Source organism: Ochlerotatus camptorhynchus, unplaced genomic scaffold, assembly GCF_037179485.1.
Source record: "Ochlerotatus camptorhynchus isolate MF236.1 unplaced genomic scaffold, CSIRO-AGI_Acam_v1.1 ptg000358l, whole genome shotgun sequence".
Taxonomy (NCBI): Eukaryota; Metazoa; Arthropoda; class Insecta; order Diptera; family Culicidae; genus Ochlerotatus; species Ochlerotatus camptorhynchus.
In genome coordinates, this window is record NW_027040846.1 from 718,112 (window position 1) to 1,006,469 (window position 288,358).

Sequence of the window (288,358 nt, forward strand, 5' to 3'; positions counted from 1 at the left end):
GTCACTTGTAGGCTGGTGCTGGTGCTGTAGATGGAAGTAGTGGTTGAATTGCTTGAAGACTTTTGCAATAATTTTAGTGAACCTTAGATCAGTAGTTATACATTTTGGTTAAACTTATCATTATAGATCACTGAAATTGAAGAAGTTGTTTGAACGGGCATTCAAAGTATAGGCTCATCAGTTTAATTTAAAAAACACACTTTTTGGTCAAAGATCTTCAATGTACTGTTCTCTAGAGCATCGTTTCTTATTCAATGTGTCGCGACCCACCGGTGGTTTGCGGGCTGAACTTATTTGGATTGTAGAAATTCAGGAAACTTGGTCAGAGTTTGAGTTTGATTATGAGTAAATTAATTTATTCAAAACGTTTTCAAAGTCTCAGACAGGGTTGCTTCCATTCAATTGCTATAAAAAAATGTTTTTCGGAATTATAAAATCATTAGATGTTATTATGATATTTTTAACTTGTAAGTTGAAAGAAGAGATTGTAAAGTATATGTTTTCATGAAACCAGTCAATTTTGCATTCAGAGTGTCACAATCAGCGATTTTATGATTCTTGAGCGTTTACTCAGAGTGAGCGCTCGCGAGTCGTAAAATCGTTGATTGTGACTATTTGAAAGCAAATTTTACTGGTTTTATGTATAAAACACTTGCCTTTCAACCTCTTCTTGTATCTAACAAGTACAAAATATCATTATAACATCTAATGATTCCGAAATTCCGAAAATCATTATATATAGCAAGTGGTTGAAGCAACCCTGTCCCAGAATTTTATAAGGAAAAAAGTTATTGATTAATGTCATGGCTGAATGGGTTATCCAAACGTGTAAAGAATAAGAGATGAATTAAATTCGTGATCTTAGATTTGAAGAAAATATAATTAAAACAAGAGATTAAAAAACTAAGATCACAAATATGAAAAACAAAATATCATATGTATGGGCCCTTGAGCCATGATGGTCAAGGCTGTGAGACTTGGAACAATTTGAAGGGTTATAATAAATTACAGATCATTTTATTGAATTCTGAGGACAAAAGCTTGTTAAATTTAAAAGGAATAAAACTGTTGATTTCAAAGAAATACTGAGGACGATTCCTTCAATATTTTGCAAGGAGAAGTTCTGAGCAGAATTCCCAAAACATTCCGAGCCGAAATCCTAAGAAATTGTTGGATAAATTGGGAGGAATTTCTGTGGAGAAGTTTAAATTTTTTCTTATGTATTTTTTTTTTTTTTTAATGTCAAAAGAAATTTTTTTTTTTTTTGTTTATTAATTTATTTGATAAGGGTCAACCGAATTAACTTTACAGAGCCGAGGATTCTTGGTCACTATACAATACATCTTAAAACTATAGTCAAAAGGTACAACACAATAAACACTTTATCTTCCGCTATCCAAAAAGCCTCCTCCATCAGAACTGGAGCCGCTTCCAGTAGTTTCATTGTATGGCAAATTGTTGTACGCCAACGAGGGTCAGAGCGCGTCCATTGCAGCAATTGACGCAAAACGTGGTCAGCACTCACACACTCATCACGAAACGGTTGCTTTCCAAAGTCGACGACGCATCGACCGAAAGAACTGCTGATGAAGAACAATGAGGAGGACCACACAATGGTTGCTGCCGAGAAAACAGACGATCGCGTAGCACACATCGAGAGTGGCCTGCTTTTGTCGACAGCCGAGTGAACACTGTCAAAAGAAATTGTGCAGAAAACTTCAAACGATTTTTTTACGTAATTTTAAGGAGAATTGTATAGGGATCGTGGGGAAAATGACACATAAATTTCAAGGAGAATTTTAAGAAAATTATGATAAGAATTCAACAAGAAAAATATTTTAATAGTGTTCTCCGGATAATTTCGAAGAAATAGTGTGAATGATTCATAATAAATTAATTCAAAAGAAATTACTGTAAATTCGATAAAAAAAAGAGAACAATTTCAAAGGAAATCTTTAGCCCAGTTTCAGTTTGTATAAATACATTTTCTTTTAAGGCCCATGCACTTTACATCTGAAATTGGAATAGGACGACAAATCAATTTCAATGATTGCTGAGCAATTAAAAATTATACGGGAAACTGATGGCAATTATGCAGCAAATAGTTTTATTGGTTTATTCTGAAATTCTGGCGTAAACATTTGTTCTTATGGTAAGGTTTAATGACTTTTTCCGGTTCTCTCATTGAAATCCCGGTTTTTTTTTCCAGGTTTTCCCGGTTCCTTTTCAAATTCCCGGATATTCTCCGGTTTCCTCGGTTCGCTGGCCATTTTTTTCTGTCAGTGAGAGACGTGAATAGTTTGTCATTGATATAACAAGCACTTATTTTATAGAATGTATACACCAAAAACACTTATTATCCTAACAGTTTTCATTTTAGCTATTTTTTTTTTCGTTCCTGATCTACCTGCAGCTAAATATTATCGTTATGATTCATACAAACTTTTAGGAAAAATGTTTCTGGATTATTGGATGTCATTGTTCTCATATATGTTTCCATCAAATCACCATGGTACTGAAAATAAACAGGCTTATGGTGGTTTACTCAATCTTTTGAATATATTTAATTAATTTTTCATACATCAGTATTTTGATCAAATTGAATCTTATGAATAAAATTGAAATTTAGTTGCGCCAGAACAAGCAAATTTGCGCCAGAATAAATCTGATTAGCAAATCCCCTTAAAATCCGAACAAATAGCGAAAATCATGAAAAATCCGAAATCCACGCTGGCGTAACAACGCTGAACTTATCAAAGTTTACGCCCTAAGATTTGCTAGAATTAGGTTATTTTTACATTTGTCACAATTTTCGAAATGGTGCATTTCATAGACATAATTTGAGCAATGTAACTGAAATATGTACTCTGAAATCATTTCTGTCTATTTTAGTTGACTCATTCTTTGTATGATTAAGTAGTACTTTGACAGCTAAAAGTCATTGCAAAATCCAATGCCCAAAAGTCATTTCTCACTCAACTATAGAAAAGAACCAATTGATCGCTTCTCTTCATTGACTATCAACTGACAGCGAATCACGACGATTTACCAACGGAGGCGGCCATGACGGACTTAGTACCCCGCGACACATGTTAGATAGCACTTTGGAGGCCTCTTATCAGCTCAACACAGTCCCGTCTCTTGCTGCTAGCGATCATCTTAGTCGTCGCGGTCCTGCTGTACAGTCTGTAGTTGAGGTCCTCCAGCCTGCTTTCCCTGGCAAGTATGTTCATTATCATAAGCTTCCACTTCTTGATCGTCCATCCGTTTCCAGCGTGTGTCCGGCAACTAAGATCACTGCCATCCAACGTGGGACGCCCGACACAAAGCAGTACGGAAGCCCCTGACCCGCATAGCTCATTCGAGCCTTTACCCGAGCAGGAACGAATATCTCGATACCTTAAATTGGTATAGATGAGCCTGACATAAGAGGTAAAATACCAAACAATAATACCAAAAAAATGTTCCCAAAATACAATTTCAATACCAAATTATGATAATGCAATACCAAAACAATAGGGCACTGGTTTTCTTTTGGTATCCAAATATCAATTTTTGTTATTTATAGAGTATTTTGCATGTAATTTTTTGGTATTATTCCTTGGTATTTTACCTCTTATGTCATGCTGGTGAATACCAAATTTTGGTATCAGGTGTTATTCATTAGTTATTTCCTCCTGCTCGGGTAGCCATCATCGAAAATCTGTCGCAGCTCTCTAGTTCCTACCATTCAAGTCGTCCCGGTCCCTAAGGCTAGTGCTGGCGATGGGGTATTCCAAGCGGCCTATCATGACAAGTATTCTTAGAACTTCCTGATGTATTACCAAAACGTTGGTGGGATCAACAGCATGGCACTTTCCTAAACCTGGCTTAAAATTGAATTACCTCAACGAATCAGTTGTTTGACGGCTCATATGCCGTTTATCGACAAGACCGATTGCCTTTGAATAGCAACAAAAGCATTGGAGGTGGGGATTTGCTGGCTGTTCGCTCGAGTTTTAAATCCCGTACGCTTAACCTGGTAGATCGGCGGTTGAGCAAATATGGATCGCCATTACCACTGTTGATGCAACACTGTACCTGTGTGGGTGCAAAGAGCGCCCAATGCTCCTCTGTGCAGTGTGCTGAACATTCAGCACTATCGCAGGGACTCGTAGTAAGCCATGATAAGCGTTGTGAGGACAACGAACTGGACACTGCATTTTCCTCTCTCAATCATCAACCACCGTGGAGGTAAGACGTTCGGCGATATCGGGCAGATTCCTTTCCGGCTGATGGTCAGTTATCCACAGTACGTACTTATGCGTAGTGTATATTCCCCCCTGATCGAGTAAACGATGAATCGTTGATCGAAAACCATATCGATTCGCTTAACTGGGTGGTTTCGCAGTTGGGACCAATAGACAACATCATCATCCTAGGCGATTTCAACTTGAACTTGATCTCTTGGTCATCATAGTTTCCTCTACCTGATTACATCACAATCCTCGATTAGCCTGGCATCACGAAAGCGGCTTAATGCGTAAGTAGCACCGCTGCACTCAGACAGATGAGTGGAATTGAAGCACAGCACTGTTATGCAAGCTCCATCACCGCTCGTTAAAATCTGCAGGCATCAGTGCACAGTGGTAGAATGGTCGAAAGAGGTAGTCTACCTCGGCTTAACATAAGACGTTTATAAAACGAAAACCAAGTGTAATATCCTGATAAGATCCCTGTATCCACTCATCAACAGGAGGTCTACCCTGTTCCTGAAAAATAAGCTTGATGTCTACAAACAAATCATCCTTCCCGTAATCGAGTACGGTATGCCAATCTGGGAGAGTTGCGTCAAATGCCATCACCTCTAACTTCAAAGGATCCAGAACAACATCCTTAGGATGATCCTAAACAGTCCCCCGCGAACTAGTACTTCTGAGATCCACCTCCGGGCTGGAATTCAGACATTAGAAGAACGGAGAGTTTTATCCTGGAAAGGTTCAGAGACACCTGTCTGAGATCAACTCAAGATCATACGTGATCTAGCACGTTAGGCTAAGTTATACTAGGGGTATTCTGTGGACTAGTAGAAAAACGTGAATCCGTAAATTAGAATAACAAATGAAACAAAGATGAAGAGGATCTTTAAAATTATGATGTCAGCCTCGCAGCGTCGACCATATCTGGTATCCTTTGCCATCGACCTGTTTGTTCCCGTGAAGTCCAGAAGCGAGTCGGCTAAGCCAGCCTAGTCAAATGCTGACCTCAAGGATCTTAAGACTGTGAAGCGGGCAGCTTTCAGACGACATAGCAAGTATCGCATGGACTCCACGAGAACATGTGGACGTTTTTGGGAGCTTTTGGCGTCTATTTGTTAAAAACAACAACAACAACAATAACAGTGTATTTTTTTTAATTCATAAAAAGCTCTTGTTTTGGAGACAGTCACCATGCAAAAGGAGCGTGTCCAAGCTGGCGAAAGAGTTGAATTTTCCTAGAAACACCGTATGGCGCGTGCTCAAAATGTACAGGGAAACCTTGACGACGAATCGGAAGCCTCAAAGTAAACGCTGGAGTGGAACTGCCAACTGTCAGCTCCATGGAAAGGTCGTGCGGTCCATCAGACGCAACCCAGGTATGTCCGATCACGATTTGAGTAAAAAGTATGATCCCGCCCGTAGTACAGTGCAGCGAATTCGCTACCACGAAGGCTTAGGCATATCGCGTCAGTAGGCAACGAAATCGATCACTCAAGCAGAATACCGTAGCTAGAACCCATGCTCGAAAGCTGTATGACAACCTGCTGACCAAGTCCGGTGGGTGTATACTTATGGATGATGAAACCTATGGAAAGGCCGACTTTGGACATATGTACGAATGTCTCCAGAAGCGAATTCTGCCCTTCATCCTGTCACATGATGATCCGGTGACATTTTGGCTGGATCTTGCGAGTTTTTACTACAGCCAGGAAGTACAACAATGGTACAATGACAACGGAGTCCAGTTTGTTCCGAAAACCCTCAATCCGCCCAATTGTCCCCAGTTCAGGCCCATTGCAAACTAATGGACAATTATGAAGAGTAAACTGAAGGTAGTCATCAAAACGGCAGCGCCGCTTGATGGGTCGTATTTACGGAAAAGGTCGAGAATTCCTTCGAAACCACGACTAATAATTTGTTTTTTTTTCTTAAAATATAAGGAATAGTGAAAACCGTTTTCAAATCCGAAATAGACTCAAATGATGTTATTCCATTACTAAATGGGCCATGGTGGCGAGTATTGAATACAACCAACTTAATAATTGTTTGTAAAACGCTTATCAGGACCATCTGCAAAACTGCCTCAAGACAAATCCCAAAAGTTTTTGACACAACGGTACTGACCAACGGAAGGAATCCGGATTACCCTCTACGATAACCAATGGATTGTTCGAAGCTGATTACACCACTGACATCGCCGACCTGTTCCGTTCTCTATTCAGCAGCGCTTTCACCAATGAACACTTCGACCCGCAGGATGTAACCGTCGCCATCAGGAATGTTCCTCGACATTCTACCTTTGGGCTGCAGTTCGTTATCACGAAAGATGTGGTTATATCAGCAGGAAATGAATTAAAATCCTCCACGGGATGTGGTCCGGATGGCATTCCATCGCTTGTCCTTAAATACTGCGCGGATACACTTACAACTCTACTAGCATGAATATCCGTATGTTTTTCCAGTTTTCAAGAATAGCTGCAAGCTGATTGTTTCGAACTATCGGGGCATAGCTGCGTTGAGCGCCACTTCTAAGCTGTTTGAGGTGATCATTCTTCATAAGCTGGTTCAGAGCATGCACGCTACGCTGGATCAGCACGGATTTATGCCTAACCGTTCGACGACAACTAATTTGACTTGCTTCACTTCGTTCGTGATGCGCCAAATAGTAGATGCTATTTACACAGTCTTATCCGCAGCGTTTGATCATCAAATCGACGAACTGGGAATAAACAATAACTTGCTTTCCTGGCTTCGATCCTTCCTAACCGGTCAAAGTATGTCCGTCAAAATTGGAGAACACGTTTCGCCCTTCTTTCTGGTTTGGTCTGGAGTTCCCCAATGAAGTCACTTGGGGCCGTTTCTATTCTTGCTGTTTATGAACGATGTAAATTTCATCTTGAAATGCCTAAAACTCTCGTATGCCGATGACCTGAAGCTTTACTAAAGTCTGTTCTAGTTAGTATTTGGCCGCTTCTTTTAAATTACTGTAGCGCCTCTAGTTGTCGTAGCAAGAAACTATTGACAGCGTTTTGATCCGGAAGAATTGTTATTTAGCAGTGAAAATTTCATCCGGATTCATATACTTTTTCAAAAGTTATCGAAGATAGAACGTGACAGTCGTGAACAAATTCTGCACACTCACATTTTGATGGACGATGAAACTTACGTAAAAATGGACTTTGGACAAATCCCGGGCCAACAATTTTAGTTTGCTAAACGGAAGGGGGATGCTCCGGATAAATTCAAATTTGTCTTTGCCGATAAATTCGCTCGCATGTTGATGATTTAACAAGTTGATGATGATAAAATGGTATAAGCAGAATAATGTCGATTTTATTGAGAAAAGTATCAATCCACCAAATTGTCCAGATTTTCGTCCTATTGAAAAATTTTGGGCAATTATTAAGCGCAAATTGAAGAAATGTGGTAAAACAATCAAAACACCATCTGATTTGGAGAAGTGGTGGAAAAGGATGGTAGATGAGGTTGACAGTACTACTGTGCAAGACATGATAAGAGGTATTCCGCGAAAGGTTCGAAAATTCGTCCGAAAAGCTGACGAATATTTTTTGTTGTATTTTTCCCTTAAAGCTAAATAAAAGTCCTACGAAATGATAGCTTTAACGTTTTCTTTACTTGGAAAAATGACCTATTTTGTGAGGCCAAATTCTAAATGGAACAGACTTTACACGATTAAGCAAGATGCGGTTTTGCTGCAACAATAACTGGAAGTCTTCACTGAATGGTGTTATATTAATCGAATGTCACTGAACGTGTCTAAATTTTCGGTTATCTCATTAGGCCGCAAGCACTCACTTTGCCTCACAAATAACAATTTAGCAGCCTTTTGGCTTTCACACTGATTTATTGTTGTTTTATAATGGCAATAAGAAATCTTTTTAGTTTAAATACAGCATTTAATAGTGCAACAAATTTTGGTCAGTAGTTCAGCATTTCGCTGTTTTCAGAACCTTTTAAAGTCTGACGATAAAGTCAAAACGAATCTGGTTTTAAAAATGAATTTAATGCAGCACTCTATCCCTGTTTAAAACTGTTCAGTCAGTCAAAATATTCCATAAAAGTGTTTTATCATTATAAAACCGTTCGGTTTCAAACGGGAGCAAAAAGCATATTGCTGCTTTTTGGTGCAAGCGCACATTAACTTTCTCGCATCATCTGGGAGAAGGGAAACTTATTGGGAACGATTGAGCTTCCATCTGTTCCAAGTTATGCAGATACACTTCCTGATTAACTGCTTCCAATGGATGACAGTCGCCTTTATCGAAGATGCCACGCAACTTGTTGATCCAACGCAGGAGTAGAAGCTCGGTGCAATGAGCGCGCAACAAAAGTATCGAAATGTAAACAAATTTTGACGTTTAACTTTTTCCAGGCACCATTAATGCCGTCATAAAACTAAACGGAATAGGATCAAGCAAAATGGCCTTATATAAATAAAATTCAGTCTGAAAATTATCTTCATTAAAGTCAAATTAAAACGTTTTGTATTTGTAAGCGATTTCATGAAAGCAAAATAGCTTTTTCACAATTAGCCTATGGAAAATCAATTTTATGCCACCGCCATATTGCTATTATTACATTTGTTTTTTACTATCTTCGTTTTTCAAGATGTTTTTCCATGAAAATAACTTCAGTCTCATAAATTCATCAATGAGCAGTAATAGAGATTCCGTAAGTCATTAAATTATCTCGGCTCGACGCAATGATTAATATAAAACATAACTATACGTTGTTTTCTAAATTAAAAATAATGAGTAAAATCAACTCCCTAAGCTCAGTCGGTAAAGGCGCAGCTACAAAGCAAGACCATGCTGTAGGTGGCTAGGTTCAATTCCCGGTCCGGTCTAGGAATTTTTCGAAGCAAATTTCACATTAGATTTAATCTGTCACATAAAAATAGACCACAAAATGAGAACTGCTTTGATAATTTTGGTAATTCTTTCACATTAGATGAGGAAATTTAAGAAGATTTTTGAAAGATTCTTTTTTTAACAATGAATTTGGTTAGATCTGATGATATTTATGTATCCCTTTTTATCTTGATTCATGCTTTATTTTCAGTGCGGTTAGCAAGCGTCAAAGGCAAATGGCACAAGTATTGATGCCAAATGGCTTTTATTGTAGTTTTAATAAGGATGGTTTCAATTCTTTCGCCGTATAACCTTTTTGCAGGAAATCAATCTTGAAGTGCCTCGAAAATATGCCCTTCAAAACCTTCTTCGGGGTGGGCCAACTAGACAGATTCTAGTCTTAATGAGGTTTTGGAGTTCTGGTGGATGTAATAAAGGCAAAGCTGTCTTGACCAGGGTTTTATGAATGTTGTTTTATAGTAGCCTTGTAGTATTTCATAAAACGGGCCTGGGTTCTAAAGGGCCTGGGTTCAATACCAGTCCGCGCCGCCGGGCTTTTCTGAGGCATAAAATCCCAACCGTTGGTCTCCGATCCATGAGTTGATGGGTCGATAGCTAGGGTTCAGGTGTGGGAGTCCTACGTTTCTTAGTTTCTTGGTCATCAACACACTTCGTCACAATCTTCGGCTGCATATGTTTATCACCATCCCTCCGGCAAGAACTGACTATGGCTTTCAAAAAATTTTACAAAGCATGTCCCTTGTATGACCGGTGTTACTATGTGTAAGATTTAAACGTGTCTCGAGAAATAAATGAGCGTAATTTTAAACGAGTTTTATGTTAATTTATTTGATATATTGAATATTTCACCTGATGACTTATAAACAATAAATAAATGACCACAATGTACTTCGAATGTATGGCTAGAGATCGCAAATAACTCTTGACTATCCACTTAAAGATGTGTTCAAACTTTTGTTTGCCTGTGGACATTTTCTGTTTATGCTACTATTTATGACACTTAACTTTACAGCACTATTTAAATAAAACAACAGGAGTTCAAGAAACATATTCTAGTCATTATTTTATGTAAATCCAAAATAATTACATCAATAAACATTTTTCAATTTTGGTTCCATGTCACCCTCTAGGTCCAATGTCACCACGGCTTACGGTGCTTATTTTTATAAATATTTGATTAAATATTAAATATTGATTTGTTATCAGAAGAGCTAGATTTTTTATCATTTTGGTAATCTTCATAAACCATTTAGATCTTATTTTTGTTATGATTACTGTTAACTCAAGCACACGGTTATCAAAGTATGTTATTATGAACGATTATACACTTTTTTTTCATTATCTGCTCGGATATCCAACTAAACCCAGTTTTTTTTCCTTTATTTGTTTTCCGTCGATCATGTTTTGCGGGCTGAACACCAATGCTACCGACGCCAGGGAGGCAGCTCCAACACCTGGACCCTACCTATCGACCCATCAACTCATGAACCGGGGACCAACGGCTTTACTTCCCATCCGAAGGAAGGCGTGATCAGCGATGTTATGCCTCAGAACATCCCGGCGGCGCTGACTGGGATTGAACCCAGACCTGCTGGGGTGAGAGGTAATCACGCTTACCACTACACCACCGGCGCCGCTACCTAAACCCAGTTGCAACAAAAAACTTTCCTTCGTTTGCCTTCCTCATACAGGTGATAAGAAATATGATTATAAATTATGACATTTAATAGCTTCTCTGAGGGTGGCAACACAATAACAAATGTGGCATAATGCTCACCAGAAGCGAACCAAATTGTCAATGGACGGAAATTTAAATTTCTTCCACGGAAACCACATCGGAGCCACTGTGGAATCTTTCCCATTTTCTCTGTTAAAGCCACCAAGGTTCCATTGGTACCGATCTGTAAAAAGTAAGCCACTGCTCATTGTTGAAGATTCCATTCTACACGCTCAAAACTGAAAGCAGCGCCAGCACTTTCATTCCTGCATAGATAATTTTTCACCACCGTTCCTTTCAAGGTGGTCCTCTCGGGAGGCGCCTCAAGGAATGCAGCAGCACCAGCAGTCGGTCATGTTCCGGGGTTTTCATCTGTTTGGACTTACGGGGTGGGCTGGGTCGCAGTTAAATCGTGAATTTATGATCAGGGTGTGCACACAGAGTGCGAATCTATTGTGCAATCAAAGCGATAAAGGAATGCAAATTATTCAGTTCAGCACGGTAACACGGGAATACGCTATGGGTGTTAAGCACCCGGTGTCATCTCATAAAATACCCTGCATTGTCAATTGAGGAGTTATTGTTAAGCTACATCTTAAAAAGTCCAAGCTCCAGTTTGTTGTGTTGATTGGAATGGCTAGAATCAATTTGATCTATTGATTTTTGTTGTGAGATATGACATTTCCAGTTGTAGCTAGGGAAAATAGCTCAAACAAGAAGCAATTTAATAAATTTAAAGTCTCATATGTAACGGAAACGAGCTCAGGGACAAAGCAAACATGTACCATTTCAAATGAAAACCCGTGATTCGTGTTCACGAACTGTTCGTGTGCAATCTGAATGGAGAGATAGAGAGACTCATAGCGCAACATAGAACCCGAACATAACTATTAGTCATGAAATAAAACTTTATTGTTCGTTAAATAAATCATTGTAAGGCTTACTTACAAATGAGGTAACCATAAACCGCCGGTCCGGTATAGACCACACAAGTTGTTCTTTTTTTATTCTATTTGGATGAATCGGTACTGGGCTAGTGCCGCCACTACTCCGCCTAGAGCGCATCGTTTGAAGTTTGGAGGGAAATTGCCCAGAGAACGGGAACGAGGGGATCTATTGAACAGAATCGCACATGTACGGTTCTGTATCGAACGATGGATTCCTGGCAAAGCAGATGCATCTGCATGGCAATCAACCTGCTGCACATGATTCGCCATCGCTTTAAAAGCCGATTAAGGAAAATGAGCATGCCATTTTCTTCCAGAAATCTTCACATTAGATCAAAATACAACTAACATAAATCTTTCTCGTAGGTTATCAAATACCCATTTAACATTCCCGTACCATAGTCAACTCCGTTTTAATCCAACAAGATTAATGCCCACCGGCTGGGTTGATTTAAATGCATTAATAATTGAAATAGATAAACAGGTCCAACATGACCCAAAAAGCAGCTTTCCGATCAGCGTGGCACACGGCAGCACTTGGCTGCAACGAAAATTGATTAATGCAATCAAAACTGTCGCACCCCAATCGAACTGCAATCCATGAACATTAGCATACACACACACCGACCGACGCCGCACTCCACTCGCTCGCCGCCAGTGCCAGACAGATAGAGTCATGTAACCCGAGATTTAAATTAGCTACCTGCCGTTTCGGCAAATTATCGAATCGATAACTCAATTCCACACATGTGCTTTATAACACCGGCAACAAGGAACGAATGATCAGCGGACAGGTACACCTGAGAACCTTGCGAGACTCGGAAACCCCGATCGATTCACTGTTGGCGACAGGTCTTATGAAAACATTGCTCCCCTTTTTTCTTGCTTTAGCTCCATCAATGATCGGATTGAAGCGGCAACCGGGCGGGGGAACAAAAATTCACTTCACAATTTTTCATGCCAGCGCTCATAATGGTTTCCAATAATGATAGCGATCAGAAGCGGATTAAAACGGCACAGGGAAAATGGGTATTAAATGGTCGGGTTGGGTGGGAGGTGTACGAGAAAACTGAACGTGTAGCAAACTGAATCGAGAACTGCTCAGATACGGAAATATGATACACTGTGATTGGAAGATTGTTCAAACGGCAGCGGTGATTAATCAGTTTGCTCGCGTAGTTCGTTTAAATGGCGATCCAAATTGTATAATCAAACGATCTAAAATCAGTCACCATGAATTAATTTCTTGAAGCGTTCGAAAAGAACATTGCATATGATTATTAAGTTCGGTTGTTAGGATTGAGAGACTTGATAATTTAGTTCAGGGTTGTTTGGAGCCAGCGTTCCACTATTGCAGAACATTTAGATCAGATCGGGTGAGGACGTATTCATGGTTCTGAATTTCGAGAACGGATTTGAAGAAATAGTGAACTTCTAAGTCTAGATGATGTGCATCAACCTGATCCAGTGCAGATCGGGAAAGGGAGATCATCAGGATTTGCAAAGGGCTTCCCAGTAAGGACGTATTTGAACACCAGGTTTTCAGGACAAGATGTCCCCTTAACTTTCGAGATGCGTCCTGAGGGGCTACCTCGTTATACCTCATTTAAATTGCCCTTTGATGTGTCTGGACAAGTACATGATAATATCTGGATGATAAGCAGGTTCAAATTGTCGATTGTCAAGTTGTCAAATTCAGAATCAATGCTAAACGGAATTCTAAGCATCCTCTCCGAGAACTCACTGGCTCTCTGAATTATTGTGAGGAAACTGATCATTATGTTTACCAATTTTGTATACTGTTCGGGACTAAGGTAGAGGAAGATCCTAACGATTATGGCAAACCGTCCAAACCCACCTCACTTTTCATCACCACATCACGAGAGTACAGCTCTTCTCTCGGGACTATCAACGCAGCATCTCAACGAACGATTGGGCCGCGTGGAAAGAGTCCAGGAGGACCGGCGCATTTTATCTGTTTCATTTTAATTTATTAATCATCTCTTTATACATGAACATATTTGTATTAATTGCAGTGTTGTGAACCTAATTATAAATATCTATTATGAAATCCAAGGACTATGGACTTTAGGACAACCAAAAATACACCAATTTCCCTTTGACCTTCTGTGCATCAAACCAGCCCGTTTGGCTAATTATGTTGGGGCTTTGAACACCGCCCACTACCGAAGAAATGATCATGATCAAGCCAAGGCTCCGAAAAAAATACTAACTGTACAACACGACTTTCTGAGGCAGAAATTAGTAACCATATTTGACTATTCTTCTGGTTCTCGAAGTTAAAGTCTAGAATATACTTTTATCCTGTGTGCATGAGATCAGCGAGCTTGCAACACGGAGATGTTCCGTATTTTGAAAGACACTGACCAAGTATTGGAAATATCATCAAAGCGAGCAGTGAAACATCGAGGGAGCGTTTTCAAATATGTAGACGAAGCTACACCAAGAATAGAAAAGGGCCTATGAGCTTATGTAAACAAAATTTGTAATGCCTTTTTCGTACGAACCAAAACTCGTCTATGCAAACCAACAACACTATCGGGAAGTGGATAAATTTTTTGGTTTGCATAGACAATCTTCGGTTTGCGCGATAAGGGCAAGTTCTGTTTACAAAAGCTGATTAGCCCTTTTGCTATTGTTGGTGTAGAAATGTTCCTAGCGATCAAATGCATTGTTTACAAAAGCTGATACGTCCCTTCGAAAAAGTAATCGTAAAATGACCCTTATACAGTAGTAACATAGAGGTAACTCTAAGACTAGAAGGTCCCGAAATAACGTGCTCAACTTTTTGGCTCAGCTCTGGTACTCTCTTCGGTCCCAAGCTAATCGATTCACTCCTCGAAACATAGGAAAAACCAATAACCCCTCATTTTATCTGTCAAACTTTCATATCGAATCAAAACAAACATTGCGTAGTACTAGAATTTCGACTAGAATGGGGTACGTTAATCGTTTGCTTGGGACCAATAGGCTAGTCAAGTAGTGAGCCAATTTAAAATCGTTAGTTTCGTATTGATTGTTGGTAGTAATGCCAAATGCTTAAGAATAACATGCACTACCGATCATAAGTTTAAGGACACCCCCAAAAAACCATGCAAATATGTTTTGTTCAATTTTCGATCTCCAAAGGTTATTTGAATGGTATGAATGGTATAGCATAAGTGTTCTACTACTACTTTTATTTCAAAATTTGGCCAACCCGATTCTGAGAAAATCAGTCACGATTCTTCAGAGTAAATTTTGAAAAATGTTGTAACTTTGGGTGAACTTTTAGCACACAAAATTTGAATATTATATTGAACAATTTGCCTACGAGGAAAGTTCCATTCAATACCTTTCAAATGATCGAAAGATAACGAAAATTGGACGTAACATGACAGAGATATGAACATAACAAATTTGTCATGTTTTTTGGGGGTGTCCTTAAACTTATGATCGGGAGTGTACGAGTTCATGGAGAGGGCGGTAACTAAAAAACGTAACATATTAGCATATAAGTTTATTCTAGCCTTTTACTCAGGGACCATAATATAGTCATGTCATATAACATGGTCATAGCAACAATCAATACGAAACTAACGATTTTAAATTGGTTCACCACTTTAGTAGCCTATTGGTCCCAAGCAAACGATTAACGTACCCTATTCTAGTTGAAATTCTATTACTACACTATGTTTGTTTTGATTCGCTATGAAAGTTTGACAGATAACATCAGGGGTGTGTGGATTCATGCAGAACATGCAGGGGTGAGTGAAATAGCTTGGGACTGCTTGGGACCGTTGTTCTGGTACTGAGTGAGCCAAAAATAATAATGATTTTCTTCGGGACCTTCTGGTCTTAGAGTTACCTCTATGGTCATAGTGTTCAGCCATAGAATAAAAAACTCTAGTCGGTCGCAGAATGAAATTAGTCTTCAGCAAAGTTGATAAAATTCCTATTCCTATGTATTGAGAGCTTTTAGACCCTCCGCGGAATTTTTAAGAAAAAAATATATAGACAGGTCACAATGAATCTTAGGCCATTTTCAACAGAGATGGCGCTGTTCCGCTGGTAGGAAGCAATAAAAATCCCCATATAAAAAATTGATGCATATTCAGGACAAAAAAAAGTGAACGGCCATCTAAAGAAATCAGGCAGGGACTGACAGACTATTTTTTATTTATTTTGTCATTAGGGTGGCCCAAAACATCATTTTTTTCAAAGCTGACATTTTTCAAAAGATTATAACTTTTTGACCACTGGACTGATTTCGAAGATCAAAATATCAAATGGAAGGTTAATTTTTTTTTTCAAATATAATAATATTCAAACATTTGGATTTTGTAATGGAAAACAATGGTTGATTTTGTTTTTTTTATGTTTATGGTTGTAGACAAAAGGTGCATTATGAATTTATATTTGTCCTTGAACATTTAGGCTTTTTACACAATGTATAAAAAAAATCAATGATGTGTTTTTTTTTTCGTTTTCGAGCTATTTTTGAAGTTATCAAGTTTTGGGTTTTCGCTCAATACTCCTATGTGACTATATAGTCAGTATATAGCTAATATTGTCAAATTATCTATACCTATTATCTGCTTCTGTTAGGCTTATTTATTCAAAATGAAGTAATATCATTAGATTTACGGTTTAGCGACTTGCAGTCTATGACCACACTGCCCTCTGTTAGCAATTAACGGAATTAAGTGTATGCGTAATTTCCGATAAATGTCACCATTAAGAACAGCGTATTGGAAAATTGACGCAGAAGTATGGTAACATGATTAACTTCCAATTCCTTCTCTCTTTCAAACTGATTCCGTGATATATTGACAGCCTCATATGAGTATAAACAATAAAGTTTACTCGTAGATCAACATGCCGAAAAGCTAGTGCAGTAGAGCAGTTCCAGGTAAAAAAGCGAAAAAATAAACAAATTTTAAATGTTACCTCTCAAAATTCAATAAAACTTCGCAAAATTGTTCGCTAGAGGCAATGAAGCAAGTTTGTGCTGGTGTTCAGCCATTTTGTCCCTCAACTATTTTTTTTTTAAATTGCCGCGATTTTCCTAGTATTCATGACGTTTCAATTATTTCCTTGAATTCTTAGAAATTTTTGGAAGTTCACAGGACTTCTGTGAAGATCCCTTATTTTTTCTTCAGTATTCTTTACTTCTTTTGAGTTCTTTGAACTTCTTTGAAATTATCGGGACTTCTTTAAGGTCAATCTCTAAGGTTAATTTTCCGGATAATCTAAATTCAAATAATGTTCACAGATCCAACATTGTCACTGAAGTTCTTGAAATTTTATTCTTGAAACTGCTCTGAATTTATATCAACTCATGTAATTCATGATCTTTAAACTATCCAGAAAAAATAGATTTTCCAATAAAAATCAAGTTATTGTAACTGCAGTAAAGATCTGGACTATCCTATCTTCTAACTTTAAAATCTCTAAACTTCCCTGAAATTCTCTTGACCTCCTTGAAGTTTATGGAACTTTCCTAATGTCCCGGCAATCATCCTGAAATGTATGGAAGTTTCCTGAAGGTTATGAAGTTATCAGTCAGTTATCGAAATATCTCTGAAATTATTCTGCTTTAAAGTTATCTGATCTTTCCCAAAGAGCCTTAAACTTCTCTAAAGTTAGTAAACCTGCCTTTAAATCCACTAAGCATCTCATGAGTTATCTGAACTGTCCTGAAAGTTTTGAACCTTCTGAAAAGTGTTTGCAGTTGTCTAAAACTATTGGAACTACCTTGAAATTCTCTGATCTTTGCTGAAGTCTTGTATTGTTTCTTAAGTTCTCAAAAACTGCTCTAAAGATTACAGTACATTTCTTAAACTGTTTACCTTTCCTTCTGGGTTTCGCAACATAAGCTATCAAAATACAGTATCAAACTAAAATGTCATATGCCATGGCTCTCATACGACCGTGCCGCCGAAGAATGTGACACTTTCGTGTTGGTTTTTTTTTATTATGAAAGCTGCTTATGCCGTGCTTATGACAATTATCAATATAATATGCAATGGTAAGCGAGAGGAAACAAATTCCTGATCAGAAATAGTTGAAATAGAAGAATTAGCGAAGCGAATGTAGTGAAAATCAATCACCGGTTACACCTCTGGTTCCGCTAATTTCCAGATCGAGCTTTGCTGAACTTTTCGAAAATATGCTGAGTTTCTCGAAACTACTTTAAAGTTCCTGCAATTTACAGGAAGTGCAACTGCCCTGAGATTTTTAGATGTTACCTGAGGCTCTTGAAGCTTTCCTGGTGTTCTCGCAATTATCCTAACCAGGTATTAATGAAGCTGTCTTAAAACTTCCCTTTAGTTCCCTGGTCTACTGTTAAATTTCTAATATATTCCTGAAGTTTTCTATAATTCTCAACACTTCACCCCTCAGACCTTTAAACCACCTTAAAAGTCTGGACTTTTCTTGAGATCTCAACTCTTCCCTGAAACTATTGGAACTACCCTAAAGATCTGCAATCAGAAATTCTCAAAACTTCTTGAAAGTTGAAGATTTATTCTCGATAAAGGCAGAATACTTTCGATGCTGTTCAAAAATTCCCTTAGTCTGGAGTAGAGGTGCGCATGTAGATCGAAATGTCTGCGCCCAAAAATCATTTTGTGGAGCTGGTTACTCATAGACATGCCTAGATTCACTTTGAGTTGTTATTAAAGGCTTGTTAGTCTTCTTCTTCTTCTTCTTTTTGCATTCCTTTATTTAACGTCGGTCTCTGTTCCGCAAAACTAGTGCCAATCACCGACGGACATCGATTGCCATCCATTGACGGCAATCGAATGTGCAGGAAGACAGCTTCCACACCTGCATAGGATATCGGACCCATTCAACCAACTCCCCGGCAAGGTGACAGATAATCTTAGTTTCACGTACCCACTTGCAAATAGTAGATGTCGCCACACAACGTAAACAAAGGGACTACCCTTCACCGCCGCAATGGTATTTCTCTATGGGAAGGCAGCTTTTTGTTTCACCATGTGTGGATGTCAAGCAACAAGCAAGAATGCCATGTGAAAAGAGCGATTTATGATTTTCGTGGTGAAATGAAATAAATCCAAACAAATTGGAACAGATTGATGGAAGTTTTTCTTATATAATCAAATAGAAATAAAAACACATTTGTTAATTCTATTATATTTTGCTCTTGAATATTATCAGTCTTGAGAATAATGTTTAATACTTGTGCGGTGAAGACTTGCAATAAAAAGCCGTATTATTAAAAACAGTTTACTTCCCCATCTTTCTATTGAGGGGTGAAAAAAAAATACAAAATTGATTCTTATTCGCGGTGAGTAGCAGGTTTGCTGTGTGAACACTAACATTTCGTATATTCATTCAAACATGAAGAAATAAATAAAATAAATTAAAATAAGCGTCTCTCAACAAAAGATATTCATAATGAGCTTCTAAAACGAATAAATTTCAGTGATTGTCTTTTGTTACACCCGTCCGTTTAATTAACATTGTTCCCCACCAACTTGAAGTTTCAAGAAACAGATGAGGCTATCTGTTTTTATGTTCAGTATTTTATTTACTTTATTTACATATCTGCATTCGCCCTATTCAGATAACACTTCTGAAATTTGTGAGTTTGACAGAACCACCAGCACCAAATTTTCGGAGTACACTGGAAATGTACTGGACTTGTCAAGTTGCCCCCGGGTTGCATTCAACACACATGGGCCGGGACCAACGGCTTTACTTCCCTTCCGAAGGAAGACGTGACCAGGGATTTTTATGCCTCAGAAAAATCCCACCTACCTCGGCTGGGATTGATACCAGACCCATTGGGATGTTAGAAAGCAGTCACGCTTACCACTACACCACCGGCGTCGGCCCTTGTTAGTCTTACCAAATAAGACTAACAAGCCTTTAATAACAACTCATATGAACTATAAAATATAGATTCTTGTTTCGATTCTAGTGTCAATAATGCGCATTGCTCTCATTATAAGTTCGATTATTTCTCGGTTCATAAGGAATAATGGAGTGTTTGCTAGTGCTAGTGTACTAGCCAACTAGCACGAATTTCAGTTGCTCCTGAAATCTTGTGCTGGTAGACGCTGATGCCCTGTTTACATCATATTGGTGAGCATTTTTGCTAGCAGCTAGTGAAATAGCATAAGTGTAAACAGCCCATAAGAGCTATCGGTGCTGCAAAAACATACTGTTCGTATCATTTCGAACTGTCCTTCAGTCCCTCACGGCAAATGAATCTAACCCATATATGAGGGTTCTCGAATTTGCAAAAACGTAGTTAATGGCCCAAATGCAATGTTGGCGGAAACGGTCACAAATGACATCAAGATGCCCAACCGAAGTCGATTTAGTTCTCAATAGTTTCCAATCCGACCAGTAGTCTTACTTAGATCGATCTATTCCGCTGCCGTTGCCGTTCCGCTTCCGCTGTCATTGAAAGTGTGTCTTCACTCATAGAATCAGTAAATATTTACTCAAATATGAGAAAACATGACGTTGCGTGACATTTTCTCATAATTAAGTCAACATTTATTCATGCCATGAGTGGCCTACTTTTTTTTCGCAAATTTGGGGGAACGGTACCCACACAGTTAGATTATTTTGCTGTGCGTTAATGAGTAAAATTTCCCTCGATTTTCCTCATGTTTTCCTCAGATTTCTGCCCGAATATGAGTGACATTTACTTATATTCGCGGAAAAAATTTACTTAGCATATGAGTAACCGTGGATTCAGAATATTTGAGTAAACGTAACTCAATTGTTTGAGGGTTTCATGGGCCGTGAAGAAACCGAATCTTCGATAACGGTTTATGTCTAAGATATAAGAACGTTTTAATCATCTGTATCAGACGTATGGAGTAAGCTTTCAAAGCTTAAAGCTTGCCTAGTGTAAATTGATGGCTTACGGCCGATGAGATGAACTCAAAACTTAGTCGGATTTAACTCAAAATTGCACAGATATTCGAATATATTTCTGGAAAGACTTTTTTCCAGCAGACATTTTGAAGATATTTCATATTTTGTGGAGATGTTTGAAGACATGCTGATACTGAGAAGAAATCCGAAGGAATTTTGAATTTCAAGCGGGCGTTTGAAAATTTCTGCTCCCTACGCACTTAGATTTTCGGCATTTCATTTTGCTGGAACTCAGTGAAAAACTTGCCGAGATTCAGCTAACAAACGGGATTTTTTCCGAGATCTTGCTCTAACTGATCTGAAATCTTTAATTAACTGGAGATTCTTTGGATACTTCCTGATCAACGTGCCATCTGACTAACAATATTTGAATTTTTGAACGGTTAAAGATCTTCAAAATGAACTACGTCAAGCTGAAGTTTTGAAAAATATACAGAGGACATTATTGAAATCTTCGAACAGCTGAATTTTTTTTTAATTCTTTCTGGCCAACCTACCATCTGAGTTACAGTTATTCATCTTGATCAAAGCAGAGTAATGAAAATTTAAACAGAATACTTTATTGAATTTTATGATCAACAACAAATATAAGTTCAAATAATTCACATGATAATTTTTGATCAACCTTGGGAGAGTATTTGTAGGCGTCATTTAAGTTGTATTGGAAAGTAGAATATCTTAAAAATAAAAATTGATACGAGCCTAAAAGCTGGGATAAAATCTAAAGGACTTTTTTTATGTCTCATTGGATATACGTGAATATCAAAAAAGTTCTTTCTTTTTTGTAGAAGCATTATTAAGGAGATGTACAGCCAATGAAAAAGTTCTCTAAAATTCAACGAAACTTCCTGAACTTTCGAACGAAGTTTTCTGTACTTTCACAAAGTTTCTTGAACATGAACTCAGTTTCATGAACTCAAACGAAGTTCCCTAAACGTTTTTCTAATTCATGGAGGAAATTCGAAGATCTCTGAGCCTTTTCGAAGATTTCTGAATTTTTAATGTTTTTCCATAAATTATACACTCAACCTACAACTTATGAAATTCCACCAAGTTTGCTGATCATTTACAAAGTAACCTTAACGAATTAAAAAAAAAAAAGTTTAAATGCTACGTACTTTGCTGAACTTTTTCCAAGTTCCAATATTATTATTTTAATTTCCAAACTTGAAATAAGACGACCAGAACACCCATGAGCTTCTCCAAGCTTGCGGGAAGATCCTTAACCATTTCTACGATTTTTTCTGATCATCTGGGTGAAACCGAAGACATCATATCAAGAAGACTGGCAACTTTGCCAGAATCCAAGCGACAGATACAATAGCGCTGCGCTTGAGTGAAGGTGGAAGCAACGCATAGAAAAATGAGCAAATAAACAAATCTTTATTCTGAGGATGTAATCTTTGCTATCAAATTCGTTCGAAGCATTTACCTTTGAGCGGCAGATGACGCGATTGTCATAGCGTTCGTATGAGAAAATGGAAGAGCTGCCAGTCTTCTTGATTTGTTGTCTTCGGTGAAACGAAGTTTCCAAAACTTTTAAGAATTTAATTGAGTTTTTTTGAAATAAGTTCTTTGACAAACTGTCTACGAAATTCGATGTACTATTCTTAATCCATTTCAACTGGAACGAAGAGCTCTGAACGAAAGCTCCTAAAGTTTTGAGAAATTAATCAAAGTCTCGTTAGCTTCAACGATGTGCCTCAAGCAAAGTCTACGAAGTTTTCCCGAATTGTTACATATCTACGAAGTTCCCTGAATTTCAATTCACTTTCGAACATATGTTCCCTGAACATCTACAAAGCCTTACACAGTTCAATGAAGTTAAGTTTTACACAGTTCAATGAAGTTAAAGAAAAATCCCAAAAATTGAACAATATACCCAAGATTCTCTAAAGTTCGGTAAATTGCTTCAAAAGTTCGCTGAAGTTCTACACAATTATCTTTTATCTATTATTATTACAAAGATCGCTGTATTTCATACATTTATCCATAGTTTGTTTATACAGCAACTGAATTTCAACAAACTTTTAAGAGAATTTTCTATTACTCATACAATGTTCCTTGAACATCTTCCAAGCTCCAGAATGTTGGTTTTCCATGCTCTTTTAATTCAACCAAAATCTCAGAACATCGTGCACTTCCACGAAGATCAATGAAGTTCACTAAACGTCTACAAGTTTGCTGATCGTTTAGAAAGATAGCTGAACTCCTATTTATTGCTCTTCTAGAAAGTTTTCAATAATTCTTCGCAATTTTCTGAACTTCTACGAAGTATTCTAAAGATCCAAGAAATATTCTGAAGATCTATGAAGTTTTTTAAAGTTATACAAAGTTTTCTGAACATTTAGTTTCATGTTTAAAACCTCTATAATTAACAAACAAACACACAAATTCGAAATTCTTCTAACTCTCTGAAATCAAATAATGTTTTCTATGACTTCTAAGATTGAAGATTTTTTCTAAATGCATCTAGCAATCCTGAATATGCCTGACATTTACACATATTCAAAAAAAAAAACTCATTCAATGGCTGACCATGTTTTTTGCAAATTTGAGTGAACGGAACTCAAATTTGAGTTGGATTCAATGGCCGTGTGGAAGTTTATTGGATGACTAAATTCTATCCATGACTTCTTGAAAATTGACAGTAAACAGTTCGGTGATTTTTCACAGTATTCCTGTAATTTTTCACAGATATTCTGTGAAAAATTACAGGAAAACTATGAACAGTCAGCGAAAGTTCAGTTGTTGAGGTTTCGATAAAATTTCACAGAAATCAGTAAAATAATCTCAATATGTAAATACCATGTTTTTAGTTCCGATAAATATGAAGCAAACGATGCAAAATATAATTTAAGCAAACTCACTTGTCTAACTTAAGCCATTAGGGCATTTGAGCAACCTCTTTTGAGTTTTCGGATTATTAATTGTGATACCAAAGCATCAGTGAGACATCAACATACTTATAAAAATTGTTTATTTATCAACATTTAAATAACATGCTACAATTGGTGACCTATCATTTAACACAGCTCATTCTAGTAGTAAAACATTCATTCTTAACTCCACTCCAAAGAACATCCAAATTTGATTAAAAACAGAAACACTATAGCTTATCATCCGTAACTGTATATAGCAGGAAACAAAATATGGAAAACTTTACAGGTCATTTTTTTCTGAATACTGACTAGTCTTTTTGTAATCTAAAACTTGGCTTATTACGTGGCTTTCTGTTTCATGTGCTGTAAAAATTGGTTGAAGATCGTGTATCACAAACACTATCCTGATAGCTCTTATGTACACACCATGGGTTTGCTAGAGAACATTTAATTCCAATCGGAATAAGAACCAAACCCTCTTATTTACAGCCAGCTAGGTATGTACGATGGGACTTCTATTTATACTATTTACAAGACGGACATGCTGCCATTGTTGCTGGCTTGCTGCAGCAGAATCTCCTGCAGGGGGCTGGATAAGTCATTCGGGACGAACGAATCATTTCCCATCGGTATGAAGTACGTATGCTGCTCGCCGTCTTCGACCAGAAGTCCGTGCTAGTCTCGCAGGTCACAACACTCGCTAAAGAATCGGCCCAGAGTGTGATAAAGATGTGGTCGTACTCCGGCAAGGCTGTGATCCTCGTCTGGGTAGCTCTGTTGGAATCAAACAATAAGTGATGGTCTGTTACGGTAAACTTAAGGGGCTTCAAAACTTACCACTTGTTTGAACATAATATCATGGGTTTCCAAGGCTCTTGTTAGCTGCATAGCTTGCTGGAAGTGAACATTGTCGTCGAAGGTTCCGTGGATCAACATGTATTTTCGATTCCGGAACTTCTCATACAATGCCGTCAACCGTGACTGTTCGTAGCCTGGCTTGTTGTCCGTGGACGTCGGCAGTCCCATGTATCGCTCGGTGTAGATGGAATCTGAAATAGCGCAAGCCATTTGAAGGATTACTGTTCTACATAACAAGCAAAAGTAAAATTACCGTAGAAAGTCCAATCGGTAACGGGTGCCACGGAAACGGCGCATTTGAACACGTTTTGAGTATCCTTTGCCAGGGCCATCGCCGACGCGTAACCTCCGTAGCTCCAACCCCAGATTGCAGCCCGGGCGGGATCAATAAACGGCAACTTTTCCGACAGCTTCTTCGCCGTCGTGATCTGATCTTCAATTTCAACCGTTCCCAAGTTACGATAGATCTGGAACAGTAGTTTATCACCTCGCAGACCCGATCCTCGACCATCGATCTTAGCGTAGATCACCGAACGGTTCGAACTCATGTGATGACCCCAACCAATCGACCAGGAACTGATTACCGAGTATGAATTTGGTCCTCCGTAAACGTCCACCAATAGCGGATATTTAACCTTACCACTTCGATCGGCACCAGGTGGAATTAGCAGCATCACCTTGGAAGTGAATCCATTATCCAAGTCGATTTCATGGTACTCAACGGTTGGAAGTGATTTGTCTTCCAAGCGAGCACGGAGATCACTGTTTGTTTCCAATGTTTTAACTGGTTTCAAAGTGACAGCTGAAACATGACACAACGTTAGTCACAGTACGGATTTCCATCAGTCATGTGAAAACTTACCATCTTTCGCAAAACTCCACTCAAACATCTCCGCCCAAGGTACACCCGGACCCTTCGCTTCCAGGACAATGTAGTTACCCTTTTTGCTCATCTGTGCATTGAAGTATGACTGCTTCGGACTCGATCCTACCGTACACGTCAAACACATCGGTTTAGCATCAGCATGTCCCTGCACTGCAAATATATGCATCACATGCGAGTCTTCCTCCGTATTAGCAGCGAAGAATATCAGGTTGGTCTCCGGCTCCCACATCAGAATTTCCTGAACGACGTACTTGCCACTGGTGAATGCCATGGTACTTCTAGTCTGAGTTGAGATCATGGTAATATGGTGATAGCCTCCGGCATCAGTCTGATTTTGTGAACTTATTATCACAAACTGAGATCCATCCTTGTTGAACACTGGGGCGCTGAACAGTTCCAACCATCCTCCGTCAGCACGGATTTCATGAACTTCTCCGCAGTTGTGGTTTTCATCGCACGACTTAATGATCGCGTGATTTTGGACGCGATTCTTCCAGATCGAGACCAATCGACCGTTATTGGCCCAACCGACGGACGTAATGATGTGATCCATATCCGGTGTCACCAATGCAGCTGGAGGCATAATTTCAACCTTGACCGTTGGATTGGCTATATTCACCTGATAAAGATTTACAGTGGGGTTGGGCGTTCCAGCTTTTGGATAGTGCAAAGCCAGCTCGTGTGGATATTGGAACTCCGGATGCCCAGGTGGTCCGTAGATGGGTATCTTCATCAGTCTCGTATTGGTATCGTTAAACCTAATAAATGCAATCTTTTGACCATCTGGAGAAAACCATGTGGCAAGGTTCGTGGAGAAAACTTCCTCTTCGTAGACCCAATCCGGGATACCATTGTAGGTGCTAGCTTCACCATCGGTTGTTATCTGAACCTCTTTGGCGTCGGGTGATGCCTTGTAGTAGAGATTGTTCAGGAATACGAAGACGAACGAGTTGCCCACTGGACTCCATTCCACCACGTTGAGTGCTCTCTGAAATTGAAAAAAAAAACTGTTAGTATCAAATATTGCTCCACAACATCAAACAAACTCACTCTCTCGCCATTGATATTGAGCGGAATGACTTTATTCTGCTGCAGATCCACAATGTCATACACCGCCAGGAAGCTATGCCGGAAGATCTTGCTGTACCCTCGAGCCACCAATAGGTACCGCTCATCAGCCGACAGATCAAACTTGAATCCCTGCAGTAGTATTTCATGCGACTCATCCAATAGTGTCTTGGTCTCGTTGGTTACCGGATCGTATGCCAGCACCCGTCCTATATCATCACGCGATATCACCTTCCCGCTTGGAGACCACGAACCGGTGAAACTACGTGCCGACAGTTTACCGGTCAGGAAATCCTCCAACGTAATCGGATTTCCACTGGACACTATCGGACTGTTATCGCCATTCTTGCTTGCATCATCGTCTCCGGTTAGCACTACTACGAGTGTAATCACCACGGCCAGCACTATTGCCGCTCCACCAGCTAGCAGTAGATATTTCTTGGTGTTTCGTTTCTTTGAACCTACCAGCTCCTATGAATGCGAGAGGAGAGAAAAGAGGTGGAATAATGAGTGATAAGGAATAAAAAAAAACCTTGATTATCTTAGAATCTATCAGAGTTGGGGGCGTGAAATACATAACAATAGCGGCTTTAGAGGTGCTATAAAGTTTAATCTTTTAGAAGCTTCAATTCAGTTAATTACCTGAATCGCTCAAGATAAGATTTTTCAGCATGTGGAAAACAATTGCTGTACCACGTCGTCAAGTGTATTTCGATCGTTTTGCTTTGGCAATTCGCCATCAATCAAACTTTTCGAAATGATTGGCTTATCAATGCTGTCACGAGGTGTCGACCCGTGGCAAATCAACTGTTTTCGCAGAGTTACTTTAAATTGCGCTCAGGGGGTCTAGACTATAGTCGCTATATTTATAGTCTAGCGGATAGAATTTAGATCTACCAAAAAGCGGAACCAATTCAACAATTGAAAAGGTACTATCAAACGTTGATTATTCTTTCCTCGACTATCGAATGCGAATTACCATGCATCATCGGATAGGGGAAACTTTCCCCAACCCAAAGATGGTGTTAGTTTGCATAGGCGAGCCTTGAGTCAAGCCTGTTGTTGATCGTGATTTGCTCGATTGGTTCCGCTTGTTGACAGCTCAATTGGTTCCCGAGATTCTATCCGCCAGATCCTAATGTAGAACTATTGAGAGGGTTAAGTAATTTCCTTATTATTTTGACAGATACGCATATTTTATAGACCTCTTCAAAGCCAAGAACTCAAGCTTCAAGAATGTCTTGAGTATTTAAATCAGGAGAAGTATACAAGTAGTGAATTCAATACGCGTAGGTATCTGTCAAAAGGCAAGCAATTCTTTATAACAGGAAATTACTCAACCCACTCAAAAGCTCTTCTTATCGTCTGATGTATTGTTGGTCAAGTTGGACATCGGAAAACCCCACTCGCGACATTCGATTTTACTCTCTTTCTGTACGTTAAACATAACGTCGGACATAGAGCGCTGTGTAGCGCATTATTGTGTGAAATTCCGACGTACAAAACGAGAGTAAAATCGACTGTCGTGTGTGGGGTTTTTCAATTTTCAGCTGGAACTTCACCTAAAAGTTCTTTAATTCAAGCTAATAGTTTTAATGTTACCCTTAGAAACGCTAGAATTTCACAAGATGTTTTTAAAACTTTTTCCTAAAGACCGTGCCACTATTGCGGATCTAAAAAAATCCATCCATCGGCTATCGCGAGGGGGGCGACACATCTAAATCTCAATTTTAGATGCTCAATAAAGCGAATAAATCTTCGAAAAATCTTCTTTCATTTCTGGCATCTACTTGCATCGCGCATCATCTTTTTGCAGGAAATCTTCAAAATCGTGATAAATCTTCTTTCTATCTACTCAGCGTACGCGCAGCTAGCCACAGCAAAACACAATATTTCCTGCATCGTAGATAGAGTCGTCCCCCTCGGGCTATCGTAGAGTTCAACCTCAGCTGTCAAAGCTCTACCTCAAGAATAAAAATGAGCTTTAGTGTCAAATGGGATAAGATGCATACCTCTTTTTCGATGATCTTTTAAGGGACATTGCTAGGTCAATATCTGAACTAGTAATGCTGCATGATAAATCCACGATAATAAATTGAAAACTGCAAAAAGTAATCTTGTCCCGGGCCCTTACATCATCTTACTCTATAATGTAGCTTAATTTTTTATCTGGCAATTCTTTGAAGTCGTGTTTGTTTAACAGCTGCTGTTAAACGGCTATAGAAATAATCCACAGAATCTATGAAAGAGTAATGTCTCTGAAATCCCCATAAAAAACGTGCTGTAGGAAACCATTATTTACAGCCATCTTTAAACATGTAGGCAATGGAGACGATTCCCTGGAAGCCCTTTAAAATTCCCCTCGGGAGATCTACAAACGTTAAACTGTTGTTCGCTTAACATCAGATCTCACATGTAAGGCCATCGATTGAGATTCACTGAACTTCTTCCAAACTCATCTAGACGAATCCTTTCGGAATTTATTTGAAAAATTTAATCATAATGGGCTATACGCCTTTTTAAAATAAACTAAGCGATCGATTCAACCTCTGGTGGTTGAATAGGAGAACGTCAAAAAGAGTGTTGTGGGCAGAATTTGTGCCGTGAAACATAGGAAGCGGAACACTTTTTCATCCCGGGCCCTTACATCTTCCTGAAAAATTGATTCATCTGAGAGCTTGAGCTTGAGCTTGAGCTTGATTGACCGCCCACGGTTGCTACTCTGTTACTGCCAGATCAGCTGTAATTACACAGAGAACCAATAGACGATGCTTGGGACTAGCAATCATCCTCAATGTGTAAAAACTGGTGATCTTAAATTAGGCAATACCAGCGCCGGCCGCGCCCGAACACAGGTCAAGAAAGGAATGGGAAGGATTGTGTTGACATGACACTCGCTTTGATGGAAGCCGAGAACACCTCTGCACTTCCACGAGGAATCACTGGGATGTTGGATAAGAGGGTTGGGTTTGCAGCAGGGTTCGTTTTGGTAAACGATAAGCTGAATTGATGTCCTAACGATCATATAACGCGAAGGAGCTTGGGACTAAACCCACGGTCTTCTGCTCAGTAAGCAAAAACGTTTGCCACTAGGCAGACGAGCACCTTTTTAATCACCGAGTTGCTGTTATTACCATGTAGTCATATTAACAAATAAAACGATTGACAAATCTTGAATGTGGATGGGCCTGAGATTAGACTCATGATGTTCTGCTCAGTAAGCAAAAACGGTTGCTCTAAGGCCACCGAGCCCTTCATATCACATAATACCGTTGCTCAAATTTTTGTATCCATTCAAACCCGGAACCAACGACAACAACGAGTTTCGCAAAATACGCGATACACAAGCGATTTTACCATAAATCTCTTTGATATGTAAGGGCCTGGGACCGCGTTTTTCTGCTCAGTAAGCAGGTCACTGTAACCGACGACCTTTCAAATCCGAAAACTAAAAACTACGAAAAAGTACTTAGGCCTTCATTAAGTTCCACTTTCACGCGACGTTCAATGACAGGGTCCTATCCAGGATTACATCTGAAAAATCCAAATTTGGCCAACGCCCACCCTAAACCTAAACCTGTTCTAATTCACCTGAAATGACTAACGAATGGAAGACTTTGACTACCCAGCCATGCAATAGTCTCATTCCGTGCCTTATGGCAACTTGATGATTCTATTGCGCTCATCTTTTGGCACCACCCAGGGGAGACTTGGTCCTGTACCCAATGCTTAACTTATCTCCATTCCACTCAGCTACTCGCAATTTCTTGTGATATAGTGGGCGGAATATTATTATATGAGACAATTCAATGCAGACGTCTTTCCAAATTTGGCAGATCGACAGGTAATCGGTGAGTTATCACGATAGTTGCTATTCAACAACTCGACAACGTCCCATCGTCAACGCCTGCTATGAGAATTTCCCATTGCAGACGCCAACGAAATGACGTCATCGAGCTATCGATCAACTACCCTGGTTATCGCCTGGTACCTTATAGCACGATGCTAGGAGGCGAACCGGAAGAATCGATGAGCTACCTCCCCCTGAAAAATTGATTCATCTGAGATGCTCCAAAACTTGATCTACAGTTGAAAAAAATAATTCTAAATCGTTTTTGCAAGGATCCTCCTGGTGTTCAGGAATATTTGTGTTGAGACAAATGTAACAAAATGTCGAATTATTCAAAGGAATGTTTGACAAAAGGTCAAATGACAAAATGTAGAATGACATATGATCAAAAGGACAAAAGGCCGAAGATATAAAAGGTCGAATGGTCAAAAGGTCGGATGGACAAAAGTGCGACTGTAAAAAAAGCCCAATGTACACAAAAGGTCGGATGGATAAAAGGTCAAATGATGATAAGGGGGACAAAAAGTCGAATGGACAAACTGTCGAATGATGAAGAAAAGGTCGAATTATTTAAAGAGGAACAAAAGGTTGACCGGTTCAAAGAGGGACAAAATCGAAAGGTCGAATGAACAAAGCGTCGAATGAACAAAGCGTTGAATGACAAAAGGTCGAATGACAAAAGGTTGAATGACAAAAGGTCGAATGACAAAAGGTCGAATGATAAAAGGTCGAATGACAAAAGGTCGAATGACAAAAGGTCGAATAATTCAAAGGGGGACAAACGGTTTAATGAAGAAAAAACGTTAAGTCCAAAGCACGACCGCATTGTTGACGTTTTTTCTACTGAGCTCGGCTGTGCAAATCTCGGCAAAAAAAGTTTTACTGAAATCTCAGCAAACATTTCGTTTGTTTGCTGAGATTCAGCTAAGCATTATCCGAGACTCAGCAATCAAATGTCACTTTTGCTGAGATCTCAGTGAAACTTTTTTTTTGCCGAGATTTGCACAGCCGAGCTCGGTAGAAAAAAAACTAAGTTTGTAGGACTACGAGATTACTTTTGCTGATCCATCCAATAATATATTAATAACAAAATGGCTCAAAAATTTACTCCAAAATGAACAATACATTATTCATTTTTTTAAAATTGGGCAGTTGTTGAATAAATCCTTAAATAAATATTCTAATTTTGATATTAGAAGATTGGTTCCTTTATTATTCATAGTTAGGTTCAAAACTTGTTTCCAATATGGTGAATTATTAGATAGACATGAACAAAAATTTTGGTTTTACCATAGTAATTCCCATACAAACTTCAAATGGTTTGTGCCATCTCAGTTTCTCACCAAATGGGTTAAAATTTTGAGAGATTAGTCAGGATCCGATTTGGAATCGTTTAAGTATTGTGGAGCGAAAATTTCAAATTTTGCATCACTCTAATGTTCACCCATCTTTCGGAAACTTACTAATGTTAGTAATGGCAAAACAACTTAAGAAATCATAGTACACCTGACATCACAAATCTTTGAGCTGTAGAACTATCACCGACAAACCGACATGAAACTTAAACTTAACTTTTGATCGAGAATTCATAACGGCCGATTCAAATATGCTGCGATCCCATCTGTCAAAACCATAGAAATGTTTTATCTAGATAAACATAATTTGTCCGACATAGATTAGACACGAACCAACTCATACATTTTGTACGCGTGTGCTGGGATAAATATTTTCCACGAACACGGCGACAGATGTCAGTTTTGTGTTTTGATCAGAAAGTTCTTTGTAATTTGTATGATCTCATCAATTAAAAATCTATAAAATAGCAAATTTTGTTATTAAGTAAATGGAATGTCAATTTGATTGATACATTAAAGCATATTAAACACCCAAAAGAATGGATTAAACCCTATGTATACAACATATAGTTCAAGTTATAGCTATAGTTTTCATATCATTCACTATTTTTTATTGTCTTTTCTTTAGAGAAAGATTGCGCATATTGTGAGATATTCACCCATATTCTTGATTTTATTCGAATAAAACTAAATGTTTCGAATGGTTTGAACGAACATAAAAATATGGGTTATTGGCAAAAAAAAATGTGCTTTATGTAGTCATTATTTCCCAAGTAACGGCAAATAAAATTTCAGTTGGAACGACACAATAAAATTAGGAATTTGTTGAATTCATCTGAAATGTTTTCCAAAGACAGCTAACTTCTAAGTAGAAGAGCAGTCAAGTTATAGCAAGCAATCAAAAGTCAAATGGTACATAAGCGCCGATATATATGAGGATACAGATCTGAGCTGTCCACATCTAAATCTCAATTCTAGATGCTCAAAAAATCTCACACTAGCGAATCAATCTTCGAAAAATCATCTTTCATTTCTCACATCTACTTGCATCGTGGAAATCTTCAAAATCGACATAAATCTTCCTTCTATCTAATCAGCGTGCGTGCAGCTAGCCACAGCAAAACACAATCTTTTCTGCATCGTAGATAGAGTCGCCCCCCTCGTATACAATAGGTCTTATCCATCTGAACAATTTTACTAAAGACAGCGACATCCTATCTGATCGAAACACTGAAAAAGAAACTTACTCAGAAAGTGAGTCACTTTTGCTGATTCGTATGAAGAATAAGCGTAGGTCCTCAGCACGTGAGTATGGTTTTAGAATTGCCTCCATACTAATGAGTAAAAGTGACTCAATCTCTAAATAAGATTGGTTTTCAGTGAATGTAGCCTGCTTAAGCAAGCTTTTTGAATCAAATGACAAATCTTCTTTCCTTTTTTAACATCGGTCTCTGTTCCGCAATCTAGTTTCAATCACCGACGGACATCGATTGCCATCCATTGACGGCAATCGAATGTGCAGGAATGCAGCTTCCACACCTGCGTAGTATATCGCACCCATTCAAACCAGATGGGCCGGGACCAACGGCTTTACTTCCCTTCCGAAGGAAGACGTGACCAGAGATTTTTTATGCCAATCAAATGACAAAGGCCTTATGCATTCTGAATCACTTTTTTGGAATACTCCGTGTCTTTAGTTTAGTGCATGTCGTATTAATCCATCACCGTTGAGAAATGATGAATTATTCGGTTTTGATACAGTTGTCATTCTTGCCATTATCGCAAGGATCCGACTCTAATTGTAAGGTCCCGCTCTTTATACCCTTTGAGGTGTTGGAACATTCTCTAAAGGCACACTCGATTGCTAGAATGATCATGCATCAGAATCCTAGTCTTAACCATTTCAAACTAGAGAATAACGAATAAAACATTAGAAATCACGGAGATGAAAAACAAAACTACCTAGCTCATTTTTTCCTTGTTTTCCAGTTTCCTAGTTTGAAGTAGTTCGGACTAGGCTTCGGTGCTAGATCTTAATGCCAGTGAAATAAACGTTACTGGGCAAGAAAATTATACTGCAGTCATCGTTTGAATGCCGAGTGCTGTAAAGGAGGATTTGTTGCGTTGTACACTGAACACGACCTTCGACCTGTTATCCCTATAACTCAATCGTACCTTTGCTCTCTTCTGGGTGGAAAGTCTCCTTAATGAAGATATAAAAAATATATATTTGGGCCATTCGACCTTAGGTCCAATCGACCTTTAGCCCGTTCGACCTTTTATCCATTCGATCTTTTATCCTTATTTGCACCATATTCAACCTTTTGTCCCTCTCCTCATCATTCGAGCTTTTGTCTTTCGACCATTTGTCCCACGACTGTTATGTTGGCTTCTGGCAGGCTTGAAATATAGGGTAAGATGTGGTAAGATGCACCCCGGGGCAAGATTATTTTTTTTCAAATTTTCAATATTTTTTTGTGGATTTATCATGCAGCATTACTAGTTCACACATGTTCCTTAACAAATCCTCGAGAGCCAAAATATGTATTTTAAACCCCAAAATGTCCTTTTGACCCGGAAGTACATCTTACCCCATCCTTATAGTAATGGCTTTTACTTATTGTAGCTTCTAGAATAGTGAGCGTTCTCAATGATCCATATTTTAATCAATGACTACTTCTCTCTCAATGTCGATTATCCATCTCGATTATCCCTTTAACTATGAATGGATTCAGTCAGGCAAAACCGCTTTTAAACCGAATTTAAAAATATGAAAATTTTATTCTTAATTGAATTCTATCGTTTTCCGGTAAATTTCATCAATCGTTAGAGTTCAACTAATTCTGAATTATATTTATTTCTGCTGCTATTCTGTAGACAAAAGACTCAGCGATAGTGAGGATCCAGTTTAAATTTCAGGGTGACGTATTGGAAAATAAGATCACGTTTGAAAATCTAGATCCGTAATTCGCCCAACTTTCTTTGTTTTTTTTAACTTTATTTTAGAGATTTTTAGCTGTAGGATAGTTCATCTCTACATTTTATGCTGAATACATTTTTTGCTGAAAAATCATGCAAAAATGCTGGTTTTCATCAAAATAAACATGAGAACACTTAAAGTGTACTGAAATAAATGAACATAGGTTAACATAGTGTTTCCATCCCAGGACCTCCCAGGAAATTTACCAAAAAATCATGATTCCCGGGAATCTTTCTCAATTTCCCGGGAATTAAGGTGATACTCTAAGGAACCCTTAGCGTGAAACTTCAAAAGCACAAATGTCAGCTTACACAAAACATACAATAATGTTATTGCTACTCTTTGTTTGTTGTAACGCTGCAACTAAGGAGTAGCAATTTCATATTCGTACGTTTTGTGGAAGTTGACATTTGTGTTCTTAAAGTTTCACGCTAAGGCTTCCTTGGAGTATCACCTTAAATTGAGAAGGATTTTTGGGTTGAAGCTACAAAAAATATGCCAGAGGAGCCAATTGAAACTTCCGAAGAGAAATTTTGGATTAACTTCCAGACGAATGTGATGATCTTAAGGTTAATTGGAAGAACGTTCCAGAAGAAGTCAGAAGAATTATCCAAGGGATACCAGAAAAAAAATCCGGTGGGAAAATCAGAAGATATTTCTATGCGAACCCAAAATGACTAATCAAGGAAGTCGGTAGAATCTTCCGGGGATGTCGAATTCTGGGGAAGTTTAAAACGATTGAATGGAAAGTACCAATGCAAGTTTTAAGAAGTTTGCTGAAGAAGTTGGATGAACCTTCCAGTGGAAATCAAAAGAAGCTATCGTGGAAGTCACAAGTACTTGTGGAAGAAGCTTCCAATAAAATCAGTTGAAAAGTTCTAAGAAACCTAGTAGTCAGTGTTCACTCGGCTGTCGGCAAAAGCAGACCACTCTCAATGTGTGTCATGCGATCGTCTGTTTACTCGGCAGCAACCATTGTGTGGTCTTCCTCATTGTTCTTCATCAGCAGTTCTTTCAGTCGATGCGTCGTCGACTTTGGAAAGCAACCGTTTCGTGATGAATGTGTGAGTGCTGACCACGTGTTGCGTCCATTGCTGCAATGGAAGCGCTCTGACTCCCGTTGGCGAATATGCCATGCAATTAAACCACTGGAGGCGGCTCCTGTTCTGGTGGAGGAGGCATATTGGATAGCGGAAGATAAAATGTTTATTGTGTTGTACCTTACTATAGTCCTCGGCTCTGTAAAGTTAATTCGGTTGAGCCTTATCAAATAAATTAATAACCTAGAAGAGATTTCTGGGAGAATTCGGATGTATCTCTGAGTGAAAAAACTCCCGAAAAAATCTAAGGCAACTCGAATAAAGCGGTTAAACTAATTAAGTGGCTAAACTATTCCATACTTTATAAATCGTTCTGAAGAAGCATAAAAAAAATCTGTTGAGTAACTGCCATGAATTAAAGTTTATACTTTTCTGGTCTCTGAACTAGTTTTTTTTTTCGAGAAGAGTCATCAGCTGTTTCCCGTTTCCCGGGAAATTAAAACACTAGGCCATGAGAAATGAAAACACATGTGGCCTAAGCTTCGTAATAACATTTCCTCTAAACAAACTTCAACTGTTGAACAGTGCTCTACACTTATAAAATAAATCACATAACCAGTGAAAAATATCCATGTGAATTTCACACAACTTTCATGTGATCCCATAATTGATAATTGCACCACTAAATCTGAAATGATTACTCAAATAGAATTTTTGATGTTATGTGATATTCAGATAAAAATCATTATTTTTGGAAAAATATTATGTGCTTTCCTAATAGAAACTAAGTGAAAAATTTTATCAGTGTAGTCATTTTTCAAAAGTCGATCCCTCAGCTCAAGGCCAAATTTGGGAAATAGGTGTATTGAAAGTAATGACCGGGAATTGAAGTCAACCACTTCCAGCATGATCTTGCTTTATAGCTGCACCTTTGCTTAATTGAGCCACAAAACATTCCTAAAAATACCAATAAACCTGAAATAATCTTAAAATTACCAAAATTATTATGAAACTGTGACAATGGCCTAAAACGTTAACATAGGCTGAAAACGGTAGAATTACCTTAAAATAATGTTTGGGTCTTAAAAAAAAATACCCACAAATAACTAGGCCTCTAATCCTTGAAATATGCCATTGAAAGCGAAATAATTTTGATTAAGAAGCTGTTGCGATTTTAGAAAACTCGAAATCAGTTTGATCAAGAAGCTATTGCGCCTTTAAAAGCTCAAAATAATTTTGATTAAGAAGTTGTTGCACTTTTAGAAGCTCAAAATCATTTTCGATTAAGAAGCTGTTGTGCCTTTAGAAGCTCAAAATTATTTTGATTTTAGAAGGTGTTGCACCTATAGAAGCTTGAACATAGTTTTGATTAATAAGCTGTTGCGCCTTTAGAAACTCAAACTCATTTTGATTAAAAACAGTTGCGCCTTTATAAGCTCAACATAAGTTTGATTAAGATGTTGGAGAACGCTTTAGAAGTACAAAATCATTTTGATTAAGAAGCTGTTGCGCCTTTAGAAACTCAAAATAATTTTAGAAGCTTTTGAGCCTTTAGAAGCTCAAAACAATTTAGATTAAGCAGTTGTTATACTATTAGTATTAGGAGCTCAAAATCATTTTGATTAAGAAGTTGGTAAACATTTAAAAGCTCATGCTAATTTCGATTAAGCAGTTGTTATACTACTAGGAGCTCAAAATCATTTTGATTATTGCGCCTTTAGAAGCTCAACATCATTTTGATTAAGAAGCTGTTGCGCTTTCAGAAGCTCAACATAACTTTGATTAAGAAATTGAAAATAATTTCGATTAAGCAGTTGTTATACTATTAGGAGCTCAAAATCATTTTTAATAAGAAGTTAGAGAACCCTTCAGAAGGTCAAAATCATTTTGATTAAGAAGCTGTTGCGCCTTTAGAAAATCAAAATAATTTTGATTAAGAAGCTTTTGTGCCTTTAGAAGCTCAACATCATTTTGATTTAGAAGCTGTTGCACCTTTAGAAGCTCAAAATCATTTTGATTGAGCAGCAGTGGCACCTTTAGAAGTTCAAAGTCATTTTGATTAAGAAGTTGTTGCGCTTTTAGGAGCTCAATATCATTTTGACTAAGCAGCCGTTTCGCATTTAGAAGCTCAAAATCATTTTGATTAAGAAGCTGTTACGCTTTCAGAAGCTCAACATAATATGGATTAAGAAATTAGTGAACCATTAGAAGCTCAAAATAATTTCGATTGAGCAGTTGTTATACGATTAGGAGCTCAAAATCATTTTCAATAAGAACCTGTTGCATCTGTGGAAGCTCCAAATCATTTTGATTAAGCAGCAGTGACACCTTTAGAAGTTCAAAGTCATTCTGATTAAGAAGGTGTTGTGCCTTTAGAAGCTCAAAATGATTTTGATTAAGAAGTTGTTATACTATAAGGCGCTCAAAATAATTTGTATTAAGAAGTTGGTGAACCTTTAGAAGCTCAAAATAATTCCGATTAAGCAGTTGTTATACTATTAGGAACTCAAAATCATTTTGATTAAGAACCTGTTGCATCTGTGGAAGCTCCAAATCTTAGTTAGGTTCAAGCTCTCGCCGCGACCAGACGTTCTGTAATCGAGCTCCGTGTTAAATAGTTTTCGGTTTCACTCTATCCACACTTCGGTGTGAGAAAAAGCTTAGCGTCAATTACTGACGACAATCTCGCTGTCTGCATATCGTATGCACTACCCGCGACAATGACATCTGTGAGAACTCGTGAAAATACCTTCAAGGTACTCCACCTTCCCAAAGCGTCCATCGTTCGAAGAACTACACTTGTTTGTGTATCAAACTCTCGGGTTGCGACTCGACCAAGTACTGCGTCTTCAGATGAACCACGCACAAAACTGCGTGCATGTCAAGTGCATTGACCTAAAAACAGCACAGGACACGGTGATTCAACATGACGAACGACATGAGCTGGAGGTGAACAAAAAGAAGTACAAGGTGCGACTTCAGATGGATGATGGGGGTGTGGAAATTAAAGTCCATGACCTGTCTGAAAACGTGACGAAGGACGAAATGATTGCTGCCTTGAAGCAGTTCGGCGATGTATTGAGCACCAAAGAGCAAAGCTGGTGCGAAAACTTTGTCGGCAAAGGGACTGCTTCAGGAGTTTGGGTCGTCAAGATGAACTTGCGGCGACACATCAGATCATTCATCACCATCCAAGGTGAACAAACTTTGGTGACTTACCGAAACCAGCCTCAAACGTGTCGACATTGCATGAATCAGTCTCATCCAGGCAGTACATGCGTAGAAAATAAAAAACTGCTGGGAAAAAGGGTTGACCTCGAAAGCCGCTTGAAACGAGCGCAAGCATCAAATGGTCCAGGTTCAAGCACACAAGGAGCAAACACTGGCTCAGCACCGGCCACTTTTGCAGCTGTGTTGAACAATGAAGCTCCACTGGCTCCAACACCTCCGTTCCCGCGGTTCTTCTCCACCAACGCGACGTATACAATAGGCAAAACACTCGAACGACCAAGCCAACAAATTGTTTCCTCCGTTTCATCAGATGCTCTCATCGCCCCCTCGACCAGCACCACAATCATTCCAACAACCACAACTTCAAGTGCCGTGGAAACAACCGAGCACGATCACGAAATGGATCAAAACGGAATGGGGAAAACAATCACCAACGAAACAACCGTAGACCAACAACAGGAGACGATAACTGGAGAGCGATCCACCCAACAGCTGCCAAAAGCTGAGGGGACCAGTGATGTTCAACAAAATGTCGAAAAAACTACTAGCTCTGGTGATGTAAGTACCTTCAAAACTCCAGCGATTCCGTCGCAATCCCAAACCCCATTGAATCAACGACAGGCTGCTTCACCTTCCCTCCTACCCCTTTCCATGGAGATTTCCGAAAGCGAAAGTAACGACTCTGCCAGCGAAAACAATCCGTATCGAACAGTGAAGCGAGGAAGAGGCCGTTCGAAAAAAAAACGGACCAATTCTCCTCTTTCACAGACAACCCCAACCACTAATTAGAAGATCTGATTCTCCCCGTAACCTAAATGTGCCCTACACGAACAAGCTACAATATAGGTAGTATTAACACCAACGCTATATCCAATACAAACAAAATCCAATCGTTGTATTCGTTTATTCGCCTGACTGACCTAGATATTGTTCTCCTCCAAGAAGTAGAAAACTCTCATTTGTGCATCCCAGGCTTCAATGTCATTACTAATGTGGACATTGCCAGAAGAGGGACTGCCATTGCATTGAAAGCACACATTCCTTACTCAAACGTGCAGCGCAGCCTCGATAGTCGAATTTTGACAGTAAAATTAGGCAGTTCTGTAACAATATGTAATATATATGCCCCTTCGGGTGTACAAAACTACTCTACACGTGAATCTTTGTTCCAAAACTCTCTTCCCTTTTACCTACAGAACTCAACTGAACACCTGATCATAGGTGGCGACTTTAATTGCGTCGTGAACAATAAAGATGCAACTGGCGCAAACAGCAATAGTTTGTCTCTCAAAAGTTTTGTTAATGGCATGTCTCTCATTGATTCATGGGATGTTCTGCATGCTAATCAAAATGAGTTTAGTTTTATTCGTCCTAATTCCGCTTCTCGACTTGATAGAGTGTACGTCTCGTCAGCCCTTGTTCCGCATCTCCGTTCGTCAGAATATCTGGTTACGTCCTTCTCTGATCACAAAGCTTTCAAAACAAGGTGTTGCTTGCCTGATTTGGGAAAACCGTTTGGAAACAGTTATTGGTCTATTCGTGCACATGTACTCACAGACGAGGTCTTCGAGGAGTTTTCAGGCAAATGGAATCGATGGTTGCGCGAAAGAAGGAACTATGACAGCTGGATGACGTGGTGGATTGACTTTGCAAAGCCGAAAATTTCGTGAGTTTCATGCAACAAATGAGCAACTATATTGTCAATTGAAAGTTGCTTATGACAATTGTTTTCAAAATCCAAACGGAAGAATCGAGGTAAACCAGGTGAAAGCAAAAATGTTGCAGCTGCAAAGTCAATTTTCAAAGGCGTTTGAGCGGTTAAATGACATTTTTATTGCTGGCGAAAAAGTGTCAACTTTTCAACTTAGTGACAGAATTCAAAAAAAGAAGAAAAGCACCATTAGGTCTATTCGACATCAAGACCAATTGCTGACTAATTCATCTGATGTGGAGAATCATGTTATTGAATATTTCAAGAACCTATACTCTGCAGTGATCGTACTGCCTTCTACGGATTTTCCATGCAATCGGACAATTCCTGCTGACTCGGAATCGAACAACCATTTGATGGATGAAATTACAACATCCGACATATTCTTTGCCATCAAGTCAAGCGCATCGAAGAAATCACCCGGAAGTGACGGCCTGCCAAAGGAGTTTTACCTCAAGGCCTTCGAGATCATACACCCTCAATTGAACTTGATTTTGAATGAAGCATTACAAGAGAACGTGCACGAAAAATTCGTGCAAGGAGTCGTGGTTCTTTGTAAGAAAAAAACCACCGAGGAGTCAATCAAAGCGTATCGCCCAATCTCTCTATTAAACTTCGATTACAAAATACTTGCAAGGATCTTGAAACATAGACTAAGTAAAGTAATGGAGGATAACAGGTTGTTAACTCCAAACCAAAAGTGCTCAAATTCGAAAAGGAATATATTCGAAGCGGTACATTCCATCAAAGACCGAATAGTTGAACTCAACTGCAAAAAGAAATCAGGCAAGCTAATATCCTTTGATCTTGACCATGCTTTTGATCGTGTTGATCACGGTTTTCTCTTGGTTGTGATGCGGAGCATGCTTTTAAATCCCTCATTTATTTCACTTCTCGGGAAGATTATGTCCACCTCGTGTTCACGGTTACTTATTAACAGAAATCTCTCTCCTGAATTCCCTATCCTTCGGTCCGTACGCCAAGGTGATCCCCTTAGTATGCACCTTTTTGTACTAAAGGGTGATACGGTCAAAATTTGGTCAATATCAACTTGACGTATTTCTTTCAATTTTGCATTTAAAAAACCTGAACACCCCTCATTTTGAAGGTGTGTGTGTGTAGAATGTTGCTCCTATTTTGATTTTGGAATTCACTCTTCAGTTGTCAAAATGCCGTCCAAGCAAGAAGAGCAGCGTATCAAAATTTTGCTCGCACATCGCGAAAATCCGAGCTACTCGCACGCAAAGTTGGCAAAATCGCTAAAAGTTGCCAAATCAACCGTTACAAATGTAATTAAAGTGTTTGGGGAACGTTTGTCGACAGCCAGGAAGTCTAAATCGGGGGGAAATCGAAAACCGGAAGCCGCTGAGACGACAAAGAGAGTTGCCGGTAGTTTCAAGCGAAACCCTAACCTCTCTCTCCGAGATGCCGCAAATAAGCTGGGTGTATCGTCTACAACCGTGCATCGAGCCAAGAAACGAGCCGGACTATCGACTTACAAGAAGGTAGTGACTCCAAATCGCGATGATAAACAAAATACGACGGCCAAAGCGCGATCCCGGAGGCTGTACACGACGATGCTGACGAAGTTTGACTGCGTGGTAATGGACGACGAAACCTACGTCAAAGCCGACTACAAGCAGCTTCCGGGACAGGAGTTTTATACGGCAAAAGGAAGGGGAAAGGTAGCAGATGTTTTCAAGCACATGAAACTGTCAAAGTTCGCAAAGAAATATCTGGTTTGGCAAGCCATCTGTACCTGTGGCTTGAAAAGCAGCATTTTCATAGCTTCCGGGACTGTCAACCAAGAAATTTACGTGAAAGAGTGTTTGAATAAACGTCTGCTGCCTTTCCTGAAGAAACACGGTTGTTCCGTACTGTTTTGGCCGGATTTGGCATCTTGCCATTACGGTAAAAAGGCCATGGAGTGGTACGCCGCCAACAACGTGCAGGTGGTTCCCAAGGACAAGAACCCTCCCAACACGCCAGAGCTCCGCCCAATTGAGAAATACTGGGCTATTGTCAAGCGGAACCTAAAGAAGACCAAAAAAACTGCTAAGGGCGAGCAGCAGTTCAAGGTAAACTGGCTTTCTGCGGCGAAGAAGGTGGACAAGGTGGCTGTACAAAATCTGATGGCAGGGGTCAAGCGTAAGGCCCGGCAATTCGGATTTGGAAAAGCGGAAGCCTAACTGAATATTTTTCCTGAATTTTATACTAATTGAACTTGAAAAAGAAATTTAATTCGATTTTTTAAATAAACGATTTCACCGATTTACACGCGTTTTCCCTTGACCAAATTTTGACCGTATCACCCTTTATACCTACATCCCCTCCTGGAAAAACTAACTTCTATCTGCAACGACCCTATGGAGCTAGTAGTCGCCTATGCGGACGACATTTCGATTATTATCGTCGATGATAATAAATTGGATCGTGTCAAACAAGCTTTTTTGGCTTTCGGAAGCTGCTCAGGAGCAGTTTTGAACGCCAGCAAGACGGTAGCAGTAAATATTGGAAGACAACGAGGAGAACATCAACCAGCGTGGCCGGTTAGCAAGGAATCAGTTAAGGTTCTTGGTGTTACCTACTTTAACTCGTTAAAGAAAACTATTGATTTCAACTGGGGAGAAGCCATTCGAAAAACATCGCATCTTATGTGGTTGTTCAAATCAAGAAACCTGACTCTGCACCAGAAGGTAATTGTTCTAAACACGTACATTACGTCACGTTTGTGGTATTTGGCTTCAGTTCTTAGTATGCCTAACTCTGCAACTGCAAGAATAACATCGCAAATAGGATACTTCATATGGGGGCGTTTCCCTACAAGAGTTCCTATGGAGCAACTTACATTGCCTCTCAATTGTGGTGGCTTAAATCTTCATCTGCCCATGCACAAAAGCAAATCACTTCTGGTGAACAGATTCTGCTGTAGTCTTGAGCACAAACCGTTCGCACGAGATCTTTCAGTACACATAGCAAATCCACCAAACATTGCGGCCATACCAGCGCTCTATCCCTGTTTAAAATATATAGGGAAAATAGTGCCCTATATACCAGAGCAGATCATAAGAAACCCATCATCTGATGGACTACACAATTTCTTTCGCGACAAGATGAAGCGCCCTAAAATTGTTGAAGAAAACCCAAGAATCGCATGGAGCAAAGTATGGAATAATATCAACAGCAAACATCTTACATCGGCTGAGAGATCCACATTCTTCCTGTTGGTCAACCGGAAAATACCTCATGCAGACTTACTGCACCGCACTAACCGACAAGACAGTCCTATGTGCCAGTTCTGTCCAAACGTTCCTGAGGATTTAGAACATAAATTTTCCAGTTGTGTTCATGTTCGAGATTTATGGATCTTTCTTCGTCTGAAATTGGAGACAATCTTAGATAAAAGAGTAGGATTTAGGGATTTCTTGATTCCTGAATTAATTAATATTCGAAGAAGTAGTAGGAGAAAGGCTCTAAAATTGTTTATATGTTACGTAAACTTTGTGTTAGATGCCGAAAATGTTTTTTCTGTTCAAGCTCTAGACTTTGTTTTAAATTGTGAAAATGTAAACGTGTAAACTGTGTTTCAAACAAGTGTAATAAATGTGTTAAAAAAAAAAAAATCATTAAGCAGCAGTGGCACCTTTAGAAGTTCAAAGTCATTTTGATTAAGAAGCTGTTGCGCCTTTAGAAGCTCACAATCATTTTGATTAAGAAGCTGCTGCGCTTTCAGAAGCTCAACATAATTTTGATTAAGAACCTGTTGCATCTGTGGAAGCTCCAAATAATTTTGACTAAGCAGTAGCTATACTATTATGAGCTCCAAATTATTTTGATTAAGAAGTTGTTGCGCATTTAGAAGCTCAAAATCATTTTGACTAAGCATCCATTGCACCTTTAGAAGCTCAATATCATTTTGATTAAGAAGCTGTTGCGCTTTCAGAAGCTCAACATAATTTTGATTAAGAAGTTGGTGAACCTTTAGCAGCTCAAAATAATTTCGATTAAGCAGTTGTTATACTATTAGGAGCTCAAAATCATTTTGGTTAAGAAGTTGGTGAACCATTATAAGTTCAAAATAATTTCGATTAAGCAGTTGTTATACTATAAAGAGCTCAAAATAATGTTGATTTAGAAGTTGGTGTGCTTTAGAAGCTCAAAATCATTTTGATTAAGAACCTGTTGCATATGTAGATGCTCAAAATCATTTTGAATAAGCAGCCGTTGCACCTTTAGAAGCTCAAAATCATTTTGATTAAGAAGCTGTTGCGCTTTCAGAAGCTCAACATAATTTTGATTAAGAAGTTGGTGCACATTTAGAAGCTCAAAATAATTTCGATTATGCAGTTGTTATACTATTAGGAGCTCAAAATCATTTTGTTTAAGAAGTTGGTGAACCATTACAAGTTCAAAATAATTTCGATTAAGCAGTTGTTATACTATAAGGAGCTCAAAATAATTTTGATTTAGAAGTTGGTGTGCTTTAGAAGCTCAAAATAATTTTGATTAAGAACCTGTTGCATATGTAGATGCTCAAAATCATCTTGAATAAGCAGCCGTTGCACCTTTAGAAGCTCAAAATCATTTTGATTAAGAAGCTTTTGCGCTTTCAGAAGCTCAACATAATTTTGATTAAGAAGTTGGTGAACCTTTAGAAGCTTAAAATAAATTTGATTAAGCAGTTGTTATACTATTAGCAGCTCAAAACCATTTTGATTAAGAAGTTGGTGAACCATTACAAGTTCAAAATAATTTCTACTAAGCAGTTGTTATACTATTAGGAGCTCAAAATCATTTTGACGAAGCAGCCGTTGCGCTCAAGATCATTTTAATTATGAAGCTGTTGCGCCTTTAGAAGCAGAAAATTTGTTTTAATTAAGAAGTTTCTCTTTTGGAAGCTCAAAATAATTTTAATTAACCAGCAGTTACGCCTTTAGAACTTCAAAATAATTTTGATTAAGACGTTGTTGCACTTTTAGGAGCCTAATATTCTGTCATTTCTTGTGACGGAGAAGATAGGCGTTACCGGAATTGGATATTGCGATGGTTTTTTGCTCCAAACTGTTTGAAATGCTGTTTTCAGTTCCAATTTACAGAATGGCATTCCGATAAGCAATCAAGACCGATAAAAAAAGATACATGACAGCTACCAGTAGCCTGCGAATTACTCCGCTAAAAACGCAACATTAACAATGTGACATAGATAATGTTGATGTAATTGCTGGTGAAAGAACCTACATAACTAAATAGGTTTATTAACATTGTATGGACCTGTTAATGCATTTGCTTTCGCACCGCCAGATTGATTCTAAATTGTCTAATTTGACTTGTCAATGTCAATCAAATAAAACAATTTTACCACGACTTCAAGCACGCACCTTAATGGCAAAAGTAACCTAAGCCTACATTCCGAAAGCACAAATGCATCCAATTTGTATGCCACACTGAACAGTCCGTTCCATAGGCTAACTACATACAAGCAATTCCAGGCCAAAAAGCGAAAAAAAAATTTATTCAACCTTCTCCGATTTGAAAGAAATTTTGCATAATTTTTTGCTAATCATTTAAATTTGAGCGGAAATTCGACTATTTTGAGTCCTGCGAAAAAGTCAAAATAGCGGATTAAATTATGTTCAAAAAATTATAGATCGCGGACGTAACAGTGGACATTAGGGTGGGTCTAATTTGTATGGTGGATCACAACCCTCTGTGTCCCACTGCTCTTCCGATGTGTATTGTGGTCCCCAACAACGGTGGCAAATTTGAACGAATTTGTTTATGATCTGGATTTGCGAGAGAATTTTAAATTTTGTATGGGATAATTTATGGGAAACGAAACGAACCTATTCTTTTGCTTGCCAAAAATTCAAATATTTCACAAATTTAATCACATCTCGAAAATAAATTTGGAAAACTATACAGAACAACTTTGTCGAAGACTACGGATCGATCAGACTTTGAAAAAAAAAAGAAGTTATTATTGTATTAATTTAGACCTATTGCTCCGAGTATACCTACAGGCGTCTATATGACCTTGTAGGTACCGTAAGTGGGGGTGGCAATGGGCCAAAAAATCAAAACTTGTCGTTCCCTACCCTGTTATAACATTCACATTTTAGCAAGAAAAACAAATTTTAAGCGTGTGAATATATTCATCAACGATATATTAACGACTAACATGGGAATGGTTGATTTTACTAAAATTTCATAAAAACTAGACCAATGTAAAACCTTATGGGGGTGACATTGGGCCAAAACATTAATTTGGTTAAAATATCCTAAAATATGCAAATGTAACGTAGCGATTAGGAGTACACTTGCCTATGATCACAATGTACTTCGTATGTATGGCTAAAGATCCCGTGTAACCCTTATCTATCCATATAAAAATGTATTCAAACTTTTGTTTGCCTGTGGAAATTTTTAAAAACGTATTTTTGCTACTATTTATGGTATTTTACTTTACAGCACTATTTAAATAAAACAACTGGTTAATGTTATCTACACTCTACTACAGAAGTTCAAGGAACATTTTCTAGTAATCAGTTCTGTATATTCAAGATATCGGCATCAATAAACATTTCTCAATGGTGGCACAATGTCACCCTGACTTACGGTACGTTTGGAACTCTTGACCTAAAGTGAAAGATTAGTAACTTTTTTACAAAGATCAAATCAATTCGCAGTCTTCGACAAAGATGTTGTCTATAGTATATTCTCAATCTAAGCCCGAGATTTGACGAAATTTCAGCAATATTTGGATTTAAGGTAAGCAATTGAATAAGATCGTATCACAAACAATATTCCACACAAAATTTTAAAATTCTCCAGCGAATCGAGATTATAACGAAATTTGTTCAAATTTTGCACAGCTGTTGGGGACCTCAATACGCGAGAGAAGACCTTGCTTACAAAAGTTGCTGATACGCCCTTATTCCAGCTCTATCTATAATGATGCAAAGTTTCACGTAAATCGGATAAGGTCTTGCCGGATCGATTCGTCATTTGGCGTGGAATTACTCATACGTATCAGGACACCCCACGCATACTGATCACTTCCAAAGAAAGATTCCATCAATTGAATGTAAAATGTTGTAACCGAACGTGACAAACCGGTTTGCTGGACCATCCATGGACTAACCACTGCTGCGATTTTTTAGCGCGCGCAATAGCACAAACAACCCAGTAAAAATGCACGCCATGTTACGTCGTAACAACAACAACCTCCTACTCCTATTCGATCTCGCCGATCCACGAATCACAAGTCACTAGCCATATGTAGATCCATCACTTTCACTCTTATTTTTCGGCAATGCGCGGTTTGTTTACACACTGCCTGGCCGATGCGACGGTCACGTCCGCAGGTGGAGTGCGCGTGATGCAAATCAGAAGTTATTGTAAAATTTTCGAAAATATTTTGGCCTATGGGTCGTGTTCCCACAAATATTATAACGGACGGTTGTAAACAAAGCAAGTACCTGTTTTCTACATAATTCAAAAACTCCCAGCGGAACCTTACGTAAGCCGAGCAAGAAGTACCTCCGAACCGATTTCGATTGAATTCACGTTGAGCAGGAAATTAACAAAAATGTAGTTCAAGCATACTTTGGGGGGGCAGAAACCGGCAGTGGCAATGGTTCGCCGATAAACGAACTTGATTTTCCTGCGTCTCTTCTGAACTACGGCATCGATTTGCAGTACCCAATATAGAGGTTGGTAGTGACGTACGAACGTAATCTACGACGAACCCGCAAGCCATGTGGGAAAATTTGAAATGGAAAATCGTTACGCGAAGTACCTGCTATAGGCTGGAAACTGGTCCGCCACAAACTGGCCATCATTGATGCGAAACGGAAAAGAAGCAAAAATGCAATATAATAAGTCATACGTGCTTCCCTTCAATTTATGGCGATAATTCGCGCAAATATAATGGCGTGTTAAGAGCGTGGTGCAAGCTTGACGCGCGAGGGTACTTTTGGTGGATTACATTTGACTGATTTATTTCTTATTATAAGCCTAGGATGGTCAAATTAAGACAATAGATTCAAGAGGCAAAAGAGAATAAGATTGGATTTGATTGCTAGCTCACATATGATCTTAATAGACAATTGAGTTACCTGTTCTGACTGGCCAATCTCAATGGAATTTCCTGTAGAGGCAGCCATCCTGATGCAGGATTTCTTCCTTGGACACACTTTCTATAGATCTTTCAAACAAAACCGGTTATCTTGCACTCACTATCGTTCTCGGTTTCGGTGCAATTGTCTTCCCAAATGCAATTTTTCACATCTCACCCGGAGCACCACTTCAACACAACATCCTTACACTCGTTTATCACTCCTGGTTGTTGTTGTTGTTGTTGTTGCTGCCAACTGCTACAAAATGCAATGCAAAAAGTGGTAGTATGTAAAACAATCCAACGACATCGCTTTCTTGTTCACAAGTGTTCTTTCTAATAACGAACAAATAACAAACTGCTGCCCCAAGGCTCTGTCATCAGCGTTGAGCACGTGGAATTTCAGCACTCTGTACCTGCTGCTGCCTACCGCTGACTGCTGCTACTAAACGACTGAAACCTTAGTGCCGTAATACCTATCGCTCAGAGAGATTTACCAGCTGAGTAAACTGCAACGCGTCATAAAGTGTGAGCACGAGTTTTTGTCGGAGGGAAGGGCAGTGGTTCGTGTGACATTCCCTCGCAATGAGACAAATTTTTCCGCCACAGCATCTTGATGTATTGACGATGGAGGAAGAACGATACGACGGACGATAACAACGACGGCGACGATTAAACACTTCCGGCGCACATCAGCTTCCGGTTTCGGCGGATTCGGTAAAAGACCATTATGGCTTCAGTTGGTTGAATTTTAATCAATTTTAATTACTCGTTCAAGCAATTTATAGTTTAAAATTTTCGGGCATACATTTGAGCACAAAACACTTCCACAGTTGTTAGCGGAGATATAGAGAGCTTTCAAACTTCACTCTATTTACGCTATATAAAAACAGTCACCGAAAAATGTCAAAGTTCTGTGTGCTGCAAACTAAATACTGACCAGAGACTTGGGTCGCCAAAAGCTCTTTGTGTCCACCGAGTCTTAAAGTTCAGGTCACTTAAGCCGGGCGAGGCTTTGTAATGTGCTCCCGAGATCGATGACAAATGGTCGAAAGCCGAAAGGTTGAAGAACAAAAGCTGTCCTTCGATCTTCGAACGACCGAATGGACAAAAAATTGAATGTACAAAGGGTCGAAATCGACAAAAGTTCGAATGGACAAAAAGTCGAAATGGACAAAAGGTTGAATGTAAAGGGGTCGAAATGGAGAAAAGGTTGAACAGACAATAGATCGAATAGAATTTAAAGAACCAAAGAGTCGAATGAACAAAAGGTCAAAATAAACAAAAGGACGAATGGACAACAATTCGAAAGAAGTCTAACGCATTTCAAGCTGGAGTGTTCAGTAGCATTTATCTGGAAAAGAACTACTCATGTTACAAAGAAGGAGTTCCAACTAACAATTTTGGCTGCAGATAATTTTGATAAATATGCCTCATGCAGCTAATTTTTGCTTGTATAAGCTGGTCGGCAGCTAAAATTGTTAAATTGTATAACAATATAAGCTAAAATAAAATTGTAAAATTGGGCAACTCTAAGTGAGAGGAATAACTTTTGAGCATTTGAAAGATTACAGATATTTAACACTCCAACTCAGTGTTCACTCAGCTGTCGACAAAAGCAGGCCACTCTCGATGTGTGCCACGCAATCGTCAGTTTTCTCGGCAGCCACCATTGTGTGGTCCTCCTCATTGTTCTTCATCAGCAGTTCTTTCGGTCGATGCGTCGTCGACTTTGGAAAGCAACCGTTTAGTGATGAGTGCTGACCACGTTTTGCGTCAATTTCTACAATGGAAGCGCTCTGACCACCGTTGGCATAACTGCCATACAATGAAACCACTGGAAGCGGCTCCAGTTTATTGTGTTGTACCTTTTGACTATAGTTTTAACACAGACAAACAGACATAACACTCACAATCACATTCATCGCAATAATGTTTTAGTTGGGAATGTGCTTGCATTTGTCATGATGGCGCCACTGAAGCATTGAGCAAGCCACCACATTTCGAACTTATCAGTGATGCCAGTTCTTTTTCACGTCTAGTTAGTAGGTGTCAGCTCTTGAACATGATAAGTGGTCAACGCATCCCACTGGAGACACATACCACATCTGACAAATACAGAAAAAAAACAGAATACAGAAAGAATTCGAGAACAAATCATGTTGATGACTAACATTCTATCAACATTTACCCCTTTTACAAGTTATTGATGTTCAATACTTCACCATGAATTTCATTGATAGATACTTATTATATTTTTTGCTGTACACACATTAAAGTGATGAGCAGTGGTAGAAAGGGCATAAATTAGTGATGCATTACCTCTTTTAAACACTTGTTTCCAGCAAAAGAAAAAGCACACTAAACAAACAAAACAAATCCCTAAAAAAAGTCTTAGCTTCTGTTATTTTTTCCTAAGGATCCTTTTTTCTGCAGAATTCAATCAATTCTATAGATCTACGGAAAATTTAGTAGAACCGACATCACTGACTTCCATCTGTTTTGTTTTAATTCAACACAGCTGACGCGTTGACAGAACGAGGGAAAAGCAACTGGTGAAAAAATGGCTTGAATGAGGGATGCTCTGGTTGCACATCAATGCTTGGGAATGTGGATGATAGATGGTGCTAGCAACAATCAATACGAAACCAACGATTTTAAATTGGCTCACCACTTTAGTAGCCTATTGGTCCCAAGCAAACGATTAACGTACCCTATTCTAGTTGAAATTCTATTACTACACTATGTTTGTTTTGATTCGCTATGAAAGTTTGACAGATAACATCAGGGGTGTGTGGATTCATGCAGAACATGCAGGGGTGAGTGAAATAGCTTGGGACTGCTTGGAACCGTTGTTCTGGTACTGAGTGAACCAAAAATAATAATGATTTTCTTCGGGACCCAGTGGTCTTAGAGTTACCTCTATGGTGCTAGTGTGCATGCAAAATACGCTTGACGATATTTTTTGAAGAATTTTCTTCTAAGAGTTATGTCTGTTAGTCTGTGGTTTTAGGATGTATTGTATAGTGACCAAGAATCCTCGGCTCTATAAAGTTAATTCGTTTGAGCTTTATCAAATAAATTAATAAACAACACTCCAACTAAAAGGAGTGTTAAATATCTTTAACCTGTCAAAGAACTGCTCATGTCATAAAGATGGAGTCAACGCCACGATTGAGAAATTACTTCCGATCATTTCAATTGAATTTTTGAATAGCTTCTATCTGCTAAACAACTGTTCATGTTTTAAAGAAGGAGTTACCTTCAGGAGAGATAAATGACTTCTAATCATTTCAGTTAGGTTACTCAAAGTATAAGTTTGATATACTTGCAATACTTAGCTTATTGCCTTTTCAACATATGTAAAGTCAACTCTCCATAACTCTATATTGAAAGGACCATCGAGTTATAGAACTATCGACTTATAGAATTACCAAACAAAAAATTGTTTACCGTCTATAATTTCAAGAATAATACCGAAATACTCCATTTACTGAAACATTTAGCTTCATTCACTCATTTAAATTCAAAAAATGTTTCAAGGATCCATTTATGGAAATTGTGATTTATTTATAATATTAAGCTAAAATACACAAAACACGCAATAGGACTGCCAGTTATTGCAATTTAATTTGTCAAGATATGAAAGGTTCTCGTCATTTCTGGATGTCGTACTATCACCATGAGGGTGTCCGGCCATTAGGCCGAATGGTCATTAACCCAGACTTAAATCATTTTTGATGAGCTTCCTTACACAGTAGTTATGTTTTGAAGATTTTAAATACTTCGATATTTGTTCTGAATGTTTGTGCCTTCCAGAATCTTGGAAATTTCTCCATGTTCGGAATGTTTTAAAATAAACTACTTGAACCTCGAGGATTTTGATTAATCTAAGTTCATAGCATTTTCTAAAAATAAAATCTCAAAATTTATTCATTTGTTATTTTTTTTCCAAATCCTGGATCGTCATTTTTCTTTTTTGCTCAGGACTCCCATAAATTCTTTGAAATGCTCCTCACAATTTCTTCAGAACTCTCATTTGCATTCTCATTATCTAAAAACTAAGGGAACATAATTACAATTTCCTTTAAATGTTCCTTGAAATCTTTTTGGAATCATCCGCGGAATTCAATTCTCAGTACAAAATCTTTTGGAATTATTCTCGGAATTTCCAATGAATTCATTTCAGAAAGCCCTTTGAATTTAACTCCTGCCCTTGGAAGTCACCTCACTTTAAAAGTTTTCTAAGAATTCTCTTGCAGTACAGTAACAAATTCCATAGATTTCGTATTAAAAATTATTTGGCATTCAAGTCAGCACGCCCGTAACGTGGGTAGATCACCTTTTCGTGGTACGTTTTTTCAGTAATCAGGATTTTTCAGTAATCAAAGGAACACATCTTAGTCCTTGTTACTTGTTATGCCTTTTTGATGGTGATAAGTCCTCGGGTTGCCTGGACCAATGATGATCTTGAAACAATGAAAAATTAGTTAGTTAAGCTTCACCTATGTGATTCCTAATCTTCTAGTCGTTGTTCCCTAGTTTGAAGTGGTTAAGACTAGGGTTCTGATGCATAGTCATTATCGATGTCATTACTTAATTTTATTGCTAAGGAATCAGATTTTGGCGGGAGCTTTCGAATACTTCATCATTTCTCAATAGTGATGGAGTAATACGACATGCACTAAACTAAGGACACGGGATATACTACAATAGATCAAATAACTGGTCGCAGTGGTTTTAGGTCCCGAACAGAGGAAAAAAATCAGCACTCTCCTGGAATTCTTTACCGAGTTCATTTGAAGTTTTTCTGAAATTACTTTCAGATCTAATTGTCATCCTCCTCCCGAAGTATTCCCACAAAAAAAAATGCTCCGGAATCTTTTTCTTCCTGAAACTTCTTTAAATTATGTTCAGAATTCCTGTAGAATTCTTCTTCGAATTTCCTTGGAGTCTTCTTCAGAATACCTTACGAATTAACCTCAGAAATTCGTAAGCATTTTTATTAAAAAAAAATTCAAATCCTACTCAGGATTTACTTGGAATACTACTCAGAACTACCTTGGTATTCCGGTTTTACGTAGAATCTGGAGTTCATCAGGACTACATTGAAAGTAGATTGCACTTGATATTTTCCTCACAGTTCATCCCAGAACTCCCTTGGAAACTATCATCCTCAATCTTAATATTTTAGACATGTGTGATCTTGTAAAGTATCTAACATATAGAGCTTTGAAAATTGCTCGAACTATAATTATTATTAGGTCAAGAATTTCTAAAAAAATCTTATTTAAGATTTCTGAAAAATATCCATATTCCAAATCCTGAAATAAAAAAAAAAGCTCCGAACTTGTTTAAATTTATTTTGTTACTGAAGATAAATCTGTTCAGAATCTATTAAGTTCAATGAGTGAAAAAAATATCGAGGAAAATTAAATGTTTGCAAAATAAATGCATGTTTAAAAAAATTCTTAGCAAGAGAATTTGAAAATTCTATGAGTAATTCTGGAATTCCCGGCTTTATAGGTTTTTCCGGTAGTAGACATCCTGAATTTCTATATGAATTTTTGTCTTTCTCTTCCTGTCATAAGACGGAACCCTTGTTGGCGATTTGAGTCCAAAACAGAATTAAACAGCCTTATTTATCCTTCTATTATTTGCTGGTTATTCTCTTTTTCAAACCAGCGAATTTTCTATTGCTACAGACGTCAGACGTCAGAGACGTCCCACACCTGGACCCTACATATCGACCCATCAGCTCATGAACGTGATCAGAGATGTTATGTCTCAGAACATATAGGCGGCGCCGATAAGGATTTAATCCAGGCCTGCTGGGGTGAGAGGCAAACACGCTTACCACTACACCACCATCTACGCAAGTGTTAAAGAATGATTTTCTGGAATTTGGCCTAATAACAATTCGGCCTAGTAACCGTTCAGTTAAATGATCGTTCGGCTTAGTGACCGTTCGGTCTAATGACCATTCGGCCTAGTAACCATTCTGCCTACTGATCTTCGACCTGGCCTAATAACCCAGCATCCGCACTGAGCATTCAATATAACCTGTTTGATATGTCTCATGATAAGTCCTGATTAAATTAAAGGTACGGAACATATCCTCGAAACACCAGGAACATGTTCTGATGTCGTCGATGGATACCCGAGCAAAGTTAGAGATCAAATTGAAATCAGAATTTTCTGTTATGATGTAAGTTATTTTGAATACTCTATTTGATCTCATTTTGGTTGACTTAACGGTTAACACATCAAAAATGAGAGCAAAATTTTACACTGTTGAATCAAACGGAAAACTAATCCTGCTTTCAATGAAATCAATTTGATTACTGATTTTGCATTCATAATGTTTGACTGAATACGGGCCTGGCGTAAATGGTTAGCATCCAAGCTTCTCACGCTGAAAGACTTGAGCTTAAATCTCACCCCCGACAAGTCTCAAATGACCTAAAATGTGTTAACAATGTGTAACAAATAAACAATAATCATTAGTTAGTCATTAGTCATTAGTCGCGACATAAGTCTGAAATCGTATTGTGCTTTCATAATGCAGTCAAGACTTTTTAAATGAAAGCAACTTAACTTGAAGTTCTACTGTTAACGTTTTGCTCAAAATTTAATTTAAGTTCATGTGTCGTTGAACTAATGATTATTGTTTATTTGTTTTCTTTAACACATTTCAGGTCATTTGTGACTTGTCGGGGGTGAGATTTAAGCTCAAGTCTTTCAGCGTGAGAATCATAGATGCTAACGATTTACGCCAGGCCCGTATTTAGTTAAACATTATGAATGCAAAATCAGAAATCAAATTGATTTCTTTCAAAGCAACACTATCTTTTTCTTTTGATTCAACAGTGCAAAAGTTTGCTCTCATTTTTGCTGCGTTAACCGTTAGGTCAACCAAAATTAGATCAACTGGAGTATTGAAAATAAGTTACATCATAACAGCAAATTTTGATTTCAATTTGATCTCCAGCTTTGCTCGGGCAGTTATCATGTTTTAAAGTTCCTTTGAATTTAACATGAACATCACATAATTCAGAAGCTCTACCTTTGACATATCGATTTTTAGAATCAAAAATTTAAAATCTAAGACTTGTAGAAATATCAACTTATGCAAAGTGCGATACATGGAGAAATTAAGGGACCACTGATTCCCTAGAGTTATAATAAATATCGAGTTGTGAAGAGTTGACTGTATTAACATATCCAGCTTTCCATGCTCGGTAATGGTGGCCTGTTTGTATGAACAAATGTATCCTTCACTGTGCTTTTTGACACTATCTGGAGGTTCGAATTATGATTCATCCCTTTCCCTCTTCAAGGAACAAAAGAAAATAGAACAACATACGCCCTCCAGTTAGTGTCAAAAAGCACAGTGAAGGATACATTTATTCTTAAGAAACAGGTCGCCATTACCGAGCTTGGAAAGCTGGATTGATTTTTTGACTAAACTAAACGTGATTGGACCCATTGACCATTGGTCCATTTCAGCCTTTTGAGCATTCGACCTTTTGTCCCTTTTAATTTCATTTAAAATTTTGTCCATTGGACTTTTTGTGCATTTCGACCATTTGTTCACTCGTGCTTTTGTCCAATAACTTTCCGGCAGTTCGATCTTTTTTCATTAAAACTTTGGTTCATTTCGACCTTTTGTCCTCCGACCTTATGTCTTTTGACGTTTTATCGTTCGACCTTTGCCCTACAACCAAAAGAATATTCTTACGACCGTTTTCATTGCACGGAGAAAAAACACTACCCAAAATTTGAGTTCTTTTTACTTAATATTGAGTTCAGCCTCTCACTTGCACTCTTTATTATTGTCAAAAAAAGGAACGAGATATTTGACCCAACGATATAGTTCAACTCAATAAGTTACTCTGAGTAAATTACATATTCTCAAATTTACGAGAATTAAACCTAATTTTGTGTAGAATATACTTAAGAGTAGGTAATTTTTTGCTGAAAAAAACCGATTTGTACCTTCCTTAAAAGTTGTCCTAGCTCGCTATTCTAATATCTATATGCAATCTTCACACTGCCGTACTCTAACGGAACTATCCACTCTATGCTTTCATCTACTCCATCTATCGTATAAAAATTACCACTACAGTCTGTTATTTGAAATTAGCATCTTCAACTAATTTTTTGCTGGTTTTAAATGGAAATTACTAGGTATATGCGATTTACTCAAATTAAGGTTATTGGGCTGAACCCCGGAATTGAGGGAAAAGTACTTAATTTTGGGTAGTTTTCGAGGGGAAGACTCTATCTACGATGCAGGAAATATTGTGTTTTGCTGTGGTTAGCTGCGCATACGCTGAGTAGATAGAAAGAAGATTTATCACGATATTGAAGATTTCCTGCAAAAAGATGATGCGCGATGCAAGTAGATGCGAGAAATGAAAGAAGATTTTTCGAAGATTTATTCGCTTCTGTGAGATTTTTTGAGCATCTAGAATTGAGATTTAGATGTGTCGCCCCCCTCGGTAGTTTTCCATCTCCGTGTGGACTGCAAGAGGCCACGGTTCACATCAGGAGGAACAGTCCACAGTCAAGGGCGTAGCATAGTTTCGAATTAGAGGCGGCAAAATGTCGTTTGAACCTAAGAGGAAGAGAAGTCAACTGGCTTCTTTTTGTCTGTGACGTGTTCTTCTTCTCTCGCGGAATCGACCATGCAAGAACTAGTTCATTATGGGCGACGCAGTCGACTGTCAAAATACAATAAAGTAGATTCCCTGCTGTTTCGCGTTTCTATACGTTCACCCGACCAATCAGTCGCTGGTTCGCGTTTGACAGAAAATTGGTTCAAAAAAGGCCCCCTATTGTCTCCTCTTCCTCATATGTTTGAACTGGTCAGAGGAGGAACTTTCAGAGGAGGTGAAAACTGCTTTGAAAATATGTTATGCTTGTTCCAAAATCTTTTGAAAACTTCAAAGAGCTTAAATATATAAATATGTTTTATCATACAGCAATTCCATACAAAAAGTTAGAGTGTTTCTTAGAATTTCGTTACAATTGATAATTATGTTCCGTATCGAAAAATATTAGATTCGTATTTTTTCCCTTTGGGTTAGGATGGTCCAAAAAATCAGAATTTTTCCTAATTTTTATGTTTTTTAAACATCATAAATTTTGAACCATTAGATCGATTTTTTGGTTCAAATTGTCAAATAAATCTAGTTTTTAGGAAAAAATGTTAATGTGTAATTTAATAGTCGTTTAGTATTGGTAAAAATCGATGTTCATAATTTTCATGGCGCTGAACGACCTATGAAGGATCATAGAAGTTTATAATCACTGATTTTTTGGAAATAAAAGTCCAAATTTTCAAGATAAAATATAACCTGCAATAGCGCCTTTGGTCCCGAGCACATCTTCTTCTTCTTATTCGTATTTCAAGCTTATTGCTTAGTGCATATTAGCTTATTGCGTGCTCTCTACTTAGTGTTCTAAATGCACTTCCACAGTTATTAATTGAGAGCTTTAGATGCCAATACCAATGCATGAATTTGTATATTGTGCTAAGATACTCTATGCCCAGGGACGTCGAGAAAATTTCCAACCCGAAAGATTCCCTCGACCGAACCGGGAATCGAACCCGCCGCCTCCGGCTTGGTAATACCAACAATCAATACGAAACTAACGATTTTAAATTGGCTCACTACTTGACTAGCCTATTGGTCCCAAGCAAATCGATTAACGAACCCCATTCTAGTCAAAATTCTAGTACTACACTATGTTTGTTTTGATTCGCTATGAAAGCTTGACAGATAAAATGAGGGGTTAGGGGATTTTACTATGTTTTGAGGGGTGAATCGATTAGCTTGGGACCGAAGATAGTACCAGAGCTGAGCCAAAAAGTTGAGCATGTTTCTTAGAGTTACCTCTATGGTAATACCGTGCCTTTACTAACTAGGCTATGAGGTCCCGAGCACATGCAAATCATGAAAATTGATTATAATCAATGTAAACCGAAGATTAAAGTCCATATTCATATTTTTTTTCTTAAATGCTAGTTTTAATAATCTTTCCTTTAATTTTTTGAACCAAAAATCGATCCAGTGGTTCAAAAGTTATGATATTAAAAAAATTAAAAATAGAGGAAAATTTGATTTTTCGAACACCCCTATCACGTAAGCGGCAAATGAAAAAAAATACGAGTCTAATATTTTTCTATAAGGAACAAATTACCAGTTTTTACGAAATTCTAAGATCCACTCTAACTTTTTCCTATGGAATTGCTGATAGTAACTTTTAACACTCTTGGGTCATTCGTCAGTCAGTGTTTTTTTCCTTGATTTGTTTTCCGTCGATCTTGTTTTCCGTGCTGAGCACCAATGCTACCGACGCCAGGGAGGCAGCTCCCACACCTGGACCCTACCTATCGACCCATCAACTCATGGACCGAGGAACAACGGCTTTACTTTCCAACGGCTTTATTTCGGCGTGATCAGAGATGTTATGCCTCAGAAAATCCCGGTGGCGGCGACTGGGATTGAACCCAGGCCTGCTGAGGTGAGAGGCAATAACGCTTACCACTACACCACCGGCGCCACTAAGTCAGCCAGTGATGTCAGCCGTGCAATGTTAAGCATTTGTTAAAGCATCTTGAAAACTTCTGCAAGTCTGAATTACAAAAAATAATGTTTGTATTTCTCCTAAGTTCGGCATCTTGATTATCTGAATCTTGGAAACGTTTCCTGTTCCAAACTCATGAAAATTTCTCCAAGGACATCGATCTGAGATTTCACAATTTTTAAAGTCCAGAATTTTGAGTTACATTTCAAGACATGAATCTTGATTTCCTCTGTGTGCCCAGGAATGAAAATAGGTCTATGTCTGAATCATCTTGGTAGCTTCCTTGTAATTTTAACTCTTCGAAGAATTTATTAGGAAGTTTCCAAAAAATTTCTAAGGATGATCAATTTGTTCTGTCCAGTACCGTTCATGGCCTTTGAAAAATGTAATTCATAAAAATTGAAAATATTCTAGATTTTCCAAATAGTATTTCAATTCCAGAACTTTGATTATTAATTTCAATTTTTCAAATTAATTGCTCTTCAAAATTCTGATAATTTATGCTGTTACTGGATAAGGGAAGGGCATTTCTCCGTTCCTATCCAACTCTGACTACGCCTATGGCCAGATTAGTAATCACAGTAGACAGGAAAGGGTCGTGATTTTGAGATTATAGATGCAGTTAGATCCGTCGTGGTCTTGCAACGAAATGTGACAATGGTGAAACAAGGATTTTACCTAATTTCTATCATCCAGAATCCAGTACTTTTGGCGAAGAGTTGCCAATTGTTGGTATTGTGAAATTATTCAACAGAGGATGTTTGGCAGAGAACACGATCAAATACATAGTGAGAAAGTGCAGGTGCTAGGTATGATCTTTTACGTGTCTTTCAATGCCCTTCCGCTCCGTAGCTGGCCACCGTCACGAAGGATGAATGGTCTCAGCAACTTCAGCTATAAAACCACAAATATTAGCGAAATCAGAATAGCAAGCGAACAAACTAGGTTTCTAAATAGAGGAAAAGTCGCCGATCTAAAGTGAATCGTTTCTCATTTAATTTGATGAGTTTGAAAAGATTACGCATATGATCGTTTCATCGTGGTTTCGTGAAAGGTCTCTGATTCATTTGGATTTTATACGTATTCATCCGACTGACTCATAGGGTTAAAAGACACTACCTGCATTCCAATAAGCCATAGTTGACTCACTCAGAAGCCCCTAGTCTATCAAGGAAACCCGTTTAGGAACATTCTTCTTCAGTAATCGACAAAGTGTGGCCCATTTTATTATTCAAAACGGCTACGTAAATACTGCTGGCTAAAAAATCAATACATTTTACAAAATTCCAATATGACTTCTAGAAGTAATGAAACGTAAACAATCCAATGAATTTCTCATTTCTATCAACCGATTCTTATGTCATAAAGGTCATTTGCATGTGTCGGTGTCACATTACCTTTTCGTAGTGTGTTTTAAATACGCTTAATGCCTAGCAACCAAACATCGCTTACATCGCATCGAACATTGCAATTGGTCAAACCTCGATGTCAATTATACACGGTCTGGTCCAACCGGCTTATTGGTATTAGTGAAATGTGGAAATGTTTAGTGGTGTTCGTATTTCATCGCAATGTTTATCTTTTTACACGAAACAGCTGTTTTCTGTGGCGACACGTCTGTCATTCGTAGTATGGAACGTTGTGATGTCGTGACATCGTCATTCGTTTGCTCAGCAATGTATTCAAAAATTTTGCTCCTAACACCAGCACAGCTAACACCTGTTGTTCCAGACCTTGTATGATTGGTCTGGTCAACAGGCAGCTTACTGGACATCGGTCACACTGAATTTTGATTAAAGAAGTCGGTAAAATTGACAATATTCTTCATGGGGTTAACTGAACAACGTCTGTACAAGTCTGATTTTTAAACTTTTTTTTTGAATAGCTCCGTTGTTGATAAATTACCGAACAGCGGAGGCCTGGATTAATGTGCATTCAGACTGATCAATCAGAGCCCCGGGAAATTACCACCCATGATCCGGGGAATCCCTCATGCTTCCATGAATAAACATATCAATTATTGCGCATGGCCCTAATCACCTTCTACCATCTTTGGTGGGAATCTTTCACTCGGAATCGATGGCGACGGCTCACCATGAAACTCTTATTGACGCATAATTAGTTATGCATCGAATAATTAATCACCAAACTTCACCGAACGCAGATGCTATCTAGCATAACTAAGCATCGAGTTTGCACAGTCCAGTGATCTCGTGTCGCTATCAATATGGTGGTGGTGGTATTAGTTGGTTATTTTACCGGAGAGTATAAAAACACCACGACCACGACCGTTGGATTCGGCAGACTAGTTTTTACTTTTGCAAACCATTAAATGGCCACACATTTTTCGGACATCACTATATAGCGTGACTCAAAAATGAAAAACCGGTTTCCAGGTGTATTCTAAATTATTCGGAAATACTTCGAAGCGAGGGGATAATTTAGAATAAATGAGCAGCTTTTGTCTGAGTTCGTGAATCAACTACTTTTCGACCATTTGCCGATGATAGTGATTGAAAAACTACGCGAGTTTCTTGGTCATCATTTTGTTTGTCGCTTTTTAGGAAGACCTTTGAATTGTGCATAGTGTCGAATATTGTGAGCAATTCAGGACTCAATATTCTTTTAGATGAAACCAACTTATGACCATACCTGCCACATTGTTTGACTTTGCACCAGTAATTGCAATTCGGAGGACTCTGCTAGTTACGACTTATTTATGATCTAAATCGCAACTTGCTTAATGACCGGTACTTTGATCTCCTCCATCGCTTGCAATCATTCATAATTACGAGTCATCGTAATCCATAAATGTAGCATGATTTCCTGCAGCGATAGGGCACTCACTTGGCGTTTACTAGAAAACCACCAGCCAGCAAAATGCACTACTGGTGATTCATGTACTATCATATGATTCAGTGAGTTTGCATGTCTTCGCCATTTTAATAATACGATTAACACTTTAGCACGCCTTAGTTGGCTGCTTAAATAAGTACATGTTGCTTAAATGGTTTACACCATCATCAGTCAGCACAGTGAGTGGAGCAGCCATCGAACAATGAGCGTTCCGCTGTAAGACAAGCAGAGATGGTTTAACAAAGCGGTTGCTTATCTGACCATCTTTCTAACGTGCTTCGCGCTCACGTCTGATGAAAAGCTTGACTTCGTCACATTCAGCATCTCTTCCATTGATAGGCTATGTCTATGTGATGCTCATTCTTAAGGGGTCAACCACAACCTACGAGTTTTGCACAAGTTTCTCACTGAGTAGTTCGTTCTCAGTTCCATGCCCTTTTGATGTTGATTGACTGACATGGCTAAATCTTGCTCAGACAGGCTGAAAAAAACGCTCATGATAAGAGTCACACGCTGCTTCAGTCAAAACATTCATCAGTATCTGCGGTTGATTACTTTCTCGGCACATCATTTTCCCTCTTTAAGTATTTCTGCCTGAGCTCACGCGAATCTGCTCTTTTGTTTTCGTTGCGAGGCCTCCCATCTTCCGTGGTGCTCCGAGGCGAGAATAAGGAAATGCATCTAACGAGTGGATGTTTTCCTGACCTATAAAGCAGACCGTGCACCGTAGGCATTATTGGACACAAGTGAGACACTACGTAGTAGATAATGCAATATGGTATCAGTGTACTAAGGTAAGGTGAATGTACCTACTAATTACGGGTTAATACTAGCTTTCGACTACTTTTACACAATGAAATGTTAAACTTTGATTCCTGTATCCTTACCGTTTTTGGCAACATCTATTGAATGCTCACTCGCCCTCCAGTAAAGCTAATTTGTGATGTTACCAGATAATTTTTTGGATGGCTTTCAACGCTTGAAAAATTTTCTCTGACGCTAACCGCATTGAATACATGAAATCAAATATTTTTTTGCAAATAAGTGTAAAATTAGTGTATGTAGTCTAGCTAACTGAGACTCGCGTCTAAAGCTGGGTTTAGACTAGGTAAGTCAAATGATCAACTCAGTTGAATTCAATTGGCTTGAAAAGTTGAGCCTGGTTCAACTTTTTTCAATTCAAGTGAGTTGATCAAGTCAGTTGAATGGCACGGTTTACACGTTCAATTCGCGTTCAAGTCAGTTGAATTCAACTAACTTGATCAATTGACTTGCCCTACCTAAACCCAGCTTAACGGTTTGTTTGTTTTTCTATAGCGATCGTTTAGTTGCAACTATTGCCAAAAAATTATGGGGAAACCGAGCATCAATATGTCGGTTTGTAAATATGCAATTCAATGATCTACTATAAGAGATTTGTTTTTAATATTAATAATAACAACTAAAAGTTTATAAATATTTAAGGTTAATTGATAAGAAAAACAGGTATATATGGGATATTCCATCTCAAGTGACCGAGCAAATGCATTGACCCTCTCCGATTTGGACCAAAATTGGTGGGTCTACCTATTTTAAACCAAAACTAAAAAAATTGTGCCAATCGGTCTCTGGGGAGTGCCCCCTTTTTAATAAACACAAAATTTTCATTTTTAAGTATCTCGTAAACCAGTAAAGATACAAATTACATTGTGTACCCTTTTTGAAGCATTTCAAACGTACAATCAAATTTCTGGATCGCATTATTTCTTGCAAATGCTAGAGGTAATGTTCACACTTCGACAGATGTTCCGAATCCTTCGGAAAACCAGTTCGTGGTCACCCAATGTTCTGATCAGTTTCACAATCCTAAGCACACATATTTACCTCGATTCCTATTGATTTCGAGTAAATCACAGCGATTCAAGTTCAACTTCTTGATGCGACTTCTTCAACCACTAGAAGCCACTTTCACGGTGGTTCTGGATCTTTAAGGAGGCCAGCTCGTGACCATCCAAGATCCAGTTCTCATTAAAAATCCACATACTTTCTAAGAGCACTTTTTTTCTAAGAAAACTACAGCTCTACCTCTTGAAACGGTCACGAATGATCCGTATCAGGGCGCTACATTTTCGAGGCTCTAAAATGGACTAGAGTTTTATTTTTTCCATACAATGCCTAGCTTAGCTAGACTATCATCACGAAACGAAAATGAAAAGAAGCTCCCTTAGAGCGACAGCCTGGCTTTAGATTTTCTCTTCGTTGCGTTGCACACCCGTTTCAATGCAGGTAACGTCGATTTTCGAGTTGAAACGAAGTCTCATTATGGCTTTCAATCCCTTTCATCGACACTGTCACCTGCTCTGTCAATTTGTTCAATATTTGCTATATCCCATTTTCGTTACTTTTTTTTTTTTTTTTTTTTTGATAAATATAAACATATTACGTGTAATCTTCAAGGGTTTTCACGTGAGAATTGCTTTAAACATATATTTTCATTTTCCGTCAAATACGCCATGAAACCTCGGTTGATGTATTTCATGAAAGACGAAACTATCAAAGTCGATCTTGAAAGAAAGAATGAAGCGATGGTATGTAGAGAGACAAACCATTGAAAAATTTGTTTGTAGACGCCGACTGAGCAGCTAGAATGCTGCGAAGTTGCTCGACTTCAACAGAAAAGAAAGCTAGCAGTCTCTTCATCGCATTGATTCGAATGAAACTCATATTGTGATGCCTAAATTCGTATAATTCAGAATGTCAAATAAAAGTTTTTCAAATTTGTTGTCGTGATGCGTCAATTCTTGAATCTCTTCAGCTCATGGTCATTAAGGGGCCGGCTCGTGCTTTCAATTTTAATTTAACGATTTTTTTTCTTGATTTATATTGATTTTGATAATTGTAATAATCGAATCATGTTGTGCTTCGATTTTCAACACATTTCAGAAATAAAAATACGCGTTAAATCGGTATAGCATAAAATCGGTACAGCTCAAAAATTGATAATCCTTCAATTAATCACAGATATGCAGCCATGTTACAGCCGCTATAAATCGACGCATGGTAGTCTAGTCACATACTATTTAGTATTGAGTGAAAACCATAAGCTTGATAACTTTTAAAAAAAAACCAAACACGAAAAAAAACATCGCTGATTTTGAATTTTAAGGGACCAATATAAAATATATTGCAGCCTCTATCTACAAACCATGAAAACCATGAAAAAAAGTTTTTCAATACAGAATATATATTTTTCCTAAAAAATATTTTTAATTACCGTAATACTTAGTAATTCCCAAGATGTCAGTCCCATCACGGCGGATAGGAGACCTTAGGCCGACCACCTACTGTCTCCGAAACCTTCAAATTGTTACAGAAACCTATAGTGAAAGATTACGAACTGATTGTATGGCAACGACTTTTAGCGCTAAACAACGGACAAGAATTGGAACATGGAATGTACTGACGCTAGCCCAACAGGGTAAACTGGCACAACTCGCCAGTGAGGCCCGCCGTATGAAGCTAGAAATCCTGGGACTTAGTGAAGTCCGCTGGCCGAACATTGGAGAACACAAGCTGCCTTCGTGACAGGTACTTTTGTATTCTGGTATGCGAGGTGAAAAAGGCTCCGCGACATCGTGGAGTTGGCTTTCTGCTTAACGCTCAAGCACAGGCTGCACTCATCAAGTGGGAACCTATCAATGAGAGAAAAATCGTTGCCAGATTCAGAACACGGGTCCGAAATCTTACCATAATCCAATGTTATGCGCCAACCGATGCTGCCGAATTGCAGGACAAAGAGAACTTTTACAATCAACTGAATGCTGTCGTGGATAAGACTTCAAGAGATGATATCAAGATCTACACAGGCGACTTCAATGCGAAGATCGGCTCCGACAACTCGGACTATGGGACGCCATGGTCTCGGAGATATGAGCGAGAACAAGAACGAGTTTTGTGGCAACAACGACATGGTGATCGGGGGTTCGCTCTTCCCCCATCGCCCAGTGAATAAAGTCACATGGGTCTCCCGTGATGGATATACAGAGAACCAAATCGACCACATCTGCATCAGCTGAAAATGGAGACGGAGCCTTCTTGATGTTCGGAACAAACGCAGCGCTGACATCGCGTCTGACCATCATCTCCTGGTCGGTGAGATCCGCCTACGCATTGCGCGGGTTCAACGACGGAACGAGAGACTCGGGCGGCGATTCAACACACGCCGACTGGAAGACCCAGCAGTGAAGAGACCGTTCGTCGAAGAACTCGAGGCTCGCGCAGCTAATATTCCGGAAGGTGGCAGCGTAGAAGAACAGTGGACGAGCATCAAGAATGCCTTTATTGAAACAAGCGAGAACAATCTGGGTGAGCTGCGCACTCAGAGGAAGCAGTGGATCACCGATGATACCTGCAGGAAGATCGAGGAGCGGAGAGAAGCAAAAGCCGCGATAGAGCGAGCAAGGACCCGAGAAGCCAAGAACGAAGCCCGCCAGCGGTATTCGGCTCTAGAGAGGGAAGTACGGGACAAGCGAGCGTGGGTGGACTCCCTGGCTGATGAAAGGGAGAAAACCACAGCAACTGGCGATATCCGTCTACTCTATGATGTTTCAGAACGCCTGAGCAGGGCAAAGATGAACCAAAGGATGCCTATGAAAGACGCGACTAGACAGTTGCTCACCGACCCCACTGACCAGTTGAAACGTTGGTTTGAGCACTTTGAACAACTTCTCGAAGTTTCAACGGTCAACCAACCATCAACATCTCGGCATGATCCGCCAAGGGTGAGGCGCGTTACTCGCGTCAACACTGAAGCTACATCATTGCATTGGTGTATTCTGAATCGTATGGAGGTTAACCCGTCCAAATGCTCGGTTATCTCTTTTTCGCGCAAGAAAGAGACTATTATGTTCAAGTATGTTTTGTTAGGCACTGAAATTTAGCGCGTCAGCCAAATTAAGGATCTAGGCGTGATTCTGGATACAAAACACTCTTTCAAGCAGCATATCTCGCACGCCGTCGACAAAGCTTCCAGAATTCTAGGGTTTATCTTCAGGATTGCCAAAGACTTCACGGATATCGTTGTACTGCTCCTTGTCTCACTCCATATTAGAATACTGCTCGGTTGTCTGGACTCCTCACTACAACAACGGTGTCGAAAGAGTTGAGTCTGTTCAGCGACGGTTCGTGAGATATGCGCTACGTATCCATCTGGAGCGCCTGTCGGTCCGAAGAGATGCAGCAAGGGGATTGCTAATTGCGGATATTTTGCAAGGACGCACCGATTGCCCTGTCCTCCTTGAGCAAATTGACATCAATGTTCAACCCCGAGCCCTACGGAATAATTAAATGCTGCGCCTGCCCATACAGCGAACTAATTATAGCATGTTTGGTGCAATCGGTGGTTTACAAAGACTCTTCAATAGGGTCTCCGCACTGTTTGATTTTGACCTGACTCGCCAGCTGCTTCGCCGGAGGTTTAGTTCGTTTTTGTATATCAGTTTAGTTTGTTTAGTTAAAGGATCATGATCGGATTTACCGGGAAATACCGATTGGAGCTTATGGCCATTAAGGACAGGTAAGTAGTTGGTCCATCAAGGTAAGATAAATTAATAAACATATAAAGTATCCGTTCGATTTTGGCAACACGTTCTCAGTATATTTAAACTGCTTGAGCTCTGCAGTTATATTATTAAATTCTATTTAATAATTTTCTTAGATTTTCAGTAAAATTGTGGAGCTTTAAACGTCACCTGCAGGCCTGTTCTGCGAGTAGTATGGCTCTCTGTCGCTAGTAGGGTGACGGTGGTCGCCTCGTGTGAGGTGACTCTTCATTTGATTGCACGGAGAGTCACCTCACTAGTTCGTGACTTTGTTGACTCATTGGTGGTGGAGATTCGCACGACTCGCGGAATAGGTCAGATGATAAGTTTTGCATTTATTAAAGATTTTGAAAAGCTAAGAAGGCAAAATTGTGTTGACAAAATCTAACGGGTAATGCCGATATAAATATATATATATATACACACATTAAATGCAAAGGGGAGGGATGGGACCACCAGGGCACCGGATTGAAGCGATTTGGATGGGGAGAGTGGAATTGCCAACTCCCTGTCATTAACATTTCGTGAATTGACGGCGGGCTCTTCTCCCCACTCATTGGGACGTTCCCTCGTATGATGGCTTGTTCTACATCGGGTTGTAGGATTTTATCATTGGAAGGCGATTCTCCTGATCCCGCGGATTGCGCGTAAGTGTATCTGCTTACGGGTCCACCCCTCCGTTTTTGGCCCTTCTTACAATGGTAAATTGAATACAACCAGGTATCGTACTTGATCAAGTCATACTTGGAGGATGATCCACTGTCTAATGGCTGTGCCTTGCAACAATGAGTGGTATCCTTTACATACATACATACATACATCAGTTTAGTTTGTTTAGTAATGTTCCTTTTTTTTTACTAGATGACTATCTATGTACTTATTGATGTTTTGTTTTAGTACTTTTCATGTTTAGTTTAAGTTATATCATTGGGGCAAATAACGCCTGTTGATGTTCAGTCATATAAATAAATAAATAAATAAAGAAATAAATAAATAAATTGCAGGAGATAGAATCAGCCATCCGAAGTATGAAGTCCAACAAAGCCCCGGGGTTCGATCGCATATCAGCAGAGATGCTCAAATCAATATCTGGGACACCGCGACTTCTCCGGCCGACTGGATGCAGGGCGTCCTTACTAAAAGTCAACCAACGATCAATACGAAACTATCGATTTTAAATTGGCTCACTACTTGACTAGCCTATTGGTCCCCAGCAAACGATTAACGTACTCCATTCTAGTCGAAATTCTAGTACTACACAATGTTTGTTTTGATTCGCTATAAAAGTTTGACAGATAAAATGAGGGGTTAGTGGATTTTCCTATATTTCGAGGGGTGAATCGATTAGCTTGGGACCGAAGATAGTACCAGAGCTGAGCCAAAAAGTTGAGCACGTTTCTTCGGGACCTTCTAGTCTTAGAGTTACCTCTATGATCCAACTGTATGCGACAACTGGCGAGACATCATGTTACTGTGTATTGTTCTCAAAGTTCTGTGTTAAGTTATCCTCAATAGGATACAGGGGAAGGTTAACGCGACTCTCCGAAGACAGCGCACAGGATTTCGTGCTGGAAGATCCTGTGTGGACCACTTGGTATTCATTGACTACGAAAAAGCATTCGACCGACTAAACCACGAAAACTTGTGGGGCGCTCTGAGACGCAAGGGAGTCCCTGATAAGATCGTCAACCTCATCGAAGCGCAGTACGAGGCTTTCTCATGCAGCGTGTTGCACAACGGAGCTTTGTCTGACCCGATTCGAGTAATCGCGGGTGTGAGACAAGTATGTATATTATCACCGTTCCTCTGTTCCTCTTCGTAATCGACGAGATCATGGTTTGAGCCGTTGACCGTGTACCAAACCGTGGGTTGCTGTGGCAGCCTATTACCATGGAGCATCTCAACGACTTCGATTTGGCTGATGATGTTGCGTTATTAGCACAATGGCGCTCTGACATGCAGAGTAAGTTCGACGACCTTGTGGAACGCTCCTCTGAAGCAGGTCTAACCATTAACGTCAACGAGACCAAATCGTTGCATGTCAACACGGAAAACCGTTCCAATTTCACGGTAGCTGGAGTGGAGAAAGTCGAAAGCTTCCAATATCTTGGCAGCCAGATAGCGTCGGACGGCAGCACCAAGAGCGACATAGATGCACGCATTAAGAAGGCGATGGCTGCTTTTGCCAGTTTGCGAAATGTATGGAGAGCGAATCAGATCAGTCGACGCATCAAAATCCGAAATTTTAACTCGAACGTGAAGTCTGTGCTGTTATACGCCAGTGAAGCATGGTGTGTATCAGCGGAGAACACTCAGAAGCTGCAGGTGTTTATCAACCGATGCCTGCGGTACATAATTCGTGCCTGGTGGCCCCACAATTGGATCTCAAATTCCGAGCTTCATCGTTTGTGCCATCAGAAGCCGATAGAGACAGAAATTCGTGTACGGAAGTGGAGATGGGTCGGCCACACACTACGACGGGGCGGAAACGAAATCTGCAAGCAAGCACTGGACTGGAATCCAGCAGGACATCGCAGCAGAGGCAGACCCAGAGGCTCGTGGCGGCATTTGAATTTGACTTGGGCACAGGTGAAGGCCAAAGCTAGTAATCGCCCAGGATGGAAATCTTTCACAAAGGCCCTTTGCACCCCAGGAGGTGCGCATGATCGTTAAGTAAGTAATACCTAGTAAACATAAAGATAGTTTTTTGAGGTATATTCTCAATATTTCTTACAACAATGAATATTTTTCAAATTCTTTCTTTTTTAAACAAGTACTGGAGATCCTTCAAAGTTGTAGCTAATAACAAAACCTACAAAAGCTCTATAAATCATTTTGCGGAATGCTGTTGATTAAAAAAAAAATAGAGGCCAATGAATGTAAATGAATGTAAATGATTTTCCATGCCTGATTCTAACTAAAAAGTCTGGAAAGCTACTGTAGTGACAGGAGCACCTATCTAGTGAATTACACAAGTAAATTACTAGAGAAAATCACCCGATTCCCGGTCCTCTCTAGGAATTTTTCGGGTTGAAAAGTTTCTCGACTTCCCTGGGCATAGAGATTGTACTTGTAACACAAGTATACTAATGCAAAAATGGTACAGGCTTAGAAAGCTCTAAATTGAGTTGACGGCTGGCGTAAAGTCCCAGCAAGGAGGTAATAGAGCCAAAGAAGAAAATCCTTACATCATTAATGAGCACAGTAGTTATAAGCCGCTGTGCTTTTTCGGTGTGCTCCCTGAACCATTGAAAAACGCTCAGCCAATCAAACCCAGTATCTACTAGTGTTTCTTTTTTTTCTTGATTTGTTTACCGTCGATCTTGTTTTCCGTGCTAAGCACCAATGCTACCGACGCCAGGGCGGCAGCTCCCACACCTGGACCCTACCTATCGACCCATCAACTCATGAACCGGGGACCAACGGCTTTACTTCCCATCCGAAGGAAGGCGTGATCAGAGATGTTATGCCTCAGAACATCCCGGCGGCGCTGACTGGGATTGAACCCAGGCCTGCTGGAATGAGAGTTAATCACGCTTACCACTACACCACCGGCGCCGCTAACTCGTGTTTCTGTTCTATATTTAGAGAAGCGTAGCGACGGGCAAGCGAAAAAAAAAGTTAAATACGCTCTATTCTGTGTTACGCTATTTTTTCCGCCGCTATTTTCTATCGTGTGATCTAAAATTGCAACCAAATTTAATGCAAAGAATGCAGGAGAGCAAAAACAATTAAATGAAAATCGCGTACAAACAGAATTGAGCGTACCCGTAAGCTTCTTTTAAAAGCTTCTTAGGGAAGCTATTAAAAGGAGCTTACGAGCATTAACCATTTTTGGCTTGCCCTCGATACGCTCCTCCAACAAAAAAAAAAACCTGTATAGCTTATCATCCGAATCCGAAAAGCACCTAGTTTAACGATTCTCCAAGGTTTTGAGAGCATATCCCGAAAAATAAATGCTTTTACCATTTCGCGACGATGTTATTCTACAATCCCTCCAATCATCAAGGCTTTCCTGACTGAACTAGGTTGAAGATTGAACAACATTAAACAAATTTAACATGGGTATTCACACATAAAAAAAATTGGAGTTCTATCGGAAAAACCAATTAAAATTCTCATTTCCAGGTCCAGCCTGCAACAAAGCATTCCCAAACCTGCTCTCTGGCTTTATGGCACCGAAAAACTTTAAGATGCATTACATTTTTCCTCGGCACTGAAAATTAGCCATGCATTATTAATCGTTTGTTTACTACAACTACCCCATCTATCCCGGCTAGTAGCACTAGAGAAAGAGTAACACAAAGTGTGCACTTGTTGCCATTACGGTCCCGCATATGTTTACCGTCCTCTGAGATTCCCTCCGAAAGCAATCACCCATTTTAATTTAAGAGGGAGGTTATGGAGCTGATAAAAGTCTCTCCCTCGTCAACCAAGGATGATGCTGCATACAATGTTTCTTCGTGCTTGCGTCGTCTTGCAACAACCTGCCATCGTTGGTGACAACGGCTGTGACTATTATGTAAAAATTATTGAAAATATAAAGCTCCATTCCCTGGCGGGAGTTGCAGCGAAACCGGTTTTTTTTTTTCAAATGCTGATGCGCTGATGGGTGCTGCATTGCTGGTGGAGGATGAGATGGAAAGGTAGTGGATTTACGGCAGATTTTTTTTTTCAGAAGAGAAGACTCCCTCTAGGGCATGACTGTTGACAAACGTTTGAAAAGACTGTCTAATGACGGATGGAGTGGGGTTGATTGAAGAAGAGATTTTTCATTATCGTTGCTTTCATTGGAATAAGGATGTCAGGGGGATATCCACTTTGATTTGAATGATTTGTGTTCAGATTGATGGGACTAAGGAAACCAAGGAAACAATCTTTTAGAACGTTAAATTAACCGAAATTCCAACCACGGTATGATCTGAAAACTTGAGCTTAAATAGAACGTCCGAAACCATCAATCCACCTTCATCTGCACTACAGTCATTTCGGTAATAATTCTCATTCGGAACGCAAAGCTGCCTACACAATCAGTTATTTTGCAACAATTTTTTCATCTGTGCTGAATGGACATATGACCATCAGTCAGACCACAACAACGACGGCTGCAGAATAGGTAATTATGCCGATTATCACACGCGCATGCAAATATGCAAACAGGTATCTCTATTGATGCCGACACATGTAGCCACAAGTGGAGAGGACGAGGGGTGACCTCTTCAGCAGCACCCAAACAATACCAGTGCTACAGCGCACGATCACAGACAGATCTATTCTTCTGAACACACCACCGTACTGACTCAACCCTGGCTTTGAATTCTAAACGCAACCTCTCCCATACAACCATTCTACCTTAGTTAAACCACCAAGCCTAGGCACGTTTTACGATCAGCACCGTAAATTATTGCTCGGGAATCACGATCCCAGCATTCCAACGGATTTTCACTCGAAACTATTCAATTCCATCACATCAGCATTACATTTCAGCGGAACAATCATTGTAGCAACAACAGTCGGTAGCAGTAGTAAGTGAGTGATCGGATAAAGCTCCACATTTTTAATGTGCTTTCTGACCAAACTTTCAACCTATTATTACATAAAAATCTGGCGAGATATCGAATTTAAAGCACCTTTCGACGTTTTGTGCAGCAAAATAAAAACCACCAGTGGCGCAAACACATACACCGGACACGATCACACTGCCAGGTATACAAAAGCAACGCACACGAGCGCCCAAACAATATTTATGACCGTTCGCGACGACAGGCAGACCGATACTGGAGTATGCTGCTGGACTGAGCGTGTGGTATTGCTGCCTGTTGGTTGTTGATTGAACTTCTCCCGATTACAATCGAGGCCTTCGAAATTCGAGCAGTATATAGAAGGAATTCGTTACAGGGAAAAATATGCAAAACATAATAAGATAATTCCGAATTTAGATTGTTTTTGATACTACATAGATCTCATAGTTTTAAGACAACCTTGGACTTAAGATATACTTGATAAATCGATCGTAGCCTGCTGAGGATTCCACCAATACATGGCAGTCCCGGTCCAATCGGAAAGGGAAGCTTGACATCCGTAATGAAGATCAAGATTCCTTCTGAAAGTCTTGGAACTTGGAAATTCTCATCATCGGTGAGCGGATCAAATTGACAAATCAATCATGTATTCTGATTTTTGTACACGAAACAAGTTGGTGATACCGTAAGGTACCATAACAAGTTTGTTACCTCAAAAAATAGTTTCAAAAATTAACTCACTGACTATGAGTAGAAGAAAATACGATTTCTTCTTTCTCCAACGTATTGGTGCCATGGCAATAGAAACCCGGTTAAGATTTCGGGTAGCATTAAGTAGTATAAATACTCATTTTAGAAAAAAAAGAAACATCCACACTCCTCGATGTGGACAAGTAATATCCTCTATTCGATACCAACCAACCGCCTAGTTGGAATCTTGACTGTACTGAGATTCAGCTCTCCCCAAAGCTACCTCGACGTGAGCATCAGCAGTGATGCCACGTATACAGATTTATCTGTAATCGTACACATTTTTTACAATATTTTGATACAGATATCTGTATATACAGTTTTTGAAAAATGTACAGGTTTGACAGATTTGTCAAATTAGTAGAATGCACTTTTAATTGATTATTATATTTATTCATTCCGATAAATAATCGTGTCTTGCATTTGAGCAGGTGCGAGCACCAAAAATCGCATTTTTCACTAAATAAAATATTTATGCAATTCGACTAAACATCCAAATAAAAGTTTTACTTTGTGGCAAAATACAACAATATCTGTAGAATGATTGCACAAAGAGAAATGCAGATGGAACTATCCCAAAGTGTTTTACATATATTTACTGACAAAAAATACTGAGTACACTTAGGTATATCGGTTCGGAGAACAAAAAGCAAATTCAAAATCCTTTCAATCTGACTAATAATTAGATAAAGTTGAAATATGGCTTGATTAGAAGAATTGGATAAAATGAAAAAACGAACAATACAATTTAATGAAGTATTACCAAAAATCAATACGAAACTACCGATTTCAAATTGGATCATTACCTGACTAGCCCATTAATCCCAAGCGTACGCCATTATCGTACTAGAATATGTATTTGTTTTGATTGGCCTTATACATTTGACCTGAGAACTGGGAACTCACTCAATATGCTTGTCACTTGGGAGCCAGAGTGAACTGTCAAATGGGAGCCAAACATTCAGAAGCAACAAATGCAGTTACTGTCTAGGGGAGTCTCACTGTTAGAATGTCCATTGAATATGCATTTAATTTAAATCAAATGTATTTAATTTCCATTGTTTGCATCAACCATTCAGTGGGATGTGAACATCAAAACAAAGCATGTGCAATTCCGGTGACACCTATACATACGAAAATTTAAACCTATAATTCACGAAAATCTTCCTGCAACCTTCTCCGGCAGCAAAGAAAGTCTCCAACGAAATCGTGCAGAAGCTCCCTCCGGAATTTCCACTGCTAATATCAAAATCACGTAAAAGCTGCTCTGCCGAGCATGCGAGACAACTCCGTCGAAATCCCATAGAACCTCCGTTGGCAGCATCGGAAATCTCCACCGGAATCACACGGAAGCTCCTTCACCTAAAAAAAAAACCGAGAAAATACCGTACAGATTTCCTGAAACTTCCGTTGGCAGCACCGAAAATCACCACCGTGAATGCAAGAAATCTGGACGAATCTGGAACATCCGCTGGCAGAATCAGAGAACGCGTGAAAACTCTGTTAAAATTTCCTTAAACCTCCGCTGGATATCGAAATTTCACATCTTATAATGGCCATACTTTATGTAATTGTAATTTATTTATTTGTCAACTTCAACAGACTCAATGTAGCCCCAATGTAATGTATGTAGTCAAACGTAATCCTATTGGAACCATTTATCAGGACAAGACAAAGTCCCTAGAACCTTCGTTAGCAGTCTTCGAAATCATGCAGAACTTCCTCCACCTAGAAGGCAAGAAAAATCCGTTTGAACTTTCAGAAACTCCCGCTGGCAGCTTCCAAAATCACCGAAATCACGCAGATCCTCGTCCAACTTTCGTCTGCAGCATCCAATCTCTTCACTGGTATAGTGCAGAACCTCTTTCACCGATAATGCGTGGAAACTTCGTCGAAAATCGTTGGCAGCATCTGAATTTTCGAGGGGAGTTTCGATTGAGCTTTCATATGCTCACGGCGAAGAGGGTTCCGAGAGATTTCGGTGCTGCCAAAGGGGGTTCCAGTGAGCTTCAACGGAGTTTTCTCGCATTTTCAGTGGAGGAGGCTCTGCACGATTCCGGTGGAGATTTCTAATGCTGCCACCGGAAAATTCGATGGTTTTTTTTTCGGATTCTGGGTCGAGGAGCTTCTGGAATAATTTTCTCAAGCCAGGAGTGTGGATTTGAGCGAAACCGAAGCGAACAACAAAACAGGACAAAATGCTTCATGTATACATGCATGTTTTGGTGGGAGATGTCACTTATAACAACACACAGCAAAAAATGCAGTGAGAAAATGCATTTAATTTTTTTTTTGTTATAATAAATGCACCTCAACTGATCTGCCCCTGTGATCTGGTTACTGTTCCTATCCATCGTCAATCATTGTAATCTCATGAAAATTCTCCATACTTTTTCATGACTCATTCTTAAATCTAAGCTTAAAGACAAAAACCAGCAGGCTTAGTGATGAAAGTATAAAAACCAGCATAGTTTTTATGACTCAGCTGAGTTTTCAATTGCAGTAAAACATACTTTGACGAAATATGTATGTAAGCAAACTTTGACAGAGTCGTGGGGCTGTTTACAGCTGTCCTTCTGGCTCAGAGCTTTTGGTGGGAATCAACTGAGAACGAGCAAAACAGTTCTAAACTTAAGAAAATTTTCAAGCAGTTTTCCATTGGCTAGCAAAATAAAATCGAACGACTCCACAGTACCCAGCATTTGACAGAATTTAATGAGGGGATCGTGGATTTTCCTGCGTTTCGAGGGGTGATTCAATTAGCTTGGGACCGAAGGTTTGGTACTTCCTGAGCCAAAAAAATTGGGCATGTTTCTTCGGAACCTTCTTGTGTTAGTGTTAATCCATGGTATTACCACAGACAAACAGACATAATACTCACAAGTTTTTCATCGAACAAGCATTTAACGGTAAATTTAAAAGTATCGTAGTTGGTAGTACCGCCACCTGTGGCGCGCATTTTCAATTCCCTTGTGGTTGACGTTTACACGCTACCACGATCTGTTCAGCGTACTACCCACCACCCTGTACTCAACAGATGGCGATAATGTTTTAGCGACGATGTTTTGCAGTGAGAAATATCCAATGTCTTATGTCTGTATGTCTGTGGTATTACGGAGTTGAAAAAAAACCAAATAACCAGATAAAATTTTTCGTAACCTAGGATATAAGACATTGAAATTCTAGGGACATGTGATTCTTGATTGTTCATCCCGGAGATTTTTTGTATTTTGACTTATGGAAAAGAGACAAATCACAAAAAGAAAACATCAAGATTCTAAGATTCAAAATCTTTTAAATATATTAAATTTTTCGAAAGCAAACTTAACTCCTTTTTCAAACATTGAACATTGAACATACTCTTTCTGAACTTTGAATGAACTCAAATGAGCTTTACGAATACCCACACTAAGATCGTAATAAAGAAATTTTACAGATTTGTGTCAGCCAGATACAGATTAAAAAGATTTTTTATGATGAAAATGCAGATTGCCATTGGAAAAAAATGTGGCAACACTGAGCATCAGCCCTCTCACGAAGTCTTCTCACTGACGGTGCCTGTGGTGTAAAACTGAAACTGTTCGCCGCAGAGAAAGAGCGAGCGTCGTCCTCTCCGATTAATGCTAACGAATATTTGGAAAACGTGGTAGCATTAAATACCTAAACACAGAGCATACAACATCAACACCAACTTGTTGCTCCTTCACGCCGCACCACGTTTGACGGCTGACCGGGACCGACCGGTCGGTTTCTGATTTCTCGTAGGATGAGATGGTATAATAGCGTAACGTTTGATAATCTGAGAAGCGTTCGATGGTTTCAGGTGTCAAAATGTGCAGCGAAGAAAGAACAATTGGAATCGAATGATATTTTTAGGAATAAGCTTACGGGACCTGGGAAAAACAAATTTGGAATGATTTTCGATAGGATAGATATCTTCCCGAAGCTGCAAGATATACGAAGAAGTATTTCGAGTGTCATTATTTGATTTAGAATTGTACCGAGTAAAGTTTTGCTAATTTCATGTGAGTCCTAATAATAGTACACTAAAAGAGTTGGGGATAGGAATAAGGTTATAAGCATAATAAGGAATCCGGACTAGTTTCAAAGTCCAGTATTACCGGTAAATTCACCAAATTTTAAACCTACACAATCAGTAAAAAACAAGGTTGATGTGATGCAACTCAAGTCTACTGCTTTATCATATTTTTCATGAAATTGGCCAGTACAAACTTTTTGTTTTTCTTGAATTGTAATTCTACCAGTAGCAAAGCAGTTTAAAATTGAATGGGCTGTTAGTTCTTCCTATGTTCAAACAGATTAAACTGATTTAATTTGCGTTACGGAAGACCAGAAGACCTTTAGTTATCTAGCAACAACAAAATTACGACGGAAATAGACATCATGCAACAGATAATGTGTAGTGACCATTATTATCCTACACAAAATAAGTATTTAAAAAAATGTTTTCCTAAATTTTATGAGCTATGCTGAGAATAAAATTAAACTAATAATTATTCAATATTCGCATTTAATCTTATATAAATATGCGTGGCACAATTTCATATACGCAATGGCTCCAGTTTTTGGCCCCTACCCATTTAAATCACATACACACTTAAAATCCAAATCTGTCCTTAGTGAAATATATTACCGTAACAGTTCATTGCATTTGCTGATGTTTCGTTAAACCGAAATTCGGCTCTGGTTTTAGCAAAATTTGGCAATAATTTAACAAATTTCGTCAATAGTAATTACTGATCTAATTGTAAAAATCTCAAACTGCCAAAATCAGTTAAATAATTCAACAAATTTACGGAATTCACATTTTACTTTGCCGAAAATACCTAACATATCTGTCAAAACGAAGACGGACACATTCCATACGTAAAATATCTGACATAATGAAAACGACCATTCTGTTAGCCGCTCATGGAAAGTGAAATTGGTAGCCAACCACAAACTTGAAAAACAAACAAATAATGTTGAAAAATTGTATCCTAATTCTTTAAATTCTCGTCAAAATATCGATCATAATAAAAAATCCGAGAAGGAATCCGTGATGTAGGATTCCGGACTGTAACATGCAATCAAATGGCCATCTGGAGCTCACTAAAATTTATTTATTTATTGTCATCAATCAGATGTAGACCATTTTCTACAAGTTACAACCCAAGTAACATTTAACGTTTTATGAAGTACTACAAGGCTTCTATAAAACAACATTAATAAAACCCTGGTCAAGATAGCTTTGCCTTTATTACATCCACCAAAACCTCATTAAGACTAGAATCTGTCAAATTCTTATTAAAAGAACAATAAAATCTATTTAGCACCAATACTTGTGCCATTTGCCTTTGACGCTTGCCAAGCGCACTAAAAATAAACCATCAATCAAGATAAAAAGGGATAGGGTAAATTATGGCTTCGGCACCCATTGACTGTTTTCGGCAACCGAAATTGAAACGTTTATTTCACTGTATTTTCCCATCAAAACTCTTCGCTGAATGTATTAAGCCGATTCCTTACCTTTTCAGCTTCAATCTGATTACATTTTAACGGCTGTGAATTCCTGTTATACCATATTTTTCTTTAAATGAAATATACATACTACAAAATACGGCTGATTTCGAGTTGCCGATAATAGAACAGCTGGTTAACACGCAGTTTAAATGGAAAGGTTGCCGAAGTAAAAGAGGCTGCCGACAATAGTCACACTCACCTGAGAAGTTTGAAGCGCCATAAAAACGTTTTCAAACCGTTTTGGACAGTTTTGTTGATTGGAATGGATAGAATAGCTAGCAGCAGATGAATGTAAACTAACAGACACGTCATATGTGTGAGTGACACTGAGAAAATGCTAATAGAAGAGTGGAAGCTGCTTAGATTGACGAGAATACATATATTCCCCTACATAAATATCGTCCGATCTTGCCAAATTCATTGTTCAAAAATGAATCGGTCAAAAATCCTCATAAATTTCCTCATCATTAAAGTGAAAGAATTACTAAAATTATTGAAACTCATACTGTGGTCTATTTTTAGGTGACAGATTAAATATAATGTGAAATGTGGTTCGGAAAATCGAAAAAAAAGTCCGCCTTCGGAAAACGTTGATTTGACTAATTATTTTTAATTTAGGAAACAAAATATAGTTATATGTTATGTTAACCATTGCTTCCAGCCGTGACAATTTGATGATTTTCGTATTTTCTATTACTGCCCATTGATGAATTGATGAGCATAAAGTTATTTTAAAGGAAAAACTTCTTGAAAAACGAAGATTGTAAAAAAGCAAATGAAATATAAACAATATGGCGATTGCATAAACATTAATTTTCCAAAAGCCATTTGTGAAAAGGCTGTTTTGCTTTCATGAAATCGCTAACAAATGCAAAACATTTTAATGCTGCTTTTATGAAGATAATTTGCAAACTGAATTGTTTGTATCTAAAGCCATTTTGCTTGATCTTATTCCGTTTAGTTTTATGACGGCATTAATGACGACAAAGCTGCCTGGACATCCTTGATAAGGGTAATTCACCTATTGGAAGCAGTTACTCAGGAAGTGAGTTTACGTAACGTGGAACAGGTGGAAGCTCAATCGTTCCCGAAATGTTTTCCTTCTTCCGGATGAGTTTCCTGTCAAAAGTTTTCCGCAGTCCCAGTTTGGCACTGATGCTATTCGAATCATCATCGCAACGTTATTTGTGGAGAAGGCTGCCATTGCCAATATGCCCAGCAATGTTAAGCGTCTAATTTGACGGCTTCAAGTGCTGCCCTCCCAGAAAGTTTTGGAATTGGATTCCTTTTCTCTTGCGTCGACAGAATTGTTAGAATTATTACTCGATTATCCTTTGGCATTTTCTTTTGACTCTACGTTTGAATGCTCCATTGGATTAGGTTTTTCTCTGTCTAGGCGGATCCATCTTTTTAGTTTTATTTGTAAACAGTGGGAGGTTTTGTGATACACTTCATTGACACCAAAGCGCATCAATATATGCTTTTATAATGATAAAACACATTTATGGAGAATTTTGTCGTGGCATCAATAAAACAAATACCAATTGATTTACTGAACAGTTTTTAAAAGGGATAGAGTGCTGCATTAAATTCATTTTTAAAACCAGATACTTTCTGATTTTCTCGTCAGACTTTAAAAGGTTTTTAAAACGGCGTAAAGCTGAACAACTAATCAAGAATGCTTTGCACTGTTAAATGCTGTATTTAAACTAAAAATATTGCTTATTGCCGTTATAACACCACAATAATTCACAGTGAAAGCCAAACGGCTGTTAAATTGTTACTTAGGAAGTCATGTGTTAAAATTATGAACAGAATTAAAGTACTACTTTAATCTGGTTTTTGTCATTATAAAATCAATAGTTTCACTATGTTTATTGTAAGCAGTCATAATTTAATTTAGTGGACCAAATTTGGCATAATTTGTGCGATAGTAGTAAATATATTTCGAGTTCGCAGTTGCCGAGAAGGTATGTAAAAATTAAGCTTTGATAACAGTTCTACTGATTCAATCCGATGCGATACTATAACGTTCACAAACGAAACCATTGCAAATTCACGACGCGCTTTCAATGTTTGAATCAAGGTGACTACATATAGGTGTTCTAATGTGTCAAATTCATGATTCAGCCATGGTGGATTTTTGTATGGAACAGCGACCGAGTTTGTTTATAATTTGCTCTAAAACCGCACTTTTCCCCCCCGCGACCTCCTCGCCTATATAGTGACAAAGCTGTATCACCACCACCATGGTTTGAATGTTGGTGAGCATGCAGCGTGCTTCATAAGATGGAAGAGGAAATCTTATTCAACCTAATTTACGAAGAGCAAATAATAAGAATTGCTTTTGCACTGATTCTAATCGTTCCTCATGCGTGAATGGAAAAGGTGACCAAACTATGCTGCAATATGGATGGATAGTGCAGTATGGATATGTATATGAAGTAAGGATGTTACATACGTTTGATAAAGCCAAGCATGTTATTTGCTTTGTTGATAATTGTATTATAATGATCAGTTAATGCTAGTTTTGAATCAACTATAACTCCTAAATCCCTAACTCGTTCACACTTTTCTACTGCCTGGTTTCCTAATACAATTGTATTTCCTAGTTTGTTTCTTATTCTACTAATAGCTATTGATTTACATTTTTGAACATTTAGTTGCAGGAGACTTTTGTTACATCAAACATAGAATAACCTTATTTCATTCTGGTATGTCTGTATATCTTCTTTGTTTCTTGTTTCTAGAAAGAGCTTCATGTCATCCGCATAGATTAAAACTTTTATGTTTTTAAGAATAAAGGAGATATCGTTTACAAATAAAATAAACAAAAGAGGGCCTAGATGCGAACCTTGGGAGACTCCACAAGTAACAGTAATAGGGTTTGATTTTTCACCTTTGAATCTAACTATTTGTTGGCGATTAGTTAAATATGACTCAAGCCATTTGAGAAGTCTAGGTTCAATTCTTTTTTTTTTTTGTAATTTGAAAAGAAGCATGAGTGTTCGACTGATGAAAAATTTGAAATTTTCGCTCCACAGTGCTCAAACGGTTTCAAATCGGGTCCTGATTAGCCTCCGAAAGTTTAAACTCATTTGATAAGAAGCTGACTTGGCACAAACCATTTGAAGTTTATATGGAAATTACAGGGCTGTTACAAGATTTTCTTAATTTGATCCGCGAAATCCGCGATTTCTCAAAAGAAATCCGCGACTTCAAATACTAATCCGCGACAAAAAAAACTGTTTTCATTGCCTAAAAATACCATTTATATACTACTACATGGCATTTCAAGCTTATTGCTTATAGCATATTAGATTTTTGTCTGCTCTCAACTTAGTGTTCTTTGAAGTACTTTCACATTTTAATTGAGAGCTTTCTATGCCTGTACCATCCTATGCCCAAGGAAGTAGAGAAATTTACCAAGCAGAAAAATTAATAGTCCGGACGGGAAACGAACTCAGTCGCCTCCAGCTTTGTAGCTGCGCCTTTACCGACTGAGCTAAAGGAGTATCGTTTGTAACGGTTCTATAACATTCCCCAGAAAACCATTCCCTAGAAAACCATTCCCCAGAATGCACCATTCCCCAGAAAAACATTCCCCAGAATGTAACATTCCCTAGAAAAACATTCCCAAGAATGTACCATTCCCCAGAAAAGATGATGAAATTATTAATTTTCACTTTTCTTTTTTTTTTACTATTGATAATACACTAAGTTTACTTTTATGGAACTATGTATTAATCAATTCCAAACCATTTTTAGCTCTTTATAAAATGACAACCTTCAAGTTTTCGAGCACTTCGTTCATCATTTAATAAGTCAAAGGGTCTATTATGCAATCCAATTCCATCAGTCGGAAACTGTTAAACCTTATCGAAGAATTGTTCGATCTGAGTTGAAGAATTTCTCGTGATGGATTAAAAAATCGGTGCATGGAACGTTGAACTACCGATTACAAATTTATAACATTATTCCACTCGTTATTATTCCAAATGGTCATTACCCCGAATCCCTTGCGAAAAGCTATTGATTATATATTTTCCTTATATATTAAAAGACGGGAATATTTCCTTCTTTATCATACATCCAAAGAATTAATTATTTTCTCTTTTATATATTCAAAGAAGGGAATATTCCCTTCTTTATCGTTTATCCAAAGAATTAATTATTTTCTTTTCATATATTTTCAAAGAAAGGAATATTCCCTCCTTTATCATATATTTAGTGAATTAATGATGTTTTCTTTTATATATTTAAAGAAGGGAATTTTCCCTTCTTTATCGTACATCCAAAGAATTAATTATTTCCTTTTGTTATATTTTCAAAGAAAGTAATATTCCCTTCTTTATCGTTTATCCAAAGAATTAATTATTTCCTTTTCTTATATTTTCAAAGAAGGGAAAACCCATTGATCCATTAAGGTCTCCTAAAACCCCTTGACCCATTAAGAAGTTTTTCTTCTATACACGAAAGAAGATTCCAGGAGTGACTATAATAAACAAAAATAGTAAATCTAATACATGTCATATTTTTCTGGGGAATGGTTCATTCTGGGGAATGGTTCATTCTGGGGAATGCTTTTCTGGGGAATGGTGCATTCTGGGGAATGAGATTCTGGGGAATGTTATAGAACCGTTTGTAACATTTGAAAAAAAATAACAATGTATAGTATAAATTCTGAGTAATTAGTGAACATAATAAAATATTATGAGATTCTATTGAATAATACCGGCCTAGATTTGATGAAACATTATTTAATACGTTTCTGACGTATTATGCTGTTCTAAATGTTGTAGTTAATTTGGCTGTAGTTTTCTCAAATTTTAATGGATTCAAACCAAACACCCTGCACATAATTGAGAAATTACCAGCGATTCATAAGACACCCTAAATGTTCACGTCGTGTTCTGTATTTACACGAATATTCCTTGGTGTCTGTCCAATGGTGAGACATTTTCATTATTTTTTTATATCTACTATGAACCTATTCGTAGTCAAATCATAACCGAATCGTTTATGTGACTTTGTAAATTGTCGAGGACATCAGTTGATTTGTTCTACTAGATCAAACAAGGCTGCAATAATGTCTGTAGTATCGAAATATGTTCAATCAGATTCAAAGTGTCTATGTGGATCATGCATGATCTATTTCCGAGTAATCCAGATGTTGTAGGTTCTTCAAATCGTCCTGGAGTTCAAATAATTTGATCTACTAGATCAACCGAGATTGAGACAATATCTTTAGTATCGAAATATTTCGCGGCAGATGCACAGTGTCTATGTGGATCATGAATGAACTATTGCTATGTATAGCAGATGTTTTAGGATCTCTAAATCATTCTGGAGTTCAGATGATTTATTCTACTAGATCAACCACGACTGGAATAAAGTCTGTAGTATCGAAATATGTCTAAACAGATTCATAGTGTATATATGGATAATGATTTATTTCCACGTATACCAGATGATTTAGGTTCTCCAAATCGTCCTGCAGTTCAGATGATTTGTTTTACTAGAACAAAAAAGACTGCGATAATATCGAAATATCGATATGGAAATCCTAGAACATTTGACATGCACGAAAATAGGTCGGGCACGATCCACATAGACACTTTGAATCTGTTTGGACATAATTCGATACTACAGACATTATTGCAGTCTTGGTTGATATAGTAGAACAAATCAACTGAACTCCAAGACGATTTAGAGAACCTAGAATATCCGATAAACATGTCAATTACTCGCATATATACGATTCGTGTATGATTTGATAACGAAAAATGTTATGTTCATATTGAAAATAAAAAAAACCATGAAAATGTGGAATTGAGATCATTTCTCGATTATTTGCAGGGTGTTTGGTTTGAACCGGTAAAAAATTGAGAGCCAAATGAACAACAAAATTGATGGCAGCAAAATAATCCGGGACGGAAAGGTTACAATGAATTCCACAATTTTTGTGACAGCACATCAGTCCCTTCGCGATTTTCGCGACATCTTGTAATGTTTCCGCGATTTTCGCGACTGAAAGTACAAATCCGCGACAAATCCGCGACAAATCCGCGACAAATCCGCGAAAATCGCGAAATCCGCGAAATTCGTGAAATCCGCGCCTGTTGTAACAGCCCTGAAATTACTATGGGAAAACAAAACTTTTTGTTCATTGTCTTCTAGCCTTTTTACATATTGTACTTTTTACAAATTCTATAACTATTCATATGGGAATTTTTATCAGCTACAACATTTTTCAGCCAAACGTCAAATTAAAAAGTTATTAATTGTTTAAGAGATTGATAATCTTATTGCAAGATTAAAAAACTGTATTGTGGGCAACACTGTATTCTGCAATGATTTTTGTCCTCTATTCTACGCGCCATAAACACCAATGTTTGCCTGCTGAACAGTTGATTGTGCATAATCATAAGACATCAGTGACTTGAATCATTAATAATTTGTGTTCCTTGCATTTGATCGAAAAGTGGTCTAGAACAGCGTTGTAGCTGAGAAAATTTTCAACAAGCTCAGCTATCTTTTTTTAAAGTTAAGTGAGCTGGTGAATTTTTAGTTTGATATGAACCGAAATTATGGTTTCTCCATAGTAATTCCCATATAAACTTCAAATGGTTTGTGCCAAGTCAGTTTCTCACTAAATAAGTTCAAATTTTGGGAGACAAATCAGGGCCCAATTTGGAACCGTTTGAGCACTGTGGAACGAACATTTCAAATTTTGCATCAGTCTAATGGGTATATCAATACGATCAAATGCTTTGCTAAAATCGGTATAGAGTGCTTCTACATGGTTTCCATTGTCCATTGCAATCAAAGAATAGTTGACGAATTCAAGTAAATTTGTATTAGATGATCGTCCATTGGAGAAGCAATGTAGCATGTTAGTGATTCTGTTTTTGATCTGATTGAATAGTTTTTCTTTAACGATCGCTTTGAAAAGCTTTGGGATACAGGAAATAATAGCAATTTCTCGGTAATTATGTATGCCACTTTTGAATATAGGCGCTAGAAAAGAGCTTTTCCATGTTTTTGGGAAGATTCTGGAATCTAGTGTATTGAAAAACCAGAATAATGGAGCTGTAAGTTTCAGTGCTAGGCTCTTCATAAATACTGGTGGAATACCGTCTGGTCCAGAGCCCTTGGAAGTATCCAAATTGTTCAAAGTTGCCATAATATCTTGCACATTAACTTGATTAACTTGAATAGTATATTACTAATACATTCTGGGATGAATTCAAAATAATCACGATCACGATCATTTTCTGAAAAATAGGTGTTAATTTCTTGGAAGGAAGTAGCAAATAGATTGCATATATCTGCTGCGTTATCACTAACCGTTTAAAAAAAATCATTTTTATGGAAAATTGTCTGATTTTAATTTTAATTGAATTGAAGAATTTTTTGACAAGATTTTATTTAGAGTTCGGTTTTTGAATTATACTCCTCAAATGAAATATCAATTGTCATATTAAATTCATCGCAAATACGCAAATAATTTGCCAAATTATCATTGGTGCCTTGCTTTTTATAAGCCTTATGTGCCTTTTGCTGTCTAAAAAAGCGGTTCATAATTTGTCTGATATACCAAACAGGATGTTTTGAGCCACTCTGACTTTTTCTTCTTTTTAATGGAACATCTTCAAATATTATTTCAACGGCGCCGGTGGTGTAGTGGTAAACGTGATTACCTCTCACCCCAGCAGGCCTGGGTTCAATCCCAGTAGGCGCCGCCGGGATGTTCTGAGGCATAACATCTCTGATCACGCCTTCCTTCGGATGGGAAGTAAAGCCGTTGGTCCCCGGTTCATGAGTTGATGGGTCGATAGGTAGGGTCCAGGTGTGGGAGCTGCCTTCCTGGCAGGTCGGTAGCATTGGTGCTCAGCACGGAAAACAAGATCGACGGAAAAAACAAACCAAAGGAAAAAAAAACTATTATTTCAAATAAAATTTTGTAGAAGACGTCAACAGCAGTTGCAACATTAGCTTCATTCCTAAAAATCGTTTGCCAATTTATGTTACTTAATCTAAATTTAATATTTTCGTAATTTGCAAAATGATAATTAAAAACCTCTTCATACTCACAATCGTAGGGTCTTGTATATTCATGCACAAATAAAGAAAATTCGATTGCTGTGTGAAACGCTTCGTTTTTCCATAATGGATTAAGTGAATCGGTTACACAGAAATCTTCCTGAATATTCGTCTATAACAGATTTAAATAGAAATTTTGCTGATTTTTTATATGATTTATCTGGTTAAGACGTAATCAAGCAGTTTTATCAAAAAACTACAAGGGACAGCCCTATGGGGTTGTACGCAATGGTGACGTAGGACTACGTGGTCTTATATAATAAATCGTATTTGTTAACTGCAGCAGGAGCTTATGTTTTGTGTACACGCAGGCAAAAGAACATAAGAATTCCATAAGAAACACTAATGAATTTCAGCCACAAGAAATCAGTACGAATTTCGTTGATTTGCCTTATGAAAAATAATGGTGGGAAAAAATAAATCGGAGCAGACTGGAACCGAACCATGGACGTTGAGATTACGGGCCCCGTGTGTTGACCACTCGTCTTTCAAAGCTTGGGAAAATGCAATTGTTAAAGGCGTATAAGAGCTACCTCATGTTACCCGAAAATCATTCATAAGTCACGCTTAGGATATTCATATGTGTTGTTCATAAGTCGAGCCTTATGAAATTCATAAGTCTATTTGCCTCAGTGTAGGAATAGGAATTTGAGCGGGGTTCTCTCTGTCCATACTCTTTAGTATGACGCGCTTGGCATACATAGCCCACAGCGACTCACGAAGAGCTACTGATTCCGATCAATAGCGGTGCGGCTTCTTCCTCTTTTTATGGATGCTCATGTGGGCTGCAGCTCTCTGCTTGCAGGCAGCGTTTCGTTGTGTGCTGGAGAACAATGGTTAACGTCACGCGCCGAAAGCACTGCTGCTGATGCCGGCGACCGGACACCACCACACACGGTGATTGGAACTGAATCCGATCAGTGGTTGAGGCTAGCTGCTTGTGGGGAACCTTTATTTGTGTACTGGAGAAAACCACCACTCACCACGCGGTGATTGAATAAACACCGTTTGGTCAGACCGGATGGTATTCAACTTTGAAATCTGTGTTAGGGAAATCCCGTTTCGCAGGCGAATGGTGATAATTTTAATTATCATAGCAACAGTTACACATTGGTGCAATTTTCAATAGTGACATTTTGAAACATGATTAAGTCTTAAATTTAACAGATGCGTAGAAATTTTTTTGATCGATTGGTGATAAAATCATTGAAATTGGTCCAGGGGCAGCTGAATTATTAACGATCAAATTCTTTCATAATTTTGTTATTTATTCCATTTTCGGTTTTCACAAAGTGTACCTCCTTATAGAAATCACAGACGTAGCCCTACGTCAAAAATTAACTGATGTGTTTCATTTTCCCCAATGATTGCAAGTAAAATAGTATCATTTTCAGAGTCTGGAATGAAGTCAATAGTACGTTGGTTGAAGTCTCCATAAATATGAATTTTTACTTCAGACGGAAGACTAGCTGTAATTTCTTCAGCAACATAAAAAAAAATCACATGTTTCTTTACGGGCATTGTTGGGGGAGGGAGGGAAATACACAGCGCCAAATATGTGTGTTTCACCAGCCATATGCGCTTTCCCCCATACATGTTCAAATTCTCTAAATTTTGTAGCTGCGATGGTTTCAGCATTCAATTTTTTCGAAATAGCTATAAGAACTCCACCTCCTGACTTCTTTTTCGACGAATGCACATCACGGTCTCCCTGAAAACATTGTAATTGTTTCAAAATACTACTTCACTTCTAATACATTTGTCCCAACTAGTTTCAGTACCCAAAATTATTGCAAAAGGAGCAACCTACAATTTTCTTTATGGATTTCATGCGATTGAAGTTTTGGCGATATACTATAATTTCACTTGATGACTCCAGGTGAGAGGAGGTTGTAAGAACTGTTCCAGTTGTAAAATTTGGTTGACTTTGAACTAACGTATTAGTTTAAAAACTATTTACCATTCCTTCAAGCTGTCCGGAATTCGGCAAATTGGTTAAAAAGTATTGTACCTCGTGCTATCGTTGATTGCTTCCTCTACGAAGTGCGTCAATGGCGCCGAAACCACGAGTGTTCTCGGGTGCCATTTGATTGATTGTTACAGTCAGGAATCCTACATCACGGATTCCTTCTTGTCGGATTGATCAAGCCCGCTGCACCAAATATTAAGGATAATAAAATCTTTTGGTATTTTCACTACCTAGACTAAAAGTTTTAGAACATTCGGAACCTTCATGATGTCTTTTTCATGTGAACTGTTGAGCAATAGAATCCGGTAGTGCCGAGAATTACTGTCCAATGTCCAATAAAAGATTATCTCATTTGCTTTAATTTCTTGGACAAACTTATTATGGCGGGTTGTACCAACAAGTCTGTGCAATTCGACTAAAGTTTAACAACCATATTCATTGTTGGATTACCGGATTCTGTTGCTCAACAGTTTGCATGAAAAAGACATCATGAAGCATCCGAATGTTCCAAAAGTTTTAAGTCATTAAGTAATCATCCAATCACCGAACTGTACTGTTTGATGGCACTAGTGACCGTTGAATATTGAGAATCTATTATGTAAACCTGAAAGTTTGGCCGTAACGCGTATATTATTCGTTTTCTGCTTTTCGGAAGGTAAAGTAATGAACATGAATGGGAAATGATTGAGTAAAAAACGAATGAACGCAACGAATGTGAAAGAAAATAATTCTCAATGTTATATAGGGTAAATGTTGGCTTCGGCACCCATTGACTGTTTTCGGCAACCTAAATTTAAACGTTAATTTCACTATGTTTTCCCATCAACGCACTTCCCTGAATGTGTCCAAACGATTGTTTAGCCTTTCAGCTTCAATCTGATTATATTTGAACGATCGAGCAATCCAGTAATGCTACATTTTTCTTCAAATAAAGCATACGCACTAAAAACTGGGGTTGATTTCGAGTTGCCGATAATAGAACAGCTGGTTAACACGCAGTTCTAATGGGAAGGTTGCCGAAGAAAAAGAGGCTGCCGACAATAGTCACACTCACCTGAGAAGTTTGGAGCGTTGTAAAAACGCTTTCAAAACGTTTTGAAAAATTCTGTCGATTGGAATGGATAGAGAAGCAAGCAGCAGATGAATGTAAACAAACAGACACATCATATATGTGCGTGACGCTGAGAAAATGCTAGTAGAAGTGCAGACGCTGCTTAGATTGACGAGAATACGTAAATTCCCCTACTTCTGTCCGGTGCTGTTTTACGTTGTTAAATATATTCAAAGCTTGATTATTTTATCCATCACATTTATCTTATAATTCTGAATTATGTCTGAATATACTTTGTATATTTCTGTACTATCATAAACATTGTCAAGAAACCTGTATTGATCACGGGGCCTTACTTATCTCAGGTAGTAAGGACGTGGTTGCAAATCAAACCAATGCAAGGACTCGATTCAGGAAAATTTAGATTGAAATGGTTCTTTACTGCTCTGTCATTGTGCTTTTTACTTCTCTGTCACACAATAAATATCAATGCAAAAATGTTACAGGTTAAGAAAGCTCTTAATAAGCATAGTTCAATGAGCACCATAAAAAATCTAAATCATTTCAATCGTCTCTGTTGTACTCAGAGATTTATGGGATATGCCGTAATGAAGCAGTACCTTCTGCTGCTTTAATAAACTGTACTACCTGTTAAAAATACGTTCCACTTTTCCACTTGCCATTACGATTTTCTCACGATCTAGCACATAAAACTACCCAGCATTCACCATCGCCACCTGCAGTAACTTTACACAGACACTCCCCACGGAGAAACACATTGTTTCAAGTTTTGAACAAAAAATATATCGAAATTGCTCTCTAATCAAATGGTAACATGGGGTTAATTAAACCGTTTATGTTGAGTACACCAGCGCTGGCAAACCAACACTCTCACTGAGTGCAGTAAAACGTGCCAATTCTTCGATGGACGCATTATAAGTACACCATCATTTATCCAACCGCGCGTCGTCGTCGTCGTCGTCGTTGCGCTAAGAACAACAACAATAGACAGTTAACATCAATTCAACTTCGTGTGCCGACAGTAGTTTGTAGTTTATAGTCTGCGCTTTAAGTACACTTTAATAAACGGCCATAGGCGCGTTCTGCAGTTGCAAATTGATGCAAATGAATTGATTAGGCGTCCCACCCGCTCTTCTCGAACTAACTTTATAAAGCACATGTTTACCCCTCAAGGTCGTCGCTACCAACCGTGCTACCAAGCTATAATTAACACACATACTCTATCTCAACACTTGCAATTGTCTATGCAATTGCAGTCAGTGCAAGTGCATAAATTCTCACTCCCTCCTTCACCCTTTCAGTTCAACAATGGAAAATTAACGTCAAACAACCAACCCATCAAACATCGGATTCATAGTAGACCACCTACCTCATACATTTCGATCTTCATCCTTCCGATGGGCCCGATTCTGGTCCGGGCATCCGCTTCCAAATCGATTTCCTGCGACACCAAGCGCCCTTTGAATCGCCGTCCAATGGCAGTCCACTCTTCCGTTTCACTATCCGTGGAAGCACCTTCGGGAGCACTATTTTCGCCGTCGTCGTCCTCCCGTTGCGGAAGTCTTTGATACTGAACGGCAACCGTACCGGTGCTGTTGCTCATTTTACACTTGGCGCTTCACTCTTCTCGGCAAACAATGACGACCGGTGGCTCATGTTTCGACCTGGGAGATTTATGTTTGATTTGAGTTTGCATTCGGCACACAGAAGAAAGAATGCATGGAAACAGAGAGGTCAGCACAGAATTATGATTTTGATTGATTTCGAGGAACGGTAACGTGGTGTCAGCTACGGCTGTTCGCACTGCACTAACGACAAGTGTACACAGAGAGGCTAATACGCGCGATAGTGATGACCATCAGAAATGCGTTGTATCATCTCACTTCCATGATTGTACTTGATACGTATACTGTATGTAATGTAATTATAACATCACACGATGAAATAGGTCGGATTGGGGTTGTGCGTCCGGTAACAATGATTGATAGTTTTGGGAAAAGGCCTGACATGGATAGGATCCTATATATATACAGTTTTATTTATCTCTGTGAAAGGCCAGATTATTCATCTTGCAGAAATTCTATATTATTTTTCTCCGAAGCATGGGTTGCAGATATTACAGGTATCAAGGAAAGGAAACTGATTTAGGTTTAAATTAGAAGTTTCATAACGATACAGCAAAATGTGGATTTCCTCTATTCTCTTTTCACTTTGTTCTAGTGCCAAAACCAATGTTATGAACTTCGGGAACCAGTTTTAAAATTAATCATTCAATTTCCGAACGCAAACAAGTATTTTACGTTGGGCAGTAAATTCCCACTTGTTACATCAGCACTAGCCGCTTAGGTTTGGTGTAAGTTATGGAAAAGTGCGTACCTTGAAAAACACATGATTTAATATATTATGTAAAGTTACTAAAATCCACACCAATATGCCACGCCAAATGACGAATTGGGATTACTCGACCTTCGCATAATAGTGTGTCATGGGTAATCATTCACATTTTTAAAAAATCGGTCATTTTGGATGTTGCTATTTTTTTAAAAATGGCATTTGTGTCGTTTTTTAACAAATTGTAGCACGAAAACGTCACTTCTGATCAAAATGACGCCTGAGATAAAGTCTTTCGGAAAAAATATACATGTAATTTTGTTTTTTTAATTTTGAGTAAAAATTCCAGTGAAAGGCTTTCAAATTTTAAATATCTCGTAGAATATATCTTCAATTTTTATATTATTTTTTAAGCTAAAAAAATGCAAACTTTTGGAATATTTAAAAAATGGTCTCCGAAAATTGACAAAATTTGTTGAACAAGAACTATCAGGGTTGGTTGGAAATGCTAACATGAAACTTTAGTGTGCTAATTTATTAGCTAGATAATGATCTTTAGAAGAGGGTAGATGGATAGTTCCGTTAAAGTACGGCAGTATGAAAATGGAATAGATGTTGAAAATGAGCGAAGGGCCATAAATGCGACAGAATAAAGTCAAACGCACAACTTTTTCCTAACCCGTACGATGTACGTGGAGACTTGAAGTATGTCTTCAAGTCTACAGGCAAAAGATGTGCGTCCTCCTTTTGCTCATTACTGACTGCGGCTGTGGAAGAGTTCTAGCGCCGTTTCATCACTACCTAAAGCCCCACGTTGCGAGAGCATTTCCAGTCGATGGTCGCTAATAAATTATCACACTAAAGCTTCATGCTAGCATTTCCAACCAACTCTGAAAATCGCTAAGTTCGCGTACGAAGTAACATAAAAACACTTTGAAAGAACTATTGGTCAAATTTTTGAACATCAGAACATCAAATATATCTATGATTTCAGCGCTAACGATTAAATTAAACATACGATTGTAGCGATACTTTAGTTCAAAAGATTCAACACAAACCATTTATGGAAATACTCTATGAGAGCCTTAGCGTGAAACTTCAAAAACACAAATGTCAGCTTACACAATACATACAAATATGAAATTGCTACTCCTTGTTTACTGCGCGAACTGCAAACAAAGAGTACCAATTTCATAATTGTATATTTTGTAGAAGCTGACCATTATGCTTTTGAAGTTTCAAGCTAAGGCTTCCTTACCTTCAATATTTGCATTTATCCGTATGACGAAGTAAATCCAATGACGTTCCTATGTGTTTGTACGAAATTCGATCCCGTAGGCCGAATTTGGAAGCAGTTTCTCGCTCAGTGTAGACGGTAAATACTTATTATAGTGCCTTTTACACTCTTCGGTCATTCGCGACTTGTCCGATATGGATGAGATTCAAACTCGTAATTGTGAGGTGTGAGGTATGGATGTTAACCATTACACCGCGGTTGGCCCGGCTCAATCTTATACACGGACGTAAAAGGTAGGTCACAGGATGCACACTATAAAATAATGAAAATTACATGCAAAGTAATATATTTTTATTTTCTTTGATTTGTTTTCCGTACTGAGTACCAATGCACAGTGGTCCAGAATGTAAATTTAGATATGTTTGAGTCTGAAATTGAAACTTTAAACTAAAAGTCTCTTCTACAAAGTTGTTTCTTATAGTTAGGCCCTCATTTTTATGACAATGAATTCTACGGTGGTTCTTATTATCAATAACCAAAAAATCTAACTTTTTTGTTTCAAGAAATTAAGGTATACATTCCTGAGCAAAGTTATAACTGAGCTAATTTCAAACAACTTTGTAAAAAGAACTTTTTTGTATCTCTTAAACTGACCGATTTAGAGCCATTTCTTGATCACATTTGTTTGATCGGCAAAAGATTTCGACAAACTCTGTGCAGCAAAAATTTGCGCCTTCTAAAGATCTGAAACTTATTTGAAGGCCCCTGTGCTGAGAAATTTGAAATAAGAAAACAAGAGCAAAACAACTGTATTTTAGAGACACCCTAACTCAATTCAAAAAAATAGCTCTAAATCAGTCAATTTAAGAGATACAAAAAAGTACTTCCATACAAAGTTGCTTGAAATAAGCTAAGCTATAACTTTGCCGAAAAATGTATACCTTAATTTCTTCAAACAAAAAATTAGATTTTTCTTTTAATGATAATATTCATTGTCATAAAAATGAGGGCCTAACTATAAGGAACAACTTTGTAGAAGAGACTTTAAGTCTAAAGTTTCAATTTCAGGCACAAAACATATTCTTCCACCTAAATCTACATTCTGGACCACTGTGCAATGCTACCGACGCCAGGGAGGCAGCTTCCACACCTGGGGACCAACGGCTTTACTTCCCTTCCGAAGTAAGGCGTGATCAGAGATGTTATGCCTCAGAAAATCCCGGCGGCGCCGACTGGTATTGAACCCAGACCTTTTGGGTGAGAGGCAATCACGCTTACCACTACACCACCGGTGCCGTAATATGTAAATGTAATATGCTACAAACTATAAAAATTGAGCTTGTAATGAAATTGTACAAGTAACCTTAACAGCTTTTGGTGTGTAACTGCCTCAAACATGTAAATTCAAAAGCTTACCATGTAAGTTTACATGCAAATCATATAAACTTACATGATGATATTGCGCACCATGTAAACTTCCATGTTAAATCATGTAGAATTACACGTGTTTCTTGTTAATTTACATGCACATTTGGAAATAACTACTATTACGCGAGACGTAATCCATATTGGGCGTACGGAACGTAAACAAACATTTCATGTAAAATTAAGCTTTCTCAAACCGAAACATAAGCAACTCGACGAAGAGAACGTTTGATTGTATTGATTTTCTCGTTTCTTTCAACTGATTATTATGTCATCAGTTCAAGAGGGGCATGAAGTATAAGACCCTCCCATATTAACCAATATTCTTTAAATTTCACCAGATTGCATATTTTAGTAGATCAGCAAACATACTTTTGCATATAGAATACGAATTCGCAAATCGGTTTATTTTTGTATTTTTTGATTAGGTTGAAATTTTGCAGAAACGTTCCCTTTGACCGACAATGCCATTTTGCAGCTTCATATCACCATTTTGAATCCAGCCTTATTTTTGAAAAGGGCATATAGAAAAATAGCAAGCTTATCTTCAGAAAAATTTTACTCGAAAAATGTTTACCCGATCGGTTTGGTGTCTTGGGCAATATTGCAGACAATGAATGAGACTATTTGAAAAAAATATGCATTCTAAAAAAAATTACCCATCTTTTTTTATAATTTCAAATAAAATCTTCAAAACAATTTTTTTCAAAAAAAGATTTTATGTATTTTTTTTTTGTTGACATGTTTTAGAAGACCAAAAATGCCATCTATTGCTCTATAGGTCAAGATGGAAAAATGATGGACAAAAAAGTTATTATGTTTTAAAAAACTCAACTTTTTGGGAAAATATCAAAAACTTGGTCCAATTACTGTTACTGTTATAATGAAAGTACACCAAATTTCAATAAAAAGGCACCCAGGTACAATTTTGCTAAGTTTTTTTTTTTTTTTTTTCTTTATTTTTGTGGTTTTTAGCCGTAGGCTAGTTCATCACATAATTTTGCTAAGTCGCACCGTTTTCGAGATGTAGCGGTTTGAAAGTAGATATGTTTAAAATGTAAATTTGCATTTTTATTGTAAAATTTTCTGATCTTTCCGTAAAAAATATTGTCGGAACTGGAGAACCGCGAAATTCATTTAAAATGGCCAACAACTACCAACATTTAAAAAAATATCTACTTTCAAACCGCTACATCTCTAAACGGTGCGACTAGCAAAACTTTACCCATGTGCTTTTTTATTGTAAATTTGGTGTGCTTTCATTATATAAAGTTGAAAAAGTAATTGGACCAAGTTTTGGATATTTTTCCAAAAACTTGAGTTTTTTAAAACAACTTTTAACTTTTTTGTCCATCTTTTCTCCATCTTGGCCTATAGTGCAATATATGGCACTTTTTTGTCTTTTAAAACATATCAACAAATAAAAAAAAATACATAAAATCTTTTTTTTAGAAAAATTAGCTTATTTTGGAAGCATATTTTGGAAGCTTACTTTCGAAGTTTATTATGGCAGCTTATTTTAGAAGATTGTTTTTGGAAGCAAATTTTTAAAAGCACATTTTGGAAGCTTATTTTGGCAGCTTATTTGGAAACTTCATCTGGAAACTCATTTTGGATGCATATTTTGGTAGCTTATTTTTTAAACTTCTTTTGTAAACTTCTTTTGGAAACCTATTTTGGAAGTTTATTTATTCTTTTGGAAATATATTCTGTAAGCTTATTTTAAATGTTAATTTTGAAAGCTTATTTTGAAAGCGTATTATGGAAGCTTATTTCGGAATTTTATTTTGGAAGCATATTTTAGAAGCCTATTTTGGAAACTTATTTTGGAAGCTTATTTTGCAAGCCTATATTGAAAACATCATTTGAGAGCTTATTTGCTAAGCTTATTTTGAAAGCTTATTTTCGAAGCTTATTTTAAAAGCTTATTTTCGAAGCTTATTTTGAAAGCTTTTTTTAATAAGCTTATTCTGGAAACATAATTTGGAAGTTTATTTAGGGAACCTTGTTTTGGGTGCTGATTTTGGAAGCATATTTTGAAATCTTATTTTGAAAAGTTCTTTTGGAAACATATTTGGGAAACACATTTCGGAAGCTTATTTTGAAAGTTTATTTTTGAAGCTTATTATTTTGGAAGCATATTTTGGAAGCTAACTTTGGAAGTTTATTATGGAAGCTTATTTTGGAAGCAAATTTTTTAAAGCATATTTGCAAACTTATTTTGGCAGCTTATTTTGGCACCTTATTTAGAAACTACATCTGGAAACTCATTTTGGATGCATATTTTTGAAGCTTTTTTTTTTTTAACTAGTTCGTTTATTTACTAGGCTCAGTCGTGTGTGAAACTTTGCGGAGCCAAAATCAGTAATGTATTGGGTACCAATTACTCGTGGCGGGCTCGAGGTTAATAGGTAACAATTTCAATTGGAAGGATCTAGGTACGAAACTGGTTTCTGAAGCCTCCTTCAGATACTACTCTGGGACGGTTGACCAAATCCTGGCTGGGCAGGGGCAAGTAGCACAGGAACAGGAGGATAATAAGGCTGGGACACAATGGCGGGAAATTGTTTGGAAAGGAGGGGATAGTCACATCAAACTCTAACATCAGACAAACAAAGGAATTCGTAGATCGCTTGCATGTAGGGAAGATCACGTGTTCCCAATACATCTCTTACTTCACGGAAGGGTTGTCTACCTCGGGCCACTAGGGTATCCAATAGTTGTGCTCTGGAGGCGTCATTACCCGGGCATTACCAAACTGCGTGATCGATGTCATCATAACCGGTTCTGCACCTACATATATTGCTGTCAACGAGGTTTATTCTATAGAGATGTGCGTCTAGCGAGTAGTGGTTGGACATAAGTCTTGACATCACTCGAATGAATCTCCGACTTACATCCAGACCTTTGAACCACGCTCTCGAAGAAACATTTGGAATAATGGAATGTAACCACCGCCCAAGAGAATTATTTGTCCAATCGTTTTGCCAACTTAAAAGAGAACTCTGACGTACTAATGGGAAAAATTCATCATGTGAAATTCTTCTATCATAAATCTCGCCTTGTTGTGCGCCCACCTTTCCGAGAGAGTCTGCCTTCTCATTGCCTGGGATTGAGCAATGTGAGGTTACCCATACAAAGGTAATCATATATGATCTTTCGACCAGCAAACTCATCTGCTCCCTTACCTTTGAAAGGAAATAAGATGAGTGCCTACCTTGTTTCATTGACCGAATAGCCTCAATCGAACTGAGACTATCCGAGAAGATGAAGTAATGGTCTATGGGCATATCGGAAATCATCCCCAATGCGAAGTTGATTGCTGCTAGCTCAGCAACATAAACGGAACAAGGTTCCTGAAGTTTCCGAAAGGCGGTTGAGTATTCATTGAAGACGCCGAAGCCAGTGGATCCATCAATGCGTGATCCATCAGTGAAAAATCTTCTATTGCAATTGACTTGTTGGTACTTTTCAGCAAAAATGCGGGGAATTGAGATAGGTCGAAGTTGATCTGGAACTCCTTGAATAGCCTGTTTCATGGAGAGATCATAGTCAATGGGGGAACTGTAGTTAGTAAAGCATACACGAGAGGGGTTATAGCAAGGAAGGCTAATATCCGATGACATATAATTAAGATAGATTCGCACGAATCTAGACTGGATGCTCAATTCGAGCATTTCTTCGAAGTTTTCAATCACAAGGTTGTTACTGACACTACATTTAATCAATATTCTTAATGAGAGCTCCCAGAAACGGTTCTGCAGGGGTTTTACGCCCGCTAGAACCTCTAGGCTCATATTGTGTGTTGAATGCATACAGCCAAGGGCAATACGTAAACAACGATATTGAATGCGTTCCATTTTAATTAGGTGGGTTTTTCTTGCCGAGAGGAAGCAAAAAGAACCATACTCAAGAACTGAAAGAATAGTTGTTTTATATAGTTTAATGAGGTCTTCCGGGTGAGCACCCCACCATGTCCCGGAAATTGATCGTAGAAAGTTGATCCTTTGTTGACACTTTTGTTTCAAATACGTAATGTGGGTACCCCAAGTGCAATTTGAATCAAACCAGACTCCAAGGTATTTGAAGGTTAAAGATTGGGTAATGTCTCTGCCCAAAAGATTTAGACGCAGTTGGGCTGGAAACCGCTTCCTTGTAAACACTACCAATTCAGTTTTTTGCGGTGAAAACTCGATACCTAAATTTCTTGCCCAGAGAGACAGATTATTTAGGGAATTTTGCAATGGTCTTTGCAAGATTTCTGCACGTGGACCTCTCATGGAAACCACGGCATCATCTGCAAGCTGTCTAAGCGTGCATTGATTATCTAAGCAGTTATCAATATCTTTGACATAGAAATTATAAAGTAAGGGACTTAAACATGAACCTTGGGGTAAGCCCATGTAGCTAATTCTAGAAGTTGTCAGTTGACCTAGATTGAAGGTCATTTGTTTTTCTGACAGCAAATTATACAAAAAATTATTCAAAATACCAGGTAATCCCCTAATGTGCAAATTGTCTGACAGTATGTCTATGGAAACCGAATCAAATGCGCCCTTAATATCCAAAAAGACTGAAACCAATTGCTCCTTGTGCGCAAAGGCCAGTTGAATATCAGATGAAAGCATCGCTAGACAATCGTTTGTTCCTTTACTCTTCCGGAAACCAAATTGCGTATTTGAAAGTAGATTGTTTGATTCAACCCAATGGTCAAGTCTTAATAGGATCATTTTTTCATTTTTAACATAGAGATCGGACGGTAAGAATTGTGATCAGACGCTGGTTTCCCAGGCTTTTGAATGGCTATTACTTTAACCTGTCTCCATGCTGGTGGAACTATATTGAATTCCATAAATGAATTATATAGGTTAAGTAATCGTCTTTTAGCGATATCGGGGAGGTTTTTTAGAAGGTCGAATTTGATCATATCGCTTCCCGGAGCGGAGTTATTCGATGAAAGAAGTGCCATTGAAAATTCAAGTATTGTGAATGGTTCATCCAGAGAACCGTTACTTCGGGCTGTATCCCGTAAAGTTGGTTGTGCTGGAACAGAATCTGGACAAACCTTTTTAGCGAAGTCGAATATCCATTGGGAGGAGTATTCTTCACTCTCATTGGAAGATGAGCGGTTTCGCATATAGCGAGCCTTTTTCCAAAGCGTTGTCATCGAGGTTTCTCTAGAAAGTCCCTCGATAAAAGTACGCCAGTAATTTCGTTTCTTTGCTTTTAGTAAGTTTTTAAACTTTTTTTCCAGCTTTAGATACTTTTCAAAAAGCTCAGATCTTTCATGTCTACGATAATCTTTAAAGGCATCGGATTTCTCAAGATACAACTTTGTGCATTCGTCATCCCATCCAGGGGTGGCGGGTCTTCTTTTGAGGGATGCATTTGGAACACGTCGTTTCTGAGCTTCTAATGCGCTTTTGTAGATTAGTTCGATAAAGAAACGATACTCTTCCAGTGGTGGTAGAGGATCGGTAGAATCAATACCAAGAGTTACCGCCGATACAAATTTTTGCCAATCAATGTTCCTCGTGAGGTCAAAAGGAACTTGAATTGACTGATCTGTTTTTAGACGACCACTTTTGATTGAAATAATAATTGGCAAGTGATCACTACCATGGGGATCATTGATAACCTTCCACAGACAATCTAATGATAGTGAGTTAGAGCACAAAGAAATGTCAAGACGGCTCTCTCGAGCAGGAGGGTTTGCTATACGTGTTGCTTCACCAGTGTTCAAGATAGTCAAGTTGAAATCGTCGCACAAATCATAGAAAATACCCGCTCTATTGTCATCGTATGATTCGCCCCAACCAGTACCGTGTGAGTTCATATCACCCAGTATTAGAACTGGAGATGGAAGGATATTAACTGAACTCCAAAGCTGACGGCGGTTTATGGAAGTCCTTGGAGGGACATATACAGAAGCTATGCAAAGATCTTTGTTCTTCACATTTATTTGGCAAGCGACAATTTCAATGCCTGAAATTATTGGGATTGAGATTTTAAAGAAGGAGTAGCACTTTTTGATCCCCAAAAGTACGCCACCATATGAATCATCTCGGTCCAAGCGGATAATGTTAAAATCGTGGAAGTTTAGTTCATCTTCAGAAGAAAGCCAAGTTTCACAGAGTGCAAATATATCACAATCAGAATTGTGAATCAAATACTTGAACGAGTCTAATTTAGGTATTAGACTACGACAGTTCCATTGTAATAAAGTGATCATATCTTGATCCTCACTCGACGAATTATCCATTGAAAGATATGAAGTCACCAATGAGGGGCCATGATGCAGTCAATTGCTTGAAGTAGTTTCCGACTATAGGAACAAGCAGGTCAATAAGCCCTCGAAGTTTTTGGAAGCTTATGTTTTAATTTTCTTTTTCCTTTTCGCGTTTTTCTCAGTTGCAATTTTTAGATCATGGGACAGATATACGTAGAACGGCAGTGAACATGTTTGAGTTTATAATAAATCATCAGCTACAAATAATTCTCTGACGAACAAGTAAACATCGATATCGATGATAGGAAAACAAATTATTCGAAGAAAAACGAACATAGGTATCAACAATTTTGCTAACATTGCTCTGATGGTAATAATTGGAAGTGAAACACACAAATACAACACACGGTAATTAATCGTTGGTGCAATGTGTTGGCAAGCACGAACAATCAAGCTGCACATTTTTTTCCTGTTATGGGTATGTTCAAGATTCCGTAAACATTGGCTTGGATTTGATCAACACAACCAGCAAGGCGTCTTAATTGAAATGCACAGAAGAATAGAATCACTATATTCAATTAACGATCTTTCAATCTATTAAAAAGCATCACAAACCCACAAATCAATGGCCATCCCTAATAAGAGCTCACGCTTCAGTAGTTCCCAATCCATAGTAGGTATACACCGCATAGAACGCGGTTTAGTTTCGCACATAATCGCGCGCAAGCGTGCACACAAAACATTTCAACCAACTCAGTCGCACCGGATCAATTTCACCGAGTCGTTGTTCGTCGTACGCCGTATGCGGTTAAGACGTTTAGTAGTTTAGTGGCATCTAGCTATAGGACCAATTTCGTTCTTCACTCTCACACTCAGCTGGGAGCAACCACCCAACCGCATGGTTGCTGTAGGTTAGTAGTGTGCCGGAGAAACCGACAAGGTATCTACAGCGGAATGTTTACATTTCGTTCCGTGGGGCTGATCATAGAGTACGTAGACCGTTTTTGAGAAGTATTAGACCCCCCCCCCCGCACGTAGACAATCGTCTATAACATTTTTTGAAATTTGTATGTACCGTAGACACTCGTCAAACCCCCCCTACCCCCCTAAAGTACCTACGTGGTTTATGAACTGCCCCTACGTCCGAAACAACTGTGTACATTCATAGCTGGCTTCGCTCGGCAGACTCTCCCCATCAATAACAAGAACAACAACAACAATGGGAAACACATCGATGTACTTGTATGTAGTATCGAGCGATAAGAAAAGAACATCACGCTGGTTGTGTGAAGAGAAGGAGCGCTACGCGTCCAGCAGAATTTGCATCGACATCAAAGGAGATCAAAATATGCACAGCACTTGTTTATCACGGGCACGTTGTTTTGTTGAGTAGGATGCATTGTATACTGAGCGGCGGAAAAAACTAATTAGTCAGGACTTGCGTCTCGAAGTGGATCTTCTTCTTGGTCGTAGTGCTTTGAGAACAGACTGGTTCCCAATGGCGAAGATGTATGATTTATATCAGAATATCAGAATAGTATATTCAAGAATTTTTAATATTATCTCTGATTTAATCATCAGAAACATACACTACAAGAACGTTTTCGATAAATTTTAATTTTAAGTTCTTAACATTTAGCATATTATTAACTCCGATATGGTTACGTGTCTGGCGTCCCCAACTATCGATTTGAGCAGATAAAAAGCTGATTTTTGGCTGAATAACCTGTTATTCAGCTTTTAATATTTGTTAACTCAATAATTAAATAACTGTTCCATCTAAAACATAGTTGTTTTCCAATGCTGATAGTATGTAAGTTTACTATACAATTTAAAAAATAAATTATATAAATTATTATTATAAAGCTGTCGATTTACAAACATAATTTACATGCATAAATTATAGGATACCGAGATGGTTTTATCACAGATGGGCAGAAGCTCACGGTCTCCCAGCGTTGGTGAGTTCTATATAGTGTTCGGAAAATCATTCTCAAATCTCATTCATTGAGCCTCCCTGCGAGAATAAACTCGCGTGCGAATGCGGCAAACAAAATTCACACTTGAGATTCTAATGCATATTCACGCACTCACACTCACAACGCCGAAAAATCATTCCAGCTTTAAACTCATAAAAACCACTCAAACGTCAATTGATATCATGCCTATGCATGATGTGTTAGTTTTCAAACCTCTGCTGCACAAACAATAGTAATAACAATGAATAACGCCAAAATATAAAGCAATGCATTTTTTAACCTGAAAACTCATCGATGATTTTTGCGACGTTGAATTTTGCAAGGCAAAACTCATAGGCGCATAAACTCATGCATGAGATTTGAGTTTTTGAGTTTTTCCGAACACTGGTTCTATGTTCACGAAAAGTTCACTAATTTGCCATACAGGAATTCAAAACAAAAAATTTAATGGGCGAATTTGGACAGTTTATGACCTGTTTCATACGACCGGAAGGTGTATGCTGGTCACAAATGCCGTTCCAAACTGATTTCCTACGCAATTAATCAACCTTTGAAGTGAATTTCGCAGCATTTCTAATAGCAAAACTTGCCGTAACAAAATGGGCATAGTTCATTTTAGTAAACAAACTAACACTTCTTCATGGTGTGTCACCTTTGATGCAGCTCCTAGATAGGATTCAATTGCCATCACAGTCTGCAGCAGTGAACCAGTCTATTCCTGATATTTCCTATGCCCCATGGAGCAAAGGCAAAGATGAATAACCGGCCACATAAAAAAAAAAATCTCCGATGAGAAATTAGTGATAAAACGCACTTGCCATCGTTCACTGTCGTCACTGCCTTTGTCGTTGAGCTTGAGTAATTAATGCAGAAGGACTTTGGCTGTTCCTCTGCTTTCCTTTCTGTTTCCGCCTTTCTTACATGACAGATGACAAATAATCTCGTATCATTAACCAAACAAATAGTCTAGTCTAGTGCTAGTCACTACCTTTCAAAAGCACTTATATCAAACATCGAAACCATTCCAAGGATGACACTGTATTTCATTCATTCATTGCACAAAATGTATACTGAAATTAACGGAATGAAGTAAAAACACTCCCGCAAGCGGCCCGATCATTTCACTAACAAACTCGAACCGTGGATCCCCTCGCACAGAAGATTGGGTAGGTAGTGGATGAAAGAGATGATCATCTGGCATTTGCCATTAGTCGCGAAACGCGAAACTTTGCGAGATGCTGTTACCACTACATCGACAGACTCAGTCGAGATTGTGGGTACTTTATTATGCTTAGTGTTTTTTTCACGTTTTCGGCACCTTAATTTCACCTCACTTCACACAGCTGCAGACGGGCCTTGATCTTTCCCTCGGTGCGCCCGAGCTTAGCGCGATCACGTAACTCAATTTCCCAGCATCAGCATCTGAATTGCGTCACGATCGAGAAAACTGTAACGCCAAGTCAGTCTTTAGGCTTCAACTATTGCGAATAAATTTTCACCTATTTCTGGTTAAACGGAACCTACTTTGAAGGACAATTTCTTCGAGCGACGTGTCTGGAGCCGATCTGACGAGAAACTGTTATAGGTTCGAGAGGAAGCTTGAAGCGAGCACGCTTGATTCACACCGGCTAGAGCGCGGTCGGTGAGACGTTCACGTTGTTCTGTCGGTCGGTGCTGTTGTTGCAGTTGTTGTTGTTTCGTTTGCAGTAAGTTCACAATTTTCCGAACGGAAACAGGTTTAAGAAGGGTGGGCTGGCTGGTGTAAGCACGCAAGATGTTTTTGTTGGGATGGGTCAGCAGTAACAAGTGGTGTTTTTGCCTATTTGAGAGGAATCCGAAACTCAAGAGCAGTGGCCTCCAACGCACAGCCCTCGTAGATGGATTTGTGCGACCCGAGAAAGAAGCATTCTATATTTTTAGCAATTACTAGGGGGCGAAGCGTACCGGTTATCGCACTAGTGGTCCTCTAATTGCCCCAGGTTCTTTGGGGTGAGAGGCAGTCACGCTTAGCACTACACCACCGGCGCCGCTAAGAAGAATCGTTAATGCTAGTCTAAATGCTGTTCGGCATGCTGAAAAATTTGGAAAATAACTTAATTTTAATATGGCCATATGGCCAATTAGGGGAGCACTAGTGGCATAACTGGCACACTTCTCCTAAGTATATTGCATAAAGATAAGTTGTGTAACAATAACGTTGGCTAGAAATATGTCGTCAAACTTCATCCGATCTCAGGACCTGAATTACAGAGAATGTTTAGTCTCTACCGTATGGCACCGAATGTCGGACGGTTCATTTATCCGGACATTTAATGTTTTATTCAATATTACATTCACTTTGCAACACAATAAATCTAAATAGAGTTGGAATTAGGGCGTACCAGCTTTAGTAAACAGTGACTTCTCTTCATAATTTCTAGAAAGTCAAAGCTAGCTCTATCTAGAAATATGTGTGGTGAACGAGGACGAAGCTGATACTGAGCAAAAAATGTGAAAGAGAATTTTCGACATGAGACAATTATTTCAAGAGTTTTTGAATCAGAAGGGTGAGACAGTTCATCAATTTAAAGATGCTGTCGAACTTTGGATTTCTGGATGACTTCTCTACGCATTTGAATGAACTAAGCCTGATACTCAAACGAAGGGGGGGGCAACACATCTAAATCTCAATTCTAGATGCTCAACAAATCTGACACTAGCGAATCTATCTTCGAAAAATCTTCTTTCATTTCTCGCATCTACTTGCATCGTGCATCATCTTTTTGCAGGAATCTTCAGAATCGTCATCAATCTTCTACTCAGCGTGCGCGCAGTTAACCAAAGCAAAACACATTTTTTCCTGCAACGTAGATAGAGTCGCCCCTCTCGTAGTAAAATGTAGAAACAATGGATCACTGTATGCTATCAGTTTTGATCCCCTCACTACTGACAACATGGTGCCATGGGCAAAAAGCACAGAGAACAGACGTTGAGGCTCGAACAAAATTTCTGTAAAAACTGGTATAAAGGTTCATATTTGAATTAAGCACCACCAACGCCGACATCCCCACTTAAAAACCCTCTTTGAAAAATTGATGGCACTGGCGTTGCACAACTTAATAAGTGCCGGTAGCATCGAGTGGCTATTTTCAGCAGAAAAAATACCGGCGCCGGTGATGTAGTGGTAGCGTGATTACCTCTCATCCCAGCAGGCCTGGGTTCAATCCCAGTCGGCACCGCCAGGATGTTCTGAGGCATAACATCTCTGATCAATCCTTCCTTCCGTTGGTTCATGAGTTGATGTGTCGATAGGTAGGGACCAGGTGTGGGAATGTTTCCACTCATCTTTACACAAGTTTCTGACTTGAAGTTAGACGTCTGTTGATGACAGCAGTTAGAGGCAAATGAATGTAAATGAATGCACGAAATGATTGTAAATGATTTGCCATACCTGGGTCCGAAGAAGTCGCCTCCACTCTACTCGATCCATGGCCACACTTCGCCAGCTTCGTAGTCTACGAAGGGTCCGCAGGTCGCCTTCTCCTTCTAGTTCCTGTTAGGTAGCTTTTGAAAACCGAGGCCATCGTTTGGCATTCTTACGGCGTACCCAACCCACCATAGTTGCCCAATTTTTGCAGTGTGGATGATGGATGGTTCTCCCAGCAGCTGGTGCATTTCGTAGTTCATTCACCGTTCCGTCATCCATCTGCACTCCACCGTAGATGGTCCGCAACACCTTCCGTTCAAAAACACCGCCGGTCTCGTGGCTGTAGAGGACCACCGGTCTAATCAGCGTCTTGTAGATAGTCAACTTTGTGCGGCGACGAATGGTGTTCGACCGGAGCGTCCTCCGGAGTCCAAAGTAGGCACGATTCCCTGCCACAACGCGTCTTTGAATTTCTCTGCTGGTTTCATTTTCGGCGGTCACTGGTGAGCCCAACATGTCTACCTTCAGCATTCAGTCTGATGTATGTTTCCGCCATCGTCTCTAAGTTCCGTGCTATGATGTCGATGTCATCGGAGAAGCCAAAAAACTGGATGGACTTCCTTAAGATCGTCCTACTCGTGTTTATCCCAGCTCTTCTTATCAGCAGTCACGAAAGCCCATCACCTTGCCGTAACCCCCTTCGAGATTCAAGGGGATTCAAGAGTGTCTCCGATACTCGAACAACGCACATCACTCGATCCATCGTCGCCTTGACCAATCGCGTCAGTTAATCCGGAAATCCGTACTCGTGCATAACCTGCTGATCTCGATCGATTGTGTCGTAATAGGAGATGTTCTAAAATGTAGAAACTTAAAATTTAAAAAAATCCTGGAAGAATAACTGTTCATGATTTCACAACTACTGCCAGCATGGTGCCACCTTCAACATTTGTATGAAGATTTCTACATTTAATATTTACTTTCGGTTTTACACAGTTCGAAAAAAAAACATCTAAATTTACGCTAAATATAGCGCACATAAATTTAACGTGCAATAAGCATAATTTTATGTTTTCAGAAAATTGCATGCTACTTACTTTTTTGAGTCATGTAAAATTACAAACCATCATCGCGGTATTTTCAACGATCGTGTAATTTTACACCTATTAGTTTAAATTGTGAATATTGGTTGCATTTTTTTTTTCTTATTTGGGTACTCATTAGACTGATGCAAAATTTGAAATTTTCGCTCCACAGTGCTCAAACGGCTTCAAATCAGGTCCTGATTAGCATCCCAAAATTTAAACTCATTTGGCAAGAAACTGACTTGGCACAAATCATTCGAAGTTTATATGGAAATTACTATGGGAAAACCAAACTTTTTGTTCATTGTCTTCTACCCATTTTCCATATTGCTTTTTCGAAAAGTTCCTTAACTATTCTTACGGGAATTTTTCTAAGCTACAACTTTGCGGAATACCGTTTTTCAGCCAAATGTCAAATTAAATAGTTATTAATTGTTTAAGAGATTGATAATCTTATGGCATGATCAAGCAACTGTTCTGTTAGCAACACTGTATTCTGCAGTGTGACATAGTAGCCATGATATTTTTGCTCTATTCTTCTCACCAGATACACCAATGTTGCCGACTGAACAGTTGAATGAGCATAATCATAAGACATCACTTGAATCATTAATAACTTTTGTTTCGTGCATTTGATTGAAACGTGTTTTTCAATAAAGTTGTAGCTGAAAAAATTTGCTACAATCACTGCTATCATTTTTGAAAGCACAGTGATGTGGTGAATTGTTAGATAGATATAAACAAAAACATAAGTTTTCTCATGGTAATTCCCATATAAACTTGAAATGGTTTGTGCCAAGTCAGATTCTTACTAAAGTAGTTCAAATTTTTGGAGGCTAAGCAGGACCCAATTTAGAATCGTTTGAGCACTGTGGAGCGAAAATTTCAAATTTTGCATCAGTCTAGTACTCATGATGGTCTGCTTATTTAGGATTAAATTTTATTACCAGACCTCGCTGACTTTGGAATTAATCCAAGTCAATATTACTCAAAATTAGTAGATCTTATATTTAGAACTATTAATAAAGTTTAATCATATAAAAAGCACAAACGAAGTGACGGCCTGAAAACATTGGTGACTAACCTGCTATTGCAATTTTTCAGTGTACCACATGGCCGAGGGGGACGACTCTATCTACGATGCAGAAAATATTGTGTTTTGCTGTGGCTAGCTGCGCGTACGCTGAGTAGATAGCTAGAAGATTTATCACGATTTTGAAGATTTCCTGCAAAAAAATGATGCGCGATGCAAGTAGATGCGAGAAATGAAAGAAGATTTTTCGAAGATTTATTCGCTAGTGTGAGATTTTTTGAGCATCTATAATCGAGATTTAGATGTGTCGCCCCCCTCGCACATGGCAACACCACTACTACTGGATTGTACCACATGGTAACACTACTACTCGACTGAACTAGCATTTTCACCAAATGTACTAGAATGTTTTGGTTCTATCTCTTTCACTCTTCTCAAAACTGAAATGCATAAAAAAAATGACAAAATGATACACTCTTTGCACACTGTCAAAGAATCATTGTACACAAAATCAACTTTGTGCAAAACCAAAACAAAAATACTATCCCATCTGGTGGCACAAGCTTCTAAGAAAATTCGATTACAGCGAACCACATTATTTTAATTGATTTCTTCGCCAGTTAGTCGTCTGTCACTTCGTTTGTGATAAAAAGCATTCCACAAGCGTCAAGTCAAGTCAAGCGTCATTTCTCGTCACTGCTACAGGGGCCTATATCCAAGCGTCTTCTATCGGTCCGGGCGGTCTGAACTATCACGTATTGCCAACCAAACATTACTATAACCAGCCATTTTCCAGACTTTAGAATTGAAATAACGTAGATTGATTGATAATGAAACTAGAAATCAGCCAAAACGCACAAGCAAAATGGCATACTAATTTTTCTGCTTTCTTACAGGTACTCTGAACACGTCCAGAAAGCTTACGCGAAAGTCGTGTAAATTTATAGGAGATGCCGCAGAGAATTACTTGCGCAGCTATCAGTAGTAGCATTTCACGTGATGTCGTCTAATTTCAGGCCAGTGACAAGGCCCATACCAACAGCAGCGTTTGACAGTAGACAGCATGTCCCGGGCTCAAATCGTTTATTTTGCTGTGCTGGGCCCACTGTCACGATATAACATGTTGCCTACGCGCCTGCCACTGGGCTGTCTAATTTGCAATGATTAGTGAGATACACTTCATGTGCGTGATATATTGCATAAAATTACACTAGAACCGACGACAACAAATCAAGAAGACTGGCAACTTTGCCAGAATCCAAGCGACAGATACAGTGGCGCTGCACTTGAGTGAAGGTGGAAGCAACGGATAGAAAAATGAGCAAATACACAAACCCTTCTTCTGAGGATGTAATCTTTGCTATCAAACTCGTTCGAAGCATTTACCTTTGAGCGGCAGATGACGCGATTGTACCTGTCTCACATCGTTTGTATGAGAAAATGGAAGAGTTGCCAGTCTTCTTGATTTGTTGTCTTCGCTAGAACTTAAATTACACGAGCCTTTTTTCTGCTAGTTTTCAAATTGCGCTTACGTTAAAATTCATTATTTTTTGCTGTGTACTGGTAAGCAATAAGTTTTTATATGAATTCAGTGCTAACATTTGAAAACGGCGCAAAAGCCATTTGTAAACAAATGGTTTGTGGGCCCTTTACTCGCTACCCGAAGAACGCCCACGCAAACCAACAGCATCGTCAGGAAGGGGAAAATTTCCCCTACCCGATGTTGCTGTTGTGTCGCGTGGGTGTACTTCAAGTAGTGAGTAAAGGGCCCACAAACCATTTGTTTACAAATGGCTTTTGTGCCGTTTTCAAATGTTAGCACTGAATTAGCAAATAATATTTATAGAATATGATTCTAAAAGTCGTATCAAATCAAGATGGTTTTAGTAAGCAACTTCGTTTTCCTGATATTTTGAAAAAAAAATCGACAAAATTTGATTTTTACATTTATGTACAAGTTTTTCAAAATGTACATACAATTTCTTATAACTTACCTTTTGACACTAGATTGAAAGTACTGTATTTAATGTTTATGTTTGTTTTGATTCGCCTTAATAATTTGACAGAGTGAATGAGGGGTTCGTGAATCTTTATTTCTCGAGGAGTGCTTCAATTAGCTTGGGACCGAAGGTCTGGTACTTCTTGAGCCAAAAGATTGCATATTTCTTCGGGACCCCCTGGTTTTAGTGTTATTCAATGCTTTAACCGTGTTGTGGAGAACGCTTCAAGTCATCATCGCCTTGAACAATCGCGTCAGTTTATCCGGAAATACGTATTCTGTCATAATCTGCCATTGCTGATCATTCATCAATTTTATGCAAAGTAATGTGTCTCCATGGTATTGAAATTTAGTAGTGAAGGATAACTATTAAGAGCGACGCTCAATTGTGTTGGGAAAAAAAAATCAAAAAATCAAATCTCACCAAGGAACAAGATCACGCTTGATTTTCGTAGACAAAAATCAACAAGCAAACAACTACGGCTGATATCGCAAGCTGTGTGATCGTAGCTCGAAATATCAAGCGAACAAAACTCACCAGCTGCAAATCTGCACCAAACTGTGATGAGATTGAGATTCATGATTTTTTACAACCGAACGCAACCGAAACTTCAATAACACCTGGCAGCAGTCGCTTCGTGTTTGCAATCAGTGAAGAGATAAAAGAGATAGTATTATCACAGACAAACAGACGTAACACTTCATTGTGTATCTTCGTTCACGCATTTAACGGTTGATTTAAATATTATCAGTTCCGCGAACTACTCGCCGCAGCGCTGTCATCGGATCACTTTGACGTTCCTATACATTCTATAGAACTTTGATGCAATATTGTTTGCGAGTTAGCGAGCAAGCTTGTTTTCCGCGATAAGCCAGAGAGATATCGTTACTGAGGCCCTATGTTTTGAGATACTATGTTTTCAAGAAAAACGTTTTCAAAGAGTTACGTCTGTTTGTCTGTGGTATTATTATACCTTCTCTTTCTAAGAAAACGAGGTGCAACCATAGAGGTAACTCTAAGACCAGAAGGTCCCGAAGAAACATGCTCAACTTTTTGGTTCAGCTCTGGTACTATCTTCGGTCCCAAGCTAATCGATGCACCCCTCGAAACATAGGAAAATCCACGAACCCCTCATTTTATCTGTCAAACTTTCATAGCGAATCAAAAATAACATAGTGTAGTACTAGAATTTAGACTAGAATGGGGTGCGTTAATCAATTTGCTTGGGACCAATAGGCTAGTCAAGAGAGGGGGGGGGGGGGCAGGGATGGGTGTTAGTTATTCTTTAGCAGTGATTGTTTTCTCTATTTCTGACGTGTCACGTTCCACATAGATATTCAAAAGAACTACATACATAGACATGTCGTTGCATGGGATTCGGGGTAAGGTCGGGGATTTCGAGCGGTACACCAACCTCAAGAAAACTTTTAAGGACTTGATTAAAGCAAAAAAAAACGCGGTTACTGGCGTCGGTTCGTCGATGGTTTTTCGCGAGAGACTTCCATGAGAACACTCTGCAATGTCGGCAGGAGAATGCGAAACGCGTCATCACCGGTTAACGAAGACAAGGAGTACTCAGACAGTTGGATATTCAGCTTCGCGCGGAAAGTTTGGCCCGGATTCGGTGCCGGTTTAAACCAACGTTCGTGATCTTCCGTCGGGTAGTAACGAAATAGATTCCCCGTTTTTGATGGTGGAATTCTCACTTGCTCTCCTCTCATGTAACAATTTAGCTCCAGGAATGGATAGAATCAAGTTAAATTTAAAAAAAAATCGCTTGTTGAACTTATTCAATCAATTTCTGGAGCACAACATTGTTTCGCATGACTGGAGGCAAGTAAGAGTTATCGCCATTCGAAAACCCGGTAAACCCGCGTCGGATTATAACTCGTACCGTCCCATCGCGATGATGTCCTGTACACGGAAATTATTGGAGAAAATGATTCTGTTTTGTCTAGACAAAAGGGGCGAGATGAATAGTTTACTTTCAGATACGCAATTTGGAGAGGCAAAGGAACGAATTTCAACTGGCCCATGCGCAAAAAAAGCAAATGGGTTCAGTTTTCTTGAACTTTAAGGGGGCTTTTGATTCTGTTTGTATCGATGTCCTTTCGGATAAACTCTACGATAGTGGGCTTTCACCGATTATGAACAGCTATTTGAGCAACTTGTTGTCTGAGAAATATATGAGCTTTTCTCATGGAAACTCGACAACTTCACGAATTAGTAACATGGGTCTCCCCCAGGGCTCATGTTTAAGCCCTCTTCTTTATAATTTTTATGTAAAAGACGTTGATGATTGTCTTGATGAAAATTGCTCGCTTGCAGACGATGGCGTTGTGTCTGTTATAGGGCCAAGTGCACCGGACCTGCAAGGACTATTACAAGATACTTTAGACAATTTGTCTACTTGGGCTATGAAGCTAGGTATCGAATTCTCTCCGGAGAAAACTGAGTTGGTTGTTTTTTTCTGGGAAGCATCATCCTGCACAGTTACAGCTTCAACTAAAGGGTAGAACAATCACTCAAAGTATATCTTTCAAGTATTTGTCGATTGATCGACAAATCGCCTTTGCAGATTTTTTCTCATTTCCCCGTCAGCAAGTCCTCACCAACTGGCAACAAAATGGAATGAGAGTGATCTGGGAAGATGGTTACATTCTATTCTCCCAAGGGTTGGACGTGAGCCGTGACTTAATACGTGTCATGTCAAGGCTCATGTCCAATCACTGCTCGTTAGATTCGCATTTCTTTCGAATCGCTTCCAATGGCAATTTGTGCGCCTGTGGTAGTGGTTATCACGAGATCGACCACGTGCTTTGGTCATGCACCCTCCATAGTGTTTCTTGATCCGAGTTATCCGCATCCCTCAGGGCCCGAGGAAAACAACCTATGCGGTCCGTTAGAGACATCTTGGTGAGCCGAGATCTCGACTATTGCCATTTAATTTATTTTAAAACGGATAGATCTGAGGATTTAGTAGTTAGTGTCATCTTGTGTTCCCCCAAGTTGTTAGCTGCCCATCGGTGTACCCCCATGTTTATCTTTTTCATCAGTTTGTCGCCTAGTTCGAGATCAAGAGCACATTGCTCTCCAAACCTTGTGCTCTCAATCCCTACTCTGCCATCCATTTGTTACAATTTGTAACCCCTAACCTCGAGATAGCCGCGAGTAATCGGCCCCCGCTTTACTAACGTTAGTTTTAAGTAATTTTGTAATTTGACCAATGAATATCGGCTCCGCAAAGCTACGGCAAATGAGCCTGGAAAAATAAACGCATTATAAAAAAAAGGATCACTCTATCTACAGGCACTCCAGTTTTAACAGATTTCAACATTCTGATTGATGTGTTAGCAGTCACAAAAACAAACCCCTCAGCTTCAAAATTTAAGATTTAGTCAGTAAGGGGGAATACCGTAATGCTCCGAATGCCGTACGTGCTATTTTGAACCCTACCATTGATAATCAACTTTAAAAACAGTCATGATTTCTCAAATTTTCCACTATAGATAATATTGCAACACAATTTTCAACATATTATAGCAGTTTATTATTGCCTGACGGTGTTGTAAACTTAGTTATAAATATCCAAAACATCAGTTCTTTCCTGCACGACCAAAAATCACCTTCCCGATCTATGCTTCCATACCTAGCTAATATATATATATTATACTGCGCCATAATCATAGTAATCATTATAATAGGGTGTATAATCACTTCTAGATAATAAATAATAAATGTATGCATATATATTATACCAATGGCTTTCTATATGTAGCGAATGCACAGTCAAATATAACTCGCACCGGATTTCGGCACAACGTGTGTAACAATTTGCAATGATTAAGCCATATAGTTATAGCGTCAAAGCGCATTAACGCAGCGCTTTGCAAAAGGATGTAAACTCAAGTCCAGATTATAAAATGTTTCAAATAATAGATACCTATAACATCGAATTACTTCAATTTCCACAAGGGATCCAAATCCTTAAATGGGTCGTTGATTGCTTCCTCCTTTTCGGCGATGGCAGTCGCCTGCACCGTTTTCATCTGATACGATGTCATTATTCCTCCTGTGTGTGTGTGTTTGGAAAATTTGAACATGAATTTCCTGGACTTGGTTCTACGAAACATAATGGAATACTCACGCTTATTGAGAATACTGTAGCCATTATTCAGTACCATTTGGTAGGACAGTTGAATATGATTGGGATCGCGGAGAGCACCCTTCCTCTGGCAGCATATTCGATACCATATGTCGACGATATCTAAAAATGAAGTGCAATAATCAGTTTCGAAGCTAAATTAAGAAGAAGAAAAACCACGTCTAATTCTTACTGATCAAGATCGGCTTCTTATTTTGGGTAGCCAAAATCGCAGCAATCGCCACCGCCAGCAGGCTCGATCGATCCGAACCGTTCAAACAGTTCACAATCAGCGGCTTGAGTTGCTTCAGTTCCTGATTCTGCTGCCGGTAGGCGCCGATCACATTTTGCGCTATTCCCAGGATGTATTCGACCGACTGCTTGGGCCAGAGTTTGTTCTGCAACAGCGAAACGTTCAGGATGACATCCGACCCGAGCATCGTGACCCGGAGCGACCGTTCGATGCAGTGGGTCAGATCGAACTGTTTGACCAGACTGACGGAAAAGTCACCGTAACTAAGCTCCTGGTTGATCTCCGTGGGCCAGAATGTGTCCAGGATCTGTAATTCGGTGGAAATTTGTTTACGGACGTTTGCGGAGGCGACGGAAAGGGACAAACCTCTGCAGGGGTGTGCAAGCACACTACGACATTGGCCTTCTGCGACCAGATCATGTTCCAATGGTCGTTGACGGTGTTCTGGAGTGGTGTTTGCGCCAGAATCAGCTGAGGGCAACCGAAACCGAGATGCTGGAAATTTGAAGAACAGGTCATTTGATTGTATTAGTAAAGTTTGGTGAGGGCTATCGGCCAGCACAATTAGGGTTACATATGGTAGCTATTAGGAGCAGTACGAGCATAATCTGGCCTACAGCGGATCCAACTTACCGACGACTTTTCCTTGTTAAACTGTGATAATTGTGATTTGAAAATGAAAAAGTTGGAAAACGAAAACCAGTGAGATCAAAGGCCGGATTATAAAAATGATAATAGATTTTTGTTTTAGTTGATCGCCATGTTTTGACGCAAAATCGATCATTATTATGAAATTTAGTTGGTGCAGTGCATTAATCAGGACTATTGATTTTCTCTTAATTGTTGACTGCTGGCATTTGTATTAAATTTGGGTGAACTCCATTCACAAAAAACAGTCTCTGACGACAAATGCCAGTTCAGAATATGTATTGCTCCTCTATGATTCGTTCTGTATTTGCTATTGCATCGCTGAATGCTACCGACCTTTCTTCTTGGAGCTGGAATTAATTTGATGTGTTTCTATCATTTAAATTTGAAATACTATTTTTTTGCCATTCAATGATTTCCGTCCTCTGTGCCAACAGCCACGTGCAGGTGACCAACCCTCTTGAAGAGCTTTGAAAATAGAAATCCGAAAATGAATGGATTTCTCGAAATATTGTACAAGGTAGTCTAAGAAGGCAAATGTTCGTAATGCTACACACTTAGTTTTTTCCACCGAGCTCGGCTGCGCAAATCTCGGCAATACAAGTTTTACTGTGATCTCAGCAAACATTTCATTTGTTTGCGGAAATTCAGCTAAGCATTATCCGAGACTCAGCAATCAAATGTCACTTTTGCTGAGACCTCAGTGAAACTTATTTTTGCCCCACAAAGTCACTTTCAATCGAAAGGCATCTAGTGACGATGAAGCTGTAAACCATCACTTTCAATTGAAATTCATTCTGTCTTCTCTTCGAGCACATCCCCGTCAACATCAACAGAACCACTTTAGATCAGTTTTCTGACTCGTATTCATTTCTTCTTTCATTGTCAAATGAACTTACTTTTGCATAGACGAGTGCACGGATGGATTTGAGTTCACTCACTCGACAAAAAGTGACACAACAGCGGGGCCCTGTTTACTAAAAATGAACACATGAATAATACTCGCGTAACATTTGAAAGGGGCCTATCAACTTTTGTACACAAAATATATTAAGCCTTTTTCGCGCGAACCGAATACGCCCACGCAAACTAATAACACCAGCGGGCAGAGGAAATTCTCCCCATCCCGACAGTGGTCTGCGTTTTCATGGGCGTACTTCGGTTCTCGTGAATAGAACCTAGCAAATTATGTACAAAAGTTGATAGGCTATTTTAAAATGTTACGCGAGCATTATTCATGTGTTCATTTTTAGTAAACAGGGCCCCGCTGTTGCGTCAAAAAAATTTCTGTAGATGAACTAAAGTTCACCCGTGCACAGGTCTATTGAAGCAAAGCTGTTCGATCTAAATTCGCGCAGTTTTTATAACTTTTGTTGATTGTTCACTCTGTTCATTTAAGCGTATGCGCATAGAACTGTGCACGTGGATGTCAAATTTATCACTGTCGGGTGGTTTGTTTACCCATCAATATAGACCTGTGCACGGGTGAACTTTAGTTCATCTACTGAATTTTTTTTGACACAACAGCGGGGCCCTGTTTACTAAAAATGAACACACGAATATTGCTCGCGTAACATTTGAAAATAGCCTATCAACTTTTGTAAATAATTTGCTAGGTCCTTTTCACGAGAACCGAGGTACGCCCACGAAAACCCAGAGCACTGTCGGGAAGGGGAGAATTTACCCTACCCGCTGGTGTTGTTAGTTTGCGTGGGCGTATTCGGTTCGGGCGAAAAAGGCTTAATAAGTTTTGTGTACAAAAGTTGATAGGCCCGTTTCAAATGTTACGCGAGTATTATTCATGTGTTCAATTTTAGTAAACAGGGCCCCGCTGTTGTGTCACTTTTTATCGACTGCGTGAACTCAAATTCATCCGTGCACTCGTCTATGGATATTTTTTTTTTAATCGGGGTAACGTCTTGAGATCAAAAATTGATATGCGACACCATTTTGAAACCCAAGATGGCGGCTAACAGTTTAATAAAAAGTGGGAAATACTGTCAAATACCTACCGATAAAGGTTTTTTTTAAATCGGGATGATGTCTAGAGGATGAAAATCGATATCCGACGCCATTTTGAAATCGAAGACTTCCGACTTAATAAAAGTGGAAATACAGTCAAATACACATCAATATTGATATTTTTGTAATCAGTATGAAGTATACAGATCAAATGTTTATATGTTACGCCATTTAGAAATCCAAGATGGCGGCTTCCAATTTCAGAACAAATGGGAAATATTGTCAAATACCGAGGGGGACGACTCTATCTACGATGCAAAAAAGATTGTGTTTTGCTGTGGCTAACTGCGCGCACGCTGAGTTCTGAAGATTTCCTGCAAAAAGATGATGAGCGATGCAAGTAGATGCGACAAATGAAAGAATATTTTTCGAAGATTGATTCGCTAGTGTGAGATTTGTTGAGCATCTAAACTTGAGATTTAGATGTGTCGCCCCCCTCGTCAAATACCCATCAATATAGGTATTTGTGGAATCGGGATGGCGTATAGACAACAATCAATACGAAACTAACGATTTAAAATTGGCTCACTACTTGACTAGCCTATTGGTCCCAAGCAAACGATTAACGTATCCCATTCTAGTCGAAATTCTAGTACTACGCAATGTTTGTTTTGATTCGCTATGAAAGTTTGACAGATAAAATGAGGGGTTATTGGTTTTTCGAGGGGTGAATCGATTAGCTTGGGACCGAAGAGAGTACCAGCAACAATCAATACGAAACTAACGATTTTAAATTGGCTCACCACTTTAGTAGCCTATTGGTCCCAAGCAAACGATTAACGTACCCTATTCTAGTTGAAATTCTATTACTACACTATGTTTGTTTTGATTCGTTATGGAAGTTTGACAGATAACATCAGGGGTGAGTGAAATAGCTTGGGACTGCTTGGGACCGTTGTTCTGGTACTGAGTGAGCCAAAAATAATAATGATTTTCTTCGGGACCCAGTGGTCTTAGAGTTACCTCTATGGTACCAGAGCTGAGCCAAAAAGTTGAGCTCGTTTCTTCGGGACCTTCTGGTCTTATAGTTACCTCTATGGTATAGAGGCCGGAAATCGATATCCGATGCCATTTTGAAATCCAAGACGGCGTCTTCTGATTTGCGGAAAAGTGGCAAATCCGGAGTGATTTGAGATTTGGGCGTAATTGCATTTGTAAACAAACACGTCAATCACTGATTTCTCGCGAATAAAAGCTCAATATCGAAAACTAATAACGCTATGAGGTAGAAGAATGATTTCTCTATTATTTGGTATAGTTTGTTTATGAGATTGAGCTTTAATTCAACAGAAATCGGCAATTGACGCCTTTGTTTACAAAAGCAATTACGCCCAAATCACAAATCACTCCGGAAATACCCTAAAATAAGGTTATTTTCAGAATGGGGATGAGACGTAGATGCCGAAATGCGATGTCACGCCGTCTTTAAATCCAAGATGGCGGCTTTGGATTAAAGAAACTCAAGACCACCAATTGAAATGACCCTAACACCATTTTGTAAACAAACCTTGTAAGGCCATTTTCTCGCCAACCGAAGTCCGCAAAGGCAAACCAACATAATGAACAGGTAGAGGAAATTATCCTCTACCCGATTGTGGTTAAGGTTTGCGAATGAAGGTTTCGGTTCGCGAGAAAAAGGCCTTACAAGGTTTGTTTACAAAATGGAGTTAAGGCCATTTCAATTGTTGGTCTTGAACTGTGAAATACCATCAAATATCGATCAATGGGGGGTTTTCTTTTAATCGGGGTGACATCTAGAAGCCAGAAACCGATCTCCGACGCCATCTTGAAAGTCAAGATGGTGGCTTCCAATTTCAGATGGCCTGCAAATGGCATAAAATACCGATTTGCACCATCTACGCGTCGTCCCCGTTCCGAAAAATACCCTGATATTAGGGTATTTGACACTTTTTATGAAACCTGATGGCCGCCAAATTAGATTTCAAAATGGCATCGGATATCGATGCCGAAAATACCCATATTGTAGGGTATTTGACGCTTTCTGAACCCTGATGGCCACCGTATTGGATTCCAAAATGGTATCTGATCAGGGCGTAAGTCACTCTGTCACCTTGTGCTAAAACCCACAAAAACACACTTCGACACACTTGAAACACCCTTCCGCCACATGGAAAACTAATTTTTTCATCAATTCTGGCACCACTGCCAATAATGTTTACGTTTGTTTATCAATTTAGTTGTTGTTTTTTTTCTTTTGCAAAGAAGAGAGAACCACGGCAGTCTGTTTGTTGGATTGCACCGGACCTCGATGAAGAAAATCACTCGGGAGACGGAAGTGACACGTACACCGTATTCCGCGACCTGGAATATCAATGACTGGATACGATCGGGTCTAAGAGTGAGCATTGATGATGGCAAGGATCAAAGTTGAAGACGATAGCTAGGTACTGGCATAGAGGTAACTCTAAGACCAGAAGGTCCCGAAGAAACGAGCTCAACTTTTTGGCTCAGCTCTGGTACTCTCTTCGGTCCCAAGCTAATCGATTCACCCCTCGAAACTTAGGAAAATCCACTAACCCCTCATTTTATCTGTCAAACTTTCATAGCGAATCAAAACAAACACAGTGTAGTACTGGAATTTATACAAGAATGGGGTACGTTAATCGATTTGCTTGGGACCAATAGGCTAGTCCAGTAGTGAGCCAATTTGAAATCGTTAGTTTCGTATTGATTGTTGGTACTGGTGTGTGTTGGTATGTAGGCAGTTGGTAATGCAGCGTTTCGGTATTCATTGAAATCCGATGGGCACTTTCAAGCGCGTGAATACGAGTTCTTTTCTGATGCGCAATGTAATCACTAATCAATCTCAACTGTGTAGGAGGAGTGGCAGTGTGCTGTCTGTTGCTTGTCCGTAGTGAAAATGTGAACGTCTCCACCAGGATTACGTTTGACTAAATAAACTACAATTTCAAAAAGTAGAAAAGTTTGTCTAGATCCGTCAGAATGCTCTGATGAATTCATTTTGGTAGGTTGGGAGTATCACAGAACAGTAAGGTGCTTAGAATTCTAGATCACTACCGGGTTCATCGCCTCTGTGCTCCTACTCCTTGTAGTAGTTAATGGTAGTGTTTCGTTTATGCTATGTTGCTTTTAGAGCTGAATTTTGAACATCTTGATGAATTGAAGTAGCTGTTGTAGTTCGCCTTCCACATTGTCCTCGAATATCTTCGGTGAATCAGATGTACTTTGTTGCTTTAAGCAAACTACAGCGAAGGAGTCGCTGGTGGATCTGTCATTTTCAGCGTTTTGTTATGGTCGAGGATATGGTTGCCAGTAAGCATATTTTTTCGGTTGAAGTTTTGACAGCTCGGTCGACACGAAGAAACACCTTCCGACACCCAAAAGCACACATGAAACACAATAAGCACAGACACAATGTGGCAGAGTGACTTACCCCCTATATCTGATACCTATTTTCGGCATCTACGCGTTGTTCCCGTTCCGAGAATAACCATATTGTAGAGTATTTGACACTTTTTCTGAAACCCGATGGCCGTCATATTGGATTCCAACATAGCGTCGGATATCGATTTTTGACATCTACGCGTTGTTCCCGTTCCTAAAATACCCATATCTTAGGGTATTTGACACTTCCGAAAATCAATGGTCACTATTTTGAATTCCAAAATGGCGTCGGATATCGATTTTCGGCACCTTCGTGTCGTCCCCGTTCCGAAAATACCCATATTGTTGGGTATTTGAGACTTTTCCTGACCCCTATGGCCGCCATCTTGGACTCCAGAATGGCCTCGTTAATTTAGGGTTCGTTTAATATAAAATAATATATTCCTATAGGCAACCGATATTGTGCGGATACTATATTTTGATGCTTGACGACGCGATGCGTGACAAGTCGAATGAGCCCGAATTGAAGTGAAAGTGGAAAAACGAAGGAAGCAATTTTCGAGTCACTCATTGCGTCAATTGAAACAAGTCTTTGCTTCAAATGAAATGAACTGAAGCACTTGACGAACGAAACCAGCGAATGTCAAGTCATGTTTGAAAGGAGGAATGTTCATCGTGACTCGATAACAAGAAACACAATGACTTACACGAAAATGATATTGCTCGAAATGAAGCGATTCTGGCAGAGAGAAATCTATACACTGAAACGAAGGCTTGACCGAAGAAATATATTCTATGATGTCCATAAAAAGCAAATGCTTTTCATGACAACCTGACAGCCTTGGTAGAACAGTGATTATAGTCTCCTGCCAAGAAGAATTGCCAAAATGTATACGACTTTGTAATTGTATTGAACTCTTTCCGATCCAGACGACAAACTTTGAGAACGAACTTTTGGGATAACCTGAAAACCTCAAATTTTCTATCTCTAACTCACCTTCACAAAGACTGCGTTGATGTAGTTATCCGTGTCCGTCGGTAGCGTCACCCGGGCATGGTCATACGGCACACAATCGATCGAACGGTTCTTCTCCGGGAACAGCCGCGCCACGCCCACTTGTCGTTTGGATTCTTCTTTCACCTGTGGGAAAACAAAAAATACAGCTCTCAGACCCCAGTCCCGTAATGCTCCCAAATGCTACCACCAACCAGCATATCCTGCAGTTCTTTCCACTTGCCGTCCAGCGGCGTAGTCCCGTTCAGCGTTTTCACGTTCAAACTGTCGATAAACTTCTCCAACCGTTCGACCTCCTTATGAAACCATTTCAGCGTGGCCTGATCCTCGAAAGGATCCCGTACCGGCTGCACCACAATGCTGTCCACCACACTTCCCATTCGGCTGTGGCTACCGACGGTATTTGCAACGATGCCCACGGGGTGATCCAATACGTTCGACACCGATGTTGGATCCGGCAGTGAACCGGCTCTGACGGCCCGCAGAGAGGCACTATCCCAATCAAAATTCTGATCGATCGAGCTGAGATCCGAGCAGATGGACAGGTTATCCATGCTAGGTTTACGATCGATGGTGGTGGGTGGATCGAGCTGTACTGCAGATTGTGACGACGGTGTCGGGATGATCGATGGCGAAGATTGCGGTTTGGTTGGGGTTAGGATTTCGCTTTTGATGTCGTCATCGCGGGATGTGACCGAAGTCTGTGGTAGTAGAACGGGTGCTTCTACCGGGGCCGGGGTAAAATCGATACCGGATAGAAGATCCAGGTTGGTTGATTGCTTGGTTATGGGGGCAACTGGGGGAAGAGGTTGTTGGGGTTGGGGTGGTACTGTGACGGTAGCAGTGGGTTGTTCAACGGTAGGTTGAACGGGGATTGGTTGTTGATAGGTTTGATATTGTGTTGGATCGGTGGTTGCGGTTGTTCCATAGGCTCCGTAGCCGTAGGCTGCCGTGGCTGGATCTGGGATGGGTTGAGTAGGAGCGGTGTAATTGGAATACTGATTTGTGTTGGTGATATCTGCCGTGTTTGGCTGCTGGTATTGTGTCCCAGTTGATGAAGCGGGTTGGTATCCGTAACCTACAATGAAAGAGGGAAACATGTTCAAACCATAGATTCTTAACATTTGTAGATGAATATTTAGATTCAATATTTTAAAAATGTTAAGAATGCGGAATTCGATTTTCTTGCGATCAATTTTCTCGCGATCGATTGTTCGATTTTCAGTAGAACTTGGCCAGCTGAAGCTAGAATTCAGGAACCGTACCATAAACCAGAAACACTAAAGTAGTTCACTGAAACAATAGAACAGTAATCCAGTAGTTGTAGTTGTAGTACCGAAACGGATATATTGCTGAAATTAGATGACTTGTGTGTTATACGTTTGCTACTAATTATCTACGGTGAGACTTTGTTATGCAAATCTTCGAAATATACTTGAACGTTGTTCATAATTTTTCTTCCACGAATACAAAAACATTAATTTAATCCAAACATCTATTCATATAACTTCACAATTTACGAGTCGCAATATTCTAGAACAAAGACTTACCAGCATTACCGTAGTACGAGTTCTGGGGTTGTCCTTGCTGGTAGTACTGCTGCTGTTGCTGATTGGAGCCATCCTGAACGGGCTGTGGCTGCTGAATTTGACTGTAATCATAGCTGGTGGCAACAGTCTGAGAAGGGGCTCCGTACGGATACACTCCAACGCTGGAGACTGTCGTTTCCGCGGCCGTAGCCGTAATCGGTTGATTTGAAACAGAGTTGTTTACGTAGGATGGGGCTTGAAGTTGCTGAACTTGACTGTTGCAGTCGTAGGCCGACGGTTGGGTTGGATAATAGTTGGTTGTTGATGATGTCGTAGTGGTAGTAGTAGCGGTTCCAGCCGACGAACTGTACTGGTTCACGTAGGACGACGTTTGAGCATTGCCAGTGTACTCGTAGGTTCCTGTTTGGGGATTGTAGGTATAATCTGGGTAAGAAGGATAGGTATTAACTGGGTCGGGATTGGTGTTCTTCTGTGGCTCCTGAGGTGTCGGTTGGGTAGGCTGAGTGTACGTTTGAGGTACTTGTGTCGGTTGTTGTTGCTGGTAGTACTGAGCGGGGGTGATTTGATTGGTAGCCGTCGGTTGGCTGTAAGCATTGTATGGTTGACTTACGACGCTGCTATCGGTTTGGTAGGTCTGAACTTGAGGATACGCTGTAGCCATGTTGGAGTCTGCTTGATAGGACGTCGTCGGTTGTTGGAGATTCATCGCACCAAACTGTTGAGTCATTTGATTCCACTGCTGAGTCGATCCAACATCGCTGGATCCAGTTGAAGGCGCTGGCGAAGGCTGTGAAGGTGGGTACTGACTGTAATCGGTAGCTGGTCGATTGCTGTAATAACCGGACATAGGATTCTGATAGATCGGATTAACATAACCCGTAGATTGAGGTTGTGACAAAGTTGAACTCGCCGTGGCAGCGTTGGTACTCGATTGGAATGTCGATGAAGGCATTGTATGACCACCATAGGGCTGCTGCTGCTGCTGCTGCTGCTGTTGGTAGTACTGCGTATAATCGGTAGTCGACGCAGTTGGGACATTGCCCGCTGGTGAGTAGTAATTGTAGTTTGCATACGAATCCTGATAATACCCAGCGGCTCCCGTAGAAGCACTCGAATTCGGAGTGGTGCTCTCTGAACCTACCGGATTCGGTCTCACGGGAGGAATGTAGCCCGAAGGATTCGAGTCCAATCCAGAAGCCTTGATCGAACCCAAACTGATGTTTCCTGACTTGAGGTAGTCCTTCAACTTGGGCCCACTGCTCGGTTTGGGGCTCTCCCTTGCCGGTTCTGGCTTCTTCGCCATGTTACTCGATTTAAGTTTCTGATTCCGTTCTTCATCCTGCACGTCGCAAGCAGCCTTGACCCGCGAGTATAGCTTCTGAACGTTTGCTTGTAATTTCTTATAGAACTCCAACCCTTTGGCGCTCTTTGAAAGCAAATCTTCGTACACATCGTAGGATCCCTGAAGCGATGAGAAAAACTGATCTCGCCTAACCTTCGCTTCACTGATCGATTTTATTATCGGCGCACAGCGGGCGTAGATATCGGTCAGTGCCTTCAGGATGTTTGCTTGAGCTTTCAGATTAGCGTCCAACAGAGCGACGAGCTGATCGTGCTTAGCGAGTTCCTTATTGAACAGGTCTTGCATGCGCTTCTTATTATCGGAACCACCCTCCAAAGCGATCAACTGAGATGTGATGTCGTCGTTGGTGACATTGTTGCGCAGATCCTGATACAGCTTAGCTCGCTGCTTCTTCATTTCATTCACCTAGGGTCGAAAATTGCAATTGAATGATTTAAAAAAAAACACTAAACTCAAATTACTGACCTTGTTCAAAATCCCCTGCATCTCTTTCAGCGTCGCTTCATCGAACTGCTCCCCACTGATCGGAATCTGCTCCTTGATATCCTTCAACGGTTGGGCCAAAATCTTCAAATTCGACACATGCAGGCCCATCGCCTTGCGCAGCGTATCGTTGCTCTCACCTGCTTTATTATGAGCTTCCTGATACTTTGCAAATTCCCTATTCAGTTCGGTAATGTGGCCTCCTCCATTGGATCGCTGGCCAATCTTTTGTTGGTAGTTGTCCTCCTGGATCTCATCTTGCTTCAGCATGTGTTTGATATCCTTCAGCATTAGTTCCACTTCGGCACAAGTCTCCGCCAAATTGGACATCGACTGCACCAAATCCGGAATGGCCTTCGGCTTGGCATTCAAATCGGCACACCGATCAACCAATCCTTGTGGCAAACGGGTATCGGTGACACTGTTCGGATTTTGCACGTTGATTGCATCCAAGTTCAGCGAGCTCATAAACGACGCCAACTCGTTATCCCTGTCTTCAACCTTCGTCCCAACAGTTCTCAAAAGATTCGCCTTCTCTTCACTATAAACCGAACTACTCTCGTGAGCCTTCATCGGGACCAATCGGTGGAAAATGTCGTCCCCCATAGCATCCACATCCGTCACATTGAAAGCAATTCCATGAACCAGATTCGCCCCCTGAACGGCAGAAATCGAACTCAATTCCGGCACCTCTTCGTGATAGATGAATTCGTTTTCATTCTTTGCAGACTTTCGCTTCGCTTCCACCACGTCCATCGTAAACTGCAGCGCGTCGTTTACTTGATCAATATGCGCAAGCCCCTTTGATTCCTTTCTTGCTTCTTCCAGCTTATCAAACGAAGCCTGATACAGCACAACCCTCTCACCCATCTTCTGCTGCTCCTCCGACTGTTGCCCCTGATACAACAGTAAAATGCACGACAAATAGGAAATCTTGAACTTCACGTACTTCCTCCACTCTTTAAATTGCTTACTCCCCACAATGTCCTGTATGCGCCCGTCTTCTCCGTTCTGAGTCAGCAGCGCCGCCAAGGCCGAATTGTAATACATCACAATTTGAGCCGTCACTTTCGCAATGATTCCCGACTTTCTGTTATCACAAAGACTCTTCTCCATGATGCACTCCTGCGCTTGGGCGAAACAAAGAGCCTGCATAAAGATCAACAACTCTGTCGACAGATCACCCTGCAGCAACAAGGCGTAATTGTCCTTAATGTACCCGAAGGCCCACGCCGCGCACTGGAAGTGCGTGCAAGCCTTCTTCATACTCTCCGGATCTGCTCGCCCTTCGGCCGCTCCCAGCTGCGTATGCAACGACCCGTAATTATGCAATATCACTGCCATTTCCAACTTGACATTGTTCTTCTGGAGCGTTGACCCGGTGTACAAATCTCGCCAACTGAAACTTAACATTTGCTGACTCTCGGGCATCTGATTCAAGAGGAATCGATTCTGAATGGAGTGCAGCTGACAATAATACCGCTTCATCACTGCCGTTCCGTCGACATCCTGAGATGGCCGCACGGCAGTTCCTCGCAGCTGCTCTAATTGGTAGCATTCCTTCGAATACGAGTCCGGATCCTCATGATAATACTCGGCAATGTACTGTGGGAAAAAAAAAACAAAGCATTCATTTATCATCAGGTGACGTCATATCGAAAAAAAAAATAATCTCCTGATTATCAGTTTCAAAGCAACATAACACAACTCTGAGTGAATTAACTAAAACCAATTTAAATTTTAACCGCAGGCCCACTTATCGCAACAACAAAAACCACTTCCTAATTAAATTTACAGCCCACAAAACAGGACAGGGCATCATTATCCTTCAAACCATCAAACTGACCTGCTTCAGAGGTCCAAAACTGGTTGGTTCCGGGCTGGTTTTCAGCTCGAAACTGACCATCGGCATCCGGGGGACAGCTTCCATGGCTAGTGGCACCGATTTCGAGACGGATTACACCATACAATTTAGGAGAAACCGAAGAAAACACCTTCTAACTTTTCCTTTACGATTTTGCGAGTAATCTGATGATGATTTTTTTCACTCACTCACAAAGCCGATGACGTTCCAAAGAAAAATAATGACAAAAACACAGCCGATGACAGCTTCGGTGGGTGCAACTTGAGAGACAGGAAAAGGTCAGGAGAAGCTACACTTTTTAAGTAGAAAAATTAGAGCCTTTCTGTTCCCCGGGATCCGGGAATATGAGTACGAAATTTTCCGGGATTTTGCTGTTCATCTATTTCCAAGGGTTTTTTTACAGGGTGCGTTAAGAGGGTATTCTGTAGTGCAATCCTGAGTACTGCGGAGTAAATAGATTTCATTTTGCAAGCCAATGGAAAACTGCTAGAAAATTTGTTCAAGTTTAAAATTGTTTTGTTCTTTCTCAGTTGATTCCCGCCAAAAGCTCTGAGCCAGGAGTGCTCGAGCCCCCATGACTCTATCAAAGTTTGTTTACATACATGTTTTGCCAAAGTATGTTTTACTGATATTGAAAACGCAGCTGACTCATAAAAACTATGCTGGTTTTTATACTTTCATCATTGAGCCTGTTGGTTTTTGTCTTTGAGCTTATTGAATTAAGAATGTGTTATGAAAAAGTTTGAATCATTTTTATGAGATTGCAATGCTTGACGAACTGAGTTTATTGCTTCTGAATGTTTGGCTCCTGTTTGACAGTTCTGACTGGCTCCCAAGTGACAAGCACATTGAGTGAGTCCGCAGTACACAGGTGCAAACCAGAGTTGATATTAGAAGAGTTACGCAGAGTGAAGCTTGCAACACTGATGTCAATCAATGGGCATCTTTTTTGGCAACCTTTGTTTTTGTTTTCACCTCGGATGACTTCACATGGGTTGTGAAAGTTTCGTCTAGTATCGATAACAATACCTCCCATGCACCCCCACCTTTACTATGCTCGATAGGTAGATGGTTTGACAGTTCGATCGAATCGATAGGTAGATTTTGCTTTCAGTCTGCGTAACTCTTCTATTATCAACACAGGTACAAACTATAGTCGCTATATTAATAGTCTGGCGGATAGAATTTCGATTTATCAAAAAGCGGAACCAATTCAACATATTGTAGACCAACAATTGAAAAGGTACTACCGTGGACCCCCGGTAATATGACCGGTTTTAATCTGAACACTTTTTAATTTGAACCCCGCTTATCTGCACGGCGTGCAAACTAAAAATGGCCTAAACGTCATTTTGCACATGGAACGGAGTAAAGCGAAATGGAACATTGCAAAACGGAACGCAGAATCAAAACAAAACAGCAAATAAGGCAACCAGAAACACGCTGATAGGGTTACTAGAAGTTCAAATTGAAAATGAACCCCGTTAATATGAATGAGGTGTCGTTCAGATTAGCGGGGGTACACGGTATCAACTTTTATAAACAAAACGTTGATTATTCTTTCCTCGACAATCGAACGCAAATTACCAGCATCATCGGATAGGGAAAACTTTCCAAAGATGGTGTTAGTTTGCACAGGCAAGCCTTGAGTCACGAGAAAAGGGTTTCCGAAATTTTGATCGCAATAACTGAAATGCTCTTTTCTGTTGTTAGTCGTGATTTGCTCGATTGGATCTGCTATTTGACAGCTCAATTGTTTCCCGAGATTCTATCCGCCAGACTATGAATATAGCGACTTTAGTACAAACTATGTAGTGTGGATTCACTCGAAAAAGTTGTCAGATCAACGATCACCAGGGGTAGATCACCTTTTCGTGGTACGTTACGGGATGTAAGATCTACCACCGATTCCTAGTCCTAGGTCCTACTTCAAACTACGGGAACAGGATTTTTCAGTAACCAAAGGGACGCATCTTAGTCCTTGTTACTTTTGATGCCTTGTTGATAATGACAAGACTCGGCTTTGTCCACCTATAATGATCTTGAAACAAGGAAAAAATGAAGACTAAAACGCTGTCCAGACTGGAGAGTTATAACAACAATCAATACGAAACTAACGATTTTAAATTGGCTCACTACATGACTAGCCTATTGGTCCCAAGCAAATCGATTAACGTATTCCATTCTAGTATAAATTCCAGTACTACACTATGTTTCCCAACAAACATTGAAAGTTGAATAAGAGCTTATTCAGGCAAAATTATGCTTCTTCAGCTAAAAAATAGCTTATTCAGCTTTTCTTCTTCATTCCTTTATTTAACGTCGGTCTCTGTTCCGCAATCTAGTGCCAATCACCGACGGACATCGATTGCCATCCATTGACGGCAATCGAATGTGCAGGAAGGCAGCTTCCACACCTGCGTAGGATATCGCACCCATTCAACACACATGGGCCGGGACCAACGGCTTTACTTCCCTTCCGAAGGAAGACGTGACCAGAGATTTTTATGCCTCAGAAAAATCCCACCGACCTCGGCTGGGATTGAACCCAGACCCATTGGGGTGTTAGAAAGCAGTCACGCTTACCACTACACCACCGGCGCCGGCTAATATTCAGCTTTTAATCAGCTCAAATTGTTTGTTGGGTTGTTTTGATTCGCTATGAAAGTTTGGCAGATAATATGAGGGGTTAATGGATTTTCCTATGTTTCAAGGGGTGAATCGATTAGCTTGGGATCGAAGATAGTTCCAGAGCTGAGCCAAAAAGTTGAGCTAGTTTCTTCGGGACCTTCTGGTCCTAGAGTTACCTCTATGGTTATAACCTGTGTACTGCGAACTCAGCCGATTTTATTTTTCAAGTGAGCTAGAAAACATCTTGAAAATCTTCCGAAGTTTCAAATTTTTTTGCTGAAACAGCTCACGAAATTGTATATACATGCTGTCAAATGAACTCTTGGCTCCTCCTCCTCTGCTCCAGAAATAACGTATACATGGTGATGGGAGTGCACCTGCCCACAAAGCTCACATGACTCATATAAAGTTTGATTACATTCTTGTTTCAGCAACCCAGTTTTGGCATTATTAATATCAAATAAAAACACTTTTTCGTGCATCACGCTCGATGATTATCCGCCTACTAAGGTTGATGTTTCGACAGTTTCATAATTATAATTCTTAATTTGTTTTCAGTAGGTGTCAACACCTTTACTTGTGGTTCAAACAGTAACTACCTACGTGACTTCCGAGCTCTTTTGAATGTTTGGCTCCCGTTTGACAGTTTGACTCGGCTCCCAGATGACAAGCATTTTGAGTTAGTTCGCAGTACTCAGGTTATAACATGTTATAACGGTTGTCAAATAATTGCAACACAGAAACCACCATCAAGATAGCACTATAACATGTTATAACTCTGTAGTCTGAACGTACTATAACTCGTCTATGTGATTCCTAATCTAATTCCTAAACCTAACAAATCTCGTAATAAACCTAACTTCCTTAATTTTGTCAATCGGTGGCCATTTGATAGGGATGTGCAGGTGGGTTAAAAGGCTGCAGGTCCGTAACTACATGTACATAGACTCACCAGAGTTGATCAGGTTTCTACCAGAGCCAAAAAGTTGAGCACGTTTCTTCGGGACCTTCTGGCTCGCCTTCTGGTTTTAGAGTTACCTCTATGGTAGAGAGGAAGGGGGCATTATATTCACCCATTTGGGGGAATTTTATCCACCCTCTCGGGGGACTTTCATCTACTATCTCAGAGATATTTCATCCATCAGGTCATGGCAATTCTAACTATTTAAAAATGTCCTCAGTCCATCCATCAAGTCATGGCAATTCTAACTATTTCTAAGTTTCTTTAGTCCATCCATCAGGTCATGATAATTCTTTCTACCATCCATCAGGTCATGGTAATAATATCTACCATCCATCAGGTCATGGTAATTCTATCTACCATCCATCAGGTCATGGTAATTCTATCTACCATCCATCAGGTCATGGTAATTCTATCTACCATCCATCAGGTCATGGTAATTCTTTCTACCATCCATCAGGTCATGGTAATTCTATCTACCATCCATCAGGTCATGGTCATTCTATCTACCATCCATCAGGTCATGGCAATTTTTTCAAAATAATTCTTCAGTTCTTTAGTCATTCCACTATACTTACACTATCGTACCGACTGCGCCATTGTCGTGACCGGACCGAGGTTTCCAGCCTCGGCCACGGCAACACGAATTAGCGATGCAGCTGCTACTATTGCTGCTGCTGCTGCTGTTTCTGCTGCTGCTGTTTCTGCTGCTGCTGTTTCTGTTGCTGCTGTTTCTGCTGCTGCTGGTGGTCTGTCACTTCCAAAATTCGTTACAAGAATGCCTTCAACGAGCTCAGGTACTTCATATTTATACCTGCTAACCTATCAAAATTCTCTAACCAATGAGATTCTGTTTACATGCGAACTATCACGCTTCACGCTCACTTGATTCTACTCATTATTTATTCAACACCAACTCTATCTACTACAACTTCCACCTCACAACGCTTTCAAATTCAGGTTAAAAAATATAAATGTGGACGTGTCCCTATACGCACTTCTGGCATGCGCTTATCTATCGTGCAGTTCATATCCTGCAACTCTATTCTAAGCTTATACCTGAGCGCGGCAGACATAGACCTAAGTAAACAACTAGTCTTGTAATATTTCGTTCCACTTTCTTTGCAAAACGTTATCCTTATACCTGTTTTTACTTTACGAGGAAACATGGTTTGTCTGAAATACAATTATTTCTATACTCTGATCTTACTTGATAATTAATGATGTTGCTTGATTAGCAAATGTCGCGTTCGCAACACTACTCTTAAAAGTTGAAGCTTTCGAATTGAATTGTACTACTGTCAAATGAAAACCATGACAATGCTTGGGGAATATGCAACTTTGCGTATTCAATTTCACTAGTAGTCCATGATTTCATATATCTGTCTGGTCTGGTCTGGTTTGGTAATGATGCTCTCTGAGAGCATGGATTCCCCTCGGCCTTAGGCAATCACTATAGTAGCATATCCGACCATGAAATCTTTTTTCTTATTTCGAATGTGTATGAGTTCGCGAGTGAGTTAGAAAGTGTCTATAAACTGGAGAAGCCCTGTTAGCACCGACAAACCGACATGAATGACCTTACAAAGTACCATCAAATTTCTGATCAAAGCTTAAACATGACATCTGCCGCCGTGTTCGCGAAAAATGTGTATCCCTAGCCACGAACACGCATACAAAATGTATGAGTTGGTTCGTGTCTAATCTATTTCGGGCAAATTATTATTATCTAGATCACAAATTTCTTTGGTTTTGACAGTTGGAATCACTGCACATTTGAATCCGCCGTTATGGATTCTCGATCAAGAGTAAAGTTGTAGTTTCATGTCGGTTTGTCGGTGGTGTTAGACCATTGAGGTGGATTACCGAGGTGAAGCATTCGGTTAAGATGTGTGAGTGAAATAACTGTAGGATACAACCCGTAAAAAATCCAATAAGAATACAATGATTTTCATTGTCATTGTAACCGAGATTGTAGCCATGATATTTATTGTCAAAACATTGGACATTTTTGTCGATTAACCTAAAATCACAACGAAATTCTTCTTATCTATGGTATAAAAATTACCACTTTAGTCTGTTATTTGAAATAGCATCTTCAACTATGTTATTTCGTTGTTTTATTTATAACTCGGCAATTAGTGACGCCACTAATTACGTTTATGCTGTTTTTGGTTTACTAAAATCCAACAATATTTCACGATCTCGCTTCACCTTTCTTGGTGTAAGACCACCCTCTAGTGGTGTGCACCAAGCTGACCAAAATATTTCGGCTAACGTTTCAGTGGGTACAACTGTTCCCCTCGATGCTACCCTGGATCATACACCTGTCAGTCATTGAAAAAGCAGTCATCTTGAAAGAAAAATCCAGTTTGCTTCCTGGGCGAAGTGGTGTCGCGAAAATTGCAATTTCTACAGTGAAACTTGTTCCTGAGTGGCCAGATCCGTCGGAAATTTGAGCCCGCAAGTGTCCGCTACCGTTCACTGTCGAAATGGTTCCGTTTTCCGGCAGCGAAATGCTGCTCCGGACAGTGTTTTAAAACAGCGAAAAAAAAAAAATCAAATCACCTCCCCTAGGTGCGAGAGGCTGCTGCAGCTCTTCGCTCGTTTCTTCATAATCATCATCATTATTACCGTCATCAATTTAGCATCATCGTTCCCGTAATCAGTGTGTGTAGTAATCGTCAACAGAGGAGGAGAGGGTTGCGATACCGTTGTTTTTGTGGGATTTTAGCAGCAGTCGGATTAGTGGATTAGATCGAGGCCGCCACGGAGGAGCAGGAAAGCCAGGAGTTGGTTTAGCCGCCGCCGAAGAAGAGCGCCGTAGGCCGAAGAAAAAAGGCTTCATCGCTCTTTTCTACGGCCAGGGTTCGCAGGAAAAGTTACAAAGGTGAGCAAATATTATTGTGGGTGGTGGATGGGTTAGTGTGTCCATTAGATTGTGTGTTTGGTCGAAATTTATTTTGTTGTTCGCAAGGAATGATGAGGGAATGCTCGGTCAAGGCTTGATGTTTTTGATGATTTAATTTAGCGAGTGTGTTTCGCCTATGAAGTGAAGATGCGTGTGAGCATGCGGAGGTCTGCGTGAAGGGAGTGGAAGCGGATGAGGGAAGGGGCAATGACATAAAATTAAATAGTAGCGAGGAGGAGGCGGTGTGGTTGTCCTTGGCGATATTGTTGTGCCTAATTTGGGATGTAGTCAATTGTAGTGGGAGAGTAGGTACTGAGTAATGATTATGTATGGCTGATCGAAGTGATTTAAAATAACTATAATTTCTCCAAGTTTGGCATCTCTTCGTTACATCGCCATTTGCCCTCGTTTTTCATGTCTTTTTTGCCTTGTCCATCTCACGCTTCTTGCATTACTACTGCCAGTTGTTCGTTTGTTTTGTATTTCCCTCCTATCTTTGGGGCGCTGCCTTGCTGCCAGACCATCACTTGCGTGTTTTACATTTCATTTCACTTTACTTTTCTCGATGTTTATTATCTTCATTGCAGATAGATACCGTGTGGGGTTGGGCCTCTGCCCCGCTGCGCCTAGCGGCCAACAGAATGGGCGACGTGCTAATTTCCGATCGTCCTCCGTCTCCGGCGAGGTATGTACCCAATGCTGTCTGTAATCATCTCAACACGCTAATTACGTCACCGATTTTAGACTATCGCACACCTCGGAGAAACACCCGCGAGTCACACTGACCGAGCTGAATGTTCTGCGCCGACATCGGGAGCTATGTGATGTGGTCATCAACGTCAGCGGACGGAAAATATTTGCTCACCGTGTCATCCTGTCTGCGTGCAGTCCGTATTTTCGGGCCATGTTTACTGGAGAGTTGGAAGAATCTCGTCAGACTGAAGTGACCATTCGGGACATTGATGAAAACGCAATGGAACTGCTGATTGATTTTTGCTACACTTCACACATCGTCGTCGAGGAATCGAACGTGCAAACCCTGCTTCCGGCGGCATGTCTACTGCAGCTGGCGGAAATACAGGACATTTGTTGCGAATTTCTCAAACGACAACTGGATCCGACTAATTGTTTGGGTATTAGAGCATTCGCCGATACGCACTCGTGTCGCGAGTTGCTTCGAATTGCAGATAAGTTTACGCAGCACAACTTTCAAGAAGTGATGGAAAGTGAGGAGTTTTTGCTGCTTCCGGTCGGTCAGTTAGTGGACATAATCTGCAGTGATGAGCTGAACGTACGCTCGGAAGAACAGGTATTCAACGCCGTGATGGCCTGGTTGAAGTACAACGTTGCTGAACGTCGACAGCATCTGGCTCAGGTGCTGCAGCACGTCCGAATGCCTCTGCTGAGTCCAAAATTCTTAGTGGGAACGGTTGGATCAGATCTACTTGTACGGTCCGACGAAGCCTGTCGTGATCTGGTGGACGAAGCGAAGAACTATCTATTACTTCCACAAGAACGCCCCCTGATGCAGGGCCCCAGGACCCGTCCAAGGAAACCGACACGAAGGGGAGAAGTCCTGTTCGCCGTAGGTGGATGGTGCTCGGGTGATGCGATCGCATCTGTCGAACGATTCGATCCGGAGACGGCCGACTGGAAGATGGTTGCTCCGATGAGTAAGCGCCGCTGTGGCGTCGGAGTGGCAGTGTTGAATGATCTCCTGTATGCCGTCGGAGGACACGACGGGCAGAGCTATCTGAATAGTATCGAGCGATATGATCCGCAGACTAACCAGTGGAGCTGTGACGTCGCTCCAACCACTAGCTGTAGGACCAGTGTGGGAGTAGCCGTGCTAGATGGATTCCTGTATGCCGTTGGTGGACAGGATGGGGTGCAGTGTTTGAACCATGTCGAACGGTACGACCCTAAGGAAAACAAATGGTCCAAGGTGGCTCCGATGACAACCCGTCGGTTGGGTGTGGCCGTGGCTGTGCTAGGAGGATACCTTTATGCCATCGGCGGTTCCGATGGCCAGTGTCCGCTGAACACGGTGGAAAGGTACGATCCTAGGCAGAACAAATGGTGCGCGGTTAGTCCCATGTCGACCCGGCGAAAGCATCTCGGCTGTGCGGTGTTCAACAACTTTATCTATGCCGTCGGTGGACGCGATGATTGTATGGAGCTGTCGTCCGCAGAACGGTACAATCCGCACACGAACTCGTGGAGTCCCATAGTGGCGATGACGTCCAGAAGGAGTGGGGTGAGTACGACGAGCGTTCGTTATGTAGACTTGACACTGCTGAAACAATAGAGTTGGAGTTTTCAAATTTGAGATAAGGTTAACTTTGGATGCCTCGTTAGTCCAGGCTGAGATTGATATTAATTTTCAGCAGTGAATTAAAGTATACTAATTCATAGGAACAAAGTTTAAATCATTCGATATGTAGACTCAATATTATGCCACACGGGGTAGACCTCTTGAATCATACAACTCTAACAATACACTTAATTTGATCGCTTTTCACCCCACTTTTTACAGGTCGGCTTGGCGGTGGTCAACGGTCAGCTGTACGCCGTGGGTGGCTTCGACGGAACGGCCTATCTGAAGACGATTGAAGTGTACGACCCGGAAACGAACCAGTGGCGACTGTGCGGCTGTATGAACTATCGTCGGTTGGGCGGCGGCGTCGGCGTCATGCGGGCACCCCAGACCGAAAATTACATGTGGTAAATACGCTTCTTCTCATTTGCTAACTCTGAACCATTTGTTTTTTGTTGCTTTGTGCTTTTGGTTTCGGCTTATTTACTTATTTTAAGCTTTCCACGTTTTGATTTTGGCTTTCGCGATCGACCATTCCGTGCAAAATTATTTCTATCCAAATTATTTGGTTGCCTTTCATCACACGCTTCGAGTTGATACCTAATCAATATATTAAAAAAAAAAAATAACGAAACGAGAATTCCCACTCGAACGAACTTTCGACAAATTTTCCGCTTCTATTGAACTTTTCATCTCTCGCCGCAGGAAACTCATGCATATATGTATTTTTTTTTCGTACATTTTTAGGATTCGAAAAGATTCTGTTGTTTAACATTCATACACACTCGACTAATTTGCAAATTACCGTAGTACGCAAAATCGATCACACACATAGGCGGGGGCGACTCTTGGGATTTGTTTCTGCTTAGCAAATCGGTCTGCTCTAGAGAATTAGAGACGACGACGGCGCAGCTCGTACGCGGGGCAACGATCGAGAGGTGAATTGAGATTGAGAGAAGGGAGCTGCTCCTCGTCGTAAGAAATCAATCAAACGCGCTGCGATTGTGTGGGCTGTGCGCGAGAAACGAGAATGATTTACACTCATAAACACACACACACACACACACACTCTCCAATGGTATTCGATTATTCTACGCGCATCAAATCATGTGCTACAAATTCCTTCCGATTTATAGGTGAGAAAAACAAATGAGATTCGACAAGAGAAGGAATTTAGATTCGATTTAGAGCGAATTACTTTTGACCCACTTACCCACAATCACCACGAAAAAGTTGCACTTGCACACGCTCACACACCAATACTAGTTGTTAGCGAAGGAAAGTATATGCCACGCCACCACCCTCACCCTCAATCAATTTGATAGTAGGTAATTTGTTCCTAATTCATCAAGTTTATGTGCTGGAATTAACACATTCATTTCGATCAGTGTATCATTATCACTGTTTGTGTAACACAAAACCTTCCATCTTTATTTTCTTATGTTTATATTATACTCTTTGTTTTATTTAGATCTCATCCCGCTTTCTACTGCAAATGTATTTTTTTTTCCTTCTTATTATTTGTTTTAGTAACCTTAGTGTTTTTCCAAGTTTTAACTCCTGTGAATCCCAACTATCGCATAATTCGATTGTATTAGACTAAAGCAAAATATTGAAAGAGAGAAAAACATGAAGGTTACAATCGGAATCCTTTACTGAATTCTCAATGTGATTAATGTTAAGAGCGAAAGAGATAAAGCGAATTAAAAAAATAATAAACTTAAGAAAGAGGATCGTTTTTACTTTTGACGCAAAAAAAAAGCAAACTATTAACTACCTTACAGCAAATTATAAAACATGGAAAACAAAAATGAATGAGCGGCTCGTGTTAATATTCAATCAACGTACTTTCGGTTCGATTTTCGCAGAAAATGCTTGAATTTACTTTTGGTTCTGCTCATTGTGGCATTCGAAAATCGAAACTTTGACTAGGCATAGAAACAAGAGACATCGTAAGAAACGTTATACGTGTATTAACCGATGAAACCAAAATTTTAACGCTTAATGATCCCGGTTACGGGGAGCTGCTCCAAGCTCTCACATTTTGGAGTGCTGCCGCGAAGAGAGAGAAAAAAAAATGGGACAGACAAAATGACACCCAATAAAAAAACGAGAAAATGACGTTTTTCGTTTTTGGAATTTTTAGACAATTTCCTCCCTCGGGCTTAAAGCAGCAGAGTCGACACACTATTATAGAGAAACAGTAATTGAATCAATCAGGGAGGAAATGCTTGAATGCTGATATTAGGTACTGTATTTAGATATTTTTTTTAATTATAATTTTTATATTATTACCTGAAACCTTTACTATTGACTAAATTATTATTAAAATAATAAAACTGTTGAATAAAGAAAAAAAAAAGTGTAGATAATAAGGAAATTACAGTATAACCGGGGAAGTTTCCGTCACTCAAATGGGACGCAAAAGAACATTCCTTCACAGTGTATATTTTTTTTATTTTTTGTTCCATAATTAAAACCATCCAAGAATTGTTTGAAGTTCCTCGCCTTGCTAGAACATCAGCTATGTTTCACAGTGCTTAGACCATTCTCAGGAAGTTTTCCGATTCAAGCTTGTATGCGTTATTGTCATCCATATCTATTCTTGTTGCTTCAACAGTTCAACTAGTTAAAAACAATTAAAATCAAGTCAGCTCTATTAACTTCTGTACTATTGATTATAGTCAACATTGTTTTAAGGATTTCGTTAATTTTTGACATTATGGAAAATGTTTTATTTTACACGGCCGATAAGCCTAACTCAGAGAGAGTGACCTGCGTTTTTAGAAATTTCTCATACAATTGAGTAAAAGTGACTCTTACTCTCTGAGTTAGTCTCATCCCAAGGTTACTTACCTTACCAATCAGGCTAAGGCCTTGTTGTCCTCTGCTGTCCGAAGAAGTCGTCTCCACTCTACTCGATCCATGGCCACGCTTCGCCAGCCTCGTAGTCTGCGAAGGGTCCGCAGGTCGCCTTCTACTTGGTCGAACCACCTGGGCAAGGTGCGCGCCTCTTCTTCTTGTTCCTGTTGGGTCGCTTTCTAGAACCATTTTCACTGCATCGTCGAGCGGCATTCTTACGACGTGCCCAGCCCACCGTAGTCGCCCAATTTTTGCAATGTGGACGATGGATGGTTCTCCCAGCAGCTGGTGCAATTCGTGGTTCATTCGCCTCCTCCACGTTCCGTCATCCATCTGCACTCCACCGTAGATGGTACGCAACACCTTCCGTTCGAAAACACCCAGCGCGTTGGTCCTCAACGAGCATGGCACTATCAGATATCAGGCGGTCAAAAATCAAAAAATCGACTTTCACTAATCCTTATTTCGTTATTTTTGGTCGATAGTAAACATTTCAACTAAGAGAATCTGAAAGTTTCAAGCTTCTAGCAGTTTTAGTTTCTGAGATATCGGATGTCGAAGTCAAAAAAGAGTAAGAAAAGTACAAATTTTGCCGCAAAAATACACTACCACTCAAATAAAATTTCATCCACTATTTATCATATAACTACCACATCATTATACATCGTTGGAAAGGTAATTTAATAAGCTTTCCGAAAATAAAATCCATTTGGAAATTTGATCGAGACAAAAAAATTTAAAAATAAAAATAGAAAAAAAAAATAATTGAAAATTAATGAAAATTTAACTTTATTGATCACAAACTTTCGAGTCTCGCACATTCCCAGGCTAATTCTCAGCTCTGGATGAAGTTTTGAGTGTACTCTAACAAGTACTGAAGAGTTTGCCTGCCCCAACCTGCCCCATTGGAAATATAAGCGATTTGAAAATTTTCGGTTATTAAAGGGTGATACGGTCAAAATTTGGTCAAGGGAAAACGCGTGTAAATCGGTGAAATCGTTTATTCAAAAAATCAAATTAAATTTCTTTTTCAAGTTCAATTAGTATAAAATTCAGGAAAAATATTCAGTTAGGCTTCCGCTTTTCCAAATCCGAATTGCCGGGCCTTACGCTTGACCCCTGCCATCAGATTTTGTACAGCCACCTTGCCGCAGAAAGCCGGTTTGCCTTGAACTGCTGCTCGCCCTTAGCAGTTTTTTTGGTCTTCTTTAGGTTCCGCTTGACAATAGCCCAGTATTTCTCAATTGGGCGGAGCTCTGGCGTGTTGGGAGGGTTCTTGTCCTTGGGAACCACCTGCACGTTGTTGGCGGCGTACCACTCCATGGCTTTTTTACCGTAATGGCAAGATGCCAAATCCGGCCAAAACAGTACGGAATAACCGTGTTTCTTCAGGAAAGGCAGCAGACGTTTATTCAAACACTCTTTCACGTAAATTTCTTGTTTGACAGTCCCGGAAGCTATGAAAATGCTGCTTTTCAAGCCACAGGTACAGATGGCTTGCCAAACCAGATATTTCTTTGCGAACTTTGACAGTTTCATGTGCTTGAAAACATCTGCTACCTTTCCCCTTCCTTTTGCCGTATAAAACTCCTGTCCCGGAGGCTGCTTGAAGTCGGCTTTGACGTAGGTTTCGTCGTCCATTACCACGCAGTCAAACTTCGTCAGCATCGTCGTGTACAGCCTCCGGGATCGCGCTTTGGCCGTCGTATTTTGTTTATCATCGCGATTTGGAGTCACTACCTTCTTGTAAGTCGATAGTCCGGCTCGTTTTTTGGCTCGATGCACGGTTGTAGACGATACACCCAGCTTATTTGCGGCATCTCGGAGAGAGAGGTTAGGGTTTCGCTTGAAACTACCGGCAACTCTCTTTGTCGTCTCAGCGGCTTCCGGTTTTCGATTTCCCCCCGATCCAGACTTCCTGGCTGTCGACAAACGTTCCCCAAACACTTTAATTACATTTGTAACGGTTGATTTGGCAACTTTTAGCGATTTTGCCAACTTTGCGTGCGAGTAGCTCGGATTTTCGCGATGCGCGAGCAAAATTTTGATACGCTGCTCTTCTTGCTTGGACGGCATTTTGACAACTGAAGAGTGAATTCCAAAATCAAAATAGGAGCAACATTCTACACACACACACCTTCAAAATGAGGGGGTTCAGGTTTTTCAAATGCAAAATTGAAAGAAATACGTCAAGTTGATATTGACCAAATTTTGACCGTATCACCCTTTATGGGAGATTTCAAATTGTACAAGAGCCGGCTTGGAAACAAACTTTTTCAACAATTATTTTGCAACTTTTGGAGTTATATTCGGTTGGTATAGTCGAAATATATTGTTAAAGAACATTTTCTAATGATTCATGACCAACTTTTAAAAAGGGCTTAAGCTTTTGTACAAAAAGAAGTCATCATTATCATAAAGTTCACTGTTGGATGAACGTAAAACTACATTCGTTTATGCTTTATTCTAAAGTAAGTACCTGGGTTATGACGATTATAGTAGCATATGCGTAAGTATGTACCTACGCATATGCGCGGATGAGTTTAATTTATACCTAAGTCTGTACTTAACCTACTGTAGTGTCAAATTCAAGGTTGCAAAGACTCATTTCAGCTAAAATAATGTTTTTCGGAATAATAAAACCAAAAGATGGTATGATGGCATGTTTTACTTGTAACTTACAAGAAGAGGTTACAAAGTATGCGTTGGAAACATAAAACCTGTAAATTTTGCTTTCTATGAGTCACAATCAGCGATTTGCTGATCGCTGAGTGAGTGAGTGAGTGAGTGAGTGAGTTTGTGAAAAATCGCTGATTGTTTCTCTCATGAAGTGAAATAAACAGGTTTAATATGTCAAACACATTCTTTGCAACCTCTTCTTGTATCCTACCAATTCAAAATTTGATCATGGCATCTAATTATTTCATAATTTAGAAAAACATTGTTTTAGCTGAAATGAGTCTTTGCAACCTTGGTGTCAATTTGAAGCCATAGTGTATTTTGTGTAGCTTTTATTTAAACTACTACAGTGTAATTCAAATTTACGGTTGCGACCAAGTGTGAGCATGGATAATAGAACCATTATTAATCTATTAGACGCAAAATTAAGCCATAGTGACAATGTTCACAGAGCCATTGAATTCATTTGTGAAAATTATAACATCTCGGTGGAAAAACGTAAACGTCTCGATGAAAAGATCCATAAAATCGTTACTAAATACATCAACAAATGGCATGAAGCTAATCGCACGAAAGAGCGATTTGAGTCGTATTTTCGGAACTGGCTTGATGGAGATTGGCATCGAGGACTTCATCGAACAGGAGCAATGTGTTGCCTCAACCTCGGCCTCGGGAACAAAACGTGGACGACCTTCAAAACCTTTCTTGGATTTGAGTGAAAGAGGAAAACGTCGCGTCATCGATAAAGAAGCAGTTGATCCAAAATTCGATACCATCGAGAAAGCTTTGTTATTTGCAAGACGGACCGCTTATAATCGAAAGGATTTTAATTTAGTTAAAGTTATTGGGCATATTTAAAAAAAAGTAGAAGGGTCTGTGCCTAGGGGCACGAACGGAAGCTTGACGTAGGACCGCTAGTGGACGGAATAAATGTGAAGAGCATTAAGTTCTTTTAATTGATCATATCAGGCATAACATTTAATAACGGCATAAAAGCATTTGTAAACAAACATTCTAAGGCCCTTTACACGCGAACTAAAGTACGCTAACGCAAACCAATACCACTTACGGAAAGGTGATAGTTGCCCCTATGCGATGATGTTGTTGGTTTGCGTGGGCGTACTTTGCCAGGGTAAAGGGCCTTAGAAGGTTTGTTTACAAATGCTTTTGTGCCGTTATCAAATGTTATGCCTGAAATATCTATTATCTCAACTCTTTCCGTTTTTGAATTGTAGGCGATCATAATTTGTAGTAATCTTTTTCAAAAAGAAAGTTGATTACAAGATGTAAGCTTGATGGCCCTGAAAAGGGCCTTTTTATTGAAGAGGACATCCATGGCCACTTACGCTTGGCGTGTTTAGTGTAGGTGACAGCATCACAGATCTCATTTTTCAGGAACACCTTCAGCACACCTCGTAAATCAAACCGGAGATACGTCAGACACCGCTACGGCGAGCCAGACGACGGATGGTGGTTATCTCGAAGAATTTGCGTTTGGTTCTGAACATGGCGATGAGTGTGTAAAATATTACGCAATTCCATCCTCCCTATTCGCACGCGCCCGAGGATCGGAGTCGAATGCCACTTCGACTTGTTTCGTCTACTTACTACTCTCTGACGACTGTGCTGGGGAAGCAGCATATGCATGTAGGTAATTGGTGGATTTGTTAATTAATTCGACGCTTTTGGACAATGCTGAACATTTACCAGTTTTTCAATAGTTTCTTGTTGAAAATCAACATTCAGAAGCATTGTTATCAATGCGTAGCCATATTTCTGATCGATTGGTGATAAAATTATTGAAATTGGACCAGGGGAAGCTGAGTTATTAACGTTCAAAATCTTTCTTAATTTGTTACATGTTCCATTTTCGGTTTTCACAAAGTGTACCCCATATAGAAATCAAAGACGTAGTCCTACGTCAAAAACCAAAAAAGCTCTAAAACCATGCTGGCTCAACTAACTGATCAACGAGGAATGATGTCACCAGAAGAGGCTTTTAGTGTACTTATCGAGGCTGGATTGAGTAGATTTCAATAGTGAATCACCTTCGAGATTTCCACCTTACTATGTGATCGGAGCAGTGCAAAAAATATGCGCCCCTCTTAGTGAATTCATCGAAGAAAGTGCATTGAAAATAAGAGTGAAACTCCAGGCGGTGATGGAAAATACAGTAAAACGAATCGTCCAAATAATTGATGCAGAGCTCAACGAGTATATGGATAGCAACGATCTAGTTTCTACGGAACTGGTTCTTCTATGTAGCTGGGGTATGGAAATATATATGTGGTTTAATCCCATGCCTCAAAGTATTCGATTTTGTAGGCCATTCATCCTTGAATTCATTAAAGAGAGTAAATAAGTTATTATGGCTACAAAACAGGATGTAGAAAAAGAAATGAGTGAACTAACGCCAGTGAAAATTGAACTCTCAAACGACAAGTTTATACTTGTTGATTTTGATTTTGTCCTCAGTATGATAGACGGAAAAGTCTTAACTTATATTACTGGAAATTCGTCGATGCAGAATTGTCCAATATGTGGGGCAACACCAAATGTAAGGAATGATGGAGAGAAATTCGAAGAAGGATTTATATCAAACGAAGAAGCCTTGCATTACGGCATATCTCCACTTCATGCTTGGATAAGATGTTTCGAATGCCTTTTGCATATTGCATACAGAATGGATATCAAAAAATGGAAGGTAACGAAACCGTTCAAAGAACTATATGAACAAAGAAAAAAACATGTGACGACACAGCTTTACGAAAAATTTGGAGTAAGAGTAGATCAACCACGATCGGGTGGAGCAGGTACCAGTACTACAGGAAACGTTTGTCGAAGAGCATTTGGAAATCCCAAGCTTTTAAGCTCCGTGCTGAACATTGATGAAGAGTTAATTTTCAGATTCCGGAATATATTAATTGCTATTAACTGCCAAGAGCCAATAAACCCGGAAAAATTTGATGCATATTGCAAGGAAACATATAGGCTCTATCTTAAATTGTATGATTGGTACAAAATTCCTGCAACCGTGCATAAAGTTCTCGCTCATGCCGGAGAAATAATCATACATTCATCAGCACCACTTAGCGGAAGAGGCAGTAGAAAGTCAACATAAACAATTGAAACAATATTGAACCCATCATGCAAGAAAACGATCAAGAGTAGAAAATTTACTTGATGTCTTTATTCGTGCCATTATTGAATCGGACCCACTGATCAGTTCCATTTGGATGGCAAAAAGAAGACAGAAAAAAGTATCCCTGGATTATCCCGACGTCGTGAAAAGTTTCATGATATTTGAAAATTCTGTAAGTGATTCAGTAGTCGATACTAATAACTTCAATGCCTTGGAGGAACTTATGAAAGCAGTCGATGAAATTGAAGAAGAATTTGTTCATGAAGATATTGTAACAGAGGAATAAAAAGAAATTCGTTGAAACATATTTGATTTTGATTATTGTATCATGGCTTTTTGTATTTTTTGTTACAGAAGATTTGTTGAAAAAAATAAACATATTTCCAAAAAAAAGGTTTATTTTTTATTTTTTACGGTGTTCCCCCCAATAAAACCATGGTAGGTTGTCTTTGTTCAATAGATTTTATTCTCTGAAAACAAGCTTGAAACTGTAACCGTTATAAAATCGTAAAAATTAAATTTTAATTAATCAAAATTAATCAAAGGTCGTGAAAATGTTGAAAAGTGATAACGCACGCCTTATATTGATGAAAAAAAGCAAGAATAATAGCAGAAATTGTGAAAAAATGATAGAAATATTTTTGACCGCCTGGTTGTATGAAAATGCCCCATAGTGCATGGTCCAGGTCTCGTGGTCGTAGAGGACCACCGGTCTAATCAGCGTCTTGTAGACAGTCAATTTCGTGCGGCGGCGAATTTTATTCGACTGGAGCGTCCTCCGGAGTCCAAAGTAGGCACGATTCCCTGCCATAATGCGTCTTTGAATTTCTCTACTGGTATCATTTTCGGCGGTCACCAGCAAGCCCAAATACACGAACTCATCGACCACCTCAATTTCGTCACGGTCAATCTGAACTCGGAGTGGGAGGCTAACATTGTTTTCCCTAGAATCTCTTCCTTTCATGTATTTTGTCTTTGATGCGTTGATGGCAAGTCCAATCCGCATCGTCTCAAAGTTCCGTGCCATGATGTCCAAGAAGTTGGATGGACTTCCTGAAGATCGTGATCACACCTTCTAACGTGATGTTGAATAGCAGACACGAAAGTCCATCACCTTGCCGTAACCCCCTTCGAGATTCAAAGGGACTCGAGAGTGTCCCCGATACTCGAACAACGCACATCACTCGATCCATCGTCGCCTTGACCAATCTCGATCGATTGTGTCGTATGCGGATTTGAAATCGATGAACAAAAGATGTGTGGGCACGTTTTATTCGCGGCATTTCTGCAGAACCTGCCGAATCGCGAAAATTTGGTCCGTGGTAGCGCGGGCACCCATGAATCCCGTCTGGTATTGCCCCACGAACTCTGGGAGAGTACCTTGTAGGCGGCGCTCAGCAGTGTGATCGCGCGGTAGTTGCAGCAATCCAACTTGTCGCCCTTTTTGTAGATTGGGCATACGACACCTTCCATCCACTCCTCCGGTAATATCTTGGCAATTACCCATTGCAGCGCTCTAGCCAGTGCTTCACCACCGTATTCTAAAAGCTCACTTGGTACACACTTAGATTTTTTTGCCGAGTTTGACACCACCGAGCAGGCTCGGCATTTATTTTGACTGAGATCTCAGCAAAATTTATGTTTGAGATCTAAAAGAATTCCCGTTTGTTAACTGAATCTCGGCAGATTTTTCACTGAGATCCAGCAAAATAGATTGCCGAGCTGCTCGGTTGTGCCCATCTCGGCAAAAAAAATCTAAGTGTGTAGTTGATCTACTCCAGTTGCTTTGTTGTTCTTCAGCCGACCGATCTCCTCCTCAACTTCTTGAAGAGCAGGGGCCGGTAGCCTGTCGTCTTCTGCGCGTGCTCCAAGGTCTGTTGACGTGCCACCTTCGTTTTCTGCTGCTTCACCGTTGAGGTGCTCGTCATAGTACTGCTTCCACCTCTCAATCACGTCACACTCGTTCATGAGAAGGTTACCATCCAAGTCCTAGCACATATCGGCTTGCGGCACGAAGCTTTTGCGCGAACTATTTAGCTTCTCGTAGTACTTTCGTGTGTCGTTTACAAGGTACAGATTTTTCATCGCCTCGCGATCTCGGTCTTCCTGCTGACGCTTCTTCCTTCGGTAAACCGAGTTTTGTCTGTTCCGCGCTTGTCTGCATCGCTCCACATTGAATCTCGTGCGGTGTTGCAACATTCTCGCAACATTCTCGCCGGGATCGCTCTACCTAGTGCCGCTGCAGCAGTACTACCTGTGGCAGACCGGATGTCCCTCCAGCCATCTTCAAGAGAAGCTGCGCCAAGCTGCTCTTCCGTGAGTAGTGTAACTTCCAGCTGCTGCGCGTAGTCCCGGACAAATCCGGCGTCCCGTAATTGCTCATTATTGGGTCGCAGTGTTCGACTTCGACGGGTGTTATGCACCGTCGAGAGTTTTGAGCGCATGCATACTGCAACTAGATAGCGGTCCTAATCTGTGTTCGTACTGCGGTACGTGCGGACGTTGATAATGTCGGAGAAGAATTTCCCGTCGATTAGAACGTGATCGATTTGGTTTTCTGTGTGTTGGTCAGGTGATCTACAGGTGGCTTTGTGGATATCCTTGCGGGGGAAAAAGGTACTTCGAACTACCATACCCCGAGAGGCTGCAAAGTTCACGCATCGTTGGCCGTTGTCGTTCGATACGGCATGCAGGTTGTTTTACCCGATTGCCGGTCTATACAGTGCATAGAACGCTTCTTTCTCGTCGTCGGGTCTCCCTTCGTGTGGGCAGTGCACGTTGATATAGTAACGGTAGTGCACATTGAAGAAACGGCCCTTAATCCTCAACTTGCACATCCTCGCGTTGATCGGCTGCCAACCAATCACGCGTTGGCGCATCTTACCCAGCACTACAAAGCCGGTTCCCAGCTCGTTGGTGGTGCCACAGCCAGTGCTGAGATTTGTCATTGTCATTGACAGACTTTTGCGCGATATTGACAAAATTGTTTTTCACATAGTCAATGATAGACTTGATCCTCAAAAAAAAATCTTTGTCAAAATCTCATTCATTTTTTCGTCAATGACTAAGATTTACCTGGTAACAGAAAGGGTAATTTCTTGCATTCTGAGTCACATTATTGTTATCCAAGCTGTTCAGGACGTAGATGCTTGTTCACTTTAATGGCTCCATGTAATTGTTTTCCTCAAGCCATTTAATTTCATTTTAAATTTAGCTAATAAACAAATCAGCACATGTTCGTCACTGACAAAAATGACACTGAAAATTGACATGGTTTGCCTTGACGATGACTGTTAGCTCAAACGAGTGACCAAAGCAGAATTTTGAGTATCACCGTGTATTGTCGAAATTGTGCAGCACTGGCTACAGCTCTGGTAGAAAGTAGTCGCTCGATGCACGCTTTTCCATACCTTCCCTAGCAGCACACATGTCACTGAACAATTGTGGTTACTTGTGTGCCACTTATTCCAGTCACAATCAAGTTGCAGCAGCTTATTTCGATCGAAGTGTGCTGCTTGGGTTTTGTCCCGTCCAGCAAAGTTTCTGCAGTGTAACGACTTCGAAGTTGCGTGGTTGAAGTTCGTCATAGATTAACCTATCGCAGCCCGGGAAACCGAGCGATTTGCAGTTCCATGTTCCGAGTTTCCAATCGTAGTCCTTATTTAGTCGCATAGGTCTGTACCGATTGTTCCGATCCATATTTCTTTCGTCAGTATTTGCAACTTTATGTTTTTTTCCAGGGCGGCTTGTTGGGCCTGTCTCGCCTGTCATCCCAAGCTGTACACTCTAAAAAATATGCACGTTCGATCTATGTGAAAACATAGGTAGCTTTCGTCCATACTACTTTTCACGTAACATTTTCGTTAATGTCATGTAGCCAAAAAATATTCCCATTTAGTGGTCAACGTGAAAAGTATAGCTGTGTCGGTAGTGTAGTGGTAAGCGTGATTACCTCTCACTTCAGCAGGCCTGGGTTCAATCCCAGTCGGCGCCGCCGGGATGTTCTGAGGCATAACATCTCTGATCACGCCTTCCTTCGGAAGGGAAGTAAAGCCGTTGGTCCCCGGTTCATGAGTTGATGGGTCGATAGGTAGGGTCCAGGTGTGGAAGCTGCCTCCCTGGCGTCGGTAGCATTGGTGCTCAGCACAGACAACAAGATCGACGGAAAACAAATCAAGAACAATATATAACCATGCTAGAGGGATATACCATCATTTTATTTTCGTAAAAACAAAACCATCATAACAGATTATCAAGAAAGCCCTTTGGGATATGGGATCTCGGAGAAGAAGAAAATTGGAAGACCATGATCCACTCACGTTCTGAAACAATCATCACGAAGAGGGGGTCCACGAGAGAGTAGTAGTAGTGGCCACATTGCCCCCGAGTGGATGGGTGGGATATACGATAAACAAAAAGATAAGAATATCAAGGCTCAACTACTACGGGCACATCCTTAGCAGCGATCCAGGCGGAATTTTAAAAACGGCACTCAAGTACAGAGTACCAGAACCCAAGAAAATTGGAAGACCGGCATATACCTGGCAAAACCTGTATTCGACAGGACGTGGAGAGGAGCGAAATTCCCATTGAAGGATGGCAGGATATAGCACAAGAAAGTAGCAAGTTCAAACAAACCACTAAAAATCGGTATAGTAGCATGGTGGAGTCGTAATTTGAGACTAGCAGCGACTCTGGCTGGGATAGTGAAACAGAAGACATCATTATCAGGGGCGAGTCATGAGAAGTTGGCTATGTTATTAGCAAATTTAACTCCAGTTTGGATTGCATCTAACATGGACTTACTTTTCAGCTTATCAGCATATCCTGTCGCGTTCTCCGGGCGGTATTGGGCAGAGAGATGATGATGGGCAACTCGGTTGAGATATTGCGACTGCACTGCAGAAGCAGAAGGCGTAAATGGGAGTTCGAATAAAAATATGTTCTGTTGTCCCATTGTATTGTGCTTGCGTCCTACAAAAAATGTTGCCTAGCTATACGATTGAAACTGATGCTATGATCTCTCTGTTTCACTTACAGGGCGTCGACGACGGTCTGGGAAAATATGGATTCCTCTGCAAACTTTTGTGAATTCCGTTGCTTGACCTTTGCCAAGCTTAATATGATGAACACGGGTCTCTTAACTAATTAGGAGCTGTTAGGGGTATAAGTGTTTGTACTGGTGAAAAGTTGTTTACGAACAACGGCTAGAAGATAGAAGTTAATATTTATTTTGGCCAGAAGTTATAGGAGCAAGGAGGTGTTAATTTTCTGAATTTTTCCTTGCATTCATGATTATTATCACGGTTATGATATTTCGAAGTTTGGTTATGCCATCAGTGAACTAAATTTCAAAAGTCAATTGGTTAGTTAAATTTTGTTTTCAAATTGTTATGTGATTATATCAACTAGAATAGAAGTATTTACCAACAATATAACATTATTACTTATCATTCTACGAGGCAGAAATAGAGGCTATATACTTGGCGTATTAAAATATATACAGCTAAATATTGTCGCACATTTTCGATAGCGAGCTGCACGTGTTCGACTCAATCATTTTCGTTGATCTCGCTTTCCAATTGATTTATTTTGCGGCGCTCAGCAGTAGCCACTTAACAACTTAACCTATACGTACATAAGACACCCAAGTACGTGACTCTATCCTGAGCCAAGTGGTTGACCTTAGCTTGTTATTGTAGCTTTCAGTTCTATTTCATGTGACCCAATCTCGTGTGTGACCGCGAATCTGGTAGTATAGAGTATGCTATAGGTACCGTAATCCGCCGGCAAATTGATCAAAAAGCCTTGCATTTTCAGCTTTTCCGTATAAAATTTTCGGTAATACATATCAAGCTAAATTTTTATTGTATTTCATTGTATTTCAAATCTAATGATTTTTTTTTATCTAGGGGAAATGGCTCTAATGTTGACCTATGGATCTAAGATTGGACCCATCGCTAAAAATCTGCTATTTATCAATTTTATCTAGATGAACGCGTCATTGGGCGGGACTAATGGATATTTTTGGTCGCTATTGAAAATTTAGTTGATTGCTGAATTTATGTATGGGCCCAAATTAAGGGCATTTAGGCCGACATTACATCCATTCCCCCTACATTTTATTTTACTGGCGTTCAAAAGCTTCCAATATCGTTCAAATAAACGATCGTAGGGCAGTAGCGGCTGTTGTCATTAGATTAAAAGTAGTTTTTGCTTAATCTATGTGTAGCTGAATGCGAATTATTCAAAATATTACGAAAAATAAGTTTCCAATGTAATTAAATTGGAGGAGTTTCGTTAAATTTTTGTCGATTTTTTAAACCTTGCCTACATCTAGGCGCAACTATTTAGGCATTTTCGCCTAAATATGCTTTGCACAAGGATTCTTCGGTCTGATTCGGATTCACGGAACCCATACAAACATTTACTATAAATACTGTTGGAAGCTATTTGAAGGGTTGACCTATTTCACCCCATATCGATATTTTTAATTTTGAGATAAATCCAACCAATATGATACGTTATTATGTAGATCGACGTTACGTTTACGTTAAACCGTAATCAATATGCCCCCGGTTTACGGTATACCTACTTTAATTTCAACTCTTAAAGTTCAAACGCTCAAGCGGATATGTAGGCGCTTCGCACTTCAGCGTCTTGTTAGCGCACGGATTGGACGAGACATTATTTTTGACATCGGTTTGTTAGATTCCATATTTATACACTGCATTACTAATTGGTTTAATTTAACGGCATGCAATATGCTGCATTCCCTTATTGCCATGCCCGCGACGTCTTCGTCGATCACCGAGAAATTGGCGATGCTGATGAATATGACTATGGCTACGATTCTATAACACCGAACGCACAGTGTCGAACGTAGACAGAAGAATGCGATGTTTTTGGTTTCTGTCGAAATACCTGTTTGGTATGCTTGGTGACGCGAAATGCCGAAGACGCTCTTCTTGATGGTGATTCCTGTGACACACTGCTGCTATTCAATAGGTTTTTCCGAGGGTGGTGACTTATTCTTCGATGCAGGAAAGATTTCGTTTGCTGTACTGAGCTGCACTTACGCCGAGTAGAAAGAACATTTCAGTGCTAACATTTCAAAGGGCGTAATTGCTTTTGTAAACAATGACTTTAGCCGTCAATTTCTCGCGAATGAAATCGTACCTCTTCAAAATAACAATGCTAGCTGGTAGAGGAAACATTCCTCTACCTGCTGGTGTCATTATTTTTCATGAGTGAGCTTTCATTCGCGAGAAATCGACGGCTAAAGCCATTGTTTACAAATGCAATTACGCCCCTTTGAAATGTTGGCACTGGTTTATTAAAGATTTGATGATTTTTTACAAAAAGAAGGAAGTAGAATTTTCGAATCATCGCAAGCTTGAGATTTTTGAGCATCTAGGATTGAGATTAAGATGTGTCGCGCCCACTGGGTTTTCCAGTGTCATTCGCTACATTAAAACTTGAAATCTTGAAAATTAAAAAAAAAATTAAAAAATAAAAATATGAATGCAAAGTAGGAAGACAGGACCTTGAGTCCCAGATACGGGTAGTTTGTACTCTTTGAGAATTTGCATGCGTCGACTGATGTACCTACACGGCGAATGAGAACGACCCAAATTCGAGTTTAGCTTACTCATAAATACCTTTTGCCTCATATTTGTCCAGGTTTTTCCAGTTTTGTCCTGGAACAAATTTCCGAATATGAGAAAGTAAAGATTGGATTCACTTATTCCATTGGTAATACCATAGAGGTAACTCTTAGTAATACTGTTAGACTGAGTAAAATTTTCGTCAAATTTCCTAATTTTCCGGCAGATTTTTGAGGTTTTCCACAGAAAAATTTGAGGCAAATTTACTCATCGCTGAGCTTCTGAACCTTTGGCAATTATGTGTAAACTGAACTCAAATTTGGGTTGTTCTGATTCGCCGTGTACATATATTTTATGTAGGTAAGCAGTGTGATTTTTGATGATTTTGTCATAACAAAACGAATAAAAACTTACATTCCTTAGCATTAGTTTTTCACTACCTCTACACTCTCCAATCGCATATCAGTCCCATAGACACAAGGTGCATGTTTAAAAAAACAAGTTTACGATGTGCATTTTGACGGTTAAAGATATGATTTTGATTTGGATACATTGAACGGTATTGTAATTTAGTTGTATTTAGGTAAGAACAAATTACTTATTCTAAGCATCTTTCACTGACTAATTACAATTAGATGCTACAATTGCCCTAACGTGTGCCTCCAGATAAAATATAACGAAGAATCCCACTTCATACACTGCGCCTCCAAAGCTTTCAACCTCGCTTCGGTTTATATGATCGATCTTGAGCACCCAACCCATCAGAAGGGGGAAACAAACTGAAGGGAAAGGAAATATATATACATTTGAATTCAATGTAAACAACAACGCGAAGCGAGTGCTCTCACCCTCAGTTGCTAGAATTAGGCCGATCTGAGCGGATTGTTTTTTTGGCCGGTGTTTGGTATGTTGAGCATCTGGACACCCGTCGCTCGTACTAGGATACTGCAAAAATATCTGGTGCCAAATCGTCGGATGGATTACTTCATTCGCGGTTGAGAAGAGACGATGACGTCATACCAACGCTGAAAAATGTAGTGCTATTCCTGTGTGTGACAGCGTACTTTTTTTAATCGCTATCGATAAGGGTTATTGCTGCGAAACAGGCGATTACAGAAAAATTGCTTCCGCTTGAAGTGACAAGTGAGTTCATCCATCCATCCATCCATCCATCCATCGAACAAGTATGGATCTAAGCTTCAAGTGCCCACTGTGTGAGACATACTTTGCTACAAACGATGACCTCAAAGAACACGTGAAGGCGATTCATACCTCGTACTACTACGATACCTACCTGGTGCCGCCGGTTTTGATCTTCCCTGGCGGAACCACAACGGTCGTGGAGAGCGAGACTCCTGCTACGGTTATCACTACCGAACCGGTAAATATGGATTCAATTAGCGCTGCAAAGCTGACGGTCACTAAAATTTGTGTTATCTTAATTGTAGGTTTCTTCAGCGGACGTTTTTATCGAACCGGCCCCCGTGCCCGATGACGGTTGCTGCGAGTGTGACTGTTGTGACTGCTGCGGAGGAGATATTGGAGCGGACGCGGGTGGTACCGATGCCGGTGGCTGCGGGGATTGCGACTGCGATTGTGACTGTGTAATTATGTAGAGCAAACATATGCTACAACTTTGGTCTACCTAGAAGTAGTGTGTAGGAATTTTGGTTATGCATTACGCTGGAAGATTTTACACGCGTATTTTTTACAGAAGTGTTTTAGCAGCTACTCAAATTTTAAGCTGTTTTTAGTGATAAGACTAACAAGAAAACTCGAACTAACATAGGTATTATTCATATGTATTTATTTTAAAGCTCAAATAAAGCGAGTGAATAGTTTTGTATGCATATTGTAAATTGGATCCGCGTCAAGCAAATTTAAAATATTAGAGGACATGAATGGAATTCTTTTTTCACTATAGGCTACACTGCCCTGTGCGGCATAACAGTCCCATTGGCATTTTTAGTGAAAATGAGAATCGATTGTCAAGTACACCATCACTTTACAGTGTACTCGATGAGTTTCTGATGATCTGAAAATGTCGCAAAAAATACCAATCCATAAAGCTGGGTTTAGATAGGGCAAGTCAATTGATCAAGTCAGTTGAATTCAACTGACTTGAACGCGAATTGAACGTGTAAACCATGCCATTCAATTGACTTGATCAACTCACTTGAATTGAAAAAAGTTGAACCAGGCTCAACTTTGCAAGCCAATTGAATTCAACTGAGTTGATCATTTGACTTGCCCTATCTAAACCCAGCTTAAGAGCCCATAGCGAAAAAACTACAACAGCTACAAGTCTATCGGATTTATGTCGATGTTGTCCATTTATCAACTTGTCACATAGTTTACCCATTTTTTGGTAGGTTCAGTTTTGACCGATCTGAGTGGATTCTACCTAAATTGGGGTAGTTTTGAAATAGCGTGCAGCTGATTCAAATGTACTTACTACACTCGGAAAAACTTTCACGTCCGATTTACGTGAAAACATGTATGGTTATTGTTCACCTTATTTCTCATGTTTCTTTTACCGGAATTTAGCTTCGTGATTAGTCAGGTAAATCAGATCTGATTTCCACTTACTTCTTACGTGAAAATGGGGTGAAAACTACTGTGAAATTGGTAACTTTAACGTGATATTCCGCCTGGCTTACAATGCTGTTCACGTATTTTTTACGTGAATTTGAAATAAATAATGGAACGTATATATAGAAGCAGTCAATATTATGCAATTTGATCCGACAGATATTTCTTATCAATTCCACGTGTTCTAATTGATACTTCTATCTGCTCATAAAATTGTAAATTATTGACTGCTTGATTATTCACCTAGGGGCAGATCACTTGAGGTGTTTATCATAACAAAAAATTTAAATGCATTTTCTCAGTGCATTTTTTTCTGTGTGTAGTTCTAAGTGACACCTCCCTCCAATACATGCATGTGTACATGAAGGGTTTTGTCCTTTTTTGTGGCTCGCTTCGGTTCGCTCAAATCCACACTCGTGACTTGAGAAAATTATTCCGCAGAAAAAAATCCGTCGAAATTTCCGGTGGCAGCATTAAAAATCTCCACCGGAATCGTGCAGAGCCACCTCCGCCGAAAACGCGAGAAAACTCCGTCGAAGCTCACTGGAACCTCCTTTGGCAGTACCGAAAATCTCCGCCGAAACCTCTCGGAACCCTCTCCGCCGTGAATATCTGAAAAGTCCATCGAAACTCCCCTCGAAAATTCAGACGCTGCCAACGGAGGTTCCCAGAGACTTTTGACGAAGTTTCCACGCCAGGTGTTTGTGAAGAGATTGGATGCTGCAGACGGAAGCTCCATGTGTGTTTGAATGGGTGCGATATTCTACGCAGGTGTGGAAGCTGCCTTCCTGCACTTTCGGTTGCCGTCAATGGATGGCAATCGATGTCCGTCGGTGATTGGCACTGGATTGCGGAACAGAGACCGACGTTAAATAAAGGAAAAAAAAAACATAGTGTGGTACTGGAATTTATACTAGAATGGGGTACGTTAGTCGATTTGCTTGGGACCAATAGGCTAGTCAAGTAGTGAGCCAATTTAAAATCGTTTTCAAGAGCCAAAACTTTTTTTTTATCATGGTCACTTTAACACTCTTGGACAGCGAATCCAAACACATAAAGCAACCAACGATGAAGACAAAACGCTTGCTACTACTACCACGACAAACCGTCTCTGTTATAAAGCTTGTTCGGAGTTGTAGAAGGATGCCAGCTTTGTTGTAATATACACGGTTGAGGACATAGCTTGAACGGAATCGAGAAAAGACATAACAAACAAATTCCCATTAACACACGTGTATCATCGTCGGCGTTACTTCGTGAAGCAGCTTGCCAACAATTTTGTTGTTTTCTTGATATGTCTGTATTTATACAGATTTTTGAAGTCTCGTACATGCCCAATGCAGACTACAGACATTATACAGATATTCTAAACTTAATACAGATTTAGTACAGATTTCTACCAATTGGTTCCTGAAACTTAACATAAAATAAACAAAATTATTTTCGAGTGTGTGCATCTTGTTATGATTATGGTACGTTTTTAAAAGGTGCAACCACCTGGCAGATTTTGTTTTACTGACCTTTTTGACGTTTAATCATCTTCTCTTTTCTAGCAGGGGGGAGGTGGCTGTGAAATACGAACAATCGTCGCCTACCTCGCATAACAGATGCCAAACGTATACAGGGTTTGTTTACGTTTGGAACCAATTTCATACAAGAATGATCAGTCTGGGGGGGGGGGGGGGGGAACATCCAGACTTTGGACTTAGACTTCCCGGAAAAAAAAAAATCTCGGCCAACTATCCAGAACAAAATTTTCTCAAATATACACCGTGAACTATGGTTTACGGCTGTGGTTGTGAATATGGGAACTCTTTTTTCCCGTGTTAAAATTAGAAATTTTGAATTTATTTGCGAATTTATTTCCGATAAAAGCACAACCTGCTTTATTCAACTCGACACTCGGACGCACACTTGCAACTAGCCTTGTGGAAGCCCCTGATCCTATCATCGCAGTCGAGCCTATGCTGCCAGCGTTCAACAGTCGTCCCAGCCCTGCGTTTGAGTTAGGAGAGGGGGTCTTCCAAACTCCAACTGTAGGCAAGTATAATCAGCAAGCAACAACTGCTCTGTCTGAAAAATTCTTGGTTTCCAGAGTGCCATTGTATATGTCTGCTCCTCGACAATTGTGGTCTGAAGATAACATTAACAGTATACCAGCCCCACCATACCAGAAGCCGAGACGCTCCACAGAAAATTCACCGGAAGAAGCATTCAGATCCTCTGATCTAGTCCTGCCGAAGATTGACGACTTACACCATTATGATGAATCAACTTCTGTTTGTTTACTGGGACGCACTGCCGTTGGCATCATGGAAGCCCCCGAGCCCCCCGCCACAGTCGAGCCATTCCCGCCAGCGACCTGCAGCCGTCCCGGCCCTGTGTGTGGGCCTGGTGAAGGGGTCTTCCAACCACTCGTTTACGGCAAGTATGAACTCGTCCATGTGAATTCAACTGTTGATCCGCCACTTCGTTTCAGTTCATCTTCACTTATGGCCACCACTTCGAGCCTTTCTACGTCAGGTGATCTTTCGCTGCCTGATAGTTCACCGTTCTCTCGTGCGGATCCTGGACAAGTTATCATTGACACGGCTCGCACCGAACCCTCTAGCGGTTTACGTGTCTACTATCAGAACACCAGGGGGCTCATGACTAAATTGGACGATGTTTATCTGGCTGCGCTTGACGGGGAATATGACGTTTATGTATTCACGGAAACTTGGCTCGATGGGAGGATCAATTCAGTGCAACTGTTTGGTGACTCTTTTACTGTCTACAGATTAGACCGTAATTCATCCAACAGCATTCGTACTCGCGGTGGTGGTGTGCTCATCGCTGTTTCCAACGAAATCGCCTCCTGCGTAATCTCCAACGAACTATTTACTACAATTGAAGCGGTTTGGGTTAAGGTCAGCCTCACTTCGCGGGACATCCTCATTGGAGCGGTGTATATTCCCCCTGAACGTCGACATGACTGCACCACAATGCAGCTTCATCTGGATGCTACAGAATTTGCATCGTCCATGGCTGATATAACGGATGTGCTTCTTCTGCTTGGTGATTTTAATCAGCCTGGGCTTAGCTGGTCACCCTCAGGCCAGGGTTATGCGTTTCCAGATCCGATTGCATCTTCAACTACTCCTGCCAGCCGCTTGCTTGTTGACGGCACGGCTTTTCATGGACTGAGCCAGATAAACCTTGTTCCCAATTTCCAGTCTCGTTTTCTTGACTTGGTTTTTGTTAGCGAAAGTGCACTTCTGGACTGTGTCGTCGTTGAAGCGCCTGATGTCATCGTTCCTCTTGACAATTTCCACCCTGCTTTGGATATATCTATCGCGAACGGATCTCAAATTCGTTTTGATGAAACCATGACTGCCACTCGGCTCAATTTCCGGAAGACCGATTTCCGTTTGCTGAGACGTTCCTTGTCCCGGATCAACTGGAACGTGTTGAATGACCTTGATATCGAAACAGCAGCCGCTCGCTATAATAGCCTGTTGAGCGACTGTGTTTGTGCTTCAGTACCGAAGTGCCAACCTCCAAAAAAACCACCTTGGTCTAACGCTACTCTCCGCAACCTGAAACGAGTGCGATCTAGAGCTCTCCGTGCTCTCACTCATCGACGATGTACCCTTACCAAGCGAAATTTTTCAATGGCCAGCAATGATTATCGCCACTACAACAAGCTTCTTTACAAGAAGTATGTAATTCGTACTCAACATAATCTGCAATGCCACCCCAAGGGATTCTGGTCGTTTGTGAATACTAAGAGGAAGGAAACTGGACTGCCGTCAAAAATGTTTCTCGGCAATGACGTAGCATTGACAACTGAGGACAAATGCAGCCTATTTGCTAGGCACTTCTTAAGCGTCTTCTCGAATGACTCCCCATCGCAAGCAGAAATTGAGCGAGCCGTCCGTGATGTGCCAACCGACGTCGTAAACATGGATGTTTTTGCCGTAGATGTACAAATGGTTCTCTCTGTGATGAGTAAAACCAAATCATCATTTTCACCAGGTCCGAGTGTTATTCCATCTGCAGTCCTAAAAAAATGCTCCGATATCTTAGCTGCTCTGTTGTCCTTGCTCTTCAACCTGTCACTTCGTCAACAGAAATTTCCCGCACTATGGAAACGGTCTACTATGTTCCCTGTTTTCAAGAAAGGAGACAAACGCAATGTGGAAAACTACCGTGGGATTACCTCGCTTGGGGTTGAATCTAAGGTGTTTGAGTCGCTGATAAATGAGAGATTGTTTGCTTCCTGCAAGCATTACATAAGTACATGTCAACATGGTTTCTTTCCTGGCCGCTCCGTGGAAACTAATCTCGTCAGCTTTACGTCGTTCTGTATGGAAAATGTATGCAAGAAACTTCAAGTGGATGCCATCTACACTGATCTTAAAGCTGCGTTTGATAGAGTTGTGCACGACGTTCTGCTAGCAAAGCTTGAAAAAATTGGATGTTCTGTTTCCTTCTGCAGCTGGCTTAGATCGTACCTCGTGCAACGTAAAGTTACTATATGCATTGGAAACTACTCATCGTACTGTTTCTCGAATAGATCAGGAGTTCCACAGGGTAGCACTTTGGGACCAATGCTCTTCTCTTTATTTGTGAACGATGTAACGTTTATTCTACTACGAGGAGGTAAATTGTTTTTTGCCGATGACTTGAAGATTTATCTAGTCGTTCGAGGCTATGTCGAGTGTTTAGAACTACAAAACCTTCTTGAAATCTTTAATGATTGGTGTGAACGTAATTTTATGGTCCTGTGCGTCTCAAAGTGCTGCGTAATTAGTTTCCGTCGAACTAGGACTGCCATTTTGTTTGATTATAACGTTGCTGGAACTGCAGTTCAACGTGTCGATCACGTTAAAGACCTCGGTGTCATGTTGGATGAAAAGCTCACATACACTCGCCACTTCTCAACCACGATCGACAAAGCTAATCGACAGCTTGGATTCATGTTCAAGATATCTAAGGAATTTCGTGATCCTCTGTGTTTTAAAGCCCTTTACTGTTCATTGGTACGCTCACTACTGGAATTCGCGTGTGTTGTCTGGAATCCCTACCAGGCTGTATGGAGTGGACGATTCGAAGCTGTTCAACGCAAATTCATCAGATACGCACTGCGCTATCTTCCATGGAGTGACCCGCTGAATTTACCACCGTATGCTGACCTCTGTCGTTTACTGGGTTTGGATACTCTTGCTAAGCGACGAAACATATCGCAGGTCGTCTTCGTTGCTAAAGTTTTACTCGCAGAATATGATGTTCCTGAGTTACTGGCCAAAATTAATCTGTATGCTCCTGCCCGAACACTCCGTCCGAGAACCTTGCTACATGAAGTAGTACATGCAACCAACTATGCTGCAAACAGTTCCTTTGTCGCCGTGATTCATCAATTCAACGAAGCCTCTGACCTATTTGACTTTGACATCAATGCCTCGATGTTTCGTCATCGTTTGCTGTTGGCCAATTTTTAATTTTTAATGAGTGACTACATTTAGATTTAAGTGTTTCATTGAGACTATCAAGTCAGATGGACTATAATAATAATAAATATAGGGGAAATGGCTCTAATGTCGGCCTATGGATCTAAGATTGGGCCCATTGCTAAAAATCTGCTTTTTATCAATTTTATCTAGATGAACGCGTCATTGGACGTTACCAATGGATATTTTTTGTCGCTATTGAAAATTTAGTCGATTGCTGAATTTATGTATGTGCCCAAATGAGGGGCATTTAGGCCGACATTTACATCCATTTACCCTACTAAATTTAAATAAATGTTAAACCACAGACAAACAGACATAACACATTGAATATTTCTCATTGTAAAACATCGTCGCTAAAACATTACCGCCATCTGTTGAGTACACTGTGGTGGGTAGTACGCTGAACAGATGGCGGTAGTGTGTGAACGTCAAACGCGAGGGAATTGACTATGCACGCCACAGGTGGCAGTACTACCAACTGAGATACTTTCAAATTGACCCTTAAATGCTTGTTCGATGAACAACTTGTGAGTGTTATGTCTGTTTGTCTGTGGTTAAACTTCGACTAATGGTTTTGATTGAAAATCTCTAAACGTTAAAAATGAATTGAATTTTCAGGAAACTATTCCAAAGGAATTCCGGGGTGCTCTTTTCTCTAGAATAATTTCTAGAGAATTCTAAGGAGAATCCCAAGTGAATTTTCAGAAGAATTTAGAGGGGAGCTTCCAGATAATTATGAACAGAATTGTAAGTTAGTAGGTGAATTGCATGGAAATCTATGGAGGCTACAGGCAAATTTTAAATAAAATTATTGAAGGAAGCATCAGTGAATTCTTCCGAAGCAAATCTTAGGAATTTTTTGGAGTGTTCTGAAATGTTGTAAAGAAATTGTCAATGGACGCTGAGAGATAATCTCAAATTAATATTAAAGAAACTCTGTGAACGGAAAATATTTAGTGGCGCCGGCGGTGTAGTGCTAAGCGTGACCCTCTCGTTCCAAAGGGCCTAGGTTCAATCGCAGTCAGTGCCGTCGGGTTTTTCTGAGGCATAAAATCTCTGATCACGATCTGATCCTTCTGAAGGAAAGTAAAGCCGTTGGTCCCCGGTTCATGAGTTCGTGGGTCGTTAGGTAGGGTCCAGGTGTGGGAGCTGCATCCCTGGCGTCGGTAGCATTGGTCTTCAGTACGGAAAACAAGATCGACGAAAACAAATCAAAGAAAAAAAGGGATTTTATTCTGAAGGAAATTTGAGAACCAAAACTCCGGGAAAACACCGGGACAATGCAAATCGAAATTTGCTGGTCATCATGCGTGTGGCGCCCGTTCACCGCTCACTTTAGAGCAAAATTATGTTTACAACGCTAGCATAATATTTTGTATAGGTGTATAGAGAATATTTTTACACTATCTTGAAGGAATAGAGGAAAAAATAAAAGTTATGACCTTTTGAAAATGTGTTCGTAATGACTATTTTATGTTTATTTTTATATTGGCCGGTAAACGGAACCCTCGATTGAGTTTCACCGCTCATATGGATGTAAACAATATTTTTTTCGATAATAGTAATAATAATGTGTAGAACGTTTCAAATTACTAGCAGGCATCTAAAATTAGTGCATTAGCCGGTAAAATGAATGTTTAAACTTATTTGTAAACTTTTTCAGCAAATTAAAAAAAAAGAGCGATGACTGCAGGTAGAGCGCGTACTACACGGTACAACATATAATTATAACATCTAATGATTTCATAATTCCGAAAAAATATATTTATAGCGAAGTAAGTTGAAGCAATCTGCATATTTATACTACTATTATAGAATAGGTTATGGTGGGGCAAGTGTGTCACCCTAACAATTGTGCGCCCTTTTTGAATGTATAGTAGATATTTATGGAAGTTGTACACCTAATTGCTGATATAATTTTCTGTAATGAGCTCATCGGAGACTTTCCAAATATGTTAATAAAATGTATGATAGCTACCTCAATGAACGAACCAGTCCAACAGTAAATCATCTTGTGAATACTTTGTACGAAAATGTTGTTTCTGAAAGTAGTTCGCTACAGTCTGTTTTAGGAAATACTTCTCGTAAGAAAAATATCCAGAAGTTTTCAGAAACCCATACCTAGATTGGATGTATTTGACGTTTGACTTGCTTCCGGGACCATCGAGTTAGACATAAATTAAGATATAGAGTCATGGTCACATACAGCAATATAGACTATAGAGGTATAGAGAACTGACTCTCTCCCGAGGGGGGCGACTCTATCTACGATGCAGGGAAAATTGTGTTTTGCTGTGCTTTGCTGCGCACACGCTGAATAGATAGAAAGAAGATTGATGACGATTCTGAAGATTTCCTGCAAAAATATTATGCGCGATGCAAGTAGATGCGAGAAATAAAAGAAGATTTTTCGAAGATTGATTCACTAGTGTGAGATTTGTTGAGTATCTAGAATTGAGATTTAGATGTGTCACCCCCCTCGCTCTTTCCTAATGTTCGTCTGTTTTGAGTGTAGAACCACATAGCACTACGTATGTTGAGCGCTTTGGAAGCTTATCGCTGAAAACATCGCATGAGCAAAGCTTCAAAACACATTCGAAAAAGCTTATACCCGAGAAAGCTTCTCCGCTTTCAAAACCGAAAGCGGGCGGTGGGTGGTCGATCATGTAAACAACATTCGAGACAATATGTCTGGTCTGTCAGCATCGGGCACACACTTTTCGCACTCACCATACATCATACACACATCCCGCACGGAGGCCTAGCTGCAGGCGTAAAATGTTAACATTTTTCTAAATATTTACCCTTCGCAAGCAGCATTAAACGGCGTCTCGAGTCGAGCACGAGGTAAGTGGCATGTTTTTGGGCAGTTTGGATAAGCCGGAAACGACGAATGACTGCATTTTCTCTTTACAGATTTACGCCCTTCTGTCAGACAGCTGATTCGGGGAAAGCTGCTAGCGAAGAGAAAAAAAAAACAGGAAAACTTTGCAGTACGTAATGTTATCTCGTGCGGAACGCTATTAATAGATACGTAAGACGGGGTTCGAGTTTTGAATAATAATAACGATACGATAGATATACCGTATCCGTAAAACGGAAGCTGTAACGATTAGACAATGGATTTCAAATGTCCTCTCTGTGATATGCCAATGCCGTCGCTGGAGAAGCTCAAACAGCACATAAAGAACACTCATAGTGCATATTTTTACGATACCTACCTGTTCCCACCGGAAATGCTCTTCCCAGGAGCGCCCTCCAGCGCCGCAACAAACAACGTGGAAGGGGTGATAACAAGCGAACCGGTAGGTGGTTTCGATCTATTTGGCATCGATAGTTTTGAACATGTCGATTGACGTGTGCTTTACATTTGCAGATGTCCACACCGGAAGTGACAATCGAACAAACGGATGAGCCGTGCTGCGTGTGCTGTGAGTACGAGACAACCGACGGCGATGGAACCGATTGTGGGTTGTGTGATTGCAACTGCGAGGATGACGCCGGTGCGGAGTGTGATGACTGTATGGTGATGTAAGTACACTGTTAACTTTAGACTACTTGTATAGAAACATAGTAGAACTTTAAGCGCTGCCTGAGGAAATCCAAAACATAGGAAAACACATTAGCTCGCAAAATCGATGTTACACATATAGTTTTTAAAAGTGCCTATACTTCTGCAAAAATCAAACGTCATGTTACAAAAAAGCACACAAACACATATGAATTCAATCAAGGACAAAACATACGTACATTCGAGCTCGAAAGTTGATTTTAGCATTAGCAAACGTTACGTATCGAACAGCAATCTGAACTCTTCCGAACAAGCAAAAGTCTTTACAGCATTCTTTACGAAACGACCGCCTCCAACGAGGGGTGAAATCATACAAATGTGCCAACAGTCCCACTTGATGTACCACGTGTCCGAGCTTAGGGAACCAAAAGTTTCTGTTTCGATCACCTCTTTTTCATTAGTTAACTATAGTCAATTGGGTCATAACCTATATTGAAACGATACAAACATTTTGTTTGAGAAAACTTTAACAAACAAAGAATACATTAAAAAAAATAGTGCAAACAAAAGTTCAAGGTTAGACTGAAATTGTCAAACAGTAAGGGGCAATATTCTGTCAAACAGAGGACAACATTAGGAATCGCATCAAACAGGACAAAGATGAATATGTTATGTTTTAACTTCCTTAGAAGGTGTAAAATGAGAAGAATAGGATCAAGTCTTTTCAATCTTCCCAGGCTTCGGAAGTCCCTTATATGATTAAGTAGTATAGTCATGTGGTCTAAAAAGAAGATATACCAGGGTAAAACGCATACCAATATACGATAGTAGTCGTTAGCAATGGGTGTTAGAGCAGAGCTACCTATTCCTCCTAGTGGTTAGAATATGTGCACTTGTACGAATAGGAAAGTTTGTTGGACAGATTTAAGGAATTGTAGGTCAACGGTCCGATTGGTGGATTCACATACGTCTTTAAGTTTAGTTTGGTTTAAAAACTAAAATACCTGTGAATATTGGCATTCACTTTGTAGGTACTGGAAAAGTACAAGGCGTGATATGAATAGTTACATTTTATTATAATGCGCTTAGTACGGTTCTAATACATACAGTAAGAGTGTAACAGTGCTGATATATCGGCCCTTATTACGGGTGTCACGGTGAAGGTACAGCTTTTCACTCAAGGTGAAGTGGTTCCCATTTGATTTGCCCGGGAATCACATAACCGTGAATGATAACTTGTCACTTCACATCGTTTTCGCCGTGAAGCGACACCCGTAATAAGGGCTATCGCTTATTTTTTCACTACCATGGAAGCTGAGAATGATCGTCAATCATAGAAATATTTTAGCACTAATGACTTATTAGTACCGTAATTCGGGGCAAATTGATCACCCGGGTAAAATATCATTATTTTTTGCATATAAAATTTATGGTAATAGATATCAAGATAAATCTTTATTGGATTTCATCAAAGGACTCTAATTATTGATTTGATGAGTTTTTCTCAACAAAACAAGTATAAAAAGTACTGGCGTCCAATAGCTTCCAATTTCATCATTCAAACAAACGATTATAGCCTTGTAATAACTATTAGCCTAAAGGCGGTTTGTTTGACCTAAGTAAGTTTCACTGAATGCGAATTATTTAAAATATTATGAAAAATAAGATTCTAATACAATGCGAGTAGAGGATTTTCGTCAAGTTTCTTACGATTTTTAATTAATATGCCTACATCCAGGCGCAACTGTGTATTTTAATAAATCCATTTTGACATTTTCGTTTAAAATACACTTCGCACAAGGATTCTTACGTCCTGATTCGGATCCAGGGATCCCATATCCATAAAGCGCATTTACTGTATATACTCTGGGAAGCTATTTGAAGGGTTGGTCGACATTTTTAAATTTGAGGTTTCTAAAATTTCCTAAAAAATATACAAAACATCCACTATGATAAGTTATAATTTAGAACGATAGAGTCCTCATAGCTACAGATTTTTAATTCCATTGCATTGGTTGGTCAATGTCCATTTTTGTAGAAATTTATATCGATAATTACGTTAAACAGTGATTAATTTGCCCTCGGTTTACGGTAATGAATACATGTGGGGCCAAACGCTACATTGAGACCACCACGTATACACTCTAGGAAGGGTTGTTTGGCTAGTGTCTACGATCCATATAAATTTCCACAATTTGTATGGACCATTGTCTACGCAGAGGGGGGGGGGGTCTGAAACTACTGAAAAACTGTCTACGTAGTTTATGAACAGCTCCCACTCCTTTTTTCGTTCGCTCGTTATTCTTTTTTTCAAATTACGCTGGAAATTTCAACGGATGATTGAATACACTTGCATTGCATGATTTTCGTATTGTTTTGCAAAATTCTAATTTCCAAGTGATTGTTAAAAAACAATAGAGGGATAAATTTTAAGTGAATTGATCATTTTTCAAAGGAAGAGAAAACAGTTTAGAAAAATCATTCCCCTGAATCTCCAATCAAATATTCAAGTCTGAGATATAAAATTATTCATCACAACTGTAGGCTCTTGGATTTTTGTCCGTGTCTTGAAACAAACGCTATGTCTGAATCATCATGATAAGTCCTGTGATGGGTACAGGACTTCAGATAGAATTTCTCAATAATTTATCCATCTCAGAAAATTCTTAATAAATATTCTCTCAAAAAAAAACTCTTAGAATTTACTCTGTAATTTTAAACAAATTCATAATAATATAATTTACACAGAATTATCTTCCTCAGAATTCTCTTAATAATTTGCTTGAAACTTTTCTACGAATTCGCTGGGAAATTAGTATTACAATGGAATTATTCTTAGACTTCACTGCAAGTTTCCCATCCAATTCTCTAAGAATTCTCTTGAAAATTTCCTGGAAATTCTAGTAAAATTTCCTGGGCATTCTGTCCCAAAACTTCCTTTGGGTTCTACTCAGAACTACAATGGAGTTATTCTTAAAACTCACTTAAAGTTTTCCTCCCAATTCTCTTGAAAATTTTCTTGAAATTCTAGTCCCAGAACTCGCTTTGGGTTCTCCTCAGAACTACCATCGAATTATTCTTAGAATTCACTTCAAGTTTTCCTCCCAATTCCTTTAGAATTCTCCTGAAAATATCTACCGAAATCTTCGCAGAACTCTCTTTGGGCTCTACTCAGAACAACCATGGACATATTTTTAAAATTAACTGCAAGTTTTTCTCCCCATTTTCCTTAGAATTCTCCTAAAATTTCCTTGAAATTCTAAACCCAGAACTCCCTTTGAGTTCTACTCAGAACTTCAATGGAATTATTTTTAGAATTCATTTCAAGTTTTCCTCCCAATTCATTTAAAATTTTCCTGGAAATTTCCTTTAAATTCAAGTTCCGGAACTCCCTTTGGGTTCTACTCAGATCTACCATGGAATTTTTCTTAGAATTCACTTTAAGTTTTCTTTCCAATTCCCTTAGAATTTTCCTGGACATTTTCTTGGAATTATCGTCCTAGTGGAATATCCTTAGAATTCACTTCAAGCTTTCCTCCCAATTCCATCCTACTGAATATTTTCTTGGAATTCTAGTTTCAGAACTCCCTTTGGGTTCTACTCAGAATTACAATGGAATTATTCTTGGCATTCACTTTAAGTTTCCCACCCAATTCTTCTGAAAATTTTCTTGAAATTCTAGTCCCAGAACTCGCTTTGGGTTCTCCTCAGAACTACCATCGAATTATTCATAGAATTCACTTCAAGTTTTCCTCCCAATTCCTTTAGAATTTTCTAGAAAATATCAACCGAAATCTTCGCAGAACTCTCGTTGGGCTCTACTTAGACCTAAAATGGATTTATTTTTTAAATTAACTGCAAGTTTTCCTCCCAATTCCCTTAGAATTCTCCAAAAAAAAATCCTTGGAATTCTAGTCTCAGAACTCCCTTTGAGTTCTACTCAGAACTGCCATGGAATTATTTTTAGAATTCATTTCAAGATTTCCTTCCAATTCATTTCAAATTCTTCTGGAAATTTCCTTTGAATTCTAGTCCCGGAACTCTCTTTGGGTTCTACTCAAACCTACCATGGAGTTATTCTTAAAACTCACTTCAAGTTTTCCTCCCAATTCGCCTGAACATTTTCATGGAATTCTAGTCCCAGAACTTCCTTTTAAGTTCTACTCAGAACAACCATCGAATTATTCGTAGAATTCACTTCAAGTTTCCTCCCAATTCCTTTAGAATTCTCCTGAAAATATCCACCGAAATCTTCGCAGAACTCTCTTTGGGCTCTACTCAGTACTACCATGGACATATTGTTAAAATTAACTGCAAGTTTCCCACCCAATTATCTAAGAATTCTCCTGAAAATTTCCTGGGAATTCTCCTAAAAATTTCCTGGGACTTCTAGTCCCAGTACTCTCTTCACTTCAAGTTTTTCTCCCAATTCCTTTAGAATTCTCTTGGGAATTTCCTTTGAATTCTAGTCCCGGAACTCCCTTTGGGTTTTACTCAGATCTACAATGGAATTTTTCTTAGAATTCACTTTAAGTTCCCAATCGTACTAGTAGAATATCCTTAGTATTCACTTCAAGCTTTCCTCCCAATTCCTTTAGGATCCTACTGAACATTTTCTTGGAATTAGTGTCCCAGAACCCCCTTTGGGTTCTACTTAGAACTACAATGGAATTTTTCTTAGAATTCACTTCAAGTTTTCCTCCCAATTCTCTAAGAATTCTCCTGAAAATTTCCTGGAAATTCTAGTCCCAGAACTCCCTTTGGGTTCTACTCAGACTACCATGGAGTTATTCTTAAATTTCCCTTCAAGTTTTCCTCCCAATTCTCCTGAAAATTTTCTTGGAATTCTAATCCCAAAACTCGCTTTGGGTTCTACTCAGAACTACACTACCGATCATAAATTTAAGGACACCCCCAGAAAACCATGCAAATATGTTTTGTTCAATGATCTCTCATTTTACGTTCAATTTCCGCTCCAATGGTTATTTCAATTGTATGAATGGTATAGCATAAGTGTTCTACTACTACTTTTATTTCAAAATTTGGCCAACCCAATTCTGAGGAAATCTGTCACGATTCTTCAGAGTAAATTTTGAAAAATATTATAACTTTGGGTGAGCTTTTAGCACACAAAATTTGGAAATTACATTGAACAATTTGCCAACGAGGAAAGTTCCATTCAATACCTTTCAAATGATCTAAAGAGAACGAAAATTGGACGTAATATGACAGAGATATGAACATAACAAATTCGTCATGTTTTTTTGAGGGTGTCCTTAAACTTATGATCGGGAGTGTACCATGGAATAAATCCTAGAAATCACCACAAGTTTTCCTCCCAATTCCTTTAGAATTCTTCTGAAAATATCCACCGAAATCTTCCTAGAACTCCCAGAGGTAGGTGGTAAGATGGTTTCGAAAATAGATTATTTTACAAAATAACAGGAGCTAGTTAGCCTGACAGAATTGATGATATTGATGGTGTTTCTCACTAAGGTTAGATTTTGTCATTCTTTTAGCTTGCAACTCGTGAACCGTGAACCGTGTAAAATAATCGATCATATCTAATAATTGATCATATCTAATCACGGAAAAATAATTTTAAGCATGTGAATATATTCCTCAATGATATGTTTATGACTGATCTGGAAATGGTTGATTGAAATTGATATCGCATTTTACTAAAATTAAATAAAAAATAGACCTATGATTTTGATTGTAAGTGCACAAAATTTTTTCACGGACAATTTCTTGTTTCGACGACATGGCTGGAACTACAGCATGAATAACTATGAAAATTGACAGATGTAAACAATACACTATGAATAAGATTTACTCGGTTCAAAAGTTACAGAAGATTCTCGGTTCCATTTTAATCGAATACACCCTTTAGTAGACGAAATACGCGTATCTGTCTGAATTTATTGGAGACCCATAAGTCTGAGACACTGGGTGTCATGAGAGAATCTCTGAGAGACGCAATTTTAATTTTTGGATACATTCAGAATAGTACCTATTTAATATGAATGCGTGAAAACATATTCTTCAGATTTAATGGGGCTCTCTGATCACCTTATGACCTGATTTTTTATTTAGAGAAAAGATAAAGGAATTATCTCAGCAATATAAAAAAAAATATCTGTTAAATTATGTTTTCCTCGAAACGTTTCACAGTTGAAGGAAATTGTAAGGAAAATCATGAAAAACAATTTTACCCTAAAAGGACATTCTCTCAAACATTTTTTTCGTTTGTGAAAATATCTTATATTTCACTGGTGAAGTTTCAGAGTGGTGCCATAGAGGTAACTCTAAGATTAGTAGGTCCCGAAAAAACGTGCTCAAGTTTTTGGCTCAGCTCTGGTACTCTCTTCGGTCCCAAGCTAATCGATTCACCCCTCGAAACATAGAAGAATCCACTAACCCCTCATTTTATCTGCCAAAATTTCATAGCGAATCAAAACAAACATTGTGTAGTACTAGAATTTTGACTTTAATGGGATACTTTAATCGATTTGCTTGGGACCAATAGGCTAATCAAGTAGTGAGCCAATTTGAAATCTTTAGTTTCGTATTGATTGTTGGTGGTACGGTCCCTAATGTCGGACTAAGGGTTTCTAATATTCGGCCCATACATAAATGTCGAAGGACAGCCCTTTTTTTAATTTTCCACCTGCAGCTTAAATATATATGGTGCATTGTTCTAAGAAAAATGGAAGAACAGTAGATTTTTTTCGATGTACCCAATCTTTAGAGCCATTTCCCCAATACCGTTTTTGAGTTATGACCGAAAAACTAATTCTCGATCGATTGCTAGAAACCGGGGAAATTTTTGGGATTTAACCGGGAAATCCGGGAAAAAAACCGGGGATTTCAAAATGAATATTCATTGGTCACTCTGTCACATCCGTATTAGCTTTTAAGGGGAGGTTCTCATTCAAATGGTTAAAAAGTATGCAAAGTTTGGCATTTTTGTGGGCCAATGAAAAAAACATAGAAGAACGCGGTTTTGAAATTCAAAAGACTTAGAACTTCGTCTTTATTTCCTATTTTTTACAAAACGAAAAAAACAAAGTGGCGCCCCTGGTCATGTTTCGAGTAAGATAGTGTACGCCTGGAATTGTCAAACTGCCTACAGCTTGGTACCTCAGGATCGATCTGAAACAACACGATTAATGAGGCTTTAAAAGGAACTACGGGTAAAAAATTTCAAATTTCACAAAATGGTGCAATCTCAAACTTTTTGGTTGATTTTTCACCCCTTTCTTCCTCTTTAAGGCTTCAGAAAAAATAGTGAATACAAAGATTTTTTTGATTTTATAGGTCATTCCCCCAATGAAAAAGGTTTTCTTTCGAATTATCAAAGGTAGAATTAACGACGATTGAATCGTTTTCAAATGAGATTGTACGCAGTTTTGAAAAATCATGTTTCGAGATAAACGCGTTTAAAGTTTTGTCAACAGTTTCGATCGAACAATGGCCTGTAGAAACTTTTCTTGTGCGCGGATCGAAAAATCCTTTCAACATAATATAGTAGACACTTAGGGGAAATGGCCCTAATGTTGGCCTATGGATCTAAGATTGGGCCCATCGGCCTAAATGCCCCTAATTTGGGCCCATTCATAAATTCAGCAATCGACTAAATTTTTAATAGCGACTAAAATATCCATTTGAAACATCCCAATGACGCGTTTATCTAGATAAAATTGATAAATAGAAGAATTTTAGCGATAGGCCCAATCTTAGATCCAGAGGCCAACATTAGAGCCATTTCCCCTACCTGAACAAAGAACGCATGATGGTAGATATTTAGAGACCACGTTTGGGCAGATGGTTAAATGTGACAATCAAACATGCGTAAATCAGATAACCGATAAGTTGAAGTTAAAAAAATAATAATAATTACAATTACAAAATTAATGAAAAGAAGGTCGAGCCTAGATAGGGTCTAGTATAAGAGAGGAGCGGAACTGGTTGGTTTTGAGCCAAACGAACTGTCAAAGCCAGAACCAATCGAGCAGCGACTAACTTGATAGAATCGGCAGTGTTGATAGAAACCATCTAGGCATAGGTTGCCAAAGCATTTTGCTTTGAATCCGCCCCTCACTTATACTAGACCCGCTCTAGTCGACCCATGAAAGGATGGTTTCCACGAATAAGAAGACTAGTTGGACTCAAGAAGGCTGTGATAATCTGGAATGTTTTGCAGATACAATTCAGTCTTTTCAGAAGCAGGATCCCGGATGTCGTTTTGTATTGAGCAAAATAAGACTTGGAAAATTACAACTACTGTGTGGGAGCATATGTCTGCCAGTAATCCTAACCTTTTTATCTTCTTAAATTCTCCAATCCAACCAGTCGGACCCCAAATATAGGACTTATATCTGTATATAGAATAGAGTACCTTTCTACGTGATATCGAATAGGGGAATCGAAAATTACGAATGACGATACAGTGCAAACACGCAGGCAGGTATGGAAGAGCATAGGCAAAATCATAATATCATATTATTTAGCGTAGTATTAAATAAACGTGGTAGACAGGAAACACATCCCACCCACCAGTTAGTAGAGATGCGATCTAGTGGTAGGTACTGTAGAAAAAATATTGTAAGCGAAGGGAAAAAAATACCTTGTTAGATCGTTGTTAATTTGTGCTAAGTAGCGAGCGTGTTGTTGCGTATGAAAGAACAAATAGGATTTGGTAGTGATATTACTGTAACTTGTGTTAGACCCAAAGATACAAATTCCGACGACTGAAACCGTGAAGACTATCTCCTTTTTCTTAAGGGTTTTTATAAAAAATGAGACTTGAATTGTTTTTCATCAAATAATTTCTTGGACTGAACCTGTGCACAACATACACATGATTCTTTTTATCACATGCACATTCTAAGAAAGCAAAATCGTTGATTCTGTCTAACAGACAAGCTTGCGAAGCGAGCAGATGAGTATCATAGATATTCTATTTATTCATATAGTACTAGCTTTACATACGACGAATGTCCATCTGGAATGGCACACATACACTCATATATGCATACTAGGGTAGTTCAAAATATCGGTTTTGCTCCACCAAGCTCAATCGATTTTAAATCAGGTCCTGATGATTCTCTCTAAATTTAAGCTCATTTGGATGGAATTACTATGGGAAAAGTGAACTGTTTGTTCTCATCGATAAAGGCCTTCGCCATAATTGTCACTGTTGAGGACAAACTCGTGCGTGATTTCGACGTTTCTTATGACTTCCGTAAAGCTGACCATCGTAGCATCATAGATGTATTGTCTAGCATGGTATGGGAGAACATCCTTGATCCAGATCACGTTGAGGCTGCAGCGCAAACCTTTTCACGTGTCTTGGCTTTTCACATGTTATTGACAGACACGTCCCGAAAAGAACTCATCACAAAGTGCCTCACCCTCCCTGGCAGACGAGAGAGCTACGTAGGTTGAACTCAATCAAGAGAACAGCATTGAGAAGATTTACGAAGTATCACACGCTTCCTCTGAAACTACATTATGTGAGGCTGAATCACATGTACCAGCGAGTCAGTCGTGAATGGTTTTCAAGTTTCCAACGAGGCATCCAGCGCAAACTTAAGCTACACCCGAAATCCTTTTGGAACTACGTGAACGAGCAACGCAGGGAATCCCATCGTCTATGGAATTCAACGGAGAAGTTGCTGCCACCATTCAGGTATATGCCGCCTTTTATCGACAAGTTTGCCAGTGTATTCACTAATGAGATACTAACTGACGACCATATTAACCTGGCTGCCGGGAACGGAGTTCCATCTGTATTTTTGAAGAGACATATTGCTAGCTTGTTAATTCCGCTTGATCGCCTGTTTCGCATGTCTCTCTACAGTGGCATATTTCCATACTGCTGAAAATTTGCGCACGTTTGCCTTCCACAAAAAAGGAGGAAACGAGCTGTGGATAACAATCGAGGAATTACAACGTTAAGTGCCGTTTCGAAGCTATTCGAGCTAGTGATTATGGAACCATTGCTATCCCATTGTATCAACATGGGTTTACTGTCGGCCGCTCTACAACCACCAATCTGCGGTGTCTCACTTCGTATATAACCGAAAGCATGTCGGATCGGGTTCAAACGGACGTTATGCGCAGCATTCGACAAGTTGAACCATGCAATTGTGATTACTAAACTTGACAGGCTCGGTGTATGCGGTAATCTTCTGAGTTGGTTTCGATCATATTTGTATTTGTATTTGTATTTGTATTTAAAATAATTCATCTGATAATTTAGTCTTAACGAATAAAATTAGAGCTAATTTAACACATACCTAATCCGATTTGCAAAACGTTCGGTTGGTTCATTGAACTCGAAAAACTCTTCGACACCCGTAAACGCACGAATACACGCTGAGATCGGTTCGTTGTTCCCAAACATGGTTCGGTGAAAACTTGGTTGCAGTAGCGTTGTATTCCGAAGAGATCTGCTCGGCACACGAAAGTTCAACATCGCAAGCAGGTCGGGGGCATCAGTTTCACCATTCAACAGCTTAGCAATAAGCAACGATTGCTGTACTTTCCGTCGTTGTTCCAGACATTCGGCATCTATCACGGCAAGTTTCTCAGTGCCAGACGAATGAACCGTTTCTGAACCCGTTCGGTCCTTAGGCACCACGTGACATGGTGAGGATGCCAAACGACGGACACATTTTCCATAATTGGACGGACAAGTGCACAGTACAATGACTTCCAACAATTGGAAATTAAACCCACCTGTCGCGTTGCTTTCGATATGATCGCTGAACGGTGTAAATCAAAAGTCATTTTTGTGTCTAGTTGAACCCCTAGATCAGTCACACTGGTAACTCTGGTAAGAGTATCGCCGTCGATATGATAGTCTAACAAAATTGGGTGTACCATGCGGCGAAACTAATAGTCAGTTTGTTTCTCTGGCACCAAATCGGCAAACAAAGTCAGCGAGTTTTGTAGAAGCCAACAATCTTCTTGTGTGCGCACCACAATGTACAGCAATGGTCTGGATAGACCAGTTTGAATCCTTCCCCCAGAACCAAAGCAGCATCGTTGAATAACAGAATAAACAGCAACGGTCCGAGATTACTACCTTGTGGAACTCCAGACATGTTTGAAAACGTTGTGTATCTTCCCTCAACCTTCACTCGAAGTACACGCTCTGTAAGGTAGGATTCCAACCAAAAAACCAGTTGCATAGAAACTCCAAGACGAGATAACTTGTATGTTATGATCAATTTTATCGAACGCCGCCTTCAGGTCGGTATAAATTACATCGACTTGCGCTTTTTTCTCCATACTTGTTATGCACTTCCACGTAGAATTCAACAAATTGGTGGTAACCGGGCATGAATCCGTGTTGATCAGTGGATATGTAGCTTTTTGTGGCATCGAGAATAACTCCACCCACTATAATCTCAAACAATTTTGAGACAGCTGAGAGACTCGTGATTCCCCGATAGTTAACAACATTGTAACGATCACCACGTTTGAAAACGGGTAATTTTGCTTGCTGAAGTGAGCGATTGAAGATATCACACAACGGTTGTGCTAAAGCGGCAATACAACGGCATATTATAACTGCAGGCAAACCATCAGGACCAGGGACAACCGACCTTTTTGAATTTATTTGCAGCCAATGAGACCATTTCTGGATTTACAACAAATAGTTCAAACTCAACAAAATCAGCGGGAACATCACTGGTGGCTTCACCGATTTCCAAGTTTGAGGCGGGATTCGTCGCGAATACGGATGGAAAATGCTTGGCAAACAACTGGCATGACTCTGTAGCTGACGCTGCAGTCGTTTCGTTCAGGTAGACATTCGTTGGGATCACTACACTTTTCCGTTTGGAGTTAACAAAGTGCCAAAAACCATGTGGATTTATTCTCAGACACATTTGCACACGCGATACGTAAGATTTGTAGAGAGTTGCATTCAAAAACCGGTACGCATTGCTGGCTTGTTGATAACTTCGTTTGTTGCCAGGCGTTCGTTGACGACGTAGTTTCCGTTGACAAGCATTGCGAGTGCGTTTTAAATCCCGTAAACTAACGGCCGAATTCGTGAAACATTCGAAACAAGCCAATCGTTCAAAATGGAACAAAACATTTCCGCCATTTCTCCGACATCTATGATAGTAGTTATCGCATTCCAGTCAACGTTTAGCAAAAAGTCCGAAAGGGCCGCAAAATCAATCATTCGAAAGTTTAGATGTCTTTCAATAGGTTTGTCACACACCACAAGCGCTGGTAGAGAGATCTCAAGCGGGGAGTGGTTGAGGGTCAACGGGTAGCAACGGAGCTGAGCAGCTATTCACATTAGCCTCACAATCAGGCAAACAAAAAATCCAGATCTAGAATGCGATCGAGCGGATTGCGCACAAGATTCCTTTGGCCAAGGCACAAATAATCCATACCATCCAAAAGAGTGCTACTGGACAGCGGTAGTGGTGAAGCATCACATTGGATGACGTTGTCAATTGAACATCTTACCGGTCGCCAACTAAAGGTTGCCATCAAGATCAGCTAGCTTCTTCGCCACATCAGGTACACCTCAGGGAAGCCACATGGGACCGTTGATTTTTATACTGTACTTCAACGACGTGCATCTGGTCATCGAAGCTCCTCGGTTATCATATGCAGATGACCTCAAAATCTTCCTACGAATCCGCTCCATTGCTGACTGGCACTTTCTTCAACGTCAGCTGAATGTATTCGCTAGTTGGTGCAGTTTAAACAGAATGGTAGTGAACTCCGCTATTACGTTCTAACGAAAACAACAACCGATAAAATTTAGCTCTGACCTGCTTGGCTCGACAATCGAACGCGTGAATCAGGAGAAAGACTTGGGTGTGATCTTGGATTCGCAGCTATCATTCAAGCAACACATTGCATATGTTGTCGATAAGGCGTCAAGAACTTAAGGGTTCATTTTTAGGATACCTAAAAACTTTACCGATATCTATTGTCTAAAATCTCTCTATTGTTCGCTTGTTCGATCGACGCTTGAGTATTGTTCAGCGGGTTGGAACCCAAACTAAAACAACGGTGCCGAGAGAATTGAATCTACGTCGATTTCTTCGTTTTGCGTTGCGTAGATTGCCTTGGAATGATCCATTTCGATTACCCAGTTACGAAAGCCGTTGTCCACTTATCGACCTAGAACTTCTCCGGACTAGAAGAGACATAAGCAGAGCCCTAACCGTTGCCGATATCCTTCCATGGAAGGACAGATTGCGAGGCTATTCTGAGGCAAATTGACCTGAATGTTCAACCCCGACCGCTTCGTAACAACCTTATGCTGAAAGACTGCCTCTACGTCGCTCAAATTATGCAGCGATACGGTGCGATTTGCGGACTGCAGAGAATATTCAACAGAGTTGCATCTGTTTTCGACTTTCATTTATGACTTTATGCACTTCGTCGAAAGTTCTCTCCTTTTTTTTCGCCGCCAGGAGTAACTATAAGATATATTTTTGTTTTGTTTTTTTATGTTATGACCATGCTTGAATGTATTTTTTTACTATAGTTGATAAGGTTAACATCATTGGTGCTTCATCCAGCCAGTTGATGTAAAACAACAATAAAACAATAATACTTTACGGAAAAGTTTGCTATCTATTACTTATCTAAAATGTTCCAAGCTACAACTTTGCTCAAGACTACATTTAAATTGAACGTCAGGATAATTATGGATTAATTAACTAGGAAGATGATATTCTTCTGACATGTCCCATCAACTGCTTCTTAGCAGGCTACATTGGCGTACTTGGCGCGAAGAATAGGGCGTACTTGACCCGGAAAGCAGTTGATTGATCATATCACAAAGCTATCGGCTTCGAACTCAATTAATGACTAATTTCCTTGACTTTTAATCAAAAGTTGATCTTCAGCAAAGTTGTAGCTGGGAAAATTTCACATAAGTAGCAAACGTTTCCGTTTATCATTATGGCGAAGCGCTAGACCGAGCTGAACAAAAAGGTTGCATATCCCAAAGTATTCCCCATATAAGCTTCAAAGAACCACTGCAGTGTGAGATCGCATCCAAACGAGCTCAAACTTTGGGAGAATGATCAGGACCTGATTTGGAATCGTATGAGCTTGGTATAAAAACATCTAAATTTTGATCCACCCTAATACATACAAGTACACACTGACTGGCCGTGTTAGAGATAAGCGTATCAAATAAAGAAAAGAACTGTTGTCTAACATATTGGTGTGCTAGTTTTAGTGCGAAAGAACCTTTTTTGACGTAGGACTACGTCTTTCGGGAAGATGGAGGTACACTTTATGAAAACCGAATAATCAAATTATGAAAGATTTTGAACGTTAATAACTTAGCTGCCCCTGAACAAATTTCAAAAAATTTATCACAAATCGATCAGAAACATTTCTACGCATCGATAACAATGCTTTTGACTGTTGATTCTCAAATTGAAGCTATTTTAAGAGTGGTAAATTTTAAGCATTGTCCAAAAGCTTCGAAATAACTAACAAATCCACCAATTACGTACATGCATATGCTGCTTCCCCAACACAGTAATCAGAGAATGAAACAAGTCGAAGTGACATTTGCCTCCGATCTTCGGGCGTGTACGAATAGGGAGGATGCAATTGCGGAACATGTTGCTGCCAATTCAGAACCACTCGCCCCCAACGACCACACAAAATGCTCTACGTTTTTTCCTTGAATTTGACTTTCGTCGATCTTGTTTTCCGTACTGAGCACCAATGGCACCCACAGCTGAACTCTACCTATCGACTCATCATGACCCTCATGAACCGGGGACTATTGCGAAGGAAGGCGTGATCAGAGATGTTATGCCTCAGAATATCCCGGCGGCGCCGACTGGGATTGAACCCAGGTAATTACGCTTACCACTACTCCACCGGGCCGTTTTGCTACGTTGGTGATAAGTTTTAACCTCCGAAATCGTACATAGTGCGTCCCTGTCGCTTCAGAGCGTAGACGACATCCATGGCCGTGACGGTCTTGCGCTTGGCGTGTTCAGTATAGGTGACGGCATCACGGATCATAATTTCTAGGAACACCTTCAGCACACCTCGAGTTTCCTCGTAGATCAGACCGGAGATACGCTTGACACCACCATGTCGAGCCAGACGACGGATGGTAGGCCCTGGATGTTATCACGCAGAATTTCCCAATATCGACAAAACTGCATCATCATGACTGTATATAGGCAATAAGAAGTGAGAAAATATGGTACTGGCATAGCTGGTTGTCTATATAACACGTTGCTAACTACGCTTTTGGCTTAGTTTCGATTCACCCGTTCAACGGCAAACATCAAGCATCAATTACTGGTCGTGGCAAGGGAGGCAAAGGTCTTGGAAAAGAAGGCGCCAAGCGTCATCGGAAGGTTCTGCGTGATAACATCCAGGGTATTACCAAGTCTGCCATTCGTCGTCTGGCTCGACGTGGTGGTGTCAAGCGTATGAAGGTCCCAACAAAAAATTCAAAGTCACAAATAAGCATACACAATGAATAAATGCTGTATAACAGTGTACAATGCTGAATAAAACAGGATGTCGAATTATGTGCTGAAAAAAGCTCATTGAGATCGATAGATGCGCCTTTATTCCGCCGTTTACTCTGATATGATTAATTTACGTATTAAAAGCTTTCTAAGCGTTGACTGTCTTCCTGATTCAGAACCAGAAGTTTGATCTAATAACAAACTTAATAAGTGTAATTTGCACACACATTGTCGCTTTAATTCGACTGTTTTCAATTGATTTAATAAAATGCTTTAATAAAGGTCTTATAAATGTTTTCTAGCTCCATTATTAGATTTCATTGCATTGCTTTACAATATTGCTGTATAAAGGTGAATACAGTCAGCAAAATAGCTCTTATACCACCCAACAAACAATTCAGAGTGACAAATAAGCATATATATTGAATAAATGCTGTATAACAGTGTACAATGCTGAATAAAAAGAGTTGTCGAATTATGTGCTGAAAAAGCTCATTGAGATCGATAGATGCACATTTATTCCACTGTTTGCTCTGATCTGATTAATTTACTTATTAAAAGCTGTAAAAGTGTTAAATGTCTTCCCAATTCAACGCCAGAAGTTCGATCTAATAACATACTAAATAATTGTAATTTGTACATACATTGACACTTTAATTCGACTGTTTTCAATTGATTTAATAACATGCTTTATTAGACGTCTAATAAATGTTCTCCAGCTCCTTTATTAGATTTCATTGCATTACTTTACAATATTGCTGAATAAAGGTGAATACAGTCAGCATAATAGCTCTTATACCACTAGGCGTCCATGTTTTAATTGCATGCTTTATAAACGACGTATTAGATTCATTATTCCACAACACTGATTCAGTCTTACAACAAGGTGAAATCAGTAGAGTAGTGGTTATCGTTTCCGCTTTCCAATTCGAAGGTCGTGTGTTCAATCCCAAGCTCAACCCTTTTTTTATTTGTGTAGAATATAATTAATTTAAATAGTAATCATCGATCACATGACTCACGATGATGAATACATTGATCTAGTTTAAAATATAACAGAGCATCCTTTCTTTCGACTTGGAGATGTGAAGAGGCAACATTGGTCTCATTGAAAACAACGATGAATGAATTAATCATACCCACAGGGCCTTGAAGAAGCTAGAGTTGCGATCGGGAGTGCTGATAGGTATTTACTTTCATGCAAGCTTTTATTGATTATTGAGTTGCCCATATGATGAATTCTAGGATAGCTCAGATGACAAGGCAAGCGGCTGGTGATCGGAAGGTACATTGTTCGAGTTCAATACAACGACATGTATAAAGTATTTAATAAATTTTTTAATATCTGTGTGGTGCGAGCCAAGTTAGAAATTATGAAATACAATACACTTTAATAAACACACCCTTCCCTGTCCCCGTCCCTCTTATTTTCGGGTTAATTCTCCCACAGTTGAATAATCGTTTAATAAATGTATAACAATGTCTAATTAAACGTTACTTCACATGAGAATCAAGCGTCTACAGAGCATCACTGTTTTAAGGAAGCAGTGATGTCTAATAAACGCTGAATAATTAAAATTGTTATCGTATAAACTCTATTACAACTCATATAAGTCGAATAAAAGCTTCTCGACATACCTTATACAACACCAAGTGGTTCAATGTTGTGGTTGAATAAATTCTCCAGATTTGTGTGAACAAAGCCTGAACAGAAGTTATTATTAAAAATAGTACAAGTACTATTAAGCATGCAGTTGAATAAAATGGCCAACAAGTCGTTTCTTCAATAGACGATTGTTTGTTGGGGTGTTCCTAGAAAATATGATCCGTGATGTCGTCACCTACACTGAACACGCCAAGCACAAAACCGTCACGGCCATGGATGTCGTCTACACTCTGAAGCGACAGGGACACACTCTGTACGGTTTCGGAGGTTAAAACTTATCATCAACGTAACAAAACGGCCCTTTTCGGGGCCACCAAGTTCATTTCAGAAAAGAGTTAGAATAAAATTTATATAGAGTACCCCATGATTCACCAATTCAATTTGTCACTAAATACATCAAAATGATACAAAAATCAAATAATTTGTTAGGGAAATAAATAAGGTTCTATTTGTAGTCTTATCGGTGGGTTAAATTTATTCCGTTTACTTTAATAAACTGAGAAACCCTCATCGTATGCATTCTCCTGCTACGCGACATTTTCGAAATTGTCCGAACCGTTGAATAATACCGAAGCCTAGAATCAAGAAGACTGACAACTGATCCCTTCTCCCATACAAATGTTTAACGTCACTGAAAACAGTGCCTCTGTCAATCAAAGGTGGAACTTTGAAGCACAAGTGTTAGTCAGACTGCTCATAAACAGTGACTGTGTTTGTGACCTAATGCCTCCGAAACGAATAACACGGTACTCGTTGTTCTTTGTGTTTTGCTCTACATAATTTTACGGCAATTTGTATCCTAATCCCAGCAAGCCGGTGGTTTTCCAGCTCCAAACCGAAAAACTTGTCATGGTGGATCAAGTAGAGGATTGAAACTCGGATCGATACCTAGTGAAAGTAACTACATCACGATCCAACGGAAGGCGTAGCAGGATCTAATGTTGGAGAAAATGAAAATGAAAGGTTGAAGAACTACAATCCCAAACGGTACGTATTGATAAAGAATATATTTCTATTTTAGATGTTGTCAGAACATGAAACCACTGGATAGTGATCATCTGTATATTTTAACAATTCTTGGAATCGACCGACCCCTTCCAGAGAATGATAACAACAGTGTCGGATTGGCAGTGACATTCAAATGGTCAGCGAGTACTGTGCTATGTTACCGAGCGTCACAACTTAAACCCCCACTGTGGCCAGGTGCCAATACCGTTCGGAACGGGCATGCATTTTACTAATGCACCATACGAATTCCCATAAATGCATCACTAAACGGCTTAGGAAAAGTGGAAGACAATTCTGAGATAGCAAATTAATGCTCGAGGAAGGTCCCACCATCATTGTGAATGGCATCATTGCCATAGTTTTAATTTTCAAAACAAATTTATATAACAAAATCAATAATTGACAGCTATTTATTTCTACCTATGTGTGTGAATGCACTCGTGAATTAACACACACCATCATACACTGGTTCCACTTTTGCTCAGAAGAGGCGTTGCCGTTACTGTCTCCTGATTTTTGGCAGAGTTGCCAGTCTTCTTGGTTTGTAGTCTTCGATAATACAGAGTACATAGATTACAGACTTAGAGTACAGAGAGTACAAAAGGAGAGGAGCCAGTGTCGCTACTTGATAGCAAACTACTCATGATGGGAGGAGTGTGTAATTTACCGGCGTGTTCAAAATGAAAGGCAATCAAAATTTCATGTTGTGATTGCTTCCCAAACACAGACATCATATTCAAAGAGCATCGTGATTATGCATTGTAGCATTCTCTGTAAATTCCAACTGGTACATGCTTCAGTGTTTACACTCCGCGTTGGATAGAGTCAATATTCGAAGCGAGACAAGTGTTTATTGAGAAATTCTGTGCAAATCTAAAAAATGTCTCAACACATGGCTGCTAAATATCTCCGCAATTATCGGAAGCGCGTGAGAGACCAGGAGGCAGGAAAACCATCGAAACAGACGCGGACCAACAAGAAAGCGGTCAAAGATAATGCGTCGGCAACTACTAATTGGAACTCCCACAAAGCAATTTATCCTAACATTGCTTTGCATTTTGCATTATCTTTATATGATTTTTATGGTGCAATCCTCAGTTTAAAGAAGAAACATTTGATAGAATTTTATATTTTCTATGTCTATTGTTTCAAGAAAAGTTCGACTAAAAAGAATGGAATTATTTGATACATTTATTTCTCTCTAAAATTGTATTTTTTGCCATACATTGTTAAAGATGAACATTTTTCTCCAAATCTCTTTCTTGTATTACAAATAAAGTATGCAATATTATATATTTAATTTGGAAAAACAGAGGACAGTAGCGTCCTCATTGAAGTGGTAAATTATTCGATAAAACATTACAGCAAATTCAATTTGCAAAATGACATTTTTATCTTCACAGCAGTAATTTGAACCAGTAAACAAATAGGGGAATTTACGTATTCTCGGAAACCTAAGCAGCGACCTTCTTTCTATAGCCTTTTTCTCTAAGGAACGCACACATATGCAGTATTGGTTTGTTTACAATCTTTTGCTGCCAGCTGCTCTAACAATTTCAGTCGAAAGAATTGTCAAAAACTGTTTTGAAACGCTTTTACAAAGCTCCAATCTTCTCTAGTGAGAGCGAGTATTGTCGGCAACCAGTTTTTCTTCGGCAACCGTTCCATTTGACCTGCATGTAAATCTGCTGTTCTATTATCGGCAACTCGAAATCAGCTACAATTTGTAGTGCGTATGTTGCATTTCAAGAAAACCTTGCTAGATTGCTTTTTCTCAGTGGTAAAAATATAGTCAAATTGAAGCTGAAAGCATAGCATGAAGCATAAAGAATCGTTTGCATGCATTCAGCGAAGTGTTTTCGTAAGAAAATCCAGTGAAAATAGTGTTTCAATTTGGGTTGCCGAAAATAGTCTGGCATGCCGAAGCCGTCATTTCCCCTATATAAATATATTTTTAAGAATAATTTGAATTGCAATTCCTGATATTCAACTGTCATCGCCTTTTCTATAAGGTGATCAAAATATCGGAAGAAGTGTGCTGTACACCAAATCACATGCATGAGGCATGTAAACAGAAGTGTGTAGGTGAGTTCTTTGGCGTTAATGTTCCCGAAAAGTTCACTATTTTGCTACAAGCAAATGCAAAACAAACCAATTTATTGCCAGATTTGGGCAAATTTTGACCTGTTTCATGCCACCGGAAGGTATGCTGGTCACAAATGCCGTGTCAAACTGATTTCCTGCGCAAGTGATATGTATAAACGCGAATAAGGTCCAGTGATGATTATAGCAGTGATGATAAGGTCCAGTGATGATTATAGCAAAGCTTGCCATAAAGAAACCATCACAGTTCAGGGCCACCACAACTTTCTACAAAAGAGTTGAGTTATGATATTCACTGAATTACAAAATAATATCCGAAACAACAAACTAGAAAAATCGAACAAAAATTTTGTAGTCCTACGTCAACACGACCGACCGCATTGTCTTGTACACCACCCTCCAACTTTTTCCCCTTGCGGTATGTTATGACCGAAAATTAAAGCTGCATAGGGTAGAGTATCTCAAATTTTATATCTCCACTCTTCAGCCGAAACACGTCCATTTTTTGATCGACCCTAGGGACCGTCTTATCGAGGATTTTTGTTGGTGCTGCTTTATTCCCTTGTGCCGGCTCCATTGTAGCATTGAATACGATAAGAAAGTTCCGGCCGATGAAGGTGGAGCACACGCAAGATGACAACCAACTTTGAGGGAGATTGAGAGAGTTGAATGAAACATTTTCCTTTGCTTTGGAAAACTTTCCCCCGGAATTATGCCTCTCAATGTTCAATGGGTAAAGTTTGACGATTATCTTTGGAGGTCCTTTCATGGTACTTTTATGTTTGTTGTTTTATGCCGAGGGGAAAGTAATGCCTCTAGAACCATTGGGCAAATCTCCCAGTCATACGCGAAGCTAGGAAATTATGTGGGAGATGCATGGGTCGCAGAAATGTCTTGATAAAATACAAACTTAATATTAGTGACACTGGTTGTTGAGATTGTGAAAGGCTGGGGCTACCAATTTCCAAGATGAATTATAAGAAGCCTAGTAATGAATCGTCCCGCCTCCTAGTTACACCAATGCTCGCAATACTCCCGAGTGCTCCGTTTGGATACAACTGCCCCTGTAGGCGTTCTAATGGGTATATACGGCTTATTTGCGAGTGACATATTTTGGGAATTGATTTCAGATAAACTAGCTTGCGTTCTTATGTGGACAATGATGCAGAGCAGAGATAGATACCCACAACATGGAAGACCTGTAGAAGTTCAGAGTAGCACACGGAACCGATTGACCAGTTGTTCCCAATTACCAATCCGGGATCTTCTAGTTTTGGATTTCCCCACACTCGAAAATAGTACCAGGTTATCAAGATCCAACTAGGCAAGTCTGACGCCTCAGGCACTTTGCACTCTCGTCAGCCAGCCAGTCAGTGCACTCAGCCGCTGCGAATGATCTTGGAGTGGTGGCGGCGCGCTCTCCACGGGCGTTACTATTAATGGTTTTCTTAATTAAATTAGCACGGCGCACTCGTAGGCAGGGGAGCGAGATACAAAATTGCAATCAATTTATTTCGCCGCCAGAAGTCGAATTAATGGTCGGTTCTAACAATCGTATCTCGGTAATGGGAGCGGAAGAAAATTTGAATTTTTATCTAACAAACAACTCTAGCAGCCGCATCAGCGTTAGCACAGGGAGCCCATGCGGTCAGCTAAACTTGAATTGACTTGAGTAGGTAGAAATTACTGACGATAGAACTTTTTTTTTCTAGCTAGGTTGTGGGTGATAAAAACTGTTAAGAAGAGGAGGAGGAGGTGAAAAGCAATACTGAGAGCTGCGTGTAATTGATGATGATTGGATGCTTACTGTCTAGCTAATTTTATTATTCCGATATGCGCTCATCGGATGAATTTTAATGGATTTAATTTGAAAATACGGCAAAGTGGCGATATAATCACCTTTTTTCAAAGTCACGGACATTCCGGATGAGGCGGCGCCAGTGGTGGACAGTGAACGGGGAATGAGTGGACAGGTAACAGCAAAAGCCACTGGCTAATTATGGAAATAAATTAATGGGAAATGTTACCGCGAAAAACGGTTTCATTTGTGTACCTGCGCTGGTAGGTACAATGCAATCGAAGTGGTAAACCGCACACTGGTGCGGTGGATCCGTGGATGACTTTTTAATTGAAATTTCTGCCTGTTGGGGGGTAGCGAGTTTAGTTTTGTTTTATGGAATTTACACAGTCAAATGCTTTATTTTTGATTATTGGAATTTGATTACACTATCTGGCAAAATTGAAACTTTTTTCATGTCCCTTAACCATTTGCAATAAATTATATGGACTTTGCCTAGCTGAATTGAAATATGCAAGAACTGTTCAGTTTGTAAAATGGTCACACTCTTTCAGTCGCAACTTTATTGTTTGAACAATTTATTTGTAGCAGCATGTATTTTTTATAAAATCTAAAATAAATCTTCAAAAAAAAAATTTTCGGATCATGATCGATCCCATGCCAAATTTTTCTAGTAATCCTTGATTTCCAACGAGCTTACTCTTTGTGCTGAAGGATTGAATCATTGATTCAATTCCAGCTGTACGTTGCTATGTGGGCCAAACAATCCTACATTATTTACTTTATTTATTGTTTTGCATAGTGTGTTTATTATTGTTTCATCGTGCGACCAACCGTTATTCGATTAAGTTTTATGTTGTGAATGGAGTTCTATGCAAACATCGAGTATTGAGAGTGTTATTTGTGTGTGATTAGTGGCAATAATTAGACAAATAAACATTCGCCTTCCCACATCCCCGTGCTTGTTTTTGACGCGAAAAGTGACACCAAGCGAAACAAAGTGGTTCCTCAAATTGCGTGCAACATTGAACCCAAGCGTAAGGCTCACTACCCTACGATCGCATTGCATTGCTGGAAGTATACCTACCACACTGAAATGGATTCAAACTGCTACCATTGCTCTAAGCTGATCAAAGCCATTGAGGTCATTCAGTGCAATGGGTTTTGCCAGCAATCAGCGCATTTGCAATGTGTTGGTCTGAAAAGACCAAATGTTGAGCTTGTCGGTGAGCATAAGAACCTTTTATGGTTCTGCGACCATTGCATCGATAAACTTGAGTATGTGAAGCAGAATTCCATGAAGTCGCCGCAGGATGTTGTCGCAGCGGTTTCTGATGCATTTCGCGGACCATTAGACGAACTGAAGGTCGAGCTTCGGGAAACCAAAGAGCTCACTAAATCATCGTTCGATAAACTGCAGTCTATTGTTTCTTCTGGCCAAGGACGAGTTCGAACCCCATGGCCAAGTATTAAACGAACACGTGATGCTACAAAAGACACACCAAAATCCCGTCCAGATTTGAAGCTTGTTGGTGGCATGGAGTTGATCGAAAAAGGTAGTTTGACAGTGGAAACTGTTGAAAAAACCGCCAGAGAAATTCTGGATATATTTGTCCAGAATTGCTCGTCATGTAACGGAGGAAGATATATCCGAACTGCTAAAAAATTGCCTACAAACCCAACAACCTATCGTTGTACGGAAGTTCGTACGTGAGGACACCGATTTGACTCAGCTTGCATTCATCTCGTTTAAAGTTGGTGTGGACATGGGGTTGAAAGAAGCAGCCCACGATGCATCGGTCTGGCCTAAGGGATCTACTTCAGGGAGCTTGAGAACCTACACGCCGAGCGGGATTTTTGGGGACCAGCGAAAATTCCTCGGATCGATGGACCTCCGACGAAATAAGTAACACCCTCAGCCGTCACCACAGCTCGCAGACAACGGAACGCACGTCAAATAGTATAATGGAAGCCCCTAAGCCACCCGACACAGTCGAGCTTTGCCGTTCTACATATTCAGGAGCCTTTTCCAGCCTTTCAGCCTTCCAGCCTTCCAAGTCGTTCGGAATTGGTGAGGGGGCTATCCAGCTTGCTCACTCAGGCAAGTACGATTTATTTAGAGCTTCTTCGAACCCTGAATTCCATCCCGTTTGCAGCACTACTCTATCGCATCGCACTACAGCTAATTCTACACCAGTTTGCCATGCAGACGGAAGTCACTCGAGAATCATTCATCTTCATTCATCACCGGGACGCGTGGTTTCTACAAGTGCAATGGAAGCCCCTAGTTCCCTCAACGCAGTCGCGCCCTTCCAGCCAGCGTACAACAGTCATCTCGGGCCTGTGTTTGAGATGGACGATGGGGTCTTCCAAACTCCGATCGAAGGCAAGTACAATCAACCCTGGACGTCAACTCTGCCTGATAATATTTCGGTTTCTAGTGCTGCCGCTACACTATCGGTTCCCGAACAACTGTGTTTGGTCGACGACAACAGCGCTATCCCGACAACACGTAACGATAGCAATGCTCTCGCAGAACAACTTTCTTCTAACGCTAACGAGCATAGGGATGATGTGTTCACCGTTTATTATCAGTACGTTGGTGGTTTAAATTCGTGTTGTGACGATTACTTGACCGCCAGTTCAGATTGATGTTATGATATTCTTGCACTAACTGAAACGTGGCTCAATCAGAACACTATTTCGAGTCAAGTTCTAGACCGTCAATATGAAGTATTCCGTTGCGATCGTGGTCCGCTTAATAGTAATAAAGTTCGAGGTGGTGGTGTCCTCCTAGCTGTTCGTCGAGGCATAAAGGCACACGTAATTGAGGACGATGCATGGACTGCGGTGGAACAATTGTGGTTAGCGATTGAACTCCTAGATCGTACTCTGTACTTGTGTGTTGTCTGCTTTCCTCCTGACAGAACGCGTGACGAATCATTGATTGAAGCCCACACGAACTCAGTTTCATCCATTGTTGACAGAGCTTCAATAACGGACGACATTCTAATTATCGGTGATTTCAACTTGCCAGGAATTTGTTGGCATTCATCAAGCAACGAACTCCTCTACCCCGATGCTACACACTCGACGTTTCACCGGTGCACGACTAAGATCCTCGACAGCTACAGCACTGCTACACTCCAGCAGATTAATCATGCTGTAAACGAAAACAACAGAAGCCTTGATTTATGTTTTGTTAGCTCCTGTGACAAAGCCCCATCGATAACGTTGGCCCCAGCGCCGCTGGTGAAGTTCGTACCTCATCATCCACCGTTGCATCTCAATATCGAGAGAAGAAATGTTAAGGAAGACACTGTCAATTAATCTCCTGTCATTTACGATTTCAGGAATGCAGACTATCACAGCATCATTCTTCTTCTTAAGACGCTAGATTGGGAGAACATCCTTAACGGAACCAATGTGAACATAGCTGCACAGACATTCTGTCATATTCTTTCATATGCGATCGACCGACATGTTCCCAAGAAGACGGTAGCCGTTGATCGTACCCCATGGCTCACTCCCGAACTCCGAAGGCTGAAAAGACAAAAGAGAGCCGCCCTAAGAAGATTTTCGAAAAACAAGAGTGTATCGCTGCGTGACCACTACGTGAAGCTCAACATAATCTATAAACGCGTTAGCAAGATATGTTATATTCGATATCAGACGGGTTTACAACGACGACTCAAATCCCATCCACAATCTTTCTGGGATTATGTCAAACAGTAACGTAACGAGTGTGACCTGCCTTCTTCAATGAAGTGGAATGGGACCGTAGCCTCTGAACCACAAGCCATATGTGACATGTTTGCCTGGAAGTTTTCTAGGATTTTCTCCAACGAATTGCTATCCATAGACAGATATCATCAGCATCTAGTAACACACAGCCGTCAGGACTAGCTATGTCTGAAGTCACTGTCAACAATGATGCGATTATGGCAGCTGCACGTAAACTAAAAGTGTCAACGGAATTCCGTCGGTGTTTTTGAAGAACTGCATTGACAGCTTCCTCGAGCCACTTCAAGTGATCTTTAGCTTGTCGCTTTCATCCGGAGTGTTTCCGTTCAGCTGGAAACGTGCATACATGTTACCTGTACAAACAAACGGCGATAGGAAGAATGTTGATAATTATCGCGGAATATCCTCGTTATGCGCTGTTTCCAAACTCTTTGAGCTTGTTGTGATGGACCAATCATTCTTTCATTGCAAGCAATTTTCTAGCCCAGACCAGCATGGTTTCATTCCCGGTCGTTCAACCGCGTCAAACCTTTTATGTCTCACTTCTTACGTAACCGACAGTATGCTTGAACGAGCACATACGGATGTACTATATTTGGACTTATCCGCAGCATTCGATAAGGTCAACCATCAAATTGCTGTAGCGAAGCTTGAAAAGCTTAGAATTCATGGAACTCTTTTGGATTGGTTCCAGTCCTACTTGAACGGTCGTCGCTCGCAAGAAGTCATCGGCGAATCCACTTCAGCTTCATTTCCAATCACGTCAGGGATTCCGCAGGGAAGTCATCTTGGACCAAACATCTTCCTTTTATACTTCAACGATGTTAATGCAGTGCTGGATGGACAGAGGCTTCCGTTTGCTGATGACTTCAAGCTATATTTCAAGATTCGTTCTGAGGCTGACGCTCAGTTTCTACAACAACAACTTGATGCATTCGTTCATTGGTGCCAGATGAATCGTATGACCGTAAATCCTGCAAAATGCTCAGTTATTACGTTTTCTCGACTGAAAGATCCGAAACTCCACGATTATTCATTTTCTGGAGTACCACTGGTAAGAGTGAACGAAATCAAGGACTTGGGAATTATCCTCGACTCCCAGTTGACCTTTAAGCAGCACGTGTCGTTTGTAGTGAATAAAGCTTCAAAATCTCTAGGTTTTATCTTCCGGTTAACAAAAGAGTTCACTGACATTTACTGTTTAAAGGCGCTCTACTGTGCATTAGTTCGGTCGACACTGGAGTACTGTTCGACTGTTTGGAGCGCTCACTACCAAAATGGAATTGAGAGATTAGAATCAGTGCAACGGCGGTTTGTTCGATTCGTACTTCGTCGACTATCATGCCGGGATCCATTTCGTCTCCCAAACTACGAGCACCGATGTCAGCTAATTCGTCTGGATACACTTAGTACACGAAGAGCCGTTGCTAAGACTATGCTTGTTTCTGATGTCTTGCTGGGTCGAGTTGATTGTCCTGAAATCCTACAACGAATCAACTTGTATGTACGACCAAGATTTCTACGGAACAATTCGATGCTACGACCTCAACCTCACCGCACCAATTACGGAATGAACAGTGCCATTACTGGGATACAGAGAGTATTCAACCGGGTTGCCAGTCAATTTGATTTTAACGTTTCGCGTGACTTGCTAAGTGCTGGATTTCTTAATGTTTTTAGATAATTTGAAACATACCTGTAGTTTTAATGTATATTAATTTAGTTCATTGGCAACAACTTATCCATCATTGGGGCCAATAAGCCTGTTGATGAAGAAATAAATAAATAAATCCATTTTTTTTATATGTTTTAACTGTATCGTGTAGGGTACAGCGCTATTTCGTCGTAATCGCCTATTTTCGTTCTATAGAACCGAAAACATCAATAATATCAATGATTTCACCGTACACAAATCAATAATATGCCTGTGATTTCTATTGTGAAAACCGAAAATGAAACATGTAACGAAATTATGAAAGATTTTGAACGTTAATAACTCAGCTGCCCCTGGACCAATTTCAATAATTTTATCACCAATTGATCAGTAATTTTGTACGCATTGATCTGACTATTGATTTTTAACAAAGTGAAAAAGTGGTAAATGTCAAAGATTGTCCAAAAGCGTTGAATCGTTGAGAATCGTTTCTAGACGAAACGTGTCAATGTACACGGTAACTCAAATCAACTCAAAATTGAGTCGAACATGCTCATTTCAGTGGGAAGTATGGCTACTCTAAAGTGAGTAGGCGCACTTTTACTTACTTTTGAGTAAACGATGTTCTCGCGCAAAGTGAGTCAAAACCACTCTGTGATATTTTCAGCCAGGAAGTTTGGTTTTTTTATTTGTTTTGATAAAAAAATGGTTATTAACTGCTCCCGATTCATTTAGCTGGAGCTGAAGACGGCTGAAACCGTCTCCGCATGCAATTCTTACTTACGTTAATTCATTTCGGCTGGTGTTATACAATAATTTCGCCGTGTTTTAGAGCGTTCGCTCCGACACGACTGGTATTTTTTCTAAGTCCTGGATTTGGATGACTGAGAGGCATTTACTCAATTTGACATTTCTCGTTTACTCAGATTTTGATAACCTAATGCATCAGATGAAATTGAGAACGATCGACTCACCCGGTGAGCAAGCTGAAGTAAGTGTGTAGCATTGCTGCTTCCCCAACACTGGCATCAGAGAGTCGTTAGTAGACGAAACAAGTCGATGTGGCATTCGCCTTCCGATCATTGATACGTTTGTTGTTCTGGATGATAGAAGAGCATAGCAGAAATAGTGCAAAATAGGTTAGAGAAGTCATGGTCATCAAAAGAGGAAATCGATGAAGAGAATTGACTTTCACCCATCTGCTTCTAAGTCCCTTTTTCTTATTTGTTTAACTCTTTATTTGTTACAAATTCAAAATAAATTACGTTGCATTTTAACCTAGGTGCTCCAGTTACTACAGTAACTTACCAGCCTTAATTGTTATGATTTATATCTAAGTGTTTTTACATTGTTCCTGCCTTGGAAATTCAGTATTTTAGACAGGTTTTTTTAAACCTGCATGTTAGTATAACAATTGAAATCTTAAAACTAAAAACTAAAACTAAATCTTATTTAAGTATAAAGGGAATTAATCGTTTCAATTGAGGATTGCATCGATTTTTGCCTGAAATTATTAATTATTTTGTTGGACATTTGTTCTAAAGCAAGGGGTAACTCACTCTTCCCCCTTGTGTTTAACACTTCAAAAACACAGTTCAACACACTCCAAACACACTTCCACCAGAATTTTCTATTAATTCTGGCACCACTTCCATGACTGTTTACATTCGATCAAGCATTCAATTGTTATGTTTATAAACAGTAGTTTTGCATCTACAACGAATGTGTTACTATTTACTCTTATTGGGAAATCATGCAAGCAACTGGTATGCGTAAAACATGATGGATTTTTCTGGATTTCTGGATCTCCACTGAAAAAGTCGAAACTGTTTTTTTTTCTGCTCCAGGCTTTGAACATGAACATTTTATTTTTAAAAATTTACAAAATAATTATAGAACTAGCAGGATACCAGCAGAACAAAACGCGTGCGTCCATCCATCTGGATTTTTTTTGAAAATGGATGAGGTAAGCTTTTATTCAGCTTTTTTGGAAATTAAATTAAACACACACAAAAAATTTCCAGGATTATTTCTGGATGAAAATCGAAGCAGTGTATGGTAACGTTAGTCTGCACATTAAGTCTATACTGCAGCTATCGAACCTGGTCAGTATGTCATTAGCAAGAAATATTGCTCATTCAGAGAGATATGCAAGAGCTGGCGCAAGATGTGGCATTGGTGAACCATCTCTCGAAAGCTTGTATGGGAGGTACGCAGATCGACCACATGAGTATAGTTTCATGGAGGGGGAGATCCTGGGCGTTCTGGATCTTGCGGATATTGTGCGAACAAATGGCATGGAACAGTTAATAAAAAAAATTCTTACAGTTACTCCCAGCTTTATTAGGCTTCCATATTAAATTTATATTTGTTAGAAAAGTCATCAATGTCTGGCCGCTAGGTGCGAATTGTTGTGTTTAGAAGCTTTAAAATAAGCCGAGGATATAGTTTCTTAAATCTTCATCTAGGTTAACCCTACAAATGTTATGCTTCGTTGAAATGACTGGCGGTGGTGGTGGAACGGAAGCTGTACCCGGAGGTACGGCTATCGGCACGTCGCCTTCGATCTTGATATTCACCGATTCCACATTGATTGAGTCCTTCTCATTTATCGATACGGTCCATCCCGCAAAGCGCTCGTTTAGCAGATTGTACAGCTTCTCAGGATTTGCAGGGTTGGTTCCGGATCGTCAATTTTCACCTTCGCGATGAATCTGAAAATTGCACGAGTCACACTTGAATGCCATGATTAAATGGCATAAAGTTTACCTTACTACGTGACGATTGATTCCACATTCGTTGAAGATTTCATCGAAGCTCATCAGCGAGATTTTGTTATCCTACTTTACCAAAAACTCGTGGATGACGCGTCTACGCTTCGGATCTGGTGGCTTGGCACTTTTTTTTAGCTTTATCCTTCGGGTTCATCCTACTGGATCAGCTGCATGATGCCTTGCGCGTCTGCATGAGCACTGAAACTCATGTATTCGACCTGTCGATTCTCGAACTCCACATTTTTCGCTCCACCGAGAAGCTTGTGTTTGACCGTTCCCTGCCCGAGCAAAGTCGGTTAACAAAATGAAAGCAAATCGATATTAAAGTGTGCAGTTCCTATCATAATGAAAACTCATTTTGATTTCAAATGTTGCGATATAAGTCTGATATCATATTGTGCTTTCATTATGAAGTCAAAACTTTTTAAATGAAAGCAACTTAACTTGAAGTTCTGCTGTTTACGTCTTGTTTAAAATTTAATTGAAATTCATCTGTCGTTAAACTTATGATTATTGTTTATTTGATTTGTTTAACACATTTTAGGTCATTCGTGACTTGCCCGGGGTGATATTGGAGCCCAAGTCTTTCAGCTTGAGAAACATGAATGGTAAACCATTTACTCCAGGCCCGTATTCAGTTGAACATTATGAATGCAAAATCAGTAATCAAATTGATTTCATTGAAAGCAGGTTTAGTTTTCCGTTTGCTTCAACAGTGTAAAATTTTGCTCTCATTTTTGCTGTGTTAACCGGTAAGTCAACCAAAATGAGATCAACTGGAGTATTCAAAATAAGTTACATCATAACAGCAAATTTTGATTTCAATTTGATCTTCAGTTTTGCTCGGGTGGACGCAATAATATTGATGTTAGGCACCCATTTTGTCTTTCTCCTGCAGTGAGAGGGCCAATGTCCGTTTCAATTACTAATCTGCACATCTGCACAAAAACAAAGTAGTTGCATGAGGATTTGTCACTATCAGCGTTTTGTTATGGTTGATGACATGGTTGCCAGTAAATATATTTTTTCGGTTGAAGTTTTGACAGCTCGGTTAACACGATGAAACACCCAGAAACACCGTCCGACACCCAAAAACACACATGAAACACAATTAGCACAGACACAAGGTGACAGAGTGACTTACCCTCTGGATGGTACCAAGCAATAATAATTGCAGAAATTGCGAAAAAATTACGGAAATATTTTTGCCTGCATGCTTGTACGGAAATCCCATAGTGCGTCGTTATCGTTGCCAGCAAGTCTGCTGAAAGGGTGCAATAACACTAAAATCATACGTGGTGTAATGTTAACTAAAGGGCTCGGTGGCCTTACAGCAACCGTTTTTGCTTACTGAGCAGAATACCATGGGCTCCTTTACATTCCAATTTTTTTTCGTTTTATTTCCTAGGTTCATCACCCTGCTGAAAATTCAACATCCCAGTGATTTCTCGTGAAAGTGCAAAGGATTGCTCTTATTCTTAGTTCCTTAATTAACCGTCGGTCTCTGTTCCGCAATGTAGTGCCAATCACCGAAGGACATCTATTGCCATCCATTGACGACAATGGAATGTGCAGGGAGGCAACTTTCACACTTGCGAGGATATCGTACCCATCACACATGGAACACATGGGCCGGGGAATAACGACTTTACTTCCGCTTCCGAAGGAAGACATGACCAGAGATTTGTATGCCTCAGAAAAATCCCACCGACCAGACCCATTGGGGTGAGTCACGCTTATCATAACACCACCGGCGGCGGCTCAGAGGATTGCTCGGCTTCATTTATCTGCATTCAGACGCATCCGACTCTGGTATTACCTATAGTAAAGTTTGAGATCATCAGTTGTTCACACATTGTGGATATATGCTGGTCCCAATTTGTTGGTATGGATCAATTTCGTTGTATATGCCAACATTAACTCAACATTAAATTAACAGAGATTTTACGCGATGGTTGAACTTCAGATTTCTTTTCAGTGCATGTACAACATATTATAACAACGTCTAATAATTTCATAATTCCGGAAAATATTTTATAAAGCATAATGAGTTGAAGTAACCCTGCCCTAACCGTTCAACAATAATGCATTTGAGTTGCATTTTGCAAATTCATTTCTATTTTCACCATTTCCTATAAATGAGTTTTGGAATAACGCTATTGAAACTTCCATTTTTTTTATAATTTGTTTCAAAATGTTAACGTAGAAAAGCAAAAAAAATGCATCCTACTTTATTCACGCTGTACCCATCGGACGAAGATTGCACTTAATTGCTTCCATTAAAATGCAAATTTCTTGCTCAGGAGTTTTATTTTCATCGTTGCATTTTCCTAGTTCCTTCATTTAAAATTACTGTGGACAAAAAAAGCTGAGCGATACTCAACACCACTTGCCTCGCTGAAAAGCTGCCATATAAAGGCGTCGATTGAAGAGTCCTCGACTTATTTGTTTGAAAACAAATTTTCTCAACATTCTTCAAGTGCAATCTCCGGGAAAAGCTTATAATAAAACCGTTTATCCTTTTTATTACTCCCTCTTCAGGACGTCGTCGGTCGCCGACTCAACAAACCACGACATCCAATTAGTTCATCACCACCCACCAACAACCCACCTTTGTACTTTCCGGTAGGACAGAATGCAGTCAATGAATAAATTAAAACCACTTAATTTGCGGTGCTAGAGAAGAAAAAAAACGGATTCTTCGCCTCGCAGCATATCCTCTCTGGACTCCGCACTTAAGGCAAACTTATGACCAACTGCTTAATTGCCGTGTTCCTCTATCGCCGAGCCAAAAGTCGAAAAAGAAGAAAGTCGTCTTTTGCGCTTGGACTGTTCTGGTGCATCGATGGGATGGGGGTGCAGCAGCGGAAAAACTTTAAAATTGAATTCATGTTACAGTAGCAACAGCAGCCGAGAGTCGTTACTCATGAAATTTTAATTCGGAATTCATTCAGCTCGAATTTACTGCTTCCAAACTAGGCGGTCTGGTCTTTAGTAAGTAGTCGGATGGAGCGTCGCGTGTTTGTTAACGTAATCCTCCGTAGAAAATCCTGTAAACTATACGAAAAAGCGGATCTCATTAGCACAAGAGCAGGCACACAACTTTTCGGATATTTAGCAATGCTTGGTAAGGGGGAAAAAGCAGCATCATATCCTCGGTGTCGTCGCCTGGGAGCGAGGACATTGGGATCGGGAATCCCGAGACGAGAAGTCGCAAACTGCTTTCAGTTGTCGAGCGCCAGTAATGCCTAAACTATGCAGAAAAAAGTGCTTTTAGTGGCAGTAGCAGTTATTGTAAATAATCATATTTTTCTTGGGTATGTTCGGGCCAGATGTAATTTATGCAGGTTTAACTTTTTTTCTTGTTTAGCTGTAAAATTTTACAGTCTCTACCATGCTACTTGAATATGTTGTGCTCTGTTGCTGCACCTTGGAGGAAAACTTTTTCGTCCCTCCAATGTTGGCAAACATCGTATTTTGGTGCAAGTGCCTGGCTTTTTCTCTAGCCGTAGCAAATAGAAAGTAAGCGGCTCACGAAGTTGCATTAAGGAGAAAAGCGTGAATGGGGGAATCATAATAGTTTTCCGTGCAAAATTTGTTTGACATTGTGATAACTTTTTCACATGCATTATATGAATGTAAGTTTTAACGAGAGAACATTAAAACTGTAGCAAGTTCGTTATTAACGTAGTTTAAACTTGAGCAGTGTAATCCAATTATAATGTGATTCGTGATTAAAAATGCCCCAACAGTGTATCAATCCTTCTTTTCTACTCTTCTTAATTGCGCAGTAAATTTTGTAAGATGACATAACACATTCGCAAAAAACAAAAACTCTTCTCAAGAGTATCCTCTTATATTGCTACTTCCTGGAACCCATCACCCAACGCTGCTGTCTGTCGATCGCTATCGCATTCTTTGCACGATCCATCGCTCATCGATCCAACATATGTTCAGCGGGATTGCCTGCTCGATTGACTTACATTTTTATCATGCGCACCCTTCGTCTTGCATCTTGCCACAAATTTGATATCCCCATATTCCCTCTTAAGAACCATGCCTGGCTATACAGCATATACTTGGCACATAACTCTTTCGTTCTTTCCTCTTCTTCCTCTTTGTCGTTCATCGTTGTTTGTTTTCGTTTGGATATTTCAAGGTTACCAAATATGTGGTTTTTTGCTGAGTAATCGAGTTTGCGCTGTTCTCTGCTTCTGCTGTTGAATTCCTAATTATCTTCACTCTTCATCGCAGCCGCCCGCAGCAAGCATAAGGAAAGAGCCAACAGCATAAAGACGAGGCAAACAAAAAAAAAGCGTGAGTGCATGACGAGAATTATGATTGAAGGTAATTTGGAGCTATAGATAATTGGACCTCACACACCACACCGCAAGGAACACATTCAAAGCTAAAATCAGAGAATATCCCCACTGTATAGGTCTGATTGTCTGTGAATGCTAGATTTGTTTTCGTCCATTCCAATGAATATCACTGTTTTTGCGTGACTTGACGAGAAAAGTAGTTTCCTTGCTGGTTGTTTGTGACTTCCTTATTTAGATTCTTAGGGCTTGGATCACAGCGGGCAACAAATACTCATCCATTAGGATTGATTAATTATTTATTCGCTTGCAGATGCTGCTTTTGTTGCTGCAACTTGTTTGTAAAAAAAAAATATTTAATCCATTTCTAATACTACCCTTTCTTTTAGCGAAGACCTCATATCATTTCCAGAATCCATGGAATCCAAATCTTAAATATTAAATTCGTGTAATAAATTGTTTTGCTCCCCCAATGTACGAGCCAAGTTGCCGCTACTGCCTGTCTCACTGCGGCCGTATAAGATAATGGTAGATTTGCCAGTCTTCTTGATATTTTGTCTTCGCTTTTAGGCAAACGCTATACATAATTGCGAGCATCCCTCAAACTTCGGTCGTTCTCATACGCCCATAATACAACTTTTTTGGGGCTATATATTGTGCTAGTAAATAGCATTCCTTCGGATTCCTGGAATGAAATTAGCACGCATTTCGCAGTAGGTTTCACCTCTTGTTTTCTGCAAACGAATTGTAAGTAGGTTTCAGGGAAATTGGGAAACAGGCAGGTGCAGTTTTTATATTGCTACACTGGGGTTTCAACATGTTCTCGAATTAGTTTGTAAATGTTTTCCAATTGATTTCTCGAACAAGCAACAAATATTTCTTGGATAATTAGGATTTTTGTTTCTTATACAAAAAATCATGGCCTCCCTGTTCGGTAATTTTTCATTGAGTTTTAAACGCTGTCCAGACTGGAGAGTTATAACATGTTATAACGGTTGTCAAATAATTGCAACACAGAGACCACCGTCAAGATAGCGCTATAACATGTTATAACTCTGTAGTCTGAACGTACTATGATAGTACGTACTATTAGACTGTGTTCACTTTGATGAATTTTCTCTCAAATTTTTACACTTCGAAAATAAATGATGCTCAAAAATCCCTCTGTTGTTGATCTTCCTATTTTCGAGAAGGTGTTTGTCAAAATTGATTCCTGGTCTGTCAGAAATAAGTCTGATACAATAGCACATTTATTTGAAAATTTTTCATCTGCCAAATTTAAGTGAAAATTCACCAAATGGAACACAGCCTTAGAACAGCCTCTTCAACACTTTTTTCAGGCGTAAAATTTGATAACGGCACAAAAGCTTTTGTAAACAAACTTTGTAGGGGGGACGACCCCGGCGTAGTGGTTAACATCCATACCTCTCACGCCGAAGTCACGAGTTCAAATCTCACCCCCGGAAAAGTCACGAATGACCCAAGAGTGTTAAATCGGCTATACAATAAAAAAATAAAATAAAAAACTTTGTAGGGTCCTTTACACGCGAACCAAAGTACGCCCATGCAAACCAATACCACTTTCGGAAAGGTGAGAGAGGTCTCTACCCGATGATGTTGTTGGTTTGCGTGGGCTTACTTTGGTTAATGTTAAAAAAGTATATGTCAACATTGGCTTCAAAACGGACGGGGAAAAATTCTGCTGTCAAATTGCTCGTATATTATATTTTCGTCGCGGTTTTCCAAATTTTATCTGGAGAATCATTACCAACATAGGAGAAAATTCGGTAAGATCCTTCCATTGCATTATTTTATGATTATTCAATATTGTACAAATATTTACACATTACACACAACTACACATAGTAACTCGGAGCGTTTGGTACGGTATGTCCACGCATCCTTCCACCCCTGTAGATTCAAGAAAGGTTCCCATTCATTTCCAAGAATCATCTTTGCGGCAAATACAACGCAGTAGGCCTGGCCGTATTGATGTTTATATCATATCTCAGATATGCTGTAAACATCAATTAGACAAGAAAAATGATTAGACCTCATCTAACCTAATCATTTTCCAGGATGCTTTCTCGTACTGGCTGCGTTTGTATTAGATTAGATTTGATTAGATTAGAAAAGTATAGGTCAACATTGCTCGTTCATTACGTGAAGATGGAAGCGAACAACTTTCCTCCCGTCAATTTTTTGGATTTTGCGTTTTTTTTTAACAGGAATGTGATATTGATGACGAACGGATACTTGAATTTCCTGAATCGAGTTCCACAGTGTGCGGATTGTGTCGGATGGCCAAGAGGTGTTTCAAGACCACATTCGGGACATTCTGTGCAAGCTCTACCACAAACCGGATTACCCCGTGAAGCGAACCGTCTACAATTGCGACTTCCCCTCTAACACATCTGGTCAGCTTGTTGGGTTCACTTGGCCAGATTTAGTGAGTTCATTTTATTTTGTCCTTTATAATATTTTCGTACTTAATTTCCGAGTACTAGTACTAGTGATAGTACAAATATTTCCAACTCATATAGTACGCGTCTATCAAGCAATACAGCTTGATTGAAAATTCGAGTACATTATTAATGATTTGTATTGTATGGAAATGTATTGGAGCGGGGCTTCTCGTATACGAAAATAGCTTCGGAATGCTTGCGTTCTTGAAATGGGCTGTTGAAGTTGCGATAGAGTTGTCACCTTCTAATTCCTGGATTTAAGCTTCTTGTAATTATTTATATAAAAGATGGTTGCAGGAGGATTCTATCCATAATGCCAGGCCAGACAGTGTGAGTTTGATTGTAAATACACGCACACACACACACACACACACACACACACACACACACACACACACACACACACACACACACACACACACACACACACACACACACACACACACACACACACACACACACACACACACACACACACACACACACACACACACACACACACACACACACACACACACACACACACACACACACACACACACACACACACACACACACACACACACACACACACACACACACACACACACACACACACACACACACACACACACACACACACACACACACACACACACACACACACACACACACACACACACACACACACACACACACACACACACACACACACACACACACACACACACACACACACATATACACACTCACACACACACTCACACACACACACACACACACACACACACACACACACACACACACACACACACACACAACATTGTTCGTTTCATTACGTGTTACGGTTATTTTTTGATTTACTGACTTTTTCAGCTGTTTTAAATCCCAGTTAAAAATACTAAATCCAGCAAAATAATCTCTGTGTGTATGTGGGTATGAATGGATACCAGTGTGGTTCAAAATATCGATTTTGCTCCACCAAGCAATAATCGATTTCAATTCAGGTCCTGTAAATTCTCTCAAAATTTAAGCCCATTTGGATGCGAACTCATGCCCTTTGAAGTTTATATGGGAATTACTATGAAAAAAGTGTACTTTTGGTCATCATTGTTCTAGCCCTTCCCTGTAATGACCGGCGGAAAAGTTTGCCATCTTTACTAATGTGACATTTTCTCAACTACAACTTTGATGAAGACCGCATTGGGATTGATCGTCAGCATAATTAGTTATTAATCAATTAGGAAGATGATATTCTTGTGACATGCTTCATCGACTGCTCAACAGGCTACATTCAAGACCAACAATTGAAATGGCCTTAACTCCATTTTGTAAACAAACCTTGTAAGGCCATTTTCTCGCGAATCGAAGTCCGCAAAGGCAAACCAACATAATGAACAGGTAGGGGAAATTCTCATCTACCCGATTGTGGTTTAGGTTTACGAATGAAGGTTTCGGCTCGCGAGAAAATGGTCTTACAAGGTTTGTTTACAAAATGGAGTTAAGGCCATTTCAATTGTTGGTCTTGCATTGATGTGTTTGACGTGAAGAATAGGGCAAAAATCCAGGCTACTATGCCATAAGTGGAAGATGCGGTGTTGTCTCCTGAAAGCAGTCGATAATTCATGTAAGAAAGTTATTGGCTTAGAAATCAATTAATAACTAATTACCTCAATGCTAACATTAATGCTAAGTTAATATCAATTTTCAACGAGCTCATTGTCGGCTTTACAGAAGTGACACTCGAGAACGTGTAGAGTTACTGATGCTATCCATCCAGGAGAAGAAAGTTCTGTACCGTGCGTCATTCCGGCAGACCTTTGCCGACTTGTCTGCATTATCATCATGCTACGCGGGCAAAGCTACAACCTACAAAACAGGAAGGACTCGACCTAAAATGCCCACCGGAGACCTGCAATACCTTCCCAGTGTCAGCAGTCGTGGTTGGCTACTACATTCGTCTAACTGACCGCCCCTGTTTTTATGGGGGAGTCAAACTACTTCGTCCATGGTTTAGTACTTTTGAACACCCTAATAAATAAACAGGAGACCCAGGAAACCGCTGAGAATGGAAATTAATGGAAAAAATTAACTAATGTTGGTCTTCTTCTTTCTCATGGTCCTCAAGTTTTTACTTTAAATCCGATTATCCATATCTTCCATCGAATAATTTCCAACACCATCCAAATGTCGGTCCAGGATCTCGAAACTTGTTGTTCCTTCATATTGGTTTATCCTTGCTTGGTCATGCCGAAATAGCATATTAATATCTCTGAAACTGCTGCCGGTTCCGATTGCGCTCAATAATAGCGCGATTCAGATTGGATCCGTTACCTCCGGTGTGGTTACCTTCACAATTCTTTTAGCAGCATCTTTCTAAATGTTGCTGTTGCCGTCGGTGAAACGAACACCCAGTTGCGAAAGAGCGTAGAGATACTGCGAACCAGTAATACGGGATCTACTGACTCCACCAGCCTCCACTCCACAGCCAGTCGAATCTCCGAGATCGTTCAGTCCATAGAATGAGCTGTTGTGCTGACTGATTGGTGAACCAGCAATCGTACCGAGTGGTTCTGTGGGAGAAAATGCTGCGGTTGCAGATGCATCTGCGGAATGGTAGGATCGTTCGGTAACGGGTTGTTGTTGACATCGTACATTAGCGCTGCTATCGGAACTCAATCCGATTGGCGCTGCTATCGGAACAATTCTCCTTACCTATACAATTGACTTTTAGTGCGGATCCTATGGCCATCTAGGGTTAATTCGAATTCTGGCCTCTTTGCGTGGCGTGCTGACTTTGACTAGTTCATTTGAACTTCGCCGAAACTATGGACATCTCTCAAGATCCTTGTGCATTTTCTGTTGGGGATCATCCCCCAAAAGGCATAAGAACACGGAGAGTCTCTTCAATTTTACAATCTCTTGTGGACAATTTCACTGAAAAATCGACAAAAAAATAAACACAGTAATGATAAAACAAACCTTTCCCCCTTACTTTGAACTAAACGAAGAAGTAAACCTTAGCAACGATTAGCAAAATGTGAACCCGAAACAGTGATGCCGTTTTATATTATACAAGCTGAGTGTGCCCGACCTGGCTCGGGATTCAATATTAGCTTGAGTTTATGCGCCAATTAAAAAATATATGCTATATTGTACGTTATCCCCCCCCCCTTTATCTAAGGGGCTACCCCTATGACCTCCACATGCCAAATTTGGTTCCAGTTGCTTGATTAGTTCTCGAGTTATGCAGAAATTTCTGTTTCATTTGTATGGGAGCCCCTCCCCCTTACAGAGGGAAAGGGGTCTCGAACCTTTCCGTACCCCAATACAAATTTTCACTCCAATCGGTTCAGTAGTTTCCGAGTCTATAAGGGTTAGACAGACAGACAGACAGACAGACAGAAATTCATTTTTATATAGGGGAAATGGATGTAATGTTGGCCTATGGATCTAAGATTGGGTCCAACGCCAAATTTAGTCGATTGCTGAATTTATGCCCAAATTAGGGGCATTTAGGCCGACATTACATCCATTTCCCCTATATAGATTTTCCCCCATACTTGTCATCGTGTGCCATGACATGCCAATCAGTGTGCCACGATGTGTTTCGGCACAGAGTGCAGAGTTGATTACTCCTTGAATTGCCTCTTGTCTAATCAAAAATGGTCTGCATCAAAATTGTAGCTGATACAATTTCACATATGAGCATACAGAAAGCTTTTCCGTAAATTATTATGGCGATGTGCTAGAACGTTTAGAACATAAAGTTCACGTTTCCCATAGTAATTCTCATGAAAACTTCAAATAGCCAGTGCTGTATGAGTTCGCATCCAAATAAGCTCAAATTTTGGGAGAATTACTCGGACCTGATTTGAAATCAATTGCACTTGGTGGAGCAAAATCGATATTTTGAACCACTTTTATGGATAATTTCTATAGATTTTAAACTTTGAACACAATTCAAGACGTCGGACAATTTATATTTTACAGGATTCAAGATTTAAAAAAAAATTAGGGCGTTGCAAAACATTTACAGCTGATGGACTGTATTGAATGAATTTGATGTGAATTTCCAAGGAACTCTAGGAATAATTCCAAGGAAAATCAGGGAAAATATTCAAGGGAGGAATTGTTAGGAAATGCTTGGTATTACTTTAAGTTAGTTCTGTTGATCTCCAAATTCCAGGTGAAACGTAAGGAGAATTAAAGGCCATTCTGAGTAAAATCCCAAAGGATTAAAAAACATCTTTATTAAAGAGAGATTTAAAAAAAGGATTCAAAGGAATATTGCCAGTGAGTTATGGAGAAGATTCCATGGTAATTTCATATAGAATTTTAAAAGAGTTCTGAGTATTCTAAGATATTTCCAAGGATTCCAAGGTACGTGTGAGTAGAATGCCAAGAGAATAAGGAGAATACAAAGGGAATGCTGAAACGAATTCAATATTAATTCTGAGGTTAATCCCAAAGGAATTATAAGAAATATTCCAAACGAATTCTAAGGAAATTTCCAACAATGTTTGGAGGTAAATTACAAAGGAATAGTTTCAAGGCTATTCCTGCTACCATTTTTCGAGAACTCAAAGAAGATTTCCTATAGAATTATGATGAGCATTACAAGGAATTTACGGGATTTCAAGAAATTCCATGGGGATTTTATTGGAACGATCAGTGAATACTGAGGACAGTTTATTTCAGGTAAATTCTTTGGGGATTTCGCAGTTAATACAGAGCATTTCCAGCCCAAAACGCAAACCGGTTGGTCATGAGTGTTTTCGATTTGAATGAAACATTTCTCACGTGTTCGCTGCTACTAATGGTTGCATTTTTCATTTAAATATGATTTTTTCCTCCAGAGTAACTTTTGAAAAGGGCGTATAAAAATGGATTATTTTTTTTTCAAAAAATCATAACTTGAAAACTATTGATCTGATCAAAATGGCATATGAGAAGAAGTTTTAGGTAGTTAAATTATCTTTGCGAAAAAATACACTGAAAGAAAAAATTAGTAAATAAGTATTTAAAAAACGTAAAACGATGATTATCTCAAAACACCCCCCCTTCGATCTTTATATTTTTTTTTCAAGAAAACTGAAAAAATGCCCTAATATTTGGTAAAGAGTGTATGCTGGTAACTTTCTTAAATTTTTTTTTATAATTTTTGAAATTTTTGTTGGTTTTAACAAGTTGGTGAAATTGCATATTTTTTAGTAAAATAGTAATTTATTTGGATTTTACGCATAATTTTCAAAAACATTGCGTACAAAAACTTTTTTCCTAAGTCCAGCGGTTCTCAAGTTAATGCAATTTAAAAAAAAATAATTATAATAATTTTCTACATTTTGGGCCATTTTCAAATGTTAGTCGTGATGTCCAGCAACGAGATGTTTTTCCATGAATATATATTAAAAAACAGACAATTCATTCCCAAATATGGTAGCTGTCAGACTTACCCGTTTCTATTTAGACGCAGCGGAAAAGAAACAAGTTTATAAGTAAATACTCTCAAATATACCCTAATAATCAACAAACCCACTCATGTGCCTTTTTTCTGTCCTCTATTAGTTGTATACCTGGATAGAATTGTGTATGTCATAATAGAGGCTCAAAACATAAACAGGTAAACAAATATGTTATTAAACCTGTAATTGAGATAAATTCTCTAGGTACTTCTCTGACGTATACCATATTGTGCCTTAAGAGCTCATCCCGCGATATCACAACTACATAAAAAGGCAACCCGTGGAGGCTTCTTACACTCACACTTAAAAAAGTTTGCTAAAATCAATTGTACCTAATGAAAATAGGTATAATGTCAACATTGTAATTATTCTGCTACATATATATATATATATTGGGACGATCTTCACCTGTTCCATTCAGTTCATCTCTCTTAGCGTTTCAAGTTAAAAAGCAAGTAGTTTTTTCGATGGATAACAATTTCAAGTGTTGTAAACCTCCACCTAAATCAATTTCAAAGCATGACACAGTAGCAGTTCAGTTGTTTATCTCAAAATTATTAGAATTTTTAAAGTTGCAACTAACAGTCCAAAAGTGTATTTTTGTGTCAGATGGAGCAGCATCACAATACAAAAACATAAAAAATTTTGCTAGCATTTGTGGATTTAAAGATAAGCATAATGTAGAAATTGAATGGCATTTTTTTGCAACTTCACACGGCAAAGGTCATTGTGATGCGATTGGCGGTACCCTTAAGAGAATGGCAACCAGAGCAAGTTTAGCTAAGCAACACGAGCACCATATAACGAACCCTTAACAACTGTACGACTGGGCAAATAGTCGTAAAGAAGACCTTCAAACAAAAATGTCAATTTGTTATGTTTCTACGGAAGAATACAAAAAGGCTGACACGGAATTTGATCCAATTTTTAAGAAAGTGAAACCAATTCCTGGAACTCGAAAATATCATTGCTATATTCCAGTTTCAAACAACCAAATTGCAGTAAAAATATTCTCTAATTCAAACGATACACCCAAATTATTCAATGTACACTGCACAGCAAAAAAATAATTTTGATATCACATCAAAGTGGATGCACTACAATCATGTCGAAAATTTCATGTAATTTTTATGACCACATAAATAAACAAATGCAGTAAAAGCAGCGTAATGTCAGTTCATGCATTGTATTAATGATAATTTTGTCCTTTTAAGCAAGTAATATTACACCATATTTTCGACATGATTGTAGTGCATCCACTTTGACGTGATATCAAAATTATTTTTTTGCTGTGTGGAGTCGCTTTTTACGCGGTTTTTTTTTCACGGTTTTTTTTACGCGTTTTTTTTTACGCGGATTTCGGAATTTACGCAGTTTTTTTTACGCGGATTCCGGAATTTACGCGGTTTTTTTTACGCGAATTTTGGTTTTTTTTTACGCGGATTTCAGAATTGACGCGGTATATCGCTTTTTACGCGGTTTTTTCTTACACGGTCTTTTTTTACGCGGTTTTTTTTTTACGTGGATTTCGGAATTTACGCGGTTTTTTTTACGCGGGACGTATCACCCGCGTAAAAAGCAACTCCAGTGTATTCAAATAATATGAGTTGTAAAATAAAATAATAAATATATACTGTTTTTTATCTCAACAAATCTTTCATTTGACCACATCAACGTGCTTCTCTTCCGCTGCCTCTAGATAGAAACGGGTAAGTCTGACAGCTACCATATCTGAGAATGAATTGTTTGTTTTTTAATATACAATCATGAAATAAAATCTCGTTGCTGGACATCTCGACAAACATTTGAAAATGGCCTAAAATGTTGAAAATTGTTATAATTATATTTTTTTAATTTGCATTAACTTGAGAACGGCTGGACTTAGGAAAAAGTTTCAATATGCAAAGTTATCGAAAATTATGCGTAGAATCCAAATAAATTGTTATTTTTCAAAAAAAATATGCATTTTCATCAACTTGTAAAAATCAACAAAAATTTAAAAAATTATAGATTTCTTTTTAAGGAAGTTACCAGCATACACTTTTCACGAAATTTAAGGGTATTCCATCAATTTTCTTGAAAAAAAAAATTATAAAGATCGAAGGGGGGGTGTTTTGAGATAATCATCGTTTTACGTTTTTAAATACTAATTTACGAAGTTTTTTCTTTCAGTGTATTTTTTCCGCAAAGATAATTTAATTACCTAAAACTTCTTCTCATATGCCGTTTTGATCAGATCAATAGTTTTCAAGTTATGATTTTTTGAAAAAAAAAAATAATCAATTTTTTATACGCCCTTTTCAAAAGTTACTCTGGAGGAAAAAATCATATTTAAATGAAAAATGCAACCATTAGTAGCAGCGAACACGTGAGCAATATTTCATTCAAATCAGAAGGGGTCGATACAAAATTGACATTTTTTTAAACGATTTGAGCTAGAAATGCTCTACAGCGAACCCAATTAAGACTTTTAAGAGAGGAAGAAGGAGAAGTTGGATGAGCTTATAGTCTTTTTTTGGACATGATGTGCTGATGTGGTGTTTTACCCTCAGGGTTGCCACAAATCTTTATTCGCTGATGACACAGGCATTTCCGCTAAAGGAAGAAGTCTTCGTGTTATTTGCAGCAGACTGCAGAAAAGTTTAGATATTTTCTCTTCTTATTTAAAAAAATGGAATATTTCTCCCAACGCTTCCAAAGCTCAACTTATAATATTTCCACATAAGCCTAGAGCTTCGTTTTTGAAACCTAGTAGTAGTCACATAGTCACTATGAACGGAGTTCCAATTTCCTGGTCAAACCAAGTGAAATATCTTGGATTAGTTCTTGACCAAAAATTAACTTTTAAAGATCACATTGAGGGCATTCAAGCCAAATGTAACAAATATATAAAATGTTTGTATCTTCTTATAAACAGGAAATCCAAACTTTGCCTGACGAATAAACTTCTAATATTTAAACAAATTTTTAGACCGGCCATGCTTTACGCTGTGCCAATATGGTCTATTTGTTGCACTACCAGGAAAAAGGAATTCAAAGGATTCAGAGCAAAGTTCTGAAGATGATTTTGAAGTTGCCTCCCTGGTACAGTACTACCGAAGTACATAGAATTTCGAATGTTGAGACTTTAGAACAAACGTCCAACAAAATAATTTATTATTTCAGGCAAAAATCGTTGCAAACCTCAATTGCAACGATTAATTCCCTTTATACTTAGATAAGATTTAGTTTTAGTTTTTAGTTTTAAGATTTGAATTGTTATAGGGGAAATGACGGCTTCGGCATGCCAGACTATTTTCAGCAACCCAAATTGAAACACTATTTTCACTGGATTTTCTTACGAAAACAGTTCGCTGAATGCATGCAAACGATTCTTTATGCTTTCAGCTTCAATTTGACTATATTTTTACCACTGAGAAAAAGCAATCTGGCAAGGTTTTCTTGAAATGAAACACACGCACTACAAATTGTAGCTGATTTCGAGTTGCCGATAATAGAACAGCAGATTTACATGCAGTTCAAATGGAACGGTTGCCGAAGAAAAACTGGTTGCCGACAATACTCGCTCTCACTAGAGAAGATTGGAGCTTTGTAAAAGCGTTTCAAAACAGTTTTTGACAATTCTTTCGCCTGAAATTGTTAGAGCAGCTGGCAGCAAAAGATTGTAAACAAACCAATACTGCATATGTGTGCGTTCCTTAGAGAAAAAGGCTATAGAAAGAAGGTCGCTGCTTAGGTTGCCGAGAATACGTAAATTCCCCTACTGACATGCAGGTTTAAAAAGCTGTTTAAAATACTGCATTGCCAAGGCAGGAACAATGTTAGAACACTTAGATATATATCATAACAATTAAGGCTGGTAAGTTACTGTAGTGACTAGAGTACCTAGGTTAAAATGAAATGTCATTTATTTTGAATTTGGATCAAATAAACAGTTAAAAAAAATTAAAAAAAAGTTTAAGTAAGCGCTCAGTATTCTCAAAATTCCTGATTCTGATTTGGATTTGCAAAAACGGATGGCTATGGTTAGATAAAATATATGGTTAGATCTTTCCAAATAATTTTGTTAATATTTGATGATTAAATTTCTACGGTATTTCAATTAATTAATCCTGAACTTATTTAACCTTATTCGTGCATAGTTTTGCAATTCAAAAATTTCACAGAAAAAAAATCATTATGTCAAATTTATATGATGATTTCACTGTATTTTTTCATCAAAACACTTCACTGAATGTATTTAAAAGATTCCTTAGACTTTCAGCTTCAATCTGATAATTTTTGTTCATAAAATGAATCAAGCCGAAAAAAAAGAGACTGCCGACAATAGTAACACTCACCTGAGAAGTTTGAAGCGTTTTAAAAGTGTTTTAAAACAGTTTTGGACATACCTACCGATTGAAATGGACAAAGCAGCAGGCAGCAGCTAAAAGTAAAAAAAAAAAAAAACAAAGCGTAGATGCTGTTTACATTGCCGAGAATACGTAAATTCCTATATAAGATTAAAACAAAATTATTTGATGTCTCATGATAATAAGAGTTCTTTTGATTCTGATGAATTAAGAAAAGTCTTCCATCTGGACCATAATAAGCTTTCAAGACTCTAAACTTATTCTTAATGCTAAACTTCGAAATACTTTGAAGATTGTGAATTAAAAATAATTCAAGTTTTCGAAACTTTGTTAGATTTTTTTAAAAGATTTTAAACCTAACCAAATTTTTAAAACTTGAAGATTTATCAAGTTTTGTTGTCTTAGGCTAAGTATGACCCCTGGAACTAGATTTCTCTTGGATTGAAATATTACCTGTTAATTCATGATTTTGAAGTTCGCTATGTCCTTGGTTACTCATGTTTATTATTGAAATAATGTGGTGCCATAGTAAATTAGTCACACATGGATGTTAATATTCTTATATGCGTTCTTTTTTTCCTTGATTTGTTTTCCATCAATCTTGTTTTACGTACTGAGTATCAATGCTTCCGACGCCATGGAGGCAGCTCCCACACCTGGACCCTACCCAGTTATCGAGCCATCAACTCATGGACCGGGGACCAATGGCTTTACTTCCCGAAGGAAGGCGCGATCAGAGATTTTATGCCTTAGAAAATCTCGGCGACACCGATTGGGATTGAACCCAGACCCTTTGGAGTGAGAGGCAGTCACTCTAACCGCCGGCGCTGCGATTATGCATTCTTATAGATTTTGTTTTGTAGCTTTTGATCTAAACTATCGTACCAAACGTATGATTGACTTGTCCACATTGGAATTATTGCTATATTTAATGTTCGCGCTTATGCCAAAGTAGTTCTCTACACTATTTTCCAATAAAAAACGAGAATATGGATGTTTATCTCGAGATTCTGGCCAACAATAAAATTATTGTATTCAGCAAAGTTGGTGAGGCAACCAATAATCTCTGGATGGCGATCATATAGAATTTCTCACTAGATCGTGATAATGTCAATATGAACTTGAGTTATATGTCAATGAGATCCTGACCATCTAGGAAGGTATGGTCTTCGGCAGAGCTGTTCAGGTGACCAATATGGTGCTTTAAATGGTGATTAAATGAGTACAAAATTTGCTCACTAGGTGACGCTAGTGTGTATACGATCTTCATTTATTTGCCATATATCAAGATTTTGGACATCTAGGAAGTTATTGTGTTGCACACAGTAGTTTAGCTGATCAAGATGACCTGTATGGTGGTCAAATAAGTTCAAAATCCTCTCAATAAGCGGCGCTAGTGTGTCTATGATCTTCAGCTATGTGGTATACCTCGAGGTCATCACTCAATTTGTACTTTGTACAAAATATATATTCAGCCATCATATTTAAAAGCCTCAATATCATTTCAAAACTTACAAATGGCGGTAGTGTTTTCAGGGGTATGTTTTATGATGAATATTGATCAACTCAACTCATAATATTGCATGATTAACGAACCACTTGAATATTAATAAAAAAAAAACAATAAATATGTGCTGGGGACGGCCCGGTGCACAAAGTTTCATGAAATTCATAGTTGTACAATTTTGCCCAAGACAGCAACCTATTATCTTGTGATTACAAAAAGTTAGTTTTTCTAAGTGTGTACCACCTTAATTCAAAAGATGCATAATAACATTTAAAAAAACTTCTTCAAAGGTGAGAAAATGGTTTTGGCCGTCTTTTTTTCAGAATAGTCGGGGGTGTTAACATCCTACATATCACGGACATGTCACGAATGATTCAAAAGTAGTAAACCTTTCAGTATTCGTGCTAACTTTTATAACACGAGCAAATAAGTTGTACAAAACACATCAGTATGTTATTTTCACCTTGAGGGCACTTCTTGAAACCTGATATTCACCAAAATATTCTTCAAGCATTGGTCTATTGGAAGTAGGTATAACATTTCATGAACCATGTTAAGTTTCACGCTGAGCGAGTTTCAAAGTCAGTAAGTTTAAAAAAAAAATTCGGCTTGTACTTTGTACATTGGTGCCGCGAGTGCTGAAAGTTTAAAGCGAATATAGGGTAACTGATGTTATTTAGGCCGGTTTCACACGACGTCAACATTCATGTCGTATTTTGTTTATGAATTCAACATATAATTATGAAAAATTAGGGGAAACATCTACCTTTCTTGTTTCTAATAATAACATAACAAGTTAAATATTATGAACAAATGATTTTATGAAACGTTTTTATTCAGCAAAGAATTATGATGTTGGTTGGACCTAAAAAATGATGATGGATGGACCTATTTTTGCAAATGCTAGGTTAGGCCACATTTGTTCAAAAACTTTGTTTAGAGCTTATTGTTATCATGAAAAAAAACCCTTTTTATACAGTTTTTATTAATTTGCTATTTAAAAAAATCAAGAAATTTGAGTTTAACTTCGTTTTTAAAAAAAAAAGTTCACTTTCCACGCACTAGCTATTCATCATGGCTTATTTTCTCGGAAATCATTGACCCGATTTGGATAATTTTTAACGTCAAACTATAGATATTGTAGTCCCATTGAAAGCTATCGAATATTTTTGGAATCGGTCTACTGGTTCCGGAGATATGGCCGGAACAAGTTCCAGGGTATATGGAACATGGACCTAATTTTGACATGGAAGGAATAAAACCTATCATGCGACACTTCACATTACTTCCAAATTCGATAACAAGATCAATAACAAAATTGAGTGCCTTGGACAACATTGGCCACTTCCGGGCATGTTCTGGGTGCCCCCGGGGAATTTAGGGGCTTAAAATGACAGAATATCAGAACTTAATTCTGGTTTTATAGTTTTTTTTTCTCCTAGGAGGTTTTTTTTCGAAAATAAGTTTCAGTTAGCAATTTGTAGCTTGTTAACATTTTATTTCAAGTTAATTCACACACAGAAGGTGTATGCGAAGTGCTTAATGTAATTCATATTAACAGATTCTTTCGGCGCTTTCGTGGTAGTTCGGAAATCGGTGGTTACCCTTTCAGCCAACCTCACGATGGAAGTCCTCCTTTAAATTTACGCCCAACTAGTGCCGCAAGGTCTTTAGCAGCTTCCAAGATCTTTTCGGTCGTCTTGGGACTTCCAGAAGCAGCGCACATACAAACCCAATCGCCTAGCTGATTCTCCAAATCAACACTCAACACTATTTCCCTTCCATATTACTTGCCGTGGCTTCCCTTAATTTTTGCGTGAAGTGTCGTTTTTGGAATATTGTACGTTTTCTGTGCCTGATACGCGGTAAGTAATTTATTTCTTACTAAAAGAACAGCCTTTTGAAGATTTTCGATCGTATAACTCTTTTCTTTATCCATTTTTTCAATCGAAAAAACTGATCACTCGGCCAAAACGAATCGAATTTCAAATCAGCTGCGCATGAAGGATGTAGACAAACCGAAGCGCACCTAGCGGCCGTCGTAGGAAACACATAGGTCCAACCATCATCATGCGTAGGTCCAACCATGATCATATTTATCTATTCGGTTTTCGTCAATTATTCAAACATTTTAGTGAAACCAATGGATAAATGGCGTACTAACGTGTTGTTTACACCTTAAAGCAGTATTTTACTGCATGAAAATAAAAATAAATGTAAAAAAATTCCTTTTCTGTATGTTTGAAAGTAAGGCATGATGACGAGCTAATGTGTGGAAAGTGAACTGTTTTGAAAACACGTTGAAACTCAATTGTTTTGAAGTTTTTTTTTTCAATAAATCACCCATGCAAATTGAAGAAAAAGAGATTTTTATGATAGTAGGTAAAGTGATCTTTGAAAATAAAAAATTAGCGAAGATTGACTAAACTAGCGATTGAAAAATAGGTCCAACCATCATCAGTTTTTGGATAGGTCCAACCAGAATCAATTACTCTAATAAAAAAAGAGAGCTATTGTCAACAGTCGAATTGGAAAGACACGAGCTTGATCTGTAAGCAGTCTAACTACTAACGATGCAATATTGTTGTATTCAAAATAATGGCAGTTCTGGTCTGGTTAATTAAGTTGGAAATTGTTTGTTTTTTATGCTAGTTCGTTTATTTGGTAGACTCAATCGCGTTAGCTTTACGGTGCCGATAATTCATTGTTTCGTAACAAAATTTACTTAATTTTTAGTTGAGCTGAATACTCGCGGCTTACCCGAGGTTAGAGGGGTACATTGTCGAAGGAAAGGATCAGGGGAGGAGCTTGGGGGTGGTGTTTCATGCTCGACAAAGTTGCGTTCATGGCATGCACAACATCAATTTAGCGAACAGGAATGCCTCATGTAATTTCAATAATTTTTTGTCCATACCAACCTATTACCAGCAAATTTCCGTTTGAAACAACCTTAAATTTTATGTTCCACCATTACATTGGTAGAGACCGAAACATAGGCCTATGCGTGCATTTTCGAATTTCCGACTATGCTTTACGGTCAATTAAGCAGCGAAGAAATGTGAAACATTTTGCGTTTCCCAATGTGTATTCATCATCCGCATAACAACAGCGGCAGCAGCGGCCTATTTTCGCGTTCCCGTGTTATTTTTACCCTCGTCTCCGCCTGCCACCCTTCCCCATTAACTCCCTCCAATTCTACATTTTTGAAGTTGCTTAATTTCGGCAATAAACAGCTGACCGGTTGTTTCCGGAGTTCCAAGAAGTGGGTTTCAAGCGAAACAGAAAAAAAATGCAATAAAGAAAAGAACCTGGAAAAGAAATTAACAACCCAGAAAACACAGGAAGCAAACTGAAACCGGCGCGGGCTCCCACCCCACTTGATCACCACCGACCCCTCATGATGGGTCTAGTTCGTGGGGCGTTTGCGAAAAAAACACCAAAGCAAAATTGAAGCGAAGCATCGGAGTTTTGTTATGCTATGCCTTTTTTTTGGGCTATGCACCATACATGGACGGACGCACGGTAGGTAGTTAAGTGCCTTCGTACCACACAGTACCTGGATGAAGGTCACTTGAATGTTGCACGGGCGGTAAAGGTAAGAATTAAGTTAATAGCGAAACCCAGAGAGGGAAAACGACTCGAAGAGTATGAAGAATGAAAAACAACTTAAAATGTGCGGGCGCTGCTGGCTGGCTGGTAGGAATGGAATTTCTTCTTGCTTCTTATGTATTATGCTTCGATAGAAGTGAAACGAAGAACGAGGTAAATAACAGACCAATTCCCCACTGTGCGGATCGAATCGAAGCATTAGGGGTAAATGGTAAAAAACGCCCTTCCTCGATGACTTGCAAATTAGGATGGGAATGATAGCATTTTCAATTATGTCATGACTTACGCAATTTAATTTACTTAGAATATTATACTTGTTTATATTCCAACCGCGATCATTGCATTTCTCATCAATATACTTCCTAAAATCTAGCGCACGTGACGCAAGAATCTTCATTTTATTTAATGACAGATCATCTTTTCAAGCTAAACTAACATGTAAGTAAGGCGTTAAGCCCCACCTACCCGGCTATTGTTAGATGAAGCTGACAAAGAACAAAATGGCATACGGACGAAGAAGGTTTCGAAATAATTGCAGCCGGCTTCTTGGGGTTACGTAATACCAAAATAATAATGGGTTCACGCTTCAGATGGATGGGGTTTTGGAACAAATTGCTTGAATTGGGAAATATCTGCACTTATATAGAACAGGCGGAAGTCGATCTTTGATTATGGCCAAGCGAATGGGATGAAAGGGAAACGTGTTGCTTTGAAGGAAAAAAGATCAAATGAAATTGCGTGATTATGATAAAAGCTGTAGCACCAATCAAAGCTCGCCCAGAGGGTCCATGTAATCGTAAAAAAGTAAACAATCAACATTATGGCTTAACTACTATTGTCCCTGTCATAATTATTCTCATCCCATAAATGTTGTTGTTTTTGTTGATTTGCATCTCAGAATAGTACGGAAACCTTTTAGATTTTCCATGATGTGTGATTTATTATCTGTGACAGGAATTGTCAGTAGGTGCTCCGCGTAGCGCACAAAGCCTTTTGGACTATTCAGAGGATTTTTAATTAATCTTATAGCTATTTGTGAAAGAATACATTACGCTATCATCCAACGGCTAAATAATTGTATACAATTGTATTCCAAGCTATCTTGTAAGTGGTCACCGTAGTCGACATATTTTCTGTGATAATCGACTGCCTTTGCTTCCGACACTTGTAAAATAAGCTATCAAATTTCAGTACCAATCTAAAATGTCATATGACAGGCTCTGTCATACGACACTGTTGCCGAAAACCGTCACGAATGTATGACATTTTTTTTGACATTTAAATGATCTTTATTCTTGTATTTGTTTGGTTTACATGTATGGATTATCAAGTGACACAGATGCGTCTTTTCAACTTTAGTACATTTGAAGTTTTTAATTATTATTTACAGTTCCTAGCCCTATCAGGCCTGTTATTAGAGTATGACCACCTTGGTGGGATTGGTTTGTTTTGAATTGGAAAAAGGAAACTATTTAAAACTATTTATTATTTACAGCTACAACTAATCTACAACTACTATATGCACCTAACCTACTATATACAAATTGCTTATCAAAGCATGTTCTGATGTATTGCATTTCTGCACAAATTTGTTCCTAGTTTCGTTAATTTGAAAATATACTTTCGGAATGTTAGTTTCTTGATGGAGGTCGGAAATGCGGGTATCGAAAGGACAATCAAGGATCATCCTCAGTACCCTGTTCTGCGCTACCTGTATTTTGTTCCTGTGCGTTTGTGCACATGATTCCCACACCGGAGCTGCGTAGAAGATCGCAGGCGTAATGATTTGTTTGTAGATAGCCAGTTTGTTCACCCTAGAGAGACGAGATCTGCGGCAAATTAGCGGATACAACACCTAACTAAATTGGAACACTTAACTACTGCCCTATCTATGTGCGAGCGGAAAAGGAGCTTCTCGTCAAATAACATACCAAGATATGTTACTTCGGTGGACCACTCAACCCTTGTGCCATCCATTATTACAGTACAAGAGGGAGCCGGTTTTAGTTTGGGAGATTGTCGATGGAGGAACATTATTGATTGGGTTTTGGAGGCGTTGATTTTGATTTTCCACGTGTTGGAATAATCAGCAAAGGCGTCAAGGCATCGTTGAAGTTTGTTTGTTATTTCACGAGGCTTCCTTCCCTTGACGGTTATAGCGGTATCATCTGCGAACAGGAAGAACACGCCACCGTTGCCCAAGGGAGGAATGTCGGAAGTGTAGATGCTGTATAGCAAAGGGCCCAACAGACTTCCTTGCGGAACATCTGCTGGGATGGAAAAGGTGTTTGAATTGCAACCATTCAACGATACCTTAAACGACCTTTGCTGGAGGTAGTTTCGGGTGATTTTTACAAGATGTGGTGGAAAGTTGAAGTTACAAAGCTTGTACACAAGTCCGTTATGCCAAACATTGTCAAACGCGTTTTCAACGTCTGGCAATGCCATGGCTGTGGACTTGGATACAGCTTTGTTACTTCGAATGTTATTCATCACCCGAACTAGCTGGTGATTTGTGGAATGCCCAAACTGTTCAGGTAGGAGAATGTTGTTCTCCTCGACAAACTTGAGTAAACGACTGAGAATGAGTTTCTCGAACAATTTGCTCAGCGCTGAAAGGAGGCTGATTGGTCTGTAGCTGGAAGGTAGTGATGGATCCTTACCGGGTTTGCGGATTGGTATGATTTTCGCTACCTTTCAGAAACTTGGAAAGTAGTGCAGTTCCAAGCATCTATTGAAGATAGCAGTCAAAAGCGAGTACACTTTCGTGCTCAGCTTCTTGAATACCAAGTTGAATATACCGTCAAACCCGGGAGCCTTCATGTTCTTGGTGTTTTTCAGCGCTGAGCAAATCTGCTTCACTGTAGTATTTTCTGCCGGAGGGACGACACAAGGGGAGGCATCCAAGTTTTGTACACATTGTGAAACCTGATTTTCAAGCGGACTTTGGATGATGGAGCCAAGCAGATGCGACGAAGCAATCGCATTTGCTTTCTCCTGCGGGGTGATTTTGCGCCGATCGTCATCATTTTCGACTTTAAGAGGTGGAACGGGTTTGGGATGAGTTTTCAGCTACCTTCCAGAATGGACGGGAACGGTCATCCAGATTCTGGACAACACGCCCGAAAATTTCATTTCGGAGTGAGTCCATTCTGGAAGCAATCTGCCTGTTCAGATCGGCCATTTCATGTTTTTGCTCAGATCTCCAGTCCTCTGAAACTGGCGTCTACGCACATTTCTCAAGCGAATCAGTAACTGGGTGTGGGAATCAATGTCAACAAACTTACCCCTCACAGGAACTTGTCGAACACACGTCTCGTCAGCCATGGATATGGCCTGGTGGAGTCCTTCCAGAGCCCGGTCGATGTCCTCTACGGTGTCAAGCGGCGGATTTTCGTTGATGTTCCGGTCAACCACACGTCCAAACTGGATCCAGTTTACGTGGTGGTAGTCTTTTCGTAGGATTGGAGCAGGAGCTATGTTGATGCCGATCTCAGCCACCACCGGTTGGTGATCGGAGCTTAAGTCGTTGATTGCCACCGGCTTGGATAGCCCGAAGTTCGTCAGGAAGAAGTCCAGCGTGGAAGGGTTTCCCGCCGGAGAGATGAATGTCGGTTCATCCGGAAATTGCACCGTATACAGCCCATGCTGCGAGTGGTCGAATAGTAGTCTACCGTTCTGGTTCCGTTGGTAGTTGCACCATGCTTCGTGACGAGCATTCAGATCGCCCCCAACAATGAATCGGGAGCTCGTGCGAGTGATAGCGGTGAGGTCGTTCTTGAATTTTATCCTTAGGCCGTTGCTGGCAGCACACTGACGAGGGTAGTATACGGCGATGAACCGGACGTTTCCGGTTGGTGATTCCACCTCCACACTAAGGGCCTCGAAGATAAAAGTGTGGATATGCGGCAGCGTGCAGAACTTGATTCCTTTCTTGATGATGATCGCAACACCACCCCCCCTGGAGTCGATACGATCAAGCCGGATAATATGGTGACCAGGCAACCAAAAGCTGTCGCCGGACTTTAGATGGGTCTCTGATAGGAGGCCCACGTCGATACTATGCTTGCGGAGGAAGTCAGCAAGCTCGAACTTTTTGGCTCGTAAAGAACAAGCGTTCCACGTGACTAGAGTTAATGGTTTAGACGCCATACTGAATGATAAACTTACCGAGCACTTGGATCTGTTCGGGCTTGTTGCGGCACTGACGAAGAGCGCTGGTCATGTCGACGAAAATCTTCATCAGCTCATCCGCAGAGAAGAGATCGGGATTGGTGTTTTGTGCTGGTGGTTGTCTCCAGAATCCAGCGGGGGATGGAGAGCTTTGTCCAGCTAAGGCACCAGACGTTTCTTGACGGGAGCCGGATTGCACCCGTGGATTTGCTTGACCGTGTTGCGTAGCACGAAGAGGCGGGAAGTCCTCCACCCTGAATGGCGGAGTGTTTTCCTTCTTCCGTCCTGGTTGGCTTCTTGTGGACGCTTGCTTTCGGATCCGCTTGAAATCCTCGCGTTTGGGACACTGTTTGTCGGACCCTTGATGAGCTCCACCACAGTTGGCGCATTTGCACGTTTCCGACTCGTCGACAACGCACTCGGAGGAAACATGATTTTGGGCGCATTTGCCACAGCGCGGATTGATATAGCAGTTTCGGGTGCCGTGCCCGAAATTCAGGCAACGCTGACACTGGGTGACGTCGTGACGGCCGCCACGGTATGGCTCCCATTGAACAATGATGAAGTTGATGGAGCGGATGGCCTTCAACGCATTGAGCGTCACCGTTCCCTTCTGGAAATGAACCAGGAAAAGGCAATCCGGGTACGTTTTCACGTTTTCATCTCTCCTCGTCATCCGGAAGACTGGGGCTAGCTTGTAACGGTCCTTAAGTTCTTCTTCGATCGACTTGGGGTTGAAGTTCGGTAAGCCCCTGATGACTACCTTGAAGGGCTTCTCACCGGGGATGTCATGTGTGAAGTATTCCGCCCTGGAATCCTTCAGGTACTTAACGGTTGCTTCGTACTCCGCTTTGGTACGCAGCATCACCTTGGTGCCGATCCTGCTCAGCTTGAATTCAGCTGCAACACCCAGCGATGTGAGATCGCCAATGAGCGTGTTGAGTGGCACTTTCATCACCACCAGTGGAGGAAGCTTGACTTTTGCCGCACTCGGGACGGCAGAATTTTCTTGCTCGACGGTACCACCGAATTCACCGATGTCGCTGACGTTCGTCATGGTGTCACGGCCACTCGCACCAGCGGACTGGTCCTGAATCTTCTTCCTTGTCTTCGTCCGCTTCACTTCCGCTGGTGGGGCATTCCCAACATCGGTGGAAAGAGTAGCGTACCTATTTGTGATAGGTACGCATGAGCTACCTTCACTACTGTTCACTTTCTCACGGAGCTTGCTCCGGGAGCGCTGCCTTCCCATCACACGATGCGACCGGCACTACGACACGAACAAACGCGCAACTCGAACAACTCGACTGAGCGAGCCAAAAACGGACTAAACTAAACTGTTTGACTACTACACTACTCGAGTCTCAGTTGGAACCATAAATGTACATCAACTGGACTGAATGAGTGAAGTGCAAACGAAAAATTTCAACCGCTTTCTCCTCTATTTAATCGTCACGAAGGTATGTATTTCAGTTTTTCTCATAATAAGAGCTGCTGCTGTTGTGCTTGTGACATATACCAGCTTATGTCATTGGAACACACCATAATAGGAACGTATAACCATAACTTGTGCATCCACCATACTGTTTGCAAGAACTTTTTTTTTAGAAAGAAAAAAAAATATAAAAAAAAGGCCGAATTTTAATTTGATAAATGGTAAGAAAGCTGCTCGCGGACATTGCAGAACTGTGGTCTGAAAAATTATCGCAAAAATCTACCAAAGAAAATATCGACTAAGTCCACGTAATCAGTACCACTCAATTGTCTTCCGATTGAGGGTAACCCCGACGGTGCAAAATCTTATATCGTTTTTGAGAAAGCAACACTCGAAAAGCACAACTTTCACACATTTGTGGGTTTCGTGGTCGTGGCATCACCCGTCGTTCAGGTGTGATGTGAGTGCTACGACGTGAGGGTTCGCTTCCCGCTCGAGCCGAAAATTTCCCTACTGGTCAGCTGGGTGTGTTATGTGTTGTCCGTTGTCTTAAGTGTTCAGTCTGTGCAACTTCTGCTTGTAAAGACTGAAGATGGTGTAAATTCTAGATGAACATTTCACAGAAGCCTATCTGCATTGATCGATTCTCTTCACCGACTTTCTCTTTCCTCTTTCTCTTTACCAAAATTATGGGGGAAGCAATGAAGCAAATGTCTTCTGTTGCTGACTCTATCACTAGTATACGCAACAACGTTGCTGCTCAGATAGACAACGCGTTGAGAATTGGCATTTGGCATCGGCATCGGTTCTTTAAGTTGCTTTGAAAAATCTTTTAGTGAGAAATGGAATACGATGACTAGTTCATGTTTTGAAATAAGTACGGAAAAGAAATTAGCTGCAAAGAATGGTGCATCTAGAACGGTTCATTCTGAATCGGATCGAAATTCCAGACGCAAAAAACGTAAATTTCAAAATAGTGACAACGATTCGACTGATGATGTTTTTCAAGAAAATACGAGTTTTGCAGATGTTGTAATAAGATCTAGTCGTGCTAGTACAGGTACAAATAAAAATATTATTAATAGTAACAAACCGAATAATCGTAAGACTCGCGCGGTCATTGTGATTAAACCGAAAGAGTCCAAACAACCTTGCGAAGATACTCGTAAGTTTTTGAAAAATCAGTTGGATCCAAAAACACACAAAATCAGTAATTTTAGGAATGGTAAAGATGGCTCTATTATTTTTGAGTGTGCAACAGGAGCTAATCTAAATGATGTAAAAACTGGTTTTGAAAGCAATCTGGGTGAAAAAAAAATATAGTGCTGTTGTTCCCACTTCGGTGCTAAGATTGAAAATAGTGGGCATGAGCGATCAGTATTCCTCCGATGTCTTCATTGACTGCTTAAAAAGTCAAAATGAAGACATCGTTATTAATGATGTAAAAGTACATGTTTAGTGTTGTAATTGAAGTCAATGTCGATACGTATAAATGTTTGTTATGTGCGAAAAAAAGCAAATGTAGGGTTTGATCGGTGCTCGATAGTTCCCGCGATTAATGTGTTGAGATGCTTCAAATGTGGGGAATTTGGGCACAAGAGTAGTCAACAACACAAAACGTCGGAGTGTACGTCAACTGTATTGAAATGTATTAATTGTTTGAAAATGAATAAAGAACGTAAAATGAACTTGGACGTCAACGATGCAGCATTTAGCTCGGAATGTTTGCTCTATAAAAGACTTTTTGATCAGAAGAAAAGCAGCTTGCGTTTCAATAAATAGCAGCCAAGTTCCAGGAATGTCAATCAATTCGATTTTTTATACTTGAATACTGCGGGGTTGTCAACAAGCTACGTAGCATTACGTCAGATTGTTGAGGAAAAACGTCCTCTTTTAGTTTTATTATCTGAAACTCATATTGTAGAAACTGAAGCTTTTGATCAGTATAGTATTCCGGGATATATTGTTGCTGCTTGTTTATCACATTCTAGACACACTGGCGGTGTTGCTATTTATGTCAAAGAATCAGTTTAATTCAACCTTCGTACCAACGAAGTTATTGATGGCAACTGGTTCTTGGGCATTACAGTTGTACGTGGCATGAAGATGGGTAATTATGGTGTTTTGTATCATTCTCCCAGTTCTAGTGACCAGCGTTTTGTTGAAGTTTTAGAGAACTGGCTCGAGACATTCCTTGATTCTAGTAAATTAAATATATTAACTGGTGATTTGAATATTAATTGGCGTGATTCGAATCATTTGAACTTTTTAATTTAAAGCAAACAGTAAATTAATATACGCGTTTTTCCAGGCACAGTAGAACTTTAATTGTCCATGTTTATTCCAATTTTGATTCCATTTGTTCAGTTACCGATACTGATTTGAAAATAACCGATCATGAGACCTTAGTGATTGATGTCTTAGACCATGTTAACGATAACGATAATTTTGTAAAATTGAAGTGCTGGAGGAAATATACGAAGCAAGCTTTTCGAATCTTGTTGAGAGGAGCGTGGATTTTCCATTCGCGGACGGTAACTTAGATGAATCTACAGCTGTTCTTAATAACGCTTTGAAAACGTGTACCAATCAACTAGTTGAGCAAAAGTTAGTTTTTTTGAAGAACTCGAACGGCTGGTACAATTTGGATCTTTTGCGTCTTAAACGGAAAAGGGACAAATGGTACAAAAAGTTTTGTAGATCAAATAATGACAATCATTGGACTAGGTACACAATCGCGCGTAATAAGCATTCACAATCGATAAAGAAAACTCGTTGTGAATATGTTCAAAGGAAGATTGATCAGCATCAAAACAACAGCAAAGAGTTATGGAAAATTTTGAAATCTTTATTTAAACCTAGCAATTGCAAACCGCGGTCCATAACTTTTAATGGCACATTAGAACAGTCAGAACAAGTAATTGCAGCTAAGTTTAATGATTATTTTGTAGACAGTGTTTCATTGATTAATCAATCCATTGAATTGGTCGATGAACCTGACGAAATAGTAGTAGTAGATTTGAAGTTTTTCGCCCAATTACATTAGATGAACTTTGTTCTTGGGGCCTCCCTTAGCTCAGTCGGTAAAGGCGCAGCTACAAAGCAAGACCATGCTGGAGGTGGCTGGGTTCAATTCCCGGTCCGGTCTAGGAATTTTTCGGGTTGGAAAATTTCTCGACTTCCCTGGGCATAGAAGTATGATTGGACTTGCCACACAATTATACCAATGCAAAAATGGTACAAGCATCGAAAGCTCTCAATTAATAAATGTGGAAGTGCATCTAGAACACTAAGTTGAGAGCACGCAATAAGCTAATATGCGATATGCAATAAGCTTGAAATGCGAAGAAGAAGAAGAAGAAGAAGAAGAACTTTGTTTTTCATTAGGAAAATCTGCTGGAGTAGATAATGTTAATGCTAGAGTTATTCAAGATTGCTTTCATGTCATTGGCCACATCTTGCTGGACCTTATTAATGAATCATTACAAGCTGGACATGTGCCACAAATTTGGAAGGAATCTTTAGTGGTCCCTATTCAAAAAGTTGCTGGAACGATTAAAGCCGACGAGTTTCATCCCATCAACATGTTGAACACATTAGAGAAAATCTTAGAACTTGTTATTAAAGGCCAGCTGTTGGAGTATTTAAATAGTAATAGTTTGTTGATACCAGAACAATCGGGATATCGGGAAGGTCATTCTTGTGAAACCGCGTTGAATTTGGTATTAGCGAAGTGGAAAAATAACTTGGAGTGTAAAGATACGATTGTTGCTGTTTTTTTGGATCTTAAACGCGCCTTTGAAACAATTCCTAGGCCCTTATTGTTAAGATCAATCAAGCGCTTTGGAATAACGAGTACTGCATATAAATGGTTTGAAAGCTATTTGTCTGACAGAACTCAACGGACTGTTTTTAATGATTCTGCTTCCAGTCCCGTGGGGAATACGGTTGGAGCGCCCCAGGGAAGTGTATTTGGGCCCCTGTTATTTATTATGTATATTAATGGCTTGCGACGTGTTTTTCGATTGTGCGACATTTTAATCTTCATTGCAACTAAGGATTTAGATGATGCCGTTTTACACTTGAATGAAGATTTGAGTTCTCTAAGTAGATGGTTGAAGTATAAGCAGTTGAAATTGAATGCAAGTAAAACTCAATTTATGGTAATTTCGCGGAATCGAGTAAATGAGAACGTCTCTGTTGTAATTCATGATGAGACTATTGATCGCGTTCGGGAGATTAAATATCTTGGCGTGATTATTGATGACACACTTAAGTTCAACTCTCACATTGACAATGTCATCAAGAAAATTGCAAAGAAGTATGGAATTCTATGTCGGCTGAAAAACGATTCAACTATTGCCAGTAAAATACAGCTATACAAATCAATCATCTCTCCTCATCTAGACTTTTGCCCTTCCATTTTATTTCTGGCCAATGCAACACAAATATCGAGATTACAGCGCTTGCAGAGTAAAAAAATGCGTTTGATTTTGAGATGTAATAGATTCACTTCCTTAACTTTGATGCTAGACGCCTTACATTGGTTGTCGGTGAGGCAAAGAATTGTATATTTGACTATGGTGTTCATTTTTAATGTAGTTAACGGTTTGCTGCATCGATATTTGTGTGATCGAATTGAAAGAGGAAGTGACTTTCATATACATATAGATATAATACTAGAAACGCGGTTGAAATAAGAACACCACATTTCTTGACTTGTGCTTCACCAAATTCATTATATTATAAAGGAATAAATGTTTTCAATTCGATGCCTAGACATATCAAACGTTCAGCAACAATTAGGTACAGAATTTAAAAGACACTGCATTTCACACGTTAAAACTGTATTTTGAACAGTTATTCAGTGATTTTTTTTTATGAATTGACAAATTATGTATCTTGACGAAGTTATCTCTAACGGATTATTTTATATGGATAGCTGTCATAACGACTTTTTTTTAATAACTGTTGTAGCGATGGTGATGATGGATTTTTAATATTTGATTCAATAGTAGATTAATAAAAAAAAGTAGTCTACAAAGGTTTGAGAGTCGCGCGCATATTGCGGATATAGACGACTGAATTTAACATTTGATTAAAAAAAAAAGTAATTTTGAAGCTTTTTTGGAAGATATCTTGAGTTAGTAGTAAGTTTTCGGGCTACAAAATGGTGAGTTGACAACCTGGAAGGAGCGGAATACCTAGTCTTGGTCCTCACAAGTTCCTACTTCACGCCTCCTCGAGTCATATGATAACAAAAGACTACCAGCTGAAACATGGACACAGCTGGGTGGCGTAGCCTGGGCAATGTTGCCAGTCCGGCAATAGCAAAGTGAAGAGGTGCGACGCAAACACTGGCGCGGTAACCATAGTACGGTGATAGAGGAAATGCTTCACCAAACCTGAGCGTCTGTTCACCATGGAGGTGTGGCTCAAAACGGCGTCTGTTATCCATGTTTGGAGCGGCTGATCACCGTCCTAGTACCAGGGTGGGACTCTAAACAGAGCTGTGCACGATGGTCCCCCGGCGAGACAGGGGGTTGGGGCAGGCCCAACAAGCCGCCCTGAAAAAAAAAACAAAGTTGCAAATACCGAAGAAAGAAATACGGATCGGAACAATCGGCACAGACCTACGCGACGAAATAAGGACTACGATTGGAAACTCGGAACATGGAACTGCAAATCGCTCGGCTTCCCGGGTTGCGATAGGTTAATCTATGACGAACTTCAACCACGCAACTTCGAAGTCGTAGCACTGCAGGAACTTTGCTGGACGGGACAAAAGGTATGGAAAAGCGGGCATCGAGCGGCTACTTTCTATCAGAGCTGTTGCACCACCAACGAGCTGGGAACCGGCTTTGTAGTGCTGGGTAAGATGCGTCAACGCGTGATTGGTTGGCAGCCGATCAACGCAAGGATGTGCAAGTTGAGGATTAAGGGCCGTTTCTTCATCTACAGTATCATCAACGTGCACTGCCCACACGAAGGGAGACCCGACGACGAGAAAGAAGCGTTCTATGCGCAGCTGGAGCAGGTGTACGACGGCTGTTCGCAACGGGACGTCAAAATCGTCATCGGCGACATGAACGCTCAGGTAGGACGAGAGGCAATGTATAGACCGGCAATCGGGCCAAACAGCCTGCATGCCGTATCGAACGACAACGGCCAACGACGCGTGAACTTTGCAGCCTTTCGGGGTATGGTAGTTCGAAGTACCTTTTTCCCCCGCAAGGATATCCACAAAGCCACCTGGAGATCACCTGACCAACACACAGAAAACCAAATCGATCACGTTCTAATCGACGGGAAATTCTTCTCCGACATTATTAACGTCCGCACGTACCGCAGTGCGAACATAGATTCGGACCATTACCTAGTTGCAGTATGCATGCGCTCAAAACTCTCGACGGTTCATAACACCCGTCGAAGTCGAACGCCGCGACCCAACATTGAGCAACTACGGGACGCCGGAGTTGCCCAGGACTACGCGCAGCAGCTGGAAGTTGCACTACCCACGGAAGAGCAGCTTGGCGCAGCTTCTCTTGAAGATGGCTGGAGGGACATCTGTTCAGCCATAGGTAGTACTGCTGCAGCGGCACTAGGTACTGCAATCCCGGACCGAAGAAATGACTGGTTTGGAGGCGAATGCAAACTATTAGTAGAGGAGAAGAATGCCGCACGGGCGAGAATGCTGCAACACCGCACGAGATTGAATGTGGAGCGATGCAGACAAGCGTGGAACAGACAAAACTCGAATACAACGTACCCACACATCATTATTTTGTTCATCGATTTCAAATCCGCATACGACACAATCGACCGAGATCAGCTATGGCAGATTATGCACGAGTACGGACTTCCGGATAAACTGACGCGATTGGTCAAGGCTCCATCGTGACGTTCTGGTTGAGGTTAACTTCGATTCGATGACTATGAACTATCGAAGTTCTTTGTAGTGTTGAAAACAATGGCGATGGGCACCGATCTTTCAGCAGAGCAAATAAAACGCACAATTGCTATATTTGCCACATGCTACAAAGCTGTAATATTTATATAATTAAAATACGCATCAAAATACAATACATTACAGTACTTACAACTTCGGTGTTTTCTCGCATTGGAATAGCCAAAGAGCGATTTGCTCTTCCATTGCGCCCGTGCCGTCGCTTGCCTTCACTGATCTATTGTGACTGTGATCATTGACAGCACGGGCGTGTACGAGAAAACCCCGAAGAACGACAAACAAACACACAACAATATCACACATTTCTTCAAGGGGCTCGTCGAGCGGTTGCAAACGCAAGCGACGATGGATCGAGTGATGTGCGTTGTTCGAGTATCGGGGACACTCTCGAGTCCCTTTGAATCTCGAAAGGGGTTACGGCAGGCTGATGGCCTTTCGTGTCTGCTGTTCAACATCGCGTTAGAAGGTGTGATCAGAAGAGCTGAGATAGACACGAGTGGCACGATATTCAGGAAGTCCATCCAGCTCCTTGGGTTCGCCGATGACATTGACATTATGGCACGGAACTTTGAGATGATGGCGGAAACGTACATCAGACTGAAGGCTGAAGCTAGACGGATTGGACTTGCCATCAACGCATCAAAGACAAAATACATGAAAGGAAGAGGTTCTAGGGAAGACAATGTTAGCCTCCCAACCCGAGTTCAGATTGACGGTGACGAAATCGAGGTGGTCGATGAGTTCGTGTATTTGGGCTCACTGGTGACCGCCGAAAATGATACCAGCAGAGAAATTCAAAGACGCATTATGGCAGGGAATCGTGCCTACTTTGGACTCCGGAGGACGCTCCGGTCGAATAAAATTCGCCGCCGCACGAAGTTGACTGTCTACAAGACGCTGATTAGACCGGTGGTCCTTTACGGCCACGAGACCTGGACTATGCTCGTGGAGGACCAACGCGCCCTTGGTGTTTTCGAACGGAAGGTGTTGCGTACCATCTACGGTGGAGTGCAGATGGATGACGGAACGTGGAGAAGGCAAATGAACCACGAATTGCACCAGCTGCTGGGAGAACCAATCATCGTCCGCATTGCTAAAAAAGGGGCGACTACGGTGGGCTGGGCACGTCGTAAGAATGCCGCACGACGACCCAGTGAAAATGGTTCTAGAAAGTGACCCAACAGGAACAAGAAGAAGAGGCGCGCAGCGGGCAAGGTGGATCGACCAAGTAGAAGGTGACCGGCGAACCCTTCGCAGACTACGAGGCTGGTGAACTGTGGCCATGGATCGAGTAGAGTGGAGACGACTTCTTCGGACAGCAGAGGACAACAAGGCCTTAGCATGATTGGTAAGGTAAGGTAAGTTTTCTGGCAAATGTTGGGGGTTCGTGAGCATTCCTGACATTGCTGAAAATTATGATAGCATCAGATTACGGGGTTGCTAGTGTAATAGGATGCTTTGTTGATTATTCACTAACTCTTGATTTCTTGTAATACTTATGAATATTCTAGGTGGACAAAAGGGGGAACTAAGAGGGGGACGCCTGAGCTTTTCCACATTTATATCGCTGTGAAGCAACTGTAAACTCTAGAGGGAATTTATATCTGTAACTGAAACCAGTTCGATTTTGTTTGCTAACCTTATTAAAATGTCATATTTAATTATCTTAAAGATAAATCGACCAGCTCAAACCTTTGTAGGGGTAAGAGGTGGTACCATAATCATCATTTCAGATAGGTCCTTTCATCTAGAATTTTATTTTTTCAAAAAGTTGAGTTATGCATAGCGAAAAATGCTTTTCCAGCTTTCAGTAAGTTACAAAGTACCACTAGAAATCAATGAAAATCAGCTTGAAATTACACACCCATCTTCGGTAGTTCAAGCATTTCGTTTTGTTTTCGCCTGAGTTTGGAGAGCTTCAATCAACCCGACGACGACGACGACGACGATGCCAGCCACTTCAGTTCCTTGCTCCATCCCGAAGCGCTATCCACCCACGTCCCTCTGCTTTCGAGTAAATTAAAAGCATTTATGAAGTCTGTCGGTCTGCGCCCTTCGTCTTCTGCTTCTGTTGCCATTTCAAATGATGTGTAAATATTTGTTTGCAATTTCGGTGCGCAGAAGAGTCACTTCAACAGGTATGACCGCTCAATGTTGCAGTCAGTGTAGAAAGCATTTGCACAGAATATTCATATCCCTTAAAATATTCCAATGTTCGAATCAATCATTCCGAAAAATATTATTTCCTCGCATTATTGATGGATGATTGACCCTGCTTGCATTCCAGACTGAAAAAAAAACTTCGTTCATTTTATTCAAATATATATCCTCGCTTTGAGTTCCCATCCCGTCGCTTTGGGATGTGGAGTTTTTCGATTGATTCAAAGTTTCCAACCTCCCATAATACATGACCACCGAGGAGACCATGGTATGCAGCCGGGCTGATTGTAAATGAAACATGTGTCCCTCGGGCACGGCACCTATCTCGGGAACCAACGGAGTATAGTTTCGACATGAACGGACGATACTTTTCATCGACGTAGAATATTTAGGAATCGTCCAAACCACCCCTTTTTCGCCTATAACAACAATCCATCCTCAGCTTGCTCTCTGGTTCGTCATAGGTTCGGTAGATAGGTATCTATCATAGGGAGAGTGAACTGCAACATATCATCATAGGTGGGAAAAGGGAGGATGCAAAATAGATTGTCAGCGAGGAGGAGGATGTGTCCGGCACTTTTAGGACAAAGTTTTGCTCGGTGTTGTTGTTGTTGCCACTGCTGTAGAATGTTGCGTTGCCAATATTTTCCGGGATTGGTTTTGGGGCCTTCCAGCAGGAAGCAACACAGGCGGATGGGAATTCAACCTCTGATATGGGAGAATTTATTCATGGTGTTTTCTATATTTCATGGATGAAATATATGCGCATATAAATTGATGATAAATGTGGTTATAAATTCGAGTTGGTTCAATTTTTTTTGCATTCTTTCTGCTCCGACCGGAACCTGAAGGGATATTCGCTTTCACTGCAGAGAGGTGAGATAAAGTTTTTCTGCTCCAAGACGGAACAATACTGATGAGAAATGAATCAAATTGATGAACGGGGGCAAAGTTGCTGCTGTTACGATTTGAGCGGGTAATCGAATTTTGATGGATTGAGGGCAATTTGGATTGTCGAGGAGTGAGTAAACTAAACTATGTTTACACACTGTATTCTAAACAGCATCTCATTTAAAATAAACGAGCGTTCTACCAGCGCCAACCTCAATTAAATTTCACTTTCCAAACTGGTCGCCCGCTATCTAGTATAGATCTCTGACGCAAAATGCGATTAATTATAAACTCGCATGAGCAGCCTGGGCCGTAATAAAACGAAATGACAGCTTCGCGTGATCTCGACCGATCCGATTCGCGAAACACACCCACCCATATTCCGGCCTCAGCGGAGAAGGTGCACCAACCCATCGGATAGGGAAATAAATCAGAACCGGTTGGAGTGTGTACGACGAGCGATTCTCATTCGCATGCAATTTTTCTTCATCCTGCGCGACCGCGATTCCAGCGTAAACAACAACAAACCAGTTTAGGTTCGCAATCCGTGGATAAAAATATCTTATTTTTACAAATCTAATAAATTCTGAAGCGTTGTGTGACACACGGTTGCCTTCTTCATTATTCAGTGACTTACATATCGTGACCTTTTTCCCCCTTACAACTTGATTCGATCGTCGTCGGTGGGTCGTGCGCTACACACCTCCCTATGCATAAATGCGCTAGTCAGCCAGAGTGGTGTGTAGAAATGATCAAAACAACATTAGCCAGGTCGACTAAACTGCCAAACCTGACTAACCGGTTTTGGGACGGCCAAGTTAAGAACAATCATGAGTATTCGAGAGATCTCGTGTAGAGTGGAGCAGTACTTCGGCATAAGCGCCCATTTCCGTCATATCGAACAGAACCATCAAACATACCAACGATTTCGACGTGAACCAATCACGATAGTGTAGGTCAAAAGCTACAGAAGAAAGTCTAAAGGCTGTATATCCATGAACCAGATTTTGTAAAATCGAGAAAAAAAATTTCAATAGAAACTGTTGTTAGTATGTTAACAAATCTTTTCAGGACGATAAATTATCATTTCATCAACAATTGGGTGGATTATAACAATAATTAAGTTAATTAAATATATATTATATATGGTTATGCATATGTAAGGCATAAAACATTATCACTAAATTACGTCACGAGAGGTTTTTCACTAGGGTACTTTAGCACTGTGATCATTTATTTGATCCATTGACAAAGCTTGAGTTCACTAACATTACTTACCCCTTCTCATATTGGGCTACATTTGAATCTATTTAAATAATTAATTCTGTCTTGTTCGTATCCGAAGTACTGTCTTGGATGATCCATTAATAAAAAATATGTTTGAAGTACACATCTACATCTGCTAAGTTATGTATACTGTTGAGCTTCTACTATAAATATTTTTATTTCGTTAGTTTTATTCAAAATCAAAAATAGGTCCCACATCCGGCTTGTGAACGAACGTCACGTTTATTTTTGCTGTTCTAATTTTTTTTCTCTACTTAGGTGCTGCTCGAGTGAATTTTTTTTTTGAGGATATCAAGATTTTGGCCCTACAACTAGAAGTCAAGCAAATAGAGATCTGAAGTTTGTAAAGTGTGAATCTGAACCATGAAGTCTGAGCAGTGATACTCAAATTGGATGGATCTGCTGTGATTTTTGTCTAGGCTGGTTCCACATATCCTTTGTGGTTCGTCTTCATAAGGGCTGTACTGCAATGGCTGCTTCGGAGCCCCGGGCAGCGTGTATTTTTACAGGTGGATTTGAAACCAAGATTGAGCCTCAAACAAACTCGTGACTTCCCGATTTTATGATGGAGGTGTGGCGGATCACTGAACCTATCAAAGGAGAACATTACTCGGGGAAATTCAGACAGATGAACCGGAATGGTATATGTTGGTTCCTGTCAAGAAATGGATCATCTACAATTGGGATTGCTTCGCTGAAAAGTGGTATAGCGTATTGTTGCAGACTTGGGCCCACGGTTTGAGATGGAGTAGACTGTGCGTGTGATCGAACGTGACGTTTGTTTTTTTTTTCCGTGGAGTTTTTTTTTATGTATAATCGGTTGCTGATCTGGTCGAAACCAGGCCCAGGAGACGATTTATAGTTTGTCAGCGAGTTCATTAAGACAGAAGAAGTCCTGCGAGAGCTGCATCTCATTGTATCTAGTTCTACCTCTTTGTTATTTCCCGCTGAGAAGCTGTTCCGAAGACAAGTAGAACCTCCATGAGGCGTCCCATCATTAGTTCCATCATTCGTCTCAGCGGTGAGTCACAGCGCTGAACCTGACAATTGGTCACGAAAAGGCTTCCCAACTAACAATTTTAGCTGCAGATTAGCTTATACAGCCGAAAATTGGCTTATACCGCTAATTTTTGCCTGTATAAGCTAGTCTGCAGCTAAAATTGTTTGTTGGGTTGCCAATGCACATACACTAGAGCTTCCATTTCCCGGTGGTTTCCACTATCCCGCGATTCGGGAAATATTTATTTGATATCCCGGGAAATCCCGGGATCCCGGGAAGTCAATAAAGATAGTAAATTGTTTTAATATTCGTATGATCGTAATTTCTTTAAAAGATGTTCTGAAATCTATGTTTCATCTCCTTAGAAGCATGATTAAAAAAAGGAGATTTCTTCAATACTAGGGACATCGTATTTAACAACATGTCTTCAATTTGAAGACATTTAAAATTCTGTGAAGGTATTTTTTCATGCAGATATTTGAAGACATTTCATGATATGTGAAGTTGTTTCAAGACATGCGGAAGCTGAAGCAGACTTCCGATAGATATTTTTTTTTAAATTTTAAGCTGACATATGAAGATTTTTGTTAAATAAATAAAGTTTTTGATTTCATATTTTAAGCTTCTTCCTGAATATGTTGAATATGAAAAATGTAGCCAAAATCGGATATTTCAGAATAAAACTTGATCCAATTGAATATTCATAGGACTTCACGGAAATATTTGATTAGCTGGAGATCTTTAGAATACTTCCTGATCAACGTTAAGTTTTGGGAGAATATCTTCACAATAGTACTTGATCAACCTGAAGCCTTGAAAAATATCCAGAGGACTTAATTGAAATCTTCGATCAGTTGTAGATCTTTTAAGTACTTCCTAACCGATCTGCCATCTTGGGAGAGCCGATTGAATGTTCGACCAGTTTAAGATCTTCAGATTTCCTGATCAACCTGAATTTACTCATATCTGACCAACCAGTAATCTTGAGAGACTATCTAGAGACGTTATTTGAGTTTTACGAACAGTTGAGTATCTTAAGAATAATAATTGATTGACCTGAAGTCTTGAAAAATATCCACAGGTCTTTAAATCTCCGACCAGCTGTATATCCTTTAAATACTCTAATCACATTTCCGTCTGGGAAGGATGTCTACAAGACGTCTTTTGAATTTTTGAACATATCTTCAAAACATTACTTGATTAAGTTGGAAAGTTTTGAATAATATCCAGAGATATCATCACAAATCCATGAATATCAGTTATACGAAGATTCGTGTACTTTCAAGAAGGTTCTTGAACTTAAACTTAGTTCCATGAACTCAAAGCCTATATAAAGTTCCCTGAATATGTAAAATATTCTACGAAATCCTGGGATTTTTCGTCAACTTCTTCGAAGTTCCCAGTACTTCAAAGATTTTTCCATAGCTTACATCTTTTAATTTTTCGATAGATACAACTGAATTTCTGCCCAGCTTGTTGTACTTGTACGAATTTTAAATAACATTCTACGAAGTATCCTGAAGACCTGATCCCTGAAGTTTTACGAGGTTCCATGAATTTCTATGAAGTTATCTGAAATCAAATGAATGTCTCTTGACATCTAAGAAGTTCAATAATGGGACGTGATATTATGTTTGTCAGCCAAATTTCACAATAGTCCGTGCAGATCATGATGATTATGGTGGATGATTTCTCTCATGAATGCATTTATAAAAACTATTTTATAATGTAACGAATGACAGCCAGGGAGAGTTATGGAAGCCAAGATAGAAGTCGGTGACTCTATAAACTGCAAATACTGAGTCTTTTCATCAGTTGAGACTAGTACTACGTACTTCCAACCATCTTAACAATGCATTCCAATGGTTTTTGATCAACTATGAATGATAGTCATCTCACGACGCTCAACCTGATTGAATCAAAATGTTCACGGTTTGTTTCACTGCTAGATCGTATTTTTAACGAGTGCTTCTTGTACAACGATCATATACAAAAAGTGGTGTCTGTGTGCAATTCTTTCGAAAAATCAGAATGAATGGCAAACGAAGGGAAGAAATATATTTCATAAGATGTGAAAGTTCTGGATTCAAATTCTACTACAGATATTCCAAGAAAGATTTATAGTGGTAAAAGAGTTTTAAATTAAAAAAATCCCGGGGTACACGCGATCCCGGGATTTTTAAATTAATTTCCCGGGATTCGGAAATCCCGGGAAATGTATTAATCCCGGGATTTTCATCCCGGGATGGAAGCTCTAACATACACTTAGACAAATTAATGTAAATTTAGGTGCTCTGAGAGCGACATATACGAGCGTCAATTTTGACATAAATTTGAGTCGTAACAGACGCGAAATATAGCTCAATCAAACGTACTTTTTGTCGAGCAACGCAGTTTTCAGTCTCGGGGTACGTAATATTACATGACATGTTTGTTTACGTCAAAGATGGATTCCGTCACTTGTAAAATTAGGTTGGTCGTCGTCTGAGAAAAATCGACTACACACATCCAAAAATTTTTTATCTCAAATCGAGGGAAGACATTCCGCTCAACTACCATAAACTAGACTAGTTCATGTTGATCTTCGTCAAGCTTCGTCTACAATTTGGACTTCTACATCAACACATGTCAAGCTGCTTTCAGGTTCAATTGGCTAAACTTGGTGAGTTCGTTCCATTTTGTAAATTTTTATCTTTTCAAATCAGTAACGTTGAGAGATCACCTTTTTGTGGTGCGTTACTGGTATAAGATCTACCACCGAACCCTAGTCGTGGCAACTTCAAACTGGGCAATCAGGATTTTCCAGTAATCAAAGGATCACATTTTAGTTCTTGTTACTTTTTATGACTTGATAATAGTGACAAGACTCGGGTGGTGACCACCGACGTTATGTGTTTCTATATTGCATATTTCAAATCAAACATATTGTTTATGTTCATAGAGTTTACATAATCCTTTTCCCTTTGTCCTTCTCCATTTCCTTTCCCTCTTCTCTTTTCAGAAAGCGAGTATTGGTGCTATAGCCATAAGTCATAAAAGGCTAGGACAAGAGTTAGTGCTCATGTCCCAACCGTCAGAAGAAAATGGAGCATCACTTAACCTTTCTAGCTTTGATGCTTCCAACGACCAACCAAGCATATAATTACCAAAATCGGAACGTACGGTACGAGATGTCCACGTGGCCCGATGTTTTCTGAATCATCTTGCCCCTTAAATGCTACACAGTAGGCCTGGCCGTTTTAATATGTGTGACGTATCTTTGATGTGAAACATATATCAAATAGACAAGAAAAATGATGGAGGTATACAGGGTGCGTGACGAATTTTTGCAGTAAATGGCATATTTGAGAAAAAATACACCAGTTAGTTATTCTAGCAATGAATTTTGTGCGATTTATTTTCTTTCGCAACATATGGAAGTTGTTAGTAAATTTATTCAAAAAAATTGCCTTCCCTTTCGACGACTGTAGTTAGACGCTTCCGGAAACTGCAGTATGCACGTTTTAAAATGTTTCGATCCATAGATGTCATCACTGCCTTGATTTTAGCTTTTAGCGACTTAAGTGTGGTGTGAGGGGTTCTATTGGTATCCCGTTGGACGAAGCCCTATACAAAATAATCCAACGGATTGATATCGGGACTGCTTGGGGCCAAATTTCTTCCTCCCAAATTTACAAAATATTTTCCGTAAGCCATTTCTGTGCTTTATTAGCAGTATGAGCAGGTGCTCCGTCTTATCATTTTCCCAAGCCTTTTTTAATATTATACACTGTTCTTTCAGACACATTTACCGACCGAATTATTTCTTTCATGCATACTCCGGCGCGCAACAAAGCGACAACGGCTGACAGATTGCTCGACATCTTTACGTTTACTCAACATTGTTTGTTTAAATCTTACACCTAACAGTATAAGCTATCCAGTGCTGCCAAATATATCTAAATCATGATGCACAAGCATGAGAAATTACTATTTGAAATTTACTGCAGAAATTCGTCACGCACCCTGTAGGATGCTTTCAAGAACTGGCTATGTTGGTGTTAGATTAGATTAGATTAGAAATCCAAAATAGGTCCCACATCCCCCGGTATATGGAGAAAGTGAGACCTGATGCGCATCTATTGAATTTCATTTTTTTTAAATTTTTAAAGTTGAATACAGTTAACTCTTCACAACTCGATATTCTATAACTCGATATTTTCTGTAACTCGATACTTTCAAACGTTAGTATTTTTAACGTCAAAGTTGATGATCGACGAAAGCAATGACCATTTAGAAGCTAGTTTCTTCAAAAGAGTTTTCACCATTGGAATCATCAAAGCAATAATGTTCCTCATGGAATCAGACACATTCAATATTTCGAGAATTTCTTGCACAATTCCAGAAAACGTGAACATGGCTGGATGTTGTCTTGGCTGTTGAGCTGGAACATCTGGAGCCTTGAAAGAACCTGGAAGTCGTGGAAAGTCCCTATCAAATCAAATGATCTCAAACCCGGTGAATTGACTTTCGGGACATTACCGCTACTTTCTGGTTCCTTCAAGATGGCTCGAGGTTCAATACGAGAAGGGGGCCTCTGAAAATGAAATGACTTTCCTCGTCAACATTTGAGTCATAGCCCTGGTCATCAACTGAGAGAAGATCCAAGGGGTTACTACATGGGGGAACCTGGGAAGATGGAGTAACTGATCCTAGGATTTCTGAAGTTGTTCTCCCTGCTGTTTGTAGCTTGGACAATCAGTGAGAGCATGCGGAATTTAAAAACAATATGGACATTTTGGGATAGCCACAGAAGGCCGCAGTGTGTGCTAGTCGCTTGCATTTTGTGTAATTCATTACCTTTGGTACAAACAAGCGCACTTGCGGATCATCCCAATCGTGACGTTCCAACGAGTGACATTGAATGAATTTGAATGCAGTCAAGTATTTTAGTTTTGGGGAGATTAGGGTTCTTGAAGACACCGGCCGCAAATTCGTGATTTGGATACACTGGAATACTTTACTTATTTTTTTAGGATTGATTTTTCATTTGTTTTAAAGAGTTTAGATAGTGGCACCGGTGGTGTAGTAGTGAGCGTGATTGCCTCTCAATCCAAAGGACCTGGGTTCAATCCCAGTCGACGCGATCGGGATTTTCTGAGGCATAAAATCTCTGAGCACGCCTTCCTTCGGAAGGGAAGTAAAGCCGCTGGTCCCCGATCCATGAGTTGATGGGTCTATAGGTAGGGTCCAGGTGTGGGAGCGGCCTCCCTGGCATTGGTAGCGTTAGAATCCAGTATGGAAAACAAGATCGACAGAAAACAAATCAAGGAAAAAGAAAAGAGTTTAGATTTGTTTAGTCAAAAAGAGCTGAATTTCTGAAGTGTAATTTCTTTAAAACTGCACAATATTTTGAAAGCTAATACAGGGAATGAAAATTGGTTTGGTTTCATAAGTCAACAGTAATTTTGACAGAAGAATTTCCATGCATAACCACAGATTTAAAATTCTGGACTACTCAATTTTTTTATGACGGCATGTTATTCTCTTGACTATCACTCGAGATAAAGCAGACCTTCATAAAAATTACATGTGTACACGCAGAGAAATGATTTTTAAATTCAAATGGATATATTTTTGGCTCAGGGACTAATGCATTTTTGGTATTGATTCTATTATATTATTCGGTTAACAACAAACCGGTTGTAGAGTCAATAATATGTTTGTTGATTCTAAAAACCATTTTGTTGATTCCAAAATATGTTTTGTTGAAATAGTGATACAATATGTTTGAATCAATAACAAAATACATTGGGCCCTGAAACGAAAATCAATTTTTCTACGTGTACGTTATGGACTAAATCGCTAAAAATTCATATTATATAATAATTAAAGTGTGTGCCATTTTTTTTCGAATACACCCTTTATAAGAACGCATAACATGAATATTTCTGGTCAGACTCATAAGAGCATATCTGAAATGATCGATTCCCTGCATCGATTTTCTCTTTTGTTAATAACTTGTATGGATAAACATTTATTGGTCCGTTTGATGCTGCTTTGCTAGGTAATGCAACCTTTCACAGCATTGTATTATTAAAACTTGTAGTAATTCAAAAAGAAAATCGGTGATGAAAATCGATCATCGCAGTTAGGCCCTTATGATTCTGAACGCTTGAATTACATCTTTTCTTCTCGAAAACAAAGGAAGCGTTCGTATGCCACGTTTCAATGTGATGTGACGGAATTGAAACTCGTATGACGTATTAAAAAAGTAAAAGCACACATTCCATTAGGTTTGTTCCCGTTCTTGCTGTAAGTTGTTGTAAGAAAATAATACAATACTCTTCAATTTGCGCGATGACAGGTACCGTCTACTAACCGCCATTGCCCAGCAGTCGTTTAGCCAACTTAGCTGATTTTTTGTGGGTGACAAGTTTGGGGTTGACCGTAATCACATACAAAAAATCAGCTCAATTGGTTGAAAGATTACTGATAAATTGCGGTGGGTACCCGAGCAAAGCTGGAGATCAAATTGAAATCAAAATTTGCTGTTATGATGTAACTTATTTTGAATACTCCAGTTGATCTCGTTTTAGTTGACTTAACGGTTATGTGTTATGTGTTATGAGAGCAAAATTTGACACTGTTGAATCAACCGGAAAACTAATCCTGATTTCAATGAAATAAATTTGATTGCTGATTTTGTATTCATAATGTTTAACTCAATACGGGCCTGGCGTAAATGGTAAGCATCCATGCTTCTCACGCTGAAAGACTTGAGCTCAAATCTCACACCGGGCAAGTCACAAATCACCTAAAATGTGTTAAACAAAAACAAATAAACAATAATTATTAGTTCAACGACAGCTGAACTTAAATTAAATTTTAAACAAGACGTTAACAGCAGAACTTCAAGTTAAGTTACTTTCATTTGAAAAGACTTAACTGCATAATGAAACCACAATACGAGTTCAGACTTATGTCGCGACAATTGAAATCAAAATGAGTTTTCATTAAGATACACAGCAAAAAAATAATTTTGATATCACATCAAAGTGGATGCACTACAATCATGTCGAAAATTTCATGTAATTTTTATGACCACATAAATAAACAAATGCAGTAAAAGCAGCGTAATGCCAGTTCATGCACTGTATTAATGATAATTTTGTCCTTTTTAGCAAGTAATATTACACCATATTTTCGACATGATTGTAGTGCATCCACTTTGACGTGATATCAAAATTATTTTTTTGCTGTGTAGGAACTGGAAACTTTATTATCGATTTGCTTTCATTTGACTTTGCTCGGGTAGACGGCACCACCCATCGCGTGTATCGGGGATTCCTGTATTATTTTCTTACAGCAATTTACAGCAAAATCAAAAAAGCAAGTATGGGTACAAACATTTTTTTTTTCTTTATTAAAGAGACTTTCAGCCTTGGGCTGGTTCGTCTCTGCGGGAACAAACCTATTATTCATTCCATTATTTGATCGTAAGAGAGTGGTAAAGTGCAGGTTGTGCTTGGTATGACGGAATTTAGATCTTAACCCTATACGAATCCAGCACAAATCGGCATCTACTTTGCACCTTTCCTTGTTACGCAATTCACGATGTTTGTTGCTGCTGGTGGTTGCATGTTTTATTCTATAGCCGTAGGCTATACAGCTTTTGGAAGTCATGATGAAACATTATACATAAATTTGGCTTCATGAGATCAAGTTTTCGAAAATTGACGCCTGTAGAACAAGGGTACACCTCCGGTTCATAATTAAAGAGTCGTAGCTATTATTTTGTTTTCTTTGTTCTTTTGACCTAGTGTTGCTACGGGTAAGAATAAGAAGTTCGACAATAGGTTTGTTCCCGTTCTTGCTTTTTTGCTTTTGCTGTAAGTTGCTGTAAGAAAATAATACAGGAATGCCCGCTTTGCTTTGGGTAGTGCCGTCTACCCACCACAATTTCTCAACAGTATTTCATCCAATTGAGCTGACTTTTTGTGAGTGCCAAGATTGCGGTTGGCATTAATTACATACAAAAAATCACCTCAATTGGTTGTAAGATTTCTAAGAAATGGCGGTGGGTATTATTTTCTTACAGCAACAGCAAAAAAGCAAGCTTGGGAACAAACCTAATGCTTTTTAATTTGTATGTTTCATGGCGGACGGTATATAAGCTATCAGCGCTTCTCAATCATCGCCCGAATAAAAATGCGCCTTTCAATAACAATACAACCTAATGTTACAATCCAATAAAATCAATTGTAGCTACCATACATTTTACTGCCAAGTACAATACAAATACAATAGAAATTATTACAATAATGGAACTTTAACAATAGATGAGGAGGGTTGTTATGTAGCTTAACCTTAGAAACATAATTTTTTCTCAAACAAATTAGGTCTCATTTCTCATTTCAACAAATATTTTGATAGATAAATCGCTGAAAATAATCAGTAATTTTTAAGTCAGAGTTGGAGTCGGTAGACTTGTTTTTGAGGAATCGGGTTCGGCATAGGAATCGGAATATTTTTCACCGACTCCTTGAGACCTTCGGCAATCAACAACTTCAACAAAGAGCTTAAAACGTGTGCATTCTACCTTCGCATAATGTACCGCCGGAACAGGTAAGTCTATCGCAACTCCCACCCCTTGCAATAGTACAAAATCCAGCAGAACATGTCGGTCTCAAATGTAAACTATCTCTCCTTAACTGCAGAAGGATGAACTACTGTGGATCCCTTTCATAAAGTGCATATCTCAGTTGATCTTGGTGGAACAATTTCAGGATTTGCTGGGAGTGCAACCAAACACCCCTCTGTCGGTCGTACTCCCATATCCACATCCTGATCATCTTTCGTGCAGCTCAGAATGGGGCACTAAATGGGCTTACCAAAGAGCCATAAAATTGATTTACAGTGTTTACTTGTCGTTGCCACTTTCTTCCTTGGTCGCCTCGCACTGAGTCCCGGCTGGTGCCACAATTGTGAAGTGAATGTATGGTAGTAATCCTATCCAAACTCACATCCCATACATGCACCCGACGACAAGCGTTCAGCGAGTACATTGTCGCCGTGAGTAACGAGCATGCATCATCGTCTTACCGCGTCTTCTGGGGTGCTAAATCACTATACTTGCCGTTCCCGATTGACAGCACTCCTCGCCTCGGCGATGTGAAGTGTTATAATATAACGGCAACCGAGGAGTCCTATTTCATCGTACTTCAACCGGAGACGGCAGCTAGTCATGTTCCTGCTTGTTAGTGCTAACTTGCGAAGGAAAGGGATCCTAGGACAGTCCATTAGACGACGCGGCGAGGTTAATTACTGGTAGCAGTAGCAGCAGTTCCCTGCTCAATCACAGTGCTAAACGGCAGATAGCTTGTGTCGGGTTTCAAGATCTAGACGCTATAAAATAAAGCTCAATTTTCAATATAAACATATAAGATTTAAGGTTAAATTTACTTTGATGCATTTTCGATAAATTCAAAAGCTGTTTTTTCAGATTAAAAAAAAGCTAGTCATTCTATTTCTTATGATATTTTCAGGGTTACCAGTGCACCGCGAAAAAACCGGGAATTCGAAGTCAGGAATTTCGATGACTAATCTAGAAAAAAAAACTTTATTTCATCTTCCCTTCGAAAAAAAAATATGATTTTGGATATTGTAAAAAAACCATTGGACTACACTAGATTTTCAGGATACAGTCACCTCAAAGAACTATTAAGTTAATGTTTAGTAAAATAAAAAATCCGAAGCAATTTTAAGCAGATTTCCAAATTAATTCTAGATATAATAGCAAGGGATGGATCGCAGTAGGCCGCACTTTAAAACCAACATGTTTTTCTTTTGCTGCGTCAGTGAATTCAACATTATTTGCTTTAAATTCGTTAAAAAGCTTGAGAACAATCAAATAAAATCCTGTTAAGTTTTGAAAAAATTTCCATAGAAAAATTTTGATGTCGTCGACTCAAAACCAAATTCAAGATCGAAAAAAATGCTGCTGTTTTAATAATAAACCATTTAACCTAGCGATATTTTCAGCTCAATGGCATTCGCTTTTATGCTTGATTTAAATATATATCGCACAATCGCAAATTTTTTTTTCAAATTCCGGGAAATTGATAATCGGGATTCGCTGGTTACTATGTATTTGACTGCTTTTTAATTTTTCGAAAAAGCATCATAGTAAATTGGACCTTAATGAAAAATTGTATGTGTACATGCCATCAATCACCGTGTATGTCATTTACGGTTTCAAAAGTCCATTACCCTCTATTCCCTATTCTGAATCTGGAGTATATTAACTTGGATGCACTTGTGCAAACTTTTGCCTGTTTATCGTGCGATAGATCATCTGCTTTTTTCAACGCTCGTTGATGATTCAGCTTTCTCATCCCCTTCCACCGAATCGCTCGCACGTTTGCTATATATATTGCGATGATGGACCAGAAGTTATAGATCCTTATACCGACATCCATTGGTGGGTGAAAGCATAAATGGGTTGTAAAGTCGCACGCTGGATGTATTTATATACATATATACATATAAAGTCTGTTCCCATTAGTAACTAGCCGCTTCTTTGTTACGTATTAATTTTGAGTACTATTTTGCCGATAGAAAGAGCAAACTTTGTCACACGTTGAGTAAATGCATTGAAGCGTGCAGCTATGAAATTGATGCTGCATGGGCCACGTCACTTGAAAACAGACAAGCAAAGCAAATTATATTGCTAACATCATACAGTATGGAGACTGCTGACAACTCTTCCGCCGAACACGCACACACACACGGCTTCGCAGGAGATCGGACCAGCCACAGCAAGCGAGAAGAAGAAAGACACCCGTGCAAGTAGTGCGCACATTTTGCGTGGAAAAAAAAAATCCGGTTCAGTTAGTTGTGTGGCTCCCTGCAGTTGCGGACGGCACAAACGCGCATCGTCATCGTTAGGGCGATAGTTTCGGAGGTGATCAAATTGTGCGGGCTGTAGTTTCGGTCGTAAACGGTAGTGCGTTTGATACTCGTTGGGCGAACTATAGCTTCCAGTTGAACTGAGCTAACATAACCGTCGGAAAAGCCATCCTACGGAAAATCAACGCGAGCTGGCAAGCGTCGCCATCGTGCAAACTGTACCAGAACGTGGACATTTTCAGAAAGCCTTCGGAGCTTCCCAACGAGTAAAAGGTGGGTATAGTCCAGCACACTAGAACAAACGCCAAACTAACCAAGCTTTTCGGAACAGTATTGCACCACACAGACTGCACGCATACACGCACTGGGAACGAGCGGTTCACACATCGAGGATTGCGACTACTAGGAGCCAAGCACGGAGGAATCCGACATTCGGCAATCACTGATATACCATTGGAATAACCGGTAAGGTGGTTACAGCAATATTGATGTAACGTTGAAACTAATGACGTGTTTGACGCTCACACAGATTGGCCTCCACGTCGAGATTTGACCTTGACATTGACGATCAGCACCGCAGCGAGTCGCTGCGTGAAAAGACAAAGCCTTCGAAAAGAAGTAAGTTACGAAATGGGATGGCCGCCAACCTGGGGCTAATATGGCAATGCGCCTCAGGGCTTTTGTTTTCAGACTTGATTCGTCACCGTTCGCTGCGTGGAAGAGGATCGTAGGAGGGCCGAGCCACACAACGAGTTCATCCAGTGAGAGCAGATCATTACGCTGCGGACGTGGTTCGGCACATGCCGAGAGAATCCGCTGGTGAGAGCTGACGTCTACGGTAGCAACACTCGGCATCAGGAAACGGACGTTCGTCCGGCATTCCACGCGATCGACGTTGTTGGTAGGACCGACAGAAACTCGGAGAGCGTAGTTCCGGTAGTCACACCGGCCAGATCCGGTTTCATCGAAGTCGCAGCCTCAGGCACACACTGGTTTCCCTCGCTTTCACCCGCACCGTTCGCATCGAGGAGAGCTCGTCCTGGTTGAATGCCGAGAACGGCTGTTCACGAAGGAAGTGAGACGTTTGACGACCACGAAGCGTACCCTAGTCAACTAAAGGTTATCGGCGTGAAGTTTGGTGGTGTGTTGTGTCGGCGCATCGATGACAGAAGTGGAACCGCGATTCGGGTGCACCCGGTCGATATTGTGTGAGTACTCACCTGAAGAAAATTATTTATAGTGGAAAAGAACAGTAGGTCAAGAGGGGTTGCGCAACAGTGCGATGAAAGGGGGCCAGGACAGGGAATAAGAGACAGGTAGGAGATAATGATGTGGCAGAACATGCAGAAATAAAAGTTTACCTATGTTGGTTATGTACTTTGTTGTGGTGTTCATTTTGCTAGCCGATTCGACCCAAGCTTTCCATACAAGCACAAGTCGTATGCAACATCTTTTTAATTACTGTAGCGTCTCTAGTTGTTGTAGCAAGCAACTGTTGGCAGTCGTTTGATCTGGAAGGATGCTCCGGATAAGTTAAAATTTGTCTTTGCGGATAAATTCGCTTGTAAGTTGATGATTTGGCAAGACATCTACAGTTGACGAAAGAAAACAAAGGTGTTTCCATCACTGGAGCGACTATGAATGGAAACCATTACGAGGAGGAATGTCTCCAGAAGAGAATTTTGCCATTCATACAGTCACACGAAGGTCCCGCAAAGTTCTGGCCCAGCTGTCATTAAAGCAGGGATGTCATTTAATGGTATAATCAGATTAATGTCGATTTTATTGAAAAAAGTATCAATCCACCGTCCAGATTTTCGTCCCATCGAAAAATTTTGGGGAATTATCAAGTGTAAATTGAAGAAAAGCGGCAAAACAATCAAAACACCATGTGTTTTGGAGTAGTGGTGGAAAAATATGGCAAGTAAGGTTGACAGTACTACTGTGCAACCCTACCCACAAGCTAGCAAAGTGGCTTGTCATAGAGTTCCAGACCATGCTGAATCAGTTTCAGAGTAAGGCAGTTACTAACACTCAGGAGTTCGCCCAGCAATTACAATCTTCTGGTGATATCAACGAGGACGAGATTATGGTATCTTTCGACGTCACAGCTCTTTTTTCTAGCGTACTGGGCAAGGAAGCGATCAACCATTTGGACTGGCTATTAACAGGACTGGCTATTAACACAACAATATGATACAGCATGGCGAAACAAGAACCGGACGTACCTTAAGCTGAACCGGCTAACTTGGAGACAATTCTGAAGGTAAAGGAATTGTTACCAACCCGTTGGTGGAGGTTTGTCGACGATGTCTTCAGCGTAGTTAAACGGGAAGACCTTCCACACATTTAAGATGAGATCAACACAATTCACAAGGATATAAAATTCACTCACGAGCAAGGAATCAAAAATATCTCCAAATGATAGAATGACAAGCGATCAACGAACCGAATGATAACGCTATGTCAGAAGTGGAAATCAATTATGATATAATCTTCTTCATTTTTTTCATGACAAGCAACCCGTGCGACACAGCTCACTCGGGGTGGTAGAAGGAAACGAGCAAATTGTTAGCAAGCTGCTTCACGAAGCAAAGCTGAAGCTGATACACGTGTGTTAATGGGATTTTTTTTGTTATGTAGGGGAAATGTCTCTAATGTTGGCCTATGGATCTAAGATTGGGCCCATCGCTAAAAATCTGCTATTTATCAATTTTATCTAGATGAACGCGTTATTGGGACGTTACTAATGGATATTTTTGGTTGCTATTGAAAATTTAGTCGATTGCTGAATTTATGTATGGGCCCAAATTAGGGACACTTAGGCTGACATTACCTGCATTTCTCCTATTTTCTCGATTCAGATCAAGCTATGTCCTCATCCATGTAGGTATATTGCAACAAAGCAGGCAAGCAATATTTAATTATCCTTGACTCTGATAAAAGTTCACGTCCAATTGACGTGACAACATAGGTGGTTTTTGTCCACCCTATTTTGCACGTAACTTTTACCGGAATTACACGTATTGGTTCAAAATTCAGCTTCGATTATCTACGGGATTAGTAAGGTAAATAAGACCTGATTATCATTACTGTTTAAGTGAAATCAGGGTGACAATGTCAAAATTTCGGTTTGCTTAAAATGCTTTTCATGTAATTTGTACGTGAATTTTCAATGAGAATAATGGGATGTATATATAGAAGCAGCCAATATTATGCAATTTATCAGGAATATATATATTTCACGTGTTTAAATTAATACGTATATCTACTCATACAATTGTAAATATTGACTAATTGATTATTGTAAGGTAGAAACGTGCGAGTTTTTTATTTCTGTCAAAATATTAACACCTGTTTGCCGACTCAAAATGCAGATGCCACCGTCTGAAATTATAACACTAGAAAATGGCTGAGAAGTTTTGAATCTTTAAGGAGTTCTTCCATCACGCTAGGTGACGCCATATGGATTTTTGTGTACCTGAAAATCACGTAAATCTCGTTTCGCGGAAATATCGAAGTCCCAAGAACACAAACACAAATTCACTAAATCTGTTTACGTGAATATACGGTCAATTTCATCTACATTTTTAGTGGACATGACGTGTAATGCAGGTCAAAGTTACTAACGTCGCGCTAAGAGAAGAGGTGACAATACGGGGGCGAAAATGAACCACTTTTCTGTCAAGCGTGAACCATCTTTTGATTGGCCGATTTCATGTGCGTAAGATAGAGATAGAGATAGATAAAGATAGAGATAGAGATAGAAATAAAAGAGGAAAAAGCCAATTGTCACCTCTTCCTCTTAGGTCCCGTAACATTTGAGATTTTCTAAATTCATATCAGGTACGTGATATTTCACGTAAATCGGACGTGAAGATTTTTTAGAGTGTTCTACCACTCCGATTGAGCTATGTTACAGAGCGAGTTTGTCATGGTAGTCGTAGCAACCGTTTTGCCTGTATCGTTAGGTGCTTTATGTGTTTGGATTCGCTGCTCACGAGGTAGAAAAAGACGGAAAACTCGCATTTCCCGACCTTCTTGCCATCAGGGAATCATCATCATCATCTTCTTTTGGATACAAAGTTTACAGGAAACTAACAAGCACCAAAAGAGTTATCCCCAACTATTCGTTCCAGCAAAAAATCACCACAGCACATCACATCACATGATTCATCTGATGTAGACTCTTTCATTCAGCGACACAGGATCCAGGTAATCATTTATCGGTCAAAAAGTGAAAAGTCTACAAAGGAGATATAGGACCCATAGCTGCTGCTCTAAGCCTGTCGGCAGCCACTGGGGTGGGCACCAAAGGCCTCTTTTGTTCCCGGGTCACAGGATTTGTCGGCGAGAGGGAATTTTCGGTGTAAGCTGTCCTAAATATCGCAATGAATTAATTTACCTTGGTGTTGTTTATTGGGTGGATCGATCTGTTCTGGTGTGCGAGTCATCGTTGGCTGTCCCGACGGTGGAATGGAACAGCCAGAGAGCAGTGGCCGGATGGCGGTGGCCGGATGGTGTTAGCCAGATTGCGGTGGCCGCATTGCGGTTGCCGGATTGTGGTGGCCGGATTGCGGTTGTCGGATGGCGGTGGCCGGATTGCAGCGGCCGGATGGTGATGGTCGGATTGGATTGGCTGGAGGACGACGGCCAGATGATGATCGGTCAATCGGTGGATGCCACGACACGAGGCCAACAATGGAGCACCGTGATCGACGCACTATCGACGCGATAGCCGGAGGGCAATGGCCGAATGGGGATGACAGAATCGCGATGGCCGAATCTCGAAGGCCGGATAGGGTTGGCTGGATGGCGTCGGCCAGATGATGACGGCCGGATGATGATCAGTCAATCGGTGGATGCCGCGACACGAGGCCAACAATGGAGCACCGTGATCGACGCACTATCGACACGATGGCCGAATCTCGATGACTGGATAAGGTTGGCTGGATGGCGTCGGTCAGATGATGACGGCCGGATTCTGATCGGTTAAGTGATGGAGCACCGTGATCGACGCACTATCACCTCTTTCTCCGGGCACTTTTTTCCCAGTCTCCAAACGCTCCTCGTGTATCTCCTACTATTTCGCACCACAGTCAGCAACCCACTGCCAATCCTCTCTCTCTCTCCCTCTCTCTCTCTCGACCGAACGATCTCTCACCTCATCATCGACTCTCAGCTTCCCCGTAGCTAGTTTCCGTCTCTCACTACCCTATGACAAGTCGATGGTGGTTCAGTGGACAGTGTTCGCTTCGCCCATGTAGCAAATCACCACCATCATCGCTGTGCCCTACCTTATCTGTCACTTTAGAAGTGACGTTATGGAGCTATCTCTCTTTACAACACTGACCCTACTTTTACACCAACTGAATCAAATGTTACCAACCGGTTACACTGAATACAGGTATTCCACTAGGACGCTCACATTCTTCAGAAATTTCCAGTTGATTTTATGGAAGTTAAAATAGTAAAATATCTCTAATTATTGATATTATAGACAATACTATGCTTCTCAAATTACAAAGACATCATTTTGATAAAAAATGCAGTTTGCAAAATGGCCGAATTTTTGTAAAAATGTGAATTATTGCCCATAACACAAAATTATGCAAAGATTCATGCAAATCGGAGAAGGTCGAGTTTTTAAGATTCGTCATTTGGTGTGGAATTGCTCTAGTTCTTTATTTGATGCTATAATTATTTTTTTTCAGCATTTTATAATTATTTTTTTTTCCTGGAATTGCTTTCCGTCGATCTTGTTTTCCGTGCTGAGCACCAATGCAACCGACGCCAGGGAGGCAGCTCCCTCACCTGGACCCTACCTATCGACTCATAAACTCATGAACCGGGGACCAACGGCTTTACATCCCTTAGGCGTGATCAGAGATTCTATGCCTCAGAAAATCCCGGCGGCGCCGACTGGGATTGAACCCAGGATTTTTAGGGTGAGAGACAATCATGCTTACCACTATTGAAAAGACTTGTCAAGTAAATATTGGTGCTCATTTTTGCTTAACAAAGTTTGTTAATTTACCCAGTGCACAATGGTCCAGAATATGAATTTTGTTTTTTGTTTATAAATTTATTTGAACATTAACTTTACAGAGCCGAGCATTATTTTTAATTATACAATACATTGTAAAACTATAGTTAAAAAGTACAACACAATAAACACTTTATCTTTCGCTATATAATAAGCCTCTTCCATCATAACGGGATTCGCTTCCAGTGGTTTAATTGTATGGCAGTATCGCCAACGGGGAGCAGAGCGCTTCCATAGAGTTCTCCAGATGCACAAAAGTGTGCGTGAGACCGCACGCTACTTTTTTAAGTAGTTGTGATATCGCGATACATTTTTGGTTCTTCTTCTTTTTTATATATGAATGATGGATTTTAGTGTTCGTGAGATTGCGCTTGAAGATCTCTATTGCAGCAATGGTGGTTATCACTCACACACTCATCACGAAACGGTTGCCTTCGAAAGTCGACGACGCATCGACCGAAAGAACTACTGATGAAGAACAATGAGGAGAACCACACAATGGTTGCTGCCGAGAAAACAGACGATAGCGTGACACACATCGAGAGTGGCCTGCTTCGACCAACAACCGAATGAATACTGGATGGGAATTTAGTAGGAAAGATGCATTTAGAGCCTGAAATAAAAGTTTCTTCTACACAGTTGATCCCTACAGTTAAGGCCCAAACGCAATGTGGGCGGAAGCGGAACGGAAACGGAAAGTTTGACAGTTGTCACAAATGACATCAAGATGCCTAACCGAAGCCGATTTGATTCTAACTAGTTTTTAATCCGACAAGTAGGCTTACTCAGATCGGGCTTTTCCGCTGCTGCTGCCGTTCCGCTTCCGCTGTCATTGCGCTTGGGCCTTTAAGTCCTCATTTTGGTGTTTATTAATACTAGGGTGGTTCTTACTATCATTGAAATATATAAAAAAATACTTTTTTATTTGCAGAAGTAAAAGTATACATTTTTCGGCAAAGATGTACCTAATTTTAAACAACTTTGATAAATATTTTTTTTTTATATCTCTTGCCGATCTTTTTCAACAATTTTGTCTCGAGATAACTTTGATGTTTGTTATATTTTTAACTTCTATAAAACTAATTTGACTTTGTTCATTTTTTATATGTTTGGGCCTAATCTTCATAAAAAAAATACAGACAACGTTAACAAAACACTCTCATATATGACTTTCATGAAACATTTGAGTTAATAGAGATAGTGCTAAAAAGCTTAGTTTTAAGGTATGTACACTAGAGTGATGCAAAATTTAAAATTTTCGCTCCACAATACTTAAACGATTCCAATTCTGATCCTGACTAACCTCTCAAAATTTGAACCCTTTTGGTGAGAAACTGAGATGGCACAAACCATTTGAAGTATGTATGGGAATTACTATGATAAAACCAAGATTTTTGTTCATGTCTATCTTATAATTCACCTTATCGGTCTGCTTCAAAAACTTTCAATTGTACTTGTAGGAAATTTGCAACTTTGCTGAAGACCACTTTTTGATTAAATGCAGGGATCGAAAGTTATCAATGGTTCAATGCACTAATTTCTCATGATCATGCTCAATCAACTGCTCAGCAGGCAACATTGGTGTTTCTGGGGCGTTGAATAGGACAAAAAAATCATGGCTACTATGTCACACTGCAAAATACAGTGTTGCCTACAGAGCAGCTGTTTATTCATGTCATAAGTTTATCAATCTCTTAAATAATTAATAACTTTTTCCTGTCTCGTTTTACAAAGAAATAATCTTCAGCAAAGTTGAAGCTAAAAATTTTTCTATAAGAATGACTATCGAACTGTTTCGCAGCTCAATATGGAAAAAGACTAAAAGGTAATGAACAAAAAGTTAAGATTTCCCATAGTAATTTACATGTAAACTTCAAATGGCTTGTACGAAGTCTGTTTCTAACCAAATGAGTTGTAACTTTGGGAGGCTAATCAGGACCCGATTTGAAACCATTTAAGCACTGTGGAGCGAAAAAGTCAAATTTTGCATCAGTCTAATGAACACCCTAATTCAATTCTGAAAAATTGCTATAACATGTCAGCGTTAAGCGATAGAAAAAAATTTCTTTAGAAAAGTTGCTCAGCAATCACTTTGCTATAATTTTGCTGAGAAACAAAGAAAGTTTATTTTAAATGTCAGTTAATTTCAGGACCACCCTAATGTTGACAAGCACCAAAAGAAGGAATTTTTTAAGCACAAAATCTTCACGGAGGACACCACACGGCAAAACATTAAAACAGAAATGTTAGCAAATATTTACGAAAGAAGTCAATGTGTTTTATTTCACTGTTTAATAAGAACTACCCTAGTATTAATTGTCACATTAAAATGATGGCTTAGCAGCGAGAAACAACTTTGCAGAGGACGCTTTTTAAATATTTAAATTTCAGGCTCTAATATGCCTCTTTCCTGCAAAATTCGTATTTTGGGCCAATTGGAGGCGAACCAGCCTAAGGCTGAAAGCCTCCTAAATAAAGCTAAATTAATTAATTAAATATTTTGGGCCACTGTGCAGTGATGTCATGGTAAATTTGGTTAACCCAAAACGTCATTTAGGATAGCTCTCCAAAGTTAAAACTGATTTCTTTGGTCTTTGGTATGATTTAGGGCCTCAGAACGCCTAGTCTGTAAAAACAAAGTATTACCAAACCGAAGGTGACTGGTTCGATTCCCGGTCCGGTCGAGGAAATCATTTTTTCGATTTCCCTGGGCATTGCTCATTGTACTTGCCCCATAATATACAAGTTCACGCATTGGTTGGCTAAGAAAGCTCTCCATTAATAACTGTGGCAGTGCAACACTAAGTTGAGAGTCTGATAAACGCTCGCTATAAAGGGTGTCCACGATGAAATTGCCACACTATGAAATTGCTCTAACTTTTTAACCGTTGGGTAGAATTTAATGAAAATTTGGGTGGATTTAGTTCATAGTGCATTATTTACATTCTGCAAGTTTTAAAGTCCTGTGATCAAAACTCGCGGAAATGGAGTCGAAAGAACAGCTCATGCGTGATAAAATCTTGCGCATTCATCACGAGAACAAGGATCTCTCGCATCGTTCCATCGCTAAAACGTTGGGAATCGCGAATTCCACGGTGTCGCGAGTGATTAAGCGGTTCGAGGAACGGTTGACCACCGATCAGAAGCCCAGAAGTGAAGGAAAAAGTATTCCGTACAACACCAAAAATCACAACCGCGTAGTTGGGGCCTTCAACCGAAATCCGAACGCCTCCGTTAGGGATGTGGCTAAGAAGCTGCACCTAAGCCGAAGTTTTGTCCAGAAGGCCAAAACTAAGGCTGGGCTTCGAACGTTCAAGGTACAAAAGGCCCCTAATCGCGACGAGAAGCAGAACAAGTCCGCCAAAACCCGTGCCAGGAAGTTGTACCTCAACATGCTGACGAAAGTTGAATGCTGCATCATGGACGACGAAACATATGTGAAGGCCGACTTCAAACAGATTCCCGGCAACCTGTTTTTCACGGCCAAGGATAAGTTCAGCGTTCCGGAGCATGTCCGCACTCAGAAGATGTCCAAATTTGCGAAGAAATTCCTGGTTTGGCAAGCCATCTGCACGTGCGGGAAGCGGAGTGCACCTTTCGTGACCCAGGACACGATGAACGGACAGGTGTACATAAAAGAGTGCCTCCAGAAGCGGCTGCTTCCTCTCCTGAAGGCCCACAACGTCCCAACAATCTTCTGGCCGGATTTGGCCTCATGCCACTACTCCAAGGACGTGCTGAAGTGGTATGCGGACAATAAGGTCAATTTCGTGCCGAAAATGTTCAACCCTCCCAACACTCCGGAGCTCCGCCCCATCGAGAAGTGCTGGGCGATTATGAAGCAGCACCTTCTTAAACGACCTAAGGTAGTGAAGACAGTCGAGGAACTGAAGAAAGTATGGGTTTACATGCAAAAAACGGTTGATTCACAGGTTGTGCAGAATCTTATGGCCGGGATTAAGGCCAAGGTGCGGGCATTTGCGTATGGACTGTAAATAAAATACGAGTAAAATGGTAAAATGAAGTTTAAAAGTTATTTCTCAATCCCTGAAAATTTGATGACAATCGGATGAAAACTCGAATTTTGCGAATCAATTTTGTGTGTGGCAATTTCATCGTGGACACCCTTTAACATCGTACACCACTGAAGTTAATTAACTCTAGATCATCGCCATGCTGCAGTTTTTTTTTCTTCTGTTACTTCTGACTTGATCTCTACAGTTACTGCTCTCTTCAAATGTTCCATTACCATTTTTGCAATTCAAATACCGATGTTCAGGAACTATTGATGCGGATGGAATAACGGAGAGCCAGCTGTCTTTTGTTCAAGATGCGATGGGTGATGTAGTTAATCAATCAAATGTTACCAACCTACGAATGAAGGAAACTCACGCCATATCGGCGTGGCGTCTGGATAAGGAAGTGATTTCGCGACTTGACGAGCTGAGGTGATAATTGAATATAGTGCTTGTTAATATTATTGTTGATTTTCTTCATTCACAGCTAGAGCTTTGTGCAGCTATGTAAACAGATAAAGGTTCAGCAGGAATGCAATTTGTCGGGTAATACAGCACTGATTAACCATCAATCACTTCTCAAGACGCCCACCTCCGCCCGGGGGAGTCAAGTGCTATGAACCAAAAAAGCAAACCGAAATTATCCGGTTGTTTGCGATTGAAGCGAAAATGACACAAATCAAAACAATCCATCGAACAACAAATATATTCAGTAGGCTACTGCCATAGGAAATCACCACCCATACTGATGATGGCGACGATGGCCGGAATGAAAGGCAAACAATAACCAAGCCAACAGCGATGGACATCTCACAAGCGCCAAACATTAACGCACCACCCCCTTGACTGACAGGCGAATCATCTTAGCACAACTGGATGCGTACGGAAACGAAAGAAACCGGCTGAGATATTATAGAACAGCAAACACATTCCCAAAGAAGATGGGTGCGCCTGGTTTGTTGGGAAATGTAATATTTGGACATCCATCAGCTGTGAATGATTGTTACGCGAATAACGATAATATTTTGCCAGCATTTCTGTGGCTGAGGCACTAGACATTTGACTGTGAGTTTATCATTCCGGAAATTTACGAGAAACGTGCATCTGTTTTCTTGATAGGTTCTGGGGAAATCCTGTCGATCACATGTCATGTCAAGCGATGTGTTTATTCAAATCATACGCAATATTTGGTAAAGCCATGAATTAACACATTTTATCGATTGAGATTTAATGCAATTGACAGATTGTAAGTACTCCGTAGTTCGACTGGAATCGGAATTGCGTAATCCACTTGATCGATGTGATCGACACATCGGCATAAATCGAGCTCAAGTACTAGCCACGCGTACCCTCTCCAGTGGTATTTGTCGAGTGCTAGGAATAAACAATATCATAGACATTATTACGCCGTCCAGTTGGGAGAACTTTATTTATAAAGCCTCTAAACAAATCATTGAATTCAATAAATGGTTCCATTCTGTCTGCCTGTAGTGAGGGTTTGGATTGGAAGGTAAATATGAATCGATTGTGGTTGTTCGCAACCGATACACGTGGGACTTGTTGATGAAAGTTGATAAGAAATATCAAAGAAGTCTATTGTTGCACGATAAACCACAAGTCCCATCTGCGGAAAATAAATTGGAGAAATATTATATGTAAATATCAACATCGGACTTGAAATTATACATCACAATATTAACTGATTTGAATGAACAATATTTATCTTGGCTCATAGACGAGAATATGTTGCTTTTTTCGATCTTACATATATGCCTGAGTTGAGTTATAATCACTGGCGTAGCTAGAACATTTTATTGGGTTCGAACAAGCAATGATCGTTTGTTAAAGCTTTTTGTAATGAAATTAAATATTGTCCGGATATCATAAGCATTTTAAGGATTTCAATCTTATGAAAATTCTCAACTAAGGCAATTCTCAGGGTTAGATAATTCCATGAATTTTGTAACTAGATTGATTTGGTTTATCTATATTTAATGATCAATTAAATCTCAGAGGTGGTGTTACTGGTATGGGATTATGTTATTTATTATGTTTATGTTATTGTTCTGTTTAAGATGACGAATACTATGAAATTGAGATCTGATGAGAGAACGGATTCGGGGAACTACTCGGTCGATCAGTCTGAAACCCCTTCATCTTCTGCTCCGACGTAATTTAGACCATCATCAGCAGCTTCGTCACTCCGCAGGAATTCAGCTCCTAAAAAAAGCGAAACATGCATAAAAGGATCGTGGTACTGGCGGAGAGAGAAAATGCAAATATCGAGGGTTTCCTGGAATACGCCAAGTCAACGGATCTCCAAATTTTTGAATTAATGAAGGAAAAGAATTGTCTCATGCAATAGATGATCGATAAAATGGAAAATACGCGCATCAGCTGCTACAGTTAAAGAAAATCCCTTTTTTTCCCTTGCATTTCTGGAAATATTTCGAAACAATAAAAAAATGCTAATAAAATTAAATGAAATTATCGTAAAACGGGGTAACATTGATAGTTTTTTACAGTTTATTCTAAATATTTTGAACAACAATGAATGTTTTTCAATTTTTTTTTAAACAAGTACTGAAGATCCTAAAGTTAATTCGTTAGTATTATGTTTAGCGGAAATTAAACCATTTGTACTATTTGTTTAGTGTTGTGACCGAAAATCACTATTTTGATTTGGGGTTACTTTGATAATGCTCGATGAATGTAGAAAAAATGTGTAAAACTCAGACAATTTAGTTATTGCAGCATTAAACTTTGAAAGGTAGATAATCAGAAAGCATCATAAGCAATAAGAATACAACCTCGAATTTGTGCTGGCTATATCTGAAATACCATAAGTGATGGTTTGAGTGTTTTTTCAAACAGACGAAAAACACAAAAATTGTTTTTTAATATGTTAGTAAAATATGTAACACATACTATACAAAAACTACATACGATATCAACAGAAATACCCTAAGCTACAATCTGGAACCAAACTTTCTAATTCCGAAAAAGCTCTGAGCGTAAATTTTCTCATTATAGTATACAATCAAAGTTACCCGCATTATCAAAGATACCCCGTTTTGTATACGGTACCTAACAACAGCAATTCCATAGCAAAACCATATAGTGGTTGCCAGAATTTCGAAAAAAAATGGGAAATTTTGTTTCTTATCGCAAAATATTAGACCATTATATTTTTTTATTTTGCCATCAGGGTGACCATTTCCGTGTTAGGGTAGCCAAAAAATCGATTTTTTAAAATTTTTTTACTGGCTTTTATTAAAAGTTTATAACAAAATATCAAATGAAAGATAAATTAAAAGCACTAAAATTGGGTTTTTGTAATGAAAAACATTGATTGTATTTGTTTTTTTATGGGTTTTTCAAGTAAAAATATAAAGACTCTCTGTCTATCTCTCTCTAATCTCATATAATTTTACACATGTTTCGAGCATCATTTTAATGTTACTAAAAAATTTTACTTTTCATTTGATATTTTGATCTTTAAAATCCAGTGGTTCAAAAATTATGAATTTTTGAAAAAAAAAATCATTCTTGAAAAAAATGATTTTTTGATCACCCCAACCATTTTCATGTTGGGGTGATCCAAATTATCGTTTTTTTTTTACCCTAATGACAAAAAAACAATACGGGTCTAAACTGTTGGTGTAAGGAAAAAAAAAACTAATTATTTTTACGAAATTCTGATAACCACTTTACTGTTTTGCTACGGAATGGCTGTATATTTAGTGTTTCGATTGGTGAATACCAATCGAAACACTAAAGCCGGGTTTAGATGAGTTGAATCAATCAACTCACTTGATTTAACTCCACTTGAATTCAATCTGATCATCTGAATTTTTTGAGTTCAACTGAATTGAACGTGGTGGACATTGGTCAAATTTGTTTTTTTTTTCATATATAATCGTAAAAAGGACCTAGATTATTTAATAGTCTAGTAACCTAAAGTCCGCACTCGGTCACAATTTGTATTGTGATTAATCAACACTCAATGGGTAATGTATGAAATTTGAGATGAATTTGAAACAAAGGGAACTTGGAGTGTAGAGTGAGTGCACAGTAGGCTGATGCAAAATTTGACTTTTTCGCTCCACAGTGCTTAAATGGTTTCAAATCGGGTCCTGATTAGCCTTCCAAAGTTACAACTCATTTGGTCCGAAACAGACTTCGCACAAGCCATTTGAAGTTTACATGTGAATTACTATGGGAAATCTCAAAGCAGCGAAACAGTTCGATAGCCATTCTTATAGAAAATTTTCTCAGCTACAACTTTGCCACAGATCTTTTCTATGTAAAACGAGACAGGAAAAAGTTATTAATTATTTAAGAGATTGGTAAACTTATGACATGATCAAGCAGCTGCTCTGTAGGCAACACTGTATTTTGCAGTGTTACATAGTAACCATGATTTTTGTGTCCTATTCAACGCCCCAGAAACACCAATGTTGCCTACTGAGCAGTTGGTTGAGCATGATCATAAGACATCAGCGCATTGAACCATTGATAACTTTCGATCCTTGCATTTAATCAAAAATTTGTCTTCAGCAAAGTTGTAGCTGGAAATATTTCCTACAAGAACAGTTTAAAGCTTTTGAAGCAGCCCGATATGGTGAATTATTAGATAGACATGAACAAAAATCTTTGTTTTTCCATAGTAATTCTCATACAAACTTCAAATGGTTTGTGCCATCTCAGTTTCTCACCACATGGGTTCAAATTTTGAGAGGTTAGTCAGAATCCGATTTGGAATCGTTTAAGTACTGTGGAGCGAAAATTTTAAATTTTGCATCACTCTAGTGCACAGTCCACTGGTTGATGCTGAAGTCTGGCCAACCCACTTATTAGGGTCTAATGATGTCTGAACGGACAATGTAGGTGGATATGCTGTTTCAATCAGTTTTAGGTTTTGGGGTTAACAGAGGCAGGACGCGGAGGGACCGCTTAGGAAAAGCATAATGTTCACACTTGAAGGGTTCATAGCAGCAGAGCAGGTGGTAGTTCGACCTTTCTTTCAAAAACCCATTTAGCTCTAGAACAATTTCAACTTTGTTCTGCATTATTCACATGTTGCAATTCTAGAAAAGAGCTCGATATAAAGTAGCTTAAAACAATTAAATAGAAAAGCCAAATCGAGTATTTTATCGGTTCTGATGTCGATAGAGTTTGTTGAGATACGTTCTTTCGGGATCGTCTTTTGTTCATACAATTCTCATCATTCATACTATATTAATCATAATTAGTCTTAGAAAATCTTTAAGCCCCGTTTAGTTTGTTATAAATATCTTTTGCATTGCAGCTCGCGAAAAGTAACCAAATATGGGTTTTCTTTTTCATCCATAATAATTTGGGGGAGGGGGCAAGTCAAACATTGCGATCTGAGATCGAAATAGAGGCAAATAAATAAGGGAACACAACACCATGACCCAAACGACTAACCAACGCATGCGACTCACACTTAACTTGTCTCTTTCTTCCTCTCACGTACTAATACTAACTGCCTGAGAACAACTGGGAACACGGCCAGATGTTCAATAGGAGGAAAAATAGCAAGAAAGCGTGAGGAAGAAAATAAGAATCAAATAAGACATTCAAGGCGGACGACCCCGGCGTAGTGGTTCGCATCCATACCTCTCATGCCAAAGTCACGAGTTCAAATCTCACCCCCAGACAAGTCACGAATGACCCAATAGCGTTAAAGTGACTAAAAAAAAAAAAAAAAAAAAAAACATTCATGGCAAGTAAGCAGTCAGAAAGGATCACGCCGGTTAGAGACAGCCGATTTATACTGGACGGAACGAGTATCTAGGAAAGAGTCGAACGAGCAGGAAACCGTAAGTAGGATGATAATTGTAAAAGGTGTGTGCTTGCATGATCATTTCCTAACTTTACTTTCAATATATAAATTTCTACTACGGTTCATACCCTTTTACCTTATACATTGACTAACGTCCACACCAGAACCTCATTTCGCAGCACACACCTAATATTGATCACAAAACCTTCATATAGTTTCAGCATTATCGACATGATAATCATAAAGTGAGTAGTAAAGTATAATTACCATGCATAGAGATAAGTTAATGTACTAGAACCTGAACGGACACGAGCCTACCCAGGGAAGGACCCGGATACGACCACCCATGTTTGTCTAGAGTATCGCACGAGCTGACGAGTTCAACGGGAAGGACGGTAAGTGTATAGACTAGTGGGTTGGACCCCAGATAGGCCAACTTACCGGTTGGCACAGACTGTACACTGAACAATTACAATTAAAATTCAGCTGACTTGACTTGACTTGATGACTGACAGTTTTACGGGGTTTAGAAGAGGCAAGTAAGCTGAATTCAATTCACCCCGTTCTGGTAGTCAGCATTAAAGTGACTTGAAAGTGGACAAAAGTTAAGCTGGATTTAGATTAAGCAAACGAGTTGAATTCAACTCAATCCTATCTGGTATAAGGTCTTCAATTAATTTGACACCGTAAAGAGCAAGTCCAACATCTACCAGATTTTTTGACGTTTATTTTGCAGTTCAAGTGAGTTGATCGCAGAATTGAATCATCTAAATCCACCTTAAAGCCGGGTTAAGATGATCCAATTCAGCGTTCAACTCACTTGAACTGTGAAATAAACGATGTCAGCTTAATTAAGAGTACAGATAGTAGAGTAGAGTTGAATTCAACCTCATCTAAACTTAGTTTAACTGGGCTTACTATATCTATAGATAATATTTACCAAAGTGTCTGTCTGATTGTGTTTCCCGAAGTGTTTTAGTGTCTGGCCACTATACCTCTCTGCGGCTGTTTCTTGGTACTTAAGTTCTCCAACTGCATCATCCAAGTATCGTTAATATTGTCGTTGCGGTTGTTACAAAGTACCCGAGCAAAGAAAAATATCAAATTGATAACAAGTTCTATTACCCGGCTATCACTTTTTGATAACTGAATATGTTATCATTATGGTTGAATTAACAGCCAACATAACAAAAATGATAACAAATAATTGCTCGTTGGATATCACAAAAATAACTAATTTTGTTATCATTGATAATATCTTGATAAGAAATTCTGTAAGCCATACAAATTTATTTGATACATTTCAAATCATGTTATCATTTTGATATCAAAGCCTTACGCTGATAACTGAAATATGATTAGGGATTAAAAGCACTAGTTTTTATTGTTTAATGCGAATAATATTTAAAGTTTTGAACTAACCTTCCATCGTTAATAAATATATAGTGAATTTTTCATGATAAAAACTGATAACAAAATTGATCAAAACTGATAACTAAATAAGTTATGAGATAACACCTGAAAACAAAATGATATCTGGGATAACAAGACTTGTTATCTAGATGATATCGGGTTGTTATTCTACTTTGCTCGAGTATGCAGCACGCGTTCACAATTATATTGATATTGTTTACGTCAACTTCAAAACCGTTACCAATTTTTCTAAAACGGGCTTTAAGGGGAAGCTCACCGGTCCAAAAATAAATAAATATTTTCGGTACGTTTTTATTTTTCTAAAAATATTGGGAAAAATTATCAAAAATCCAAGAAAATCAGTTTCTTCCTTAGATTTTTGTCAAAAATTACATGCAAAAAAAAAATTTTCTATCCCATCATGAAAAAAAATTGGACTCTCAGAAAAACCGAAAAGTTGATGTTTTGAGGTTTTTTGAGTCCAACTTTATGCCATAATGACTTATAAAACATGTTTTTGCACGTGAATTTTCTTTAAAAAATTAGAAAAAAGTGATTTTTTTAGATTTTTGATACTTTTTTTTCAATATTTTAAGAAAAATCAAAACGTAATTATTTTTTTCGAAGCGGTGAGCTTCCCCTTAAGGTGGTAAAAGGAGTTTTCAACATCCCATTGGCATGCCGAAAACCGATAGTTGAACAATTTTTCGTGCTCCGATTGATTTATAGAGAAAGGAAACGGTTTCCTTACATGGCTCGATAGTCGGAATGTAAAATCATCGATCAGCAACACCGGTATCTCAACCCCTTCAATTGTTAGGAAGTGAGATTTGAATACTTCGTTCGTGCAATGCATGTTTTTTAGTTTAGAATTCTCAAAGATTATTGAATCGTTGGAACGTCCCGACACCCCTACATACGTTGATGTAAGTAAATCGATAACGATGGTCAACTGCAGCGAGAAGAATGACTGCCCGAGCAGGAGAAAATAACTAATGAATACCTAATTCTGATCTGATACCAAAATTTGGTATTGACCAGCATTACCAGCATTGGTATTTTTTTGGTATTGCATTATCATAATTTGGTATTTGGTATTGAGAGCACATTTTTTTTTAGGTATTTTAACTCTTATGTCAGGCTCATCCATACCAATTTAAGGTATCGAGATATTCGTTCCTGCTCGGGTGAATGCCATCCTTTTAAGTTGTAATAATTGGTAGCTTCCAATTTCGGAACACTGACTTTAATTTGACACCCATCAATAGAATGAGAAAATCCCAATTTGTAGAACCCTCCGACGATTTCATCAATTTTCTCCGGGGTTGGTGGATAAGCATTAATAGTTTCATGTTGTAGCGCTTCCACGACCGCATTGCAGAATTCAAGGAATAGTTCACCAGTGGTAGTCCTTCCTACACCAAACAGACTAGCAAGGGTTCTATACTCTATAGAAGAACCAAGAGCATACAGAGCTATAGCTATGCGTTTTTCCAAAGGGATAGCAATCCGCCATCAAGTGTCTTCTCTACGCAAGTGTTTTGATTTTGAAACTAAAAAGTTGAACGTGCATCTGTCCACCCGGAATACGTTTTTGAATCTCTTATCACAAGATTTTGGTACTTCCCCTACCCAAATCCTGGAATTCTCCACCTACAAGAGGCATGTAGGCGATGAGTATACAATGTATATGTGTCACCTTCCACAGTACATGTACAATGCTAGTCTAGTACAATGGTATGTCTGTCGATGGTATTAGATTAGATGGGCCGTGTTTGTGCTATAATTTATTAAAAAATATCGAGCACATCATTTTGAAAAATTATGCGAGAGTCAGCTGAATACCAACACAAAATTGGTTCGTTACACCTAGCGAACAGTTATGCGAAGTGAAATGCTGCGAGATAAAAACTAAAAATTTTAAAATTAATTTACCTTTATTTGATATGTCGTGAGGAACATGGGGATATCAGGGCTGGTAGCAGGTCACTTTTTAGTGACTTGGTCACTATTTTGAAGCCAGTCACTAAAAAGTCACTTTTTACACCAAAAAGTCACTAAAGTCACTATTTCCCTAAAATTAGTCACTAAAGTCACTTTTTCAGTACTAAAATAAAGTGAAATTTAAAAATATCAACAAAATGTTTAAATTGAGTAATTAGCACTAAGAAAGTCTACAGTAGTTTTAACAAAATATACATATCTGTTAAAAATTGAAAATTTTAAACAGGGTGACCAGTGAACCGCAAAACTTCAGAACACCAGGAAAACTATTGGGAAATGCCTACAATTTCGATTAAAAATCGGGAAAAACATACCTCCTTTCCCAAAAAAATAATTGTAAACCTTGGAACTTTCCAAAGGTATTTGTCTGTGATAGATTTTCAACAGTCTTTCAAGGATGATTAAGAACTTTAAAAAATCCAAAGTAAATTTTAAGATAATTTTAAAGGATTCTAGGGATGACACCAAGGTATATCAGAGAAGAATACGAAAGTCTTATGTAAAATTAAGTGCTCTGAGGACCGATTTCTTCTTCTCCGTTTAAATATTAAGCCAGGTTTACGTATATAGTTAAACTTGGCTTAACACATACGAGCGTCAGTGTTCACTCGGCTGTCGACAAAAGCAGGCCACTCTCGATGTGTGCTACGCGATCGTCTGTTTTCTCGGCAGCAACCATTGTGTGGTCCTCCTCATTGTTCTTCATCAGCAGTTCTTTCAGTCGATGCGTCGTCGTCTTTGGAAAACAACCGTTTCGTGATTAATGTGTGAGTGCTGACCACGTTTTGCGTCCATTGCTGCAATGGAAGTGCTCTGACCCTCGTTGGCTCTGCCATACAAGTAAACCACTGGAAGCGGCTCCCGTTCTCGTGGAGGAGGCTTATTGGATAGCGGAAGATAAAATGTTTATTGTGTTGTACCTTTTGACTATAGTTTTAAGATGTATTGTATAGTGACCAAGAATCCTCGGCTCTGTAAAGTTAATTCGGTTGAGCCTTATCAAATAAATTAATATACAAACATACGAGCGTCGCTTTTGATTATTGTTTAAATTATTAGAGACGCAAAAGTCAGCTCCGAAACAATTTTGGGAATAACTCTAATATAATTGAGAGTGCATTTTAACGAGAGTTCTGAGAAGAATTCTATGATGATTGGATGAGGATTCTAGGTCCAATTCTAATAAGAATTCAAAATTAGCTCTGAAATTTTGCTTAAGGGGACTCTGATGAAAATTCCATGAAAACCCCGTGAACTACAAAGATGGTCTCTGCGGATAGTGATGAAAGAATTCTGGGGTGATTTGTGACGATACTTCCAAGAGAATTCTAAAGAGTTCGAAATAAATTCCGAGAAGAATTCCAATGGAATCGAATTTTGAAAATTCAATCCCAAAGGAATTCTGAGAAGAGTTTCAAAGTTTGTGATTGATGTTTGTTTTGAGAATTCTGAGGAAATACTATGGGGATTCTGAGGAGAAAACGAATTGAATTTCCAATCGAATGCAAGGGAGAAGTCCAAGATTATTCTAAGCAGAAATTTATGAAATTTCTGAGGTTAATTGCATGGAAATTCTAAGCATGGATTTATGGAAGGAGTCTTCAGGGAGTTCCTAGAAGAATCAATTAAAAATCGGAAAATAATCTGCTTTAACTAATCATGTGTTATTACTTCATGTGTGAATTTAACAATTTACATAGTTGGAGATGCTTAACGTCAAATATCAGACTTAAAGTGGAAATTTTATACGATCGATTAGGAGATTCAATTATAGAGTTCATAGTTCCGTTATAGTACGGCAGTGTGAAAATTGTATATACAAAGAAGAATGCGAGCAAAGGACAATTTTGAGGAAGGTACGAATCGGGTAGTTGTTTACGTCAGATGGCGAATTGAGTGTGAAACAATCGATAGAACTACGCGTATCTGTCAAGGATAAGCAAATAAGGTAGTGGAATTAAATGGAAATTACTAGTCTTTCTCTCTCTCTCTTTATACGATAGAACTGTCTCCACACATCGGAGTTACATGAGGAAACATCCCTCACCATCCCTCATTAACGGATGAGCTTGGTAAAGGAGATGCTCTACCCTATTCGTACCTTCCTCAAAATTGTCTCTTGTTCGCTTTCTACTTTCTATATACAAATTTCACACTGCCACACTATAACGGAACTATAAGCTCTTTACTTTCATCTCCTCATCTATCGTATAAAATGTCTACTTTAATTCTGAAATTTGATGTTAAGCATTCCCAACTAATAATAATCTAATAATCTATTTCCAAGAATATTGTTAATTGTTCTGCAATGAATTTCAAGAATGCAATATTATGTTTGTAAAAGCTTATGTGCCTCGAAGTTTAAGGGAAGGGGAATTATACTAAAAAAGTTCTTGAAATCATTATTATCTACCTAGATATATCAAATATTTAAAGATTTCGAACGCAGAATCAAATTCAATATCATAAAAAATGGGAATTACTATTTGCTAGTCATCATGTACAATGTAGGCAAAAGTAAACTATTCAAATCACTTCAAAGAGGAATTTATTAAATTTGATTTTAAGTTCCATGACATATCAAACTGTATTTGAATTTCTAAGTAACCATATAAATGGTTTCTTATTTAGTATTTACAAGTCACTATTTGGTCACTATTTCCGTAATTTTAGTCACTAAAGTCACTACTATTATATCGCATCAGCACTACCAGCCCTGGAATATCTCGATAGCCTAGATCGGTTCCTGGATGTTATTTTTAGTTTATTTAGTTTGGAAATTTGTCGACTTGCTGATAAAGTAATATTGTGGTTGTCACACAACGTACGAACAAAACAATGCGGTATATACTTCGAAGGCTCTGAATTAACTACTTTAAAAGTGCTCTTGGAATACAAGGTGGTACGGCGTAATTAATGAAACGTTGTAGCTAAGAAAACGGAGAAGATGGAAAATCTTACAGGTTTAGCTGTCATTTTCTCAACGTATCAAACCCGGATCCATCGTGTAAGCGCTTTTACTTGAATCGTGAATATATCCATCGTACGTTTCTAACAATGAAACCATTGAGAATCTTTATCAAATGGGGTCAACAAGTTCTATACGTATATCAATATGTGTAGTATGTTTACTCTCCAACTTATCTTCGTCGGCAGGAGGAGACAGAACGGGGCCATCATCGAATGCCATGAATACATTCCAGACAACGACGACGGGGTTTATTTACTGTTCCTATTTTCATATTGTTTGACTCGTTGGCCAAATACATTACTTAAAAAATGGAAAAAATGGATTTGACAGTAACGATTTCAATGATTTTGATTGTTTCATCTCTTTCATACGAAGCACTTTCAAACGATTGATTTGCTGTCGATGTAGGCCCGAAGGCAATGTGATGGGATGTATTGTTTAACTCTTTTTTATGATAGCAGGGTTGATTGAAAATGGAGATAAATGCAGATAATAGAATCTATTGGTTCTTTCAAATACAATGGGTAGGATTAGGGTGGGGCAAAAGTTCGATCTTAGTTGAAAAATGAAAATATCTCAAAACTATAAGCATTTGGAATCAAATAAAATTCCATTCGCATGATCCAGGGAAGTTTTACGTAATCTTGGAGTACTGCAGGAAGTTTCGAACAAGAACCTGAATTTTGATTCGGAGTCGGAACGAGTTCTAGGAATGTTCTGGATTCCCGGTAGTGATATATTCACGTTCACGTCTCCATCAAACTCTGAGCTTTCGCCTCTGGATAGCCATCTGTCAATTCCGACGAAAAGGCAAGTACTGCGGATCATAATGAGTATTTTTGATCCGTTAGGGTTAATAGCTCACTTCATAATTCACGGCAAAGTCTTGATGTAACATATCTGGCAAGCTGGGACAAACTGAGATGAACTGCTCCCAGAGCATTTACAAAACACTTGGAGAACATGACAAGAGTACCTTACTCATCTGAGCGAAATCCAGATTCCACGATGTCTTCTGGGTGGTGTTCATTTGGACCAATCAAGGGTATCGGAGCTACATGCATTCGTAGATGCAAGTCGACAGGCTTATGCATGTGTCATCTATCTGCGAACAGTAGGCGAATGTGGAGTTTAGTGTTCCCTCATCATCGCCAAAAGTAAAGTGGCCCCTCGTTGATCGGAGCCCGTTTGATGGAAAACGCTTCCAACTACTCGGAGAGTATTCTGGTCTGATTAATTTACAGTGCTATCCTGGTTAAATTCGGATGCCTTCCGGTACCATCAATATGTTGCATTCCGTATTGGAGAAATTCTCTCTACCTCGAAAGTTGACGAATGGAGGTATGTGCCAACAGGGCAGAATGTGGCAGATGATGCCACGAAATGGAAGGTTGGCCCGGATTTCAGCAAGGAAAGTATCTGGTTCAATGGACCCAAGTTCCTTCGCTTACCGGAAACTGAATGGCCGGTTCAACGAAAGCCTCAAGAGACTATGGAAGAACAAGTACGGCAGCTGTTCCATCATCAGGAAGTAGTACACGACCCGATTATCGATGTGACCCACTTATCAAGTTGACATCGCTTGCAGAGGACGGCTGCGTACGTATGTAAAGCTGCAATACTGTTCAAGGAATACGATAAGGATATCAAAAATAGAGGAGGGTTATCTTCGGAAGAGTTTGCTGAAGCGGAGAACCCTATTGTTGCGGCAAGCGCAGGAGGAAGCGTTTTCACAAGGAGTAGGAGTAAGAGGGGCATAGTGAACAGTGGGGCATAGTGAGCATCTTGTGCGTCAGCTTGGACTTCTCTCAGTCCGCATCGTGCTCTCTTGCCGTGCGGATCTATTTGCTTTTTGCTGAAGGAAGTGTTACTACTACCTAAAGCTACAACAAATTTAAACAGCACTTTTCAGTGTTCAACCTGTAAAAATTTTCTACCTTGTTCAACTCTTATTCCTCTTCGATCCTTGTTTGGACCCTACACGAGGTAATCCTTCTTGGATATCGATTTGGAAAATTCCTCTTCGATCCTTCAGATTCTTATAGTAATCTGCTTGGAAGTCGATTTGGATAAAAATTTACTGCCGCCATGGCGCCTAAACGCAAAAGAAAGGGGCAAACTCTTGACCCCCCTTCTGATGAAATTAATTTGAGTAATCAATTTGATTTGCTCACGGATGATGAGAATGATCCATCATCCAAGAAAAATTCTAGTAAACTTTCCCGGCTTAATGCCAAGAAGGAAAAGATTCCCCCTATTGTGATAACCACTACCGATTTCCATGCTCTTCGCATGGAACTTTTGAATTTCGTGAAAGTTAAGTTTTCACTACAAATTGGACGTCGGGGTGAATGCCGTGTATTGGCTGAAACCTTGGACGGATTTAAATGTCTTCTGAAGTATCTTACTGAGAAGAAGCACAAATTTTTTACTTACGACACCAAAACTGAACGTGTGTTCAAGGTTGTCATGAAAGGACTGCCCAGTGGTGAATCCCTGGATCAGATCAAAGATGAACTGGCAAAATTACTTGGAGTTGTGCCACTCCAAGTAATCAAAATGAAAATGAAATCCCGTCCTGGCGATTCGCGCAACGGGATTTCTAATGATTTTTATTTAGTTCACTTCAAGTCTAGTGAACTAAACAACCTTAAGGCCTTAGAAAAAGCTAGCCTTAGAAAAAGCTAGCCTTATGCTCCATGTCCGAGTGAAGTGGGAACACTTCAGGAAGACTGGAGGAAATTTCCAAAACCTCACCCAGTGCCGTAAGTGCCAGGGATGGGGTCACGGAACTAAAAATTGCTACATGCCAGCTAAATGCATGAATTTTGGTGATTCCTCTCACGCAAAGGACGACTGTCCTGTGAAGGAAGATCCTAAGAAATTTAAATGTTCAAATTGTGGTGAAAACCACAAATCCAATTTTTGGGAATGTAAGACTCGCAAAGCGATCCTACAATCTCGTTCTAACCGGCAAGTAGGAAACGCTCCACGTTTCCGACCAGGTACAAATTCCTCTGCTGTTAACAACGGTCAGCGAGGAACAAATTCTACATTCGTACCTGTAGGTACAAATATCTCCCCTGCTTCAAATGTTTCATCTGTACCTACTCCCCTCGCTGCTAACAATGTTCAGCGAGTTAATGGAGCTACCTATGCTGCTATTGCAGCGGGTAGAAATCAAAATACTAACCAACGTTCTAACGGAAATTTTGACAATTTTGACTTAGGAAGCATTACTGCCCCCAAAATGGAATTTTTACAGAATTCATTAATTGACATGATTTCTGATATGCTTAAATCTAACTCCATGTTTGATGCTATTCAAACTGGAGTAAAATTTGCAAATAATATTGTCATGACTTTAAAATTCAGTAATGGATTTTAAAGCATTAAATATTGTAAATTGGAATGCTCGATCTCTTAAAGATAATGAAGACGAGCTATTTAACTTTTTGAGAGTTCATAACGTGCATATTGTCGTTATAATTGAAACGTTCCTTAAACCTGGCCATAAGGTTAAGAAGGACGCAAATTACTTGATTTATAGAAATGATCGTCTTGATGGACCCTGTGGTGGCGTTGCCATCATTATTCATAGACGAATCAAACATAAAATTCTTTCTTCATTTGAAACCAAAGTTTTTGAAACTTTGGGAGTTTCTGTTGAAACAAAATTTGGACAACTTACGTTTATAGCTGCCTATTTGCCATTCCAACGCGTAGGCCAGCAAAAGAATTTTCTCAAGGGTGACCTCCAGAAACTTACCCGTCATAGGTCTAAATTCTTCATTATTGGTGATTTTAATGCAAAACACCGCTCATGGAATAATGCTCAAAGCAATTCCAATGGTAATATTCTGTATGATGATTGTTCTGCAGGTTATTACACTATTCAATATCCAAACAGCCCAACATGCTTTTCTTCTGCAAGAAATCCCTCCACTATTGATTTGGTCTTAACTGATTCATGTCAACTTTGTAGCCAATTGGTTACCCATGCTGACTTCGGTTCTGATCACCTTCCAGTAACTTTTGAAATATCCCAAGAAATAATTTGTAATCCCAACAGCTCTACTTTCAATTACCATAGAGCTGATTGGGAGCAGTATCGAACATTTATGGAATATAACTTCGATCCAAACATTCCTTTGCAAACCAAAGATGAAATTAATTATGCTCTTGAATCTCTGACTACTTCTATAGTTGAAGCAAGAGCTGCCTCAGTACCAAAATGCGAGGTTAAATTCGATTCAATTATAATAGACGATGATCTTCAGCTCTTGATCCGTCTTAAAAATGTCCGTAGGAGACAATATCAAAGAACACGCGATCCTGCCATGAAAGTTATCTGGCGGGATTTGCAAAAACAAATTAAAAAGCGATTCTCTGCCCTAAGGAACAAAACTTTTGAAAATAATATTTCTAAATTAGACCCGAGTTCCAAACCCTTTTGGAAACTCGCAAAAATTTTGAAAAAACCTCAAAAGCCTATTCCAGCGCTTAAAGAAGGTGGTAAAATTTTGATAACAAATTTGGGAAAATCTCAGAAACTTGCTAAGCAGTTCGAGAGTTCCCATAATTTCAGTTTGAGTCTTACTAGTCCTATTGAGAATCAGGTAGCTCAGGATTATCTGAATATTTTCTCTCGGGAAAATACTTTTGATGTTCCTGGGGGACTGATTTGTCATTCTTGGTAAAATTATTTAACAGATGTTTCCATTTGGCATACTTTCCTGATAAATGGAAAAATGCAAAAGTTGTTCCAATTTTGAAGCAGGATAAAAATCCAGCTGAAGCTTCTAGCTACCGTCCAATAAGTTTGCTTTCTTCAATAAGTAAACTTTTTGAAAAGATAATTTTGAATAGAATGATGCTTCACATCAATACGAACTCAATTTTTGCAGATGAGCAGTTTGGATTTCGCCATGGGCATTCAACTACTCATCAACTCTTAAGAGTTAACAATTTAATTCGTTCAAACAAATCTGAAGGCCACTCAACTGGAGTTGCTCTTCTAGACATAGAAAAAGCATTCGACAGTGTTTGGCATGAAGGTTTGATTGCTAAATTGAAAAAGTTTAATTTTCCACTTTACATTATGAAATTAGTTCAAAATTATTTAACTGACAGAACTCTGCAGGTAAATTATCAAAATTCCAAATCTAATCGACTACCTGTTAGAGCAGGAGTTCCTCAGGGTAGCATTCTTGGGCCTATATTATATAACATTTTCACTTCGGACCTCCCTGATTTGCCTCAGGGTTGCCACAAATCTTTGTTCGCTGATGACACAGGCATTTCCGCTAAAGGAAGAAGTCTTCGTGTTATTTGCAGCAGACTTCAGAAAAGTTTAGATATTTTCTCTTCTTATTTACAAAAATGGAAGATTTCTCCCAACGCTTCCAAAACTCAACTTATAATATTTCCACATAAGCCTAGAGCTTCCTTTTTGAAACCTAGTAGTAGTCACATAGTCACTATGAACGGAGTTCCAATTTCCTGGTCAAACCAAGTGAAATATCTTGAATTAATACTTGACCAAAAATTAACTTTTAAAGATCACATTGAGGGCATTCAAGCCAAATGTAACAAATATATAAAATGTTTGTATCCTCTTATAAACAGGAAATCCAAACTTTGCCTGACGAATAAACTTCTAATATTCAAACAAGTTTTTAGACCGGCCATGCTTTACGCTGTGCCAATATGGTCTAGTTGCTGCACTACCAGGAAAAAAGCACTTCAAAGGATTCAGAACAAAATTTTGAAAATGATTTTGAAGTTGCCTCCCTGGTACAGTACAACCGAAGTACATAGAATTTCGAATGTTGAGACTTTAGCACAAATGTCCAACAAAATAATTAATAATTTCAGGCAAAAATCGTTGCAATCCTCAATTGCAACGATTAATTCCCTTTATACTTAGATAAGATTTAGTTTTAGTTTTTAGTTTTAAGATATCAATTGTTATACTGACATGCAGGTTAAAAAACCTGTTTAAAATACTGAATTGCCAAGACGTGAACAATGTAAAAACACTTAGATATATATCATAACAATTAAGGCTGGTACGTTACTGCAGTAACTGGAGCACCTAGGTTAAAATGAAATGTAATTTATTTTGAATTTCCAACAAATAAAGAGTTAAAAAAAAAAAAAAAGCTTGGACTTCTGGCCGTTCGGAACAAATTGGTTGGTGGTAGGATCAATATCATAATGATATTAAACCTACTACCAGTTGATTTGTTTCATGCAGATGGATATCCAGGGCCAAACTGCGGGATGCTCACTATGCCCCTCCTTCCCTATCTGCTACTGAAATCTTTGAAGAAATATTGCAATAATTGGGTAGCAAAACACCAAATTCTGATAGCTGCTACTGTACAGTTTCAGCTATCAGAATTTGGTGTTTTGCTATCCAATTATGGCAATATATAGTGTGTCTCAAAATTGACCGTACACCCGTGGACAATTTTTTGAAGCATGGTGAATAGATATACTGGTGGTTGAACAGATGTTTATAGATTTATTGCTATACTTTTGGTCTCAAACGGCGCCGGTGGTGTAGCGGTAAGCGTGATTACCTCTCAACCCAGCAGGCCTGGGTTTAATTCCAGTCGGCGCCGCCGGGATGTTCTGAGGCATAACATCTCTGATCATGCCTTCCTTCGGAAGGGAAGTCCCAACAAACAATTTGAGCTGATTAAAGCCTGAATAAGACATTTTTTAGTCGAAGAAGTATATTTTTGCCTGAATAAGCTCTTGTTCCGCTTCCAATGTTTGTTGGGGTAAAGCCGTTGGTCCCCGCGTCATGAGTTGATGGCCTCCCTGGCTTCGGTAGCATTGGTGCTCAGCACGGAAATCAAGATCGACGGATAACAAATCAAGGAAAAAAAATAGTTTTGGTCTTTATTGAAAGAGCCTGTATGAAGTTAGATTTATTTTAGTAAAACGCTCGATTTTCAACTTTTTACTTAGTGGACGAATTTTAGTAATATAGTGGCTCCACATAAAGATTGATCTTTATTGCGACTAAAAATGAGCAAAGTTTCAAGAAGTAAAGTTCATTTTATTATAAACAGTTTCGGCTTGGCAGTCTGGCAATCACTCAATCAGAACAAATTAATTTTGTAATTTGTCCCTACGTTTCGGCTCTGATTAGGGCCTTCTTCAGCCGAAACGTAGGGACAAATTACAAAATTAATTTGTTCTGATTGAGTGATTGCCAGACTGCCAAGCCGAAACTGTTTATTGTAAAACCTCACAGTCGAACACTCCAACACAATATAGTTCATTTTATTTCAAGAAAATAAGCTTTTTAAAGAAAATGGCATTTTTCTTCAATTACTCTAACATTTTGTAAATTCAACCAATTTCAAAATTTCAGAGACGTGTCTTCTTAACTTTTGTTTTTAGAACCGTTTTTTCTAAAAATTTAAATACAACTGTACGATCATTTATCATCTCGATATAATTTTTCGAAAACAAGACAAATTTTTGGGATTTTTTTTTTGAGGAACTCTGATTCTAAATAACCCTCTAAACAAGTACCAAACCATTGGGTTTAATTTTGCACGGGCTTCGGAAACCTCAAAACGAACCCTTGCCCCATCCGAGCTTTTGCCCTACTTCACTCTATTCACTCGTCTATTTCCTGGATTGATACGTTATTATACAGATTGGGTGCCGATAATTAATTTTTATCTTCCCACCTAGAAAATTCCCGAAAACCACGCATGCGGGAACTTCATTACCGTTGTGTTGAGTTTCAAAATTATCACCCAAACGCTCCAAAGAATCGTAAACGTCCGCCTACCATTGGAAGAACTTCTTCATTGTCACCTGTAGGCATAACTCGAAACTTTCTCCAATAATGTTAGACAACTGTCTTTGTTCGTAATCCCCTCTATACCTACTCACTTTTCCCACCCCGAAATGGATGCTCTTTCTATCATCTGCCTACCAGTAAATTGACTGGCAGAAACAGCTTTACGTTCCTTGTTCTCCCCGTTCCTGTTAGGAAAAACTGGTTCCTGTACTTCCGGAGGCATATTTCCCGGTAAATTACGACGTACATTCTGTTCGTTCTTCTTTTGCCAATTTCCATCGACCTTCCCTGGGTGCCACCCCGACCGTTCCGACCACACCGCACCGATACCGTTCTGATGTTTGCACACTCGTTTCACACCGTTTGGTTCGGTTTCGTTCCTGTTTCCATCGCATTGCCGACCGACCGATCACCCGCCAGCAAACGGTGTCGGAATGGAAATTTTAATTAAATTTTATCAACTTTCCATCTATATTTTCGTTCAACGCCTGGAAGCATCCGAAAGGCATAGTTTTTGTATCCTACGCTGGCTCTCTTTGTGCTGATAGAACTAGATGTTGGAGCAACGGAGGAGGCTCACACAAGGTACACTGCTGTCGGGATTCCAGGTACCCTTTTCATTCGGATTTCCAGTCTTATCTCTGGTCCAATTTGGGGGTTTGAATGGCCCAGGATTCGAACATTCGGATGCAGAGGTAGGGGAAGGTAGTTCCCTGCGGTTGTGACGTGGTGATGGTCTGGTAGGGAACCAGATATTGATTCCGATTTGTATCCTTTGTTTGTTGGAAATTCCCTTTACCCTTCAACCATTGCACCCTGTCGAATGGTTGTCGGTTTCGGAAAAGGATGGGATATTACGCTAAATAGCATTTCACTGCGGAAAGAATTCGAGAGTTATCTTTTCAGAAGAGCCAGATGAGCGAGAGGACGGTGCTGTGCAGGGGAGGGTTGTGGTTTTACCGGAGAAAAGGTATTAAATTGTGGATCCCGAAAGCAATTTAAAGATGCTTGAAATTATTGCTTGTGAAATATTGGATCACTGCGGTTGGAGGTATTGGAAATTAATTTAGACAAGGGATTCCATTTCCTTTGACCTGGTTCAGGATTTCCTCAACACGCTTCAGGGAGGTAGGTATATGTCATTTTGAGAGGAGCTATTTTGGAGATAATTTCGTCGGATAAAAAGCACTACTGTTTTCAAAGTGGCACTTAATGGGAATGTGGTGATGTTGAATGGTATATGAATTAACTTTTTCCAGCAATAACAATTCAATTTCGTTTATGTTAGTAGCGCACATTCGGCAGAAGAAACGAAACCAGGCACCCGTCTATATCGTGATCATTAATTAAAGTAATGGCACTAAATTACATTCACTGCTTCGCACGATAATCAAAACCAGGCCGAAACATGCACACTCAAAACAAAAAAATACCATTCTGAAAAGCACCCTTTTAGAAAATAAATTACTTTTTAATTTACCATCATCATCATCATCATCTTATCACCAGAAAAATGCGTGTGCCTGCGCGGTGGTGGCGTTGTTTCGAGTAAGCGTTTGGTTTGTAAATTTTATTTGTATTTTACTCACTCCCGGAGCGGCTTTTTACAGCTCAACCCTTTTTAGCCCTTCAAAGCAGCAAACATATATCGGGCGACCGCATTTTGGCAGCCAGTTTTCTGATTCGTAGCTGGAGTAAAGTGTTTTTTTTTTCGTATTTCGAGCACATCGTTTTCAAAGAAGATTATCGCCAGACGCACTTGTTGTGGATATGTGTATTTTGGATTAGCGCTTTTTCGGTTCATTTTTTCTCTCTAGAAGTTAGAGCAATTGTTCAGTAATAACTTTGTTTTTATTGTGCCACTTAATGGAATTAAATGAATGCAAAAGTTATTTCCCATAAATGTACTGTATGGTAATCGGTTGGCTGACTTATTTGTTAGGATTTAGATTGGAATCAGAAAAGTATATAACCGCCACTGTGGCTAAGGAAACTAGGCCTCTTCTGATTGAGTGGCCACCTTCTAGAGTTTTATGAGCCATTTGGCTGAAAAGAAAATCTCGCTTGCGGCCTTCAGTACAAACCTCTTCCCGTACATTTACTTGAATTCGGTTTAAGTTTTTTCTTTTACTGATCCTAGTCTAAGATGATTTTAGTAGTTCTCCAGGGATTTTATAAAAAAAAAACATTTTGCAAAAAACTATACATAAGTAATGCAGAAGCTCCGACTTTGGCATGAGGTAATTTTTAGAGCTTACAGAATATTTCCCGAACAGGAACCAAATGATGCAATGTACGTTAAAACTAAAATAAAGTATTATTCCGTATTTACCATCTACTGTCTACTGGTTTGAAATTTACCTATCTTCAAGACTGATAAACAAAATCTTTATCGCAAAATAAGACAACTTTCTCGACCCCGAATTTTAATTGCCTGAACTCCTCTATTAGCATTAGCATTAGCATCGAGCAAGTTGCACAATATCGTAGGTGGTATGAATTCAAAACTATTAAGAGCAATACGGATATCTATTACTGGACAGATAGTAACTAGGAAATAATTACTATCTCCCAGATAAAGACATATCTCGGTCCAACAGTTAAGGATTGTCCTGGCCACGTCCTTACAACTGGTAGGGATAGGAAAGATATGTTAGTTCAACATTTACTTAAGAGAGATGCAGATAACTCTACGACCCCTCATAAATGTCCCGGGAATTTAGGAATCATGTTGGTAGGGAATGTAAGCCATAGGATACATCCAGTCAGTGTTGCTGTCAAATGTAGATATTTTTTTTTTTTTATAAATGTTGAAATTGCTGTCCAGAGCGTCTGCTGGAAGATAAGGTTGCTGAAATAAAATGAATTTATAAAATGGTGACCACGCCATCGTTTTCACAACCGTAGCAAATTATGTTGAGGAATTTAATTTTTTTATTGATTGAGGGGAAAACCCGCGGGAGTGAAAATAATTTTACTACCTCTTCTCCCGTAGGCACATAACCTCTATGCCTTTTCAACTTGAACAAACGTTTAACAAATTTCTACAATAAATCATTATTCAAATGGAAGCAATAAAGTTAATAGATTCAAGATGATAGATGACATGTTCGAAAGATGGCATCGCAGAACTCCCGCTGAGGTATCTTCAAGGTTCCATCGAGATCGACAGCAATTTGAATCTAATCTAATCTAATCTAACACAAACGCAGCCAGTACGAGAAAGCATCCTGGAAAATGATTAGGTTAGATAACGCGTTAGGTTAGGAGGATGCGTGGACATACAGTACCAAACGCTCTGAGCCATGTAAGAGTGAATCCAACAATCATATGTGATGCAATAAATGGCCTATACATTATAGTATAATTGAAAGATCTAACCAAATGCCTCCCAATGTTCCCAAAATTCCTATTTATAGATACAAACTGGTCTGGTTGACTGTGATCATCAAACTTTCCGGACTTCTCCATTGCACCATTTTTATTCAGAAGTCCTGTAGCTGCTGTCCGTTGTCCTCCGCAGGCTTTCTGAAACTCCTCAAACTCACTGGAGGTTTTAAAACACTCTTGTCCTGCGAGTTTAGCCAGCCTTCACCTCGAGTGAGTGGTGGCAGGAATATGGAAGAAGTAAATAAAAACTCCTCGTGAGAGATGGAGAGTGAACTTCAGCGAGAGGATGATTTGACGTGAGGTGCACTTTTTGAGACTACGAATGACAATCAGCAATAATGGTAGTTCAACCACCTCTTCTCATTTCAACAAAAAAAAAAAAAAAAAAAAAAAAACAAGAACAAAAGATCACACCGGCCTAAAGGAAAATCCGAACTTGACCAAAAAATCCCAAAGTTGACTTAAATATTATCGGTTTTAATTGCCTGAACCCCTCTATGAACTGAAAATGTGGCAATATGATATCCGATTTCCGCTCGGCAATCTGCTCAACTTACATCTTAGGTTTTTTAATTTTTTGGTTTTTGCTTCCCCTGACTTATTATGCACAGATAAAAATTCTGAATTTTAATAGTGATGCAAAAATTCATTCAGGTAAACTACTATTTCATTTCACGCAACCGAGCAACTTGCAAACAATGTTGTTTACAAATATGGGCTTTTGTATACAATATTTGCTACATTGCATGAAATGGATCAGAACTTTACATGATATGTAATGTAAACTTATTTGATATGTGACGCTCCATTTATGTGCATGATACTGAACAGAAATTTACACTACTTTTTCGAACTGTGTGCTTTTCCAACGAAGTTTCTTCTTTCTTGACCGATCTTCCATTTTGACCTAGGAATTTCTTCCAACTTCTTCTGCAAGTTTTTCTAACTTCTCCTGAAAGGAGAAAAATATACTTTTGCATATACAAACATATAAACTATCCATACAAATTGGGAAACGCTCCTTTTTTAAATACACCCAAGATATGCTTATTTATTTATTTTTTATTTATTTGAACTTTATATAATTCTTCAGATTATAATTAAATGTGTTGGCTAAAATCCACAATCCCAACTTTTCGTTTTTCTTCCCTAAACTTTTAGCAATTATTTCTAGAGGGTCTGCAACATTGATTATAAGGTTATTTGCTCCGTTGCATATTTCCAAATAATGGTTGAAATAAGACATGATTTTGATCGATGTTTTATATCATCAGTTTCTTTACACTTGCTACAAATACTATCATTTTTTCCACGAATCTTGTGTTTTAAAAGCTTGCTGCGAGTTGGAATAATATCGTTTAAGAAGTAATACAAGGCTACTCGAAGATTTGAATCAATGAACTTCATATTCATGTCAATCCAAACATTTTCCCAAGTCAAGTTAATATTTTTCATTTCTATTGCTGGTTGAATCTGCAAACTCTAAAAAAAAAGAGTAAATTTGTTATGTCGTGTTCAAATTTGTCATCCTCACAAGATTTTCTGCTTCTCTGCCATAAATACCGAAGGTTCTTCCTAGTTTAAGGTTATTTCTATTAACGAATTGGAAATTTTGTGAGGGATTTGAACCGTTCTTAACTGAAGTGTGTAACATGTTACGAATAAACAGTGCTTTAATTTTCATGCCTACATGAACCGATTCCAAACCCCCTTTCTCTTTTTCTAAATATAGTTGATTTCTATTGATTTTAAATAAGTGTCCCATCCACAAATAGTTACCTACAATTTTAGTTACTCCTGCAATGAACTTGTTAGGAGCAAGAATTATCTGACCCACATACTACAATTTGGATAAAATCTATGTGTTTAGGATCCAAATTTTTTGGATCATGTTTAAATTTCTAATTTTTTTTTCAAAGATAGATTTGTAGTACTTGAAAAATTTATTTTTTATTTTATTGCTATCGGTTGTAATTTCATCTTCAATCTTTAGACGTGACGTCGTTTGTTTCCTATCATTTTGTTGAGCAATATGAAAAATTCAAATTTTTTTCTTCTTCAACTAGAGAATTTGGTTGGAAAATTTGAGAGAATTCCTGAAGTTTTTGTTTTTCTATTTAAAATAATTTTTTTTTTATGAAGCTCATTTCTGAATGAACGTCATCTTCTGCGTTTAACTTGGTTGAAAATTCTTGCATGGCTCGATAATAAATGCTCTTTTCATTCATATGTTCCTATTAATAGTGTTACTTCTGGAGAAATTTCTTAAAAATCTGTGTTCCACCATGAATTAAAATCTGTTTGATATTTATATCTGCGCTTGCAGTTTTCGATGTTGGATTTGTAATCTGAGATTAGTTGATTGTTTTTAAGCATTGCAGAATTTGGTTTCCAGTAGGCTGATTTCGTTGTATGCTGGGCTAGGAAGCTCATTGATTTCAATCTTTAATATTACCGCATGGTGATCTGAGAAAGCAAGAGGTACTGTTCTCAATTCACAAGGTTAACCTTTAAATACATCAAAATAATTCGAAAAAACCCAGGTGAACTAAAAAAAAAGTGCGAACTATCCACTCAAATTATCAATGTAAAATTTGGTAACACACGCTTAATCTCACGAATGAGCATTCAGATTGTACGAATCATCCATAAACATATTGCAAATGGTCCATAAAACGTTCAACAATGAACCCTAAGCCACAGGCAAACAGAAAATTCTTCAAAAAATATCGTTAAGCGTATTTTGCATGCTCTATCATGCACATTCCCAAGCATTGTTTTGCAAACGGAGCATCCCTCGTTCATGCAATTTTTTCACTAGTAGCTTTTCCCTCGCTTTGTCAACGCGTCATGTGTGTCGAATTAAAACAAAACAGATGAAAGTCAGTGATGTCGGTTCTACGAAATTTTCCATAGATCTATAGTATTGATTGAATTTTGCAGAAATACGGATCCGTAGGAGAAATGTGTTCAGTCTTTTTTTTATGGATTTTTATGATTGTTTAGTGTGATTTTTCTATTGCTGAAAACAAGTTTTTTAACGTGGTAATGCATCACTAATAAGTGCCCTTTCTACCAATGCTCATCACTTTAATGTATACATAACAAACAGTATGCATCAATCAATGTTATTCATGATGTATTAAAAAACCATTTACTAAAAGTGGATACAATATTGCACTCATTAAAATGATTTGTTCACAAATTCTGTATACATTCTACAGCGTAATATTACACAGCAAGTGGAATGACCAATCAACTATTTCATAAAATCGTAATTTCAAATCATTCTCATTCATCTTCATGATGGGCGTTTAAGGTATACTTTGGTACAATAAGACCACTGAAATGCGCTTGGGTTTCGTAGAACATTAGAAAAGATTTTCTAAAAGGGGACTGACAAAATCGGGTCGTTACTGTATATGTCTCTAGTGGGATGCCTTGGTCCTCTTATCATTCTCAAGAGCTGACATCTACTAAATTGACCTGGAAAAGAACTGGCATCACTGATAAGTTCGAAATGTAGTGGCTTGTTTAAAGCTTCAGTGGTGCCACCACGACTAATGCGAGCACATTCCTAACTAAAACCTTATTTGCAAAGAATGTGATTGTGAGTGTTATGTCTGTTTGTCTGTGCTTAAACTAACGAAAGTGATCCATAGAAAATCATGTTTGCGCTCTAAAGGGTGTACCACATCAATTTGCATCACGGAAAAAACGCTGTAGAAAATTACCTAGTTGACCGATCCTATTCAAACTTTCAGACAATAAAAAATAACCCATTAGTAAGCTTTTGCCCCGTAACGTGGGTAGATCACCTTTTCGTGGTACGCTACGGGATGTAAGATCTACCACCGATTCCTAGTCCTGACTACTTCAAACTAGGGGAACAGGATTTTTCAGTAATCCAAGGAACACATCTTAGTCCTTGTTACTTTTTATGCCTTGTTGATAGTGATAAGTCCTCGGGTTGCCTGGACCGAGGATGATCTTGAAACAAGGATAAAATGAGTTAGTTAGTCTTCATCTATGTGATTCCTAATTTTCTATTCATTGTTCCCTAGTTTGAAGTGGTTAAGACTAGGGTTCTGATGCATGATCATTATCAGTGCCATTCCTTAATTTTGTTGCTAAGGAATCCAATTTTGACTGACAAAGGGGCGCGCCTTTGGAGGGTGTTTCAACACTCCGAAGGGTATAAATAGCGGGACCTTTCAATTAGAGTTGGATCCTTGCGATAAATGCAAGAGTGGCAACTGTAAAAAAAAAATCGAATACTTCATCATTTCTCAATAGTGATGGAGTAATACGACATGCACTAAACTAAGGACACGGGATATACTACAATAGATCAAATTACTGGTCGCAGTGGTGTTAGGTCCCGAACAGAGGAAAAAAAAGAAGGTTTTGGCATATTTGTTTCCTTCAACTTCAATACCATAACCGTACGCTCGCACTTTACGCTTAACTCCACTCATTAGGTTATGTACAACATCTGGCTGCAGCTTCTTCTGTACGGAAACCCACTTTTTCTTCATGTCTTCCTCAGATTTGACCTCCGTGGGATGCTTCCGTAGTGCCTGTTTCATCATAGCCCAGTATTTTTCGATGGGCCTTAGTTCCGGTGCGTTAAGGGGGGGGGGGGGGGGGGTTCATGTCCTTGAGTACGAAAGTGACCCCGTTGGCTACGTACCACTCCAGGACAACATTTGAATAGTGGCACGAACCTAGATCCGGCCAGATGATCGAAGAGGAAGCAGATGCTTCTGTAGACACTTCTTGAAGTAGATCTCCCCGCTTACAGTCCTGGTAGTCACGAACGGCGCACTCCGTTTGCCACATGAGCATATCACTTTCCAAATCATGTATTTCTTCGCAAACTTTGAAAGTTTCTGCTTCCTTACTTCCTCCGGAACATTAAACTTGTGCTGGGCGGTGAAGAACAGTAGCCCCGGAAGCATCCGGAGTCCGCCTTCATCCATGATGAGACAATGAGGCTTCGTCAGCATCGTACAGTTTCCGGGTCCATGACTTTCCCACCGTATTTTGCCATTGGTCACGATTTGAAGCCTTCTGCACTTTGTTCGTATGCAGTCCCTCCCGGTCCTTGGCCCTCTGAACGAAAGGCTTGGACAGATTCAACTTTTTTGTCAACTTTGTAAAATTTGACCGAAGCATTGGGATTCCGCTTGAACGCTTTCACGACACGCTTGTGATCCTGATCACTAATAGAACATCCATTCTGACCGCATTTCTCCTTCCGTTCGATGCTCAGAGTTTCATAGTAACGTTTAATCACACGACTCACCGTTGACTGCACGATTCCGAGTTGTTTTCCGATGTCCCGATGAGAGAGTTGAGGATTTTCCAGGTACTTGCGCAAAATCAATTCGCGACGGTGACGCCGAAAAATCGAAAATCTAAAATTGCTACGTCACGAAAAGGTGTAAGGTTTTGAAAGCTTATAACTTTGTCATTTATTGATGAAATTAAAATCCAAATACACAAATCGATAGGAAACAACTCTCACAATCTGCTACAATAAATACCAACTCCCAAAAAAAAAAATTGTTGAAATTTTTTTTGATTAAAAAGTGATAGGGAGAACCAAACCAAGTCGCCATAATCGAGTACCTTTTGGCTGTGCATCGTTTTGCTTGAACCTGTAAAACTATATAAAAGCTCTGTTGTCCTCTCATGGTCATTGGTAGCTAGACCGTCTAGCAGTATAGTTCGTTCGTTTGTTCGCTCCGCTATCGAATTTCTTCAAATTCATTTTATAGTTACGTTTACGTCGTGGAAGTGCCGTCATCTACAGGCGCATTGGCAAGTCTAATTGCACTTGCCACTAAACAAAGCATAGTACGCAAGCGTTCTACTACTCCTGCATCAGAGGGCCCTAGTAAGAAGGTCCAAACGGGCGCCAGCGCTGCTTCGGATGACGCATCTAATCAGCTGCTACAGAGCAACCAATACTCGATGCTCGGAGTTGAAGTGGCGGTGGTAACCCCGCTGAAATTGCCGAAAAGGAGCGTATTCCCCCGCTGTTTACCCCGATGAATGACATCGCCGAGCTTAGGGATGAGCTGGCAAAACTTAAAGTGTTCCCGCGATTCAGGATCTGTAGCGTAGGAACAAAGATCATGTGCTCCAGCCTACAACAGTACAAGTCGGTCGGTGACCTACTGAAGAACAGTACGGTGGAGTTTTACACCCACGATTTGCCTTCGGTGAAACCATTGAAGGTTGTAAAACGGAAACTGCCGTCGTACGAAGCGGCTGCCGTAAAAGATGAACTGGTGAGGCTCATATTGAAACCAGAGGCAGTCCATGCAATGAGTTGACGGCCTATGCCCAATACTAACTATCGTGACCAACTGTTTCTGGTCCACTTCACGAAGGGTTCAACCACCCTTGCTGCGCTGAAGAGCAACATACGTGACCAGTTTCAGGTCATCATCTACTGGGAATCCAACAACGTGATGTGACCCACAATTTGCCGCTCCTCCGGCCATGGCACAAAAAACTGTCATATGATACTACGTTGCGACAAGTGTGCTATGGTCCACTCGACGGCGACCTGTGCTCATGCTGATGACACCGAGCCGAAGTGCGTGAATTGCGACGGTACTCACCGTGCCACTACTCCGGACTTCCCCAAGCGAACGGAATACATCAACATCAGGAAGAAGGTGGCTACTAGCAACCAGCTAGACCGGCATCGAAACAAACGTACACTACCAGCCACCACGAATGAACAATATTCGGCAATCCAGCCGCGTCGCCTGGTCCCAAATCTCCTACCGGTACCTCTCAACAATCAACGAGCCGCCCCCTCAGCTCAGCATCGCCTCACTGCTGCAGCGGCCCTGTCAAATCAAGTTTCTGCCTCGGCGTTTGAACTATCGTATGCCCGTGTTGCATCAGGCGATTCAGTTGACGAATCTCCGTTTACGTCGGAGGAACTAGTAACGCTGGTTGCAGAGGTGATCGTCATCCTGCGCACCTGAAAGACTCGATCTGAACAGTTTCATGCTGCCTTATCAGTCGTCACCAAGTATGGACCGTGAAGCTATACAAATAGCAAATTGGAACACTTACTCGCTGACGCAAAAGCATAGATAGCTACTCGATTACCTCGACACCAAGGAGATCGACATTGCTATCATCACCGAGACGCACTTGAAGCCACTTGCCATGTTACTTGGGCTGGGATGTGCAATACGTGCTGGTGAACGATTTCCCACCGGAGGTATCCCACTGCGATCAAGCGTTTGGTTAAACGTGTCATCCATAACAAATGTTCAACGGAGATGGGATGGGCATTGAAGTGTGCACGGGGAATATATTTTATAACGGAGGATTAAAGACAAGTGTTTCATATGCGGAAATATCCCTAACGGAAAATCCACAGTCAGAAAAATTATAAATAAGAGTGAAGAAATTTGCATGTCAAGGAAATGGAGCAAGTTGAGGAAATAAGTTACTTCTACTGTATTTCAAATCAATATCAAGAAAAATGCACAAGAAGTTCACTAAACATCTCAACGTAGTCTACGTCAACCATGCGATCGTGTTTTGTACTCAAACCCACCATTTTTTCCGTGATGTCCTTAATTTGGGCCCATACATAAATTCAGCAATCGACTAAATTTACAATAGCAACCAAAAATATCCATTTGTACCGTCCCAATAACGCGTTCATCTAGATAAAATTGTTGAATAGGTAATGTTTAGCGATGGGCCCAATTAGATCCATAGGTCAACATTAGAGCCATTTCCCCTATTTTTCATGCTATCCCTTTTTTAATTTTGCTCCATTAAATGAAGACAATGCACCAACGATCAATAGAATAGGTCCATGTACATTAGACTGATGCAAAATTTCACTTTTTCGCTCCACAGTGCTTAAATGGTTTCAAATCGGGTCGTGATTAGCCTCCAAAAGTTTAAACTCATTTGGTTAGAAACAGACTTCGCACAAACCATTTGAAGTTTACATGTAAATTACTATGGGAAATCTCAACTTTTTGTTCATTCCCTTCTAGTCTTTTGCCATATTAAGCTGCAAAACAGTTCGATAACCATTCTTATAGAAAATTTTCTCAGCTACAACTTTGCTGAAGATCGTTTCTATGTAAAACGAGACAGGAAATAGTTATTAATTATTTAAGAGATTGGTAAACTTATGAAATGATCAAGCAGCTGCTCTGTAGGCAACACTGTATTCTGCAGTGTGACATAGTAGCCATGATTTTTGTCCTCTATTCTACGCCCCAGAAACACCAATGTTGCCTGCTGAGCAGTTGATTGAGCATGATCATAAGACATCAGTGCATTGAACCATTGATAACTTTCGATCCTTGCATTTAATCAAAAAGTGGTCTTGAGCAAAGTTGTAGCTGGAAAAATTGCCTATAAGTAAAATTGAAAGTTTTTGAAGCAGGCCGATATGGTGAATTATTAGATAGACATGAACAAAAATCTTGGTTTTACCATAGTAATTCCCATACGAACTTCAAATGGTTTGTGCCATCTCAGTTTCTCACCAAATGGGTTCAAATTTTGAGAGGTTAGTCAGGATCCGATTTGGAATTGTTTAAGTATTGTGGAGCGAAAATTTCAAATTTTGCATCACTCTAATGTACATTGAACATGGTTGCGCGTGAAATATAAACAAATTTTCCCTCCTAACTTGCTCACGTGAACCCACTATCAAAAATAGTAAATTTATCTGTCATAGCGAGTTGGTGACCAGTGTTTCTTAACCGGGCTATCCCTGATAACCAATTTTGAAAAAGTTGCCAATGATCTTATTTCCTGATTCCCAGAAATCTGGTTTGGTTTCCTGCATTTTTTTTCAAGGCATGATCAATGTACATTTTCACTAAAAATATACAAAGGGCCAAGTGAAACCATTCTGGAGCAACGTGATTTATATTTTCCGGGGGGGAAACTGTCTGCCAACAGAGGAAAAAGTAATATTTTGGGCTGAACGTTTACGAAAATAAAACTGAAATGTTGTTCAATAACATGCTGAAAACCCGAAGTGATTGCTATTATTCTAATGTTCTAAAAAAAATAAAACAAAAAAACCCTTTTTTATAAATCTCATCATGTGTACCTTCTTAAAGTTCATTCTTGAACGTTTTATTGATCATTAACAACATGCTTATGGGTAATTCGTGCATTGCTCATTATTGAGTAATTTTGGGGTTCACAATTTTTAAGGGATTTTCACCGATTTCTTCGAGCTTCTGAGATTATTTCAAATTCTTCAAGAGCTGTCTTACAACTTCTCTCAGAAGTTTGTCTGGTTTTC

At 39.4% G+C, this 288,358-nt stretch overlaps 5 protein-coding genes across 11 annotated transcripts; 3 read left to right on the plus strand and 2 right to left on the minus strand.

Annotated features, from left to right (window-relative positions):
- Window positions 1-23,679: 23,679 nt before the first annotated feature.
- On the minus strand, window positions 23,680-105,411 carry ome (omega). Of its 5 annotated transcripts, none has more exons than XM_065231655.1 (7): window positions 105,392-105,411; window positions 92,036-92,330; window positions 26,393-26,881; window positions 25,319-26,330; window positions 24,710-25,258; window positions 24,436-24,647; window positions 23,680-24,372 (listed from the first exon to the last, which is right to left on the minus strand). In XM_065231655.1, the coding sequence occupies exons 2-7, from the start codon at window positions 92,267-92,269 to the stop codon at window positions 24,274-24,276; spliced, it is 2,595 nt and encodes an 864-aa protein (XP_065087727.1). In that variant the 5' UTR covers window positions 92,270-92,330; window positions 105,392-105,411; the 3' UTR covers window positions 23,680-24,273. The 5 variants fall into 5 exon arrangements, with proteins under 5 accessions (XP_065087727.1, XP_065087730.1, XP_065087729.1 ...); XM_065231658.1 differs by lacking the exons at window positions 92,036-92,330; window positions 105,392-105,411 and adding exons at window positions 48,695-48,949; window positions 73,355-73,487; XM_065231657.1 differs by lacking the exons at window positions 92,036-92,330; window positions 105,392-105,411 and adding exons at window positions 48,695-48,952; window positions 73,355-73,487.
- A 9,506-nt stretch (window positions 105,412-114,917) lies between these two features.
- On the minus strand, window positions 114,918-128,273 carry mop (myopic). Its single transcript, XM_065231652.1, has 9 exons — window positions 128,082-128,273; window positions 126,218-127,840; window positions 124,390-126,157; window positions 123,034-123,917; window positions 122,822-122,965; window positions 116,155-116,283; window positions 115,729-116,095; window positions 115,539-115,658; window positions 114,918-115,463 (listed from the first exon to the last, which is right to left on the minus strand). The coding sequence occupies exons 1-9, from the start codon at window positions 128,163-128,165 to the stop codon at window positions 115,348-115,350; spliced, it is 5,235 nt and encodes a 1,744-aa protein (XP_065087724.1). The 5' UTR covers window positions 128,166-128,273; the 3' UTR covers window positions 114,918-115,347.
- Window positions 128,274-134,045: 5,772 nt separating this feature from the next.
- dbo (Kelch-like protein diablo) lies at window positions 134,046-139,244 on the plus strand. 3 transcript variants are annotated; one of them, XM_065231660.1, is made up of 5 exons: window positions 134,046-134,581; window positions 135,190-135,287; window positions 135,347-136,859; window positions 137,139-137,326; window positions 139,066-139,244. In XM_065231660.1, coding segments are annotated over exons 2-5 (1,746 nt in total). In that variant the 5' UTR covers window positions 134,046-134,581; window positions 135,190-135,243; the 3' UTR covers window positions 139,067-139,244. The 3 variants fall into 3 exon arrangements, with proteins under 3 accessions (XP_065087732.1, XP_065087733.1, XP_065087731.1); XM_065231661.1 differs by having other exon boundaries at window positions 138,391-139,109; XM_065231659.1 differs by lacking the exon at window positions 139,066-139,244 and adding an exon at window positions 137,667-138,384.
- A 14,722-nt stretch (window positions 139,245-153,966) lies between these two features.
- LOC135709356 (uncharacterized) lies at window positions 153,967-155,026 on the plus strand. The gene is made up of 2 exons (XM_065231666.1): window positions 153,967-154,590; window positions 154,658-155,026. The coding sequence occupies exons 1-2, from the start codon at window positions 154,396-154,398 to the stop codon at window positions 154,823-154,825; spliced, it is 363 nt and encodes a 120-aa protein (XP_065087738.1). The 5' UTR covers window positions 153,967-154,395; the 3' UTR covers window positions 154,826-155,026.
- Window positions 155,027-164,043: 9,017 nt separating this feature from the next.
- Window positions 164,044-165,746, plus strand: LOC135709357 (uncharacterized). Its single transcript, XM_065231668.1, has 3 exons — window positions 164,044-164,143; window positions 164,213-164,601; window positions 164,673-165,746. Exons 2-3 carry the CDS (start codon window positions 164,416-164,418, stop codon window positions 164,829-164,831), a joined length of 345 nt encoding a protein of 114 aa, XP_065087740.1. The 5' UTR covers window positions 164,044-164,143; window positions 164,213-164,415; the 3' UTR covers window positions 164,832-165,746.
- The last annotated feature ends 122,612 nt before the right edge of the window (window positions 165,747-288,358 follow it).

Coding starts and splice junctions, on each gene's coding strand:
- ome (XM_065231655.1), bottom strand. CDS start 92,269: ATGAGCAACAGCACCGGTACGGTTGCCGTTCAGTATCAAAGACTTCCG. Junction 26,882..92,035: donor TGAAGATCGAAATGTATGAG/GTAGGTGGTCTA, acceptor TCGCATTCATAG/GAGCTGGTAGGTTCAAAGAA. Junction 24,648..24,709: donor TACCGATTGGACTTTCTACG/GTAATTTTACTT, acceptor GCGCTATTTCAG/ATTCCATCTACACCGAGCGA.
- mop (XM_065231652.1), bottom strand. CDS start 128,165: ATGGAAGCTGTCCCCCGGATGCCGATGGTCAGTTTCGAGCTGAAAACC. Junction 127,841..128,081: donor GTTTTGGACCTCTGAAGCAG/GTCAGTTTGATG, acceptor TTTTTCCCACAG/TACATTGCCGAGTATTATCA. Junction 115,464..115,538: donor CTACAGTATTCTCAATAAGC/GTGAGTATTCCA, acceptor ACACACACACAG/GAGGAATAATGACATCGTAT.
- dbo (XM_065231659.1), top strand. CDS start 135,244: ATGGGCGACGTGCTAATTTCCGATCGTCCTCCGTCTCCGGCGAG. Junction 135,288..135,346: donor CGTCCTCCGTCTCCGGCGAG/GTATGTACCCAA, acceptor CACCGATTTTAG/ACTATCGCACACCTCGGAGA. Junction 136,860..137,138: donor TGACGTCCAGAAGGAGTGGG/GTGAGTACGACG, acceptor CACTTTTTACAG/GTCGGCTTGGCGGTGGTCAA.
- LOC135709356 (XM_065231666.1), top strand. CDS start 154,396: ATGGATCTAAGCTTCAAGTGCCCACTGTGTGAGACATACTTTGCTACA. Junction 154,591..154,657: donor CGGTTATCACTACCGAACCG/GTAAATATGGAT, acceptor TCTTAATTGTAG/GTTTCTTCAGCGGACGTTTT.
- LOC135709357 (XM_065231668.1), top strand. CDS start 164,416: ATGGATTTCAAATGTCCTCTCTGTGATATGCCAATGCCGTCGCTGGAG. Junction 164,602..164,672: donor GGGTGATAACAAGCGAACCG/GTAGGTGGTTTC, acceptor TTACATTTGCAG/ATGTCCACACCGGAAGTGAC.